Below are 249,577 nucleotides of genomic sequence, written 5' to 3' on the forward strand. Positions count from 1 at the left end.
CTAGATCCAAGCATTGCAACTAAATTTTTCCTCTTGAATCCAGGTCTCAGAGCCACCTACTTTTGTTTGCTTTGAACCTTCTAAGGCAGTAAAAGCACAAGGGAGAAGATCTTGCTCAGGCACCCAGCAACAACCTCAGGGTTATTTCTTTCTCTCATCCACTATTCTGTAACAAAGGCCTGATTACCTCGGCATAAATAGGATAGGCTGTTAGGATAAGGCCAGTTTCTACCAGCGTGGGTGTGTCCACTGAGTATGACTGCATAAGGCTGCTTTTTATCCAATACCTTTATTAAAATAGTATTCAAGTTTTGTGGATGTCTCACTACAGAACATCGTCGGTGCAGACTGGCAGGTGCTGGTCCTTGAGACAGCCTCACATCTTCCCAGCTGTCCTGGAGTTTCTTTGTGAGCGGTCTTGTCAGATGTGTAGTCTTCAAGGGATTGCTGGGCAGGGAGGGATGGTGGGAAAATGTCATTATGTCCATAAACTTCCCTACAGAGTTAAGTACCAAACCTGACCATGCTCTGAGTGTGTGGAATCTCTTTAGGCTTTCATACCCACTGGGAAGACAAGTCAGTCATCCGTTCTTCTCTCCCTGATTTCCAGGGTAGTTTTCATGGACAGCTGTGGATAATATCTTTAGATGCAACTTTGGGCTGTGAGAGTGGACAATCTGGCTATCTTATCAACTAATTAGATTGGTTTACTGCTTTTGATGTCTGCTGAGAACCTGGAGTCAGAACACATGAAAAGAGATCTGGAGTGAAACCTTTTTAACCCGATTGGCACCTTGCTGCCTATCACTGAAGGATAACACCACCATACCAGCCAGAGCAGCCATGGTGAGTATGAGAAGCTACAGAAAGAATTTACAGAGGTAAGCAAGCATTTGACAGTTCTAAAGCTGCTCATCCCCTACAGAGAAGAAATTTTCTGAATGAGGGAAAGCAGGTGAACGTGTATGTGACTGTGGCTATAACACTGATTGGAAAACAGAGTTATACAAAAGTGACAGGATATTCTTGCTGTAATGGCCTGAGTCCCTGCTGAATACAGTGTAGGTGGAGGTAGGTTTCGTTGGTAAAACTCCATTGAAAGTGAGGAGCAATTTAATTTCTTCTAAGTGCCTAGCACTGTGTTAAAAGACTTCCCGTAAATTTGTTGAAGCTCCTCTTAGTCTGGCTTTGAAAGGCTTCTGAGGCATTCATAAAGGAGATATGTTTTTCTGTAATAAGAAAAGCTGATCTTGATAGATCCTGAAGCAAGGATCTAGTCCAGGCTCCACCCACTATTGAAAAACACCAGCATGTGGAAAACAATTGTGAAATAATGGGAGAAATCAAGCAATGTCATACCGATGGTTTCTGGATTAAGTATGTAAGAATATAAAATGTCTGTGCTGGACAAGATCAGTTGTTCACAGCCTTGAAGTCTGTCTCTGAATAATGTGTAAAACAGATAAAGATGTACTAGCCAGAGCAGACCAGAAGAATAGAGCCAGCCGATAGCATGGATTTCTAAATGCACATCCATGGCCTACAACAGCTTGGTGCTGTGGTGGGTTTACCCTGGCTGGCAGGTAAGTCCTCACCCACCCTCACACTCCCTCCCCACAGTGGCACAGGGAAAAAATCCAAAGAGCAAAAGTGAGGGAAAAAAACTGGGTCCAGCTGAGTACGTGAAGAATGAAAAAGAAAAAAGGATGTAGAAGTAATCCCTCATCACTTCCTACCAGGAGAGGAAATGCCCAGCTGATACCTAGCCAGTGGCTACTTCAGATTTTTTACGCACCCCAATTCCCCCTCCTTCTTTTCGGCCAAGATTGATGTCATTGTGCATGATATATCATTAAAAAATATCAGGGAAAAGAGAAATGAGTTGCTTGAGGCCGTGCAACCTGTGGATGTCTGGGTCTGTTGACCCCTTTCCATTGTCAGGACTAAATCAAATGTTGTACAACAGGGTACAGAAATGCTTTTTTACCTCTACTCAAATTACCTGCTTAAATCTCTTTTTCACCACTGAACAAAGGAGCACAAAGGAGCTGGAAAGGCTGTAAAATTACTAACTGCTTTGTGAGTAGAAATGTTATGTTGTGCCACATAATTCAGTTAATTTCCCAGAGTCTGGATAAAGATATTCTATGCAAATTTTTTTGCTCCTTTTTCCCAGAGTCTGGATAAAGATATTCTATGCAAATTTTTTTGCTCCTTTTTCTAATGATGTCTGGAAACACAGTGTAAGAGATCTAATTATTGTGACTATATATATTGAGAACTTTTTTGTGAGTACATCTTTGCTGTAGTTAGTCAACTATGATGTAAGGAGAGCTGGAAAAAGGATCCAGCACATAGATCAGTTTGTCTTCCTCTTCTTGACTCAGCAGGGAGGTAAATTACAGTAGCTAATTAAAAAGAAACAGTCTTACTGAATTTTCAAGGTTTTCTAGAAAAGAATCTAAATTAAAATTTGTCCTAATACTCCCCTGGAAACTTATATCACATAATTTTTTCTTTATTCTTGTGAGGCTGCTGTTTTGTTATTGTAGGGTTGCTAATCAGTTCTTGGTGCTGTTTCATTTCATGCTCAGTCACAACACAGTGATGTACTCATAGCAGGAAAAGCAGAAGGAAAAACTGGAAAAATAGAAGGGATAAGTATTATTAATATTTCAAACATGTCTCTGTTTAACTGTTTGAAATTAATTTGTGGTTCCTAGCTCACAGTGTTTTAGCACCACAAGCTTGACCTATTTATTTCCTCTCATATTTTGTAGTAGGAAGGGGAGGATTTGCTCTGTGGAGAAATAGCTTCTAGCTGAGAAAAGCTCTTACTGCCCTAGCCAGCAGGCAGCCTTAACAATGTTCATTTGCTGCACCTGATATTTGAAAATTGTAAGCTACAAGGCATGTTTAACTCACTGTGCCATTCTCTAATAATTAGGGGCACAGCCTATTTTTTAATGTCTCTGTCCAATCTAATTATACTATATTAAACCATATATTAATTGATTTAAACTGTAAATAAGAGCAGAAATAAAATTAGGGATTTAATATAAATCCTTAATATCTAGCATAGAGTTGGAAAATTTGTCTCAGTGCTAAAATATGAAAGCATATGATTTCTCCTTTTAAAAAAATTACTATTACTGTTGTTTGTTTACAGAATATGGAGTCCAGATTTCTTCTGCTATTGTGGGGAAATCTCTATAGTGTACATCCACTCCCTTCTTTGGACTTGGGTGTCAAGGAAAGGGCATATCCCATTTAGTTTCCCTGCCATTCATCATTCTGCTGCCTTATAAACGATGATAAAGGGCTTGAAATCAAGGTCAATTAAAAAACTACCACGTGGTTATTGACTAAAGTTTTAGAGTCACATAATCAAATAATGGTTTGGATTGGAGGGGACCTTCAAGGCTCATCTAATCCAACCTCTCTCCACGGACAACTGTCAAAGCCCCATCCAACTTGGCCTTGAACATTTCCAGAGATGGGGCATCCACGGCTTTCTCAGGGTAACCTGTTCCAGTGCCTCACTATCTTCATTGTAAAAGATGTGTTCCTTACCTTCCATATAAATTTACCCTCTTTCAGTTTAAAATCATTGTCATTGCCCCTTGTCCTGTCACTGCAGATCTTTGAGAAAAATCAGTTTGTGTCCTTCATATGTATCAAAAGGCTTTTCTGGCTGCTCCAGAGCCTTCTTTTCTCCAGGCTGAACAACTCCAACTCTCTAACCATTTCCTTATAAGGGGGTGTTCCAGTCCTCTGACTATTTTTGTGGCCCTCCTCTGGACCTGCTGTAGCAGAACCATGTGCTCCTTTTGTGGGGAACTCCAGAGGAGGCCACAATTTTCATTAGGCAGGTAAGGATGTGTCTGTCCTTCTGGCCTGCAAGCACACATTGTTGGCTTGTGTCCAGTTTTTCATCCACCAGTATTACCAAGTCCTTCTCCAGTCCTAAGCCACCCATTCCCCAGTCTATATTGATACTGAGGTGCAGAACATTGCACTTGACCTTGCTGAACATGTTGAGGTTCACAGTGGTCCACTCCACAAGCCCGCTAAGTTCCTTCTGGATGGCATCCCAGGGGATCCAAACTTTTGGCTCATTGTTAGCCTCAGAGAGGGCAGTTATGAGTTCTGTATGATGTTACAGAAAACTTCTCTTTCCCAATGGCCTGTAGTCTGGGCTCTGCATTCTCTCTATTTTTGGGCTGAGAAGTTTTGGGAAAATCTCTGCAGAATTATATAGCTTAGGTATTGTGGGCAGCTTGGGGATGCTTCAGTGGTTGTTGAAAAACTCTTCCACTGGCAGCTTGTCCCAGTGTCACCGTCACTGGGACTTCAGGCTATTTTAGAACATGAAAGAGAATTCCACTGCCAAGAAACTGAGAGGGAAATGTAGTTACTAGCTGTCTCTCTGTACATCGTGCTAAGATGGTACATTTTAGGACTTGAAGCAGTGAAAATTGATCTTCTTTGCTTAAAAAAGGCCATCTGCCCATCCTTGTCACTTTAAAATGACAACTTTTAATTTTCTTCTGTAGGGGAAAATGATAATACCAACCAGGACACAGACTTTTTATTAGGCTTCTCTTGCTCTCTACCAATAAGAGGATGTCATTGTTATGGTAATACAGTGTGAATGGCAAAACATGATGACAGGAAAGGAATCAGTGGGCGTTGGGTGCCTGGATGAGCACCAGGCCCTGAAAGGACTCTGCAGACCCAGGTCTGTTTGTCAGAAGTTACTTGAGTCAAGACTCAACTTGACACATTTTGAAAGGGCACACTTTTTTGTTCTCCAAATTTATATTCATGAGCTATCAGAAACAGCTAGCTACAAATTATAGAGATCTTGTCCCAGGCTGTGAATAACAGTTATTGGGGCCACTCCTGAATAGGAAAATTAAATGGAACCCATTGAACAGAGAGCAGATCTCAGGCTAAGACCTTTGAAAATCCTTATAAAATTAAGAAGCATTCACCTCAGTCATAGCTTCAGGATTTGGCAAATATCACACAGAGGGTGCAATTGCCTACCACTCAGTCAGTTCCTGAGCAGTGGTCCTGCCCAGCTCTCTCTCTTTTCCCTCCCTCAGGTTACATATGGAGCCATATGGTGTGTGTCACCCCTCTGGCCTGCTGGGGTCAGCTGTCCTGCTTCCTGTGCTCCCAGCCTGATCCCTGGTGGGGTGGGATGAGAGGATGAAGGATTCCTGGCCACTACAGAGCAACAACTAGAAAACCAGTGTGTTATCAACACTGGTCTCCTTCTGAATCCAACCACAGCACTGCACCAGCTACTGGGAAGAAAATTAACTCTATCCCAGTCAAAAGTGGGACAGTTGATGACACATCTTTAATTATAACAGCTCTTCCAGCAATCCCAGCTAAGCTGGGAGGCTTGCACCAAGTACTCTGACCATGAGTTGCTTTCTAGAAGGCTGACAGCTCTAGGATGAAGGCAAAAAGCTCATTCATTACCAATTGGGACTCCTCCGGTTCACAAAAGCATAAGCATTTGGTTTGGATGCAACAGATTCTGTGTTCATCCACTGAAACCTCCTAGCTAATTTGGTATGTTCACTTGTAAAATATAGTTGCCAAGTAGTAGATTCAGCTTGAATGCTAAGAAATGGTAAACCACTCTGAAGTGGGCTAGTTGTGACAAGCAGGCTCACTGTGGTAGCTTTGCTTCATGAATATTTCACTGTTGCTGAATTCAACAGAGACCAGACTTCTTCCCAAAGTATTTTGAGATACCAAAATAATGTAGTGATCTTGTCTCATTTCCTTCAAGAGTGACAGTATGACATGCTGGAGGTGTGCTGTGTAAAACCCACACTTGTCAGAGAGGTTGTATTACCAATTAAGAAGTTTTGTTTCTGTTCTGCAGATGGCAGTGCCTATCAGCCAACGCTCAGTACGACTTGGGTGATCAGCCCCTCCAGGTCACAGGTCCAGAAGGGTTTCTCTGTGGGTGTTGGTGAGTCTGACTAAAAAGTTCCATCAAGTCTTGCCTGACTAGAAGTCTCTCACAGGCTCCTTGTGGTTAACCCTGTACCATGGTACCTTCCTAACCTCCATGCTGTGTTTGCTCTTACACTCCCTCTTTACTGAATTTGCAGGGTGGAGTTTTCACTAAAATGAAGTGCATATTCTTAAGTATTTTTTGCTTCCATCTGTGCTGAGGAATCCTTTAATGAGCCTCCATTTATTTTTCGTATTAACCCTTTAAGAATCTAGAAATTCAATTGTAAACATAAATGTTTTAAAAACAGAAGAGTAGCTTCAAAATATGGATTGAAAAAATCATTAAAAACACTCAGAATAGATTTACATGATCCCTGAAGCTTAGAGTAAGAACTTTGCTGAGAATACGAAGTAAAGATAGACAAAGGAGGTTTTAGACATTTCTAATAAGGCTTTGAACTTCAGTTTTTATTCTCTCACTAAATAGCAACAGGAGCTTTCATGTGATCTCATGGGAGTGGGTTTGGTTTTTTTATTTTTTGTGATCTTAAAAGGGTTAAGATAAATAAATTTTACAAAACCCAAACCAACCAAACAAAATAAGAAAGAAACTTCAAAAATTTAACAGATGCCCTCATTGGGAGCAGAAGAAGTGCTCAGAAGTCAGCAGGCCAGCAATCATATAAAACTTTAAAACATTGCTACTTTACTCTTAAAACGCAGCATTCCTGTGCAGGCAAAAGCCTGAAAACCAAACATCCTGTCTGGCATGAGCACCAGGCTTGCTGTTGGCAAGGTGAAAGAAAACTCATGTCACGCTGTAATTTGCAGCAGTTCTGAACAGATGTGATCTTCGTTAGCACAGGCACCTGATTGACTACCTGGCATATCACAGTTCCTTTTAATTGATTTCCCTTTTTTTTTTTTTTTCTCCCAGAAGGATGAAACCAAAACCATCACAAAAATGGACATGGCTGAGAGTTGTGCTTTGATGTGTGTGACAAAAATATCTAAGTGGACTGCTCTTAGACATAGCAAATGTGTGAGGCATTCATTTTGAATCTCTTTCTTCAAAGGAGAGGTTATCATTAATTTCTTCAGAGAATATGACTCGTCAGTCACTTACCCACCCCATTATTAGCGTGTCCCACTGAAGGGCAGGTACCATTCTTGGAATGAGAGAAACTGATGTATTCCACAGGCATGAAAAAGAACGTTTGGGGGCAATGAGAGAGATTTTCATTTGCAGCACATCCGAATCACGGAGAGTAATGTCAGTGTGGCAGCATCTAGCAAAATTACCCACCCTTTTAACCACTGGGATCCAATGATTTAAATAAAGTCTCTAATTATTAGTTTTTATTTAACCACTTTATCTCTTGTTTCACCAAGAATTTTCACGGGCTGCTGTATCATGACACCTACTGGTAGAGATAACCAAAACAAATAGATGCTGCTCCTGAATGATGGAATAGATGCATCTGCCAAGACTGGGATTTTTATTTTCCAATGAAGTGATTACTGAGGTATGTCCATTCACATGGGCAGCACAATCACTGCAGCTTGCAAAAGGAGGGGATGTGTTCAGACACAACAGTGGGCAGTTGCAGAGTGGATCAGTGTGGCCCAGGGTGGTGTGGCACCCTTGGCTCCTGTGCCCTGGAGTCCAGACAGGCCACTTCATTTTAGCTTTGGCTGAAGGGATTGTGTAAATGACACCGCCCCTACCTGAAAGGTAGAGCTGCTGATTTAGCCTGAGGCTTTGGAAAGCTCTTCACAGACAAGCAGCTTCCACAGTCATATCCTACAAGGGCTGCTGAAGTTAAGCCTGAGTTTCTTTCCTTTGAGGTAATGTAACAGCTGATGGAGTTTTTGGAAGACACCAGGGTTGGATTGAAGGTGATGTGAAGTGGCAGAACCACACTTTTAACATTTTTTATATGGTTATCATCATCAGGGCGTTTTGTGACTTACACACCTTCTCACCTTATATCATCTGTCTCATCCATACAAAAAACAGATTTGTAGGAACTATAATCAGGTACTTGTGGCTTGAAATTAAAATAACATATTTTACCATATCACTCCATTAAAGGGTACTGAATTTTCCAAGGTGTTTCTAAAGCAAACAACTTTCTGGCATCTCCACAAAAAGCAGGATCTTTCCATCCTCTGTGCTAACTCCATTGGACTGAGACCTTTCCAGCTCAGACCTATGCTTGTATTTCTATTACCACCTGGAAAGTCACCTGCTTCCCTCGTGTGTCCTGTTTCATTACTGAACAGACTTTCCCTATGTGACAGCACACCAGCAGTGCTTTCATGTCTCAGGATATGGTTTACCAGTGAGCTAGTATCTGACTCTACTCAAGCTTTTGAGATCCAGTCTAGGTTTTCTCCTCTAAATAAATTACCACAACAATGTCACTTATCAAATTGTCATCCCTGTTAAGTTCTTCCACTGTGCATAAATCCATTTTCACACTGCACAAAGCAAAATCAAGAAGCTTTTCCATCAGTTTGCAAGCTGTATATCTGGCCAATACTTCATAAATCATTTTATGTCACTCAAATATGAATGAGAGCTTAGCTATATGGAGAGAAAGAGAGAGAGGAGCAAAGGGTAGTAAGGAGACCAGCATTTCTTATTTGTTCTTAGCACACAAAGGGAACTTTTTCCCTATTGCAGTTTCCAAAGCAGTAAAACAGATGGCACAGGTTCCCAGTGGAAAAAGTACCTTTTGCTTTAACCATTTTTGAAGACTTCATTTTGAGATACCAAAGGGTTTTTTTTTTTTTTTCCACATGACTATCCCTTTAAAAGCTTCAGTATCTTGGACACATTCAGTTGGATTTAGCCTGGGAGAACCTTTTGGTGTGTTTTCAGCTAGAAAGGCTCCAAAGCAGATACCCCACAGCTTTGTCAAGGAGGAAAGTGCAGATCTGATCCCTTTTTGCCACAGCCACATTGCCTCACTAGTTTGTGCAAAAGAAAAAAAACACATACCTACAACTTCCTTCCCTTGTATTTTTTTTTTTGCAAATGAGGCCTTGCTCTTGGATGCTCCTTTAAACAGTAAATTACCTCTCACCTCAGATAAGACAGTAGCAGGAGCCTTCTTGTTAGATCAACCTCTCCTGAGACCTGTAACTGATGTATTTACTGTGCATCACAGCCAACAGAGGCTGAAGCAGGAAATTTGTCACCTAAATGCTTGCAGAAAGAGATTTGGGTTCTTTCCATTAATTTACAGCAGATAAGGTGATACCTAAGGCATGTTTTTCCTTGAAAAAAAAAAGCTTAATTGGCTACTTATAGCTGCAACTCCACTTCCACTGTCATATTTCCTCCTGGATAAAATTTTGTGCCAGTTCACACAGACAAGTTAGTTAAAAGCCAGTACCTCTTGAAGAGCCAGCTTATCAGCTGTTTTGTGGTTATGAGGAATCCTTTCCCAGTACCATTCCCTATGGCAGTGCTATTTACAGCCTCAAAGAGTGGTTTGCAAGCTCAGTGAACTGCCCCCTCAACACCCTCCACATCCCCATGCACTGGCATTGCACCCCTCAGCCTTAACAGAAAAGACAGCTGCCACGTTGGATGTCCTGAAGGTCTTCTGAGCACAGAGCAAAGCACCTGCCTGGACTTAGGCATGGAAACAAATCTAGGTATAAACAAACATAGGGAAAAAAAAGAAAACTAATTCTATTTACATATCTACATCTGACATTCTGTAAAGACTGAGTAGGCTGCATTTAAACTTGATTCATCAATCCTCCCTTTTTCAGTCAGGGTGTTCCCAGGCTGATTACTTAGTAGCCCAAATCCAACCAAATACATACTATTTATTACTGTAGTCCCCTTTCCCACCCCTTCCCCCATGTCTGGGCCAAGAGGGAAGGGAACTTAGGAGGAGGCTCAGTTCTGTGCTCCCAAACTCAGAGCACCTCCACTTGCTTTTGCTAGGCATGTGGAAACTCTGCCCTTGGGGATCCCAGGCTCCTGATACAGGAAACAATTTTTCACCTCTGTTCAGACAATGAAGGCCTTAAGCCTATCGTGAGCACACGAAATCTGGAGTTTCTTTTCTTCGTGTGCCATTGTGTGTGTAAGAGGAAGGAGGGTGCATCAACAGCTGCCTTTAGTCACCGCAGTCAATCGGCTTAAGAATGTAATCACCTACAAAAAAGAGGGGAGGCTAAACTGCTGTCACTTGCTGCTAATAAAAGTTACAGCGTTAAGCAACAGCGGGAGACAGGCCTTTGTTCACTCCAAGTGACTCTTTGGCTCTCTGTGTGCCTTGCACTCTGGCAACACCCTATGCTGGGAAGAGGTCTTACAATGGAATGAACCTGGAGGAGACGTTTCTTCAACCTGCTACTTACTCTGCCATTCATTTCCAGTGCCCCTGCTACTTTGCTGAACACTAATGCTGGAATAAAGCTTCCCCATCGTCTGCTGCCTAACTCTGCTTTGTTAGGCACAATCCAGTGGTTTTGTTTCTTAGGTTTTCGGGGAGGTTCTTTTTTTAACAGCGGCTGGTTGGGTTTGGCATGGTAATTACTGTTGTGTCACATATTCAGCTAAATGGCTGCACTGCAGGACCAAGCAGACAGGCTGTGAGGCAGCAAGTCCTTACTTAAACAAAAGAGAGCTTTGATAAATAGTCATATTGGCCAAGAAAATTGTTAAAAAATATTTGCAACAAAGTATGGGCTCAGTTACTTGAGAGACACATATTTTAACCTGCCTACCCCTTTGAATATATTATCTCTGTTAGCCTATTTGGGATTGTGGGGTTGAGGGGTGGTTAGCAGAGTTTAAATTTCCCTTAGTGAGCATTAGGAAGGATGGTGAAGTGTTGTTGACCCAAGGAAGGGATGAACATTAATTCAGACTTCTGCATTGCCCAGCGTTGCTAAGGACTGATATGGGAAATATCTTGGAGGTAGAACTTAGCTGATGTTCAGGTCTTTGTGTCCTTTCTGAGACTATGCCCACTATGAACTGCATGGAGGGTGTAAAATCACTTCAGCTAGACTGACACTGAAGAGTTACAGGGAAGCAATTCCTTGTTTCAGTATTACTAATATTCTGGGATGAAGAAGAAAACCAAGGCTAAGGCAACTGATCAAGCCATGATAAAAATAAAAATTCAATATCTAGGTAGAAGACATGAAAAACCAAACCTAACATCCTAACCAAAACAACAATACAGTTGATGTACTGGCTATTTCTAGTTGTTTCTATGAGGAATCCCAAATCTGATGAGTTTTCTATTTACAAACTAGGTAAATATGAAAATATAGCTATAGTTGTCAACATAATAGAAATGATGATTACACTGAAGCTCTTGAACTGGGAACAAAATAGGTTGACTTTCCAATCCAGAATGATAAAAAAGGAGGCATATTTTAGCCTGTCAGTGAACCAAGTAAGTTTCTGAGACTCTAGTTTATAATTTATGGGTTTTTTTCCTGTTATAGTATTTGGTAACATCACTAGTATTTGGAGAGATTAGGATGACAATCTATGAAGATTCATTTAAGCATTTTTTCTTCTGAACTAGGTCCTGTACTCTACTCTGTATACACTGCACTTGGTGTTACTGCAAGCATTTAACAGGTGCTCAGTGTAAGCCAGCATTAAGTGTATCCAAGGTTGGGACCAACCCCGTGACAGAAAGCCAAGTGTGACATTTCAGATAATGCCAGACACTTACAGCACACTTTGCTGTCCTTCATGATGAGAAACTCCTCTCTGTGCGGGTCAGAAACCACAGCATGCCTTGAATACTCAAAGGGTGATTCAAAAAAGCAGCCAAAACTTCCAGTTTGAGTCATTGCTCTCCATTCAGTGCTGACCAGGTTAACACTGCCAGAGGCCTATCCACCAGTGGAAAAAGACAGGCAAGGCACTGTGAGGACATGCTCCCCCATCTCCCAAAAGCTGGCCTTTATTTCCTGCATACCTTCCCAGGGCATAACTGTGAGTTATCATCCAGTTATCATCCAGTTATCATCCGGTCAATGGATGAATCTGGTCCTGATGGTTGCATCTGACTCCTAATGGATTCAGGGCAGGTGGAAAATGGCACAATAGCCAAGGGCTAACCTGAGCACAACACCCCCACTCCCTCACATAGACCTGCTCAAGGTTTGGCCAAAGTCGGGTTTGGCAGGAGCTAACTTCTGTAGTTGACATGCAAGTAGGACTGTCATTGTCCTACTCCATAATCTTTGACAGCCAGGGGCCTGTTCAGCTCTCCTGCCCAGCTGTGGGCTGCGCTCCAGGATCTCCCCTTGAGCAGGGATGCTTCTCAAGGTTACTCCTCAAGACTGAGAGATTTCTTGCCAGAATGGATCCTCAGTAGTAATTCTCAGATTAATAGGTTACTCAAATTTTAAATCTTAGCTAAGTGATGCAGAGGATGGATTGTGTCCATACAATAATTTAGCTATAAACCATTGGTCAAGTCTGGGTCTAAGTCTGGATCCAGCTGCACCTAAACTCCCTTCTGAAAAGGAGTTTAGAATAAAAGGGTTTTTTAAACCTCATGATTTAATGGGAGGCTCTCCCTGATGGTTTTGTCTGGCCCTGCCTTCCATGCAGTAAATAACTGTGTACCTTACCAAAGAATCTTGTTAAGCTCCTGTTGCATTTGCTATCAAACTTTTTTAAATTGCTGGTTTATATCAATAAAAAAAGTTGCTACTTCTTTCTTATGAGTGAAGTGCATCACTTTCCATACATAACAGGCACCCACAAATAACACATGGAGTTCATCCCTTGAGGTTCACAGCAAAGCTCATGGCCCAGTGTCACCGTGGTTTTCTGTGTTGTCGTAAAGCCTTCTACTTGTTCATAAGATGGAGTCAGTTCTTTGGTTTATGGACAATATTAGGAGCAGTTTTTCAGGTTCTCATGCCTTGGAACATAAACAAACCTTCTTGTTTCTGTTCACTGTCCTTTTTTACATACTTCTAACCTGAAAATAATGTTGGTTGACAGCTGGTCTGGCCAGTGGAGTGAAGGGGGAGTAACCCCAGCAGCCAATCCACAACCAGGCCCACAAATGTATAGAAATGGAAGAAATAAACAGGCTCACCCTCTTTTTGGGGAGCAGCTCTACACTGCAGACCTCTTACCTCCGTGTTGTTATTCTGCGTGTTGGTTCCACAGCCCTGGGAAAGGGTAAGGGCATCACAGTTTTCCTTGAGAAGCCTTAAACTTTCCCACCTGAGCGCTGGGTTGCTGATGCCTCTCTGGGTAAGGTAAACAAGCCAAGGGCCCAGCACAGTCAGAGGGGAGGCGTTCTGCACTGAGGTTTGGCACTTAGCCTGAGGTCCTGAACTGGAAGGGACAGCCTGAGTCTGCAGAGCCCCTCAAGGAAGGAGAGAAGAGCAGCCTTTTACCTGACAGTTATGTGCCTCCCTGGTGCAGTGATACCAGAATCATGACATGGGAAGATTTAAATAGAAAGTGTTCCATTTAATGGGATATTGGTCACAGTACTGTGGCTCTCTTTAGCAGCATAAAATGCACATTTGAAGCAATGCCTCTTTGCCATAAACTTCTGGCTCATTTTTCTTTGCTAGTGCTTTAATGGTGGGCAATTTTTTTTCAAAGGGAGAAATGTTCTGCAGCACCATAGATGATTCGATGGCCTAACGTATTGCACTGCTGGCTGCTGGAATCAAAATTCTGCCTCTTCAGTTTATCTGTGTTATATGCTAATTGATGTAATTGCAAGAAAAGGGAATTAATTATGGACTGTAGAGATAATGTCATTGAACAAGAACACAAGACAAACAATATGGCATTCCTTCTTCAATTGAAGATTTTTTTTTCTGGCTTGTATTTCTCTTCTTCAAACTCCTTGTTACTCCACTGTCTTATCACTATACTGAAGAAGCTCAGGCTTTGTGTGTGAAACCCGAGATAGGGACAACAGAGGAGGTGAAACAGATGAGAGAGTAACTGCCAGAGAAGACAGGGGAGGGGAAGGTTGATCTGGGTGGATGAAGTAAAAGAGTGAAGGCCTCTTTCTTCATTTTTCATCAGAGCATCCTTTGCTTTCATGTGACCCAGTTTCAAGTGGGAAATAGCACAGTGTGTGGAGGAGCTGCCCAGTCCCACTTGAGACAACCATGTTTCTGCCATTCAACAACCTGCTCTCTTTTCTCAGGCAGGCAGCAGCCCCAAGAGCGGATACTGCTTTCAGCAGTATTGCAAGACTTTAATGAAAAAATAACTCAAATACACAGTTCTTCTACCACCACCAATATAAAATTAGTATGTGTCACACTTCTTGATGGAGTCCCACCTGCAGCTAGAGCTCCCTGAGGCCCCTTCCACCCCTCAGGCTAGTGGCAGACTCCCCCACACAGAAATCCCCTCCTTGGGCTAATCATCAAACTTAGAAGAGGAAATAAGCCTACATTACCCTACTCTACTCCACGGTTCTCCTTCAAGACTGGAACTCTCTTTTCCTGCAGAAAACAGTTTTAAAACCTGTTCACTTCTCTGTCCCCTCAGTGCCCCCAGCCAGTATCTTCTGAAGCTGAGGGCCTCATGATATCTCCCCTCAACAACCTCCACAACAACCATTGGCCACTGCCAAAACATTCTTTTTGAAGACCATAAAACCAGTACCTACTTTTCACTCTGAAAACTTTTCCTGTTTCTGCTATTGTTTCTGCACATCCCGCAAGTGTTTGCTATTGAGCATTCCTGCCATGAACAAATAGTATGTTCCAATGATTAAATGGTGATTTTAGTAGTTGTTACTACATGTTCAATATTTGCTTATAGATGTAACATATTTGAAAATTTTAAATGCAGGAGGAGTAACTAAGTGGGATTGGTATGCTAATAAGTCATAAAATGCAAATGTGATATGTAAATTGTACTATCTTTAGAAAAATTATGGAATTTCCCCATAAATTATACTTTGCAGAAATACAGGAGTTTGTGGTTAAGGAGAGAGAAAGTAATTCCAAGTTCCAAGTGGTCGATGTGGTCTGAAAAGTGCAGCTGCAGCCATAAGCTCCCACCTCACCTTTTCTTCTCTAATTTTCAACATCTTGTTTTTCCTGCTCCTCGTGTCCTGTCTGTCTCACATTCCCTGCTTTCTCCCAGCCCACAGCCACCAGGGCTGCTGTAAATGCTCTCCAGCTCAATGCTGTGTGTATGCACACAGCACATCAGTGAGAGAGCTCAGGCTCTGTCTGCTTGTCCACATGCAGGAGAAGGCATTTAGTCCATAGTTCAGCATGGGCCTGTTTGACCCCACCTCTGTCTGTGGTTTACAGAAAATCTCGTCCTCTTAGTCCTTTTTGGTTTGCTCTCCTTTCTGCTCCTGGGCAGTAACGTGGAACTACTGCATTCACTGACCTTGATGTAACACCTCTGCTGAACAGGTAAAAAGGCTGTGTCTCAACTTCCTTGGGGTCCTGAGCTACCACTTGCTTCCACTCTCCAGCAGAGCAGATGGGCCATTCTGTAAAGACAGAGTAATCTTTTTATAGGCACAGTGGGCAGAAAAATAAAAAATCCTGTATTCAAGGGCATTCCTCATATGAAGCTCCTTCTTCCTCAGTTTCTTGGTTCAAATGCCCCATCCCTGGGAGTGTTCAAGGCCAGGTTGGATAGACCTCTAAACAACGTTTTTTACTGAAATGTGTCCTAGCCCACAGCAGGGATATTGGACCTGGATAATGATTGTGCAACGAAGCCTTTTGCATGCTTGTGATGACTTGCCCTAGGTACCTCCTCGTCTCCCCACTGAAGTCCCAACACCCTGTAATTGGCTCCAGGTCCTCTGGTAAAGGCTTGTCTGAAAAAGGGGGCTCCAATTAAGCCATGCATGGCTGAGCTGTGTGTTCCTCCTGTTGGTCAAGATTTTCCAGCTCTTATTTGTGATCAGAAAGCCCCAGCAGGTAACATGTGCCATTTCAGTGGTGGTATTGCTGAGGACCTTTGCAGACTCCGTTTTGCATCTCTTGAAATTTTTTAACTTACTTCAATGCAAGCAGTTTTGACCATCAGAAAATGTATAACTACACTAGGTGTATTTACTGATTTAAACATTTTCCTCTCAGCAACATCTAGTTTACCCTCCAACAGCTTTCACTCAAGATATCCTTTGATCACTTTTCCTCTTCTGCTTTAATCTTCTTCCCCATCGACCTCTGTCATGCTTTGCTTTGATACAATCATCTACTTCCAAAGTTTTCTGTCCTGTTACCCATTCCATTTTTGTCTTTTATCTCGTGCCAGCAACTGCATTTCCTTGGCCTTTACACAGGAGTTCACCTGACGGCTCTATTTCAGAATGCTACTTTGAACTTTGTTTAAAGATAAAAAGTAAAAGTCATGATATACAGCATTTGCTAACATCATTTACCACTATGTGGACCTAATGTAACACACTTATTTTGCCCCTGAAGATGAGCTACCAGAAATGGACTCCAGCATCCCACTGAGTTGAGGCATTTTATAGGTTATTTTCTTGACCCATCTTAATTTAGGTGTTGGGCAACACATCCTTCAGCTGAAATCCTGTTTCACTGCCCATCTCCAATATAGAGCAAATGAAGAGATCATGTGTTAGAGAGCAATTATAGGAATGACTTCTCTTGATCAATAATAAAAAAGTGATTAAAAAAAACTTTTAAAGGTTTTAAATATTCTTTTTTAAACTCTAGAAATCTGAATTTCATGGAAATGTGTAGTAATCTTCACATAATCCTGTGATGGTCCTGCAAGTGCTACCTAAATCACAAATGGTGCATATTAATGAGGGTCCTCACCAGATGAAAGAGAATGTTAAAGAGTAGTAGAAGATTGATGGATTTAATATAACCAACTTTGACTCGTTCTCAGATTGAGGCAAACTGCTTCCAGCTACATTTCTTCAAGAGGGGGAGGGGGAAATCCCAGATGACAGATGCCATGCAGAGCAAAACCCTCTCTAAAAGAAAAGAATAAATCATTTATGTACAGTATTCACTAAAAACTGCAGGGGGCAAGAGACTGCAGGTTTTCCTTTTAATAAGGAAGAAAAATGCATATATAATAATTGCTGTTGCAAACATACACAGTGCACAGAAACTGAGTCTGGATTTACAGACATTCACTTCCCCAGGACAGAACATTGGTAAGTTATTCCTGGGTCACTAATCTACTAATATTATCAGGATTGTCTTGTTACAAAACAAAAGAAGTCTTTACCATTATCTTTTTAATCTGTGACTTTCTATCATTCAGTGATCAATCCAAAAGGCACAGTTACCTGTCCATGTGCACACATTTCACTGAACATGGAAGAGGTCACAGAGCACAAACGAGTTGGGAACAGAGTTGGGAACAGGAGGGGTTGGATGGGGTTTGCAGGAAAGGGGGGGATTGGTCTCTGTCACTGCTGCTGGACTCATTCAGTCAGCAAGGTCAGTGATTTTAGCAACTGTTGCCACAACTATTTTCTGAGTAAGCCTTTTCACTTTTCCTTTTGAAACAAAACACAATTCTGAATAGCAATGCATTAACTCTCAAACTTCATAAAGAACAGCACCTATTTTCATGCCAAAGCACACGGGAAAAACAAACTTTGATGTTCTAATTTATGGCAATAAATTGAAAATGTACTGGTTCCCCCTCCTCCTCTTATGACTGCTATCACTTGTAGGTCTGTAAGCTGCAGGATCCTCTTCCCAGATGGAAAAAACTCTGTGCCAGAGCCAGCCCTCCTGTCTGCTCCTCCAGCATCACTCAGGATGGGAGGGCAGGGGCTACATCCCTACTGTCATCCAGCCATTTCTGCCTGGTCAGTGGTCCTTGAGGGTCTTTAGCCACAGAACTCTGGAGAGGAGCTCTGAGAGACTGTTCCAGACCTCTGGTTGCATCACCTCAAAGAAGGTGCAGCCTGTAACCATTTTTGGGCTCCTTTCCTGAGTTATGCTCTCAGAGGACAACTGCAGCAGAATAATACCTGAGTGTCTCATACACTGAAGTTACAGAAGCGCAATGCATCACATTAAGTGTATTAATCATTGCAAGATACATCTTTAAATATTTCAAAGACATGATTTTTTTTTTCAGTAGCAGCATCTGTTCTTTTCAGGTGGAAATTTGTGACTACTGACACTAATTGCACCACTCTCAGTTAATGGAGCAGAGACCATGTCCATGCTTGAGGATCAGCTAAGGGGCTAACCTGCCATGCCATGTTCTTGGAGGCAGGAAAGCCCACCCAAATCCAGGTTCCATGAGGAAGAATGATCCCATACTGAAACATCAGGCTGTGGCTGGCAGGTCTGATCCCTGCCAGGGCTCCAGAATGTGCATCCCACCTTCCTCCAGCTGTCACCAGCACAGCACTGATCACCCCATGCAAGGACTGGGCCCCATGTGTTGAAGAGGGTAAAGTCTGAAGTGATTGTTGGTGTTTCTCAAACATCCCAGCCTGGCATCTGTTGGAGGCAAGGCAACACAGGCATATCTTATCTCTCCAAGCCCTTGCTGCTAGAGCTGGTGTGCACGTGTTGCTGTCAGCTAAACCCACAAACTGCTTAATGGCAGGTACATAATAGCCCATTAGTTCAGGTCTGCCTGGGATGCTGGCAGGTGTTTACACGAAATTTTGCCCTGCTTGTCATAGCACATAGGACAGCCAGCACCTGGCAACCTCATAGCCAACAACACAGTCTTTAATTGCTCTGCAGCAATGGCAGCAGCTGACGCCAACCTTGTTAAATAAACAACAGGTTCTGCACCTGCCTGAACAAAACCCTGACCCATCTCCCAGCCAGCCAGTGGGCACACAGGGAGCCCTGCCTTCCCCCTGCACAGCAGCCTCAGGGATTAGTCAGAGTCCATCAGTATTGATTTGTCCTTCAGCAAGAGAGGTTTGCCCTGCTCTTGTCTCAGGAGTGTTTTACTGAGCCATGAGACATGAAAATCTCCCTAATTAGATTTCTAGTTTATGGATAATTCTCATCACATACACTCACACACACACAGACCCACAGACATAAAGGTTCAATGATAATGAAAAAAGTACTATGGCACAATAGCCAAATGCCTGTGCATTTTAGAGTGCTTTGATACAGTACTGGACAATTCTGAGTTATATCTGAGGATCTGGAGGCTTGGTACAAGATAGAAATTTTTATTCTTCAAGGAGTGAAGCTGTGCAAAAAGCCTAATTTTTGTTAGGTATAGCCATCCAAAATAAAAGAATTATGTATCCTGACTTGTAACAGGTGAGCTGGTACTCTCAAAGCCATATATGGTTATGTTATCACTCTCTTGCCTGATTTATTAAGTACTGACACCTTATTAGATTCTACAGTAAATACACTTACCTGGATCCACAAACTTACCAAATCAGGAGGAATAGCAAGAAGGAATTACTTACCCGCCGTGAGGGTATTTCCCCTCAGGTATTTTTTCTTCCTTCCCCTTCATGCTGTTGAAGATGTGCTCTGAGGGACACCATGGCATCTCTTCCAGCCTCCAGCCAGTGGCAGCTACCTGAGGAGGCTGCATATGAGGCACACATGTATAAAAAGGATAAATGCAGAGAAAGGTCCTGGTTATTCATATGTAAGACAAAAGCCACTGAAAGAGACCAAGTTATTACAGCAAAGATAGTGGAATTCCAGGTTCATGTTAGAAAAAAAGCAAGAAAATACATCACCAGAACCTCCAAATAATGTGACAAATATCAAGATGGTCCCTTTAGGAGCTTTAAGGGGCTTGTTTTGGGGCAGCACTCCAAGACCAGAGTGCTGTGCTAATTGGGCTCTCTTCTTTTGACCCACAGAGCAAGATGTCCTCAATTTACATGTTTTCTTTAAAATTAAAAGGCAGGAAATACTTAGTGGCATTTCTTACACTGCAGTTCTAACACACTGGCATATAAAGGACCATCTCTTGGGTCTCTCAGCTAGAAGAGAGATGAAAAGGAAAAGGTGAAGCAGGACCACCACATCTACTTTGTGGTTGTATACTCATCTGGATACAGGGAGACATTGACCATGCTTTGGGAGAATTTAATTTCTGACAGGGACAAGTTATTTGCCACTGATGGCTCACAAAAAGCAAGTTAGCAGGGCAAACCCCCTTCACCCAGTCTTACAGGGCTGTGTGTGTCTTCAGGTGTCAATGGTCATCAAGAGACTCTTACGGGCATGCAACTGGTTTTTCCCAACAAATTGTCATCAGCCTGCATTGCAATTACAGCTGATTATAAATACAGTAAATGCTGTTAAAACACAAGACTGAGCCCCTATGTGCCACCAGTGACCACTGCCCCTTCTCATGCTGTGCCTCTCAAATGCTGCAGTGCTGCAGCCACTGCCCAGGAAAGGTCCTGTGTTTTTAACAGATCCCCTACTCATGACACACACAAGTGACAAAAGTGATTTTATTGAGCAGCACTGCAGGTTTTGGCTTAAGTAGCTCTGAGGGAATACTGTCTTTGGCTGTTTGTGGGATCATGTTGCCTTCTAGTGGCTGGCCCCAGCTCCCTATTGCAGAAAGGTTTGGGGATACTCTTCCACAAATATATCAGGAGTGCAGAATATTTTCTAAATTCCTTCTATGAGACAAACAACTATCAGTAACGAGTCATCCTCTGTATTTCTTCAGAGGCAAGGAAAATGTTTATCAAGAAAACTTTTCTTTTTGACACACATTATTGTTTGAGTGTCTTCTGGGATAAATCCTGGATGTTTTTAAGCTCTCCACAACCTGTAGCAAGACAAAACAATGGAAATTTATCAGTTCATGGTGCTCGATAGTCTTATCTCTCCCACATGAGGCCAGAGAAAGAAACAAAATGAAAAAATTAAATAAAAGGTGAAGTTGTTTCATTCAAAATACTGATTGCACAGCAATCACAAAAACTGGAGCTGAAGGAGAACTCAGGGACAAGTTTTGCTGATTGGACTCAGAGGAGCAGGATGGTCTCCACCCTAGCAAGTGGGGAAAAAACAGGTGCTGCTGAAAAGCAGACATTTGCTGGGGAAATACTTAAGTCAGCAGATTCAGGAAAACAGAAATCAGCAAAGAAAGAGAAATTACAAAGTTAGATGAGGCGCTCTCCCTCCCAGACTTGGTAGAGGAAGAATTCACCAGTGATGCAGTTAACCAAAGGTCTTTTTCTCTCTTCCACAATCTGCCTGAAAAACCAATTTCATCTTAAGTAGTTGCAGTTGAAAGGTGACGGCTGCTTCAACCAAATGCTCCCAATGGGCTTGATATTGTTGGCCCATGCTAGCTGCAGGATCATCAGCAGGGCTGGATCCTAAAATACTTATCTAGAAATGCAAAAAAAGTCATTAAAAGAAAAAGAATTAGAAATTATGGCAGGAAAACAGTGACTAAGCTACATCACTGAAAGAAAGAGACACGTCAAAATGGCCAAAGCTGTGAATTATTTAAAGAAACACAAATAGAGAAGACAATATTTTCCTCCTCTGATACACAAGACCAAGGCATGGGGGGAGTGAAAGAACAGAGACAGAGGAAACAGAATTACAGCTGAAAATTAGAAACAGAAGCCAAATATTGGAGGAACAAAGACTGGATTGTCAGCTCATGGGGTGAAAGAATATGTGACAGCAAGAAAAATGCAAGGGGTCTGCTACAAGAGAGCTGAAAAAAATTAAAGCAAAATGTCAAGAAACTTGAAGGAAAGCCTTTCAGTTGCACAGATCACAAAAGAGTTCAAGGACAAATATATGGGCCTGGAGAAGAATCCAGTCATTGGTGGTGTGCACATTTTTTTTATGATTCAATGCCCCAACACCTCCCTCCTACTTCAACACATAAAGGTTTTATTATCTCAGGAGAAATGAGGTCCTTGGTATTGAGGACTACTGAATATCATAGCTAATGAAATAAATCGAGATGGGATGTTTCCTCTCAAACAATTTTCCACACGTAGAGAAGAACATGATGTAAGAAGTCAGATTAGGCTGTTGCAGCCCTCCCTCTTGGCTCCACAGTCTATGAATATCCTTGCAACACATGGCTGTGTCATCCCCACCTGCTCTCCAAAACTCTTCCCATGTACACACTGCATGCATGGGGGAAAAAAGAACACATACGAGAGCAGCAACTGTCTTCACCACAATCTGCACGAGGTAAACATGACAGAGATGAGCTAAACACATGAGGATACCAAGAAAAATCCAAGTCTGTTTCTCTATTCACGGTTCCAACTGCTGACTCTTGGGGAACTGCCAGCTTGAAGAAGGCAGCTCACATTCCTTGAATATCCAAACAGTGGGACTGGTGGAAATACAGGTTTTAGACAACTGTAACTGGATCTCCTGCAAAGTGTAGTTGCATTAATTGGTATACAGTGACATACATCTTCTCCTTTTTAAGCCAAATGATCAAAAATAAAGTGTGACAGTGGCTTTATGCATAATAAGATTGAATGGTTTACTATGATTCTTTTCCCAAATAGGCTGTCACCTGAGTAAGTGCTGTGTAGAATATTCCTTTCTGTTGGGCCAATGACAGAACTGATACACACAAGTCTGAATTTAACCTACCAGTTGACATTTTCCTTTTTACCAAAGGCCATCAGCCACCTATTTCCTGTCTTGTTAGATACTTGGGTGACAGCACTCCTCACAACAAATGCCAAATTATTTGAATCACACAAATAAAGTCTTCCAAATCATCACCTGCAAACCTGCAGGGTCAAAAAAAGAAAGAAATGGAGAAGAACCAGGAGAAGGTGTAGAAGAAGGAGAAGGTGAAGGAGAAGAAAGAGAAGTTGGAATGTTAGAAAAATTTTACTAGCAACTTCCTTGTTGGTGTGGTGTTTTGAGAAGGTCATAGCCTAAAACTTAGCACTGTTTTATAATGAAATGTCATCTAAAATATTTATAGGGATTCCTCTTGGAAAGAGAAAATACCCCAGCCTGCTGTAATAATTGTGGGCTATCTAATGAGAGGATCTTGGGTGTAACATCGACCAACTACATAAAGCCCACAGGAAGTTATTTTGTCACAACAGTCAACACTTTTCATACGGGATCACTCCAGATGATTTATTTTTACATAAAGTGTTTGGTTGCGGTAAGCAGAGAAATGTATTTGGTATAAGGTAACTAATCACTGTAATGGTCTTCCACTAATTGGAATACTACCTCACTTTAAATCAAACAAATTTACCCCTAAACTACCCAGCTTGAAAATCAGCAATTCTTTTTTTCTCAAAAAAGACAGACCCCTTAACATTCAATAATTTTTTATAAGCCTGATAAGGCAAAAGTATATGTAATAATTCTACAATAGGATCATTCCAGAAAGTCACAGCATATCCAAAATGAACGGCATTGATGAGACAGATTAAAAGTAGAAAAGACAGTGGAGTTCAGATTTTAAATAAAAAATCATTTTGATTCAGTTAGATGAAATAGTGCCAAAGGAGAATTCAGAATTTTGTTCAACATTCTTCAGGTTAATTGCATCATAGCACATTGATTAAAACCCACAATGCCTGTTCCTTAATCTTCCAGAAAAGATTAATAAGCAACATAAGCAATGTGGAACAATATTAGTGCTCAAGTCTATGAATTTAGATATTTACACCATCATTCTGCATTTTAAACTTCACTTATTTATGAGAGACAGAAGTAAAGGCTGGTAGCCCTTACATCAGCATCCCCAGCTAAGCTTCTATTCCCTTGTGGATGGAAGCAAAAGCTTTTTATTCCCGAGGAGGTAGTTCTTATTTTCCAGTGTAAACTGTGCTAGAGCCACTTGTAGCTTAGTGTGTACATAACACTTCATTATTAGTATTCTTCCCATATTGCCACCAAGGCATAAAAATTTGTCTCCTTGTACCCTGTGCCTGAACCATATTAGCCTCTCTATTTGCAAGCAATGGGAAGTTCATGGCATGACCATAAAATGCAATCCCTTTTCCAAAGAAGTGACAGCATATGGATGACTGATCTCATATGAAGAACCCTAAAATATAAACCATGGAGCTTTTCCAGGAGGGATCCCATTCTAAACAGGGAGAGTTGATTCATCTGTTTGTTTCTTTTTAACTTTATTACCCACTCTCAAATTGAAGTGTTAAAAGAATATCATGTTTCTAAAAATCATGAGGAACTGAGTTATGCCTGCATGGCATTTTGTGTACTGTCATTATCATATTCTGCCCACACTTGGAGTTAGCTAGAAACAAGAGAGCTCAGAATGAAAGCTAGACAGCCATGCCTGCATAAAGCTGGGCCCAAGCTAATAAGCTTTGCTGAGAACCAATTTTTTTTATTGTTGATGTTGTTGCTGTACGTTGCTGATTCATTAGCATGGCTACGTAGCTTCAAGCAAGGCTGTAGCTGTCATCAGTGAAGTAAGCTCACATCTGCTCAGGGCATGTAAAGACATATTTACAGACTAGTAGCAAAATAAGAGAGGAGAAACAGAGGGGTTTTTAAATTACAAACAATAGACTTGGTGCCTGTGCTGCAGTCATCAGCAGCACAACAATCAGCACAGTCAATCTGTTATTAGTCAGGAAGCATCAACTAATCCTTCTATGTCACATCTCAGAGAGCAGATCACAGCTCCCAGAGTCACAGCTCTGTCCCTGTTCTGCTCCCCAGACAGCCCAGATGGACCCCATGATTGCTGCAGGGGCCACGTTACAAAGCCAACAATTGGCTTATGATTAATCTTAATTTTCCCTTACTAGTCATTGGTTTGGTCTCTTCTACAAATATTGTCATTACAATGATCTAAATGCTTAGTAATCCTGATTTACAATAATGGCATATTATCCATTCTTAATTGCCATTCAATCCTAATTGTGTCCTTGGAACATGTACCTGATTAGATCAAGATTTAAAGACAAGAATCAGAGCAAGTGCTTAGGATCTCAGATCACTGAGGACAGGCAGGAGATGGTCTGTCTGCCAAATCTGGAGAAGGTGGCAGAACAAGGTGGTAGTGCATAGCTAGAAAAGAGGCTCTGCTGTGCCTCCGTGTGGAAACTCCATAGCTGTAACACCAGCTCTGCATCTGATGTTAAAAAAGAGTTTCTCTGCAGTGTGAGACACCACATGTCAGAAGTGTACTATGAAACATATGTTCATGTTTTCCCTTCAAGATAGAGTATTTCACATTTCTTCTTTTATGTATACTTTAGATTACAGATGAATCTATTGTACCAAAATATGAGCAACTGCTTTCCAACGTGGGAGACTGCCTTCCATGTTCAGCCTCCACGATTTTGACTGTAAAGCTTTTCAGCAGACTCTTGTATATTGATATTCATTACCTGTATGGTTTGCATAACAGACACATAAACAGGCCAGTCAATAATATCAGCTCATATTGACCAGCTATTCCTACTCTGAAATAGGAATGCCAAGCTTCAATTGATTCACATTCATGCATTGTGTAAATATAATTTCAAATTAACATGTACAAGAAAGGGCAGATACTGTTATTACCACATGGGGTAACCTGGGGATGCACTGCAGCACAAAGCTGGTGTTTGAGACAGAGCTACTCAATCAAATGCAAGGTATAATTTGCCACTGAATATCCATGAACTCCAATTGTTGCTGGCTGCTACAAAGCTGTAGTTCAGTCTTGTTGCTACCACCCATAGCTCCCTGCAAGCCCCAGGCGAGGCAGAGAGGGTACAAAACACTTTTGACCAAGCTGGGTACCAGAATACCTCTCTCTTTCCTCTACAGCACACGAAAGAAACAGAAACCCACCTTGCACAACTGATTAAACCCCAAAACTTAGCTCACGTGACATGATCCAAATATTTCACAGAATCATAGAATATCTCAAGTTGAAAGAGAGCTATAAGGAGCATTAACTCCCTTCTCCAAGCAGGACAAACTAGAACTAAAGCATATGGCTAAGGGCATCACTGGCATGCTCCTTGAACTCTGACAGGCTAGGTGCCATGACCTCTTCCCTTTCCAGTCACTGATCACCCCCTCAGTGAATAAACTTTATCTAAAGTCCAACCTGAACTTCTCCACATGCATTTTCCATTTCCTTGTGTCCTACTGCTGGTCACCAGAGAGCAAATCAGCACCTCTGCCTCTGCTGTCTGCCTTGGAGAGTATGAGGAGGCCACCCTTCAGCCTTCTCCCAGTGGAACAACACAAGTAGCCTCAGCCACTGGTATTATAGCTTTAGGAAGAAGTTATTCACAGAAAGAGCACTTGGGCATTGGAATGGGCTGCCCAGGGGCATGGTGGAGTCACCATCCCTGGAGGTGTTTAGGAAAAGACTGGATGTGGCCCTTTATGCCATGGTCTAATTAACAAGGTGTTGTTTTTTCATATGTTGGACTCAGCGATCTCAGACGTCTTTTCTAACCTAGTTGATTCTGTGGTTCTGTCTTATCCTCAAGATATTTGGCCATCTTGGTCACCCTTCTCTGTGGGGAGACAGAGTGTGCTAAAGGCAATCTTGCCTCTGATATATTGCAGCTGTTAATTACCAAAGGGTGGGAACAGCCTGGCCCTCACAGCTATGGGTGTGATAAGAGTGAGTTGGCTGGTTGGGGTCGGGTGGGGTTTGCTGGCTGTGCTGTGAGGAGGAAGGGACGGGAGGTGATGCAAGGGATGGAAAGGGTTGAGTGGCCATGCTAGGGACAGGAGGGAGCCAGCTGGAACTGCAGGAGGAAGAGAAAAGAAGGAGAGAAAAAGCCAGAGCTGTGTGGAGCTGCCCATGGGAGGCTACATAGAAAAGGTATGAAAGACTTTTAGATAACAAGGAGCTGATGCTTGAAGCCTTGAGAGATTTTACCAAAGCACTCTGAGTGTTGTGGCTGTCTCTACCATCACACTTCTCTGGACATGCTGTAACAACTTCATGTCTGTTTTATATTGTGGGTACTGACAATGCCCCCAGCACTTGAGGTGAGGTTAACCCAGCTCAGAGCAGGGCAGGACAATCCCCTCCCTTGCCTGGCTGCTGATGCTGTCCTTGATGCACCCCAGGACAGGGCTGATCCTCCTGGCTGCCAGGGCACTGCTGACTCACCTTCAACTTGCCATGGACTAGGACCCCCAGGTCCCTTTTCACTGAGCTGCTCTCCAACTTCTTGCCCCCAGCCTGTGGGTGTAACCAGGGTTACTTTGTCCCAGCTGGACAGTCCAGCACTTGCTCTTGTTCAATTCCATGCAGTTGGTGACTGCCCAGCTCTTGAGTCCATCCAAGTCTCTTTGCAAGGCCTCTATACCACAGCTCCTCCTAATTTAGTCCATCAGCAAACTTACTTAATGTACATTAAATTCTTGCAAGCAGATCATTTACAAAAACACTAAAGAGCACTGGCCCTGAGAAGGAGCTCTGGGGAATGCCACTCTTGACTGGTCTCCAGTCTGATGTGACCCCATACACTATAATCCCTTGTGCCCGACCTGTGAGCCAGTTGCTCACCAATTCCATGATGAGTTTATCCAGCTGTGTGCTAGACAGATTATCCAGAAGGATACTGTGAGAGACAGAATCAAAAGCTTTGCTAAAACCACAAGCCTCCACATCTCCCCTTGGTCAGCTAGATGGGTGACCTTGTCATAAAAGGGAATGAAGTTTGTTAAGCAGGATTTTACCCTTGTGAACCTGTGCTGGCCATGACTAAGGACTGTGTTGTCCCTCAAGTGTTTTTCAGTAACTCCCAGAATAATCTTTTCCATAATTTTACTAATCACTGAAGTGAAATGGACAGGCCTGTAATTACTACGGCTTTTCTCCCTACTCTTCTTGAAAACTGAAGCAACATTTGCCTGCTTCCAGATAAATGAGACTTCTCCAGACTCCTGAGACTGCTGCAAAATAATGGAGAGAGGTTCTGTGATGATATCAGACAGCTCTTTCAGTACCGTGGGATGCAGATACTCACCCTCACTTTCAGGAGCACTGACAACATGTGTCACTTATTTTCTCTCCTGGGTTTGCTTGCTTTTTAACAAAATAAAACCCATTAAAAAAAACCCCAAACCCAAAAGAAAACTGCTTAGCACAAACATTACCATTACAATGACAACCTAAGTGAAAATGATAATAAAGAAAAAACAAACCAAGAACTAAGGGAAAGAAAACTTCCTTAGGCAGAAGAGAAAAAGGCACTTCAGCTGTCTTCTTGCCAAGTCAGGACTAGACCCTGGTCCTGCAGCTCTCCAGTTCCACAAACAAGTTTCACTGATACTCTCTGTTGGTGATGAGAGGGACCATATTTTATCCACCAGGGCCCCGATGCTGTAAGATCTCTCTCTGCCCTACATTCTTATCTATTGAGGGCTCATCATCTAGTGTTTTCCAGGGAAAAAAAAAAAAAAAAAAGGCACCTCTCTGATGAGAAGAAAAAGATAGCACAGAGCAGCTGCAGCTGTAATTGGCTGAAGGGCTAACAAATGACCTAATATTCTTCTAGCTAGGATTTATCCAGCTGCTCACAGTTCTGATTAAATAGAACTAATCCATCAGGCAAATATTGCTTCGCCAGTTCAAGGAATAAACTTACCTGTTTCTTAATTTTTCTTTAATTTTATTATTAGAAGATAGAGTGCCACTTCTCTAATCTAATGTTTGTTCTAAATTATTCATGGATAACTCCATAAATTAACATATAAACCTACTCCCATAGAGCTCTCTTATGAAGCTGCTATTTCTGATTTTTATTTAAAATTGTGAATTAAAACAAAGCATAGGGTGAACTCCTAAAACTCACAGACTTTTCTATCTGTGAATGTATTTCATACATGTTACAGGGTTTTTTCCAGTATTTGGCCTCTGAAATAGGAAGCTAACACAGTTAAAACTGGCATTTGGTTGATTGTTATATATGTACTTATAATTTTCCCATTTCTGAAAATGCTCCTCATTCCAAGATAAATATACCCAATTAAATTGTAATCAATATGATTTTTTGAAGTCACTCTGTCCCCATCATGAAAAATAATATAAAAGGAATGCTAAAAATGATTGAACTTTTGACAGTCCTCACCTTATTTCAGTTTCTCTCTCCTGATGCAGGGTTTCAGCATCCTGTCCTTCAACCCTTCCCCCTGAACACCTCTCTGTGACCCCACCAGCCACACACCACTGCCTTTGGATATTCTGCTACTGCTGTAAGAGAGCGTTTTCTATCTCATCACCATCTTTGTCTTAGCCTTCCTCACACTGAGGAGAATAATGATACAAAGGCCCAAGTGTGGTGCTAGGAAAGGAACTAAAATCTTTAGTACCAGATAATGTACTACAGGATATTATATATTTTTTTCAGCTAACATTATTGCTGTAGTGCCAGTAAATCTCACTTGATGTGCTAAGTCCTGACAGGAGAACACATATTAAAAATATTAATTAAAAAATATTTTAAAAAAGGGGGGAAGAAAACAGGAGAAAGCAGGAAAACAGAACAGTATGGGAGCTTTCGCTTAGAGCAGTCTTGTTAAGCATACTCTTAATGAGCGGAATGTTCCTTTTCCAGTGGCATTTGTAAAAGCCAATTTCCCACACTGTGTGTCTTTTTGCACTGAAATACACCACAAATCTTTCCTATTGAGCCATTCAAGAGCTCAGCATAGACAAAAACAAACAAGAAATATTCACTGTGTCAGCACTTTCTTTCCTCCATCGCACACGTGGCCTCCATCAGTATCATGCTTCACTTCTGTTCCGTATGGCTGAGCTCGTGTGTCAGGATCATATTCCCCATCAGGGCAGAGATAGGTATGGCTTCAGTTCTGGGATACTCACTGTGGAAACCAGGAAAGAAACTGGAAAAGCTGGAATGGATCCTGAAAGAATTAAAAGACTAGGTAGTTTATGGATGGAAGATCCAACTTCCAAGTCTCCCTCTTCCTTAAAAACACATTATGTAGTTTATCTACCAGAGAAATGGAACAGCAATCAAAGCTGCAAGGTGACATTTCACCAGATGGCAATATCAGGTGAAATATCAGGACTTTACCAGATCCAGGTGGCCAGATAAAAGATTGGATTTTGGTGGGGCACTGGATCTGGCTGACAACATGCTTTGGCATTGGTAGTACTCACCGTTTTGCTCTGGCAAATCAGAAATCACAAATGAATTTCAAACTCATTGTAACTATAGAGTCAGACTCCATGATCCTGGTGGGTCCCTGCCAACTCACCACAGTTTATGCAAATAATCAAAAGAATCAAAGGAAAGAGTGTACAAATGATTACTCTCAAATTCAGTTCATGTTCTTGTTAATGAATCAAAAGTGTGTATGATGGAAAAGAACCCTGTGACCTTGTTTGCTCTGATTTCCCATCTGCTCAGAAACAAAGGCAAAATAGAGAAGATAACATAAACTAAAGGTGCTATACATGTTAAGTGCAAGTGACTATTGTTACTGAAAGAGCTGTGTATAGATATAGTTCTTCAGCAAGAAACTTAGGCAACCTACTGTCTCGCCTGAGGGACCCAATCACCAGCCACAGGTTCATTTCCACATTTCTGACATTTGGTCCTTAACTCTCTCTGACATCTGGGAGGCCCTTGGGACTCAGCCCTCCTGGCAGAACAGGAGGCAGCAGTCCCAGGGAATGGGTTTCTCCTGAGTAGAGCAATCATTTTCTTGTGTTGAAATTGTTGATTTTAGCTCCCTGCTAAGATCACTCCCCACTTTCCATCTTCATCCTGATGCTTATGTGAAACCTGTGTTCTGTATAAGGCTCTGAGAAGCTGATCTAAAAAGAAATGTCAAGGCTTTTACTGTTATAAGAAACAGAGCCTTATAAAATTGTGATTGTTAAGCCTCCTCAGTCAAGTAATGCAAGAAAGCAAATAATTTCTAAAGGTTTTGGTAAACAGATCTGAATTTGCCATCCTGAGTAACTGAGTACTGCAATAAAATGCCAAGTAGAGACTAAGATACACTTACATCCACCTAATTTCCTGGTTTCAATAAATCCAATATAATAAAATTGACAGATGCTATTTTACCTACTCAAGTGATTCCTGAAGGGCCTGGAACTGCAATGCTGCAACAAGATATGACATTTGTGCTAGGGTTTGGCTTTTCTTAAATAAAAAGAAATGACTGGCTAAGGACTGGTGATAGCTTGTGATTTGCCTAGCACAAAATGACAAGCTTGTCACTTTTACCTACAGAGGAAAGAGAATTACTAAACTTGGCTACTATTTACCTATGCATTGCCTACACAGACTGTTATTTTGAAATTGCTGAAGAGAAAGTAAAATAAATTAGGGAAATAATTGAAATTTAAAGCTAAATTAGATATTTTTCATGTCACCTTTTAAAATTATGTTAATTGGTATGCATTTTTAATGACAACATTAGCAGCAAGTAATAAAAAGTCAGCAGGATCTACACACGGATAAATAACAACACACTAATGATAATTGCATAAACCTTCTGCATAGTGACATGTGGGTCAGGAATTGAATTTGCACTCTCAAATTGAATCATCTATCAGGGCCCCACATCATCAGTAACAAATGTCACTGGTAGGTTTCATTTTCCTGTGTTCAGACTGCCCTCGTGGTTTTGTTTGCTAAAATCCAATAACAGATTATGTTTCAAGGCGAAATCTCGACACCTAATGGTACTCAATGGGAGTGTTGATTGCAAAAGAGTAGCAGAAAGATTGCAAAAGCAGCATTTGAGTTTCAGAAAAGAGCCTATTTCAGACACTTAGAGAAAGTAATTTCTACTTGATTTTTTTGGCATTTAAAAGGGCTTTTCTGATAATAAACGGACTGACTTAAGTGCCTGTGTTCACAGTTATACACTGACATAACTGCCTTGTTGGAATGGGACCTTTTTAAAGCGTGTGACTTTATCAGTGAAGTTTTATAGATTGAGCAAAGAGCCTGAATTACTGAAATCAGGACAAATAGGAAATGACTGAAGGCAAATGGAAATGTTGCCTTCAGCTTCAGAGAAAATACACATTTTTACATCATTTTTTTTTTTGACATAATGGAATATGCTCTCTTGTCATTACGGAACAAGATGACAAAGTAGCTGAAAATAATTCTCATAAGATCAGAAGAACATGGTGCTTCCAAACATGACTTTATTCTGTGGTAACAGGAAATATTAGGCAGAATATGTCACATAACATGAACTGTTTTGGAACCCTGAACATGGCATCTGCTCTGCCTCGCTTTAGGCACAGACTGGACAGTGTTTTGATTATAAAACCCTGAGGTACACTGACATATGAACAGGGAAAGCTTAGCTGCTGTGTCGAGCACACCAGGGAGCATTTGGGTGTCTGGGGGCTGTGTGGGAGAAGGTCACGGGTTGCCCTGGGCAGGAAACAGGTAGGTCCAGGCAGCTCTGAAACTGGTGTGAGCAGCTGATAGCCTGCAAATCTTCAGTGCTGAAGGAGCACGTGGGGCTTCTGCTCCAGTGCACTTTGGAAAAGGCATTGGCAGCCACAAAGGTCAGGGGGCACAAGGGGAGGGGATCTTGGGCAGATGGGCAAAGGAGCCACAGGGAAGGAGATGTTTTGGGGCACAGAGGTGAGGCACTGCACATCAGAGGGGGGACAGCTTGTTAATGTAGAAACACATAATCACAGAGGATGATTATAGGCAGGTGCTTTTATTGAAGAGCTCTGGGAATCAGGGGTTCGGACCCAAATCTGATTCTGACATGGATTTTTGATGTACATGTTTTTATACCCTTTTCATTAATATAACTACATATTAATTATTAAACTTACATTGTTCTATTGTATAGGTTGATTTTACCCAGGCATGAATTTCCAAGCACCCCAAACATCATTTCTTGTGATTCTTATTGCGATTATACAATAATCATATTCAATTACCAAATAATCATCACATCTAACAATCATATCATTTATCATTTACTGATTATGCAGGTGTAGTTTCACATGATCTAGTGAAGACAGTCTGTTCCCAAACCTACTCAACCCTGGCTCCCTTTCCCAGGGCCTACCTTTCTTTCCATCCCCCCTGAATCTATTGTATACAGTTCCCATGATTTTAAAACATTTTAACCCTATGCTATCAGGCTCAAGGGACTGCAGCCTGAGAGCACCCCTGAGGGGCTGTGGCCATGGAGCAGGGGGAAAATGAGACAGGAAGAGCAGAAAGAAACCATGAGGTGCAGGACCTGCCCATGCACCCATGGAATGAGTAAGGAGGGGCTGAGGGTAATCCACAGCAAACCCAGGGTAGGGTGATGCTAGTAAGAGAAGCAGAGATGTTTGCCTTAAGCCTGGGAAACAGGAAGGAAAGAGTTACTTTCATATTTATGACACCCCTCCCACCAAAAACCTGAGTTAGAAGATGGTGCTAATTGACATGAAATCAAGTAAAAATTCCCCCATCTGAGCCTGTTTCACCCACGACACCTTTTTCAGTTGTAATGATTGAAACAGATAAGATCTAGTGAAATGTTTGACTTACAGATACACAATGGATGACAGAGAATTAGCCACAACACTTGATGCTTCAGGACCTCTTTACAGAGGTTTATCAGTTTCCTGTTATTGTTAAAAACATAACTTTAAATTGCTCAGCTTAGCTTCTAGACAATATATTCTTTTACACCTTCAACAAATAGAGTTATCTATTAAAAACCCATGTTCAAGTCACTTCTTCAACTACTTTCAGTATTTAGATACTATGAACATTCAAAGGCTTTTATCTCTAGCCTTTTGCAAGTAATTTTATAGCTATTTGGCAAATTTTTACCAAGTTTTCATACTCATTAGTTTTGGACACCTGAATTGGTGGGGTTTAGTGGCAGATGCACAAAAGCCAAAGAAAGTTAATATCATCTCTACATTCCAATTTAAATCAAACTGGGATTGCCTATTGCCAAAAAAGAGGTACACTAATTTGTTCACTCAGTCTATTAAATTTGATGATTATCCATGTAAGAGTAAGAAATTTTTAACTCAGCCTGTGTTTTTGTGAATTTTAACTTGGACAGACATTTGCCATGTTAATTCAAAAAGCTGTTGCTCAGTTTTCACAACAAAAAGAAGAATTTCTGTTCATATTTCAGGTACAAAAACAGTGGTGGAACCATAGTTTCCTGAAAGTCCAATTGCATTTATGAAAGTACAGTATGATTCTTAGGAAGGCTAAAATAAAGATAAGGTTAATTACATATCGAAGTGCAATTTGCATTTACAGTTAAATAACAGGGAAGCACATTTAGTCAAATATTTCAAACAAAAGGGAAAGAATTACCATTTTCTTCCCAGAATAATCTCTTTACTTTTATTTTTAATTAAACTAGCTATATTAGGTATGTATAGATCATTAAAATAATGAAAAAGAACGCATCTAATCTAGAAAGAATCTAATAGCCTAATAGAATATTTCTCCTTCTGGATATTTCTTAATGAGGTTAGAACTCCAGCTTGTGATTTTGAGACTTTTTTTATCCTAAAATCCTAAATCCAAATGCTTTAATAGACTTGAGAAGCCAGAGTTACATTCCTTAGCACAGACTACAGAAACATGGGTGATTAGCCCAACAAAAGGTTGCTTTATATATGTTCCCCTGCACTTCAATAACTTCCTTGAGTACAGTCACCTCTTCCAAAGCAATGACAGGCGACTGAAAAGAGGAAGAAATTATTGCAGACACTTAAAATCCTATATAAATCCTTTTTTAAAAAAGAAAAACCCCAAATATTTAGGCTTACTTCTCTTGATTATAGTATACAATGTGTTCAAAAGGATGATTTTTACCGGAAATGTCATTTGGGTGCTACCCATAGTTACCTCTTCAGCATGCCAAGCACACCTTGGGATTCTGCTCACTAGATGTCTTCATCAGGTGTTTTGGGAACCAGTAATTCAGTTGTAAATCCTGGTCATCAAGATTGATAGATCAGTTAATACCCATGACAGGAACTCCATTGCATTATCTAACCTGAATAGCAGAGTCCTGAGGAAAGCCAGAGATTGTATGAACAGAAGGGCTGCCAATAGAACCTTCCTTTTTCTTTCTTCACTGAATGTTCCTTTGGCAGAAATTGGTTGGGACCATCCTTTCACACAGCTCACATAAGGCAAGATTTAGAAGAATTATGCTGGGACTTGTGAAACTGCATAAACTGTTTTTGTGGTTTTTTTCCACTAGTCTGTAATAGAGAATCAAAGAGAAGAAGGATATTCAAAAGCTAAACATTGGAAAAAAGAAGACAATAATAAATAATACCTAGCAATATTACTAGTTATAACTAATAGTGAGAATAATACTATTTTCTTTCTTATAGTAAAGTTTTAGTTTAATTTCTGAAGGAAATCTCCCCCCATTTTTCTATGCATTTTTTGACGTGACAGTTCTGAGACACAAAATTGCAGCAACAGCTGGCATGTGGTTTTTACACACTGCCACATCCTGAGGAGTTACATTCACAGAGCAAAACGGGGCAAAAAGTCCAAAATAAAAATAAAAGGAAAAGAGAGTCCTTGTGTTTGAAAGATGAAATTAGAAAGAAAAGAGAACACCTTTATTCCCAAAGAGAGGAGTTCCTCATTCTTCCTGCTGCTGGCTTTGCTTGCTTACGTTTTTGTAGGGATGGGCCATTCTTGAGTTCCCATAAGTCATCCTTGACAATCAGCCAGTTCTCCTGGATCCTTGTTTTCCCCAAAGCTGTACTGCATGGGGTTCTCCCAGGCAGATTTTTGGATTTGTGGGTGCATAAAAGAATCACCCTCCACCTTAAACTCATCCAACTCTGTCTCCACTATCCTTCGTAGATAAGCATCACTAGGAAATGAGGGCTTGTCTCAAAGGCTTGTCTCAATGTTGGTAGGCAACAAGTGTTGAAAAAGTAAAACTCCAAGGAACTAAAAAATTAGAGTAAAGGCAGCAGATGCAGGACAAGTCAGACCAGTAAAACGAGAAGGAAAGTAGGTATGGAAGAGATACAATCAGAGGGTTAGAAATGGAGCTGGAGAAAGGTTGTATTTCTGAGGCAGAGGAGAGATCATGAAAAGCGGAGAGCATTGATATTGTGGCTGTTCTTGCCCGAGGAAAAATATAACACCGAGACTTCGTAAAAAGACAATGAAAATTCCAAAATGTCTTGTAAATACTGGAGAAAGGAATGTTTGCCTCTATTAGAGATCTGAATTTTAATTTCTGCCTTCTGTAAAGTAAATTCTGGCTTTCAGAACTACAGTTGACTAACACAGCATGTTTAGAGACAAGAAAAGAACCAGATTATACTGAAATAGAGTTGAGGTGATAAATGTGTAATGCTGAGCCCAACAGTATAAGTGAGCTACATCTGTATTTTCCTCTTGAGAACATAAGCTTGTTAAGCTGCTGAATGAGAGAAAACTGAAAAACACAACAATGAGATCATGACTACAATCTGCAACTGTGTTAATCTTACACTTAACAGCTTTTCAGCAAAGCACAGCAGCAAACAATAGAAGGAAGATCGAAAGTTAAAGCAATTCTTTGTGCAGACTCAGCCCCACTCTTAGGGTTGCCATATTACTGTCCAAAGTTTTCAAGCTAAAATTGTGTCTCTAGTGCACATGCAGTAATTCTGATATGCCCACATTCCCTGATGACTGAGGTATGCCTGTAACAGCGATACATCTCAGACTCCTTGTCTGCTTGTGCCTTCACACGTGAGCTAAGTAACTCATGTACAGGAAATAAACCCTGTACGTCTTGAGTAGTGTCTTGGCTTCTCCTGTGACTGTAAATTTAGAAGTGTCCAGGACTTTTTTCAGCAATTAAACACAGTCACGCTGATTAATACACTAGGAACAACTAGATAGGAACAACTTCTGCTGAGGTGCTGGCCTAGGCCAAGAAGCACCATTCCAGGAAAGCCCCAGTGCTGGCTCTGCCAGTTAGCCTTGGAGCTCACAAACATTTCCAGACACAGGTACAAACATTCCCAGAGGTCACTAATTTAGTTAGTATGGCCTGCTGTCCACACTGACTGAAGGGCAAGGTCCTCCTGCCTACCAGGACAATAATTTCAGCAGAAAAAGTCTTTGGCAGATATACTCTGTAACTACAATCAAACTTACATGGGTCACACACACAAATGCATGTGTAATTAAGAAGCAATCATGATGACCCCACCCACATACTTTGGGACACTTCATTGTAGCTTGGGACTTATTGGGACACTTTATGTAGCACTATTGTGCTGCATAAATCTGCTTCATTCCCTGTTGCTCCACAGTGAATGTGGTGAATTCATGCAACTCTTAGTTGGAGGATGAGTATAAAGTACATTAATAAGTTTTAGAGCACAAGTAGACAGACAAGTGAAGAGTAATAATTTTGAAATATAAGGAAAGGTTATTGTGTAATACCAAGTACTTTTTCAATAAAACCCTATTATTTAAGCAATAGTAAACCTACTTCTCTATGCCATCAGTTTTAGATAGGAGAAATTCTGTGTGTATGAACCCCATACTCTTTAATAACATTTTGCATCAAGCAGAAGAAAGATTATTTTTGAGGCACAAACAAGGAATGTTTACCTTTCTAAATGTCTGATTAGCATTTATTTTTTTTCACACTCCTGCATCTGCCAAAGCTGGGGCCTCTCCTGCTTGGTTGAAGGATAGAGAATTTATTTGTTTTCCGCAACAGCTCCCTCTTGGTGAAGTGACAGAGGGGGCATCACTGCAGAGGGCTGATAGTGGCAGCTGCTCTCAGGGTTTTGCTGCACTTTGGTTGGTTGAATGTTCAAATTTGGGGCCCTTCTGCATATGCATTCCAGTTCCAAACAAATCTCAGTCTATCCTAAGGAAAAAAGGATCAAAACATAAATAATGCCAGTGGTTTTCTTTATTTTCTGTGTGCGTGCTTTGAACCAGTCTTTACTTCATGTACATGTAATACTTTTGCATGAGGAGGCCCCAGACCATATATTAACATTAGAGGAAATAGAGTCCTTCTTCTTGACAAGTGACAGAGATCTATTCACAGATAAAATGAACATTAAGTTGATTTAGAATACTGTAATAGTGAACTGGTACCCATTTACACTTCCTAACACTGGAGCAAATAATTACCAGCTGTATAGCCACAGAAAACCAGCCAAAAATTAGTGAATTCTGCAAAATGTATAAGACAGTGAGGAAGCACAGCTAATTCTAATTTAGTGTTTATGACAGGTGAGTTAGTCCTATGAAATTTTTTTTGTGTGGTGTATAAAAGGGATTTAATCCCTTAGGCTCTTCATGTTTTATGCATGAGCAGACATTATGCTCCCTATTTCTTTATCATTTTTCTGTAGTTAGTATTACAGCTCATTTTCTGATATTCAGTATGGATCCTTCTTTGTTTCAGGACTAGATTTAGCTTGATAAAAACATGCTGTGTCAAGGTACTATTTTCTTCATAGTTTGTCTTTATGATCTGAACATCATAGTTCCTCTCTTGTGTATTGTACATTATTGAGCTTAAAGACCTTGAAATCGATTTTACCTTTTAAATTTTAGAATTTTTCAGTCATGGCTGGGAGGCATTTTAATATTTAGATTAAAATTACTTGATGGGTTTGGATTGTCACTAAGTTTTTTGGTGTTTCTTTTTCAGTTCAAACAAGGTTTTGAAGAAGCAAGTCAATTTTTACTGCAGAAATGTGATAAGTGATACCCAGAGGACAACTCCTAAGAACATTTCCTTTTCTGGAGCACTTCTTTCCTTGAGGAAAAGTAGTACACAAAAAGTGATAAACTATAGTACTAGCCTGTAATAGTGAAATCAGAAACGCCAAACAAAAAATTATGTTTGATCAGCAATGGACATTAAAAACAACAACAAAAAAGGCACTCTTGATAGACATCAGCAGTTAAGAGGAACAGCAGAGTGCCAGCTGGTCAGCTACCTAAAGAAATGGGACAACCATACCTAAATATATTGATTATGATCAGATAATTAACATAATTGGCACCAATCTCAGTCTTAAATAAGTTAGAGAGAATATCTATGAGCTATATGTTTTATACTGATGTGAGCATCAGGATTGTCATTGGGCAGCACTTGATGTGGGGATGATTCTGCCACAGGGCCACCAGGACTTATCTTCCAGAACCTGTGAAATCAGGTGATGCAGGAAAAACTGGGGAAAGATCAACATAATATCCACCTAGATTTCAAGAAAACAGGAGTGACAGGTGGTTAGTATCATCAGCTTCATTTCATTTTCTAGAGGAGTGTTAGCACAACTCAATGGTTTATACACACCCTCAGAGATAAAAATAAACCAGCTACAGACAACACGGTCAAGAAGATGCTGAGCCAACCCAGTCTAGTCTCCCTTCCTGACAGATTAACAGGCTCTGTGGACTGAAGAGCAGTAGATCGCACATTTAAATTTCAGTAAACATTTTAGCATTATTTCCATGACATTTTCATAAGTTAACCGGAAAAATAAGGTCTAGGCAACACTGTAAACCAATTAGTCAAAAATGGGAGGAAGACCACTCTTACACAGTCATAGCAGCAACTGCAGCAGGTCAGTTCTGGCGTGGCTCCAGTTCATTGCAGCATTTTTGTCAATGAGATGAGTGATGAGACACTAAGTTCTGAGCAGAAGACTAGGCTTGATGACTTACTGAGGGCCCTTCAACAGGAGTTATCCTGTGATAGCATGGTCCTCCTTTTCGGAATTTACAGATGATACCTACCTGGGAAATACTGAAAGCTTCTTGAGACATAGGACTGGATTTTAAAATGATTTGGACAAGTTTAAGTTATGGTTTAAAAGCTTATGATATCACTAAGTACCGATAAACAGGATATTCTATACTCGGAAATAATTCTTCCAATACAATATGAGGAAGAAGACGCTAAAAGCAACTTTACTGAAAAGCATGCAGGGGGGTACTGGGCCCAAACTGAACCCAAGTCAAACAGGTCATTACAAACCAAACACTGATCTGGGACACAGGGTACAATTTTAGCTTCTAGGGCAAGCAGACCAGTCCCACCTTCCTGCTCGGCCTCAAACTGAGATAATGCATTCACTCTTGGGATCTGAAAACAGAAAGGATCTGAACTAGCTGGAGGGAGTCCACGGAAGATCAATGAAAATAACAGGAGTTTAGAAAACATGACCTATCAAGAAAGGCTGATTATCAGGATTATTTAGATTAAACAATGGAAAACCAAGAGAGAAAAATGAACAGCCTAGATATCAATAGACTGCTGGAAAGAGTATAGGAAGAAGTTATTTTCCATGCCTGTGAAGAGTAGATAAGACTGAATGGGCTTAAACAGCAGCAAGGAAAATCTGGGTTAAACATAAGGATAAGCCCTCTAATTGTAAAAACAGTGAAGCACTGAAACAAACTGTGTCCATGAGTGAAGGCTGTGCAGGGTGGGTGAAGCAGACCCTCACCACCACCACCAGCACTGCCCTCAGCAGTGTGAGACTACTGAGGAGCACCAGAGAAAAGTCAGCCTTCAGTTTCTGACAATCCTATTTTTTAGGTTGTAAATTATGTGAATAAAATCAGCCTTCTTTTTGCAGCAGAAGAAATTCTGTAATACTTAATCCTGATTTAAATGTCCTTCATAGCCCACTTTTCTAATGCTTTGCTCTGCTCCAGTTGTCCTTAATCTTTTTATTTTTGTAACCATGTCACAGTCACCAGATGCCAGAGAGAAGAACCCCTTGTGACTGACACCTCACATGTATTTCTTTCTATTCCTCACAAGAGTTATTTCATTTTCTGCCGAGGTTTCCCTAAATCCTTTTTTTATTAAGTATTCAAGTACCACTGGCACCACTGTACATATAATTCCTCTTTGCTGTCACCTACATACTTCATAAAGGTCTTGACATTATTTCTCAAAAAATTTAGAAGACGCAGAATGGAGAAGGTACCTTCCCCAAATCCCAATTCCCCAAATAGTAACACTATTCAAATTCCCTTGAATCCCATGGCTACCTTCACTGCCCTTTCACTTGATTTTGAAGCAACTGAAAAGACAAATGCAGATTTCCCCTCAAACTTAGATTAATTCATTCTAGGCAACGTGACGTACTTATCTGAAATAGGTGACACTGAATGTATTTCTAGATTACTTTTTGAGCTGTTCTAGACAGTGAAGAACATAATTAAGACTTGTATGGCAGTGCAAGCAAGTAATTTTATAACCAGGAAACTAATGTTCTGAAATTCCTATTTTAGGAAATCAAAACAAAGATCATTATTATGAAAAATGCTGACCATACAGTAACTTAAATCTTATAACCAGAAAAATACCTTCAAACATAGTTTTAAAGAAATGAGCCACGAATTTTTGTAATTTTATCCTATCAGCTAGCTGTGGACCTGTTTTTTCCTTAAATATTTCAATTTATCTCTGAATTCAGAGCTACAAAAGACATTCTTAATGCTTGCAATTCTACAGATACTGAAAAATTAAAACAATTGGCAGGATCACTTGCTCCAAAAATGCAACTAGGATTCTTTTTCTCTAGTCTCAAGCTATCTTCTTATCCATGCTTTTTTCCTGTGATAAACTTGGCTGACACTGAGTTGGACTGGATGGTCTTAGATCCTTTCCAACCTTAAGAAGTCTATGATCTTATCTTTGTTTCTGTTTTCCTAATATTCTGAGGACACTTTGGGCCTGCTGAACTGTAAATGCTCACTTCTAGATGCAACTTGGGACTATGGTCTGTTCTGATGCCTCTAGGTCAGCTCCTGCTCACCCTCATTAAAAAAACTCAGGCAGGGACTTTTCCACTGCATGATCTAAAGGAAGTTGAGGAACATGTGTTACTGCATTTCCACAGCTAGTTCTATTATTTTCCCCAAAGACTGCATCTTATTCTGCACAATTCAGAGGTGAATGAGTGAAGATCGAGGCATTGTGTACAAGTCTCTCCACAATTGTCCAGATTTGCTTCTTTAAATGCCAGAAATGCATACAGCATTAGCAAAGATTCTGCACAACAGATGTTGGGCTGAGAATTCTCAATCAAGGGGAATGAAAAAGTGATCTGCTGAATAGATCTGAGCAGTTGGGATTCAGAAGCAAATAAGACTACAGCAAGGACCAATATTTTAAAAAACCCTCACATCTCCCCCTTTATATTGGTATCAAAAGTCATTTATTTTGGGATATTGAACTATTCTCTGCCCTGCTGGCAGATGCATGAGGATGCCAGAGATATTTAAAGAAAGCTCTCAGTTTTTGTTGGAAAGACACGGAGATAAAGCTGATGGATGAACTAAGCTCTGCAAGATCAGGACCAAACACACAGAACAGAAGGTGACCTGTACTTAGAGACTCACATTTATCCAGTGTCATCAGCTTCCAAAAAGTACAATCCAGATATTTTCCCTCCATGACTATGTGAAACAACTGTTGCTATCACTGATGGTGAATCAAGAGGCATCTCCCAAGCTCCAAGCATGAATCTTCAATACTTAAAAGCAAGTGCCTGACAATTTACTGAGATACAAACTTCCCTTATCAGTGCCTCCTGTGTATTTGCAGAGTGCCAGTGTCCAGGTTCCTGAATTATCTCAATGAATGTGGCTTTGTTTCTATGTCTAGCTCAGTTTCTGTAAAAACCCAGCTGTACAAATAATGTCCTCTGCCTCCACAAGCAGTTACCAGCAGGTAACAGGAGACTGTCTACCTTCCTTACCATGGAAAGCTGTCTCCAAGGCGGTGGTGCTCCAAGGTATTTTAACTGAATATGTTTAGATTTGATTTAGGTAGGTTTAGATTAGATAATAAAAAGAAATTATCTGCTGTGGAGGTGGTGGGATACTGGAACAGATTGCCCAGAAAAGCTGTGGATGCCCTGTTCCTGCAAGTTTTCAAGGTCAGGCTGTTGGGGCTTTGAGCAACTTGGTCTAGTGGAAGGTGTTCCTGCCCATGGCAGGGGAGATCAAGTGAGATGGTCTTTAAGATTCCTTCTAACCTAAACTATTCTATGACCTGCACGTTCCACTGCAAGTCCTGCCATCCAGCAAAGGCCAGGCTTGACAACAGCACAACCTCTGCACACCAGAGTGTGGTAATACCTTCATATTATAGTCTGTGGAGCACCTCAATACAAAGAGCTTTGTTCTGCCACTCCTCATCCACGAGTGACAAAGGAAACTGCGGGGTGGGGAAAAAAAAAAGCTCTGGCTCTGGCCTGGGGAACAATTTTTTTCCAGTGTATCAGTACTTCAGTTCCAGAATGCACGACTCAGACAGCGCCAAGAGCAGGAAAGGATGATGTGAGCTTCAGGGCAACACTTCTACTGAAAGCCAAGTTCCAGGACTGGGGAGGGGGAAGGAAGCCTTGTTTTCACTACAACTAAAGCTCTGCACGAAAGAAGACGAAGTCAGAAGCCCCCTGCATCCACGGCAGGCTTTCTCCGTGCTGTGCGCTCTTGCCAGGGGACGGGGATGCACGGCAGCCTGTTTTCTCCTGATGCCATCTGCTGGTGAACCGGCAGGGTAGGGCTGCGCTCGCCCGGGCACACCGACAGAAAAGCAATCACAAGGCTGCACTATGCAACACGTACGAGGTCCTTAGCAAAGCCCTCAGAAAAAACGAACGCTTATCTTGTAAGAGGGAATCAAGTGCACAAAATTATTTTAGAGGTTTAAAATTAGGGAAAGGACTAAAGTTAGTACGTAGCTAGTACAGCTTTAACAAAATTATTTACATTACATTGCTTAAATGAATAATAAAGTAAATTTTTTAAAAGCTGTTACTGCCAGAAACAGAGCTGGTCCCTACTTTAGCGCAGGCCTATGCAAAAAAAAAAAAAAAAAAAAAAAAAAAAAAAAAAAAAAAAAAAAAAAATTCGAACCAGAACAAACTAAGTTAAATTATCTACATGACAGTAGATATTGAAGGGGTTTGCTTAGGTGGGTATTGGTTATGAAAAAAAAGTCACTGAATTATAAATTGCAGAGTTTGATATTGCCTTCTTTTTGTATTTGGACAGATTTTGGCAGACAGGGCTGTCATCTGCTGCTAACAAGACCCTCAGATGGTATCACATCTGAAATAATAATGACAGGAGGCTGGACAAAAGATGGTGTTTAGTTCTGATATTTCTGAGCAAGCATGTGAAAAAGCTGATTGTTGTTCATCCTGCAACATTTTGCACCCTCCCCATCAGTACTCAAAGCTCTCTTTGCAGATTAACAGCATGAAAATGCTGTGGTTTTTTACATTTTAATATAATGGCTACTAAATTTCTATTTCAGGAAGGCCTTCTAGGCCTGAAGAAATAATGGCTTTGAAGAATATAATCTGGACTGGTTGCCTTTCATGCACCATGGGCATTTAATTTCTTCTGCTGTGGGAATGGGGAATCAGGGATGTGCAAGCTGGGATGGTTGCTGTTGTTAAGAATGTTCTGGACGAAAGCACCAAAATACAGCCAGCATAAACTACCCAAAGTAATATAATCACTTTCATCCACAAACTGTTCTACTTAAACAACTTAGTATACAACACCTAGTTTTATTTTACTGGTATAAGTTGATTCATACTTGAATTACATCAGAAGTCATTCAAACTGTGCCTTACATCATTGTAACTGAAAAATCCTTTACAAAGGGCTGATTTCTCTCTCACATTTCTAGTTCATCAATCTGTACATACAACAGACATGCACAAGGAGGATCTCCTGCCTAAGGCACTGAACAAAAAATAAATATACAAATGACAAATATTGTTTTATATCTTTATTTTTTTTCCAGAATATTTTAATATTGAAGCCCAAGTTGTTATTTTTAAGGACAGGGAAGGGGAAAAGGAAAGGGAGAAAAGTTATGAAGACAAATTATTTTATTTAATTTATGGTTTTCTGAATGGTCATTTCTGTAGGCAACAAAAGGTTGTTTTCTTAAAAAAAAAAATAAAACAAACAGCACCATTAAAGAAAGCATGATCCCTGAATTCTAAACAAAACAACACTGTCTTGAAACATAAAAAATTGCTAAAATGCTTGTTGCACCCTGTCACATCTGGTGGGGTAACAAAGCAAAGCATAACAGCATTAAACTGTAGCAATCTTGCTGAAACCAACTACACCCCCTTCTGAAAATTCAGAGAACCACTTTCCAAGCTTGTCCTGTGGGAATAACATTTTCTTTGGTAGAGGACTGAAGGAGGGTATTTACTTCACTGAATGCGGATAGAAAAAGTATCTATGCACGTTAGGAATCTCCCCAATAAATCTGTATTTCTCATGCATGTTAGGTATGAGTGGATTTCACATTGCTGTTACACTGCAGGAGTAATACTGCCCTATAAAGGCATAGAATGGCTAATGTTGAACAGATGTAAACATTCAGAATACTGACAAAAAAACCTGAAACATACACACAAAAAACCCTGTACTGAAAATGTGAATCGAGTTAAGTTTCCATAAAGCAGAAAAAATATTTTACAGCAGTACAAGAGAATTATGGCAACAAAGTAAAGCACTTTTCTTGTAACATTCATGAACAGTACAAATACAACAAAGTTATTCTACGGACTAAATTATTCTTTAACTATCAAATATAGTACAAAGCGAAATATGTGCTATAAAAGAAGCAGCTCCTTAAATTAGACTAAAAAATGCTTTTTTTTCTTTTCATTGGTTTTACAGTGACAAAGCGTGATGATCGAAGACAACAGGATTTCATAGATTCAGAAACATTTAGCTACACAGGTCCATGATAAAGCCACTGAGTATTTTGCTGCTTCCCCCTCAGTGTTCCGCAGAGCCATGGAAGACGAGCCACTGCGCTGCTGCCAGGAGACTGCAGAAGTCATTCAGTGTTCAGAGCAGGGCCCTTCATGTGCGTCAGCTAAAATGATCCCTTCTGGTGACACTTCTCAGCTCAGCTCGAGTGTTTATCCTGGTACTTCACCACACCTTGGAGAAACTGCTAAACCAGAGGCTACAATAACGATTCTGAAATTGTGCGTGTGTTCATAAGGGGAAGGGGGTGCAGCATAAGGTAATTTTACTTCAGAAATTGCATTATAAAGCACCATATGCACCAGCTTAAAAACTGTGCAAGGAATTGCAGGGCCCTGAAAAACCATCTGCACGTTCTGTAGCTTACCCTGACAACATGCACCACCCTCAAGAAGAAAGTCTATAGTACAGAGAATATACCTTTCGCTTTATGGCTCAACCTTTATTTTTGTCTTCTAAATGCTATTTTGTGTACTAGATCTCAGCAGATAAATAAAATGCAAACAGGGAGCATCCAGTTCACCATTTCTTAATTATTTTTTTAACATTATTTCAAAGGGAGTTTCTGCTTGGAAAATTATTTCAGAACAGAAACACACAAACACACTCACTGCAAATGCCCTAACGTTATCTGCATATCTCACAGGTATGCAATTAAAACAATACAGAGGGAGGAAAGAAATAAGGGTTTCTCCCTCTCACCCAAAAGTGCTGCTCCAGGAGTAGGAGTAGGGGAACAATTTTGGAGATTAAAAAAAAAAAAAAAAAAAAAAAAAAAAAAAAAAAAAAAAAAAGTAAATTATACATGCTGGACACTGGGACACATACGTACGTACACACAAACACAGAGCAGTGTGTTCTTAAGTAATTCTTTCACCACTTTTCAGTGCATAAACTATTAACAACCCACGGTGCAAAGGGCATGGTCATTAGAAAACACGATGACACTGAGCCTGAAACCTGAACAATCAAACAACAACAACAAAAAGGAGTAATTCAAAATTAATGTCTAAATGTGACTGGGTTCTTACCAAAGGCCTAGGGTCACTCTCCCCTAGGCATTTGTGTGACACCAAAATCCATGTAAGGTTTTCAGTCACACTTGGATTCATTCAGGCTCTCACATCACCGCGGTTGCTTTTGAGTATTTTCATACCCTAAACCTAATCCGTAACAACACTTCACCACTGTTGCTAACTAATTGCTGAAATTTATTCCTTGTGCAACTCCAATGACTCAAAAATGAAAGGAGTGGAGCTGCACTATGGAAGAGTTTGGTCAGTCGTGTAATGTAACATAGCACCATCCAGTCTAATACCATTTTAAATACATTTTATCATGACCTCACACATGCAAGTTGCAATCCTGATACAAAAATGACAATATGACATAAATGAGTGACCCTACCACGTTAGTCACACTCTTACCCCTCAAACAAAGGAAAACTATGTTGTGGCCGGAATTTATTTCTGTATTATCTCAGTCAATACAAGAACTATTTCCAGATGCAAGTACAAACAAATATTGACTTATGTGCTGTGGACAGGAAAACTTGAGCTAGAAATAAGGATTCCCAGCAGGCTTATATAAACATAGGTAAACAGAAGTCTAAGACTGGTTGCTCTCTTTTTCTTTTTTTCTTTTTTTAAATAGAATATCCTAGCTCTACCAAGTATAAATACAACGCAATACAATTCCAATACAAAGGCTCCTCAACTATGAATCTGATATACATTAACTGACTAAACTCATGCTTACTCATGAGTATTACCCAGTTGCTGTTTTGCCAGCAGTGGGCATAGCAGTGGATGCTAATTTTCTCTTGGTTACTTCTAGGTTTTTGCTTGGCTGGCTTATTTTCCTACCAGAAGACCTGAAAGTGCTGAGAAGCCGTTCATTAGTTCACATGTCATATTAAGGAGCACTTTTGTATAGAAAAAAAAATGTATTATTGTATCAGCAACAAATTTGTTAGTTATTACAAATGGCCTTTGTACCACACAGTGTCAAAATAATATTGATATGTTGCTAATTACAATAAAAGAGAACATCAAGGTGCACCATAGAGCTTCCTATGACAGGAATGTATGCTGTAGATATTCCAGCTCACTTTTAAGACAACAAACGGCATTTATCATGTTTGTGAAAATGGTCCCACAAGAAAATAAATATGGTTCCTTCACTCAGCAGAACCTCACTAATATGCCCCTGAGTCAGGGAGACCAGTTACAGCTGATGAAAAGTACACAAAAAAGATCAGATAAAAAAGTACGCTCTAAAGTATAGCATACCTTTCACTTCCTAAATGTAGCTCTATCATTCACATTAGTACTTCAGAATGCAACAGTTTCACTGCACGATGAAAACAACCAGTATCACATCTCACACATTCTTACTACACTGCTCTCTTAAAAGTGTGCGAGAAAACTCAGTTTTCTTGAGCAGGCTGTACGGTCTTTGGATTAGTGAGGTTCTACTGTGATGAAAAAAAAGTTTCTCTTGATACTGACATTAGGCCAACCCCATATTGGCAGATGGATGACTTGAACTCCACATGTTGTGTTCTTGAAGTGGGAGTAAAAAACCCAAGGTATTTTCATCTCCCCAGCAACTGCATGTGCTTTACCCCTTTATAATATTTTCCTTTTAGGTGAATAGGACCCCAAAATCACTGTTTTTCTTTTCTGCTGTTATGGTGGCTAGCACATCTGGAATGCAGCTATAGTCCTGAATGTAAATACAGTACTGGATAACTACAGAAGGTTACTTAAAAGATGCAGTATCCCTTTTAAAAATACATTTTGCTTCCAAATTTCTAAAAGGGGTCTGACTTTCTTTGAGAAAAAAAAAAGTCAGTGTTTTAAGTACTTCTAAGAATTACTTTAAATGGCAAAACTTTCAGATGTTATTTAAACAGAGTAACTCACATAAGAGGAAAAAGAAATTATGAACCAACATTCAACCAATATGCAATTAAAATCTTTCCTTATTCATTCATCAGAAGAATGCATCATTTTTAGGCCACAGAAAGGCTACAGCCTAGAGAACCAATGACCTATGTCTGACCATATTTTTATATATGTTTGGGACTGACAAACCTAGTGGACAGATTAGAGAGACAAATACAAATAAAGACCATTTGAGTGAAAAACAAGAAGAGAAAAGAGGTTTCTAATCCCCAGCAGAGAAGTTACTTTCTCCAGACTGTACTGAAGCCAATGTGTTTCCAGTGTTGGTCCTGCTAACTCATCATATATACAAATCTTTCTCAAGGAATCCACAAAGAAGAGACGATGAGCAAGATTTGAGTTCCACAGTCCCCGGCAGGCACATAAGGAAACTTCTCTAACCATCTAAATTCCTCTTTTACATTTCTTTTATTAGGTGAAGTGACTGTATTTTTGCCCTAGATAGTGAAAGTCAATTGAAGAAAACAATCTTGTCAGCAGAAAGACTGCAAGCTGATTCAGAAGCTACGATGGTCGGCATCCCGCACCTTGCCACTACCCCACTCACACCAGTCGCTATTCAGTGTGTTATTCATTCTGCATAGTTACTCCACTTCTTACAGTACTATTCTTCCACTGATCTTTAACCTGCAGCTCGTATCAACTATCAAACAGTGGAGAAAAAATGTGCTGCACTTTGTGCAAATAAATAGAAGCTATGAATGACATGCATTAATGCATTTTTCTTTTTTTTTTTTCTAGCACAGCAATAGAGCTCATAGATGCTTCAGTAACAAGGCTATCTTTTTTTTTAAACTACTTCTACAGGTTTCCTCTTCTTCCCAGAAAATGGCACTCAGGCAGAATAACTAAGTTCTGAAAGCACCATGTAGAAGAAAAAAAAAAAAAGTTAAAAAGGAAAATCAATCCACTAATTGCAAACCATTAGTGGCCTAAACTGTTCCACTTTCTCTGTTCCTTTGTCCTGCTCTCCCACGGTGATAAGGGATACTGCATCTTTGACTCAGCTCCTACCGCACCACCAGACAAGCTACACACAGTTTGGAAGGCCCTATGCAGTCATCATGACAGAAGGCTCCGCAGCCTTTGCACACGATCATGGCTTTCAGCCTGCAGGAGCACTTCAGTTCCAGCTCATCGGCGTTGCTGCTGTCAGCAAATTTCTGAACCGGGATCTGCGCGTTCTGGTTAGACAGGCCTGTGGCAGTGTTTGAACCACTTCCTAAAATCCCAATCGATTTCTCAATTGCAGATGCTGCCCTTTTGAAACTTGTGCTACCAAAGTGTATTGTTGGATAATTTCCACAGAGCTGCTGCTGTTGCTGCTGCTGCTGCTGTGGGTGCTGCGTCTGTATTTTCTGAGCAGCAAGTTGGGTAAAAGGCTTCTGTGGCTCAGAAAGTAAATAGGAAGAGAAATCTGCATTTTTTAATGCAAACGCTTTTAACTGTTCTTTCACTTCGTTCTGATCATAGGAAGCTTGTTTCATGCCCAGTTCGCAGCTGCTGCTTAAACCTTCCTCAAAAGAAATAGGTTCAGATTTTATATTGCTACAGATGCTGGCTGGCTGAGGCCAACTAAGTCTTTTAGTGGTTTCCATAGTAACTGTTGGTTGTTTTTGATCAGCGGGGACTTCTGCATTTGGGTGAGGAGGGGGAGGACGTGGGAGGGGCGGAGGGGGAGCAGGGGGATGCACTAATGTTTTACTCTGCAGAGTTTGAGAGGCACTGGCAATGTCATCACCTTCCTTAATTTGAATATTAGGGGAAAACACACTTCCTAGCCTCAGCTGGTGAGCTGCTGTAGAAATATTCACGTCTCCCAAACCCTTCTGTTCCATGTGTCTGCTAAAAGCAAATGCGTTGCAGCCAGGTGGGCCTTTTGAAGTAGTTTGCAACAAAGCTGCCGTAGGAATGGGGCCTCTTGCAGCCATGGACATTTGGTAAAAATGCTGTCTGTGTGAGGTACTGGCTTCTGCATGAAAGCTGCCATTTTTATCAATGTGAAACAAGCTCTGCTGGAAACTGCATGAAGGCAACGGTCTCTTCTGCTGCTTGATCTCTGGGCTGTGAGCGATCCGGCTCTGAATGGTGTGTTTGTTAAGCCACTCCTGCTTAAATGGCTGTCCGTGCCCTAGCTGATTCATGCTGGAACTAATTACACAAGGAGCCACTTTAACATCTGTGTCCATTGACACCTTCCCAGGCTCACATTTAATTTGAGCATGTTCCCCTATAGTCCTGGCCATCCTCTTTTTCGGATGGTTTTCACGCTTTCTGATTTGTAGCGGGGCTATGCTGCCTGCCGTAAATCCTTTACCATCTGGATTAGAGTTGGAAGCATGTTCAACAATATTTCTCTCGGCCACTACTGTTTTACATACTGAGGTAGTTTGCAAAGGCAAGGGAAGCCTGTTAATTTCAAGTTTGGCTCCTGATCTGGGCTGCGGCAGCACTTTTTCTAAAGGCAGATTGCCTTGCAGTAACTGTGTCACTAAGGGATTGTTGGCCTCCACTGACGACAAGCGACAGCTAGAGCCCCCGGCACTGGTAACTCTCTTTAGGGTTTCTGTTGTGAGGGACAGGGAGTCCTCCATGGAGTCGGCAATGGATGTCTTGGAGGTCTGTGGTGGCTGCACACTTGTGGCTATTTCTGCAGTCTGCGCAGGCATTTCAGTAAAATCCTCCGTGTCCATCCTGAAGCACTTGTCAGACTCATTAGTTTCCGATTTAACAGGAACAGCAATGCTTGTCAAAAGACTCCTGGATTGCTGCTCTGACATTTGTGTATAACTGGAAGGTTCGCTTTTGACATTTTTCAAGCAGTTTTGCTCTGCATATTCCTTATGCTTAGCAGAGGTAAGATGGCTGACCACTGGCTGGTCTGTGTTCATTGCCTCCTCATCACGCCAACAAATTCTATTGTTAGTGTTGTACTGATTGGCACAGGCAGCACTGGCTTCATTTTTCAGTGCTGAAGGACCTCTTAGTTGCTCAGCAAAGCCTTGGCTGGTAGTAACCACCTCAATTAATTTATCGTGAGGAGCAAGAGGCACTTCTCGTAGACTTGAACACCCTGCCTGCAAGTTTTTGCTGTCTTGCTTTGCTGTAATGGCAATAAAGCTGGAACTGTGCTCAAGGTTTTCACTAGCAACCACTTCGGGCCTGCTTATGACAGACACTTGAGGACAGGCTATACTTTGTAAGGCAGCTTCTGTCCTTACAGGTCTGCTCTGCAGGTCAATGCTGTTCTCTGCACTTTCAATAGAGGAAGAAAGCAACAGACTGGAATTCTGGTTCGTAGTGTGGTCGACAATGACTTTACAAGGTATAGACCTATTCATGGCAGTTTGTGCAAAGCTCAGTGGATGAGATTTACCAGAGAGATCCATGCGGCTTCGTGCTCCAGAGCTTTTTTCTAAGAGATCAGCATTCACTTTAGTGGCATTATCGTAAGAGCTTAGTGTCACCATGTTACCAGTAAACATTGAAATGGGTGGCCTTGCAACAGAATCTGCTGCTGGAAGGGCCTCACTGCAACTTAAAGCTGACCTGACGGTAGTGTGGATGGAGACAGTGCTCTGCTCGCTACACCCGGTTATGGCTATCTTATCAGAGGGAAATCTGTTGGTAGTCCCCACTGGGGGAATCAGTACAGAACTACCAGAGAGATGATTTGGCAAGTTACTTGCAATAGATGAAGCTGGCACAGTGGCATAATGACCGGAGACTGCGTTATTCACATTGCTACTGGGTACTGGCAACCTTTTGTCATCGATGGCGTTTGATAAGACTGTGTTGTCTATGGAGACCGGTACATTACTGTTATCAATACATTTTGGTCCAACAGCTATGCAAGGAGTATCAGCCCCTTGGATGGTTTTCATCATATTTATATTACAGGCTGAAATTGCTGTGTTTGCGCTGTCAACAGACATTAACACAGAGGATTTATCAACAGAACTTGCAAAAGAAAGTTCTTTAATTGCTCCAGACATAGCAGTGCTGCAAACACACACAGAGACTGAACTTTTATTATAAAGCACTGGCACACTGTTACTTTCAGCAGAGGTAGATGAAATAATTTTCTCACACAATTGTGGCACAGGTATATTTTCATCAGAACTGTGCACAGATATCTCAGTAGCAGTTTCTGGTAATGTAGCTGTGTTAAGGGACTGCTGCAATAAAGTGGTGGTCTCACGGTGATGAGAAGACTTGTTGCTAGGGGACCTGCAGTTAGGATTAACTATAATGACACCAGTAGAAACTTCAATCTTTGTGTCAGTAGTCGTTGGTATCTCCAGAGATGAGGTACTACTTTCCTTTGAGCTGAACTGTGACTTTGATTCTTTATTAGTCTGGAGTAAATGAGCTCTGGCTTGATGCTTTGCAAATAGCTTGGCCTTTGTTTGCTCCTTGATGTGTGCCAGCGTTCTTGTCTTTCCACCTTCGCATGGGGTCCCCATTGCACCAGAGACTATGCTGGCAGCTGCTGCCACGGCTGCTGCAGCTGCAGCTTCTCTTTGGGCTCTTGCTTGCTGAGCTCTTGCTTTGATATCTGCCAGAGTTCTAGCCCCAGTGTTTCTCCCACTGCTGACTGATGTACTTGGGGAAACTCGAGGTTCTGGTTTAGAAACAGGTTGGCTCTTGATGATAAAAGGTGGTCCAATTTTGGAAAGCTGAATCTAAGGAAGAAAAAGGAAAAAAAAACCGCAGTAAATTTTAATGAGATCATCAACTCATTAAAATAACCAGCTGTCTCTTTAAGGGTCAGAGAAAGGTAATGCAGGGAATTACTGTTCAAAGCAGGTGGACAGAAAATTGCTAAAACTTAATGGTATTTATGCGTCAATATTTTATCATCCTCCAGTGTGAATAACTGACACCTGTATTAGCCTGCTCACACTGATCCTTCTGACAGCAAGAAAGATTGAACTGGACGACAACATTATGCTTATTATACACAATTTGTCAGACCTGTTTCATATTCAGTGCATCTACCTGAGATGCTCAGCAAGCCTCGTGCAGTGATACTGGACAAGAACCTGCAAGCAACGCCTTCTTCCAAACATGTGATAAAGTAACTATCATGTAGTGCCTTTCTCCTTGGTCACCAGTGATTAAGACATCAGGAACAGCCTGTGTTTTGGTTATAAACCAGACAACAAACCTTGCCATTAGATAGGATGCAGTGGCAGCTCCACTGAGATTATTTTCCAAATTCCACAACGGAGGATTTAAGAGGTGTAAAAGAAGTGAGTCACTAAAGGATACGCTTTTCCTTTCCTCACTTGCGTTTTTAAGAGACTCATTTTAGTACGTCCCGGGATAACTCTTACATTACTGCACTTTGAAAATTAAATCCTCAGAACTATAAATAATAAACCTAAAAATATTAAAATTTAAATACCTAGCACTTTAGAAAAATAATAACCTGTAAAATCACTGGAATTATTAGGATATTTCCAATTAGGCATATAATTTTTCAGGATAAAGAATATTTGAACTACTTTAACTCATACACTCTCTCAGGATACCCCAAGGCTGGCAAAAAAAAGTTCCGTTTCTTAAAATGGGCATACATCTACTGGCTGTCCCTAGCAATAAAACTTAGTGGTTAATGCTATGACTTATCTTCTGAAAGTAACCGAGAAGAAAACTAGGTAGTATCTGTAAAAAAAGTAGTCATAAGATATGATGGGAAGTGACAGCCATATAGCGGAACGACTTAGAAGAACTGTTGTTCTTTTTTCCTCCTTTAATTACAAAGGATGGGTGTTTGTTGGTGAGATGATACAAGAGCCAAATATTTATTACACAAAAAGCATACTAGAATTGACTGCCCACAATTCTTCAAAACATTCTGCTTTTAGTTTCAGCAGCAACTCTTTTCAGTTTCCACTTTGCATTACCAGAACTCCTACAGCTCTAAGTACTTGGTTATTTTTTTATTATTATTATAGCAATGACCTTTTTTTATTCCCTAGTAATCTATTTTCCTTTATGCTTAGAGAGTTATTAGAATTTATTAGGCTAGATAGACACCTTCCAAATATGAAAGAATATCACTCAACTCAGAACCGGGCCAACTTCCAATTGCATCACTGCTCTTAAAAATAAATTAGCTGAAATATGCTTCTGCACTAGTGATTAAAGCAGTTAGTCTATTTGCCCTCCTGGCCATATTAACAATGTTCAGTGACTGCAGCAGTTAAAAATAAATGCAGAAAAGGGCATTTCTGAATAATCAGGAACTAGTATTGCAAAGCCAATAGCTTAAATGGAGTAAATTGGATCTTAAACATGATGATGTCATTAAGTATGAAATTAAAAGGGTCAAAACACTGAGCCTATATATAACTGAATCTACAGAACTCTCTGTTATGAAAAAAACCCTTTCCCACTGAAATATACTTTCTTATATAGCAGAATAATATATATAAAAGTGTTTGCTTAGGTGGTGCATTTTTTTATCTTTTGTTTTGCTATTAACAAAGATACCTATATATATAGATCAAGTACTTCCCCCTGATAAGTCTCTGTTTCCAGTTAATTCTACAGAGAAACCTTATATTTCAGCCAATCCCAAGCCTTGGGATTGCAAAAGGATCTTCAGCTATTCTGACTCTTGGTTCTCTTGCTGGATTAAGGTGCTGGTTGTTTTTCTAAGTGCTAGTTATGATAACATTTATTAGTCATGCTTGCTGGAGAAGACATCCACAGAAGAACAAGCACAAAATACAGATGGGCAATTGGAAAAACAAGTGCTGCATGTGACTGATGGGGAAGATCTAGAATTAGATCTGGAGAGCTCTCCCACACACAAAATCAATTGTTTAGCAAAGACCCCTACCAAACAACTGTAGATATATCTGTATCAGAAGTAATCTGGCACAGGAAAAGTAATAGTAAAGCAAAACCATCAGTACTAACAGCCCTTATACATCCCAAAAAATACACAATGCACTGTGCCTGTATGCAGTTCATAGAAGGACAATAATAAACCTTTTGTTTCCAAGCCCCCCTGTTAATTCATTCCTTTACCTTAAGGGGTGGAACTCGGGGCTCCTCTCTGGGTGGCTGTTCTTTCTCAGAAGGACTTGTTGATGAGGCATTACGATTAGGCAAATCATCATCTATTCTAGCTCTCTTCTCTTTACAGATTCCAAAACCATGCTGTTCTGCTGTTTTCCTCTTTGGGATCTCTGAGTCTCTACTTTCATTTCTTGCTTCTGGTGATTTTGTGGGTTCTAAAGACTTAGAAGAATGTGAACTCTCTAGACGACTTTGGGTGCTGCCTGTTAGCTTGTGAGATTTACTTCTGCACACTTCAGAGAACGTAGCTTTCTCTAGAGATGAGGTATATAGTTTATCATGTGGCTTTGATGGAAGCAATTCGATATTTTTGCCAAGTGATCCTTCTGATAAGACGGATACCTCTGAAGGCAAGAGTGTACCTTTCTTGTCACCTCTTTGCTGAACACTGTGATTTTTATTTTTGATCACCTCTGGAGGAGTATGTTCTGGAATGGATGCAATGTAGGATTTTTCAGTTTCAGAATGTGACTTACATGGCTGATGACTGAGATTTTTGCATTGGGACTCTTCCAACACTGAAGTATCAGGTAAAATTGTTAGTGGACCAACTTTCATACTTTCAGGGGCACTCTGCAGTTGTTTTGGCTGAACAAGATTCTCTTCTTGAACCACCTTAGGAATGACAGAGCTTTCTTCTTTCAGAGTGGGAAGGGAGTCTTCCAACAAACACGGTGATTTTCTTTGTTGCAGAGTAAGTCTTTCACTGCTTGGGGAATTAGAAACTGGAGATACCTCTGATGGAAGAGGCAAACTATTTGTCACAAATGTTTCAGAACTTAGAAGAACAGAAGATACTGAAGATGTTTCTGATGTTAAAGGCAAATCAGACATTGGAGATGTTTCTGATGTTAAAGGTAAATTAGAAGCTGGTGATGCCTCTGATGTTAAAGGTAAATTTGACATCAAAGATGCTTCAGAGGTTACAGGTGAAGTGGACATGGGAGAGATTTCTGACATTAAAGGTGTGTGCAAGTTTTCATCACTGGCCTTTTGCTGAATATCACTTTCAATGTTTTCAGAACTGGACACTTCAGATGAGCAAGCTGTTTCAAGAGATGCTGGAGTACAGGGTTCCTCTGAAGTCGACTGAGTGTCTCCTCCAGGAGAGGCAATACAAACTTCTGGACTTCCAGAGGAAAAGGAAGTTTCAGAAATACAAGCATTCTCAGACAACTGTTCCTCAGGGTCACTATGAAGCTCCATATCCACTGCAATGCCTCCACCAGTGAACAAGGAGCCTTCCAGAGCAGCACTTTGCATTTCTGGCACAATTAGCTCTTTTGCAGACCCAGAATCCTTCTCAGCTGTACCGCTGACAGAGTTTGTGGATGAAGCTGATTGTGCTGGTGATATGCAATCCTCCAGCTGATCTATCACAACTGACATCTCCTCCTGAGGGCATTCTGATTTCAACTCTACTTTAATTTCAATGCGAGATACAGGATCAGTTACATCATTCATCATGACACAGGACTCAGTGCTGTCTGCAAGCTGTACTGCCTCTGTTTCCTCATTTGTGCCAGCTGGACTTACAGATTCCTCAGAAAACTCATGTTCTGGCTTATGGTTTTCCTCCTGGCATTCACAAATACTTGTCTCGACCTCTTCAGCAATTTCCTCCTGAATGACTGATTCTTCAGGTATCAGTATATCCTCAGAATCTGCTGTTAGATCCTTGACAGGAACCTGTTCCATACCAGAATGAGATGGACTATAATCTCTCTCTGGTAAAGGTGGAACTTTAGCACCTTTTTCCTCTTGATCCTCAAGGGTTGCTTGCTTAGAAGGACCAGGTGTGCCGGAAGATCCGCACAACGAATTGCTTTCATCTTCATCATTGCTCTGCACTGCAGTGAGCTTTGTTGATTCTCCTCTTGACATTCCCAACCTAAAGACAAACAGAAGTTAAAATGGTTATTTCCATCACATTAAGGATAAGGGAATAGGCTAACCTTTCTCACCTACATTTTTATTTGCAAAAAATATGTATTTTCTAGCTTAAAAGAGTGGCTTGCTTAAGAGGTGGCTAACTAATTTATATACAGTTTTATGAATTTTGGAAATCTAACTACTGACATTTTCCTAAATGTGTTAAAAATCAGGAATATTTTTAATATAAGTAATCTCTCTGTTTACTTTCCTGTTTTTTGTTGTTTGTTTGTTTTAAAAATACTAGCACAATATGCAACACTGGTATAGCACCCGTTAGAGAAGAAATGCACAACTGCATCTTCTTCTAGTGGGAACAGTTGTAAAGGAAATCCCTTTTTCCCTCCTTCACCTGCTTTTAGGGTCAACACAGCCAGCAACATGACAGAAGTTTAACATTCTCAAGGAGCTCAAGGATACATATTTACAATCTATGCATTTACTCTCAGGGACGAAGTGCAAAGGAACCATGTATACTATGCATGCTTCTCAAGATTTTCTTACCTTTGATCCTGAAAATACTAGTTTAAATAAAGTTTTATTACTTCAGCAGAATTAAAAAATCCACAAAAAAACCCAAAATAAAACTAAGGCAAAGCGATAAAAAAAAGAGGTTGTTTTAAAAAATGTATGTGCTCTGACATCCTCATTTCATTCTAAGGCCAGTGGGAGTACAGACAGCATCTTTAGTGAGACTTTCCAAGCAGACTTTATGCCTCAGCAATTCCGTAATGGTAGAAAATACAGAAAAGCTTGGTAGGAGGGCTTAGAAGAAATTTCATGGTCTTAAGGATCTTCTAATCTACAAAACAGATCTCTGTTATCATTTTAATCAGAAAATAAAGACTACAATGGAAACAATCAAGCATAAAAGATATTCAGAAGCTATGGAAGCAAAATTGCTTGTCAGTGTGTAGCCAGAGGATACAAAGATACAAAGACCTATTCAGATGAAAGAACAGAACATGTAAAAAACTAAAAATCTATGATTGTGCATTTGAAAAATACTGAACAGATGTATTACAGTGAGAGCTGTAAACAAAAAAAATACCCCAAACCAACCCAGCCTGGAACTGGCATCCCAAAAAGCACACTTAATTGTTAGTATTGCCTATTACTAGACAATAATCATGAACAAAGTCTGCCTATGCCATCAATTCTCTGAGGGAGGATCCTCCAGAGAGCAATTCAGAGCAGCACATTCACATTCCCACACTGAATGCATTTCAGAAAATGTGTCTTCCTTCTGTATAGACAGTAAGTTCCCCATACAGTCTAAGCTTAGATTATAAGTTTAGGTGAGTAAAGTTTAGTTTACCAAGGTTTTGGGGAGTAACCTCCTCTAAAATTCCTTGTGTTAAGGAGCTGAAGTTATGTCAGGAAAATGAGAAGGAAAAAATCCACTCCATTACTGAAAACTGAATAAATGGTCTATTTTCTCTAGCTGGGTTACATCATGAAAAGATATTGCTTGATGGTTATCTTTATGGATTGAAAATCAGCAAAGGAATGAAGGACAGGATAAAGGTGAATGAAACTGTCACACAGACACTACACAAATACACACATTCTAGTAACATATTGAAGATAAAGAACTGTAAGGGAAATAAGATAAAGCAGATTAAGGCCAGCAGAACATGTACTGAATTTTAATAATTTCTTTCAATACTGGAAACACTACTATATTAAGAAGAAACTGAAGTAAAGAAAAAGGCTTCCTAAAGAAAAAGGCTCAAGATCAGCATGTTTAAGGCAATCTCAGATTGCAAAATAAACAGATGAACTGTCCTCTCCTTAGAGAATAAGACACTCAAAGTTTGCAAAACAGCACAAAAACATGAGGGCAGCAGCAAGCAGATTTCAATGAGAGTGCTAAGGACAGGATTCAACTGGTAAAGTAAGGGCACTCACTCATCCACTAAAAAAAACCCAAAAGCTACTCAAGGATTTATGAATGCTGATATTCTAGTGCTGTGATAAGTAGTATTGGGGAAAAAAAAAATCAAAGTAAGAAAAGGATTAAATCAGCAATAAAATTTGGAGGTCTACCCAAAATTAAAGCTTTGTGTAGCTGCTAGTACTATCCTGACAGGTAACTCTCAAAAGTGAGAAAAGAAATAATATATTGACATAATAGAGTATAGCCCTTGCAATCTTGGGGCAACAAGCCAGAAGAATGTGGATTTCTAGCAATGTGCATCAGCTGATCCTAGATAAATGACTGCAGAATAAGATTTTGTACTTTGAAAGAAGTCAGAGAGAGGAAAGATGAACAAACATGAGGAAGTGGAAAAAGAAGGAAAATGGATGGAAGTAAACTGCAACTGACAGTGCCATGATAAACAGCCTGGGTACAGATAAGAGCAAACACAAGATGCAATGCTTAGAGCTAACAGAGCAAAAGCACTGTGAAGTCTTTGATTGCCATCAGCTGTGGAGTGTATAAAAATGTTTACAGAGATTCTGCATCTATTAATGGTCCTTCTCTAAGAAGAAGGTGAAACTTGAATTTACTTATGGAATATTAGAAGATCAAATTCGCTGAAGTCAGAGCAAAAATACTACTCTGATTGTAAAGTGAGCAAGTTAGCCTGCAAGACATTTATTTTGCAGACAGCGCGTGTGAGAAATAGCTCAGGGAAGCTTACAAATTCTGCTAGTTCAGTCAAATCAACAAAGCTGAAAAGAGACAAAGCTCAATCATTCTGAAAGCTAGTTTAAAAACCAAAGTGAAGAAAGGTAAGAGAATCACAGAGTAACAGGATATACTCAGTTGAAAAGGATCCACAAGATCACTGAGTCCAACTCCTGCCCCTGCACAGGACTGCCCCATGAACCAACACAAGGTAGAAGCTACAGCCAAAGCTACCATTCAGTCAGTAAACAATGAGGAAAAGTACTAAAGACAGCAAAGTACATCTGCCTACATAACAGCCAAGCAGAAGGATGCAAGTGAAACAATGCAAGCAGGGGAAAGGGCAGGGGGGACCAGATTCAGCACTGCAGTCAAAATGGAAATTATGTGGAATACGACATTTTGCATAACAATGTTGATGTCAGAACCCTATGAAACCAAATGACATGTATCATCACAGACCGAGCAATTATCTGCCAAGCACTATGGTATCCAGCATTCAACCAGCACAGCAGGACCGCTGGCTCTGCAGAATCATGAGCATCATTCTCTGTGCATGTGACAGTCATTTCTGACTGAGGAACTCCTGCACTGCTGGTAATAAACTTCTACTTCTTGTGGAAGGCCCTATACCAGTGTCTTACACAGCTTTTTCCTCCATGAAAGGTTAGTCACTGACTCTTCTCATGATATGCATAATGAAAAGCCATTATGCTCTTTTTCTGAAAACCTAACTAGTATTTTTTTGATACTAAAAGGATCAACATCTGGACTAAACTGAAGTCTCAAAGTTGTTTACTAAGAAATTAAGCAGTTTACAATAAGAAAGTCTGACACATTGGGAGCGTAGAATTTCCATTACATGTAAAGATAAGGTGCTGTAGAAAAAATACACTGGGGAAAAGCATCTAGCAAGGGTGCACAAAATAAAATAGTAAAATGGATCTGTCCATTTCTTGCCTCGTTTTCACTACATTTCCCAGTGGTCCAAGGCAGCAGATTGTGAGAAGTAGCACTGTCACTGCAGAAACATTTTAGTTAATCTTTAAGATAATCAGTTATATGAAGGGTTCCCTGTGCCCTGGATTTCTTAAGTGAAGAACACCTGAGAGCAAAACTAAGACAATTTATGTGACGATGGCTCCCATTGAATGGTTTTCCTGCTAAGCATTTTGCATACATTTGATTGAGTAGACAAGTGAGGTAGATTGAGAGCTGACTGAATGGCAGATCCCAAAGGGTTGTAATCCAGAGGGCACAGGATTTATTTGGAGGTCTGTCACTAGTGGTGTCCCCCAAGGTTCAATACTGGGCCCAATATTGTTTAACCTACTCATCTACAACTTGGGTGAATGGGTAGATGCCACCTCAGCAAGTTCACTGACAACACAAAGCTGGGACAAGTGGACAATACACCAGAGCCTGTGCAGCCCTTCAGAGGGACCTCATCAGGTGGGAGAGATGGGTAGAGAACTGTCTGAAATTCAGCAAAGGCAAGTGCAGGGTCCTGCACCTGGAGAGGAACTCCAGGCACCAGCACAGGGTGGGGGCTGACCTGCTGGGAAGCAGCTCTGCAGAGAAGGACATGGGGGTCTTGGTGGACAATGAGCTGTCCATGAGCCAGCAGTGCCCTTGGGGCCAAAATGGCCAATGGTGTCCTGGAGGCATTAGGAACAGCATTCCAGCAGGTTGAAGGAGGTGCTGCTGCCTCTCTGCTGTGCCCTAGTGAAGCCACAGGTGGAGTGCTGTGTCCAGTTCTGGCTCCTTGGTACAAGAGAGACATGGAGCTTCTAGAGATGGTCCAGTGGAGGGCAATAGAGATGATCGAGGGGCTGGAGCATCTCCCTTTGGAGGACAGGCTGAGGGAGCTGGGCAGCTCAGTCTTGAGAAGAGCCAACTGAAAGGAGACCTCAGCAATTTCTGTAAGTACCTAAAGGGAGCATATCAAGAGGATGGAGCCAGGCTCTTCTCAGTGGTGCCAGGCAATAGGACAAGAGGAAACAGGCAGAAACTGAGACAAAGGAAATTCCACCTGAATGTGAGGAAGGACTTCACTATGCAGTGACTGAGCACTGGAACACATTGCCCAGGGATAGTGTGGAGTCTCCCTCAATGGAAAACTGCCTGAATGGAATCCCGTGCCATGTGCTCAGAGATGACCCTGTTTGAGCAGGGAGCTTGGACCAGAGGAGCGACTGTGGTCCCTTTCCAACCTCACCCATTCACTGGTTCTGTGATATAATTAAAAATACTTTAAAATAAAAAGGAAAAAACCACTATTTTTTTAATAGTTAATTTATACTTTATAATACATTCTTAGTATTTTTAAAAACAGAGGTATAATTCCAAGTATTGGTGAATTAGCTTTTAAATATAATGTCTAAAAGGAAAATTCTTGAATTTTAAGAAGATGTGAATCTCCTCAAATTTTGTTTCTTAAAAAAAATGAAGATAAATGGCTGAAGAATGCCATCTCTGTATCATCATCATCAATGAAATTGTGCTGACTCACCTCAGTTGTGCACCTGGAGTGATACTATATTTAATTTTAGTCAGTTAAAGGTATTTATTATTCCTTGCATCTCACTTCTAAAATTAGATTAGTCATTATCACTTTTGTTTCTCTAGCTAATATTTCATCTTTGTCATATATTCTTCTCAGGCCAATGGGCCATCTCAGTCAAAAAAATAAAAAACTCCATTTGATTTTAGTAACTTTGCAGCTACCATAGAAAAAATAAAACAAATTAAAACATATTACAGAAATATTGCTACTGGTCTTCTCATCTGTAGAAGCTGTATTTATAATTTGCAGGGGGAAGGAATTACCCTAATGCTATCTTTTAAAAGATAATTAAAAAATATTCACATGCTTGTGTCTTAAGCTCTCTTTGGAATGAGTTTTTATGGATGAGTTATGACTCTTTAAAGATGCAATTGTAATGCAAGTGCAGGCACAAAACTATAATTCTACCCACAACTTCTTATTTGGGGAATGACTGCTCTGGGTAACTGCTTTATTAAGTTTTACAGCATATGACCGTGCTATGTGAAGCACAGAATTATATTTTCATTTCCCCCTAAAAGAAAATATAAAAAAATCCTTTTATTTGTTTCAGTACTTACTTTTCACCATAAAACCTTTCAAAGAATTTTTCTTTCCAAGGTTCTGTTTTCTTTTCCTTTTCAATCTCTTGTCTGATGCGCATCTGCATTTCTGGTGTAAATTCTCCTAAAAAACAAATACTAATATATTGAATAAAAGTTGTCAAGGATTAATTTAATACAGGTAATTATAAATTGTGGATACAATAATGACATACAGTGATTTCTGATAGAGTCATCCAACAATGCCAAATGAAAAGTGAAAGGGAGAGTGACACAGAAAGATTTAATTTACCATATACCATCAGTATTTCAAAGGTATATTGGCAGGGTTTAGCTGTATGCATTCATGTTTCCAAGGCTGACAGTGATGCAAATACTTGTTTTTTTTTTTAACTGCCAAAGTAAGCTGCCACAGCAAGCTGCAAAAATGTACTCCAAATTCAAAATGGAATCAGCAATTTCTCTTTTGCTGAATTACTGGTCTATTAAAGTTCCTATTCTAAAAGCACTTCTCAAATGTAGAAAAAGAGACACTCCTCATAAAAACAATTAACCTTGGGCAAACCTGAGAGCAAGCAGCGAGTTACCTTCTGCCAGCCGCTGCTTCCACCCCTGCGCCGCATATGCGAAGAACTCGTTATTTAGAGCGGAGCTACTGAGGCGCAAAACTCCATCGCTCCCCATCTAGAAAACAAGCCCAGGGCAGCAGAAGAGAGTGTCAGAAACAGCGTCAGCTCAGATCACATCAAAACACAGTTTCAATTAGGGGAAATGGGGCAAGTGTGGGCAGTGGGAAGAACACAAAATGACTACTACTAGAACAGCGTTTTCATGATAGTCGTTACTGTAAATGGAAGTGAACTAATCCAGCACCAATGTGCTCTCTTCAGTCGTAAGTGGTACTGATGATAACTCAGTTTACGACTGATTGATGTGCTTTAATCACAGCCCTGTCTTGAGACTATGTCTAGAGGCATTGTATGCAATCAAAAATCAAGATCATTATTGTACTTGTGCATCTGCCTATAATGTGGTACAAAACAAATTAATTAAATGCAATGAAGACAGTAACTTTGCTCTTTCTAAATAAACCTAATACTCATGTTAGCTAATAAGCTCTATTGGCCAAAGATTGGATGACATGCATCCTTAACAAAAGAGCTGATGTAAACTCAGCACTGAAACTGAAAACATCTCTACTCATAATTTTATAGGCATCAGAAGTGAAATCTGTGGAAGAACATAAGAATTATTTGTATTTTCTACATCTGTCAAATATTCAAAGATAAGACAACATTAAAATCACAGTATTTTCTACAATAATTTTTAAAAGCGATCCAACTATTGAGCTGTCTTTTACCACAAAACTTAATGCATGTTTTCAGGTTTGTGAGGATATTTCTGTTTCTGAAATAATCCTAATAATTGAAATAAGTAATTATATGAAACAAATTAGCAGTGAGTATCACCTCTAGCATAACAAATAGCATAGCAAAAAAAAAAAAGAGAACAAATTACAAAGAGAGGAAACAGCAGTAGAGGCAATGTTGCTAGAACAAACACTCTCACTATTTTACATCCTTCCAGGTAAGTAAGAGATAAATGTTTGACAACACCATTTGTAATCTAGTAGTAAAATCCAGCACATTTTCTAGCATATTAACAGATGTTTTAGCTAGGTAATATCCCCTAGTTCTCAGTGCCCATTTCAAACAAGAGCCAGAAAGACACAGGCATGCCAGAAACATTGAATGATATTTCCATGTAGTTACCTCATGGAGCTCTGTATTTCACTGATAATACAAGCCCTATTTTGAGAAGTCTTTGCTAATTTAGTCGTTGCCTAGTTGACATTCTGTCCCACAATTATCTCAGAGGAGTAAACCAGAAAGATGTGAAATAGTAACCAGAGAAATCGCAATTAGCATGGACTCTGAAAAACAGGCATTTTAGGCATTTTTAGGCATTGCTAAAGGCATTTGATTACAGTAAGAAAATAATATGTGTGTGGTACAGAGCTCCTCAGCAGAATATGAACCTACAGAACTGCTGCCTGTGCTTTCCTGCTATATGGCATTGTTTTGCCAACATGTCAGGGAAGTTGGATTTAAGTGGGTTGGATATGTAACGTTTCTATACATCTCATAATGTGGGTTATGGAACACATGCATATTAATTACAGGTAGGCTATGACTAATGCTGAAACTGGAGGAAAACTGGAAAGAAACAGTGAAACATGCAGCAGAAGCAGCAAGATAATAAAATCAGTGAGGTGAGAAAGGCAATAAAGAACATGTACTTATTGTAGAAATCAAGCTACTATGACAAATTATCTTCTTGCACAAATGACTTTTGCCAGAAATACTTAAATTCCATAATTAATACATTAAAGAGAGGTTTTTAAACACTAGTTCCTCTGGCACATGAAGAAACAAACCAGTATTTAGTCAAAACCAGCACTTACACAATTTTCTAGAAAGGTCAGATGCAAAGTCACAAAGAAAAGAATCACAACTCACTAAACAAACAACTCTGTTTCTCTAAGGAAGGTGCTGAAGCTACCTTAAGTTTCAACATAAAAGGAGATGAAATGGAAACACTCACTTTCCAACATGTGTTCTACTCCAATCTTCATTAAATTCAACATTTTTTGTTTAAGCTGGCAGTGTTTTGCAAAAAAGAATCATACAGACATTAAATTCTAATAATATTTAACCACATTTAATTGCAGGCTTTGTCTGAAAGGTATGTACCTCCTGAAACTCCATGGCTCAGCTGATGACAAGCTATGTACCCATATCACCAGCCAGATGAAAAGATCTCATAGGAAAGTAATGATTTGTGGACAATAATTTTCTGTTAAATGAGCAAAATTATCCAACTTACTCTAAGGTTACACCTCTATTAGATTTTATGCAAAGCTGGAATGTACCACAATAGGTGGAAAGAGATTGCTGCTTGTCAGCAGCAGCAATCCACTATCAGATTGCATTAAACATAATTTGAAACTGCAGCCAAGTGTGATTGAGCTATTTCGCCAGACTGCATAAATGAAGAGCATGATAAAGACTGCCAAGTTATATTACCATGTGAATACAAGAAGAACAGTATTAGCTTCATTGTAACCCTGTTGTTGTAAGGACAGGAGAAAAGCAAGCTTTGCAGGAAGAGCTACCCCACCTTTTGTTGTTGTTGTTGGCTAATATACTTCAGAAAAAAGTGCCAAGTATCTGGGTGCAAATTTCTTAATAAAGTTTCAAAAAGAAACTGTGAACCCCAAGCTAAACGCTAGGAAAAGGTCCAAACAAATTCAAATGCGATCTATTTCACCTGAGAAAAAAGCACAGGCTGGAAGTTCAGAATAGAAAGCAAATGTTAGCAAGGTCATGGGTAAAGGTCATTAGTTCTTGTGGACCAGAAAAAAGCGCCAGATAGTAAATACCTATAAAAGAAAAAAAAGGATGGGGAAACAAACTCCCAAAAGAATAGCAAAAAAGGGAGAATTATATTGGCTACCTAAGAAGAAAAAAATATCATAGGTCAACTAACAATGGAATAACAGTCCATTTGTGACCTGTATCAAAAAACGCATGCATACTTCACTGACTACTTTAAGTGAGAACTGCAGCAGCTTACAAATACTGGGGAACTATGTCCACAAGACTGAAAAAAATGATGTTAAAGATGCTTAGGTTAAGAAATGGAAGAAAAACAAGCTAAACATGAAGTCTCTGACTGCATGATAGTCATTACCACTGATGAACTGGCAGAGAAGGGCCTTTCCAGAGACCCGTGTTTATGGGTCCAAATAATTCATGGAAGATTTATGTAGCTAGAACAACCAAAATCTAAACAAGAGCATCTAATGACACAGAAGGTGGACATGCACTAAATAATTAGAGGAGAAGCTTACAATGATATAATTTAACACTAAATGAAACAATCATTTCAAACTTAAACATTATAGTGGGATGTATGAAAGCAGACATGATTATCTAGACTTGGTACACATATGGATACTAATGTTAAAAATGGAAGAAATAAAGAGTTGTGCAGCCCCAGTGACTTTGCCCAACTTGTTTAGGCATTTGAGATCAAAGAAAATGTTTTCTGGGAATGGAACAGGAAGGACTTAGTCAACCAGAAAAAAGCTCAGAGAAAAGAATGAAGACAAAAACACTAGAGAAACTCATAACGGCCAAAGAGATAAAGCAAGTGAAACAGAAATTTTGAAAATGTTATAGAAAGAATAAAGCACCATGCAGAAAGTGGATACCACTACCCAAACTAAACTAATAAAAAGTTAAATTGTTTAGCCATTCTCAGTTCATTTAAAGATCTCTACACATTAAAAAACAGTTTGAAGAAGTTGGAACAGACAAAACCCAAGTAATTTTACATCTAGTTGTCTTGAAAGAGTCCATTAGAAACAACAAAACTAAAAAATATGTTTTATGCTTTTTCTCAACACCCTAGTCATGTGAAATCAGGCTAACATCTTTTATGCTCTGTTAAACTTCGAAGGACTAAGAGGTCATCCTTCTACAATGTCAGCTAACAAGCTCTGCTGAAATATTTTCTTACTTCTCCTGGAAAATGCATTTTCACCTGAATCAACAAGTTAAAGTAGAAATTTTGAAGCCATGGAGTTTATTCAGTTCTCTAAGCTCTGATGATAGAGACAGCATAATTAACCATCAGCTTTAAATTAGAATTTGGAGAAACATGCCAATAAAGCAGTTCTTAAATACACTGTTAATTTTTATGGTATTTAAAAAATGCTGTCCAACAGAGACAGTGTGTTAATGAGCTGGAACAACAAACATTTCTTGGAAAGTTTATGTTTTATTCTGTTGAGCTTTAAATTTCTGGGTTTTTCTGATTAAGCACAATGCTAGAATTATGTTTTCTAATTAATACTTTCATGCAGAATTCACAATGGCTTTTGAGAGTTCCTCTTTCTATTGAAAGCAAACAAAAAACCACCCAACCCCAAAACATATCTGTTAAAACCCGGCATCTATTTGCATTACAAAGCAAATGTCAAACGCTCTTATCAGAATGAACTGAGTAACCTTTCTAGAACAACTACTTCAATTATTTTCCTCCAAGTTTCACTGAAAATTCTCTTCTGAAAATAAGGCAGGGATTATTTTTTTAACTACACCTGAAGATGCATTACTAACTAAACATTGGTGTTTACTAAGTATACAGCAATTACTGCATAGGTATGGATTGGCAGGTTACCTGATTTTGGCTAGAATCTTGAAAGACAAGGAATTAGTCAATCTATTATTTCTATATCTCTTTCAAATGATTCAAAAGTCTCCTAATGTATTTATAAAATATATAATGATCCACTGTACACAGTTCTTGTGTAGTTACCCATATTTCTTACATGAAAGCTTATGTGTGAATATCATGCCATTTGACTAGAATTATAGAACAGTTTGAGTTGGAAGGGACCTTTTAAAGGTCATCTAGTCCAACTCCTCTGCATTGAGCAGGGACACACTGAACTATCAGAGGGACATATTCACCATCAGGTCTCTCAGTGCCTCATCCAAACTGACCTTGAAAGTTTCCAGCATGAGGCACCTACCACCTCCATGGGCAACCTGTTCCAGTGTTTTACCACCCTCTAATAAAAACCTTTCTCCCCCATATCTAATCTGAATCAACCTTCCTTCAGTTTAAAACCATTACCCCTCAGTCCCACAGCAACACGCCCTGCAAAAAAGTTTTTCCCCATCTTTTTTACAGGTGCAGGCATCCCAATTCTCTCAGCCTTACAACAAAAATACCAAACAAAACCAAACCCGATCAACCAAAAATACAAACACAAATGCAATCAAAAAATCAGCATAGGAAGTGAAGACTCATCCAAATGAAGCGTCCAGTACCACTCATTTTTTATACCCTTTCTAAAAATTGCTACTAACTCTATATCTTATCTCAGAGGAAGAACAATCCTACAATTCACATACTTTCCCCAAAGGTATGTACATGAAATTATCTACAAAAAATGGAAGATATGAAAAAACACATTTTGATGCTTTTGCCTTAAAATTTCCAAAATATTACAAATGAAAAATTTAGGAGCACTTATATCACACAGAGGAAACATTACATTTTATTTATGTGGGCAGAGAGACACCACTGCTGTTTTGTACAAGAGTTTGTAACAAATTCAATTCTCCAGCACTGGGCAGCAGCATTCCACTGACCTGTGATTACTGTATAGTGTAGATAGAGCATCTGAAGATGCAGCAACTTTAGCGACTGACATTCTGAAGGCAGGCACTTTAGAGAGCTTTATGCTCAAGTACTGACTTGATCTACATCATCTGAAATGAGGGAACGAGGACAGCAGAGACTGTGATGAACCTCAGGAAGGTGTTGGTAGGTATGATACCTGCAAAACCTACCATTTTCCCTGCTCATGATGTCCCTCCACCCTCACCCTAAGAATATCGCCAGACATGAGATTGAGTGGATCAGAAGTGACAAGGAGGCTGTAGGAATCATCATGGAACCTAGGGATCTGCTGATGTTTTTATCAGTAGTGATAGACATATACTGGTAATGAAGCAGTTTAATAGATGCTATAGGCAGAATGGCTTTGTCATCTTCAACTCGTGGTGATGCCCCAAGAAGGTTTACAGATATGGCAATAGGTAAGCAGCGATTGAAAACACCCTTGTGGAGGAAAAGAAAATGGTCTATAGACAGACTTGCTTATTTTTTCAAAATTTGAATGCTGTATTTATATACACAGCCCAATAGTATGGGCAAATCAAATTCAAATTCTGTTCTGTGATCCACTGCCAAAATAAGTTTATTTATAAAAGGAGGGGTTAAAGAAGAGGATAATGTGATGGAAGTGGTACATTTATTTCAGCCTTTGATGGCTGAACACTAATGCAAGAACTGCAAATGGTACGTAGGAGGACTTGGAAGATTTAGCTGACAATCAACATTTTTGACTTAACTAGCAAAATGACGATCTGATAATTCATGACGGATAGTAATATAAAAGATTGGGCTTGTTTGTGAAAAAAGAAAAAAAGAAAGAAATGACAAAAGAATTTTAAAAATGTGATTTAAGTAGGCATACTTTCATAAATGCAGAATTAGTTGGAAGAATCCTGAAGAGCATGGTGCTAGGGAAAAAGGAGTTAAAGAAACTGTCACAGTTCTTTAAATAAACAATGCTGACCACATGGAGTGTAAAGCCTCCTGCAAAGGAGTAATAGGGATTGTACAATAAGACCACATTGTCTTAGTTAGGATCTCGCTGTTGATCTCACAGCATGTAGGGAATGGAAACGAGGTCAACTTACTAAGCAGGAATACCACAGAACATGGTATAATGGGCCAAAATTAGACACAGTTGGAAAGGGACACATCAAACTCCAGAAGAAAGAATTCTGTAAGTACATTAAAAGCAGAAAGATGATGAAAGAAAAAGTCCACTGTGCAACACCGGGGGAAAACTACAGGAATACAGAGACAAAGCTAATATTAAAACTCCTTTTTTTTTTTTTTTTTCATGAATTTTCACCACAAATCTACTAGGTTGAGGTGCTTAATACAATTAATACCAGCAACAAAAGGCAAAAGGGTCTGAACTGACCTTGAATAGGCAAGGAGCTCAACAAATATTACTTAAATGGATTCAAATAATCTAGCCTGTTAAATGTCCAGATAGGATCTATTTCAGAACTGTTAAAAGATGGGATTTTGAAGAAATGATGAGTGCAAATGCAAAATTACACATGCCAGTTATACATCTATAGCACATATATATCACCTGTGTCTAAAGAAGGGAACAGGAACAGCTAAGGACTTACAGAGTTAGCCAGCTTCAGAACCCCATGGCCTATGCACAGACAACCCATTCTTTTTTGTGATACTCTAGGATGTCCTAAGATACTGATATGTACACATTTTGAGCAGACACAACCGAGAATCTACATGGGACCCTTAACATTTTGAAGAAGTTAGGTGCTAGCCTCTCAGTTGACCCAAGAAACCTGTGTTTAAATACCTAGCTTCTTCCCCCTGTCTTCATGCTCTGGAAAATATGTGCAATGGTTAAAGCACAAGATAGACTCACAGGATCATTTAGGTTGGAAAAGACCTTTAACACCATCGAGTCCAACCATTAACCCAGCACTGCCAAGCCCACCACTAACCCATGGTATTACACCATACACAACTGCCTGAAAATTAACCAGGAGTTGAGCAACAGCCAACACAGATCTGTCAAGAGTAGGTTACATCAGCTCAGTCTATTTTCTCTCGGACAGCATAAAGGGCCTTGTGATAGAAGAGAAGCAGCACAGCTTGTGTATCTTGATCATAACAATGCAGTGTTAACATTTTCTTAAGCAAAGCCAGGATATATAAATTGTAATTAGGTCGCCTAAGAACTACTCAGAACTCTTAGGGAACTATTGTTTATTTATTATGAACTGGGAGTCTGTGTATTCAGAGTCATGATAAAAAGATGGAAGTAATTTGAAAATACTACCAGTCAGAGAGCATGTAGAGAGAATCAGAATTCTCTTGATGGTTTTGTGAATTACTTTGGAAACAATGGAGATAAGCAGGGCATTGCAATAGTGGCAATTGCAAAGTTTGACACTCTTGTATAATACAGAACTAGAGAAATGCAAAATGAGGAAACTAAGTGTCTGTGCAATAGTTTTGTTGAAAAGTACTTGTATTGATGGATTGTTCACAAACTGAATATAAGTCAACCTTGCAATTGCAAATAAGGTGAGCACAACACTCTAAGTTACAAACAGGAGTACTGTGTAAAAGCAGGGAAATGAGTTTTGCCCTCCTTGGTGTGACTTACCAGTTGAGCTGAAGTAATACATTCAATTCTGACTGATGCAACTCAGAACCCATACAAAATGCAAAGGAGATAAATGAGGCTAAGAACAGACTTAAGGTCCTAGATCTACAAAGACTGCATTATTATTATTATGGTCTGTTTCTCAAGAAAAGCAACAAGGACACAGCAATCTCCACACTCTACACGTAGATGCCAAAAAGAACAAAGAGTAACAGTCAGACTTGCAGCAAGAGAGATTCAGATCAGACCCCGAGGAGAAAGCTTTCTATTTGTGAAAACAATGAAGCATTAGATTTCTTTGGGAGAGGCTGTGAATTCTCCACCACTGAACAGCCAAAAAAACTTTTAGACAATATGAAGAAAAGCAGACATTGATTTTGCCTTAGTGTAGAGAAGACAAGATAAATTTTCCTTTTTTGCCATGTTTTCTGCGTCAAGATGGTATAACAAATTGTCACCTACTACAACATCATTAAAAGAAAACTAAAAGTGCTCTTGAATATATTTAACTTCTGACAATTGCCAACCTCCAATTTCAAAGTAAGGCTCTTAAGAGTCATTCCTTGCATTCTGGCTTCCAGGGTTCTAACCTCTTAATGCCCTTCCACTGGAGTCACTCTATGCAGTCTGATATAACTGACTACAGCTCATGATTCGTATCTTAACGAGCCTCTCATCTGGATAGAGTGACCTTTGGAAACACTGTGAATTCATAAGATAATGGCTTAGCATGCCTGCATGCAATTAAAACCTTCGATTACACTCAGTTTCTGGAACCATCATTCTCAAATGCAAACCTGCATATACCTGCTACAGTTATGCTTCATGATGGCTGGAAGGAGCCTTACGTATTCATGAACAACTTTTTTACCAGCAGTTGATAGCTTGAGCCATGTTAAAAGTCAAGGTAGATAATTTCTGCCTTGAGGCTGTGTGTGGCAACCCTGTGGAAGAGATTTCTCATTAAGCCCAAGAGACACAAATTCCTATTGGGAAATACTGAAAAGCTGCAGAGACCAGTATTATAAGGCCATATTCTTTGTCCATACTGGTATTTTAGTATGAGGTATTAAAAAGTGAAACAGAACTTATTACTATATGCGCTCCTGTTAGTCTCTGGACTGTTCATGTTCTGACTGACACATTCTTCAGAAACTAACAAGATCTGCTTGCACTTATAAAAGCCTAAATTCTCTACAGTAATGCAAACAATCATTATCCTGTTCACTACTATGGCTAATGATCTGGGAACCAATTATGTCAAGGAGTTATCCACAGCTAGAGCTCTCCTTGTTAAATAATAGATGGCAATTATAAAACTTAACTTCTATCCATCTGCAAAACACTTTTAAGTGAACTCACATGTATTTCTAGTATGAAAATAATTGAGTAAGTTTCTCTGTTTCCTATAGAATACTGCTGACTATTCAAGTATGCCATTACCTATCTAAAAGTCATTTTTCCACTTACACAACTACTGCTCAAAAGAGATTGTGACAAATGGGACCAAACTAAAAGGATGCTCTAACAGTTGGCAAGTCTATAACAGAGAATTAGTGTGAATGCACTTGGGTCAAAAGGAAAAGCAGCTGTAGCTGTCACAAAAAATCTGTAAGTTCTGCTAAACAATGGCTGCATTTCTGATGGTAGTGTTTCTGCTACACAACTCAACGCTAAGCAAAGATGCTGTATTTTTCAGCATTTAGTCGTATCTGAGTGGTACCATATGGTAACAATATCAGATCAAAGCAGAGGCTGAACTAACCCTTGATAATTGCAAGGAACAGATCATGTAGATAAAGCTTGTGAAAGACCACGTAATAGCCAATTACTAGGAAAGCTGTCAAATAAAAGTTTTCTATTTCTATTTAGTTTAGCTGGCATAAGACTGAAAAAGGGAATTTTAATGTCCATAAATATTTCAGTCTGTTTGATATAACTGTGACTACTACTCATAAACATGCATCCACCATCTTCTATTTATATCAGTTTACCGTGGCAGTAATCAATACTAACTTTTAGTATGCAAAAGACTTCCATGGGTTAGTTGTCTATTGTATGAAATAGAGCAGTTGATTGTATTAAATTTGATGCTCTTCACTTTTAATTTTGTTCTGGTAGATTAAAAAACTCAAGCCCAGTAATTTTTCTTTAGACATTTTTATGGCTTGTGCAAATTTTAGTGCCGTCCTCTGGGTTCTTTCCACACCTTCTGAACTGAACTGGCCACGCTTAATATTGAAGATGACTTAATAGTATTTATTTAATGAAAAGGGTATTTTGTTTAGTGCAGCCTCCCTGGTGTTGTTGTTGCTTAAAGGTTGACTGAACAGATGTTTCTGCTGAGCTGTCCATAATCATGACCACATTTTCTTTTCAAATTTGATTTAGAAACTAGAAATGTAATAACCCACATAATTTCCAGTACAGAATGGTGTATGCTTGCCTACACTAAATCAAAGAATGGTTTAGGTTGGAAGGGACCTTAAAAGATCATCCACTTCCAGTCTCCTGCCATGCATGGCCTGAGACACCTTCCACTAGGCCAGGCTGCACAAAACCCCATCCACAGGGAAGTACCTGTACATGTGACAGTTAACCTATCAAGTTAAGGCACAAGCCCTTCATTCATCTCCCAGACCTGAGAGAACCACACTGAAAGTATTAACATGTTTGTGTTACTGAACTATAATAACACACTTCAGATGGAAATATAAATCAATTCGTTTTTAATATGACCAAGGATGGAGAACTCACAACCTTTCTAGGCAACCTGTGCCCGCACTAAAAAGTTTTACTTCATGTCCATATGAAAGCTCCTGCCTTTTGGTTTGTACCTTCTGCCTCTGGTAGTGCCACATCCTTTTATACACATTGGTAAAACTGCCCCTGGCCCTTCTCTTACCTAGGCAAAGTCCTAGAACTGAACAAGGTGCTGTAGGGGTGGCCTGACGAGTGCTGAGTTAGATGGGATGGTCTGTTAAACTCACACCACAATGGCATTCGTGCCACTGCCTCTTCTCTGACCCCAACCCCTAAAATCTGAACCAGACTGTAATCCACCCTATAGAAGAGGTCCACACACATGCTGATCCCCTGGAGGGCAACAACCACTCCCCTTTTCTCTCTGCCTGGCTTTTGTTTCAAGAGAAGCAAAAACTTGTCAACAGTTCTGATATACATTAAAAAAAAAGGAAAGAGAAATATGCAGAGAAAGGCACAGTGTAATACTGGAGAGAAGCAAAAAAAGGAGAGGGGAGTGAATAGTTAAGGAGTCGATAATTACCAAGTTTAGTACGAAACGTTGATGATTTCAGGTCTTGAGGACACAGATGGTAGGAATGTGGAAGAAGTAATGCAGCTGAAGACGCAGAACATTCAAAAAAAATTAGACAGGCCTTGCAAAAACCCACAGACACAACAGGATAGGAACTGCTACTTTGCCTGAAGATAAGGAACACTCAGAGGCTCATCTCAAACAGAAAAATGCACACATTTATACAGTGCCATCACTGATGAAACGAGTTACCATGTATTTAAAGCCAACACTGGAGGAGTTTCTGAGTAACAAGTATATAAACAGAAAAAGAAAAATACTTCTGACAAAATGCAAGTACCAGGACCTTTTTGCTGTTGTGACCACAAAACATCTACAGTAACACTGAGAAATACATGAATGGTAAGAGACACATCCAACACTATATACATACATAAATACAGCAGATAGAAATACACGGTCTGACTCAAGAGCTGCTGAAAGAACAACAAAGTCAGCCACCACAACTTCAGCTCTGGGGAGGTGACACAGATAGGTACGACTCATCCTGTGTCTCTCTCAGCAATTCTGATGTACCTCAGCTTGAGTGTTCATATTTACTCTGTATAAGCTCTCTTCCATGGGTCTCACCTTTTCATAGTAAAGGGTAACATCAACCAGAATAAGGCTAATTTTCTTTAGTTCTGATTATGAAGTTACCAAGCCTTATAAGAAAAGCTCTTTGTCATTCCCACCTGATCACTGATATAACATGAACAGTCTGCCTACAAATACAAAATGAAAAGACAGATTTTGAAGACAGATGGTGAAAGTGATTCTGAGTATTACTTCAGTCCTATAAGAAATAACCAGATTAAACTTAGAAGTAAAACATCAAAGGATGAAAAAGAAAATATCTACTACTACAGGAATAATTGCTTCAGACATGAGGAGAAAAGCAAGAAGCATCTTTTAGAGAAAGAAAGAAAGACCTTTTCCATCTTCACTAAAGCGGGAAATATGCCGAGTAAGACCAAAGAATTGCAAACATATGTTTTCAAAATGAAATGTGACTTGTTAATTTAGACCTTGTCTAAATCAAGAAGACAAGTGGGATAGCTATATTCATTCCAATACACTGTAGTGTCAAAAAAGACAATAGAATCCAATCTGTTTGAGCTCAGATGCAAGAAATTAGATGAAGAATTTTAGGCGAGTAATAAATCTGGCAAAATGGAAAGATAAAGCATGTTTTAAAGGGAAACAAAACCCATGCACAATAGAAAAATACCTAGAACATGCAGCAAATAGTACCATCTAACTGCATTCAAATTCTAGAAGGAACAGCGAAAACCCCTTTTTTCTAATACATAGTTCACATAGTTAGAGAACCCGAGCATGTCAGAACACACACAAAAAAGCAAGTATTTATAAAGGTACTAGAAAAGGCATATAAGCCTGGGGGAAAATTAGGGAGAAAAGCATATATGGATTCTGATCAAGGCAAGCATGTATAGAACTTGTTTAAGGAAAGATGACTAGAGACTCTCAGAAAGTTAAACATTATTTAATTATCCAAGAATGTTCATATTTTGTGGAGAGTGCAGGAAAAAGGATATAAACAAGCAGGGTCTATTCACTTAGCTTTTAATAATAAAATTATAGACATATACCTTTGAGTCCAAGAAGCAGAAGGTGATGGGAAGTTACATGTAAGCATCTAAAATTAGTCAGTAATTTTTGATGACTGTCAAAAATGAAAATCCTGCATCCAATCCCTTTTCTCTAGGCTTTAGAAAACACTGCCTTTTTATGCAAAAAAATGGCTGCAGGTCCTTAACACAAGAGAGAATGAGCTAAATGAAATCTGAGATTAAATAACTCAAAGTACAGTAATGTTCTGAAATAATTACGAAGAAATTCCCAACGTTTTTTTCCCCTTTCATATTTAAGTCAAACAAATATATTGGAAAAGGATGAGGGGAGGTAAAGGCGAGAGGAGAAGCAGAGAGAGGGTGGTAGCAAGGGTGAAGAGGGGGAGAGTGCTGCAGAAACACGGATGCATGGATCACTTCTGCTTGCTCGTTCTTTTGCCACACCTGCTTCCAACATCCTGTTTCAAGTCCTCATCTGTCTTCAGATTCCGAATGGCAAGGAATGTTCTGTTCTCCATCTAATTCCAGTGCAGCCCTACAGTGGAAGCACTGCAGACCGACTCATATCACTTAATTATTAGCACTTTGCAAGGGAGACATAGTGGGAACACTACCCACTGCAGTACTGCAGTGCATCCTTCACAGCTACACAACTTGGAGCATATCAGTCTCTTGTGCCCATAGACGTTACCACTTATGTCCACACATTAGTTATACTCCCATAACACAGCTCCCAGCACAATCTTTTAAAAAGGCACTTATGTGAGGCACTTACTTTCCCACTGGAAGAGAGGTGCTTTACCAGTTCTCTTTTTAAAGTACTAATAATTCTGTCAAATATAAATGGAACTTGTATAGCATGCAAAGTTCTCTTTTTTTTTAAGCACTAACAGCTGTGCACTGTACTTTAGAAAACTTGCTTGAAGGGAACAAGAGAGGAACAAAAGCTTCACTAGTCTGCATCAGAAGAACAACCTTGAGTGAAGGGCCCCTCACACATCAGAAGAACTTATGGGAAAGGATGCTGCAGAGACAGCTGTGGATCTTGTATGTTTTAGCTTTCAGGGGGCACAGCACCATTGCTGTGTCCTGCTAGATGTTCCAACTGAATTTAGCCTTGCTACAGACCAAAGCAAATGCAATAGTTCTGCCAGCATCGCTGCAAAATGTGTTCTTAAAGGTGAGACATGTTTTAAATGTGACAAGAGCTTGTAACCAGGCTTTAGAAATCAAAAAAGAACTTCCACAACATGGATGTGGCAGGGTGGAAAGCACTAATTCACACTTCTGAAATACAGTGACCAAGCCTGCAGCAATATGAAACCATGACACTTAATCAAAAATGTAAAGCTTCCTATTCACATATGTAGACATACTGATACAGTGGAGGACCTCTAGGGATTACTGCAAACAAGCAAACAAGAATTCCATTACCACATCAATCAGAGCAGCCAGATTGCAATGCAATTGCAGTGAGCCTTTCTGGGCTGCCTAGGGAAGCTGAAAGAGTAGCTTTCGTGCAGCTAAAGACAACTGGGATTTTGAAGTAAAATGCTTCAGCTTTCAACTCACGTGAAGTGAAACTGATGTTTGTTGGTAATACATGACTGTGAAATACACACATACACCATCCATACAGGTGTGTTAGGTAAAACAAGTATTAACTTCCTGCATAAGGAGAGAAGGTCAGCTGGGTGTAGTAATCTGTCTGAAAACCCTTGGCTAGCTCAGCTCAGGAAGCAGACTCAGAATCTTAGTCAAAAGGCAGCTTAAATCTTTGGAATTTCTTCATATATCTTGCCTGTAAGATACCTGTAATAAAGCTGTACAAATAAAGCACATTACCTCAACATCATGCTGTCCACATCAACTGGTAAAACGGAAGAAAAAATGTCAGCTAAAGGGAGAAATGTGACATAAAATGACCTTCAATTACTGCACACACAGGGGTGCCAATTTAACAGCTTTTTAAATCTGCTTAGGTGCAGATGACATATATTACATTTAACCTTCAATTGCAAATGTTTTCTCCTCTGAACTAAATGCTTTTGTCATAACCCTAAAACTATTTCAGTGTAAAACTCAAACATTTATAGGAACATAGTAATAAATATTTGAAAGCTACTGATGATAGAGAATGAAAAAGGACACAGCTAAAAGGTTCTAGTATCAGCAAAAAAGACATCTAAGTAAGATAAGGTAACCATTTAACTACCACTACAAAATAATTCCATGCAGGGAAACATAAAATAAACCTGGAAGCAAATAATACACAGAGCACTAATTTCTGGAGTTGGTCTTTTTATAAAGGCAATTCTGCAAAACTCCAACGGCAAATATAATCCACAAGCATGATGAAGTTAATAAACGAAGCAGGGAGATGGTTACATTGCTACAAGAAACAAACTGTGAAAATCAAGCTTCACTTACTCTAATAAAAAACTAATATACAGTAGGATACATATTAAATATTAAGTGTTCAGAATATCAGATACCAGACTTCTCTTCTTGTATTTTAGAAGTAAATGAGTATTTTTTATTATTCTTTCCCCACTCTCCACCACAGAATTCCAACTGATGTGCTTGGTTGTAGGAGTAATTTGTGCACATCAAAAACAATGGTTACCTTTTGCTATCATTGCTCAAATTGTAGGAACAGATATTAAGCTGATTCATACTGCATGAAAACAAAGAGGTTTGCATTGGAATTCTGTAGACAACCTTCCCCAAAATTACTACTTATTATTTTAAATGGAGCAGAGTAAATCACTAACCTCACCCTGTGCCCTTTCTTGATGCAAGGCGAGAAGGAATCTTTAAAAGGTGACAGATTCAAACTGCACCAACCCAAAATGAACAGGCCAAGACAGAAACACATAACCTGCACTGACCTTAAAATAAAGGGATGCAGTGATATGATTGCATAGCAATACTAGCACTGACCGAAGAGATAGTAACTATTTTGGGATTTGCTGATTTAGAAATCAAAAGAAAGTGATTAAGGTGGGTTTTGACCCATTTTAGAACCCTTTGATTTGTACATTATGTTTTCCTTTTTAGTAGACTGACCTGCTACAAACCTGAAATATTCACAGGCCCTTTTGCTACTACATGACTTCAGTAATTCTTTAAGAAAACTGAAGTTTTAAATTTAAGTAACTGACTTGACTATCTATAAACTGTAGATAAAAGATAATTGCTACACTACTTTCATTAAACAAGTAAAGCTGAGACAAGATATAACTACTACTGGGATTTCCTCTACTGTTTTAATGTTCCTCCTGAATACATTTGGTCTGATAAAATGGCAGTGCTACCTAACACACACATCTGAGGTGGCTTTGAAGTATTTTTGTAGGAAGAAATTCACATCCTATGTGAAAGGGCGGGGCAGGTCCAAATCACAAGAGACTCAAAGGAGACCAACATTACCAGAAGAGAAAATGCAAGATGGAGTTAAGTTCTCAAAGATCAGAAAGGAGTTAAGCAGTCACAGAGTTTGGAAAGACACACTTTTTTTCCCCAGAGCATTCAGAAAAGAACACTTTCTTTAGATCTCTGAGGATTAGTAAAAACACTTCAGCTTTCTGCTACTCTTCAGATAATGTTACACTTCCTGTCTTGGAAGCTAAGCAGGTGTGTGTGTTTCCCTTCCTTTTGCCCATACCCCAGTATTAAGAGCAGAAATTTCACTTCCCAGAAGCACCAACAAGGAAAGCTGGTGTAGACACAACATTGCCAACTGCCATTAATTTTCAGCAACCTTTTGTACAGATCTGTTATTCACCCTTGCACAATATACATTGTTTAATTAATATTTAAAGACTCACTGATGCCATACAGCAATCTAGATATGGAGAGAAACTTCTTGCTTTGAAGGTATTTGCTGAGAGGTAGTCAAGAAGGCTTCTGTTAGATGTAATTATCAGATTGATGTATCAATGTCAGAATTAGGTATTTGATGAAAAATCCATTGTTCCTTAGCTGTAGAATGTTCTAATTAGAGCTGTAAGGCAAAATACTTTGCTGGAATTTGTGATAACTGAAATCTCTTGTGCATTTACTTTTCTTTCCGTATAGTTTCTGTACCTGTATGCTTTCTATATTTCCAGCTCAGTCATACAGGTCTCACAAGGAATTACCCAACACGCTTCTGTATGAGCTGAGCTTCAAGGATTTTGAGTCTTTGAATCCATACAGAATTATGAAGAGCTGAAAATCTGGATGTTCAGATTTCAGTCATGAGGTTCCTGGTATCCAGTGATGCAAGATTTTGGAGCAGTCTGCTCAACAGAGAAGTCTGGGACATGGCTGCTTCTCAGGCACTGAGCTCTTCACTGTGGTGACCAGTGACTGGACCTGAGGGAATGGCCTGAAGCTGTGTCAGGGGAGGTTATGGGTGGATATTAGAAAAAGGCTCTTCACCCAAAGGGTGGTTGGACACTGGAACAGGGTCCCCAGGGAAGTGGTCACAGCACCATCCTGACGGTTCAAGAAGCATTTGGACAAAGCACATGGTGTGATTCTTGGGGCTGTCCTGTGCAGGGTGAGAAGCTTGACTGGAAGATCCCCCATGGGCCCCTTTTAACTCAGGATATTCTATATTTCTATGATTTGAACAGAGTCTACATGTTTACTCCCTCTGAATCCAAATCAAAATAAATAAAATCCTTGATAAAATCCATCTACCATAACTGCCAACTTGCTTCAATTTCTTTTACAGGCTTTTTGAATACACAAAATTACACAAAGCCTCATTGCAACTGAAATAAAATTTAAACTAAAATGCAGGCTGAAATCAATTTAAATTGTGATTATAACTCACGATACAGTTTATCTTTTCCTAAGGGGCAAAAAAAAAAAGCAATGATCCTATTTTTCCACTTTGCCAAAAATCTAGCTAGAGTAGGAAAAATGACGGCATGAAAATCAGCAGAGTTATTCTCAACTTCTTCCATTCTGGGACATCTTTCCTAAGGCTTTCTGTTCCATGGGCTTCAATAGCTTCCTTATAGCAACCACAAAACTTGAAACCGGAAGAAAGATCAGAAAACACATCCCAACAAGCTCATAACTTGTCCCTGAACCTTTCTTGAACACATTAAACTAACCAAGGTTGAGACGTAAGTCATTTATTTATAATAAACACTTGCACACAAAAACCCAGAAAACCTCAACTCCCTTAACTAATGGTTTCTAAAAATGCTTATTCAAACTGACACATGCATGACAAGTTTTGGCTGAGTATGATTTAAGGAGGAGGAGTTATACCACCCAGAAAAATGGTGTTTATGACAGAAATGACAAAGAATCATTCATCAAGGGTTTTTTCTATGTGTAGCAGTAATAAAGCCTAAATGAGACTGCACTTCATTAGTAATTTATTTCACAGATCACTGTATATACACAAAAAGCATAACTCTATTACATTTTTATAGTGCCACTTATTACAGTACTTCACATACTATATCCACATGGCAACACAGAAATGCAGCTTTCTCTGGGGAAGACAACAACAGCCAACTGCAAAGCAGCACACAGGGAGGAAACACTTCTGAGCCAGAAGAACAGAAATAAGAATTTTCAGACGAATCAAGGAAAGGACAATACAAAACAATAAATCTGAACCCCCACAGATATGCAGCTAACTAAAAGAATAGTGTTGCACCATTTATGCTGGCCTGATGCCCCATTTAGAAATTAAAAATAAAAGAGGAAAACTGAATACTCCTGCCTTGTTCAGTCAGTGACCAACAGCAGACACTCCCACCAGAGCTCCCTGGCTAAAATTCTCTCCCCTTTTATTTGATCCTTGAGCATTACACTGGCATTTTCCACTTGCCACAGGAAGGAAAAGAACATCAATTCAAGTGCTTTTATCAGTCTGTATCTGGGATGCCACACTTCAGGCACAGCCAAGGACATATTCTTAGATATCAAGAAAAGAGATGCATTTCTTTCTCAGCTAAGCCTTCTGCAAAGTGAGGGGTCAGGGCTATTCCACTCTCCAGTGGAAAAAAAAATCAAACTTTCACACTTAGAGGCCAAACACTTCCACTAAACTTCCAGAGATGACTGGTGACTCCTGCCTTCCAAATGCAGGTAAGAACCTGGTATGCTACACTAACCCACAGAATGCTGTGAGAAGATGACAGACAGAATGACACCTGCAAATGTCTCATCACAACATTTGCTTGTGAAGTAACAGTGTCCAATTATGTAGCGTTGGGCCTCTGAAACAACATATTATATTATGTGAATTATGTGAACGCTTTTGGAAATAAAAGTCAATGCACTGCTTTTAACTAGTGAGGCATGTTTAAATTCAACAAATATTCTTTTGATTTTCTTGCCAAAAAACTCTGCTGTAAGAACACTGATAAGGAGGTAAGAGGGTTGTCAGTTGTAGATACTCCATTTTAAAAATATATTTTAGAGTAAAAAACTTCTAGATAAAGACCTTGTACTTGAAATGTAATTTATGAACATTGGGTATTTGATGGCTGGAGAGAAAACATGATTTTACCTAGCACCTCTTTTTAATCTTTTCTGATGACTTAACTAGAAAGAGAAGAAAAAAATCAAAACTATGAGAAAAATATTTGCTGGGAACTAAGTTAAAATCTGTTTGACAGCAGGGAAAAAAAATTTAAAACTTGTCAATATTGACTTTGACTGCATTGTGGGAGCTTGAGAATAAATACATTTATATTGTTTCTCCTATGGATCTTGTTCTGATGTTCTTTCTCAAGCATTCTGTTATTAAATGCAGAATTACGGTCCACAACATACAGTATCTAATTTGATAAGAGGCTGAGTAAATGTACATCAATACAATTTTTCTTTCTCTTTTTGTGTCATATTGCACTTCTTCTCCCTGCTTTAGTGGTAGACTAACTACTAACAGTTTAAGAAATAAAACCTGCAATACTGAAATGAAATACTGATTTAAGATGCAGGTTTTAATTACTCATTTAAGTGATCTGCATTCTCTAGTTACTATATTAAAAGAAGGACCATCTGCAAAAAACATAGTGCCCTATTTGGGCAAGTTAATGAGTCTGAATTAAGCGAATGAGTATTCCCCACTGAAACTGGTAAGACTCTTTGAATCCCTAAAGTGAGGCAAGTGAGTAAATGAAATCTCTTTTCTATTTTAACTACTAGACATGCTGGAAAGACCTTTTCCCCTTGCTCTAAGAGACCATACAATCTGACCAACAAATGCAGGAAGGACCAGACATTGTAGGAAAGATCATGAAACTGAAATATTATTTCCAGCTTGCTACTCTCCAGATCATTCTCCTCAACAGATCAGAGCACACAGCCATAAGCTCTGGAGAAGATAATCCTTATAAAAGGTGTGAATGAGTGGATTCACTGCACTGCAGCTGAGAGACCTTTTACACGTAGGCTTGCGTAAAAGGTGAAGAGCAGGAGAACAAACAGAACCAATATTGACTTGGACATTGCTGGCAGAGCACCAAGGAAGATCACAAGTGAAAAAAGAAAGTCTTGAGAAGTTCATCTTCAACACCATAGGTAAAAAAGCTAACTAAGTGATTTGGCAAGTTTGAAAGATTTGCTGCCCAGTTTCCATTCAGACAAATCAGAGAGCTGCAGACTTGTCAGGAAGTGAAGAAGCAGGAGCTGGTTTTCATAGATAAACTTTACAGTCATTCTACATCTAACAGTTTTACCTAAGAAAGTATGGAGTTTTTCTAATTCCATCCTGGAACAATTCCTAGTCAGTCAAATCAGCCTATGCAAACACACTGTAAAAAAGTCTCATTAAAAATAGAAATATTGCATGATGCTACTTACCTGCCTGTCTACTTCTGGAAGCAAAAGCAGGAGGTATTGTTGAAAATGCTGAGGTAAAGAAGCAAAGGTGTGTTTATTTATTAAAGCCCTCAGGTTAGTGTTCACTAGAATAGATCCAGGTGTTTCTATGTCAATATCCTCAGCTTTGGTCCATTTCAAATGTCCTGGAGTAAATAAACAGAAATAACTTTAAACATAAAAAAGGAAGAGAGTAGGAACACGTCTTCTGTTTTAGTTTTTAGCTTTTATTGTATAATACAAATACTCTAGAGAAATGGTACTCTGAGAAGAGTAACACACTCTTTTCTAGGCGTCTTAACAGCTTTTATATTTGTGTAATAATAAGTATTTTATATTTGTCTCTTGCATATAAATATTGTTATTTTATATTCAAGAGACAAAATGCATTTGTCTCTTGACCTCTTATGTTCCTGTCAACATCACAGCTGACATATTCTTACTTCCAGCTCGAGACCAACTCAACTCAACAGCCACAGAAAATAATCCTGTCATGTCATCAACAATATATAAGCACCTATTTCAAGCAAAAGGCTGCTTGATGAGGCTGATGTGAATCAACCATTATTGTCAGCTTCTCTTTCACCATCAGCAGTGCTCTATGGCCTACACAACTTCTCCCATTGCACCTGCTAAAATTACCTGTGTCAATAGAGAGTGATCAGAGATGAGGATATTTAATGTTAATGTCTGAAAACATTAACAACAAAAAACAAAAAACATTTTTCAGATTTTTCTAAGAATTGATGATCTAAAATGATCAACACACAGAAGGCAGCAGCAGGAGTTGTGACATTAGTAAACAGGGTATGTGAGGAATGAGACAAACCCGGGAGTAAGATAAAGACTCAGCAGAGGGAAAGGGAAATACTCGTATGGCTCATGCACAACATTGCAGAATAATGTCTTCTCACTTTACACAGTGGGCAGAAGGGCTATCAGCCTAAACTCTTGCACAGTAAGAAATATATCTGTTAAGATACTGGGAAAACCACTATAAACCACTATAAACAAGGAGACGCTGGATTAGATCTACAGGGAGGTATTACAGCCCCATTAGTGAAAATCTTCTAAGAATATATTAGACAAATACCTGTCAGTAAGGACAGATGCATATCTAATTTTGATCTATGACCGATGAACAAATTACATGACTACTGGAGATCCTGTCTGGTCTGATTTTGTAAGCATCTCTAGGATAATATTTAGAAGATACTTTTTAAAGCTTCTTAAAGAGCTACCTGCTTCAAGGTATTTATATACTGCTCCAATCCCTTTTTTCCTCTAAGTCTTAACATATCAAAGTCCAGGTGGCTGGAAATACTCAAAAGCTTCTAACCCTGGCCAGGAAACTTGTTCAGGTTTCAGTCTGTTGTACTTTCAAATATTTCAAAAATTGTATAAGAGGGGCCTGAACCATATAAAACACAAACTCCATCAGAATCTCTAAAAAGTGATTAAAAGATTATTCCACTGCTATGATGAATGATGGCATTTGGCATTTACACAGGACCTCTCAGCAACAATTAAAACTGACACGTTAAGAATAAATACGTTTCAAAAATGAGAACATTTGGGCATACTGATTATTAGGTATGTCTCTACAAGCTACTTAACAGTTAACGTTAATAGAAAGAATGCAATTATGCTTTAGATTTCTTAGAGGACCTGTGATGGTCTTTTTCCTGAAAGTCTGTAACTACAAAATATGCATATGCAAGAAAATGAAGATTTGTAAATTCTAAAAGCTCTACTTCAGTCATGGCCTCTCGGAATTCTTGGAATTTTATTTTATTTTTCAACATAGTGACTGAATGAGACAAGGACTGCTTTGCACTCAGCACAGGATAACCTTTTCCACCACCTATTTCTAGTATTTCAGTACAGCAAAGACTCCATTACCAACAAATGAATGCCCTGTTATACAGGACAATTGCATGGGAGAAGTGCCCATTTTCATGAAAGCATCACAATAAACTATCCTCACCATCTGTTCTACCCACTAAATATAAATGTAAAAAGAACACAGTCCCTAAGCATATCACAAGTTGTATGATGTATTGAATTTTAATGTCTGTATGTATATTCTCTTCTTTAATCAATACAAAATACATATCCCCATCTTCTAAGTGACTCCAAATTAGAGTAACATTTTCCCCAGCTAGTGCTTCAAATCCTATGGGAAGGCATACACACAGAGATAATCCAAACTGAAATAAGATACATAACTGCAAAATCATAACATCCTCCAGTGGCACATATTCTCATAGCATGAAAAGCCTAAGACAAAGAGTCAAACCTGCATTTTCTGATTTACTTGACCTTCTATCACTTACAGAATACTATAGAGGTTTTATCAGCTTCTTCTGCACTCTTCCTATCCTAAATTAGGATATGTATAGCAGGTCCCAAGTTTAGGAGCATAGAAGTATGACACTACTGCATCACTAATCATAGCTCTGAGAAGAGTTTATGATAAAACATGTGCCAAAGTTTCTTATGTTGTTTTCCACAGAGAAAGATATTTTGAATCCTTATGTAGTTCAGGGTATCACTGTCCAGATCAGAAATAAAAGCTGTAAGAGAGAAAGTCAGGCTTGCAGCCTTGGGAAATAAGAGTTTCGTCTTCAACACAGAGAATTAACCATAATGAGATGGGAGCACCATGGTTCTACATCAAGGAATGAAAATGAAAACAGAAAAAGGACAGAAATCACACAGTTGGCAGAATCTGTTAACTAAAAGGGAAAAAAGTAATCCTATTTAATCAGAGCTCAGAAAGTCTACCAAGCACAACATGTAGTGAATGTTGGGCAGATCAGCAGAGTTTCAGACAATCAAGCAGTATCTGGACCTGAACTGTGCACTATACAGGACCCTGGACCCATTCTCAAAACTGCTCTACAACTGCACTTTTAGCATCCCAAGAAATGTTGCATCATGAGAGAAACATTTCAGCGGGTACGAGAACAGAACCCTTAAACCTTATCCAAAGTTCCCTGCACTCCATGTGTGGTGTCCCAAAAGGCCAGTAGATTTATTTCCCCAAATCCACCAAAACCCCCCTAATGAATTCATTTGATGATCAGCCAACAGTTGATGTCATATCTGAAGATGGGGAGGAATGTATACTTGAAATTATGTCTCAGTCTTGACTGTAGAGAAAAATGACGGGAAATCACCTAACATCGAATGTTAACTTTGCATAGCAAAAGCTGTAATACTGAAGGAGTATTGTCTATATTGAATAATGATGCTGGATCAACATAGAGAACTAGCTATCCACATGGGACTGATTGATAATCTGCAGAAAGATCATGTATGAAACCAAAGTACACTTTCATGGGAGGCTGTGATACAGTAAGGCTTATAGGTTACTCTGCCAGGAACTGGCAATAGCACGTTTAACAATTCTCCTATGACATTTAGGAAGTAAAGTGCCTTGGAACTATTTTGCAGGATCATTATATATAAAAATAGGACTAGGCTGGATGATTAATAAAGAAGAACCATCTTATATCCCCACAAAGACAGACATAAAATAACTTCTAGGATTTAGCCACTACAAAAAGCTTGTTTGTTATCTTTTCCAACATGGCCACATTGCAAAATACTTCTCTAAATGATTCAGCATTCTGCTGAATGCAAAAAGTACTCAGTAAAGAAAGAAAGAGTTATGTCATTACTTGACTTCACTTAAGCAGAGACAAGAGTCTTAGTAAACACTACATTTTGTGCTCCCTAGGGAACGTTTCCAATTAAATTTCATGCAGAGCAGGAAAATCTGCCTATCACATGGAGGTTGAGAATTTACTCTAAGCATATCTTCAGAGAAAATTCTTTGTTAATTACAGAACATGATCCACGAACCTCACTAAAAAACCCACAGAAAATAAAACCAGAAACTGTATCTACCACTTCAAGAGATATAGCTTCAAAATAGTTGCAGATCCAACTGAAGAACTAAATCAACCAAAGAAGGACAGCTAACTCATACTTTTCTGCCAAATCTCTATATGGCATGCAATAATGAAAATGAAGAAAAGAGAATGTTAACTTCTAAATTGGGCAAGCATGTAAGCAAATATGCTACTATCTCTGGGAATAAATGCGCATTAGGCAAGTAAATTCACCATGAAGAAAGAGTATCTGCTACACACCGCCCCATCCCCCAAAAAATCATTACATAACAATCAGAATCTAATTGCTAAATCACCTCCCTGCCTGCAGTTGCTTAGGTCTGTCAAACTTTAAAAAGCAAACACTGAGGACGAAAAAAAAAATTGACCATGGATTTTCCAAGTAGACAGAAAGATGTCTACTTGAGAAAGGGTCAGCTGCTGAGTTTGAAAAAGGGATATGCAAACAGAAAAATAAAACTTTCCAAGAGAATACAGCGTTTAGAAAAATGTCAGTATTACAAGTAAGACATTTATTTTACACCTACTCACCTAAACCAGATTTTTTTAATCTCTTTAAGTGCTGGCTTGTTTGCTTTCCAGTTGGAGACTTTTGCCCATGTTTCATCTCTTTATCAGAACCATCTGCTTCACCATTTTTAGATTCCGATCCTTTGGAAAAAGTAAAATCCTTCAAATATGATGCTTTTGCACTTTTACTAACAATCCCCTCAGCACCCCCTACACCGTAAACAAAAAAAAATTAGGATTTAAAAAAATTGACATTTTCTTGCTGAAAGGAAATATATATTTCTGGTCACAACACAATTCCTCCTCATCAGAGGAACTGGAAGTAAAAGCTCAATAAATCAATTAAGTGCTGAAAACTAAAGTTTACTGAACACTGCAGTCAATAAAAATGTTCAGTGATCTAATAAAAATAACATAGTTCTATAATGCCCAGGAGGTATGTTTAAAAATATTTTAACCTTAAGTTATAGGGCAGTAAAGCAACCTAAGGCTGAAAAAAGATAATTTCTTTTTGAAGAAACATTTAAAGAAATGTTTGGAAATACAATTGTCAATTTGTGTTAAATGTAGACACTGAAATCTCTTAAAATTAAGCAACTTAACCACCAGAGCTAAAGGTCAAGGTTATGCTGAAGTGATAAGCACGGTATAAGAAGAAGAAAAGCTAACAAAAGGATTTGAGTATTGCGAGGCAGACTGAGACACAAATTCACATTCAAAGAGAAGCTTGCCTTTCCCCCCCTCCTCTTTTTATGGCATTGAATACCGGCATGTGGTCCTTCATTAGAGCTCCAGAGCCAAACAAAATGTTACTTTGCATTCCTTTAAAGCTGCTGCTATTACCAATTGTCATTTTACTTGTGCCTTCAGTTCTTTACTAAAGAAAAATCTCCATCCTTGAGATACGAGTCTTGATAAGGAAATAAAGACGTTAAACAAAGCCACCCAGTGGAAATACTATTTCAGCAATTCCAAATTCTGTATGCTGCACATCTGATTCAGAGGAAGGCTCTGTGACTAGAGCTGATCTTGCAAGCGGTTCTTTAGCTATTTACCTGAAGGTGAATCCGACTGCTCATCGGACACCTTTAATGGTGTCAAAACAACACGAGGAACAGTCTTGTTTACCATCATTGAGACTCCATTTCTTCTTTTCTGCTGTTGTCTCAAAGCCTACAAAAACGATAACAAAACATAAAACTGTAGCAAAAAATAATGCCTGTAAGTGAATTACACATGACATTTCTCTATCATTAAAATAAATCCCTTAAAATAAGCATAATTTACACAGCTACTGACTTGCTAGACTTCACACTTGTCCTCTTTATGTCATTTTTTTTTTTTAATAAAAAATCAGGCTTTTGTTCCTTTTTTTTAATAGAGAAAGAAGATGCACCATCATTTTCCAATCCAGTTTTGACAACAAAGAAGCATGTAACTGTTTGCTCTACCTTAACAGCACAACATGAAAACCCATCAAATGTGAAACTAAGACTTCCAAAAAAAAAAAGTAAACCCAAAATGTTTGAAAACCAGAACAAAAATATATATGTCTGCACATCTCTCGCAGGTGCATCCTCTCCAGTATACTGCTCAGTCAATCAAGTTAACACAGACTGTCATCAGTATGTACAGCATGTAAGGACTACAGTATTGATGCACTCACTCAGCCGTGAGTAGTGCTGCACAAAATCACTGAACATGGCAGGAATCATTTATTTTCGTGAAGGGAATCAGTCCTAATCTTGGAAACCTTGCAGCATTTGGCTTCTGTCTGTTTGACTTTGGGCATTAACCTTCAGAACACGAACATGATGGTGTTCTGGCAAATCTGGGGAAAAATGATACATGAATAAATCTCTACAAATGGTATTGCTTTGTGTTTCATAAACGTATTGAATACAGGGCTGATAATGTAATATAAAATATCTACAGATTAGAAATAGCAAATATCCATCAGACTGTTTTATATGGAAAATGATATCTCATTCAAAAGGTCTTAAAACATACAAATATGAATACCTGCTATTTAATGCATCTGCAAGCAGATGCATTAGAATTCTGGAATTAATCAGAATGGGCTGGGCTAAATACAGATCTCTCCTAGCCTTCTGTCTATTTTTCTCCGTTCTTACTGTGTACTCTATTTTTACAATTGTGATTTGTGTTATGAATTTGGGGGATTTATTAAAGTAATACCATATCAACAAAGAATATATTTGATAGGAATTATCCCTATAGGTTTATGAGCATGAATGACTGATGCCCTATGAGGTTTAAGTCTGTAACTTTAATGGATCGTAATACTTTTCCAAATTGTTCACATAGCTAAATAATAGGAAAAAAAAACCTCTGAGAAGAAAGAAATCGATATTGGTCTATTCCTCTAAATAACACTCTACACAACGTAAAATAGACCAGGCCACGTAGAACCTATTTCATGGATTAACCCATTTTATTGTACTTCTTAAAAGACATGTAAGCACTGTGCAATAAAAAGCAAATTAGAACACTTGAAATCAAACAAAGAGAGGAAGCTGGTCAGATCTGTACTCTACCAAAGAAGCAGCAGAAAGCCATAAAGAACAGCCGATACTTCAAACATTTTTGAGACAGAAAATTCATACTGGTATTGAGCACGCACAGCCAGACTTGTGGACAGAAAATTCTAAAATGTTAACATTTCTCAGAAATTTCTCAAAATTCCAACAATTACCCTGCAAACCTAAGTGTCAAATCAAGTGATCCTTAATTAACATTAATACTACAGAGACAGTGGAAAACAATTCACTAAAAATTAACTGAAAAGATTGGCAATGTCTGCACTACCAATACAACAATATAACCACAATCCCCGCTTCGTATCATGGTGCCCCACAGCCCAATTTGCCTCATGTCATCCTCACTTCCTCCACCCAAGGCAAATGGTTTGAGCCCAAACAATGCTCCATGTTCTCCTCCTGCCTCCTCCTGACTTTCTAAGACAATTTCTACCTCTACCAAGGGTCCATAGCCTTGCTGCCAGCATCCCTAGGGAAATATCATTTTAATGATTTATACAGCCACTGTGGCAAAGCCAGATTCTTTGTCAAGCCTCACAGCTGATTCTCAATGCTCAGACTGAACTTCCATGAAGGAGAGAAAGGAACCAGCAGTGTATCTACCACCAGTGACAGGCACGCCGTGTTTGTACACCTCAGGTGACACACGTGCTGCTGGAGCAGCGGTACCCAGTATTTGTCAGGAGCACCACTTACCTTTGTTTCTGTTTCTGGCAGGCCCCCTGTGGTCCTTAAGCACACATTTATGCAACTGATCTGGCATTTGCAAGAAGCACAGGCCAACTCATGCCCATGGACCACTAAAGCAAGACACTCCCTGGATAGTTAGATGAGGAAATACAGCTTGGGAGCAGACAAAAAACTATTTACTTCGAGGCACAGCACACTTCTTGAGCTACAGGCTAAGCACCTCTATATGTGAGGGTCAAGCACAAACCTTAAAGACACCATTTCCCTTTGACAAACATTTGTTTTCAGGGTTTCTTTTTCCCTAACCTACATTGATTCACCGCCAGTCCCTTCCCGAGTGCCTTCAGTTTCATAGTGCAAGGAACTGATTACCAGAAAGGGCTCAAGTTAAGTCTGAAGATCAAGCTGACAGTAAAGCTATACACACCTGAAGGACAGGTTGTAGAACAAGAAAAACCCAACCCCAATACGGCCCCAAAACCCAACCCCCCACAATGTGGACATTAAACCTGAGTAAAACTTTTAACATGAAGTTAACAAATTACCAATGAATTACCCCGTGTACAGAGAATAGACACATAACCTTCCCCATGCCTGTCTTCTCATTTGTCAAATGAAAGATATGAGACAGGGGAAGAGGGTACAAAGATATCAAGTACATACTCTATCATACAATGTACAGGGTAAAGAGATGGCTGAGATGCTGCACAGACATTCTTGCTGTGATATGCCCAGTTAATCACAACAATTTTGTGCTAAATTCTCCTCTGAATATGAAGCTGCAGGATCTGAAATTTTGGACAGACAAATCTTTACAAGACAACACTAGGAGCAACCCAGCAGTGGGAGAAACTGCTGACTGACACCCGGTTACAAGGGAAGCCAAACAGCAGAAGGAGTTAAGTATAAACGAAGGACAATCCCTGTCATCTCCACTGAGGGCAAATATATAACTTCTCTACACCTAGCCTGAGGGATATTCATTTTAGAATACAAGACCACTGTAGGATAAGACAAGAATCTTGTAACCCAAGAATAACTCTACTTAGCTGGGAAGTCAATGAGATTATTTCAAGTGAAACATGCACCAAATTCCTGCTATACTGAGCTTTTAGTGCGCCAAGCTAATTTAGTGCTTTCCCAGTCACCACGACCAAATAAATCAAATTTATAACTAGTGCTGAAGAAAATGAGAAATGTTGTAACTTATTCCATGGAAAAATGGTTCCAGATATCACTGTAGATATGGAAACAGTAACTAACACATACTACATTGTCATCTTTTACCGACACAGCCTTCTGCATCTCATCCATATTTAGTGATATATAAACTCCTAGCTGGACTTCCTACAGAACTGCAAGAAACAGATGATGATTTTACCAAGTGGTAAGGTGTCATTTTCACTATAGAAAATGAGAGAAAAACCCGTGTAGTGCATATGATAGCTTACATAAAGAATATTTTTCTTTAATTAGACTCCATGTTTATATTTCAAATGCATTCAATCACTTCATGCTAAATGCTTGAGTTAAAAAAAGCTGCACAATTTAAATACCTAGAACTGATCACTGTTGAAATATTCTTTAAGACATTACTACCATCTTATTTGTACAACAAATAAATTTAAAAAAAGGAAATGAAAGTTCATGTAATATACAAGTTAAAACATTACAAGCTCTCTTAAAATTACCACCAAAACATAATACTTACATCCAGCCTTTCACAAGCAGATTTGCAAAGGACATCTGTGAATCTCTCGCACATAATGAGTATGGAGAATTCCCAGTATTCCCATTCATAAAAATGAACCTGTGACCATCTGTTGAATAACACTGCCATGGTCATTATACAGTGCTTGGCACAATTATTTGGTTTAATGAAATTATTTTTATTGCCAAAATCTTTAAGTAAACTATCAATCCATTTTCATCCAAGGAATTCAAAATAAAATAAAAATATGAGAATTAGGAAAACATAAACTCTGAAGATAGGTGACAAAAGAAAAATACCATGAAATTAACAGTGAACTTCTAATTACAAGTGGTTTTGCTTTTTAATAGAGTTGACAAGAGCAAGGTTCCTTCTTTTTTTTCAGGGAGTTTCTCTCCCTATTGGAGTATAGCAGTATTTTGGAAGTTTCATGAATGCCATTATATGCTCTTAAGAATAATCATTTCATGTTTAGTTGATTTTAACACAGGAAAGACTTCTTCACCCACATGACACAATGGTTGACCGTCTTCACTAAAAACTCATAAAGTCATTTTTCAAGCAGGAATGAAAGGAAACAATATAAACTAAAAGGTAACTGGAGATGGGGGCAAAATACCTCCCCAAAAGAGCACCAGAAGCAAAATGTCAGCCTCTGTGCTCTGATTTTTACTGCTGCTCAGCAATTTTTTATTATTGTTTTTCTTTTCCACATCTTTCCAACTCAGAATGAAAAAATGGAGCACAAAGATAAACCATTAATGCAGAACACCACTTTCATTTGAGCTTAAATGCGTGACACGCTGAGAATGTTAAAAATTAAGTTATTATCAACAAAGACATGTAACACTTGGTTGCATTAAGCAACATCGTCCCAGATTTCTACTTGTTCCATAAATGTCAAGTCTACATTCTGAAACTCATGTAATGAAACATAACCTTTGAAATTTCACACATTATGGATCAGAAATATAAAGCTATGGAATTCCTCCATTCTGCCATGTGAAAACACAAGCTATGATACACTGAGCAAAGTCTCTTGCACAAAATAAATAACAACTCTACATCATGGTTATGGATCCCAAATTGACAAAGATGAAACAGGTTTATGGTTTATCACTGATTCACTTAACACCACCATAAAATTCAGTCTTTGTCTTCTCTCTCACCTCATTTTGTTAGTAAAATTAAGAGGCTTTAATTCCCATGTCTTGGTTAAATTAAAATTTCTCAGTGGCAACCTGTTTCATGGATAGACAGAGCAGTTAAACTAAAGCAGTTAGCACAACAAATCATGAAGAGTAAACCCATTAATATTTCCTGGATGCCACTAATTCTCATATTAAACATAAACAACATACTCAATTATAAGCATGCAACCATAAGATTAAAACACAATAAAGATGTGCTATGGAAACAACTATAAAGCACAAAGTGCCATTTCCAAAGCAAAATTATTTACTTCCAACCAGACTAGTACACTAAACATGTTGGTATGGTGCCAAGTATACACAATTGGTCATCTGGAGATGAAGAGTAGTGTCAGAATCCACAGAATGGAACTTTGGAAACCTGGGGTTTATTTTCAAACAAATTCTAATACCTTCTCAAATAAACATCTATTCTTGTCCCATGTCATCCTCCTACCTTGTGATAGTTACATCTGTATTGCGAATAAAAATAATATCTGGCTGTGTATTTGCTCTTTAGGTCTCAGGGTCTTCCTGCAGGACTACAGTCCACGTTAACACTGAACATGTACCAGCCAACACTGAACATGTACCAGCCAACACTGAACATGTACCAGCCAACAATGAAGTGCTTCGACCTTTGTGGGGCAGAGACAAGGAGATTTGTCTGTTCACATGTGTGTCTGTACACCTGCAAGCCAGCACTACTTTCTGTGGGATTACAATAATGCAGGCACAGCTACAGTTGCTGCAGATCACGACAGACTGCAAAGTAAATGCTTTTGGTGCTTTCCCAAGCACAGAAAAAAGGACAAAAACCACATGTGATGTGTTCAATGTCTGTTTTGACTTACATGTGAATGGGAATGATGATGACATATGCATCAACTCAGTGAAAGCTTTTATACAAAGAGAAGAATTGGGGATTTTTTTAATGGTTTGTATAGTATTAAATTAACAACATCCATCAGCTGAAAAGTGTTTTATGGGGAAATCTGTTCTTTGGCACAACAAAGCACATATAGGTAAGGAAACAGGTTGTAGAAAGCAGTTTAAAAACAAATTAAAATAAAGATAGCAGTGTCAATACAAAATCTTAAAACAGTTATCAACACTTTCCATGAGGTCAAATTTTCAAACACACTCTGCACAGGGGCCAAAGCATACAGTAGGGGCTCATGGCTAGACTCCCCAGATAAAAAAAATCTTCTCATATTACCACTCAGAGAATTTACATTGCACCAACGTAAACAGTGTAATGTCTTTCTGCCTGACATCCTGTATCAGCCTGGGTACTCCTGCTTGCCCACACATCCTGAGCACACAGACTTTTGGGAACCTACCCAACATCTCCTGGAACACCAATTGTAGATAACCGCTTGTCAACATTTTGTAGGAGGCCTCCTAGAGCTCTGAAGAGTTGTGAGCTGTTCCAAATCCTGCCTTGCCCTGGAAAGGCCAACACTTTCTAGGATGCACTTCAAAATCAAGGCATGATTCAGTGTCACCTGAGTATAATTTCATGTTACAAACTATTCAAATCAAAAGCTGTTCTTTACACATGGCCCAAAAGAAGATACTCACTTAGATATTCACTGCCACTATAAGGAAAAGATCACATAACTCCACTGGAAAAGCTTAAATGGGACTCCAGTCTCTAGTGATTATATTTTCATTAATACAACAGCAATGACCAATCCATCTGAAATAGTTCCCCCAGGCCACATAAGGGACAGGCTACTTAAAGAAACACAAAGACAAATGCAATGCTTAGAACTAGGCTGCTATCTTCAGCTTGACTACCTGAGACTTGGAAAAAAACCTGCATCTACAGAACAGAAGAAAGAGAAGACTTTCAATCTATATTTAGGAAGAAGATTCCACTATGTTGCAGTGGTAGGTTTAAACAAAGGTAATGCTCATGCCAGGACATATTTTAAGTGAGGGATACTGTCCTATACTGAGGTAGAGGGGCAACTATGCTTCAACATTTAAAATTGCTTTAAAATTCTTTAGTTACTTCTCAGACTAAGAAATTCTGTAAAATACATTTATTAAAACAGAAAAGGTGCAGCAGTTCTGTAAAAAGCATGCTGTGCAAACAACCCCAGAGGAGAAACAAGCAGAATGCTCCAGCAACTGGGAGGCAGTTATTAAAAAGCTGTACAAAAAGAAAGCAGGGATTGTGTGGATTCCTGTCCCTTTCTTTCCATCACAGGGAAGGGCTGAGGACCATGGAGATGACTCAGAAGAGAGTCTCATAAACATTGTCTTCCATCTTACCAAAGCACTGTGTTGAGCAGCTGGTACATGCTGCCCATACATAGGGACCTTTAGAGGGACATACCGTGCAGCCAGCCTTCAGGCAATGCATGTATTCCCTGAACAGCTTCTGCTGGAACTCTTGCTCTCCCAGCTTCTTTTCCCCATTATGCAGTCTCCCTGCCATAGTTTCTCTGTCCTCTTCCCTAGACTTGTCTTGGCAATCAGAAAATCAGTTTAGTTTATCATCTTCGAACTTCCATTTTCCGGAGTGCATTTTGTAAACTCCAGTGTCCCTTCCCATGTCTCTCTAGAAGTCAAAAAGCAACATGTTTTCCTTCTTTTCCATTTGTTGTCAGGAAAATTTGTCAAGAATCATCACTTATGTTGCCAGACGTCTGATGAAATGCTTCAGCTAGGGAGCCAGAATTCTCCAACTGTGGCATTGGTACATTTGTTGCATCTGAAATGAAACATAAGAAGGTGGCTTAATGTTTTAGAAACACTAAGCAACTGCAGCAAACTCTCTATAACGAGGAATTCAGTACAAAATATACCTCTCAGTTCACAGTGGATTTTCAGAGCCTTTCAGTAAGACACCCTGCACTTAAATTGTAAGTGATTATGACAAAATCATAAATGATCTCCTCTGTCACCTTTGCTTCTTTGGGGTGAGGAAGGGAAAGCAGGGCAGGCAAATATCTCAGGCTTATAATAGAGGATATGAGGGAGCAGTTGCTCAAATGAGTCAAAGGAGATTCACCACGGAGAGACTCCTACTGGTTTACTTCCTATGGACAGCAAAATGCTTCAAGATAACCTGCATCTGCCTGTAGTCAATGAAAGAAGTCCTAACAGAATGAGTGTGGAGGGAGCAAGACTGGTGAGTTTGCTCTTCTCTCAAAGAAAGGTAAGCAGTGTGAGCTGAAGACAGGAAAGCAAATTCACACCAGCATCATGGGAGATCAAGGGTCTACCTTCAGTGCCAACCTAGGCACTTGGACACCTGTGTCCAAAATTAAAAAAAAAAAAGAAACAAACAAAGAGATTTTGATAAACTAGTTCTATGAATTTGGTAAATCAGCGCTAAATTACAGTGTTAACCATCCTGAAATTTAGTCACCTGTAGGTTGGTTTCTAACAAGTTACAGTTGTGGTAGAAATGTCAGCCTGGAATGTTATTTGGAGCTGTACAAGTCTAATGTCCTACAATTCAGAAGGAACACGTGAGCTAAACCATAACTTCCCCATAGCTTTATTACTGCTTGGGGTGTGACAACATCCACTGGGAAAGAAAAAAAAAGGAGGGGGGGTGGGGTGGAGTTGCCATTTCTATTATAAGAACAAATCTTACAAATGGGTGCCTTCCTTGTCATTAACAAACTGCAGCTACCCACTTTATGAATCAAATAGTGGCACACATATGAACCCAGCCACCAAGCATGCAGACAAAGCCCAAAGTTAAGGAAAACAAAACAAACCATGGCAGTGACATACCTTGTGTTGATTCCCTTATTTCCTGAGCTTCTCTCCTCCCAAACCCACTTGGCTGCTGTCTCTGGAGTTTCTCTCTCTACAAAGAGATCTGGATGCCCAGCACAGTCTCAGACATGTCCTGGTTCTGTATTCAGATCCTGAGTCTGAATGGAGTATCCTTCTCTTCTCCCAACAGAAAATTTATGGGTACCCTTCTTGATGCTGATTCCAAAGTGCCAAAAGGGAGGCAGGATTTTCTTCCACATCTGGGAGGTCTAGTATCATCCCAGACACCATTATAGCACATCTTCAAGTTCCTTCTCCTCTCTTGGTACTGACCCAGGGAACACCTGGTGCACTGATGGGCAAGGTGCTCTTACACTTGGCTATCAGAGTCCAACAGCCACTAACACCACCTCAATGTCCTGGATATTCACACATTCTCAGTGTTACCTATGTGAGGCCAGTTTGCAGATATGATCGTTTCTTCTGAGCAATGTTCCAAGAACATCTTGATAAACACAGATAAATCTGTATACAGCGAAGAGTTCCACAAAAAAGTATCACCTCAAGTCAATGGAACAGAAACTGGACCAGAAAGAAGCATGTAGATACTATGCCATGACTTGATGTCCATACTGGAGTTAGCCTTGTCCAGAGCAAGAATAATGCACACAGTAGTGTGACCATGTACCAATGCTAGCAGATGCAGGTGTAGTTCAGTACTTTCCCAGGAAGAGGTCCTTACACGGCTCTGCATGCCAAAACTCTCGAGTGTGAAAGTGAGGTAAATCAGTATGGAACTGATCAGTACTGACAGGAAATCAGCGTGTGACAGCGTGCCATAAGCCTTCTTTTCAAAGGTACAAGATCAGCAACTGCTGGGCACACATGCCCAAGCACTTCCAACAGCACAAGGGAAACAGAAATCTGTAAAATCTGCCATCAGAAAGCCAAGCATAAAAGGCAGCTCTACACCACAGGCTCTTTTGTCTATACTGTCATGAACAGGAACTGGTTTGTGGGACATTACACTCAGAGTAAAGTGTAAGCATTTTACAAGAGCAAAACTGAAACTTGGTCAGAAACCAAAGGGAAGAACGAAACACACTCAGTGGCAAAACACTCAAAATCTCTTTCCCAACAAGGACAGCATGGAAGGTGGTGAAGCTAGAAAGCTTCTAGACCAAAATGGCAGCCCAGCCTTTGAAAAGGTGAGGACACAAGGGCTCATCATCGACACAGACCTTAGGAAAAGCCACTGCAACTGCAAACCTCCTTAGTCCCTGCATAGCACCCCAAATTCACTGCTACCTGAGAGAAATCAAAACCAAGAGCCAGGCTCAAAAAATGCCCTTTCCTCCACATTCCTTGCAGAGCCCAAGAAATGCAGCATTGTGACTAATTTGATTTCTGCGAATATCCTAAAATGCAGGCTGTTACAAGCCAAACATGAGATTGCTCTTTGCAATCTAAACCCAGGAATATATCTCCAGAATTCATTAAAAAGCAAATCATATGTAAATCCAGCACATAATAATTTAAAGAGAATTACATATGAGTGGTTAATAAGTAGATAAACAGTAGAGAAAACGTTCTATTTCCAGCTCAGATCTTCAAGCAGAATTGCATATTATCAACTTCCCTCTCACTTTATTTTTAGAGGCTACAAAACAAATACACACAAGTTCAAAGTATGTGAAGAACCCCACTTGTTTTAAACAAATTGAGTAAGAAACTGAAAACTACCTTGTAGGTGTTCATTCTTTGAAGACTATTTCACAGTAGATAAAAAGCAAGAGCTAAGGAAGACCCCATTACAGTATATTATGTACAGTAGATATAAATATAGATTTATATATTATAAGCACTTGTTGAGAGTATGATGATGGCTTATTGTCTGTTACTTTAGCATGGAATCAGTAAGTTTGTTATCACTTTTTAGAGTGTTGGATAATGTGTCTAAAAGTTTCTTCTGGATTCAAAAGACTGACAGGTTCTTTGTATGAATTTTAGGTACTATGCATCCATAAAAGCAATTGAAAGACTGGAAAGTGAAATACTAAATTTCCAACAGCAACTTTATAAATAAAATCACTGTTAAGGTTTATTCTTCTCTGCCACAATACCAAATCAAACTTGCAATATGTATATATATGGCAGTAGCCAACACCTGAAACTTTAAGAGAAAACAAAGCAAAAATCCACTATTCTGTCATACAAACACCCATTTGTCTCACATTGTGCATAGAGAAAACATTATGCTGATAGCTGTAATGCTACTCTCATACTCTGAAGTACAGGATCTAATTACCATCAACCTAATTAAAACTAATTTCTTTTTATCGATTACTTAACTTTCTGATGTTGCTTTAACCCTACTGCCTCAGGGAATGTTTTCAAAGAGTCTCATCAATGTTATGACTTTTTATTTTAATTAAGCTATTCTGATTAATTTGCCCTTTTAAAATAATTCTCAATGCTATATATCTGCTAAGTGACAAATGGTAGAGTTTAAACAATTACGGAAGTTCAAACATTTGTGACTTAGCTCTTTTTTTCCCCCTTCTTTCCCCTTAGCCTTTCCCTCTGCCTACTCTCTCCACTCCTAGGGAAGTTCACAGATCACAAAAGATCTGTAATGAAGAGTTTCCAAGAAGTGTAAATTTTTCACAATATCCTAATGGTTAGTGAGCTGTTTTGTGCCCACTGTTCAATTTTCCTGAACAAACACATGTAAGACCTCAATCTAATAATCCTTTTCAGTCCTCAAATCCTTCAAATAAAACATTACCTTACATGAATGATAAACATCTATTAATTTTACTGGATTTAAACTCAGCCTGCAGGAAAAACAAAAGTGTTTAGAGGAGATGTGGACAGGCTTTGCTTAAGCCTAAATAAAGAACTCCACGATAAACTACCCCACGAAATACAAGATCTCCATTAACCATAACTACAAGAGCAGTTGTGAGAAAAATCGCAACAAGATCATCTCATTCTCTTAATACTTTAGAAAAGTCACAACTCAAAATGGAGAAGAGGTAATGATACGTTTTTTTTTTTTTAATTCTAGCTTTTCAGTTTTTATCTTTCATTTTTCTGGTTGTAAGCTGAATTAATTTGGCAGTGCTGGAAAATAATTTTCGCATTATCATGCTTTCACCTAATATGTGACTGAATACTCAGCTACTTTTGCAAGCTTTAATGCTTATCATGGAACCTAAATCATCCAAATCATAAAGTTTTTTTATAAAAATAACCCTACCCCACTTTTATACCCTGCAGTAGCAAATACAATATTAAAAAAATTATTTAACAGATCATAAAGAAAAACTAAACAAGTATACCTAGAGTCTTTCCTATCTGCATCACTTCTTTCAAAATGTTTGATTTATTTTTAGCCCCACATAAAATTTTCAACATAAATGGTTACATAGGAAAAGCAGGGCTGTGATAATATAAAGAATTCTGCTTACTTGAAATCGACTTGACTTTAATTGTTTACTGCACTTAAACCCCTTTAAATTCACAACAAATAGGACTGCACTCTCGCTAAAAACATAGCAAAACCCCCAACAAAACGCCACTAAACATAGCACTAAAAATCTTTAGAAGACTCTTTAAATTCTGCTGACATCCCATTCACACAGGAATGACAGAGATCCTAAAGGGAAGCCAACTGATGATCAGTCAATACAAGCTTACCTGTTTAAGTGCTTTCTTTGTGTGCTGCTGGAAGGAAGATACTAGCTTGCTTTGCACCGGTGCATTAGTAAGGCTTGAATCACGATTGGAAGACATTTCCTCAGATGTCTGCTTTGGGCAAACTTTATAAAAAGAAATAAAAAATCAGAATACCATTATAGGGGTTATCTTCCCTATTTCTTGGAGAGTCATAAGCAGGGAAAAATAAAAAATAAATACAAGCAAATGCCTCAAAATCAAAAAGCTTGGTGTAGAAAATTCAGCTGATCTTGAGGTCCACATCAGCTGAAAATTCACCCATATTCTAAGTAAATGCACTGCTTCACAAATATTTGTACATCATCATGCCCTTTCTATGCAGTTCAGGAGACTTTGCATATTTTGCCTTTCAGGTCCTAAAAGGTAACTGAAATAGTTTAACACATTTCACATAGAAGCTAGATAAAAACTATCTTCCTCATCCATACATTTTAATGGATTATAAGATATTTAAATGAGCTTTTATACAAGAGACACTGATGACCCCTGAAACTAGAAAGATTCATACATATGTAACTTCATACCAGATTGTATTGTCTTCTTAGTAGCCAGACTCACCTATTTTACAAATACTTCTTGGTAAAGCTAAAAACACACTTTGCTGTTTAATGGGCAGACTGGAATATCCTGCAAGATGAATTCTGGTCTCTCAGGTAATACACACTGCTATACTTGTCAGCTTTCTAAATAATAGATGCTTTAATGAACAAATACTACAGTACTTGCATTAAACAGTCTCTTGAATAAATGTTGCGTGCGACACAGAAAAAGTCTCCTGGTGAAAAATAAATGAAAACATTATTTATTTTGTTTTGGTTTTTTTTGAAAAGCAGCTTTATTAAACAGATATGAAAGCTGTGAGAATAGCTGGAGGATCCTGTTAGTTTTGGTGGTCAGCAAACTCAACTCAAAGGGCTGTAGAAACCTTTCCACTCCTAATGCCTTGCATTACTATTACTCTCACTAGACTAGTAACCTAAGACTGCCCAGCATTAGTATGGATCCAGAAATGAAGCAGCTTTCCTTCCTTTCTCCTCTGCTGACACAGTTCAAGTCTGCCTTCCAGCAGTGTCCAAAGCTGGCTGGTGTGTTAACACACCTTCTTTACAATGTTTTGCGGCAGTAAATGCTTTTCCAAGATTTGCCATACTTTGCACACCACCAGAATAGTCTGAAGACACTCAAAGAAGCTGCACAGACATGTGCCAGAAGCAATGCAGCCTAGTGTTAATCTATTTTCTCTGTCCATCCCTCAGTGGGATGTGCAGAGAAAGAGCTAAGTCTTGCGCCTTTAGCAATGTTTCTTAGAAGAAACACTGTAATGTTTTTTGATTTGTGTTTGTAAGCAAAAAAGACACAGACAATTGAGCTATCAATAATTCATGGCCATCATAACATGCATGTGGATGTAAAACCTTTTTTTTTTTTTGCACTGAAAGAAAAAGTAATTAATACCTCAGTAAGAGAGAATACACTCTATGGCACTGCTGTTATGCCAAGATAACTCATATTAGATCAAAATTTTTCATTACCAGGTAGGAAAAATGCTATTTTGTCACAAGATTTTAAACAGATTTTTGTTTGGGTTTTTTTTCATATACTTGCAGGATTTGTCAAAATATACAAAGAAGTCGCAACAAAAAACAGGTTCTGAGTTTACAGAATCACCTGGTCTGGATCAATCTTTTCCACATGATGAGCAAAGCTTACTATCAAATAAGACAATGTAAAGCAGCTGCAAAGTGTCAGCAGGAAACAAACAATAGCTCATTTATAAAATCCAAATCACTGCAACAGCTAAGCTCCTGACACAAAGAACACCTACACCAAAATAAAAACATGGCATTTCAAATTGCCCAGATTTTGTCTTCTCCTTCAAAGGAACTTTTTTTTTTTTTTTACTGTGTTCTGGCAAATTTTGAGAGTCAAAGAATTGAAGAAAATCACAGAAACAGCACATGCACACAAACCCCAAAGTTAACAAGAGGAGAAGAGAACACATTCAAAAATCCCAAAAGAATGGAAACTGGCAAACTCAAGTGTCCCTCCTAAAACAGCATAGATACTGCAGAACGTGTCATGATAAACCTATTCCTGTTCCCCAGAATGACTGCAACTCCTATCACCTTCTTACTGAAAAGGGAAATTCAGCTTTCTATTATGGTGATCTAGGATATTATCCAGGAGACTCCTCTATTTATTTTGGTGATAAAGTTCATCCTGAAAAGGTTTGACAACTCTCTGATGATACTCAACACTGCAACCATTAACGTCAAAGTCATGATGCAGCAGGAGTAAAAATAAGCATGGCACTATAACAATTTTGTACTTTCATTCATTTCTCTTTTAACAATAAACCTGGAGTTGTGACAGACTTTTTAAGAGGCCATTCTTTTTATTTCTATAATTACTTCAATTTTGCATAAAATATTGTCATGTATTGTTTTATTTTGCTTCTGTTCCTTTGAATCTTTTACAACAAAGTTAAACCAAGAAACAGGGACTGTTCTAACTTGTAGCTTAAAATAGTAAGATAGTAGGAAACTATTTTAAATGTTATTTTTTATGTTTTAACTAAATTTCCATTTAAAACCAGCTTGATACAAAACATGGCTATGAATCTAACCATCTACTAAAATAGAGATGTTGTTGTCTATTTTCCAAAAGTAGAAGATACAAGCATTAAAAATCTAAATACATTGTGTTAAATTATACAATTGCTTAATAACTTATACAATCTACTGACTTTATTAGCAAAAAAAATAATACTAAAATTGACATGCAGGCTTTATATAGAGGATAATCAAGACATTGTTCAAAAACAATATGAATTGTTTTTTCTATAGGAAATTAAATACAAATATGAGACAATGAATAAATTTAATCTTTACAACATGTTCTGCTACTCAGTAATTTAAATCAATCTGTGCCAAAGTGTGACTGTGACCACATAAAATTGTCATTATTTATTTCTTAATTTCTATGGATGAAGTCCAACATTTTTTCTCTGAATGGGTCAGATATAAAGAAAGGGAAAAATAAGACAGAAAGATATATAAGTGAAGTCACCATTGATGATCCTAGTGAAAAAAACAATGCCTTAAGAACAAAACAGGCATTTCTCCTATGGAAACCAAAGACCGCAGTAAGAGAAAAACAAATTTAAATTGTTCTTTGTACACATATACAACTTTGGAAAGCTGCAACCACTTTTTCCATAAGCGCTGAAGATCCATGAATATTATCAGATCCATGTTCACTTGAAAATCTGTATCAAAAAAGAATGCTAAAAATAAACTGGGTGCTGGGGAGGGGAAGAAAAACCCTGAGAGAATGCGGCAGATAAAGGGAAAATATTTGGGTAGCAAATAAAGAGGATTCACCGCTATTGCTACAGTAGAAAAAGGAAACAAGAGTGGTTTTAAGCCTACAGGAGGCATTTCCATTTAGCAGAGAATAATTAGGCTCCATTCTTTAAATCGGCTTCCTCAAGGGCCAGGACCGAGTGAAGGAATAAAGAAAAGCAACTATTAAGCCATAAACTGTTAGGTTATGAGCTGGAAGAGCAGCTGGGTTTCTGAAGATAAGACCTCCTTACTGAGTGTTCAGAGACTGTTAACATGAACCACAGAATTAGAATTACTTAGCAAAAAGAGTACGTTAAAAATGTTTTTGGCAAACTCCATTTAAAATAACTTCCTCTCTTCAATTTTTCCAAGACTAGTTTTGTTAATTATTATGAAAGGCTATAATTTATAAAAATCAGCAATGCTGTCTTTGAATTTCAAATTTTACAGGCTATCTCTGTTATTTTTGTTACCCTTTACCTTTCCCACCCAAGAAATGACACCTATGTAGAACATATTGGAAGACATGTTTATTCAAAGAAACAATTTTTCATGAATACAACAAAAAATTATTCTGTCTCCTTGGCAGTGAAAGCTATTTGGAATAACTGCAAACAGATTTATGTAACTAGATGGACAGAGAAATTCCTGTCTAGTAAAGGGCTTATTTTCCCAAAATCAACAGCACAATTAATTTTGATTTCAGTCAGATCATATTGATTTAAAATCAAACCAGCAAAGTCAACAGCACTTTAATTCCCTTTTTTTTTTAAAGTAACCACAACAGATGAGAAGGATTGTTTACTAATGGTCACATTGTAAAACATAAATTAATATTGTTACCATATGCTAAAGACTAGAGTCTACCTCAAGCATAAAATGTATGCACACACTCTGGAGATACGAAATTTCAGAGAGAACTCCCTCAGGAAAACATACACACAATATCTCCCTCTAAAATATCCATAAAATTCAATATTTTCTTTGGGTGACACAGATCTATACTTGTATTGACATAAATAGTTGCACTTTGCCAACACAGATGTATTGAGTAATTCACCTCCGTCACTGTTTGATCTCTAGAGCCCAACTTGCCAAAACTGAATAATTCAGAACTCGGCTGTTGCCATCAGCTCTTGAAAATGAAAACCAGTTTGGGAGTTAGTTAACTGTATGAGTTTGCCAAAGCAAGCAAAAACAGATGTATACATCAAGGGTACTACAGTGACTGCAATATTCTTTCTGAAAAGCAATACTAGCACTGTGAATTAATAAGTACTGAATAGTATTTTTTGGAAAAAGACATCAAATACCACATCAGCTTCATAGCTTGCACTGAATCCCAGTATATTAACAGCATGTTTTTGAGCCCAAACATTTCACAAAACTTAGAAAACTGTGAATCCTTATTGCAAAGCAAGTCAACATTTTCCACTAAAAATATACAGCCTGTCATCATTAAGCCACCAATTTCTTAGACCTCATTAACTACTGTACAGGAAAAAAAAATAAACCACAATAGTTGAGAAACATCCTCAGCTTCACAGTATCTTCTCTTATTCTTATGACTCCCTTCAAGCAGTAATGAAACAAAGGAAGTTAAGCTCAATCCTGGGCACCATATTTTTATTTCATAGTTGCAGGAAGATGAAAGAAAAACACACACACAAAAAATCGAAGCAAAGTGAAAAACTACCTCTTGCTGATGTGTCACCCAAAACTCTATGTTTGAGCTGCTACTCCACTGCTGCTCTTCTGCTTTGAGAAGAGTCTATCTCACATCCAGATGTTGCCACGTATCACAACATTTTCAGCAGAATCATCCAATATTATTCCCAAGAGACAAGATACTAATAGTAACAGGTTTCATTGAATTGCCAGGAATTCCATTCCTGGAAAGGAATTGAATATCCACAGGCGGACTCATCATTTCAAACAGTGGTTAATATACATTTCTTGCCACAGAGTTATCCTAGGGTTTCCTAGACTAAAAAGCACAAGGTGTTCAAAAACGAAGTAGCTACAAAGCAAAATTTCAGTATTCAGCATGAATGCGATCCTCTGCTGTCCATCATTTTGTCAACTGTCTCTAAGAAAACTGCCTAAGGAATTACCTCTGTCACTTCATGTTCATAGCTGAAGAACATACACTTCTAGGAAGTGCTGGAAACCACAGTGTCTCAAGAGGAGACGTACATTGCTTGTGTTTGGGCACACATCAGAGGCCCTGTTTGGGCTGAGGTGGGGAGGGAAGTCACTCTACAGCAGGAATTGCTGTCTCCTCCACACTTACATCATTGTGCGTTCCATTGGATGGCACAAAGACCATTTTCAATCAACTGCACTCCATGGCTGATGGATTAGCCCTGACTTCAGAAACCCTAGGGACAAATGCTTTTTGAGAACTGAACATCCTACTGATGGGCAAAAGGATATTATAGTCATCATTTTCCCAGGCAACATTAATTGGGATTTTAATTCTTTTACTCACTGTATCTTTACATGCTACCCCTGTATTTAAGGAGAATGGAATTTTAAAGATATGGGACTGCTACAGAGCTTCTATTAGAAATCCCATTCCAAACAAAATCAACTGTAGCATAAAGAGTTTCTTTAACATATGCCTTTGGAGAAGGTGGGGAAAGAAAAATTCTCCACAGTATCTGCAAAATCCTGAGGTGTGACCATTCCACTGGTCCACTTAGCAATACTGACGTGGTGCAACAGCTTTGGCCAAGTCATGTGTTTATAATGGTTAGGCATTTTTATATTATTATGCTAATAAAATTGTTCAGTAGCCTGCATTTATACTGCAAAAAATGTGCCTGCTGAGGAATGATGTGATTCCTCTATGTCTGAGTGTCAGCTGTTACTTTTTATTTCAAAAGACTACGGTCTAAAAGCCCACAAATGGGCTAAGGCTGTTGCTTACAGTTTCATCCTTTTGCTTCCAGCTACATTTAAAGAGGCATTTTTTAAACTATTGCTAAACAATTTCTGATCACTGTGTCAGAACTGGGGCTTCTGGACTCTATTAGAGTGGAAAAGAGCAAATAAAAATGCAATCAATTGGGCAATCAAGAATCCAATGTGCAAGAAATGCCCATCCTCATATGTATTGCACATATTCTAAAACACAAGTCAGATAATTTCATGAAGTGTTTTTTGCACTTAACTATTAAATATTACTTTTATGCCACAGAATGGTTTTCTGGAAAGAAAAAACCACCCAACGTTACTGTGAAAAGTGTAATTGGTCTGTTAGACCAAATATTTTCTACAGAAATAACTCTTCTCAAATATTTACAAACTGATCAAGTCACCACCTCACCTTTCACAAACTAATGAGACCATCCCTATAAAATCCCTCAAAGCAAAGGAGGTATTTGTTCACTCAGGACTTCTTATGTGTCTTTTCTAAATCCTTTCCTGTTTACCTTAATTCCTTCTTACAGCTATAATGAATGCAATACACTGGTAATCATTTAACTAGTGCTATACCCAAAGGAAAATCTGTGCCTATATTCTTTAATCACTACTATCAGAATTATAGTCTAAGAACTGCATTGGACTAATTAGCAAAAGCATTTCATTCATGTTTAATTTATTTTCTGTTGCGATCCTTAAATGCTTTTCAGATATACTGATTTATTGAATACATATTTCTGCTGCATAAATATGATCTTTTTTCTTTGCTTGAAAGTCTAAGAAAATTCATGCTGTTCAACTGCAGTAATTTACAAGGCAATCAAAAGAAGTCTCAAAATTATTATTTATTACCAATACATTTAGGCTAGAAAGATTTCACAGTTTTCAAAAAGTACTGACATAAGAAAAATATTGAATGAAGAGTGGTCAAATCACACCCTCCATAGCAAAATGTCTACTGTGGATGGTGATTCCTATGCCTTTGCAGATTAAATAATTTGTAATTTCAACCCACCAAAAACTGGACGTATTTTTTGGGCATGGTCCTATTTTTAAGCCAAGCCTTCTATACTGTAAACGAAATCAGAATTCTAAGTGTATATGAATGATATCTTTAACAGCAAACTTGCAGTCTCAAGAAAAGCTATTATCAAACATGTTTGGCAGAATTATGTTCTGTATTAGCTGACTGATATACTATTTATGAAAAACGTGCTGCATTTTATTCTTAATTGATCACATCCAGCATTGGCCTTTCTACATGCAATAGAGACTCATCATTGCCATCCCATTTACTTTTTTTTTAATATATCCATTAATATCCATTGCAGGACAAAAGAAATTAAAATGTCGTGTTCTCAAAATGTTAAATATATTGCAGTTTACCAAGATTTGTTAAATATGATAAATGACAGAAAATTCTCAGCTTTAAAACCAATCTAGGTGTAATTTACTGCTCTATTTCAAAATGTTAAATTTTCACAGCTTCTCTTGTATGTCATTACAAGTGCTATAATTATTTTTATTACTGTGAACTGTGAAAATAGTACATAGCCTGCTCCCAGTCAAAACCCAGCAATTTTCTACTTCTGGAATTATGACATCTTATTTACATTCTATAACATCCTATTTACATTCTAACATTCCTAAATAATTGCCTGTTTTTTTGCCAAGACTTTTATTTGTTTATAACAAGTAACATCAACTTTTGCTTTGTATTTGTAACTGTATTTACACTGCTCTATTCTTCCTGCAATTTCAGGAATTGTGCATCAACAGATTTTCTGAGTATCAAACAGGAATTGTTAAAGAACTGCAAGCACGTAAATTCACTTACATACGCAGCATATACTACATAAGCATCAAACCACTGCACGTGCAGAATCTGTTAACTTATCGACATAATATATCAAAATGAAAAACAGAGACATTTAATAACTCTGGACTTTTATTTCCACAGAGCTTCAAAGCTTCAGTCCTAGACACAACGTGTCTTGGATGGCTCTGTTACTCCTACCACTGAACACTATGATTCTTCAATGCTGCTGGAGAGCAGTACAAAAACTGCAGTATCAGTCCTGTAAAGGTGCAGCCTTGGAGCTAAATAAGTTGCTCAAGTTAAAAAAGGAAGTCTGTAGCAGAACAACAACATGAGCTGAGCCTTTTCATGTCCTAGTTGTAAACAGGACACTCTCTCACCATATATCAAGTAAGTCAAAACACCAGGCTACAGTCCAGCAGTGGGACAGGTCGTGATGAAGCAGCAGAAGAGAACTGATCAAGGAAAGGTTTATTCAGAAGTCCTGGACAGTCAGACTTTTTTTTAACCAAGTATTCACTTCATAATGATTACATGAGTGTAGTTATAATAATATTCACTTCTGTTACTTGCAAAGTAATTTTAGGTGACTGATGCTCTCTTCATGATTAACTATTAAGACTGATGTTCTCTTTATGATTAACTATTAACTGTCAAAAAGGAAAAAAAAATCTAAGGTTACAATTTTTAAGTTATTTCAATGTTTCAGTTTGCCATTATCTTAGAGGAAAAAAATGCACAGCATTTGATAGTTCAAAATGTCGGTTATGTCACGATGGCAAACAGGAGTACCTGTGCCTAAAAGAAAAAAAATACAAACCTTTGTCCTCTGCCCAGAACTCTGCTGAGGGACCAGCCCTGCATGTCCACACTGAAATCAATGAGATGTCTGAATCTGACAACTGCCAACTCTGAAGCCTGGTAAAGGCAAATCATTAATTAGCTCTGGGCCCTAAACCAAAAAACTGTAAGCCAAAAATTTACCTACTGAAAACACACCCAACAGAACTATTTGTTTTTTAAAACCCCATGTCAAATAAAGGCACTTAGTGCTCCTGATTCCTTCGTAAGGCCAAAGAAGAGAGGTAGTCACTCAAAATAGTTCCACTGAGTACAAAATATTATTTATACTGCTTAGAAATCACAGCACAAAAATCTGAAAATCTTTCCCCCAACTATGCCCTCTAATATTGAGATTAAATCACCTACCACCATTTTCTTCTCCATTATTATTGTTTGTCTCAGCCATTTCAGTGCCATCTAACTCAGATTCACATCCTAAATCCAATGTTCCATCAGTAGGGCAAGTTGATTCTTCTTTCTACAGTTAAAAAATAAAAATAAAAATAAAATTAACAAGAAAAAAATCAATCATGATCCTGCTGCATCTCCCAAAATAGATTACTGCAGTGTACTCTCATGCTTACATTTCAAAAAAACCAAGAACAAACTAAAATATGCTTGTGAGTTACTCTACAGAGAGCCATAAAAAACAGACTTTCATGAAAAAACTTTCAAACTAAAAGCAAAAAAGCTGTTTTCTGAAGACATAACATGCTCTTTTTAAAACCAAAAAAGTCACAGAAAATGCAAGATGTTCCACTTTTTCTTCTTTTTTTTTTTAACAGAAACAGACTTATGTGGCTGTTAAAAATCCTAGCTTTCCAGTTGAGTGTCTACAACACTGCAGCAAAACACAAATCCTTTAATGTTTCTTTTCTGCCTTTGCCTGTTTCCTGAATTCAAATAGCTGAAGCAACCTGGAGCTCACAAGCATTGGAGTGATTGTGAATTCCTGGAATTGTGCCAAGAATATCTCCCGATTTAAAGAAAAACAACAGCATTTGTTCGAGTAAATTAGGAAAGACAGCTTCTGAAAACTATTAATTCAATTTCAAGTACAGGATTTTTAGTTAGCAGGAGCAGACAAATCTCTATACTTTAATATTTTTATACCCTTACATCATATACATCTGTCATAAATTACAAAAGATCCTTCCCCCGCCTCAAAATTTTTGTTGACTACATTTACACTGCCAAGCAGATAATCTCACTTTTTTTTTCTCATCTCTGCCTCACATTATTCCACTTCTATTGTGAAATCCTTCTTAGTTTGATCATGTACAACAAGAAAAAAATTCTACCCACAGTAAACATCATGTTCATACCAAAACAAAAAATTAAAAAGGAATATAAATGGAATAAACACAAAATTCTATCACTTTAACCATATTCCTTCTCAAAAGCAATAATGTAACCTTTGAATTAAAAGCTGATTTATATTAGACTTGCAAATAATTTTTCACTATTCAAAAATCAAACATTAATACAATTACTTAATTAGAAAGTCAGTGATCCTCTTGAGCTCACTACTCATGAAACAAAGGCCTTACTGTGAACAACTCCAAAAAAGCAGCATTTTAACTAGGCTATGTGGTTTTTATACCATGTGCCAAATTCAAGAACACGTATATGCTTTCTAGGATAAAACATTCGATGTTTACTTTCATTATAAATCCTTTTAAAAGACATCTGAAAACAGTTAGAAGGACTATCATGTCATTTCCTCACCAAAGAATCTAATATGTTTACCTTTATATCTATTGAGACATTCATAAAATGAATTAATAGCTGTATGTACAATCCATATACAAAATTTAAACTTACTTTGAGAGCATAGAGTCCTGATTTCCCAGGGATTTTGAAGAATGTTCCATCACCTACACGAGTGTTAGTATGAAGCATTGCATTCAGGCAAGCTAATGGAGAGGTTCCACTGAAAAATAAAATTGTGCAGTCTAAGATTGAGTGCCTCTTGTAAAACTATTCCCTCGGTCTGTTTTTTTAAAAACTCATGCTTGCCTGGCTTTTTTTTTTTTTTTTTTTTTTTTTTTTCCTTGCCTCCCCCCCCCCTTTTTTTTTAATTCTCTCAACCCTGAAAACATCTACGTTACAATAACAGGCCAGTTTCAAACTTAATCATATGCATCTGTCCCCTAGGCTTGAGGCAAAAAGTCTGTGAATTATAATTATGCTTTTCTTCGTATAGCAACCAGCTCCACATTCTAAAAGAACCAAAGTCCAAATATTTATGTGAAATTACTTCATAAATAACACCATGAAGCCTCATTTTTAAAATGTTACAGACAATGCGGCTGCTGCACATGAATGATCAAAACAGTACCAAGTTCAAGGGCAGCTGCATCCCATAGGATGAAAGGCAACAAAAGAATAATAAAGAGCCCAGAAAGAACAAATTTAAAATTAAAAGTGATATATAGTAAAGCCTTCTTCTGGCTCAACATGGTCAGCATGCATTATTATACACAAATATAAGCACATTTGTGCCTTTTGTGAAGCACTATCTTTTCTAATTAGAATTGTTTTAGAGATTATGATACTGACCTCCTCAAGGTAATAATTTTAATACCACTGTGGAATGCATGTTAAAGGACTATTTAAAAAGAAACACAGCACATTAAGAAAAAAAAGAGTATTTGGACAGGGATATCTTTGTAGTATATACATCAGAAAAAGAAAGCAAGTATTTCTACCCTAGGCAGATATTCACTGTTCTGAAAAGTTGATCTAAAAAATGGTGGGGAAGAAGGCAATTGCAAATTATTTTATTTAATTTTAATTTAAAAATTGAAGTACGAGAGCTATAGATGTACTATCACATCTTTGTCCCCATTTGCTGGCTACTGTACACGGCGTACTCAGGGACTGAATCTGAAACTGTGCTTCTTCCCTGGGGTCCCCCGTCTGCACGCACGCTTATCTTTAGCCACGTAAATATATTCCACTTGGTTAAGTGGAACAATGCCTGTGCATTAAATTAAGTGTGTTCCAAAGTATTTCAGGATTAATTATATACTCAACTATAAACCAGGAACAAGGGCTTCAGAGTTCATCAGAAACTAGTCTTTTTTATTCTGCAGTATTATAACACAACATCCAATCTTGGTTGAAAATTGCACGTCTGATTTTAATACGTGAAACTGGATTTAAATTGTTCTATTTCATATAGGTATGTTTTCTGTTGATTTCTGTGGCTCTGCTACAACAACATTCATCTTACTGTACATGTATCATTATTTTAGCATCAAGATCGATAGTGTGGTAATTGCTCTTCCAGTAAAAATTAAACTATAAAGTGCCCTCAGGCCAGGAAGTCCTGTCTACTATAATTTATTTACTACAGGTCACCTAATGTGTCACATTACTACATCTAAAACAAAAAATTGCAGGTAAAAATGCTGCTTGTTGATAAACACATTAGATATGCAATAGGTATTTATTTTATGGGTATTCTAAACATGATCACACAATATGAAAATTCTGACTAGCTTTTGTTGTTTCTTTTGCTTCCCTGCAAATAAAACTAGCTCCACATTTGGTTTTGATATAATACTTTAACAAAATTCAAACTGAAATATGTTGGAAATTAAATGATACTGCTAGCAGTGGGACAGAAGACATTAAGAAAGTTCATTGAGTTTAATGATTACTTAAACACTTCTGTAATATGTAGGATATTTCTCTTTACACATTTTCCTTACTGTATTAATGCTTGACAAGCAAAGACACAAAGCATTTAATACAGCAGTTATGGTTGTGTAATTTCTTCCATATGTTACCATACATAACGTGAAGCAATTTCAACTCTCCCAGACTTGGATCTTTTTAGTGAAACATTATAACCGATTAAGGCTTTCTCTGCAAGACAGAAAGAACTTGCTGACTCTGCAGCAGAGCACAAACTTGGTATGTCAACAAGAAAAAAAACTGTGTGTGCAGGTATGCATATTCTCCTCCTATTCTGATGGAGATACTCTGGACTCTACACTTATTTTTAGATATCATTAACCAATTAAAATGATACAGGATGAATGAACCCAAAAATGAGGATTTGGCAACATCTCATGATCTCTACTGTGCTCACAGCAGATATCTTAATCTTCAAAGTCTAGACAACTGGCAAGTGGACAATAGAAACTACTCTCTGACTTAGAAAGAAACTCATATCAGCTACTAAGTCAAGAAGCACTTTAACTACTGCTACGCTCGTTTCTTACAGATATCTGGTTCTCCTGATGGCATGAACCAAAGGGCCATATCCACCCTTCCTGAAGACTTGACTTGGGTGTGTCCATAAGGAGCACAAAACAAACCACACAGAACACACTTAAGGCTGCAAATGAAAATAATCTGGGAACACTGAGAGGTGGGATTTATTTTCAGCTAACAGATTAAACTGAAGTTTCATGGTGTCCTTTGTCAGTGCTGCCTTGATCCATGTCAACGAGTGACTTGCCTATTCTGTCAGCTCTGGCATCCTTAAAACACCATATTAAAAATCCCAAATGTTACACACAACTGACGCTGGAAATGCTCACAACACATGCTATCACAACACATGGGACTGTGGTTTGAAGAGCCAGCAATCAAAGATCCCATGATGCAGACTGATGTCTGAATCATTGAGCACTTTCTGAGGGAGCTGTACTACTTATTGCATGCTTTCTAAATTCTCCTACAGCCTGAGGACATGTTCATTCTGCTGAGAGCTCCTGGCATATATTAATACAGCAGTCAAGGCATGCCAATGTAAGGCTGAGTATCTCTGAATATCAAAAATGGCACAGCTTGACCTAAGTTCTTGAAACACTCCAGTTCAACTTTGATTCAGTTAAATGAAACTGGATACAATAATATTCTACTTTGTAACTTGATATCTGTCATTTTTAGAGCCATAATATATTTTAAATCAATATGCTGCAAGTTTTATTGCCATAGTCTGCACACAAGAAATATGTTTACCATTTACAGTCTTCAGATGCAGAACTTTCATACTATTTATCAACATTTGGGTGAGACTGCTTTAAACCACTGTGGTATTCTAGAAGTCACTCATATATAGAAGTTACAATCTGTAGCAGTATGTCTTTAAGACTGGTATTTTTCTGCTTGTATGTTTATTTTATAGACATATACATCTATACACATATACAAGCAGTATTACCCCCCCACGCACTTTCAGAAAGGTTTAAAAGACGAAAAGTTACTTACTTTCTGTAACAATGATGTTATGATGTTACAACCAGCAACATAGGAAAGAAAAGAAAACAAAACACTCATTAACCTTCCAATATAAAGGTTGGTGAAACAACTTGATCATTTAGAAGACATCAGGCATTTCAAGGTTTCATAAATTCTCTTTCCCAAAATCACTATAGGCTGGTAGTACTCAGTGCATTGCGTCAAAATTCTTGTACATTATCAAATCAAACTTTGCACTCCAACTCCCCCAGTCAAAAATATCTCCAACATTTTGTGATTCTGGGCTCCCTCTACTGGTCACACAGCCGGTGTTACCTTAATCGAAATGCCAGACTTTCCACACACCAATCTCTGCTAAAACACGCAGGGGAAGTACAGATTTCAGTTACTTCCTCCTCTGCCACCCTCCCTAAAACCCCATTAAAAATTTGTAAAAACATCAGTAAAAAGGTTACTTATTTTTATATGGTAAAGTTCTCAAACACATGGTTCTGTCATAAAACTCAGAAAACTTCTGTGGTTATAAATATAATTCTAATGGTCTTTGCTAGACTTCTTGCCAAGAGACAAAAATTATGATCTTGGCAAAAAAAGAGGATGTCTTAAATATGGAAAATAAATTGACTAAAGCTGCCTTGTCCAGGCAATATAGTGTGGCAGACAGTGACAGCTTCCTGACACTTTGCAGACAAGGCACCTTGGGCCCTGCAGCAGGCAGCATTTCAGCCACTCAGCCCCGCTGTACGTGGTGTAACCCCCTCCTCCTCCTGACATGTCCCCAAATCAAACGATGACTGCTGCAAGAAGAGCACCTAGGTGTCGTAAACTATTTCAGTATTTATTTGTTTGAAATCATCTGCTCTTTTTATACACATTCATAAATAGTCACAAGGGAGAAACAATTTTTACTCACTGATAGAAACAAAGTAAAACCAAGAGGCTTGAGAACTAATTTCTAGGCATGATTTGAAGTCACACAGAATACAATACGTTTATAATGCATGTAAGTTACACCAATTTTAGAGTGACAATAGATATAGAAAATAAAACTTATCAGGGAAGGCTGCAGAAAACCCACTTGGTGTGGTACAGTAAATGGAAAAGTAAAATAAGGCATAATTGTAATTTTCCAGAAATATGTAAAAAGCTGTTTAAGTCAATGGAGATGAATGTTCTTCATGGCCACTGGGCGAAGAAAAAGAAAGTTTATGGATAGTCTAAAAGGGTGAATGTAGCTGCTGATGTTTTAATCAACACCAAAACCGAGCAGGAGAGTTTGTAAAATGACCTTTATCAGAAGATCATACACACATCAGTCCTGGCAGATACTTAGACTAGAACTTGTCCCAGTGCTTGTACTGAATATCTCTTGTGCATCCATCCAGCACTGCAGCCTGTGATTCTTTGTCTCTTCAATAAATTGAAATTTTGGTTAAGGCTGAGGTTAATCATGTGCCCTAAGTATACCTGTTCCAACATATACAGCAGCTAGAAATGCTGGAAAATTGACTCTATGTCTCGACGTGCATTGTTTGCTGAAGTGTTCCACACAGCACTGCATGCCTGGTGTGATGAAGCCCTTTGGCTTCCTCTTAAAAGCACTCCCACAATCTTCAAGGAGCCATGTTCCCACAGTCCTGCCGTCAAGTGGTAGCAAAATGTCCCAACCTGCCTCACAAGAATATGGCTGTGACCTAGCTCAGGAGTGACACAGAAAACCACCAGGAACCTAAGCAGCTATACCAAGATGAGAAGATAGCTGTGCTATTTATGAAGATGACAGGCAAACTGCTGCTGACCAGTCTAGAGCTGTTCTCCCACAGCCAAGCCTGACTGAGCTGGCAGTGCTGCAGCAGTCAGTGCTGAGGCCAAGGCACATCCTACCAGCCTGGGCTCAGGAGGAAAACCAGGACAGGTCTCGTGAATTGAAGACTGAATAAAAGACCCAGATATTTTAATATAGTCAAATGGCACAGGATCCTTCCCTTGGCAAAGAGGGAAGCAGAGAGCACAGGTAAATAGTGGAGAACAAAGCTGTTGGTAGGTGCAAGATTTCCTGCCAACCACCTACAATTTTTTCAGCATCAAGTTAGTCTAAACAAAACAACCAGTTGTCCCCAGCTGGACACCACTTGCCCACCAAAGCTTCTTTATCGCTCCCCTTCTCAGCTGGGCTGTGGAGAGAAAATATATAGAAAGGCTCATGAGGTAAGGACAGGGGAAGATCACTCTGCAATGATCATCATGGGCAAAACAGATTTGACTTGGGGAAATAAGATTCAAGTTTATTACCAATCAAATCACAGTAGGAAAATGAGAAATAAAACCGAACCTTAAAACACCTTCCTTCCCTCCTCCCTTACTGCCATCCTGGGCTTAATTTCACTCACGGTTTTCTGCACCTCCTCCCCAGCAGAATAGGGGAATGGGGAACAGGAGTTGCGGTCAGTTCATGACACATTGTCTCTGTTGCTCATCCCTTTAGGGTGGGGACCCCTCACACTCTCCCCCTGCCCTGGCGTGGGTCCCTTCCACAGGGTGCAGTCCTTCTGGCCCATGGTCTTCACCACAGGCTGCGGGGCAGTCTCTGCTCCAGCATCAGGAGCACCTCCTCTCCCTCCTTCTTCATGGACCCTGGTGTCTGCACAGTTATTGCTCTCACATATTCTCACTCCTCTCTGCAGCTGTTGTTGCTGTTGTGCAGGGTTTTTTCCCTGTTCCTGATCTCTGTTACCCCAGAGGCACAACCATCATGGGTGATGGGCTTGGCCTTGGGCAGCAGTGGGTCTGTTCTGGAGCCAGCTGGCATTGGCTCCACTGGACGTGAGGGAAGCTTCTCACAGAAGCCGCCCCTGTAGCCCCCCACTACCAAAACCTGGCCATGAAAACCCAAAACACACAGGAAGACTGCAAGCAGTATATTTGCTTTCTCAGCCAATGTTATATATAGACTACCAATTCCAGGTACAATTGCACTCAGCCATCCCTATTTCAATAGCAAAATCTTAAGACTAAACATGATAATCCAAACTAAACCAATTAAAATTATCAAACAGAAAACTTGATTTGAACAATCAATTAAAATCTTGCTTTTGATTTTTTCCATTTTTTTTCCTACTGCAAATTTAATTTGTTCATTGCTTGAAATTATTAAAATACCCCAATCAGCCAATAAGTAGAGCTTTAATGTAATCTTACTTTTTATTTATTGAGAGACTATAAATGCATTCATCAATTATCTAACTTATTGTACAGAAATTAATCCATGTTGTATTTTCCAATATTAAACTAGCAATGACACCGTATTTACTAAATCATTACAAGTGTACTTATTTCTGTCAAATAATTTCTGGAAAGAATCTCGATTTGATTAATAGATTTACTTTTAAATGCTGAACAAAAATACACTAGATGTATGGGATATAAAAGGAAAAAAAGGAGAGACTTTCCAAAATATCACATATCCAACATGATTTATTAAACAATAAAACCATCTCTTAATATGTGGGTAGTAGGTAGCTAGGGAACCATCTACTATTTTTATATATACAGTCTAGTGAAACTGTAGAGCTGGAAGATTTCAGCCTCTCACACAAAGTTCTTATTCATAAATTGGAGCAATAAAAAAAGCATTTTTCTTTTTGAGCTTCCAATTGGCTTTTTAATTTTAAAGGGACTACTAATGAGAACTACAGAGAATACTCAATATGAACAGTAGACTTGACTGTCAAAACTATTTATGTTCTGAACTCTTAACCATTTAAATAATAAAGTCATAATAAATAAAGTCTTATGCCTTAAGATATTTGCTTAAGTTTTATAGGAATTGAAGTACCTACAGGTTGAATTCTATATATACAATCTGTATAAATCATACTTCAGGTTTATTCCCAATATAAGCTCTCCTACTTGGATATTTAAATGTATTTTAAAGGATTAAAAGACAAATCTTAAAATAACTATGTTTTTCTAAAGTTTATTTTCAATCATTTTTTATCCAAATTAACCAGAATTAACATCAGTTTTGTTCTCATTTGGGCAGCACCCTGAAGAAAATTTTTACATCTCTAGTCCTACTTATGCTTCCGACATGGTACCTGACTTTGAGCCTTCGAGTATCACCAACAGGGCTACTGTTCTTGGGCAGGGTAAATAAGCCAGGCTATCAGGCAACAAGACAAAGTGGTACAGCTCATTTGTCTATAGTCTCACAGACTGCAAATAACTACCATAAGATGCTAGGGGAAAGGACCTATTATTTTTACTACTGACATTGCTTCATCATCAGCTGTCATGAAGATTTCTTGTTTTTCTAAATCAGATGGAGACCGAGGCACAATTATTGGTAGCATGATGGAAAAACCAAGGACCAGTACAGATGTAACACATCTGTCATAGATACCCCATGTCTGTCTTACAAACTAGCAGAACTTACCTATCAGTTTTCACTGAAGTTAACCAACCCAAATATCTAAACCAGAAGAACCTAGCAATGAACCTGAACCCTGCCCTTTGCAGCTTTGAGTTACAAGCAGCTGGAATCACAGTTGACTAAAGTGATACATCACCAAGAAACTGAACCTTATCAATATCCTTCAGATACGAAATGATCTGGAGCAATAATGTATAAAAACTCAACCTGTAGCCTAAATTCAAGCTAGGTATTATGAAAAGGTATTATTTTTGCATTCTCAGCAGGAAACCTCATTTAAAATCTCATTTAAGTCTGGTTTTACATTTTGAATTAACCCAAACTTGAATCAGGGAAGGAGTCAGTGAAGCTGCTTTCACAGAACATGTTTCCTCACTATTACCAAACCGCCTTTGAAGCATTAAACAAGACCTTGAAAGAGAGACGTACAAATATTATTCAAGACTTCTGTGAAGAACATACATAATAAATAAGTACTGGAGCTTATGCCACTACCCTTAGGATCTATTTCTACTAATCCTAGGATGCTCTTGCATGAAGCAAACTCCCTCTGAGCCTTTTGTACATCTAGATACATCTAGTCATTGTGCACAGTGATTACAGGGCATTAACATATACAATAAAGCAGAAATGTAATAAACCTCTACACATACATCATCATGTCAAAACTCAGGTGGACAACTGGAAAAACTTATATCTGAAGGCAAACAGGACAGAAAGACAGGGGATGCTGGTAAGAAAATGTGGCTTTTTTCTTTAGGAGTTTGCTGGACTGGCTACATTCACCCACAGTTACAAGTGACTAATTGACCACACAGCCAAAGATGTTTCTTGGAAAGCAATGCTCTCATGCATGGCTACACATAAATTCCAATTCTAATTCCCTCTCAGTAGCTAAGAGTTTGGCTCACTTTTGCAAATGATGCCATAGACTTAGGCATTTTTTCACGTTTAGCTGTAGAGCAGCACTATGGTATTTCTGATGTATCGTTTTATCCTCGGGGGTAAAGACTACTGAAAACACATCTGATCCTGCCCTCTGCCCTGTGCAATGGCCTTTCATAGACATTTCAATCAGGTTTGGCATTTTCACCCTTACCTTTTGAGCACTCTGTGGTCTGAGGCCAAGGTAGATGAAGTTCTGATACTGTACAACAGTGGTAATGAATCTTTTTGTCATCTAGAGCAAAGTCTATTTTATCTCATGGTGCTGGCAGCCTGAGAAAACTTCTGATGGTATCAAACCTAGTGACAATAGCCACAGTAATGTTTCAGATAAAAACAGCAAATGGAGTTCATTCATGCTGAAAGTGGAGCTTTATTACGACTCTTCTGAAACAATAAAATGAAAAGCCCCGTGAACGAAAGTTCACTGTAAATCTCAGTACTCCTTTTCCCCTTCTGTTTTTTTTAACCATTTTCTGTCACAAGAAAACTTTTATTTATAAAAGTTCTAGAACCTGTGTAATATTTAAGTGTTCCTGAACAGAATTTTATAGAGCTACTCTTATGGATTTTCCCTCAAAAATATTTGTAATGTATCTGAAAACAAGATGCTCTCAGTATAGCAGGTAAATTTGAGAAGAGAAAATAAAAAGCACACAAACCTATTGCACCAATGCCACATTATATACTACAGACTGAAAGATATCAACAATTTTCTTGAAATTCAAATACCCCTAACCATTAGTTTTGCTGATTACCCTTTGCCAGCCATGCCTCTGAGTAGCCTTTGAATGTTCTGTAAAGTATGTTTGAAACACCATGACACCTCTTTAAATGATATTCACATATGGCAACAAGCATTCCTCAACCAGAAAGGAAATGAGAATACAAGTTTTATAGAGAAATGTTTACACTTCTCTGTGCTCCCTAACACCTGGGAAAACCCCAGGTTTTTGTTCTTTGTGAAGAAAAATCTCAAAGAAAGGATATATGTAAATACATCTCTGCACTTTGAATCCTTACCATTTCATTAGATGTAGTACAAATAATACAAGAAAAAAAGCAATGCTAACAAGAAAGGGCACTTTGAACGTGTTGTTGAAAGACACAGGCAAATATTAAAGAGTACCTCTTGAAATCATCCTGAAAGAAAAGTGTTTCAGAAAGAAAATCATCCCAAAAGAACAAGAAATCTGCATGCATCAGAGAGAGCCATGACAGCCAAGGTGCCCCCTGGACTGAAAACACCCTCCTCATTCAACACCACTCAAAAGCAACTATTTGATTTTTTTTTTTTGTGTAACAAATTATTATACTGGTTAAATAACATAGCTCTCTCTGACAGCTACTTTCTATTCAATAATGTACTTTTTTGTCCTCTTCTCTTTTAATAAAATATTTCCTTTTATGAGTTTTAAGTGATTTCATTAAAATGCAGTAGTAATTTTTCACTCTCTACTCCAATATCAATAATCACCATGAAGGACAAAACTATAAATAAAGGAAAAAAATTAATTCCTACCACATTAAAGGAATTCTGGAGCAGAGGTTAAAAATGGCTTTCTTAAAGAAACCATGGTTTTTATATAAACGATGTCTTATTTTAGTATCTGATTTCACAGACCCTTGTGGGCTTTAAATACATATGTTTAGAAAAGTGAAGTAATGACTGTGCTACAGTCAAAAATGTACTAAACCCAAGAAAAACATTGCCACAAAATGTGCAATGTATAAAATTAAAAAAAAAAAAACAAAACAAAAAAACCCCACCCCACCCTTCCAAATATTCTTGGCTTCAAGGTGGGTGAAGCTTACTCCTCAAGGAAAAGAAATTGTTAAGGTGGAAAACAAAGGGACTATGCTGAAAAAGACATAGTCAATAATCACTGAATGCCTTTTGGCCTCTAAAACTTAATCACTCTACACAAGGGACCTGTATGAAATTATTCCAAGTTCTTTTGTTTAATTTGGCTTTTCAATTGGCCAGTCTCCACAACTTTCCCTGTAGCATTTTAAGAATATCTTGTGTGTATGTGTTATTGATAATACAACTGGTTAGTCAAATGCAAAATAAAAAATACATGCCAACCCACCCCACCCACCCCACCTCCCCCTCCAAAAAAAGTGATAGCTATTTTTAAGAACATTCACCTCCACCAAGTTTCATGCTTTCATATAATTTACACTGGTAGGAACTTCCAGAAGTTATCTAGTCCAATCTTCTGCTCAAAGCAGGGCCACTTGGATCTCAGCCTTGTCCATTAAAGTTTTGTGCAATCTCCAAGAATGGAGACTTCACAGCCTCCCTGGACAACCTCCCTCCCATGCTTAGCTGCTCTAACTGCGGAATTATTTCTCTTAGTATCAAATCAGAATGTTTCATGTTCCAATTTGTGTCTGCTGCATCTCATTCTTTGCTTCTCATGCTGCCACTATGCAACCTCCAAGAAAAGCCAGGCTCTGTCTTCTCTACACACTCCCATCAGTTTGCAGTGGAGTGCCACGGGATGCCCCTGATCTTTCTCGTCTGCTGTGTGAACAAGCCCAGCTCTCAGCCTCTCCTCATATGCCATATGCTCCAGCCTCCAGCCATCTTGGTGAACCTTCACTGGACTCTGATGTATCAATCTCTTTCCTGGAATAGTGGGCCCAACACTGGACATGCTTCTCCAAATATGGCCTCAAAAGCGCTGAACAGAGGGGAAGGATCAGTTCACTTGGGCTGCTGGCCACAGTCCTGCTGAAACAGCCCAACATGGGCTTGCCCTTCTTTGCTGCAAGGGCACATTGATGGACTAATAGCTGCCTTGTTAATCACCAGGACTCCTAGGTAATTTTCTGCAAAGCTGATTCCTGCCCTGTTAGCCCCCAGCCTACACCACCAGATTACTGTGTTCCAGATGAAGAAGTTTGCTTTTGCCTGTGTTGAATTTCACAAGGCTCCTGTTAGAGCACAGTTTTCTGCTATCTAGATCCCTATGAACAACAGCCCATTCTTCAGTGTACCTACTGCTTCCTGCTGAATGTGCACTCTGTCCCATATTCTAGGTGTTTAACAGCAACACTACCACTAACAGCCTCAGTATCAATGCTTGAAAACACTACTAAGTAACCTGCCACCAACTGGAGTTAGCACCTTTGATCAAAACACTTTGGGACCTGAAGTCAAAGCAAATTTCCATCTACCTTACTGTCCACTTATTGAGTTCCTGTGTCATTGATTTGCTGTGAAGATACTACGGAAAATGATGCCACATGTCCTGCTGAAGCCAAGGTAAAAGATATCCACTGCTGTCTTCTCATGCACAGAACCAGTCATCTGAACATAGAAGGTGAACAGGTTGGTCAGGTATGATTTGCCTCTTCTCACTCATACTGGCTTTCTGCCACGCTTGCTAGGGTTTTTGTGCATTTTAACAAGCCATTCTCATTCACCAAGGAAGATAAAAGAACCTTCCTGGACCCTTCTGCCCATAGTTTGACCAAGGCGGTCACCAGTCATCACATATTCAACCAGACCTTCCTTGTTCACATATAACAAGTCCAGGAAGCAAATCACCTGCATCAAAAAACTGTCCTTCAGCAACATCTTGGCTTGCTTGCATTCCCCACAACTACTGTGGTCTGCAATAATTGCAAGGTGTGCAGCTGTTACTTTAAGGTTTCATCAACTTCTTGGCCAGATGGTTAGCAGCAGATGTTTATTCATGTTGTTCTGCCTCAGGCTGAGTACTCATTCCAGGGCAAAGCACTGTGCACTCCCACCCCTCCTTGACATGCAATGCCCCTCTTTGCCAGCCTGTATCCCTCCATCTACACCCAGTAGCATCCTATTGTGTGCATTATCCTCCAATGTGTTTGTAACCCTAAGGTGCTCCGAAAGTGTGCAGAGACTGCATAAACAAAGTACAAAGTTTCTCCAACAATATTTTTCCCCAGACACTTCCATGATGCTCCCCCATGCCTTTACTTCTCTACATTCGAGCAACCTTCACATCAAATAGCTGCTCCAAAGCCCTCCAGAAAAGACTGAGACTGTCAGCAAAGATGCCTTTGCCACACTCCATCTTATGAATCCTGTCCCTGTTCAGTAATCCTTATTCCTCAAAGGGGGTGCTATGGCTTTGCCTGGGACACTAGTCATGCAGCCAGAGCTGGACTTGATGGATGTGTCCCTCTGCCACCTGACCATTTCCACCTCACAGGCAGGATTGAGGAAAAACACCACCTCAGCATTTGTGCTCCTCACCCTTGCCACCAGAGTCGTGCAGTCACTTTCAACATACTTGGGCTCACCCCAGTAGTATCATGGGAACAACATGGATGAACACCAAGGGGTGAGGTGTGAGGGCTGGACAGTCCTCAGAGATGTCCATCCGCAACATCTGTGATTCAAGTACCCAACAGGAAGTAAACCTCCAGCTATAGCAAGTACACCGGGTTGGATATGACCTCAAATAACTCACCCTCATTTTCCTCTTCACGTACACAACATGGCTGAGCCTCAGCTGGTTCTGATTGTCTCTTCTGACAATCCTACTGACCTCCCTCCAGTGCACTACACCTATCCTTCTCTGTAGGCAGAGAAGCTTTCTTCTATTGCCAAAGTCGTAAGTTTCCATCTATCCCAATCTTAGGAGTCTCTATCCACAGTGAGCTTATGACCACTACACAGGTAATCCATAACTAGTAAGTAGCCAACAAAGGCTGTCTGTCAGAACTGACAGAGTCAAATGCCTCCATAGGCTGGCCCTGACATGCTGCAGCATACCACCAAAGTTCCCAGAAACAGGAGCTCTCAGGACACCTTCCCTGAAGCTTGCTCAACAAGACTGGAAATTGCTGCAACTCCTCCTTCTCTGATTAGCTGCCTCTGCTGGAGATCTGCAACAAAGTGACAAAATATACTGCAAAAGAACAACAGGACTTAGGAGCTGCTGCACCACCCACAGAGGAAGCCCATGCAGCATCTGACAGTGGCTTCATTAACTCTATTGCACAATGAAAAAGGTAAAAAAAAAGGAACAACAAAGTGTTGCCAGAAAACCACTGTGATCCAGCCCTAGTTCAGAAGACTGAGTAGGATTCCTACTTTTATCATGGTATACCAGGACCATAATCCTGATGCAACTCACAGCTTCCAGCCACACTCCTCCCCTGATTGATTAGAAGAATTTCCAGCCTTATCATCAACAGCAGGGACTTCTGTTACCACAGCTGTAATGGTTACAAAGACACCACCCTGCAGTTTTGCCAGCAATAGTGCATTTCTGTACCTTTTTGTAAGGCCACAGAGCAGTTTCTGCTTTCACCAACAAGGTTTACACCGGGACTAATACTGGACTCGTGTCACTTTCTATCAGCTCTGCCGCTCAAAATAGCAGCTTGAGCGGCTTCCCTCTAAGGCAGACCACATGTTCCTGCCTCCATGACATGTTCTCCCCCCAACACCCCTTTTTTCTTTATTTAAAACTTGATTATTTCCCCAAACAGCCATGTGAATGTTGTGCCAGCATCCAGGGAGGTGGGCAGCCCAGAACAGGAAAAGCAGCTTGGAAAGAACAGGATTATTCATTCGGCTACAATATTGGTTTACAGTAACTGGAGAAGGATGGCCTCAGACTGACACAACTGGTTCCCATTTCAGACTCCTCAGAGCAAGGCCTGTATTTCACCTTTTGTCAGCTAAGGCACCGCGCTCCCTCCGGCCCTCCGTGCCAGATGCAGCTGGCTCGCCTCAGCCGTAACCCCTTGGCTTGCTGCATCTGGCGCCAGAGGACGCAGAGGAGGGAGAGGCAGGGGTACCACCCTGCTGAGGGAAGGAAAGCAGAGTTACCAAGCTTGATGGAGCCCCACACGCCCACACGTTCCTCTGCTGGAGCCTTTTGTAATTTTCCTGGCTCTCTCACGTGATTTTGATGCAATTCCCCAGTTGCTGCCACCTAATCCAATTGCAACTGAATTTATAAAACCTGAAGATGGGCCTACAAACATCCTTCTTTCTTCTCCCAGTAATGAAAACAAAACACAAAAGGCAAAGGACAACATACTGTTAAGACCTACCTGAATTAAATTCTAAAAGGCATGTTATATACGTACGTCAGTGAAAACCCTTAAATTATGGCAAGATTTAACCACTTAAGGAAATAATAAAAGAGCATTGTCAAAGAAAGTATTATATAAAGAACTTTACTAAGTACTACACAGTTGTCCACTGTTGAATAGTTAAAACTATGCTTTATATTTTATGAGAATTATGGATTTATTTTTTTCATATCAGAAAGCTTTATCTTTAATATATTACTGAATGTTGAGCTACCAGGCTGCAATATGACATTACTTTATTACAAAATATTTCTTCCTGATAGAAACAACAGCATGAAAGTACATTGCTATGCTGAACTTTAACTGATTCCTTTTTTTCTTTTTTACTGTCAAAAATCCTACTCAGTTACCCCAATTAAACTGGCTCAGTAACTTTGCCTCTTCTTAAAAACTGATGAATGGCAACATGCTGGCCTGCCAGAGTTTACTATGCCATTTGAGCCACACCACCTACCCCCCTAAGTAATCAGTCCAAATCAGTAAGAGAGTTCCTAATGCTTACTACAATTTCTTTGGAAATTTCTACCTGGAAATAATGTACCTATTCATTGAATGGCAATGCTGAAGCCAAAGTTGAGTTATTTTAATATAGGGATTTTACCACTTTTACTTGATGGAAAATAATTTCCAGGGTCTTGGTTACCACGTATGAGCTCTTTCTGCCAGTTAAAAATTTTAACTTTGCTGCTAAAAGCATTCAGCTACAGATTCCTCAGCCATAGTGAACTTGCTTGGACTTCATTCCTTTTCATTATTTTTTGTTCTTTCTTCTCTGTCTGCCTTTATTTCAGTTATTTCTCTTATCTTTCTTTTTCTTCTTAATCTTCCATTATTATTTGCCACCTTCCCTCTCCCACTGTACATTTTTCTTTCTCTTTTTAATGTCTCTCTTCTTTCCTTTTTATCTTCTCTCTCCCTTCTTCTTTTATGTTCTGTTCATTCTTTTCTGCTTGCTTTCTTACTTTTGTTCTCTTTTGTTTTCCTGTATTTATTTTCTATAATTTTCCTTCTTCCATTTGTCCCTCTTTTCTCCCTGCTTTCTTATTTTCTCTTCTCAGTTTTAGTTTTCTTTCTTCTTTTTCACTTCTCTCTTCCTTCTCCTTTCTTTACTTTTTTCCTTCTATCTTTATTCCTCTCATTTCGCTCTCTTTACCTTGTTTGTTCCTCTTTTTCTCACTTGCTTTTCCTTTCTTTACTCCTGTGGTGGGTTTGCCTTGGCCAGCAGCCAAATGCCCACCCAGCCTTTCCCTCCCCCTCCTCAACAGGAAACAGGGAGAAGAGGGGATGAAAAACCTGTAGGTTGAGATAAAGACATAGAGATTGTTTACAAGTTACAGTAAGAGACAAAAGAGAGTCAACTTGATGAAAATACATTTATTGCCAATTAAAAAAAAATTGAGTAGAGAGAAATAAAGACCAAAAAAATTAAAACAACAGCTTTCCCCTTACAGGGTCAACTTTTCTCCTTCATTCCCAATTCTTCTACCTTTCCCACACTGAATTGCACTGAGGGATAGGGGTTATACTCATTCCACAACTGCTGCTCTCTGCCGCTGCTTCCTCCTCACAGTTTTTCTCTGCTCCAGCCTGGACTCTCTGTGGACACCTTCTTCAGGAAATAGCCAAATGTCCCAGTGTCATGTCCTCCCCTGGCTGCAGTGCAGATATCTGCTCTGATGTGGCTCTCCACAGCCTGCAAGTGATCCTCTGCTCTGGTGCCCAGAGTGCCTCCTTCCTTCCTTCTTCTCTGGCCTTGGTGCTCACACCACTGTTCCACACTCTGTTTTTCACCCTCCTCTTCTGCCTGAGAGCTGGTTTTGCCTTTTCTTAAATACATTACTCCAGAGGCACCACTATCTCAGCCTCAAGGCTGTGTCTGGCCCTGCAGCCCACTGCCAGAGCATTGTCATGAACACCTCTTCATTCTGTCTTTTCATCTTTTATTATTTCCCTTTCCTCTCTCCTTTATCTTTCTACTTTCCTATCTTCTGTCTTTTTTTCCTATGTCTTTTCCCAGTGTCCTCTCTCTTTCTCCCTTGCCCTCCCCATCTTCATGCTATAACTTTTTGTTCTGACAAAAGAATCATATTTCCTTTAAAGAAGAAATATAAAATAATATTAAACCTTTTTTATGAAGCAAGAACAATCGAAATTCCTAAGTCTAATTTTAGTTTTGTCCATTTCTATTCAAAACCAAAGAAAGTGCACCATATCTTATGCTTTTTATTCACCAAAGTTCAGGAAAATCTCCACAGTTTCTTTGTTCCTTCTCTCCAGTTTTCAATTAGGACATAACTTCTAACTGAAGGAATTCAGAATTTTGAAACTAAATGTCAAATTCTGGCACAATTATGCAGAAGCCACATGCCTATTTTTAACATCCAAAACATTGCAACCAATCCAAAAAGAGAAAGCTAGAACATAAAAGAACAACCTATTTCTACACCTTTAATTCACATTCAGTCAAAAAATAATAAATTCCAAAGTCTGTCATATCGTGTGAGAGAATAAATGAATAAAAAGAATCTTTCCTTACAGAAGATTTTTCTCATTATTCTTGTACTTGAAGAGTCAATCAGAACTTGAGAATGTGTTACTCAACCACCAAAACAGGCAGAAAAATCAAACATACAAAGAATAAGGAAGCTGGGAGTATTCGTGAATATAATTAGATCTGAACCAAATTACTGTTTTCTAGTAATGCTTATTCCTAGAAAAATAGTTGTATAAGCAAGACCATACTTTCACCCTAAACATTAAAATAAATGTAACTTCTACAACTTTGCTGACTAATATATGCCAATTATGTGCATAAAATATTTTTGTTAAGAGCCCTTGCCTGTAAGAAAAGCCTGAAAATACACAGAATAGGCAATCACAGTACACCCTGTATCTTTAAAAAACCAGCAATGTATGATTCATTGTATTGTGTCAAATTAAAATATTTGCGTTGATGTGAAATAAGTCATACTTGTAGTACATAAGGGAGTTTAACTTGGCAGAACACCATAGTAAAACTTTTTCCTTCCCTCAAAGGACCAAGCAGATACTTTTATTTTTGTGTTTTAACTTACTCCAGCTGTTGCAAATTAGTCTATTAGTAGATCTCCTTATTCTTGTTTGACTTAAGACAGCTCCTTAAGTCTGGCACTGGGAAACTTGAGTTTCTATTTAAGTTATAAATAGAAGTCAACCAAATTCCAAAATGTCACATACCATGTTTTCAAATTATAACAAAAGAAATCATCAAATATTTTGTGACATAGAAGAGCTTGTTACCAATGCTATATTGGTAACAAAAATTAAAATTTCAGACTAGTCATTTTTGATAGCCACATCATTCCACCTGAAAGGAAGCTTGCTGAAATCCTTATCAGAGTCTCTTTGAATGAAGGAGCTGAGCCACACATGCCAAAGAAACTTTAAATGACATGGATCACAAAAAAAATTCAGTCATAGCCCAAAATTATTTTCTGTTTTTAATAAAAATTGAATGAGAAGTAGAATATTAAATTAATTAACAGTACCAATCATTTCATTAACTCCTGGATTATATCTTGGGTACAAATAATCCTGTATCAACACTGGTTTATACAGTTCAGTATATCATTTGACTGAATGATATTTTGATGCAATAGTTTACATTTATATCAGCTACTACTACAAACAGAGAAAGATCAATGATTGGACTGGGTTTAGTGATGTTTGCTTTGGGTGAAGGGGACAGACAGGTGTTCAAATTTACTTTGAAACTGCCAAATTTTCACTGGTCAAGGAAAGATTCCCTGATAGAAAACAAGCAGTATTTAACAAAAAACAAAAAACAAAAAAACAAAAAAAAACAACAACGACAAAAAAGGTAACAAATAAAAGCTAAAAAAACAACTTCCTCCTTGTCCCATATTTTCACGATATCTTCCCAAAAACCTCCTTGCTGTCACTTATGGATCGTAACTTTTTTTCCTTTGCTACGACTGTAGAGGACACGTTATTTTTTACACAATGATTTCATGTTTGATAATGCTTGCCTAAAGTATTTAGCAGTCTAGAAAACAAAAACTCCAGGTGTATTGGTAACATGACAAAAGAAGCAATAGCAAGTATTAGGGGTCATTTGCAAGAGAGAAAAGTTGTCTGGATCCCACACTTATTTTATTTGCTAATTAAATATAAAAGCATGCCAGTGAATCTCTGAATGGTGTATCTCTATGGATTCTGATAGCAAATAACTGTATCTTAAGCAAGCTTATTTAAACATTAATGATGCAACAGTAGCTATGGATGCTGCAAGATCCTGAACAGGGTGACTCAGCTATATGCACTTGGTTTTTTCTTGCTGAAAGGTAGTACTTTCTAAAAAGAGCTACTAGAACCCATTTTCCTTTCCTCATATTACACATACAATGAAAACCAAAGGAAATGAGGGAGAAATCAATTTGTCCTCTTTTAGCTATTGAGGGCAAACAGCAAAACAGTTCTTGAGGATCATTTGAGCTCTTTCCCATACTCAGCTCTTGGAATAACTGAGCAAAGGATGTATCCGATTATAATTTTGTGATTTACAATTTATAGGCATACAAGGGCATGTGTGCATGTACACTGGTGAATTTGTGTCTGTAGGTGCTATTTACATGCTCAAGCCCATAAACACAATTTAACGCATACAGTTTTTACGTTTTTTTATTTATACTTTCCTTTGAGGTATACATTTTTGCCCCCAGTTCTCTTTTCAGTACTGTGAATATCTGTCAGCCACACAATGACTGGCTCTAGCACACAGCTATCAGAAAACAGACTCGGTGACAAATGCGGAGTTCATTGGGATTACAAAGAGAAGACAGCTTTCTAAACTGCTGAAAGAAAGATCAGATCTTGAATAAAACATTTCTACTTCACATTGATGGTACATAAGCAAACTGAATATACTCAGGTGCATTTTAAATTTTGTTTTGAAATTACAAGGATGAATGTAATTTAATTTCACAGTAATTAAGACTACCTATGAGATTTGAATAAAATGGAATTGCTATCAGCTAGCCTTACAAAAACAAAGAATTCCTGTATTTAAATTTTTTTCTGGATAGTTATTCCTGATCTTTTTCACTGTCCGCAGACAGTGAAATTCTGAGGATTTTTTGGGGACTTGATTCTATAAAAATGTACTACAGAATCTTAAATTAATTGTGCCAGTACATAGACATCAATCTCTCTAAAAGAGAACTAGTAAATTTCTCAGCTCGTGCAATATGAACAGCAGAAAAAACAAACCAACAAAAAAATCCACAAACACACACAAACAAAAACCTCATAGATTTTTCTGTGGTTTTTCCCCTACAGCTAAGGAATGGTTTAATTACAGGTAGACTGAAACATACACACCCATATCTTTATAGAAACATAAAGAAATCCATAGCAAACTGTTCCAGAGAAAAAAAAATATTACTAGAAAATGATGCTTTCATAGAAAGCCTGACAATGTTTTCTTCTTTCACATTCCAGTAAAACAGATTTAATTCAGTCTGCCAGAAATGGCTATGCTTCTGTTCTGTGAAAAATATGCTAATGATGAAAATAAGGACTTGACAATTTACTGAATACTAAGCGGAAAATCTGTAATGAATTGCCTGTGTTGTAGTGCTCAGTTTAGTCTCTTTTTTTCCCCTCAGTTGCTATGGAATACTAGAAATAGCATAAAGAAGATTATACTGTTTTGTGGGATGTTGTGCATGTCCCTTAAGACAGAATGCTTAGAAATAAATACAAAAGTCAGCTGTGGGATAAATGAAATTCAAAAGAAGTAATAAATAAAAGGCTTAAATACTAACTTTTCAATGCAAAAGGGAAATACAGAGAACAAAATAAATGCCAAAAAAATTCAAGCCCAACAAATAAATCTCAATCAGCAACTAGCAAGTTGAAACCTAGAGTAATTCATTTTACACCTGCAAGGAAAAGCAGCTTCTTAGGTTACTTGTATGGTGCAACAAAAGCTCATAAATCCATTAAATGCAGGCATGTCTTCAAGTTCTCAGCCAGACTTCAATTTTCACTGCAGGTTTTAAGCCTTCAACGGATTAAACTCTTCTCCTAAGCATGTTTTACCAGAGTGTACATTCAAAAGGTGACACCTTCTAGCTAAAGTGTCTGTATCCTTCTGTGTCTGAAATTTTTATATATATATATAGCTGGTCCTGACAGCTTGTGTGTTGAATTGCATTTGTCCAAACGCTACCTGAAGTAAATCCAGTAGATTAGTCTTGTCTTTTCCATGCACAAGAGAACTAAGCAAGGTTATTGGCTACTCAGCAAGATTCTTACATTTTGCCCATAAACCAGCACCAGTTATATCTATTAGTTATATCAATTGCACTGATATTAAGCTCTCTTCTGTCTGACTTTTATTTCAAAACCACTGGTTTATTACCTTCATACTTTAGTGTTAATATGTGGTAAAGCTTCATTTCAGGACAATGATGGAAAGAAAACACATTCTGTCAACTTTCAGTTTCCCTAGAATATTTTTGAAAATTTTGTGTCTGGACAACAATGGACAACTATTACTGGAAAGCTCTTCTATATTCTTGCTTTTCTTAAAGTGATGCTGGCAAAACAATCCAATTAAGGCAGGAAAATCAGAGAATGCATTCAATCTACCTACCTTTCACACAGTCATACTCATGCAACTGCAGCCAGGCTTTGGGAAAAATGAGAGAAAACAGTCTGTAGACTGGAAAACTGCATCTTTTCAGTAATTTTTTTTTTTTTTAAATTGAGGCTTAATGCACTATACTATAGGAAAAATATTACACACACATAAAACAAAATAACCACCAAACCAAACAAGTAAACCAACCCTAAAACTTTCACTGCTGGGAGGATGGATTGAAGATATAGTGAAATTTTCCTGATGTAACTTCAGAGAGTATCTGATAGTTTTGAAGGCATTTAGGTCTCTTGGGTATCTTTATTTAATTTCTCTTCTTGAAAAAGAGACACTATTTTTCATGCAGAATTACTCTTCAAAGTACTGAAATATTAAAAGAAAAAAGATCAGTAGCATACAGTGTAGTTACACTTCTAGGAGAAATATGGGAAGACAGGACACAATATACTTTTTTTGGTAACACCAGTTTATAATGTAGAAGGTTTCTCTTTTCATCAGCATTAACTACATTGTTGCTTTTCAGTCTCTTTCCAGAGCAGTGTACACTGAAACAACATAAGAAAAAGCCAACACAACTTAAATTCTTACATTAAACATAAAAATATACTGATAAAGGAATCACTACACTATGAAAAGCAACAATGGAATTGTTGACAAATTTACATTTTCTAGTTACAGTTGACATCCACCTCATACTTCAAAATAAAGCAACCTTTAACAGGACGTGATGTCATGACTGCACAAAACCAGTAAATCTTTTAAGATCTGCACAGCTGCACATTTTTTGTTACACTTAAGTTGTTGAATTTCCACTTGTATGAAAAAAAGGAGTATCTTTAAATTAATGGAGGTCTTAATTTTAGAATATTAGGCTGTGATATGGAGGAAGAACTTGGGTGCAGTTAAACAAAAAACTTTTGCAATGTAGATCTTTAGAACTTGAAACATTTATCAAATTACAAAAACTATCATAATTTTTCCTATTACAGGTAAAAAATATAAACTCTTAAATTTTTCACATATCCTCTGAATTATTATAAACTTGAATATTTAAAAATCATACAGGCCACCCTACCAGGAAAGCATCAACCAAGTAAGTAAAAAAACTTCACAGAGTGCTTTATACCACAGATTAGGCTTGTATGGAAGGAGCAGAAACCTAAACAGCACAAGTAAAATAAAAATAGTTTAATAGCACCTAGGAGACAAGTGTGTCACACAGACTGGATTCCTGTTTTTCCAATCTTTGCAGATACATTTTGCAGAACTGGTAATAGATGGAAATCAAAAAGACTTATGGCAGATCTTCAAAAAATATTAAAAAAAAAAAATCAAGCAGGACTATTTCCTGTAATTTACACAAAAGAAGGAAAGCAGGTTACCATGTATGTTTTACTACCCAAATACACAGAAGTATTGCACCAAATGGAAAACTGAAGTCCTGAACACTGAAAGGGCAAAAATTCATATGGAAAAGTAACAGCAACACACTAATCTCAGCTGAGCTAAACATGCAAGAACAAACTTCAACATGATGACAAATCAAGGGCTAAGTACAAAAGAGGAAACCACATGGACTTTTCTAAGCCATCAGTGGAAGGTCCCAGACATGGTGAAAAAATGGAATTGCTTTATTTTCTCATAATTGGTCCTGGAACCATATCAAGGAAGAATGCTTGACTGGTCCAAGTCAGAACATGCAATAAATACTAGGATGTTTACAATGTAACACTCAAGAAAATTTAAGGCTCACAGAATGAAGTTGGAGTCCGCAAAGGAAGAGAAAAATGATGACAGATCAGGGCAACTGGAGACCATGGGGTGGTGACCTTTTATGAGAAAGCAGGAAGATTCATCTTGCAGAAACTCGTGGGACACGGGGCTGCATGTAGATGGGAACTAGTAGATATTGCACAGGCAACACCAATTTAATGGCCAGGACATTGGAAATGAAGGAGACAAGGACCAGGTTATATTCTCAGCTCTACATTTAGCTTTGATAAATATTACTTTGCTTCTGTCTCTACTCTCTTTTTACATATGCTCAATTAATACTCTTATCAGTAAGAACAGTATCCTTCAAAGTATTCTGTGTCATACTCAAAAGCTACTTACAATTTAAGCTATGCCATTTATCATCTGAATGTTTAACTTTATCATCAAAGTTAAATTCACACCTTAATTATAAAGATAATTTTGTAAGAACCACTGACATGCAGACTGATTTTATTGGACTGTTTATTGAAGTCCCTAGACAGAGACTCCATTGTCCTGTGAAAGAAAGAAGGGCAGCATTTAAAGAGATAAAACACTCCAGAAAATTTCTAAAATACCAAAATACGGGGAAAAATTAGGATAATGGTGGCTTAGGCAAAATAAAAAACCAAAAAACATTCCAGGTAGCTAAATGTCTTATATTGAATTATAGGTGTATCTTATAGGTATACACAATGGAAGACTCACCATGACTAAAAAATTCTTCATCTTTGCAATTCAGTGAGGGAAAACATTTGAGGTTTTATTTTACATCTGTTCTACACCTCACTCAAAATTAGTTTTCCAAATCAATACAAAGGTGGGACTACTGCTGTCCAGATATAGGCAAGCTTTAAACAGTAGGGTAATCACAATGCAGCAACATGGAATCAAAAATTCACAACCCTGATCTTAGACTCAATGCCTTAGCTGTTCTAGCTGTTCATCACCACCAAAAACTGAAATAATAATTACAGAGGTGACAGAGGTGTGATTATGCAAGTTACAGTTCTAATGCTGGAATGCACTACAGAAAACACACCGGTTTTTAACCAGGTTAAACTGCACCACACATAACAATGCTGGGAATTGTCCAGGCAAGCAGGAGCAAGCCTGACTGCAAGAGATTTTCAGCTGGCAAACTGCTGCTATCAGAACTGCCTACCAAATTAGGTGGTCTGTTGTTACACTGGAAAGAACAGCATTTCAAAGACATGTCTGAAGTGAATTTATGCAGAAAGACAGGTTGTACTGAAAGTTTGTTTCTTTCACTGCTCTACAGCCAAAAGCCACATCTGTAAAAGCATGAAAATCAACCTAATAATGCCAGGCAAAAGAATCTGAATAGTTTTCTCCCTCTCTTCCCATCTCTGCTTCCTTTCAGTCCATTGCAGGGAATAATTACCTTCAGACAAAACAATACACTCCCTTCAGCTGAAGAGGCTCCCAAATAAATTCTATCAGACATATGCAACCACAGAAGCCTCCTAACTGTCTGTGCTCTTCCGTTGGCAACCACTGCCTTAAGACAAAAAGTGTGGTTATTTCAATTAAATTTTTAAGTGCTTTTGGTAATTGCAGGGCATTTGGTTTGTTGGTTTTTTGGTTTTTTTAGTGAAAGATAAAAACTGTGACTTAATAATTATGATTTACAATGACATCTTGGAATGACTTTAAAGAGAAAGAAAGTAAAAAATTCTTTGACTATATGCACACAATGAAACAAGGAACCTGAAAATGATAAACAACAGAAGACAGTTGCCAGCTCATTTAGCCTATTTACAGAAACAGCAGCATTCAGAAGGGATTTTTTTTTTAAGTCAATAGCTCTAAGGATGAAGTATGCAAAGGCTTAAAGAGACACTGTCAAAAAGATCAAAGGATTTACAAGTGACGGTAATATTTTCAGGAGTCCCCTCTAACTTCAAAGCTAAAGACAGACCCTGAATGTATCGTGGTTTATTCCATTGATGACTCCACTCTGCAATTCAAAGTGGGTTTAATTCTAGCTAACACACTGGTTTTGTATTTTTGCACAAAGATTGTAAATCTAGTAAGAGTGTCTTTGAGATTTATTAGGGTCATACTTTGTGCTGCTTTCCTAGGCTCAGAAGACTTAATATGTTATGATATCATTCATGAGAAATATTATCAACACTGTGGAGTGCAGAAGAAACAGCACTATTGCCAGTGCCAGTGGCAAGCATCTCTTCCTAGTCTTCTGAAAGACTACTGTCACAACAATAAATCAATAGATAGCTTAGTCTTGCAAAGAAAAAGGCAAAATACACAGAGGAAAAAACAGAGGAAGAGGAGATATGACTGATGCTCTGATTCCCATAGCTGAAATTAAGATCAGCGAAAACATCAAGAGAAAGAAGTTTAAGATTCCTACTGGAAAATGGAAAACAGAGGGAGACAAAGCAACTTTTGTAAAACTCTTCTATGAATTACCTGAACAGAATAATGCCATGGTCAAGTTAGTTGATCATATAGAAGTCAATTACTCCAGCTGAATAGCAAAAACACTATGAAATTATCCCATTCCAGTGTTCACAGTCCTAATGGAGGAGGAAAGCAAATAGCTAGCATAGCTGTGGGCTAAAGTTGTACTCCAAGAAATTAAGCAGTTTGTCCCATTTTGAAAGTTTATTGGCTTTTAACTTGTACTGAGAATCTTTGGCTTTCATCTTATCCAGACAAGTCAATTTCCCAGTCTCACCATGCAAAGGAGAAAGGGAACTACAGAAAGCCAAGACATAATCTAGGGTTATTAGCATCAAACATTTATCAGAACTTGGCTGGATATTCTCCCCTAGGACTCAAACAATGTGTACAGCCCAAGAACTCAAAACTGTTCTAGAAAAATTCATAGAAAAACATGGATCAAGGGATACACTAGTTCATTTCCCTAGTTCAAGGCAGGATAAACCAAATCTACGTAATTCCTGACAGACACATCGCTACACTGGGTTGTGGTGAGACCTACCAACCTTTCACATCTCTTCTATGGCTCATGATAGGAATTAATGATTCCTGTTAAAAAACCACCACATTTTGTACTTTCTAATTGGCATCTTCTCTTTCTACAATTTAAAGGCCTTATTTCTTGTTCTGTGCATAACAGACATTCAGGATAACTTCACTCTTTTCCTTTCTTTTGTGTCGCTGAAGATTTACTATGCCTATACTCAATCTTTTCTTCCTTAATCCAAACAACTAATTCATACCAGCTTCAGTCTTATTTTTATCTCCCTGATAATTTTAATTGGTCTTCAATTGGTCCTATTCCTCACAAAGGTGCTGTGCTCGAAACAGAATGAAACAGAGAGCTTACTTCTGGTGTTCCACAGGCAATTTCCAGGTAAGGACAAAAAAGGACAAAACCCAGAGAAAAGAAAGACAGGGACAGAAAAGCATCTGGCAAGTTTCTGGAACTGTATTAGGTTGACTTGAACCCCAGGCAAAGAAACAGCTAAAACACTGAGCATTCATGAAGGGATGATTCTTCATCTTCAGGAAAACAAGGGAGAACACAAAAAGAAGAAAAAGGGCTTCAGGAAATTAAACTTCAGCAAACTCACCCACACAACATGCACAAAGAAATTTCTGTAAGCACACTAGCAGCACTAGCAGAAAGGAAACTGAGTTGCTCCTCCAAGAAGGGGTTGGCACTGAGTACTTACACTCAACGTACAGGAGTTCCAGTGCCTAGTCAGAAACATGTTTATGATTAGACAGCTACTACAAACAACACCAGGAACGAACATGAAAAAAATGATTAGATGACAATTAAATGAATTAGGTATTCTCACATCAATTAAATGTGCTGAAATTCACCATAGGTAATTAAAGCTGACTGGATCAGGCTCAGAATTATCAATAGTAATTTTTGAGAATTTGTAGAGGGTATCAGTGATTCCAAAAGAATGGAAAACACTCAATGATTAGCTTTAAAAAAAAATTTTAAAAGACAGGTCTCAAGAAATAGAAATGCAGCAATGGAATTTCAATTCCCCTAAAATATGAAATAAAAATTCTTTGGAAGTATTTAGCAGATAAGAAGTTCAGTAATACACAGGCCTGTCAAGAACAAGTTCCTTTAAATCTATCAAAATATTCTTTGTAACATAGCAGCCGGCCCTGTAGCTAGAGAAGCAGCAGTGGGTATCATAAAGCTCAACTTAATAAGGTTTTGGTCACTGTTTCCCATGGACTTCCATAAGCAAAAAGAAATATAAAGCTACAAAAGAAAACAAGTTCTACTAAGCAGATGACACTGAAGCTTGGAAAAGTTGCATGCATGCTGGATGACGAGTACATTGTTGAAGCAATTTTACTGAATTTGAGAAACAGTCTGCAGAAAACCTAAATGCTATTTAGTAAGGGAAATTTTAGCTCTGAACAAGAATAAGTAACAAAAGAAATGCAAGATGGAGAACAACTAACAAGGCAGCAGCACAGGGGAAAAGGAGCACTGAGGCGAGAGTGGATCATACTCTGACTAGCAGTCTGTGCCACACTAGCAACATCAGCAAAAGCTCTTGCTAGGGTGGGTGAGGTGGTGTAGCAGGTGGTGAGCCTAGAAATTTACAGCAGGACAGGGAAATGTTTTCAGGACAGAAAAACCAGAGCATTGAGCTCTGAAGTGAGCTGCTGTCTGTTTTTCATGTAAAGAGATTCCAGTCCAGGTTTGTTGGCCGTCACCATCAGCACAGGCATGAATGTGAAGTAAATACTTCCCTACCCCCGCCACCACCCACATAAGATATCCCTGAAAGGTTTGCCTCAAAAGTTTTTGCTCCTTCTAGGTAGCAGAAGAACTGCCTGCCGGCTGACCATTTTACAACCAACCAGCACAACAGGAAAGATACTTAAGAAACAAGAAGGCGTTGTTTCTTCTCCAAGATGTTAAAAACAAGGTAGGCGTATAACCTCTCCCAGGGTATATCAATAGAGTTTTTTAGTTTATTTTCTAATATATATCAGCTTTTTAAATTTGGGATTTAATCTTTTTGTATTTAATTATATGAGTAATACAAAAATAAATGTGCAACTTGATGTCTTTATGGCAAAAAAAGAAAAAGAGGCTGAATAGTCTGACAGTGTTTTTATAAAGATTACACATAATGACAATGAGATGGCTGAAAATCATACATTATTCTTTCAAATTTACTATCACAGCAAAAAGCTTTAGATTAATTAATGCTACAATATATATGAAAAATGACTGAGACAATTAACCTCACTCATCTATAAATGGAAGAGTAGAGAGGAGAGTTTCTTAAGAACTTAATGTAGAATTGCCAAGGTCCTACTGACAATCAGTATAAAAGAATAAGGAAAGTGTATTAAAGTAGTAACGTATTCCTGGCACAAGTTCAGACTTGGAGGAATACACAAATCAATAGAGAGTAAAATATGCTAGAGCCATTCTGCTGCTTATGGCCAGGTGACTGCTCATCATAAATTTACATCCCTTGCTCATCTTAGCTGGCTGCAGCAGAGAGACCAGGAAAGACCATCTTTAGTAACAGCAAAGGCACCAACTGGCAGGAAGGTACCAAAAGAAATTGCAGAGCTGGATTAAGTGAACAGCAGACTCTAAATTCGAGTACTGTGAAAACCAAACATTACTTACATGCTGAGGCCCAGTCAACAAAAAACCGTGTATGAAGTCAAACCCCTTATTGGCTCCTATTATGAGTTAGGCACACAGGTAACTCAGAAAGTTTGTCCCTAATCAATATTAAATGCAGCAGAAACACACTTTTACATGAAATCAGAAGCTAAATGAAAATCCAAATACTTACAAATCAATACAGAATCAACATTTTCTCATTTTACAATAGCAGAATTTAAAATGTTTTGGCTAAGGAGTTCAGGATGAAAATGTTTCAAGTATAATGAACATTGAATTTTATACTTTTCAGTTTTCTAGAACTCATGATCACACACAGCATCCTGCAATCTACTACACTGTCACATATACCTGCACATACCATGAATAAAAATCAGAACTAATCTGAATTTCTTTCCTATTTCTCTGCAATTCTCAGTTTCCTAGTAACTGAGGAACTGAAAAATCATCTAGTTTGGAACCTCTTTAAGGGAATCTTTCTCTTACTATTCATTCTGCAGCAATTAAAAAGGGCTTGGACTTCTTCTACATTTAAAATATAAAACATTGCCTTCATTCCTTTCCATAGGTTTTCCACACAAAATTTTACTCATGCACTGAGCACAAAAACAAGAATTTTTAAAATTAAAAAGAAATGCTGTTAGCAGGCATTAGAGCCCCTCCCATGCAACTGTCTCATATCACAAGACATAAGAAGAAAGCAATTCATTCATTGCTGTGAGAAACAGTATCTTAATAGAACAGATTTTCAAAACTGTGTTCTCTTGCATTTTTGTTCTTATTGTATGCAAATCACTGCAGTATAACACGTTTGGACATTCATTTTCAAAAGTTTTCATCCCCTTGCTCCCTTGGAGTCACTGCCAAATATACTCAAAGCAATTTCTCGACAGGAACTAAAGCACTTTAAATCTGTAAAACGTGGTAAATTCAATTTCACTTTCCATACCATCTCTTCTGCAATTTTATCAAAATATAGCTATTATGAGCATGTTATGAGGCTGCCAACAAAGAAGTGCATGGCTATGCTGTGCAAACAATCACACAGATTGCGTTCTGTTCTGTTTCCTAGGAACAACAGTGAATTCAGTCCCACGATTACTTCTGGTTCACCTTTACATGGACTTTGAAGTTCTCTTGTTCTGAACTTTAGGTTCCACGCTGGAAGAACATAATTAAAATAAAAGCACATCTCCCTGTGCTTTGACACAGCAACAAGTATTAATTTATTAAAGCAGAAAATTTTACTATATATTTGAAGAAGAGGCAAATGCGTCTTTTAGGAAACCCCCACCAGCTGACCAGTTTTTCCTTATTTTCACTTCCTGCCCAAGTTTCCACTTGAAGGTCATTAGAGGACCTAGCAAGTAGACAGTCACCTTTGAGAATAAAAAGATGCACATACATCTGAACCAGGCAGCAATGGAAGACAACTGATTGATTTCCACAGTCTCTGGATAGCACATCTATCCTCTAAAAGGATAATTACTGTCGCTTGACTCTACACCCAAAGTATGCTGTTATCATGCAAGCTGAGTTGCTGTATCAGTTACTGTATCCATGCTCTGCAGACACAGACGAGCTCCCAGTGTTCAAACCTCCCTCTCCTTCCATTCCCAGTCCAATCTCTGGTCACCACAGGCAACGCCAGCAAGTCCTAACAGTGATTTAAGTGCCAGACCATAAACTCAAGTGAGAAGTGCATCAAGCTTCATCTTGCACTTTCTCCATGTGCACAGTGGCAGAGGTAACCCAGCTGACAAACTTCAGTCCTTCAGCAAAAATAAGAGGTAGCACTGGGCTGCCTGAGCAAACGACAATGCCTTTCTAAAGACAGACTACTGGACTGGAGCTGGCCCACAGACTCCTTCGGTAAGATACAAAGTTAAGACAGTCACTAACCCCTTTAAAAGCCTTGAACTAACAATCAAAACCCATCAATGTATTTCCCACTTTGACACTGGAAATTAATTTAGCCGGCACTTGAAGCTTTGTAAAGATTACACACCATTCCAAGACCATTTTAAGAGATAGCAGATATATAGAACATATAAACACTGACCTTGTTTCTTTTAACCCTTCTTTCTGAATGACTTCCAGTATTTGTTTTGCAGTCATTGGTGAGTTGGGATACTTTTCCAATGCCTAAAAAGAAATAATAAATGTAAGTGACAAGATGCAGCTGTCCTGAAAGGTTATGTGATCCTGAAGTTTTTACGCAGTCATTTATAAAAGGCAGGGAATGATAGCGTTGAGACTGGAGTCCTCTGTTTGTTGGAAAGCCAGATACAACCCAGGAAACTGCAGCAAGAAAAAAATTTACTTGCTGCTTTTGTACATCATCTGCTACATCTGCCTAGGAAAATTCTTACCAGGTTATAAATAAAAGAGTTGGAATATGCAACTGGTTTTATGACACAGTGACAGACTCTTTCAGGCATGAGGGGAAATACATAAAACACAAGAGCCAAAAGGAAAAAAAACCCAACAAAACACTAACACTTTATTTGATTTTTATTACTTTAGAATTCTTCGAGGTCATTTGACTATTCTACACTCAGCTTTACCACGACCTCAGAAGAAAATTGGCTTAAACCTTCCATTTGTAGACCAGGAGCTCCTGTAAGAATTGACACAGTGGGGTTTCCATTTTAAAATGTCTTTTTGTTCTAAAAACAATGAAAAATGAAGCAGTCAGGACAGTCACAGAACACAAGATGCTACATGACAGAGTGCAGTATATTTTGCCAGTTCAGCTCAGTTTTCCACTCCTTTGCCTTTTCCAATTGAGCCCAAAGTCCTCTTTCCAAACTCAGTCCTCTTTACAGATTAGAACCATCTAGTAAGAATTGTTCTGATTTCCACTTCCTTTTTGTCCCCATCAGTTTTATGCTGTTAAACAAACAGCCACTCTTTTGCTCATGTAAAATGCCAGACTGATAGCCCAAGAAAATCAAACCCTTCAATCAGCAGTAAAAGGTGCAGCACAGGCCACAGCAATCAAGCTTCCCAGGGCATTTTGCCAATATATCTCAGCCAGAACTTGCATTTCTAGCCACTGTAACTATGAAATCAGTTTGGTCTAATTCAAATCATCCTGAGCTTCTCTGTAGTAGTTAACAAATAATGGAAATTGTGAAAGCAGCTACTATTATGTGGATACCTGCCCACTAGGAACTAGAGACACCACCACATCATATCACACAAGTGCAACTGTGAAGGGTGCTGGCCAGGGCTGTAATTCAGCAGCTCACCTAAAGCCAAAGAGTGCCTACTCACTACAGCTTGACCAGCTCAGCCCTTTTCTGCCATTTTACTCTTGTGATTTCCCGCCTCTTCTCTTTCACAGCCAAAATGCAGTTTACCAAATCCTTCAATTCTTTGTTACATATGAGCTTTTTATCCTTTATCTTTCAGTTCCACAAAGTAAAAGATATAGGTGGAAGTTGCACTAGAAAGGTCAGGGAGCTGAACTGAGCTTATCTTGTGGACATCAATAGGGTAGATTCAAAAGGGCCCCATCAGGAAAGGAAAACCAAAAGGTGATTTGAAAGGAGAAAGAAGAGAAGGTTGGAAAGAGCAAAAGTACAGCAATGAGTAAAGACAGAAGAAACTGCACAGGGCTGGGAAAAGGGCCATTGCACTCAAGGGAACAGAAATGATATGATGTATTAGTGACAAAACAACAATGACACATTGGAGAAATGACAGTGCGTGTAAAGATTAAGACTAGGAGGAGAAAAGATTAATGGTGTGGAGAGACAAAAATGGAAACTTTAACCTTCAGAAAGAAGACAAAGTATACAAGGTAAAATGAGAATTCACCAAAATAAAGTGAAAAGAGAACCAAACTGAGAACATTCCAGAGGGCAAACTGGAAAGGACAGGAGAGGATACTACACTGTACTGGACAAGGCTATGAAGGAAAGTGTGTGCACTTGAAAGTGGGGTTACTCACTGTGGAGGATTCCCTGTTTCTCTTCCTGAGTACAGTCCCCTCAGCACACCTGGGCAGCTCCTCCCTGCAATTGAGAAAATTTGGGTAGCCCTGTCCCCTTCTCTACAACATCACATCCTACTCTATAAAGTCAGTCAAAGGGCCAAGTATTATGATGAGAGTTTGACAATAATGGGAAAGAAACAATAAAGCTAAGCAAACATCAGAAGCCACCCTGTCCTGGACAATGGGAGAAGGCAGAGCAGTTTGTGCTGAGGAAGCTGCACTGAACTGGTTGTGGAAACAATGGCCAAACATACAGATACAGAAGATCACCTTCACCAAACAACAATGAAATCAACAAGTAGGATGCGTAAGACCACTACAGACAGTTTAATGAAATCCACAGGGCAGATTTCAAATATCACAGTATGAAGTGAACAAATTCAGTGTATAACGACAAATGGAAATGCAGACTGTTAGACAGGCTGAAAGTGCTGGAGTAAATAATTGCCCATTTGTATGGATTACTAGACAGGTAGTGTGGGCTGCACTTCATACACCCCACAAATTTAGTTCTGTTCATCCAAACCTTTAAACCCTGTTATTTAAAGAACTGTTCATACCCTAACTGAAAAGCATAAATTCTCTGACTTAAACACTGCTTAAGTTGAAAATCCTGTTATTATGTACATGATCACATTTTCTTTCTAGTAACAGAGATTAATTAGCAGAGAACCTTGGTAAGGATGGTTGGTAAGGATGGTTTTTTTCTGCCCCTCTCACCATGCTGTCCATCCTCATCATTGCTATTCCCCTTTCCCCAGTTTTAGCCTAGTAGTTTACCACAATAAGAAAATAAAAATAATTACTTGTAAAAACCTTTCAATGATAATATAATTTTCTTCCCTCAGTTATGGAAAACAGCATCAGAATATTATTAAAGATTCTGTGAGCTAATGAATACATTGAACTGTTAATTACACTAGTATCTCTTGCCTCTGTATCTCACCACTAACATTGCTAAAAGCCTGCGATTCCTTTTGCATTTCTAAGTCTTTTTAAAATAATATTAGAAATTCAAACTGAATAACTAACTGTGCCTTAAGGCAAACAACATGCTAAAATGCAGAAGGAATAATTAAGTCACAGGCTTCTTGGTCAGACATAGTAATGCACATCAGGGGAGGAAGACCTAATTTGTTTTAAATATCCTTCTTCTTCCTCCCACTCCATCCACCAACGCTCATAACATATATGGGCAGTGACTAATAATGCTGAAATTAAAGCACACCGAAGTACTGTTGTGAAGAACACGACTGTTTCAATATATTTTGTTAAGGAGGACAATGGCAGAAGAATGGTTTGCACTGACTGCAACCTCTATCACAGAAGATCAGATATTTATTCCTATTATTCCTGCTCTATTTATTCCTGCCATTCAACCACAGCCTTAAAAAGGGACAGCCGCTAAATAACTGGGACGAATAATGTGATACCCATCAGGACAATCGGAAAGAGAACAGAAGTAGTCACTGCACAGAACACATTCTTGGTGATCATTCAAACCCTGGTTAACATTGCTCAAGGAGAAGATGGCTCAGATCATACCAAGCACATTGGAAATCAAACCTCCTAACAAATGGTAGCAGCCTGACAAATTGTAGTATTTGTGTCACCTACAGGTATCAACTCACAACTTCAGAGATACTAAATAATCACACAGATGCCACAATTACTTGTATTCCCAGTTTCATTGGAAAAGTCATGTCAGTTATACGGGAAAAGAAGAAATACAAATTCCTTTCCTCACCATGGCATCTATCATCATCTGTGTGTTGATAACTACTTGAAAAAAAATCAGTTGCCACACCGAGATAAAACACTTTCCAGTGAACTGTTAGCAAGAAGACTCTAGTACAGAGTCAAGACTTTCAACTTTACATAAGAGAGAAATCCTGAATGCTCAGCTTGCCTACAAAATCAGATGACTTCTCTGTAATTGATGGAATTAATAGTTTAATTTATATACATAGTTGCTTGTGACTACCTGAACCACATCTCCTCAGTCATTTGCATTTTAGACACTGAAGAGAACACAGCAGAGGGACAAAGTGAAGAAAGGCAAACCAAAAAGCCATCCTCCTCCTACCTATGGCCCTCATGCTACCCACAGACATTCCTGCACAAAGTGGGAAGCTTTGCCTGCAGCTATCAGTTATCACACTGACAGAAAATAATTCATCTAAACAAGAACCAAGTGTATTCTGATACAGCATTGTGGTCCAAAAGCAATGGACAGACCAGCCTAGTGGGCTTCATGCTGATTGTGTGACCAAACAGTCTGAAACCAGCCAGAGCTTCTTCCACTTCTGGATGCTGCTGGCAGGGATCTGAAGGTCAGGTAGCTGACAAAAATCAGGATCATTTTATTGCAATAGGCTGAGCCACTAGTAGGAAATTGAAGCAGTTCTCCTTAGAACATTATTTTACAAAAGCCGAGGAGAAGGAGAAAGAGGAACAGTACAGTTATTCCCACTGCTCCTACTCATCAGCTAAAAGACAAGTCAGGCTGAACTACACAATGGACAATCTTTACTGTTCAAAGCAGCAGGGTGAATAGAAGAACAAAAAAAACAACCAAACAAACAAGCAAACAAAACCACCAAACAAACCCCCCTCCAAACTTTTTTTCTCCTAAGCAGAAAATATAAATTATTTTCTAGCCACCCATTACTAAATTGATGAATTGAAAGATGGAGTATCAAACAGGGTACAAGAAATAGCAGCATCTTGGAAAAAATCCAGCATTGTCTTCTACAGCTGCTTATGTGAGGTTAACAGGAGGACTGACTTCTATTGTGGGAAATGCCCCACTCAAATCTTTTGTGTTCATTTTTGATTAACAGCTTCAGTCATTGGGGAATTATAAGAAGCTTGGTAAAAGTTCAAAGCCCTTTGTGTGAAGTTGGAGAGGAGGGGAGGGTAGAGAGGGAGGGACAAAGAAAGTGCACAGAGATGGAGGAAGAGGCGAAAACAGCAAGGAGGGGTACAAGATACATGTTTTTCATGTATCGTGGGATGATTATAAGGGTAGGTGCACTATGACCTATTATAACACAAGTTCTCAAATAGATATTCACAGAATTCTTGCTGATAGTGATCAAGAGAAAGGTAAATGGTGGTTTCCAGATACTAAAATATTAAAAGAAGTTTAAACAGGAGTAACAATTCTCCTGGTAGGACTTTTGTCTTTGAGCAGCTGAAATTACAATAAGGAAATTATCTAAAGATCTAAGTAGAAGAAGGTGCATTTCATAAGACACGTCACTCTCAGTATGCTTCACACTATGAATTTGTCTTTGTAATTCACTTGACAGTACAGCTAAACAAGAAATAGAACATCAAACAAGGAAAGGAACACATGAATAACAAAGGAACACATTAAAAATACCATAACATGATCAAATATATTAAGTTTAAACATCAGTTTTGTCCATACTTGCTTGTCCACACTTTTTTTTGGTTCAGAGGTAATGCTGCTGACCAACAGAACTTAAGCAGTTTAAAGCACACTCATAAAGTAATTTTCCCCAGCTCTCTTTCAGTGAAAAGCATTTTATTGTTCCTTTAGTGTGAACTATAGGGAACAACTGGCCAAGTGTTTCCTGCAAGAGAATTTCTACCACAGAATTTAAAAGTTGGTCTGAAACCATCTAGCTTTGCTAACCTGCCAGATACATAAGGCATTATCATCATATTCTAAAACACTGAATGAAAGAAAATAGCAAGAAAGAAGCTGAATAGTTTCTTTGTTCATGCCATTGCTTTAACTGGATCATTTGAGGCTTGTTCTAAGATGTCTGAAACTTTTATTGTTCTTTCCAAAAATTATTTATAATGTCATATTTCAAATGGATATAAAGGCAGCTTTGGAAATTCCAGATAAACTGTACTCTTGGCATTTTGAATTCAAAAGAAATTGAATTACAATTCAGTTAAAATTAACATACAGTTGGGCTATTTCTTTAAAAGGCACAAGCTCTAACAGCAGTGACATCCTGCCATTGCTAATGGCCTCATACATCACAACAGAAAATGTAGGGTAAAGGTTTTAGATCTAAACAACTGACTTATTATAATAACTTATTGATCTTGTCTAACATACTGAAAAAAATGGAAACCTTTATATTTCTTTCTTTACTAATGCAATCAGCCTGTCCAAGCAACCAGGAACTTTCACTTACAGGCTCTGTCAGGACAGATCCATAAACACCTCAGTGACTGTAGCAGGATGAACCTAGGGAGCACACAGAATCCTATCAGATTTCTAAGATCAGGATCAAAGATACCCCAGTGAGCATGGTGTCAAACTTGCTGTCCCAGTATGAGTTCCACTGTTGGCAGCAGGATTACTAACAACAATTTCAGTTCAAGCAATGGAGCATCCAGACCCTCCAGAATGACTGCTTAGTTCTGACAGTGCACATTCAGTGCCAGTTCTGTTTAGCCATGCAAGCCATACCTCTCCTTGCATCCTACTGAAATACCCCATTGCCTCTCACTGTGCCCAGCCTTTCCCCACTCTCCAACTCATACTCCCACGTTCTGAGATGTTGCAATAACCCTAACTTCTCTAATTACCACCTTCCCACATCCCTACCCAAATACCTTTCTTCCCTAATCCTCACTACAGTACAAGCTTACAGGATATTCCTATGTGCTCTACCCCCTCAAACATGAATGCATTCACACAGATGCAGCTCGTGCCATGGGTTCCCCAAAACCTGCACACAGGCACTCAAGTGCTGCATAGGTAATCAGCACTGGTACCTTGCTGGCAGCACACTGGAGCTCTGAGGTGCTGACAGGACAAATTGTGATGTAGATCTCCACTGGCTTATGGGCCACATTCTCTTGCCTACTTAGAGTAGAAGTTTCACCAGTGCTGACCCAGCTGGAAAACTTGGGTAAAAGCTTCTAAAACTACAAATCATTATTTCAGAGAAGAGACAAGGAGTACAAAAAAGCTCTGCCACCCAAAAGTGTTACTGAAATCTGTACCCATTCAGTGATCACATAGACCATTTTCCTGAAATGCCTCTAATTGTGGCAGGGATAAAAATTCTCCTTTGGCACCTACTTGGTACAAAAAAAGAGAGACCTTTCTTAGGTGATTGGAACTAATAGAGCTGAATGGACACCAGTGCCCTGTCAGCTTCCTTTACATTACAGATAACAGAGGAAAAAACGACTATCAGTGTGAATATATTCATCCCTACTAAAGAAACAAACAAACAAACAAACCCTAAAAAACTAAGAAACACCAAACCTCAAACATATTTGTTTTCATATATGCTGTTTTCTCTATTGGAAGATGATACAGATTTTTTTTTCTGAGGCACTGAGAAGTTTGTTGTATAAATTATGTTTCAGCATTAGTAGGATAAAAAAAATAATTACGAAGAGCAAAACTTTACAGAAAAATCAACAGAGAGAATGAATATATGGTTGCTTCAGAAGCTTCCATCATTTTATTTTCCTCAGGCAAGCATAATGTGTAAGGGTTCCTTTTAATGTGAGAAATAAAATTCCTACTGGCTACTCTCTGAATGTACCAAATTTAACAGGAGGTGACAGTTGTGCTGATTTTCTTGCCATTGCTTTACTATCAGTGCTTATCTTGTTAGACAGTGTCCTAAAGATACTGACCTTAGACTTCCAGAAGGCAAAAAAGAAAACAGGAGAAAACAGAAGAGAAAATAGAAAACAAATAAAATATTTTAAACTATGCATTCTACATAAACATTCTTACATATTAGTTTTGACCATTTAAAACATTTCATCCTGGTAAAAACTGACTCACTAAAAGGAGAAGTTTAATGCTGCAACTGACACTGATTCCATTGATGCACCATGAATATATTTACGTCTATGGAATGTCTAATGACAGCAAACATAAAATCATAAAAATTATACTTCCGTTTTAATTGTATGGGATAGATGGTAAGAAACTAGCTCATGAAATTTACAGCATATTTTGATGCTTTGGTGAACAAACAGGCTGAGTCACACTGATCCTCTTAACCTTAGAAGGGAAGTCCATAAATTTCACAATTCATTTGTCTGGACTGTTCCTCACTCACAGATTGATATACCCTTCAAAATAATTAGTAAATGGACATGCAGAACATAACTAAGAATCCTTCCTAAAAATTATATCCCAGAAAGAATGACTACAATGTGTCTAATGCATGGAAAACACAGAATTAAATTTCTGAGAAATGTACAGTAAGTGATAAAGTTGAAAAAAATGTAAGTCCCTTGCAATCATAGACAAAACAGAAATCCACATTCAATTCTTTAAGTTCCCTCAGTACACCTGTTCAGGTACTGAGGGAAAATGAAAAACCAACATTTCCACAAAATGAAAACGGCAAACCATTAGTCCCACAAAATGAAAAATCTTGTTCCAAAACCAATGGTTTGGTTTTGGGGGCGAGGGAGAAGTGTTGTTTGTTTCAAACAGGACAGTATTCTTTCTTGTCTGAACAGACAATAGAAGAGAGCAGAGTTAAGAGTCCTTGCATGTTATGCACTTTTTTCCCTTGCAAATCCTGCACAATTATTTCACATCAGGTTTTATTAGTCTGAATCATGACATCAATACGCACAGAGTACAGTTCCCTGGCACAATCCAGATCTACTGGTTAAATTGCTCTGAGAATAGATATGATAAGTCATGTTTTTGAACTAAAGAAATACAGCCTTCTCAAAGAATGTATAAAGAGAGAATTCTTTTGTAAGCTGTCAGTGAGATTTTGCTATCTCTGTTAAATATATAATGGTTAGTGTCATAACGAAGATCAGCCATCGTGTTATGGCATTTATCTTCATGAGTGAAGAGAGGAAGGGCTACTGTGATTTATTCTGTCTCTCCTCATGAGACGATTAATGTCATAAGAGATTAGTCTTCAGTACTGACTTGTACACAGAATATAATACAGTGCTAGAGTGGGATGCTAAGCAGTTTTAATTGCCACAAGTTTGGAAACCCACATTACTTACATATGGCACGGTTGACAATTAGTCATCTAAGATTTTCAAAAATAGAAGAATATTTTGCAGCTCACTAACTCATATCCACTTTGTGTCATTATTTGTTCAGTCCTTCTTAGCAGTGTTTCCATATAGTCCCTTCCCCCAACTCATCACCTAAGTCCACCTACACTTGTCCTCTTAAAGGTATCATTTATTGTAAAGCTGAAGTCCATACTGGTGGTGTATGTCAATTTTTCGTAGCATTTGTTTAAAGGTTTAAAAAAATACACTATTTAACAACTATTACCAAGAAACATTTGTCACAACACAGGCAGATTAGTAAGAGTATATAATGGCTCTGTATCTAAGTTTGTGTAAGATGTATAAACAGCTTTCCTCAAGATTTGAGAAGTTATGTGCCCACCTCTTCCCAGGGACCTTGTAAAATAACCTGACCATCCTAACCTGAAGGTAATAATTTTATCACAAAAGCTTATCACCTTAGAGAAATGCACACAGAATGTTTTGTTTACATGCTGCTCGCTTCTTCTTATGGAAAAAAAATACTTCAGATAATACTGTGGAGAAAAAAAGAATAATGAAACAAAAACCAAACCAAAAAATCACCATCATGATAAGCAAAGATTCTGTTAAAAAGGGAAGAATTATTTTTCCCCTAAGTGAAAACATGAACATTACGCATTTTCTTAGATCTTCTTTTCTGAACACTGCTTAATCAAAAAATCCCTTGACAAAAAAGGGGATTTTTTGTTAAAAACGGAAATTCCTTACCATTGGTGTACATCAAACAGAACACATTATTAAAACCTCTCATGATTAAGTGTTATCTTTATCTAGGCTTCTCAAATATTGACCTAAACATTTTTATCAGGCTGTTAATCACATCCACGTTCAACATGAACAGCAACTGAGACCAGTCTTGACAGTCAGGTAGCAGGGCAACATTATGGCAGGGAAAAAGTATTGTGAAAGCTAAGGACATTTCTTATTGATGGCAAGTGGATTGGAGAGAAAAATCAATGGGTCCTCATCAGTACAACTGTCTACCAGCTGGATGCTGATTTTCCTCAGATTAAAACCAATAGGAGCAATCACTTGGCATAGGTGAACAAATTCAATAGGACCTCCAGTCTATAAAGGAGAAAAGCGAACAGTGAATTCAAGGCTGGAGCTCATGAAGAGACAAAATGTTGATTCTTAAACCAACAGTTTGCAATCAGATCTCAAAACAAAATACAGAACATGTCATTCCCTGTGGGGGTACAACCTGAAAGTGTTCAGTTGGAGGTTCCAAACTCCTGACTCGGCCTAAAGGAATTATTTCAAGTTGCAAGACTAGCTGACCCCTCCAAGTCAAGCTGGACTGGACCGACCGAGCTACAGTGTGAAATGGCCATCGGCCACACACATCATGCAACTACCACCAGCAAACACCAGAATCACAGCAAAGATTCCCCTCTGTTGACCAAAAAAATTGGTCAACAGAGGGGAATCACAGAGGATTTTATAAGGGAATATAAATGCAGAGACTTTGCATAAAGTTGGACTTCCTATTCAAGACAAGCTTCTATTTTTAACATCACTGTACATTTATCCTAAGACCCCTCACTATACACTGAGAACTGTTACCTTACAGGATGGTACCCGTAACCCAAGAAAAGCAAACAAAGAAAGCGTAAAATATGTCTGTTACACAATATATTCTCTCATGGGTTCTTTGGTTTCTCTATGAGAAACAACATAGGCACACATGAAGACCTGAGTTTTCCCAAAGTCACATCTCCTCAGTAAATGTAGGACTAAAAATTGTCAACTCTAGGAAATGCTACTGGCAAATAAATTCAATGTCTATGGGGTTTAGGCACATAATTTTACATTTAATGTTTTAGACATTGACAAGAATACATTTTAGCTGTAGTGAAAGATGACAGTGCCTTCACTTGGGTTTCTGGTTCTCTTGGTTTGAAAGACAGGTGTCTGCTAGGGAGGGGCAGGGCTTCCCTTGGAATGGAGAATTCAAACCCCTTCCCTCCAAATTATTATAATTCAGAAAATTAAAGGGGCTCTCAGGCGGAGGTATGGGGATAGGAATAACAGTTCTTTATTAGTATGTCTAACAAGGCAAACAAACAATTACTACAGCATTTATAATAAACAGAACCAGGAACCCAGGAGCAGCTTCCATGAGCGCAGGCGCTTTCCCCTGGTGCAGTTCCGCTCCCGGCCGGCAGTGGCGCTGCTGGCTCCCGGCGGGCAGGGCAGGTGTGATGATCCCCCCACGGCTGCAGGGGGTGCAGTGGCGCGGGCTTGGGGAGCACACGGTGATGGCGGCTTTGTCCCAGATGGGAGGAGATGGAAAAGATGTACCAGAAATTCCAGAGCTGAGGCTGAAGACGTGGCAGGTCTTGGCAGGAAGGGGGTTCAGGCTACAGAGCAGCAAAAAGACTCAGAGCAGTGCTGAAGGAAACAGTGGGGGCAGGGGACAACAGCGGTCCTGCTCCCAGTGTGGTGACAGGCCCCTCTTTTAGTGAGGCAGGGGATAACAAGATCCCAGTTCAGTGGTTGCTCCCAGGAGCAGAGGCTCACCTCACACCAGAAGAAAAACAGGACCAAGGTGGACTTCTGCAGCAGCAAAATGAGTTCTTTTCCCAAATGGCAGCTACACTGTCACTGTCAGAAGGCTCCTGATCAAGAGAGTTTCCCCTCCTGACTGTCTCAAGCACCCAGCCATTAGTGCTTCTTAGCAACACAATGAGAAAAATTTCACCAATAACAAGTAAAGAAAAGGAAAGGAAAAACTCTCAACCCCCCCACACTGGTGTAACTACTTCATACTCTACCTTTGAAACAATGAGAAACACAGAATCAGGTCGAAAAAGACCTCCAACATCATCGAGTACAACCTTTGACCAAACACCACCTTGTCAACTAGACCACAGCACTGAGTGCCATGCCCAGGATTTTTTTTTAACACTTCCAAGGATGGTGACTCCACCACTTTCCTGGGCAGTCTGTTTCAATGCTTAAACTCATTTCAGTGAAAAATTTCTTACCATTGTCCAACCTGAACGTCCCCTGGTGCAGCATGAGGCCATTTCCTCTTGTCCTGTTGCTGGTTTCCAGGAAGATTATCCCCCACCTGGCTACAGCCTCCTTTCAGGTAGTCGTACAGAATGATAAGGTATCCCCCGAGCCTCCTTTTCTGCAGGATAAACACTTCCAACTCCCTCAGCTCACTTGTGCGCCAGACCCTTCCCTGGACTCACTCCAGCACCTCAATGTCTTTCTTGTAGTGAGGGGCCCAGAACTGAACACAAGATTTGAAGCGAGGCCTCACTGATGCTGAGTACAGAGGGACAATCACTGCTGGCCACACCATTGCTGACAGAGGCCAGGATGCCACTGGCCTTTCTGGCCACCTGGGCACAGCTGGCCCATGTCCAGCCACTGTCAACCAGCACCCCCAGCTCCTTCTCCACTGGGTCGCTTTCCAGTCACTCTTCCCCCAGCCTGTGGCGCTGCCTGGGATTGTTGAGACCAAAGTGCGGGACCCGGCCCCTGGCCTTGTGGAACCTCACACCACTGGCCTCAGCCCATTGATCCAGCCTGTCCAGATCCCTCTGCAGAGCCTTCCTGCCCTGCAGCACATCAGCACTCCCACCCAAATTGGTGTCATCTGCCAACTCACTAAGGGTGGACGCAATCCTCTTGTCCAAATCACTGATAAAGATATTAAAGTGGATGGCACCAATACTGGCCCTGGGGGGAAACATCACTGGTGACAAGTCACCATTTGAATTTAACACTATTCACCATGGCTCTCTGGGCTCAGCCAGCCAGTTTTTAACCCTGCAAAGAATGCACCCATCAAAGCCATGAGCAGACAGTTTCTACACAAGAATGCTGTGGAAGCCAGTATTGAAGGCCTTACTGAAATCCAGGCAGACAACATCCACAGCCTTTCCCTCATCCAGTAGACTGGTCACAAAAAGGAGATCAGCTGGGTCAAGCAGGACATGACTTTCCTAAATCCATTCTATCTGTGCCTGATTCCCTGGTTGTCCTGTATGCGCTAGAAGATGGTGCCTTCCCAGACACTGAGGTCAGGCTAACAGCCCTGTAGTTCCCCAGATCCTCCTTCCAACCCTTCCTGCATGTGGGCACCCCACTGGCCAGTCTCCAGTTCTCTGGGTCCCCCTGGTTAACCAGGACTGGTGATAAATGCTGGAGCAGTATCCTGGTGTGGATCCCATCTGGCCCCACAGACTGTGGGTGACAAGTGGCACAGCAGGGCACTGACTGCTCCCTCCTGGATTACAGGGGGTCTGTTCTGCTCCCTCGCCTGGCTACCAACTCAGCAGGCTGGCTGCCTTGAGGATATTGGGTCCTTCTGTTGAAGACTGAGGCAAAGAAGGCATCAAGTACCTCAGCCTTTTCCTCATCTTTGGTTACAATGCTCCCCTCCCCACCCAGTAAAGAATGGAGATTTTCCTTGGCCCTCTTTTTGTTGTTAATGCATTTATAAAAACATTTTGTATTATCTTTCACAGTGGTGGCCACATGGAGTTCTAGCTGACCTTTCACCTTTCTGATGACATCCTTGCTCTCTTCTTGAGTTGTCTGCCCCTGTTTCCCAAGGTCATAAACTCTTTTTTTCTCCCCAAGTTCCAGCAAAAGCTCCCTATTCAGCCAGGCCTGTTCTTCTTCCCCCATGGCTCATCTTTCGGCACCTAGGGATAAGCCTGCCCCTGTGCCTGTATGATTTCCTTCTTAAAAATATGTCCAGCCTTCCTGGGCCCCTTTGTTTTTAAGGGCTTTTTCTCAAGATGATCTCTGAACCATTGTCCTGGACAGGCTGAAGTCTGCCCTCCAGAAGTCCAAGATAGTTTTAGTGAACCCCTTCCTTACTTTGCTGAGGACTGAAAATTCCATTATCTGTGTCACTGTGCCCAAGATGGCTTCAGACCTAGAGTCTCCAGTGGGAGATTCCAGGAGAATCTCTCCAATGGGAGAATCCAGATTTTTTTGCTGTTGTTGTTGTTGCTCTAGTTATAATATGGACAAGATAATTTCAAACCAGTTCTGAAAATTCTAATAGGAGATCTTACTACCAAATAAATGAGAAATTGTTTCAGATGATAAATTGGTTTTCTTTTTCAATTATTTCAAGGGCATTACTTGTAATTTCATCAACACACCTTTAGCCAAGAGAGACCATAGTACAACTTGTTCTAAAAATAAACTGAATGTAATATCATGTAAACATAGTGTTTTATTTCCAAGACAAAGGCCCTGTATTTTATAAAGGAGAGAAGACAGACTATTTTATTTTTAATCTTGGTGCTCCACTGAAATCCTTTTACTCTGAAAGTCTGAGAAAAATTTAAATTTTAAAGACAAAAGTTTGGGGACTTTAGCTGATGATATAATTAAGTGAATGGTAGAAAAATTAATACATAAACAAATTATATGTGATTTTATCACTAAATTGAGAAAGTGGGGCTTTTTCCTCATTTTTTGTTTGTCAGTTAGATTTGTTTTTTTACTTCCTTCACTATCTTTGCTATTCTGCTTCTGACTGATACAAGAACACCTCCATTTTCCTCACTGCTCCCCAACACAGTACTGTTGTTTTTCTCCACAGGATTACATCAGTATTACCCAGGCACACACTCTTTTCAACACATGACATGCCAACAGACATAAACCCAGTTTCATTCTCTCCTACTAATCCTTGAAAATGTATGCCAAGTGCTAAAAGTAATAAGCTTCATAACTATTATTATGTATGTATGGAATATTTAAAACCTAATTTTTTTTAGAACATTAATTCTCTGAATGCTTTTACCAGACCTCCTCCCTCTTCTTCCACACTCATATCTTTCTATAAAATTAACTTCAACAGTTAACAACACTTGAACTCACATATGAAACTTCTTGCCATAACAGCTCCAATAATGCAGATAACAGCAAACAAGTGCAGTGTTTTTTAAAATTTTCTTAAACTTTTTATTCTCTTTGCATCTCTTTTAGAAGCATTTCCCAATCACTATGCATATATACCAGCCTCAGTTATCCAACCTGCCACTTTTGTGGATCTCGCTCAAAATGAAGACAGGAGCATTATTTCACTCTATTTAACATTACTTTAAATAGCTTGAAACATTTTCCTACAGCTCAGACACTAATAAAATTAACTAGCACAAGAAAATTACAGTATGAAGCTGAGTCTGTCCTCATCAAGGAAAGTTAAAATTGAGTAACAATGATAGAGATATTATTTTCATGTTATTTTTTTATTTAATGGAAGTGTTACAGATTCTGAGAATTATGGAACCATAGAATGTTTTGGGTTGGCAGGCATTTTGGAGAACATCTGGTTTCAGTACCCCTGCCTTGGGCAGGGACACCTTTCACTAGACCACATTGCTCAAAGCCCTATCCAACCTGGCACTGAACACTTCCAGGGAATGGGCATTCACAACTTCTCCAGGCAACCTGTTCTTGTATGATTAGAAAGGTTTGATAATGTGTCAAACAGTCTATTTCCAAGCAAAACAGCTAACACTATGAATTGCTGGAGACAGAAATGTTCTATTATGCAAAATACCAATTATTTAATTAAAATTAATCTACAAAAACCTCCAAACAAACAAACAACTCCCCCCCAAAAAACCCTAAACTCCCCAACAAAGCAGGTCCCTGAAGAAAAAAGTTATTTTTATTACTATTTTATTTATTTTTACTAAGGTATCTTAGATTTTCTTTTGGTTTGTTCATTTTATTAAACAGATTAAAAGTCAGTAAGACAACACTTTTCTGATCTAACTTTCAAAATGCATACAAAACATTTTTGATCAACTGCTTTGACTCCATTACAATTTTTTCATAGTTCCCCATCTTCTATTGAATTTTTCACGGTGTAGTTCACAGAACATCTGAAAGACTACCTCTCTGGAGTCCATGAAACACAATAGCTAAAATCACGGCTCAGACACTGACTTTATTCTCAAGGCCTTTACTTTCTTGCATCACATCCTGCATCCTTCAGTCAATCATGCAACTGCTTGTTCACACTTCTCCCATATTTTACTCCCCTTCACCAGAAACTCTTCAGACTCTTCTCTTCATATGAGAGTTCTGAAGCCTCCTCCTCAAGTGCCAATGCTGCTGGGACGGGAGGCTAAATTAACAATTCGCAATGGTTGCAGTGAGCAGCAAACACTTACTGCCATGGCCTGATCAGTAGCACAGGTACTGAGAAATTCCTGTGCAGGTACACTTTAAATGCAACACTCGTCACCGATACATGTATCAAAGGCATGCAATAGCTTGCACAGACAGACTGATAAAAATCTCCAAGTCTACCTTGTGAAGCCACAACCTTCTACTTTTAAAGTGCTTCCACAAATCCAAGCTGGAGCATGTTTTAACATCACAAGCACTTAGTGGGGCTCACTGTCACTGAAACATTGTTATTACAAAGAGCAGGTAAGATCACTCCTCATACGACAACTGCAGCATTCAAGATGGCTCCAAGCAGTAATTCCATTTTCTTTCAGTGTTTGCACCTTGGGAGCCAATCCCATGCTCTAAAAACATCAGATTTCAATAACAGACTTTCTTCTAGAGACGAGGGACATCAGTCCAAGACAAAGTCACAGGGTTGGTTATCCCTGACATTCCACTCGGGATGGGTAGCTCTCATTCCAAAGCAATGGGGGAAGTTGGCACTGAGTCAGCTGATCCCTCAACACTGACTGGCAGAACAGGATTTTAGCATGAAGAATCTGACTGCAAGATGAAACAACCACAAAACTGGGCCGACCCGAGAGCTGGAAGCAGCATCCATTTCTTGCTATTGATAATTGTCTACACAAAGGATGCTGAGGCTCATTATGAGCAGATCAAATGTCCCAGGCATGTAGCCTCATTTCTGTGATTCTCCCAGTCAGTTTCACAGGCCTATAACCCAATACCTGAAAATTTACACATATAAATATATATATATATATATGATTAGGACTGCAAGTCAGGAATTCGAGGGACTACATCAAAACATTTAATCTTTATTATTCCCTCCCACCAAATATTTGCTCCTCGGATATCCAGCAAAAAGCTCTTTAGCTGTTGCTCAGGAGGGCACCTTCAGAAAGGTGCATACCTATGGAGCCATGGGCCATCCTGAAACAGGTAACAAAAAGGTATTACCATCTCTTTAATAGTAAATTATTTGAAGATTTCTTCTACAATGAATTCTGAGCTTATTCCACACCCAGATGATGAGCCTCACTACATTATTCTACATTCTAATTTTTAAAACAGAAGACGTGCAGTTGCAAAATGTCTCAAAAATCTGCATTATGAATGAAACAAATGATGGAATAGATTAGAATGCATTAAGCCCTACTGCTCTATGTACAAATCTGCTACAGCATTGCTGCATGAAACACTCAAAAAAATCAAGAGACTAAGCCCAAAATGCCTCCAAAAAACTAAGAAAATGGATGAGAACCATTAATTGGATACAGAATTCTCAATCTGTACTAGGAAATTGATGTTTTCTGTCTAGTCACTGTCAGAAAAAACACAATGCATCTAAATTCTAAATCATGCTCATTGGACAACTTTTCCTAATAATTTTATTTTCTTCATTCTTCCATTTTTTAAAGCAGAATATAAATTTTCACTAAAAGAGCAGATTCTGGCAAAGTCCAGATAAGCTAGTATCAATACCACAGCTACTTCAATAATAAAAGTTAGTAATTTTATTGATTTCACAAAACTAAAGCTAATTTGCTTTATATGACTTCCTTTCAAGTGTAAACAGACAAGGTGACCTTGAGGCTCTTTCCAACTCCACCTTCTATGATTATCAAAGTAATGCTCTAATTAAGATGCTTTTCTCAACTGAAACTCCACCTTCCAAAGAGGTCCTCATTGGCCTTATCAGTTTAGAATTTCTAAGTGACAGAAATGCCAAACAAGATTAAAGAAGCTAGTATGATCAGAGAATGTAATGATTTTGAGATGGCTGCCAGAATCTTGGTCCAGAAGAATGACAGCAGGCTATGGACAAACAAGGGTCTATTTTTTCCCATTACTCTTGCTAGGTAATATTGGCAGGCAGGCATAGTGACATGGAATGTCACATGCTTCACTGATACAGCAGTGCCAGCAGGTGATGGATAACTGAATTTTAAGGCATAAAAAGAATTAACATTTATCTAAAAATAGGTATCAACAGACATTCAGTTTCAATTTATGGGACAGAAAAAGAAAAAAAAATAAAACCAGATGGTATCACTTAATGAAAAATAGTTAAGTACTTTGGCAACGATAGTAGTAAAGCCTCATCTTACATAAAAAGAAGGTTTGAGTCACAAAAGTAGGAACAAATCATATGGGACATTAATTTGACTGTGATTTACTGGACTAGACATTTCACAAGGCATCTCATCAAATATGTGAACCACTCCACAGTTAGGCAGGTTCTCCAGGCTGCTAGGAGTCAGCTGAAATGGAATCAAACTTTGACCTTCAAATGTTTGATATATACTTCAGCTAAGGCTCTCTTCCCTCTCTAGACGTCAAGTTACACGGGAAGCTAACTAGGATAAAACAATTATAAACCCTGATTGATTCATTAAATTTCTAATTCTGTCTATAAGATCTAAGCAAAATCACAAAAAAGAAAGAAAATAGCCTTGAGTTTTCTAAAGTAAATAACCTAGTTCTCCAAAGCAAATAACCTAGTAGCTCAGGATCTTGTCTGTCAAGGAACACTTCTGAAGTTGTAGAGGTTTGGGAAATGTTGTTATCTGTAAGTCAGACTATGTTCAATGGGATGCAACTGTCACCCACTGGATAATGATCTCTAGAGCTGACCCACTACAAGCAGTGAAGAGAGTCTCATCACAGGCTTGTCTAGACCAATCTATGCATACAGGAGGAGAAGTTTCAAAACACAGCACGTAATATGGACCTTCTAAATAAATCACTTTCCAATGACCCAAAATCGTGAACAATAGTCTAGGATGTGACGTGGAATATCTTCTACACAGAACTATTACCCAAACCTCTAATGAGTGTGATAATTCCAGAGCAACAGACTGAACTGTGGCTGCTGATCTCGGCAAATGTCAGACAGAAACAAAACTTGATGCTACACTACAAAGCAAATCTTAGACACCTGAGGTACAAGAGGCCACATCAGTCATAAGATGCAATGCAAAAGCTGGATCCCATACATTAGAAAAGTGAAGTAAAAGGTCTTCCAATGTTGAGGGAAGTCACATGCCAGGGTCAGATTTCATCCTGATGAGCTCAAAAAGTTATAGAGAGCTGAAATCTTAAGTCAAAGGATGAAAATATCAGATCACCCAGACGTTCCTGTCCCAATGTCAGAAAAACCAGAGCTTGCTTGAACCAAAGTTAATGGAGCTCCTCTAGTCCCCTTCAACCCTAAGTTCTATCTATCCCTGACCACAATCAGTGCACTGACATCAAAGAAGCTCCAGGAAGACAGCATGCACTGCCAGATGGCTTATCTGTCTCCTGACAGATACGATGTCTGAGCTACAGCCCTATCACCATTCAGAAAGTTGTAGGTCATCCTTTCAAACCAAAATTAGCTGCAAGTAATCAGTAGGCACCTCTCTACTGTTTCACATTCCCAGCAAGTACATCTCCTAAGACAGGAACTTCAGCAACAGAAAACTATCTGGCAGGACTTCCCAAAAAGAGAGCAGCCTCAGAGGGCCAGTATGTCAACAATTTGGGGTTCTCTGGGGACTGTAATTGTCATTCAAAGTTGGGAAGTGATTAAATGACCACTTATGACCAATCTGTTGTGCTTGAGCAGCAAAAGGATTTGCTACCTGAACTCATAGCATGAGCAAATTGCCTGTAGGAGGATGAGCTGCTTATTGTTCTGTCTTTGCGTTGGAAGCTGACCCAGAGTGAAGGCTAAGATTGGTTTCTTCAGTTGGCAAGTTCCTCAGAAGGAGAGTAAGTCTGGCTTTCCACCTTGAGAACAACATGCTACCTGGTCCAGACCAAAGTACTGCAATGGCATGGCTTGGATACAGGGAATTGGGGAACTGGGCTAGCAAATCCAAAGCTACCTAGCTGTGAAGGGTGGTAGGGTCTTGAGTCTGGTTAGTGGAAACTATTTCACTGTGGTTGTACATGCAACTGACCTAATCTAGTCTTGGAAGAAGAAAAAACAGAACAGTTTTTTCAACAGAAAATCCAGTGTGTCAGGAAAATATTAGCTCTTCTACAGAGAAAGGTAAGCCAGAAGACATTGGAAATATTCACTGTAACAGGGAACATTAAATCATACCTTAAGGCACTGAGAACACCTCCACACTATTGAGAAACACTCATATTTAGGTTCCTGTTAGGGTTTTCTCCTATGTTACCCTGCTTTGAAAGAAATAATGTGACATTACTGAGAATAGGTCCCATTCCTGGGTAAGGTTCTTGCTTACCTAAAGGTCTGCAATGCCAAGGTTAAAGGGCTGTCTCAAAATAAAGAGTTAGAATCTCATTTTTCTCAATCTACCCTAGAAAAATGCAAAAGGTGACCTGAAATAGGTGACATTGCTTGTAGATGGTTTTTATTTATTTGTTTTTTAAATAAAACATACTAAAGCCACACTTATTCCACACTAACCAAATAAAATATTGACAACTAAAACCACAGGAGGTAGAAAAAAAAAAGTGCATGTTCAAAATTGTCTAAAAACTGCAAAAATTACTTTGAATAAAACAAACTGGAGGAAACCCTAGAGCCAACCAAACTAAAATATGGCTCTTCAAAGCAGCATTGATTGTGGATCAAAGGGAAAGGCCATCAAAACTGCCCAAGCCACAATGTTTCTGCTTGTCTGAAAAAGAATTAACTCGGAACAAATATGAAAATAATAGCAGGTCTCTGTTAAGCCAACAACAAAGAAATCCTTAATACCATAAAACAAAGTTATGTGAAATTTTCCATTTTTAAAGATACATGAAGCTCCTTTAGCACAATGCTTTTAAATGTTATTTATAGTAACAAAATCAAAGACTTAACATAAAAGTCAAAGGGATTATCATCAATGGTCGAGATATGCAGAAGTTACTCTTCTACTTCTCTGTTTCATTTGTGGTCTTCAAATACAAAGACGCGATACAAAAACACTTCCATACCGCAATACGATCTGTTTCAACTACACTATCTCAGCAAACCAGATGAAGTAACAATCAGCTTTTGGACAGCCAGCCACATTAAACAGTTGCATGCAAGCTAACATTTCCAATGGTTGGTTTTCATGTTTTTTTGGAGCATCAGTTTCCCTAATTAATTAGCATAATTTCCTTAAAGTTTACAAGAGGAAACAAAGAGCTCTTAGTTAAGAGCTGGATCCTTTCAGGAGACTACTGCAAGAAACACATGAACTAAGATATGAATATTATTCACCCAATATGCACATGTTATCTAAACCATAAGGACTCACCATAGAAATGTAAAGCACGTACTTCAGTAACACAAGAAAATCTTTCTTTCAGAACGAAATTTGGAGAAGAAAGAGCAAAAATACTAGAGAGGCGATCCAGCACACAAATAACCAAACAAGGACTACTGTTCTCATTCTTGGGATTTTCTTTTGCTGTATTGTCAGCTTGTGGCAGAGACTTAACTAGATTTCAAAATACCACTTACAGGAAAGGGTAATAATAAGGGCAAGCTATTAATAATAAAAAAAAAAATCTTCTTAAAGTGTTACCATAAACTATCACCCTTCACAGGCAGATGGTCTATGCTTCTGAGCTCTGCATTCCCAAAGTGGCTAGTCTCCACTGCCTCTGTTCAGGCCTTTGGTTTAAAGTTCTACAAATAACAATGGATCATGTCTGGAAGTCAAATGATAAAAGTTGGATCACTGCAGCCTACTTGAAATTGTCATCAGTTCTTATGTGGCAGAGTATCCTTGGGCATGTTTTGTTCTCAGTATTTTTCATTTCAATAGATTTTATGCAGAATTTTATGACATTAAATTTTTAAGAGGCAGAATTCACTATTTCAGGACTTCCAGCAATAGCTTGAGTCCTTGTGAAGCTAAACAGATAGAAGGTTTTTCATCTGAAAGGAATTACTACAAATTGCTTTAACTACTCAAGTGTTTAACATTTCTATACAATTTTTAATGAGTACATTTTAATGTATGATCAGAAAACAACAATACGGCTACATCAAATGAGAATCAACTAAGAGACAATGGAAAGACAGGATGTTTCTCCTCCTTCCTTGAAAGGTTTTCTTTTGTTCTCATTCTTTTAAGTGTTCTATCTTAGTCTGTCAGACACAAAAAGCAGAAAACTGGCATGGAGATAATGCCCAGGTCATACACAAGCACTGCTGTAGTCTGCTGCAAAGTACAAAGTAAGTTGACATATCGGGTCTACATCAAAGACATGCCCTTTGGCAGGTTGTAAAGACAAGTTGCAATTTCGTCCATAAAAATGTGTGTTCTACAAAATGGGCTCTGTAACGTGAACTGTTAGTGGTATGCCACCATTCCATTGATCCTGCACATGCGTTCATTTCTCAGGAATGCTTGTAAGCTGGCCTATGCCTTGCCCTAAGATAAGCAGACTTGCATGAGGAAAGAAGCAGTGTGTCACAGACAAAGATTTGACTCTCTTCCAGGAGAAGAAAGGAGACTTCTTCCATAAAATGCAAGTTCTAATAGAAGGCCAGTGACTCCTGCTTTATTGCCTGTATCACATACATTGTATTTACAGTAAGAGATTAATATAATGGGAGACCGCCCCTGCTTATGTTTTAAAAATTAAGAGAACAGCTTGAAAAAACACTGCATTGCGGGAGGTTTTGAAAGACCCCTTAATCAAATACTGAAAATGAGTAAATACAACACTGACACTTAGTCTGGAGCCTCAGCACTTACAATGTGTTTTAAGACTACCATGTAATATATTTTTCTTAAGCACTTCTGCTTTTTTCATTGTGAATATGGGAAACAGAGAGCTGTGAAACAATTCCAGGCTCAAGTCCAGTTTTCATGCTCCTTTTCATCCATAACTATTATATGGTACATTACGAGTTTCAATATAGATTGAATACAGAGACATGACCGTATCAATTTCTGTCATAATTACTGTGAGAGAAGTAGTAACAGAGAATGAATGAGGCAAAAGTGTAGCCACAGAAGGAAGATGATTTTACGACTGCGAAACAGAACTACTACAGAGACGCTGTTGGTATTGTAACTACCTCTCCCACAGATTTCCTGAACAGCTTTGAGTGAGGTACTTAATCTTTCCATGTCTCAACTCTGCATGGGTAAAGCAGAGGTCAAAATACTTAACCTCATAGGCATGTTGCAAGTATAGAAACATTTGCATTTGGGAAGCTACTGGGTGCTGCTAATAATAGCTGTGTATGTACAACTGAAACATAATATAAAAATCTGCTTCAGCACTGTTTGAAAGGTGTACAAAAAATTAAGTATGGCATCTCACAACAAACAAAGCAAATTAAAATTCTGCAGTTCTCGTGAATGAACTTATAATAGTTGGGAAACTGGCATGCAAGTAAATAATATAAAATGTACATTATAATATATGAACACGAACAACAGTGATAAAGCAATGCCAGCAATGTTATCTGTATCATTTCATACTTTTTAGCACTTCACTTTGAAACCCTAATATTGTTACAATGTAAGGGCTTTTATAGAAAATCTACAATGTAAATATCCATACAGTTGCTCTATGCATTAATTCACCCTCTTCTTTCTAAAAATAATTCAGCAGTACACAATTTTACAACATATTGATCTAGGTAAGTCATGAGTCGTTTTTTGTGAGTAGGTATCAATCACTTCATTGTTTACTTGTCTGTGGAAAGAAATTGATTTAATCAAACCTTGCAGTAATACGTTATTGATATATCCCAAGAAAACAAAGTCATAATGAACCATCAGGGTCCTAACATAAAACACTGTAAGGAGCAGCAATTTCGGCTTCAATCTTTCACTGTGATTTGCAAACATATACAAGTAGCAAAGACCAATGCAAGACTGTAGTTGGTCTGAGCAGCAGCACATGTCATTCACATAACAGACTTGGGACAAGCTCTGCAGAACTTGGCAACCCCAGGAGGCAGGACAAAACCACACTGTGGACCTTGTGGATCTCCACCACTTACATACAGCAGTGTATCATCTTACACGCTGCTTCATTTTAGCAAATCATTACTCTTCTGGGGGGAAATGGGAAGCAATAGGACATCATGAAAATAAGACTTTCAGCCCTTCTCCACAGCAGCGGCTCAGCCTTTGTTCTCAAGGCTTTAAACTTTTCCATGTATTAGACCACATGGGAACAGCAATTTTACTCGATGCACAATAAATTCCTTTATGCACATTTGTCAAACAAAATACCGCTTACAATGGTAACTGCAGCAGAAGCTTGAAAGAGTAAAGATAACAATTTCATGTATTTTATACACTTTTGAATGCATGTTCATCAGCTTAGAGCACGGAGAAACAAGTACCGTAGCAGCATCTGCTGCCAAAACAACTTTGGCAAAGGTGAGTATTTTACTGCAGTAAAACTTCTGTTACAATCACAAGAAATAAGAGAGTACAGTAGCGACACCATATCAGAGCATCTTCTCTAATGCTGCATTATTACAAAATGTTGAGGGACGTATAACGAGCCACATCAGAATTTAGCACTGCCCAAGCCTACGAGAGTACCTTGATACAGCTCACAGAGACATCTATAGGTAGCGTCTGTCTAATACCTTATAATCATTTACGTAGGAGAGAAAGGCTGAACTTCCTATCTAGGAATTCACATAATGAGGTGAAAACGTTTTTACAAGGAAAGTGCTTCACAAATACACTAAACAAATAATAGTAATAAGATAGCACTACCCACTACCAGGAACAGACGCAACACTAGTAACGGTATGTTACTTGAACAATTCAGTCTGTATCAGAGATGAATAAAAGATAAAGTTCGTGTAGATACAAAAAAGCAACGTAGCCAGCAGCCTATCTTTCCAGCTTTGTCATCTTTCTACGTACTCGGCTGGAGCTGAAGCAGACCCAACTTTGCAGAAGACACGCATACGGACGTGTACAACCATACGTGCTGTACTGTGCGTAACTATTTGTTGCAAATTCCTCGAATAGAGAGAACCCAGACATACTCCGAAACGGGAAAACAACATCAACAATGTACTCTGTTACACTTAGCAAACAGTAATACAGAACCATGAGAACAGATACAGCAGGGTAAGGGAGACAGTTTCTTAATGAAGCGGGAATGGACCGGGTCTCCAGAGCCACGGAGCCTTTCCAGAAGCGGGTTACATTGCCCCGGACACTGCCCGGCTCCGCGGTGGAAGTCGAGAGGGTGAAGTGAAATCCCACGTCAGAGTTGTCTCTAACGCCCCTCACCCCTGTCCTGGCCCCACTAAAAGGATGGAAAGGCAAATCCTGGGTATATCACTTTTCTCTAGATTAAAAGGAGGGATTTCCTCGGGATATCTGATGCACGAACTTTGCAGAGATACGATCCCTGGCTACTTACACACACACACATGCAGAAAGAAGAAAAGAACACAGGCATTTCCTCACGCACACACCGCGGAAGGGACGTAGGTATTTCTCCTCTCCAGGCAGGCGGGGACGGGGGGCAGAGCCGCGGGCTGCCCGGAGCGCCAGCCCGGCTCAGCCGGGCACACGCACCCGCACCCTCCCGACGCTCCCGCACGGGCACTCCCGCGCTCCTTCCCGCTGCCTTGCACACCCGCCCCGGCTCTCTCTCCCTCGTTCTCCCTCGCACTCGGAGTCGCTCGCACACTCTTTCCCCCAGACTCGCTCACACGCTCTCGCTCTCTCTCTCCCCCTCCCATCCCGCCCCACAGTGGCCCCGACCGCAGGCAACAAAGCGGCGGGCGGGCAGCGCGCCGGGCTGGCGGCGGCGGGACGCGCTCACCCCGCACGCACACACACAATGCTGCCGCTGCCACCGCGGCACCTACCAGGCGGGCAGCCTCGGCCCAGGTGCGGTCCTTCTTCTTCCTCTTGTCTTTCATGTTTGCATCTCATTGAGGTGGTTCGGGGGGGGGGAGCGGGGGGAGGGCGGACCGGGAGTGGGGGGGGGGCCCGGAGGGGTTCCGCACGGACAATGATACGGTGACACCGAGCTCTGGAGCCCCCGGGGCGGGAGGGGCGGGGGCGGAGGAGGAGGAGGAGGAGAAGGAGGAGGAGGAGGAGGAGGAGGAGGAGGAGGCGGAGGGTGGGGGCAGAGGCTCCCCGCGGCGGCGGCACAGCTGTGACAGCTTGAGGGATGCTCCGCCGCGCTCACAACAATGCGCTGTGACGTCACGCGGGGGAACCGCGCCCGCGCCCAACATCCCCGCGGCGGCGGCGGCGGCGGCGGCTGCGCCCCCCGCCCCAGAGCGCGCCCGCCCCCCAAGCCTCGCGAGAGCGGGCCCGCGGGCCGGGGGCGGCGGCGAGGGGAGCGGGATGGCGGGCCGGCCGGCGCCGCCGCACTACAACTCCCGTGGTGCTCCGCGGCGCCTCCCCGGGGACGCGGCGCTGGGGGCGCTGCCGGGGCGGGGGCGGCGGTCGGAGGTGGCGGCGAGGGCGGCCCCCGCGGCCCCTTCTCCTCCCTCTCCGCCTTCTGCCCGCTTCGCGCCGCGCCGCGTTCCGCAAAAGCAGCCCAGCGTACCGCCCGGCCTCCCCCGGCGTGCGAGCTGCTCGCTGGCTCTTACTTACGGCTGGGGCAGCCCCCCGCCCCGGCGGTGCCCGGCCGTGCCCTCCTCGCTTGGGCTGGAGCCGCTGCGGGAATGCCGAACCAGAGCCAGCCCCGGGCGGGCCGGTGCCAGCGCGCAGGGAGCCCGCGTTCGCGTTTCAGCTGCTTTTCTTGTCGGAACAGGAAAGAACATCTTGTTCCAGTGTGTAAACAAAGGGACTTGATGTGCTGCGCTCGTAAAAGCGCCGAAGGAGGTTTTCTTTAATTGGATGACCCAGGATTAAGATATCCACGAAATGCGGAGCGAAGGGAGTTGGCACACCTTCCTGAGTTGCAGGATATTATGCGGGGTTTTTTTCCCCCGTGTTTCCTCCCTTCGCCCAGATATTAAATTGCATTAGGAATATTATCGAAATACATTAGGTATTTTTTGTTCGGATTGAAAGGAGTTAGAAATTATTCAGGGTTTTCTGTATCCATCTATTCAGCGCCTGCTCCCCTTCCTTTGTCCTCTCAGCAGCACCGTGTTACGCCTTGCCTTATCCCTTCAGCAACATTAAACCTTATTTCTCCGTAAATACACAGTTTAGTGGGAGAAAAAGAATCACGCCCAACTACCACAATGCTTAGCCTGTTTTATCAAGAAAAGGACCAGGATAGCCCTGAGGGTCTCCAGCCGCTGAAGGAAACAGAAGAACCTGATAGCATCCCCCAAACCTTCTAAAGGGGCACTCACATAGTCTGGTGTTTTGGCTCTTCCTCCTCATACTCAATATAAATTTTAGTGGGAAATGATGCAAGGAAGATAGCACCTTTCCAGATTTTATAATTCATTCCCAATTGTATAAAAATATTAAAAATATGAGCAAAACAAAATTCTATTAAAACAGCTGCTTCTAAATTTAGTTTTGATTCCAGTCTATATAGCATTAAGCAGAGGATTTGAGTATGCCTCGAAAATGTTTTTGAGAAAATTGTTGTTGCAACTGCAATGTTTCAGGTTTGATGGTAAGGTTATGCAAAAATTTTTACAATCAGGCAGTTGATGAAACAGGTGCATATTCCTTTGTTATTTACTGAATGCTGTCTTTGTCACCTTAGTAACATTTAGAAAGAAAATGCTTGCTGTTACTATCACTTCTCTATGTTTTATGGTTTTGACTTCATTATACCTTTTTATGGTTTGTCCCACTTTGGTTTTTTTACCTTTGCATTTCCTCGCCGTTAGTGACTTTGTATTCCAAATCATGCAGGTTTTATTCACATCTCATCCCCTGTGCTAAAAGCCTAAGTCTGTAGTAATTGAGTACTTCATTACAGCTGCCTTTGAAATACCTTCATTGTTTTCAGTATTGAAAATACAACAATAAAAAGATGTAGGGACATTCATCAGTCATTGCCATCATGACTGGCTGTTGGAAGACAGAAAGAAATATTCTGAATTAGTTCCCACCTCTTCAGAGGTAGCTGCTTCACATACATAACATGAACTTACGTTACGTGGCCTCTGTTGTTGCAGTGGTGGTGTTGGACAGAAAAGGACATTTGCAGGGAAAAGAAGTTTAGTGAGCCCCTAAACCTAATCTGACTTTGTGGATTTTTTGGTTGGTTTCTAATATTGTCTGCTGCACTCAGGATTAGACTTTCTTTTGGTATTTCTGTGGATCTCTGGAATAATCTTTTTAGTTCTACATCCTTTCTATTATAATGATGAAGAAACAAGACCAGTGTCATGCTGTCATTTAATGTGTTTTCATCATTCCTACGCAATCCAGATGCTCTTAAGTCATAAAACAGTTTGGATTGGAAGGGACCTTAAAGGTCAACTAACTCCAACCACTCTGCCATGAGCAGGGACATCTCCCACTAGACCAGGTTGCTCAATGCCCCAGCCAACCTGGCTTTGAAAGTTCCTTCTGTTCTTCACGGGAAAATGGTTAGGAATCATATAGTGACAGTTAGTGGCACTGCCTTTGCTGGGGAGAGAAAACCTGTTGTACTGTTTGCTGTATTGGAGGACCCACTGGAGAGTGTCCACCAGAGCAGAGAGCTGGGGGGTACTGTTTATGTTTCATGATGAAAACAAACAAACAAACAACCCAACCCTGGAATCTGTACTCCTGAAATAGATTTTTTTCTCTGCAATAAATGTTGTAGCTGAATCCAATAAAGTTTGCCGGCATACACAGAAACCAAGTGCCTCAACAGAACAGTACACTTCTGCTTTAAGGGAGTTAAAAATCATGTGTAAGTCTAGAAGCACAGCAGAAAAAGGTCAAGTTCATCTTATGGAGGAAAGTATTTGCCATTAATTATAGATACTATTTACTACATGAATTGGACCTGATACTACAGGAGATCATAACTGTTGCTTCTCTAACTGCATTGGCAATAGGAAAATTGAGAAATGGTGAACTGCCTTCAAACTGCAACCATTGGAACTATAGCTAAAAGCTCAGCATATATAACATGTATAAGTGTGTATATATGTGTGTATGTGTGTGTAAATATTCACAGCATATTCTAAACCAGAGTGGATAACCTGCAAATACTGCAGAAAGATGTTGCATTAAAATGCATAATGAATTTTTACCTAAGCAATATTTATGTGATGTTATAGTACCAGATGTTACTGTGTTGACCATGAATGGAATCAGTTGTTTATATTATGGATGTATTTGTGTCCAGTTACTTTTTCTTGCGTCTGTAGAATGGTCAAATGATACTAAAATAACATTGGAGGCTGATTTCTGAGCTTCAGTACCCAGTGAATGTATTTACGTGAACTGCTATAGAAGTTTTAGGTTTGACATTATCTAGTAAGCTACCTGAAAAACATTATTGTTTTCTGCACAGAAATATTGCTTTTGATATCTACTGCCAATTTTTATTCTTGTGTACAGTAATACTCCTGTTAAGCAGAAATCTATGACCTCCACTTCTTATTGAAGGTTTGTAGATATATAAATATGCATTGCTTCAATACAGTGAAACACTGTTTCAGTACAAATTCCAGTTTCAGCTCTTACAAAAGAACTAGTATCAGCTGGTACATGAAAATGCCATATGTGTGCAGAATTATTTATTCACAGCATGACAATTCAATCTAATGTCCCACTTCTACAATGGAAATTATATTTTCTACAATCAAACAAGAGATGCTGAGTTACAAGATAATTAAAAAAATATCCCAGAAGATACTAATGGAGTCACTGCATTTCCTAAATTAGCTTTAGCACAGTGGTGACAAAAAGCAAACCAGAAAATGTGGGTTTGTGTGGACTTAGGGGAAACCAAAGTCATTTGGATTGACAATTGACAGTTAACCATTTACAGATACTGGTGTCATATTCGTAGAGTGTGTTGTATGCTATTAATTTAAAGAAAGCCTATTGCCAAGTATCCAGACAGTTTGAGCTTCACAGCATTTATTACATGTAATGGAACTTTTCTCTTTTAATCATACGCCATATGGACCTGAGTCAACATCCTGAGTTATTCAAATATGTAACTAAGTCATAATAACAAGCTCAGAATCTGGTATTATCAGGATGATGTTACTGTATTTGCAAAGTCTCCTGAAGATGATGCTAAAAACCCCAGATCCTATGGGCTATGCTTGATACGGGAGGGTGAAAGTTAACTCATACACACAGAGTATTCTTTTCTTGAGCATGCCATCTCTTCTTTGAGATTGGTAGAGGTCATAGAATATGTGGAAGAGCTCACTCTTCCGCCCTCCTCCCCAAAAGTAAAAAAAAGTCACAACCATATTTTTAAGGTCTCAAATGAAGGTGTCAATTATTTGGTACACCTAAATTATCTACATTTATTCCTAACTGTGCAGTATGTGCTGAACTATTCGTAAGAGTGCACTGTAAAATCTAAAGTTGACCTGACACCTATCTCACCATAGCAAATTTTCAAATAATGAAAGCTTTGACTGTAAATACCCAGGACTTATTCTGTTGGCTTTAGAGTTCACCACAATTGTCGTTACTTTTATCTCAGATCAGGGGTGGCCAAATACTATAAATGTAGGGTTATTTCATTTTCTCCCTCCTGTAGCTCTCCAGCAGGCAGATAAACACTCAGATCTTCTTTATGGCACTGCATCTGATCTAATAAATGTGGTTGCAGCTAAGCTAGGATCCACTTTGTCCTCCCAACATGTGAGAAGTGTTACACCCAGCATAGAGAGCTTCCCAAGCAGTCACCTTCCAAACTACCTGCAGGCAGCACTTCCCTTGCCCATGCTGGCCATCATTTCTTGTACTAAAGATATGGAACCACCCTTTCCCAAATCCATAGGGACAATTTCCATGAGAAGACTGTTGTCTTTGAACAATGAACAGTTTACAAGATGCCATACAAATGTTGGAAAGAAAACATTTCTTTGTACATACACAACAGAAGAGTAGAGAACCTGCCACTGAGGCATTGCACTCCAACTGCATATAGATCACACCTCCTGGCAGTTCTGTAAACCTCAGAGGAGCAGGAAATATCTGCAGATGGCTCACAAGATTACTTTCATTTTTATATGACACAGTTTAGTCAAATCAAAACCAGAGCAGCTGATAGTTCATCTCATCTGCTCTTTTTTAGATGCTTATCTAGTTGATTATATGGAAGTTGCTGCATGGATGATAAATATGCAATTATAGAGAAAAAATGTAAAACTGTTTACTTGTAGTGTCTGATTTAACAGAAATTACATATCTTCCTATCTAGAAAGAGATTCCAGAATTCCAAATGTATGGATGCTATTCTAATACCACATTTCAACCTACAGAATGAACTTCACCCACAAGATAGACACGTGATGAAATATCACCTTAAGTTATATAGAATTTCAAGGAATTGTGGAGGTGCCTGGGAGGAGTTACAGGCAAAATTTATACAACATACTCATGTAAGTCTCAAGTTGTCACAACAAACCAACAATTGCAGGACAAATACTGGTATGCAGAACCTGATATGAAGGAATGAAGCTTAATACTAAAACTACTTACCAAAATTAAGACATATGACTCATGCAGTACCCTTACAACCTACCCCTTGCAATCTTTTTTTCTGTGAATGACTGATATCACAGTCGATTTTGGCAATCACAAATTCTTTTTTGCAATTATTTGAGCTATCTAGATATCTTTCTGTAATAGACAACCATAAAATGACCCAACAGAGATTTTACATTGTGTGAAATCTGCTGCTACACTTGCTTTCTGATCTGTTTTCACCCACAATTGAAAGCTGTAAGAATTACTACCATATAACTTCTTATAATGATTTTTTTTTTCTGGGAATATATATGAAATGTCATCATCAGGTTATGGTAAATCTGATGAGGAATTAGAATTTTAAAAGACAATTCACAGATGACCTGAAAAAATACAAACAAACAAACAAAAAAACCCACCAAAACAACAAAAACCCCCACCCAATACAAAACAACAAAACCAACCAACAAACCAAACCCCCCCACAAACATAACAAACAAAAGCAAACACCCTCCCTTAAAACAAACCCAAACAAAATTTTAAGACCTTCTCAATGGACTAATTGCAAATTTAAGGAGTAGCATGCCATGCATGTGATCACATAAATGACTTCCTAATGCTTGGAGACCGACACACTTTGAACTAAAGGCTGCTGTGTTGAGATTCAGATACAAAACACACAGTCCAATATCATGAAAAGTAAGATCATGATTGTACTACAGATATGCAATTTAAATTTGTCTTTGTAAGTTCAAAAGCCTGGAATCCTGTGAAAAGGGAATTCAGAATTTAAGTTGTCTCTCTAGCTTGTTGGGGGAAAAGGAATACATACATATAAGCTATCTTTCAGGTAAGTACACACCTGCTTGCCCCTGCTTGCCAAGGGCAACATGGAAATATTTTGAATAGTTTGTGCATAATGGATTGCTTTCCCTTACCTTTTCCACACTGCAAGATAAATGAACAACACAGTCTGCTCAGCCTTCTGCTACTTGCAGGTATCTACCTACATGCATCTGCAACTTTTAGACAATAACAAAAACAGGAGAGAAATAAAATATTAGTTTATTAACACCACAGACTTGTTAAGAAGAAGAATAGGGATGATGCAGTACTGGCAGAGGGCATTTCTCAGGTGTACTGATGTGAAAAAGCAACTTCAGTCTGAACAATCCTTTTTCTGTGTTTAGTCGAGGCTCTTGCTGCAGAAGTAGTGGTGGGTTTTCTCTTTTGCTGCTCCTTTATGGCTGTGAAAACAACCATCAGCTATGCCCCATATCATATGATGCTTCAGCACAGATCGATAACCAAATCTGGTCTAGTAGTATTATATTATATTTCTCTATTTGAGCTGTGCCAGTTCTGCAGGAAGAAAGAACATCTCAAGTTAGCAGACAAATCTGTGAACGCTTGGAACAAAGAAAGACATTGAGGTGCTGGAGTGTGTCCAGGGAAGGGCAGCCAAGTTTGTGAAGGATGTGGAGACTATGTCCTATGAGGGAGCTGGGGGTGTTTAACGTGGAGAAAAGGAGGCTTGGGGGAACCTTATCACTCTCTACAGCCACCTGAAAGGAGGTTGTAGCAAGGTGGGGGTTGGTCTCCTCCCAGTCACCTAGTGACAAGACAAGAGGATGTGGTCTCAAGCTGTACAGGGAAGGTTCAGGTTGGACATTAGGAAGAATTTCTTCATGGAAAGGGTTGTTAAGCATTGGAAAGAACTGCTTGGGGAAGTGGTGAAGTCACCATCCCTGGAAGTGCTCAAGAAACAACGGAACATAGCACTCAGCAGTTTAGTTGGCATGGTCATGTTTGGTCAAAGGTTGTACTCAATGGTCTTGAAAGTCTTTTCCTGCCTTAATGATTCTGTGATTCTGTACTTCTGCTGATTGAGGCCTCAGCTCTGCAAAACACCCCATTCGCACCAATACTTGCAGCGCCAGTGCCATTTTACATATTGTCTTATATTAGCGATTTAATTGCAATATGATAAAAGCCAAATAATGACCAAATAACATAGTTATTAAAATGACAATTTTTTTTACTAACCACAAAAAGGTATGTTTTGTAATTTGCAGCAGAGATGGGTCCTTGGGAGTGTGAGTGTAATACACATGTGGTAACCACATCAGATATTATTCTGTAGGCATCATAACGACAAAAGTATATACGTATATATCTATATGTATAAGTTGAAGTTACGCATGTTTGACTTATATACTCTCTTTAAACTGTTAATAATTTTAAGCATTCTATGAATATCACACAAGAAATGAAGATTTACAAACATGCTAGTTAGAACTATGAGGTTAAAATTTTTAATGCCAGTTTTCAGTGCTTGGTTTCTTCAATTATCTTTCTGTTTTTGTTCTCAGCTACTCTCTGCTGTCTCAGATAAACTTATGCCCATGCTTAGACAATTCTATTCATTTGAGCCATCCATTTTCTATACTCCAGTCATTCAACCAGAGATCACTTAGACCTTAAAGAAATAAAGAAAATTGGTATTTGATACCACCATTTTCCATGTGTAAGAAAGAATTTCCCACTATAGTTAAGAAGTAAAACTTTCATTTCTATTCATATATACAGTTCATCATGTTCATTATAGGCTAAAAAATTAAATTAAAATATATTATCAATAGTGAGCATATGACATATCACAGTTGGCATGTATTTGCCCACCCAGTGATATTTCAAAGTTTAAAGGAAGGTGAAGTCTGAATCCCTTTCTATTCCCAGTTCTATACCTTTTTCAACTTAAAATATGTTGAGTGGCCCACAGAAGTTCATGAGACTAGCTGTGTTAAGGAAATTTTTAAACATTAGTAGAACCAGGTTCCTAGCATGGCAGCATGTAATACGTGCACTGGAAACTATTTGGCTGGATTGCAGAGGGCATATGGAAGAGATACATACCTATGATGTTTGGATTTGCTGTTTCTTTGTAGATCCTTAAAAAATCAAAAGTGAGTGTAGCACTTTTCTACTATGCCTAGTTAATCTTCTACTAAGATATAGAGATAACTTACAGAAATTAATGTTTTAATTCTCTATTTTCCAGATTTTTAAAAGCATCCTGCTAAGTATGTGAGTTTATGAAGTCAAGAAAGTTAATTTTAAGTAACCATTTAAAATTAATTAAACAGACACACGGATGATTTTATGTTCTTCTAGAAGAATTAACACCAATGGATATTCATTGTCATCCCTGCACATTGACTGTATAACTATACTGGGTTTTATATGGCCCTTGTGAAGTTTGTGGACAAGAATCCCTATCAACAAATTATGATAAGTTACTGGAAAGCTAATTTGGGAAATGTAAGGATTTGCATGGCAAATGACTCTTCAGAGCCTGAAGCTAGGGCAGGGGCAGGAAGTAAAGGTTACAAGGCGGATTTTAAGTGTGTGCACAATTCATAATGAAGGTTTGTGGACTGTGAGCTTTGCAGATCAATCACTTCAAATAGCTGCCTTTTCAGTAATTCCGAAATAGTATACTCAACAATTATAGGGGGGAAAACCTGTAAGGAAGTTATTCAGGAAAATGAAAGAATCTAACACATTTTTAACAGGAGAGTATAATTTCTGATAACTGCCTTTATAGCTGACTCGGTTTCTCTACTCAATTTGCATTTAAGAGACGATTAAAATAACCTTATAATTTGCTGCATTCATCCTGCTACAACTTATGAAAAAGGAAAGAAAATAGTTATGCATAATTACTGAAAGTGTTTGCAAAAGAATAATATTCTGCATGCGTAGCATTTACCCTGCCTTTATAAAGGCCAGCCATTTGCATGCATCAAAAATAAGGCTTTTTATAAAAAAGGAGAAGTTGCCTTTATTTGATTTAAAAATCTAAATTGCTTATTTATAAACAATCAAGATAACTGGTACAAGGAGTGCATCACAAGCAGTTTTTCAAAGCATATGAAAATGTTCTATATTAATAAGCATTGTGGGAATAAAACATCACTTACGCTGGTCCAGTTATAATGATATTTTAGGTAGATAAATTAGAGCGTTACAGCTCAGCAGGAAAAGGCCTACTGTAAAACTTCCTTACACAACATATGCTAAATCCTTAGATGCAAATTTGCCATTATGGAAGGGGCCAGCTCACAGCCTATACATCATTTACATGATGCATGACAGTCTATGTTACCTATTACGCAGGAGCATACTATAGTGAAAATACCAAGATGTGTTTTTAATCTTCCATGTGACAGAGATCACTGCTATTTTTCAGCTGATTGGTGCTCACTAAGCAGCATCAACTGCAAACACAGCCTATCCCAGGTCTATTTAGCCTATAAGTGAATGTGTCCTAGCAATTTCAAGGAGAAATTGTTCATTTTTAGTTTTTCACATCAGGACTAGTCTAAAGTTACTATGATGTATACAATATTGTTCCTTTAATTAACTGTTTTTAAAACCAGTTCTGTAAACATTTACATGGAGGATCCATTTTGTGCATCCATGAGGTGATGCTAAGAAATATTTCTTATGCTTACAAGCCAAGAAAAGGCTGAGATGCCTGAATTAGGCTCAGGCATGAATGCCTTGATCCAAAGTCACAAGTCCCAATACTTTTTCTCTAGATTTTCTTTGCCTGGAAATGTACAGAAGTCCAATGGAGCCTCCCTGTTGAGCTGCCCATTCCATGCATGCTTGAAACCATGCAGCTTCTGTGCATGTCTTCTGTGAGCAGCCAGGCAAGGCACCTGAAACTCTACCTTAAAGGTAGCAAGCAGTGTGTGATGGGGCATCTGGTTACATTTAGTGATCTACTGAAAGAAAACAGTCTACTAGTAATCAAAGAATTTAGTGAGGCGCCTAATACTCCATCTCTGATTCTGAAAAATAGGAAGGTATTCTCTTATTTACTTACTTTAATGCTGTAGTTATACCTTTTAAAAGAGTGAATTAGCTAGCTGAAATATACAGATTTTCTTTCATAAGATCAAGTTTCACATAAAATTACTCTAGCTTTACTTTTGTGGTTATCCATATGTTATTAAAACATTCTTTTCCTTTGGCATTTCTTCTGTGGGGAAGAGGTTGGAACAAGTTTCAGGTTCCAGAATAAATGGAGGATGGTTATTCTGGTCTGAACAAGCAAAACTGTGGTTGCTGTAGTCAGGACTGCAAACCAGATTTGGTTTAAAAAGTATCATATGTGAAATCCTACAAGGCACAGAAGAGAGAAAATGTTCAAATCAAGATGCTGCACTATTGCAGAAATTCTGCACTTGATTCTTGGCTCTGCTCTTTCTTTGAATGCCTGGAAGTCAGTTGCTTTTTCTCTAGCACAGTTCTCCAACTCGAACTAGAGATATTAATATTTAATTTTTTTCCTCCATTTGTCTTCCTTGCTTATTCAAATTGAAAGCTTGTCTGAACAGGGACTGAAAATCTCTTGGTATGTATACATCATGGAATAAAAAAGAAACCTGATCTTGGTTAGGTCTCTCAGGCTACCATATGTAGGAATTTATATATATTTATATATATATATATATTAAGGTAAGCTGTATGATATTTAAAAATAATTTTTTGCAATGAAAAATTATTGCCTCACTTTTTTTCATGAAGATTTCTAGGGAATGTCAAATATTGAAATGTCACATGGGAGCAGTCCAGCCTGTGGACTGAGGGGGAGAAAATTGTCAGCTGGCCAATAGGAGCAGCTTTCTGGATATTTTGTGCAAATAGAACATCACAAAGATATGAACCAGTAATAATTTTATCAGACTGCAAAACTGAATGAATTTGGCAATTCTGTAAAAAGGAGTTTCCAGCACAGATGCTAACTTAAGAAAATATTATTTTACTAGTGGCTGTTTGTCATTTCTAAGGAGAATTCTCTTCCTCTGTTTATTTTTGAATAAGAAATACTAGTTATTTGCCTGGATTTTTTCTTTCCTAGTAATTCCATTTTCTGAAGAGTTTGAGAATGGTGAAATGAACTGTCATACCTGTGTTCACTTTCAAAGGGCTCCTTAAACTCACATCTCCTCAGGTTTTGCAATTTCATGACTGAAAACCACTATACCAAACATTGTAAAACATAGACAAAAGGTTTAAATTCATTTGAAATTTATCAGGTTTAATTTGAAGAAAATTACTCCTCAAAAATTACTCTTTACTGCTTAAAATATGAGCTACTGAAGAAAAAAATCAACCATGGATTGTCATGCTTTCACTACCAGAAACTGTGGAGTCAACATGGTTTGCCTTACTTGTGTAACTCTTATGCCTCTGCTTTCCAATATTAAGACTGCACAAGTTGTGGTAATGATTAGGTCTACATTATTTTTATGTGATTCCAACACTATTCCAACAACACTATTCCTGCTGTTTGTTTTGTCCCCAAGTAAATATGTGCACTTTTACTGTGCAAAGAGATGGATTTTTTTTTCATCAGCAGAGAGTGTGAAAAGGTAAGAAACACTTGCCAGAGTAAACATTTTTGATGACCAAACAGAAATTCATCAAAACAATTATATATGTAAAATGTAATGAATTGACTCTTTTAGCTACCAGTCTTCCATTTTTTTTCCAGATCATTATTCTTTTAAAATGCAAAATCTCAATGTTCTTTGAACACTGGCAGTAGTGTTCTATCTTCTACAGTTGGGGATTTCAGGTTACAGAATATTATTCTAATGTTACTTACAGGTTTTGACCTTTATTCCTAAAGGCCAGATTTCAATAGCTTTGTGGAGTTCAGTAATCCACAAAGTATATTTGTTCTATACAAACAGTCTCAATGTGTTCCATAATTGGTTGATTAAAAATATAAAAAGACTGAGACACAGCTAGTTTATGCACTTATGATATATATATTTGTGGTGCATTGACAGTGGCTGTGTGCCAGGTGCCCACCAAAGCTACTCCATCCCTCACCTCCTCAGCCAGACAAGGGCAAGAAAATATAACAAAAGGCTCATGGGTTGTGAAAAGAACAGGGAGAGATCACTCATCAGTTACTGTCACAGGCAAAACAGACTCAACTTGAAGAAATTAGTTTAATTTCTTAGCTATCAAATCAGAGTAGGAAAGCAAGAAATAAACCCAAATCTTAAAACACCTTCCTGCCATCCATCCCTTATCTGCAGGCTCAACTTGACTCATGACTTTCTTTACCTCCTTCCCTGCAGGGGGAACAGGGAATGGGGGTACAGTCAACTCATCCCACGCTGTCTGTGCCACCCCTCCCTCCTAAGTGGGAGGACTCCTCACACTCTTCCCCTGCTCAAACGTGGATCCCTCCCATGGGGGACAGTCATGCAGTGTGCGTTCTCCACAGGGTGTCAAGTCCTGCCAGTGAACCTGCTCCAGCATGGACTTCCCATGGGATCACAGCCTTCTTTGGTCATTCATCTGCTCCAGCGCAGGATCCTCCATGGGCTGCAGGTGGATCTCTGGATCCCTGTGATCCTCCATAGGCTGCAGGGGCACAGCTGCCTCACCATGGGCTGCGCCAAGGGCTACAAGGGAATCTCAGCTCTGGTGCCTGGAGCATCTCCCGTCCCTTCTTCTGCACTGACCTTGGTGTCTGCAGAGTTGTTGCACTCACATATTCTCATCCCATATCTCCCTCTGACTACAAAGGAACAGTTTTTTGCCCCTATTCTTAATTCTGGTGTCACCATCACTGATGAATTTAGCCTTGGCTGGCAGTGGGTCTGTCCTGGAGCTGGGTGGCCTTGGCTCTCTAGGACATAGGGAAAGCTTTTAGCAGCATCTCATAGAAACCACCCCTGCAGCCTCCCGTTACCAAAATCTGGCCACACAAACTCAATACAATGCTGCAAACAGTTTCCTTACATTTTGTTTGGAAACTGATACTTTGTTCTTCCAAATAAATAATTCAGAAAATGTACTACATTTTGTAACTCAGGAATGAAAGTCAATACTATTCATAGTGCTGTTGACATGCCTTCTAGTAATTTATGGAATAATTATGACCATATTTGGGATATATCTGTTCCCTACATTTTGATTTGTCCTCCTCCAATACATCTTGACAATGTTGTTGTAATTCATGTGTATTGTACAGACTGAATAAAGACAGGCAATTCGTTCCAGACAAATACATTAAAAATGTAAAACAGCTGTTTGGAGCTCACTCTCTTCATGAGACCTTTACAGCAGACATTTAGTTAGTAATGAAGGAATTCTGCATTTCTACCCTTTGTTCTTAGTGCATGAGACCACAAATGATAATTCGTATTGAATCATTATTTAAATCTTTTTAAGTCTTTGAAGAATTCAGATGTTACGTGCATGAAGTGCTTTATTTTAGGAAGTGAGTGATAGGCAGCATTGTACATATATGGAAATAAATCTTCAATAGCTTAGCCAAATTTTATACAAACATCTAGCCTTACCTATCATAATTTTGTCAGATTTTAATTTTCTCAGTTAAAAGACCTACACAAAGGTATAAACCTACTTCCCCTTTAGTGGTGATAATTCTCCTTATGACTGTATTTTGCAAGTGTTTTAATCTGTAAAAAGTGTCAGTCATGTTGAAAGAGACAAAGTATTTCAAAGAACAACACAAGCAATTTTCAACTGATGTTAGTGGAAATTTAAAAATGGGGCATTGAACTCAGGAGAAGAAAATCAGTAGGAATTTTACCATCGACTTCATGAAATGAGGATTTTTTTCCAGCCCCCCCCTTATATAACCTGGGAATGTTGATTTTACAAATTTTATTGAAATTCATGTTTCCATAATATGTAATGCATAGCTCATAGGCATCATTCCATAAGCCTTAGAATTTCCAAGGGTAGCAATGTTAACAAGTAAAAAGCACAACTAATACTTGTCAGCACATGTAACATTCTATAAACCTACATTCATGTTGTGTCTCATTATGATCTAAAAGCAGAGTCCCATCAGCAGGGGCATGGCTATTCACATCATGAAAACAACTAGTTCTAAAAGTTTCATTAAAAACTGGTGGATTTGTCATGTTGTCTGAACAGAGTAACTGAAAATATAATTAAAATATTGCTGTTGGTTTTATTGAGAATAATCAACCTAATTAACAGACTCTCTTTTGTTTAAATTGACTATTTTCTTTAGTAGACCATTAATAAATTATTTAAACTAATTCCTCATGAAAATTAAGTATTAATTATGAAATTACTGTTTCATAATGGTATCATAAAAATGCAGATCATTTGCAGATAAGATTGGCATTTTTAATTCTTTTTGTGCACTACTCATTTTCTTTCATCATAAGCGAATACTGGCTTACCTTCAGTTATTAACAAGAATATTCCAATAATACTAGAAATTTTAAAACCTTGACTGTTATTAAAATGTATCTTGTCACAGTTACCTGGCTATTTACAGAAATAAGAGAATAATCAGAGTGTGATTGTTGATTAAAGCCTCAGCTCAGATAAAACATATATAAAAGAATGAGAGACTACTGTCATAGTTACATACCATTTGATAAATACAACTCTTACTAAATCTGGCAGAATAAGGAGTATTGGCTAATTTTACTATTTTACGTAATTCTGTGTTAGGAATTGTTTTTATTTCTTTTTGTTTCTGGCTAGAACATTTCTTGTGGAAAACCATAAAAGAGTCTCTGATTTGGGACAATGATCATTATTTAAATGTAATAGAAATATAGGCAGTACAGAAATATATCTGCACTTCATGCATCAAATATAGAAATACATAAATTTTGTGTACCAGTGAATGTTTTAGATTACTTCCATATATATAACAGCTCTAAAAATTAGCAGGGACAGTGTTATTAACAACAGCCTTTTTTTGAAACCAATTACTGAACAAATATTACCAGTAAATTGTGAGACCTACAAATGAAGATGTGATAGGTAATGCATTTCTTTCTGAATGCTCATGTAACCAGCAGAGCATTACTTTGTGTAGATATTGTTTTTGTAAACTGTGACAACATTACAGAAGAGCTGTTCAGAGAAATGAAAAGATAAATTTGGAATGGAATACTTTGGAGACTTAATATCATTTTGGCATTGAAGCACAGGATGCCTACATCATCAACAGAATATAACTGACTTTATCAAAGGAAAAGGTTTCAATTTGACTTGTATTTTTAAATGCCATTTTGCTGGAAATATGTCTTTTGCTACACTGCATTTGTAGATTCTGATTTAAAGTGACATTCTCTCCCCCTCCTTTACCCTCCCCAATTTACATTTTAGGAAAAAAAAAAAGAAAATTTCAGATTCCAGCTGCATTTAGTTTCCCTTTCTATTTCAGATAACTCCTTCAACAGCCAAACACCTCTTCCCAAGACATTGCTATGCTTCCTGTAGACAGAACCTTAAGGTTCCTTGTGGGTTCTCACTTGTGCTTCAACAAAGTAGTTAAAAATCCAGATAATAAAATAGTGCATCTTAATGAAATTAAAATTCTAGGTAGACCACCAGAGAACTTCTGGAAAAATATTTCCACTGTCGAAGTCCAAGTAATATTAGCACTTTCTGAAAACTCCTACCTTTTGTCAGATAATTCTGTTTTAGTCAATCTATGACACCTTTTAATTAATCTGTATCTGCTGCAGTATTTTTTTTAAATGACAGGTCCTCGGAGGATCTTGCAATGGAATCCAGAAAAGGAATTCTATTTGAAACATGGAGAAACTGCAGCAGTGGTATGTTCAAACTACTGAGGGCATTTTAATTACTATAAAGAAATGAAACATTTTAACATATAATGATCTCTTGACAAGTTCACATGGCTTCCTTCTCACCTTTGAAATAAACGTATGTTGTTCTTACTTCTGAATGTATCTAACATGTTTTTCAAGTATTAAAATGGCTGTTACTAGCAAGCAAGATAACTGGTTAATAGTTTGCATACTTGGACACACCAATATGAGTACAGGATCCATTTTTTACTTTCTGCTTTGGTCTTTTATTACATATATTTCTGGACAATTTAGATAGTGAGCATTCATGACCATAAAAGTAAAAAAAAAAAGTAGTTCTTCTGCTGTTTGTTCACAATATAACAAAACCTTTTAGAATGGTTTCTCAAAATCCATTGCATATATATGATTTAGTTTTTTGCTCTGGCTAGATAATGTACCATGAAAATAGAAATGAATAGCAAAACATGATTTTATTATTCAGTAATGTTCGTGAAGATAACAATATGAAATAAGAATGCCACTTTCTCCAAGTAAAATAAACATTAACAGATAACATTCATTTTAGACTTGTCAAAAATGTTCAGTGGATTAAAAGTTCATTACATTCATTGTAGATTTTCAAAATTCAGAAAAAAATCTCTTTTGTTATTGGATTCCTTAAAACTTTTCCTATGAGGGAGATTTTAATAAGAATTCAAACTAAAAAATGTAATTACAGGTCTAAGAGCCTCACTGCTGTGAGTATCTGGACTATTGTCAGTACGTGTAATTTAATTATTTGCATTATCTAGACAGCATGCTGATTTTGCTTTCTCAAAATTCATCAAAGTGTAAGCTGTTTAATCTGCTTTCTTCTTGAAAGTTAATCAAAACTACAAAATTTTGAGACCTAAGAACTTCTGTGACACAGCATTTGAATGACAGTTCTGACAGGGCAAATGCATATTTGACTGTATCAGTTGCAGTCTGAAAAAACTGAAGAATATTATGACAATAATTATTTTTTATCCATCTTAAAGTATTTAAACTATATTATAAATAATGAAAAATATAATTTGCCATATGTGAGAGATAAGATTAAAATTATTGGCAAGATTTCAGCTTCTAGACAGCTTCCAAGTGAATAAACACTTTTTGTTGCCAGGAGCACACTTTGGGAGGTATTTATATTTGCTGTTTATCTCATTGCTAAGTGTATTGTAAATTTTATTTTAGAAAATGGAAAAGCATCTCAAATTTACACCACTGCCTTCTGCTGCTGTTATTATTATATTGTGTATAAATATTGTCATGGTTTAACCCCTGCTGGGAACTAAGTACCACACAGCCACTTGCTGTGTATAATTATGGTAATCTAAGATATATTCAGGAGCCTCTTTTGGCTCAGTATCACCTTATAGGAGTGCTTAGTTAAGGAAGAGATCCTAGGGGAAAAAAAAAGGGAAACAATACATATGTTTTTCTGCATTAATTGTAATGAGGTCCTCTAGGTTAAAATTATGTTTACAGGATATGCATTCTTTTTTCTTGTAGGTGTGTATATGTTAATTCATACATTAGTCTCAACTAAAGCCTGTGGAATGTGGGTGGGCTTCTTATGCCTTTTCAGATAAAGATTCATGATCTACATTGTTGCAAAGTAAGAATTTTAGGAGGGGGAGTAATGACACTGAATCAGTGCAATGGGTAGTGGTTTCCCCAATGGGCATTTTCTAGGAATTTCTTCAGTTTAGGAGTGCTGACATTCATGTATTAATGTACATGTTCTGGATTATGTAGAAACACAGATCCATATTTTATGGTTTCTTTTACACAGATGTATTTCTTGGGAAGAAATGCTCAGTTGGTTTCAATCAATGTTTTGTTACTGCTTGTTTTGCAAAAATTGATTCTTATGTCATTCTGAAACCTTTGGTTCAGAATTTTCCAATCCATAACTTACTTTTAAATGAATATAAAGTCAAACATAGTTTTACAAACAGTATTATATCCTTCCACACAGTGATACATTTCCATATCTATTATTAATGTCTTGGTTGCTACCCTCTTCTTTAAATTACTTTGCATGTATTATGCCTGTGGCCTGTGTTTTGTGTGCATTATCTTCACATGCTTCACCTTGTTTTCCTGCTCAGATCTGAGTGGGGAATTTTTCTTTTTAAATTCATGGCAGCAGCTTCTAAGTTATCAGCAGCTCTGTCACAGAAATTTACATCTCTCACCTCATAATGGTTGGAAGACAATGTCTATCTCCCTGTACCCTGTATTTTGATACCAGATATGATCTTTATCAGCTGTTCAATGCAAACCTACTAGACTCAAGTGAGAAACTCTTATTGCTTTAGTAGTGGTTTCTTTCAGACTTACAGGAATGAAAAAGAAGTTGGTTATGTAGAAAGGTATATAAGTATGAACCAGAATGCCTGCCACAGTTAGAGAATGGAACAGAGACAGCATTTATAGACATAGACAAGCAAACCCTGGAAAAAAGTACCTGACGGTCACAGAACTTGCATTTTAACACACGACACGTTGCAGTTCTGTGACAGACCATGATAACAGTCTTGTACAGGGATATTAGTTTAGGCAGCCAAGACACCATTTTTAAGCATAATATTTGGCTTTCCAGCATTGTCATAGCTGCAGTGTGTTCTAAAGAGTGTTGCATGAATAATTGAATATTTGCCTTCTCAGCCAAAGTGAAAAATGTATGTGGTGGGAATGAGTCATAAAGAACCAAACTTGTGACTTTTACACTAGGAGAAAAAAATTATGCTAAATTAAACATACTGTTTGTGCTGTAACATTTTTTTTTCTGGCAGTTGAAAGAAAAGAAAAGCTTATAAACATCCACTTACAGCTGACTGCTCCCATTCAGTAACCCAGTAATGGAGCAGCCAACCCAGGTGCAAGAAACCAATACCTACTGTTTCTGTGACTTATGTATGCAATTCCTTGAGGAGTTAAAACTATGCCTCACTGAATTTAACTCAAATACTTCCGCATTTCACATGGAATCACAGAATAGTTGAGGTTGAAAGGGACCTCTGGAGGTCATCTGCTCCTGCTTAAGCGGGGCCAAATACAGCATTTTTGACAATATAATAAAAAAGTGAGGTCTGTAATTTGCCAGAAAATCTTGTCCCTCCAATTTTCATATGAAGCTCTTATCCATTGCTAGAGTACTGATCTGAAGTGGCTTGTTTTGATTGAATCTGACTAGTTTTTTCAGTTATGAATGCAATCTGATGAATTGTGTCACACCGTTATAAAATTTGCAAATACATTTCACTGAATACTCTATAACGTGCAATAAAAAAATCCTTCCACAAAATCTGTTTCACGCTTTCCCATGAACTTTTATAAAACAGTCTTGCTGCTTAGTCTTCTCTCCAATAATGCTGCTTCTTTGGGGGGCTATTCACATTTTGCCCTGAAATGTAATTGCAAAAACTGGGGGTGTTGCAGCAGTAGTACATCCCGCAATAAATTTAATTTTCTACCACCCTATATAATACATGATGTGATACAGGAAGAATTTAAACTTTCCTCCATCACACTAAGAGTTTCTCAAAGTTGAAGAATGGGAAACTCATTGTGCTAAACACAATTAATTTTGCACTACTTTCTTTGTAGAAAGCAGACATTATGAAGTGATTCTGGGACACACATTCTATTTTCCTGCATAAGACAATACTTATTAAAATATTTATGGATTATTAAAATATTGCATAAAGGCTGAAAATATAAAAACTCTTTAAAAGGAAACCTCAGGGTATGGTTTTGTTCTGAAAATGTACTTAATGAAAATTGTGCACTGCTAAACAAATAAATTTTCTCCTTGAATCTGCTGAAATATTTGTAGTACATTTAATGAGCAACTGAGGCAGGGTGTCAACTTTGTATGTTCCACCTAGCATTGCAGGGTTAGTAGGACTTTCTTGCAGTTTATACATTACCAGAATTTGTGTTATTTATTGTTTTAAACTATGCAAAATTTGCGTTAAGTCAGTTACACTCCCACTTTATTACTCCCACTTACATATTATTACTTTAATATGTAATTAAAGCCGCAACTTGGACATCTAATTATTTGTGCTGAAGTATGAAAAGGAAGAAAAAAAGGAAGGGAATAAAACCTGCATTATTTTAGCAACACTCTGGTCCAAGGTAACTTGAGACTGGGCAGCTCCATTCCATTTCTTGAGGTGCAGACCAGAGAAGTGGCACAGGAGTAGTGTAAACTCAGGTGCTGAAATTTTGAGTAGTAGATGATTTTAGGTACCTCATTCTAAATGAAAGCATTGAGTTAAGTTCCTAATTACCAGCTAGGTGTAGAAATACTGCTATGGATCCTGGCCTGATGCTGTTTCTGATGTGGCTTAACATCCCTCCAGTATTTTGTCTTTCCTTCATTATTTGAGAAGATACATGATGCCATGTTTGCTCTTGTAATCATTTTTTGTCATTCATGTACTAACTTCTCTCTTGTGTTGCAGAAGGGACGATTAAAGAAGCAGACCCTGAATTTCAATATCACAATTCAGCATTCAATGCTACGAGCTCAGCTTCTTGCAGCTTCTGTTTGCAGTGTATGCTTTGTGTGTAGGCTGGGAAAAAAGGCACAATTCGGCCCACATTTTCAGGTTTTCCTGTTCTGCAACACACAGAGTACAGACCATCTGCACTTCCTTTATGGACTGATCTAGCATTTATTTTACTGTCAATAACAAAGGGGAAAAAGCACACTCTGAAGAATCCTACAGAGGAGTAAGATAATCTATATCTTAGCCTATGGTGTGCTTTTGTAATATTCCCTATTGTGTCATTTTACATTTTCTGGACTATGAGATAAATCTGCACAATTTCACAAGACAGCAACTATAGTAGATGTTCAGGATTTTCCTAGTTCTGTTAAAGTCTTAGTTGGTCTTTAATGAAGGTGAAAGGTTATAAGAAACGTCTAAAGAGACGTTCACTGGAAATACTTAATGTGCTACCTAGGAGCTGAGGATCTACATGGGCTTTTAAAATTCTTTTATATGCTTATAAATCCACAACTGAAAAATTTTGAAATGTTCCTTAATATACCTGTAAGTGATTAAAATAATATGTGTTCAGTCCTGCTTCTTTTCAGGAACTTTTAAAATATAACTTGTAGTGTTTAACTGCAAGAATATTCTTAATGCTATTCTAAGGTAAAAAATAAGGCACCAGATAATGCTTTTTATGAGATTAATGAATATATTAATACACTCTTGAAGCTGTATTCCCATTTATGAATAAATTATGCAGCTAACTACAAAGACACTCGAATTCTGGATAAATCTAGTTTTTACTAACACTATCTAAGATTTCGAAAATATCAGTTTACTGGGAGCTATCTAAATGATGTTTTTTTCTTAATTTGTTTGAGAAACCTAAAACTAAGGATGGCCACAGTACTATTATGATAACAATCAGAAGATTAGACAACATTCTCTTTGTTTCACGATGGTTACCAAGATCAATAACTACTCCATTAGATCAAACACAGTAATGATGAAATTAGTCATATTTGTGACTCAAAAGAGTGACTTTTATTGCTTCAAGAGTAGTTTCTTTTTTCCTTGGAAAAGCATAGAAGATGGCAAAAACTGTATTGCAAAATAAGAAGTGATTAACCAAAATATGAGAAATATGTGCAACAGCTTGAGTATCTGAAGTCCTGAATTTAGCCTGGAAAAGTAAAAATGTAGTATCTATCTCCTTTAACTATCTCTTTTTTTTTCAGTTTTGGCAAAGGTTAAAATTGTGATTTCAAAGCATATAAAATATCAGAATATGGTGTTCATTCTCCTGGTGACTGCTGTCCCACAGTTTTCTTGGGTACTGAAGATTATTTTTTTTTGTTCTCTGTAAAAGGCTATTTATTTTGAGATATTTACCACGATGCAACATTATTGGAGAGTAAGGGTAGTTTTGACTACGCTTCAAGTTGCCTCTCTATTTACTAGGAGGAGCTGGCATTGAAAGCACCATTGTTAGAACTGGCTTTGAAGTCTGTTTCTGTTTTACAGGCTCCTTTGTTCAGTGATACTTGCTTTAAATGTTGAACCTACAGCACAGCACAAGGGGTTAATGGTGGTTCTGGCCCATGCCCCAGTGGGGCCTATCAGAAGGATGAAGGAAGATGTGTAGATGATACTGCCATTCTTTGCAGATGTTGTTGTAACAGCTGTCACAACAGCTCTTAGATTTGCTTCGTAGCATGACGTATATGTTTACTAAAAATATTTTTAGTTACAATGTCACATCTATAATTTGTTTCTATCCTTTTGATGTGTAAATGGGCATGATGGTAGTAGTACACAGAAGCTGGACAGTATTCCTTGATGTTTGTGAACCATTTGTGTCTGGTATTTCAGACATCACGCAGATGTTGCCAGGACGACAGAATGTAGATATAGTTACTCTTCATATGATATATATATATATAGAGAGAGAGAGAGATTTAATAATCTGGATACTTTAAAACTCACTGCTTTTATGTGATTACTTTAGAAGTACTGCATCTTGTCTTCACCAAGATTATACTGAGGAAGTAAGGTGAAGTTAAAGACTTCATCACCCCTCTTTCTTTTTTCTCATTCAATACATACAGGCCAAAGTCAAATATACTAGAATTCACATAAAGTCTACACAGAGAAGTGATGAGAAGGACACAGAATACGTGAGAAAGTGATTTTTATATTTTTGGACTGTCCTCTAAATGTCTTTTTTTTTTTTTCCTGGTATGGTACAAGGTGTTGAAGGTTGAAACAAAGGGCAGTCTAGGAGTAAATACAAGTGAGGCACTTTTTGCCTATTCCTTTAACTTAATTTTAACTTTCTATCTTTAAAGTAAAGGAGAAGTATGGAAGGCTGAGCATATACTTCTCATGAGGGAACCAGAGTTAATTAAGAGTGCCATTTGAGCCCTCTGTGAGTCCTAGTCTCTACTTAAATTTGTGTGAAAAGGCTTTTTACTCTGTGTAAGAATTTCTAGCAATGTTTTTTAATAATCAGAACTGGCAGCAACCATGGGAACTACTCTAGACCAGGTTTATTAGTAACTAATAATGTCTGTATGAAAGAATTAAAGGGGCAAAGATTGGCTTTATTCTCTAAAATACTAGTTCCCAAATTTTGGATGATGGAATAATGTTTACCATTATAAATTTTCATTGCACAGTCAATCTCAGCAGCAAAGTTCTAACTGGAAACATTAAAAATCAAGGTGATTTTAGGGAACTGGCCATGCAAGCACTGGAAGATGGAAAGCTTTGATTAGGCAGAATGGGGCATGGAGCAGGTTGTGAGTTTCCTCAGATCTGAGAATGGTTTGGGTTGGAAGGGAGCTTAAAAATCATCCAGTTCTAACCCCCCTGCCATGGCCAGGGATACCTTCCACAAGATCAGATTTCTCAGAGCCCCATCCAACCCAGACTTGAACACTGCCAGGGATGGGTTCATGGGTGCTGTGTCTGTAGGCTTGACTGAGTGCTTCATCAGAACTTGCCCTGAGCAGAAATTCCTTCTTTTTTTTCCATATGGATCATATGGAGATGTACATTGAAAGTTCAGGAGTTGGTTATGATCCCAAATGAAATGTGATCATTTTGGGACTGGTCATGTTCTTTCAAACTGCCCTGACTGGGAAATTGAGTATGTTTTCTAAGTGAGAGCCTTTAATTTGAGTATGCTTTTGGCAATTGGTTTTGAAGGTGTTTGACTTGTAGTTCTCTAAGATTATTGCTCCTGACGTTGCAGCATGTCTGTCTCTAGTGACTCTGTGCCACTATCATGTACAAAATTGATACCTGTGTCTCCTAAGCCTGCTTCCCTACTGAGGGACTCCCAAATTTTGTAAATGCCCTCATATCTTCAGATTATACAGCCTCTGTGTGATTGGAGTTTGCCTGACTTTAGTATTAAGATGTAGATATGATGTTCAGCATCACACATACATATATATATATATATAAAATATTATATATATAATATATATGCCTTTTTGTAAAGAACTTTCAGATGAAGCTAAATTAAATGTGGATGTGGTAGCAGTAACTGCACCCTAGGTGACTGTTTCAGGTTTGATATTTTGCATAATAGGACAATATAGGTCTTATATTTTAGACCATAATAGGTCTGAAACTGTTGTTGTGAAGACAGAATGAGGGAAGGCATCCCCTTGTGAAGGCTGATGTTAAATTGTAGGCTATCTGTATGCATCTGTATGCATCTGTATGCATCACTGGCTTCACTCCCTTCAAGAAAAGTAAAGACACTTAGGATTATGCCAGTCTGTTCCTATAGATAAGAAATTAAAACTTTGTCTAGCAAAAAATGGATGTTTATACGACGTTTGAATTGTGTACATAGCAAACTATTATGTATTTGAGAATAAATCTGTGATAAAAGAGAAATTTACAGAGAGAGTGAATCTAGTAAAAAGTCTCTCTTTTTCTTTGCTCAAATATGTAGCAAAATTTCATATAAAGTTTCAAAAATCTATTTCTGGGTTAATTTTATTGTGTGGTTTTTTTTGCTTTGTTTGAAAATTCAAGTTGAATTGCTAAATAATGGGGCACAAACACCCAGTAAAGGTAATGATCACATTTTCTATAGATAATTTTTATTGTTCAGGATGTCTCACTTTGGACAATGGTGAGAAAGAATTTGCTTGAGTGAGCAGCAGCTCCAGTTAGCCTGGGGATATTAGTGGTTTTATTATCTATCATTCCCTCTCTAGTCTTTTTTTTTCTCTTTTTTTTTTCTTTTTTAATTTTCCTGTCATGCACAGCTTTGTCTCAGAGCAGTAATTTTTTATGGTCATGAACATGGCAGGTACAAGAATACTCTCAATATAACTATATTCAATTGTGTAAGTTAGTCTTTCCTTTAATGTTGAATCCTTATAAAAATGAAGCTTGACACTGTATAATTTAAAAATATTTTTCTATTAAATTTCTTTTTAAACAAGTCTTCTATGTAATGTCAAGACTTAACTAGCTGCTAAGATGTGAGCAGTGCCACAAAATACATGTTATTCCAGCTGAACAAGAGTATGTTTATAGTTACTCAGCACTTGATTTGGAATTTGGCAAGACCTTCTCCTCAAGCTAGAGAACACACAGATGTAATTTCATGTTATTTAGTGGTGTGTTGTGTTCCCTTTTCTTATTTTAAATAGGTTGCATGATCCTGCCAAATTTTCAACTCATTTTATTTCTCTAATCTTTGCAAATGAACTATTTATATAATATACATAATGGCTAAAATTACTATTTAACTTCAAGCCCCTCTGAAACATGAAGTAATAAAATACATACAGCTTAAAATGAGAAATCAAATAGAGATGGATCAGCATTTTAAAATATTCCTTTCTCCTTTTTTTTTTTTTTTTTTTTTGTAAAGAACACAGAACCAGCAAAGCCATGTCTTTTGCTTGGCACTGAAGAACAATGAAATAATGCTGGCTGCAAGCACTTACTGAATGATTCTGTCCCAGTTTGGACACAACATCTTGGTGGAGGGAGCTGCAAGGAAGAAGTCCTTTCTGAAGGACAGGATCATTTTGAATGCAAAATGATCTTGAGAAGTCAGAGAATCAGGTATAAATCAGGAAGAAAAAGAACCAAGTATTATCCATAAGCAGAAATAATGGGTACAGAGGACAAGAAAATGCTAAATAAAGTATGAAAATGTCTGTAAGTTGACAAGCTAACCATGTCATGCTGTTGAGATGGAAAGAAGAGCTTTATCAGGATACGAAACCAAAAGCATTAGACACTCTTCTTAAGGGAAGCATCCGCTGGAAGGCTGTGGCCTCCTCAGGGTATATGTCTGGATCTGGGCCAGATGGGGAGAACTTGGATAAAGAGACCAGGAAAAGAGCAGGAAAGCATAATCTCCGGGGTAAGAGGGTGTGTGTGCAAAAACTTAGAAGAATTTGGTCTGTTTAGTGTAGAGAAGGAAAGCGATAGCAGTTCTCAAATCCTTAGGAAGTTGTTTACATGATGAATGCAATCTGCTATTTTCTGTGTCCATAAAGATGTGATGCAGAGAGTATATTATGCATTAAGGTGGGTAATGACAAAGATGGTTAAAAAGCTTGGTTTAAGTTTGCCTAGACATCTGGTAGAAATTGTCACTAAGAGACATTAGAACAGATTTGACATGCATGTCAGAAATGGTTAAAGCTTTGTTGAAATTGCGTTAGATCTTTTAATCCATTGAGGCAATATTTTGCAAAGGAAGCCTGTTGTAACACTCTTCTAAACTTCTGTTATCACTAAAGAGAAAATAATTTTTCAACCTAGTTTGACCCCCTCTGCTGTGTCATGAAATTCTGTAAATGCTTAATTAAGTAATCAATTTATTTTTTATTCTTACAGATGCTCTGTCACTTTTACTTGTATTGTCCCATTCCAGTTTTGGCAGGTAGGCTTTGTCAGTATCCTCTTTCTCCCTTTAGCTCTCATTTACTTTGTCACCTCTGTAGCTTTGTATTTACACTGTGTAATATATGTTTTCTAGCTTTGCTTGCAAGCACCTTTCATTCCTTGAATGCACTATCCCACCTGCTTATCTGTACTATTGCCAGCACTCCATGCTTCATTCTCTCACTTGTTTTTGTCTTTCTTTTTTCTATATTTTTCTTTAATTTTTATTATGTACAAAATTTCATCCTTTTCTCTTTTATCTGTATATGTTTTACTGATGAAATAGTAAAGCTTAAGATCCTCACAAAATATAGTTTGATGGAAAGGTAATAAGCAAAAGACAGCAGTCACTGTAGGGACCTTCCAAGTAAAGAGGGAGGATTTTTTATATATGTAAGAAAACAAAGTATATGCTGTCACTATATGTAGTCTGCCAATGCCTGTACTCTGGTAGCTTTTGTCTCTTCCAGCCAGATTTGACAGATGGCTAGGAGTCTCAAAGATGTTAAATTCTTCCAAGGTCCATGAAAATTGGCAAGCCCAATTTATTTCCTTATCTGAAAGGAAGAAGTTATAAATTAGCCCTGTATATATTCTGTAGGGTAGCAATCAGCTGACTGATTGACATGCCTTGAGCATCCAGCCAAGCTCCAAAACAGTCCTGTGCACATGGCCAGAAGGGAATACTAGGGGAAGCTAGGTTGGTCAGAGTCAGTGACTCTAGGCTTAGTGACACTGGGCTTCTGTGAGGGAATATTGCACATGTATCTCTGGAAAACCAGGCTTCCCTGATTCATGGTCATGGGGATGTCATAAAATCTTTTTAGCTGTTTCTCTGTTATTTGCAACAGCCGGGAGACATCTTGTTAAAAATAGTGATTATTTCAAATAATGTGAACTTTCATTCATCCATCCATTATTCTTGATTTTTCTTTTTTTTTTTTTTTGAGAACCTGTTGTATCCTTCAAAATTTGTATGGATCAGTTCCACAAGTTCATGAGAACCTTGACCCATTCATGCCAGGAGGAGTCTGAGGAGAGAAGGTAAACTGAAAATTATGTTGTTGGTACTTCAAGTTAGGAACATTACACTGTGTGCTAAACAAATTCTTGGACTTCTACTTTGCATTTCTTTGTTGCAATTCATTGTATGATTGCGGGATTTTGTTAAATGTATGAGAAGGCTTAATAAAAAACTTCTGAGTTTTCAAGGCTTAAAGTTTTCAAACAGAGATGATCTGTGCTGATGCTAACTATGATTTATTTGTCTCTGTTCTGTATTACCAAACTCTTTCTGAAATTTTGTTTCTATTTCTGAACGATGTATTTCTGATATGTTTGTATTTCTGATGATAATAAACTTGATAAGTGTAAGGTAGCTCTGGAACAGCACCACCAGTACTAAATTATTGAGCAAAGCTAGAGAAGGGAAAGGATGAAAGAATTCTAGTTCTGAAGTGAAAACATAGAAATTCCCCTGTCCTGCTGTTCATTTGTCCCATGGAGTTATGGGATTGTTTTGGGGTGGGAATTTCATGAGACATTTAAGATTCATTCTGGAAGCTGATGAGGAAGTGGAAAGGAATTTGTAGATAACTCATAGGCGGGTTGAATTGAGTTAATTTGTTCCTGCTGAATGCATGTTTTTTAATGCTGCTGAGAAAATTATGTTGTTGTAAGACTAAATGTCAGCATGTCTGGAGTGCTTTACCCTTTTCTACTATTTCTTGAGACTAAAGACACACATAAATTTATCCTTATTCAATGCAAACCTCATTGCAAATGATAAAAAAAACCCCATTGTATCCCAGGCTGTTGGGTGTGTTTATTTTTGGTAAAGTTTCTATAGCTCTTCCTGGATGTTTGACTAATAACATATTTATTATTCTAAAATAATAATTTGAATTTAATGACGACAACAGAAGTGGCTTAATTATAAACATAGAAAGATAACTTAAACAGTACTTAGCTAATGGTTTAATAGAATACAAGAAAATATACTCTAATTATAAATGAAAAGCAAATGAGTGAATTAAACAAGAATATGTTGTGTTATGTCTATAAATACTCGATCTCATTTTTTGTTTCTTCATTACTCTATTTTTAAAAAATGGAGTTAAGAAGTGTCTTCATTTCTAATGCTCAGAATAAGAGATGTGATTTGTATGAACATATGCAGCAATTATGCCAAAACTAAATTTCTTCAGTTCTGTGGTTACTATGGTAACAAAAATTCACTGTATTTCATTTAAACATATACAATAGAATAGAAGATGGCAGATTTAAGATTTAATAATATTTTCAAAAATACTGTGTGACACTACATGATATTTTAATTAAGTATAAGGGGATAGATCAACTAACTAACATGCTTAGTAGCATGAACATTGATACTAATCATATTTAAAATGTATTTGGGTGATTCTTGTGGTAATGACATCTTGGATGCTCATTTCTAACAATTGCATCACATTTTTGTGCTTGAGCATGGAGCTTGCTCCTGCTACTGTCAGGTCTCTTTGACCTCACAAGAATGAGGAAGAAGACCATAGTTCTCCTGTTTGTTCTCCTGGTCTTGAAACGTATGAGGAGGGACACTGAAACAGAAGATTAGGTAGCATCTTTAGTCAGAGATAGTTATGTTTTATATGAACCCAAGTCACAGAATGTGCTCTCAGTCTTAAGGTATTTATTTTCTCAGTACAACTTGCTAGAAGTAGAATTCCTCTTTTCCAATTCATGACAAAATAGTGGATCTCAAGAATACATAAAGGAAGAAAAGTGGGACATTCATGACTATGGCACAGAATGCCTGGATTTAGTACCCATATATATTACAAATTTCCAGTGTTCTTGATTTTCATCCTCTGTCATTGTCTGTGGGTTGGCTTGTTTGTTTAGAATTCAAAGTTGCACTAAGATGTGTGGAAGGAATAGGTGTTAAGTTTGAAGTGCAGATTGGCTGGAAAGAACTACAAGATTAGTGGAATACTGAGAAAAAGTCAAATTTATTTTGTTACAGAACTATTTCAGGTAATTGCATGACAGCAGTGAGACGTTGGCTGTAATATTTTTAGTTTTGTATATAATTAGACGTTTGTGAGAATACATTATTTAATCTTAATTCCTTGCTTAAAGCTTAGAATGGCTAGTGTAAGGGACTAGTTCTTGGGATCTTGTTCCTGCAAATGGAAGAATGCACAACCTTTTCCTTTGCTGATTTTAATAGTAATTCTAATAGTTTTCTTACAGCTGATGGTTTACCTTAAGCCCTACAAAATTCTACATGAAGGCTTGTTTTCAAGTGGGAGACCAGACTATCACCATAACAGATTTTAATACTTAAAATTGCTATTTGAAAAACAAGTACTGTTTTGGAATATCTGCACCAAATGTAGTTTGAGGCAAGAATTTCAGGTAGATTAATCCTGCTCTGTGTATTCTGGAGTAAACCTGGGCTGCATTTCAGTGTTTAAAAGGATTCACTGAATCACTTTAGGACAGGCAAAAATGTGCAATAAATTCTAGGAACTTAAAATATGTTCACTTTATGCATTTTCAGAAAGTGAACATTTGGAAGTCAGGAAATGATAAAGTGGAGATTGGTCATGGCATGTTAGCTCCTTTTAACTATGATTAGTTTATCACTTCTATTTAGGCTGACTGAATTTTGTGGAAGGACAAAAATTTGAACACAAATGGCATAGTAACAGTGAAGGAGGAATCAAAGAGAACATTTTCAAAAAATATTAAGCCATATCTAATTGTTCTTATGAGGTAGATGATCTCAATTTTCACTTAGTTTACTTCATGGTGAACTAGACTTTTGTGAAGGGGTAAGTATGGGAATTGATGGTAAAAAAGTTCTCATAGAATGAGCTTTTTATGAAGCATATTTATGAATATCCCAAGTCTCTGCTTCAGGAATGGCATTTAAGATTGAAGAATAGTAGTACTAGCTTTGTTAGGTGGATAGAAATACTAACATCTGGATGCTGTTCTCCTTTATTGCAAAATTTTTTATCACAGGTTTTGCTTTTAACAAAAATTTTTACTTTCTCATCCTTCTCTTTGAGACGTTGGTATTGTAAATTAATCCTAGCAACTGAATTATTATTTCTGCTACATTAAAATACCAAGAAAATAATTAAATTTTGTATGTGTTTTCTCTAGTTATATTTAATAATACAGACAAAGTACAAAGATTTTGAAAAATACATAAATATGTGTATCGGGTGAAAGATTCACAACTCCTTTTTTGCTTCTTCTTTACAGAGTTGCATGGAATGAATGAAAAGCTGTACTGTAGCAAAGTGATTAAAGTACTGGTTATATTCATTGGAGTTAAAATGTTGGAATTCTGTGCAGAATAACAATTCCCTAAGGTCAGAGCTATATGCTACAAAATTATGAGGGCTAACTCACTGGATTTGTCTTAATTTTTTTTTTATGTGTAAGACAATATTAATTTTTTTGGCTTTTTGATATCTACAGCTGTGAACTGAGAAAATGTAATATTTATATATATTGAGGCTAAGATTGTCAACAGATATGAAATCAGCTGTGTGTTGACTAATTTTTCTAATTTTTTTTTTCATTCCTCATATTGAAATTAAGTTTTTTGCCATCAGTTGTGATTTTCTCCAGTATATTTTTTCTCAGTGTGTTGTTCTGCACTGTGGAATCCATCATTGTGTTGTGTGACTGACTGCTCATCAGGCCAGTCATGTTCTCACCTTTTTCTGAACACATGCTCGCATATCAGTCTGTTCATACCTTCTCCTGGATATGCTACCAGCTCTGTAAGGAACAACAAATGGAAACTGTTATCTTAAGCTTTTTTTCTGGATTTCATCTTTTCATATGTAGTATTTTTCTCATTTTTCCTCCTTTCTCTAGAGCCATTCTGTCTGTCAATACTTTTTTTCTCTTTTACTTACTAAATTTCAGATTCTTTTGTACTCTTTGTTGGAGCTAGTGTGGTCCATCTGGTCTGACTGTCAGGATGAGTCTTTAGGAGATTCCAATTTCACTTTGCTGAGTCCAAGAAGCTGACATCCTGTCACAAATACAGTTAAAAATTCCTGCTTAACAAATCAGTGCATTTCTTCGAACAGCACTGAATCCTGCCATTGAAAATAATTGATTCATAAAATGTAAAAAGCCACCAAACTTGAAAATAGTTATTTATTTGCAAATGACATGCAAGAGTGACTCATATTATTCATTTTCCATAATTTCCTGGGGAGAGTTGTATAGTTGAAAATATGATGACTTGAAGCTTTGTTATACGTATTATACATTTATTTCAAAAATACCTTTTCCGTAGCTTTAGTTTGAAAGGTATTTAATTTTCTTGGTATTGCCCAGAGCCTCCCAGTCAGTGAGCTTGTTATGGTAACAGAACAATAATGCTGCCTGCATTTCAGTATGTGGGAGAGAGTGTCAAAGGTCAGCCATGGATTCAGCAGTTCTTCTGGCAAGCTTGGCATGCTTACATTCTTCTAACATTTCTTTGGAACAGCCTTGGGGTTGAGTTTGGTGGATCAATAAACTGAGGTGTGAAGAATGTGAAGTGCATATTTTGATCTTGCTCTTTGTTTTCTCTCACCATCTCTTAGGCAACTGTTTTCCATTTCAGACAGCTTGGAATAAACATACCTCTATTTTTTCAAAGTATTACTTAAAAGAATACAAATTGCTAAAATCTATAACCTAGCTGATTTTTTTTCCAATATTTTGTGTTGATGGAGACTGTAATATAAGTGTGGAGTATTTTTGCTTTTTTACTAGTAATTTTTTTGTAGGTTGATAATTTAGTCCGAAACTATAATTTCTAATATGCTAATTCTACCATCCGGAAGGTGCCTGCATGGAAAGGTGATAAAGTATTTTGGTAAATTACCTCAATTTGTGGTCCTGAGATTTAACTACTAAGTTTTCAGCCAGTATTATTTTCTGAATTATGTAAATTATAAATAAATAATATGTAGGGGTTTTTTAGTAGTAATTTTGAGTTATACATTTACATGCAAATAGAGTTTTTTTCCTCTCTTACATGCCTCCTGTCCACTGAAATGACAGTGTTTCAGACTGCAAGCTTGTGAACCTCCCTTCCACTGATAGTTTCTTAGTTAAAATTCATCTCATAGGTTATCCATTTTGTTTTCACATTTTGCAGTTAGTATTGGTTACCACTGTTATAATAGGATCCAAAAAAACATGTATAATTTAAAAACCAAGGTCACGTAGTTTGAAATTGGGTTGTTTTCATTCTTATTGGGTTTTTAGCTATAATTTCATTACTTAAATGGGGTCCAGTCTATAATTTGAAATTACATCAACTGTTTTTTTTCTGCATTTCCCTTAGCAGAAAAAGTGAAAATGGGTTTGCTAACCTCTAAAAATGTGCCTGATACTTATCACTGATGTATTCTAGTTTATATTTCCAGTTTGCTTTTATAAAGGGATTGGAAAACTTGCATGCATTTACCAAGGAAGACCAAAGCAGTAGAAGAACAATGTTTTTTAATTAAAGCTTTTCAAAAATCTAGGGGTTTTTTAAGTGGCTATATTGTTAGTTGCTGTAATGATGTAAACAGAATCAATATAATTACATAACAGTAGAAGCAACTGAGTGAAATCAATGCTGGTCTTAAAATCTGAACTTCTGTGTTGGGCAAAGTCTATATAGGCTTTGTTAGGGTTGTGTTGTGCAGGCATCCTGTGAAGGTTTCTGACTCTAAAAACAGGCAGAGCAAGAGTCTAGAAAATGGGTTTTGTAATCCATTTTTGTGGGCTGCCTTTTTAAACAAAATATTGCAAACCATTTCTTCCATTCCAGTACATCTGTCTATGATAAAGGTATTTTAAAGGAGCCTTATGTAACATACAGGCTGTTAATGTTTTAGGCTGGCACTTTAATTAATTAAAACACTGAGATTATTCTTTGAAAAAAAACCCCAACAAACAAATCTACAGACTGTATATGAAGGCTGTCTGGTTCTCTTTTACTGTCTAATCTCTATTACTGTTGTTATTTTTGGTCCATCTCCAAGGCACATTGAGGCATTATATCCCTCTGAACTTAATTAGGTTAATGTTTCATGTTTGTAGGACAGCTTCTTAGATTTTTTAATAGCTCTAGTGCTAGGTTTCAGTATCTTGTTCTGCTTCCTGACACCTCTCATTAGTGACCTCTGCAATCAAGTTCCTGTGCTGTGTATTAACTCAATATTTAACGTTCAATAGTGTGACATGGCATCATTTATTTATGTAGCTATAAGGCTAGCAGAGTTTAAAGAAAACATAGTTCTGAAATCCGCATGTTCTCATAAAACAGTTCATTTATGTCATGTAGCTTTAAATTCCCATCACAGGAATTACTGTTCTGAAACTTCACCCCTTCATAAGGTGGAAGCAAACATTTGCTGGAACTAAGTGTTGTGTACATAAGAGTAGTCTAAGCTTGTCTCTAAGTCCTTGTGACCTTTTCGATTTTGCTCGGAGTGTTTTTATAGCAGCTGCCACATTTGCCTTTTTGGATTGTGATATTTTTTCTGTTTGGACAAAATCCCTTCTGAGGACTAATGTAAAATCATAAGAATAGATTCATTTGGGATTAATTATGTAAAATTAGTTACAGTGAATTGCATTTTGACCCTAGCACTCTTTATCATATCTCATTTCTTTGAAATTATTCCTTCATATTCTTCAACCATTTTTAAATTCCCTCTTTGTGGTTGACATTGTATTTAAAAAGGAGTAAGGGTTAGAGCAAATGGTGTGCAAAGTAATAGACATAGGTGTTACATTCTGCATTCATGTTTAAGACCAAAGTTAGCAGAGTTGCAAATTAAAGGAAGTAAATCAGGTGTGACAGAATCTCCTATCAGCCTGCAGATGAAGCTTAGGAACCTTCTGTAATATCTTTCTTTCTCCAGACAAGAATGAGTGGATCACAACAAGGCAACATAGCTGTGCTTTTGTAAATACTCCATTACCCTGTATTAACAAAGTTATTCATCATATTCAAGAATTAGAATTAAAGAAGGAAAAATGCTTCCAGCTGGGACATTTGTGGTACTTTTTTATCCTTATAACATCAGATATACAGTTAATTAGGATTACTGTATTGATTTTTATAAAAATTTTTATTTCATATGATATGTACTCCCAGACATAGTGCCTGAGAATTTAATTTACTAGTGATTATATTTTTCATCTACTTAACAGTTTTGGCAAATGAAAATATTTTATTGCAATCAGTATAGCACAATATAATAATGTAATATCCATACATCATCAAGATTAATAGATTCATGCATAATGAGTCAGAGTCAAGCTGATTCAGTGATATCATCTGTAAAATAATTTTTGCTACTAATCTTGAATAGAATGTCAAATGGAGCTGAGTGCCATTTTCTCTCATTTATAGTAAGCAATGTTTTTCCGTGAACACTACTTAAGGATTCATTGATTGAAAGGTTTCATTATTATAGAAAGACAAAATTGAAAATGTTATGATTCTTTCTGTAACAGTGTATGATCTTTTCCCAGTCTATATGGATTCGTGGAAATGAACAAAAAAAGAATGAAGGGAACATTAAAAAATTGGTAGGTAGAGGAAGAAACAATCCAATATATATATATCATTTTAAGGTGTTGTAAAATCTTCCCATTAACCTCTCTGAGAACATGATTAGTGTAATTTAAATAATTCACTTTTATTGAAAAAGTGTTTTCCAAATGTTAATAAATTTTGCATATGTCTACACTGCAGCAAGAAGATCTGGTAGCTGCCCACACAGACAAGTTATATTTTTAAATAATTTATCTGCAATACTGGCAGTAATGTCATCATAGCAGCACATCAGGAAAGCTGTCTCAGATTAGTATTCCACAAATGCTGTTAAATACTCTGCAGGGAAATTTCTGCAACTGCAGTCAAGATGCTACAAGAATCTAAGGTGCATGAACTACATCTAGGTTTACAGTATAGACATTAATTTGACTGGAAAATTAATAGTGCCTCAATCACCTTTATTTAAAATAATGTGAGAACAGTGAAATTATTTCAATGTCATAATTTTTCATCAATATACATGAATTGGATAAGCATTGACAGGTCCAGATGTTTATTCATTTTATTGTTAGCTTAAATTGTTTCTGCTGGTCTTGTGCATATTTTCCACATCTCTACTAACTTGTTGTTACTTAATATGCAGAGATTTAAAATATTCTCAGTCTATGGATGCTGACCTTATTATAACTACAAGTTAAAAGGAGAAAAGGTAGGGTTGCTATAATAAAAATATTTCATTAATGCACTTAAAAATAAGAACTGGACCTATAGAATGAAATTCAATACAACACATATAGAGGGGTTTGATTTTAATTGCTTACATATTAATTTGTTTATATATATTTGATAATAAATTATTTTTAGCTGCATGTCCAGTAGGCATGTAATACAACACAATACAGGTGTATTTCAAAGGCAGAAACCCAGAAAGAACATAAAATAAGCCTGAATCTGTCACTTTAAATTTTTCATGATGCAGGGTACCTTATGGTGTAGTTCTAGTTACATTCTCATCTTCAAATTCCTCTCTTAATCTTTGTATCTCATGCACTGAGCTTGTCCTGGATGTTTTGCTCGACAAACCCTGTATTTCCCTGACTATTTTTACTTCATGTCAGATACACTTACTGAGTTATTTTATGTTTGCCTACTTATTTAATTTTTGTTTATCAAACTGCTCTTTCTCTAACTAATTTGATACCTCTTCAGGTCCCAGTTTTCCTGTCCAATGTCTTGCTGTTTTCCATTTCTTCATAGGTATTTTTTCCTATTCCCTGTATTTTGCGTTGAGCTAGGAAGGCTTTGAAGATATTTCTCTTGGTCTGTTTTTGGCATAGGCTTTTTGTCTGCTGTATCTTCATGGCAAAGGGATTTTTTTTGAGGCATTCTTCCAAGAGTTCTTTCAAATTTATGTGTGCTCAAGTTATGGATGTGTGTGTGATGTAACCCTGTGACCACAGGTTTTGTTCCATCTTAGCTGCATATGAAGGACCTGTGTGTGCCCTCTAAGCCTCACATGTGGGCATAAGTGGGTGGTAATTATCTTTCCTCCCCTGGTTTTCAGCTCCAATAGGCTAATGAGCCTTTTTAAGTGCTCATTGCGATGATTTGCTTGTGTTCTTGACTTCTTGTGTTACTTCTTTCCCATTCTTGCTTGCAGATTAATTTTGTTCCCTGCTCCATGTCTTATGTAAATGATATGAGTATCCTTTGAAATCTGTGTGTATCATCTGTCAAGCTGAAAGTCACATACATTTAAATGATATATTAAGTACTGTTAAGTCATCCTATTTGCAAGAAGTTAATTTACATGGCTTTATTTAGATCCGTGCTGTATTTTAACCTGTCTTGGATTTGAATTGACTGAACTGGTTATTTAAGTTGGGTGTTGGAAACTCTAGAATTTTTTTCATTTAGTTTCTTTTGTAAAAAAAATAACTACATTGCTGTTACAGAATATTTTTAATATACTCCCAACAAAGAATTCTGTTCTACATAGTTTGCATCTTTAGTCAGAATATGCATTTTTTAAATTAAGTTTTAAATATTAAAGAGATTGTGTGCATTTTTTTAAACCAGTGTGCAACCTTTTAAGTACAACTAGCCTGAGGCAATCCCATCTGCAGTAAATTGTGTGATAAAATTTTTGTTGATAGCAGTAAGGCCAAAATTTCATTCCAGATTTTAAGTAGATTTCCTCCTTTTAAATCCTTGAGGGTTTTAATCAAAATAATTTAGGGAATTACTGACTGTGGAATCAAAAGAGAAGTGTCTTGGACCCTTGCTTATATAAGTCCCATTTTTTGTAGATCAGGACAATGGGTGATGACCATAAGGAACCTTTTACCAAAAAAAAAAAAATAATAATCCTGAAGAAAACATCAGACATTTTTGATAACCAAATGTCACAGAACAGAATGATTATCTGGTGTATCACCAGTAAAACAGTGCTGTTGAGATATTATACAGAATATTCTTAGAACTCCAAAGACTTTAATGAATTAATTGAAGCTTACTTAGAAAAATTAAATCAAATAATTACTCTTGACAAAATTGAGATAAATAGGAATTTGTACTGTTATATGGAGATTACTTACCCAAGCAAAGACATAAAGATGAAAATTTTATGCCATCCATATTAACACATTTTTATTGTGCTTTGCATTGGAAATAAGCTGGAGGAAAATCCTCTTGAATGTGAAAGTTGTGTTTGTAACCAGTTGTGCCTTGATAGATATGAAGAGTCAGCTTTATCCTGAGAAAGGAGCTGGAATTCAGAGTGTGTGTTTAAGCCTTCATAAGGAACAATTATAATCTATTTTTAAAGACAGAAATGTAACCAATTGTGCTTACTGTGAACAGGCCAGATTTGTGTTGAGAATGAAGCTCAACTAAAGAGCATGTGATTAAGTTTTCATTAAAAAAATATTTCTAATGTATTTTTAAAGATGGCAAAGACGTTAACTTTGAAGCAGGAAACAGAAGCTTTGTTATTGAAAGTTACTGAGCTAATTAAGCAGCTGAAGGCTGATCATGAGGGAGAAAAATCTTTGGAGTTGGAGAAATAGTGAAGGAACAAGCTTGGCATGAATATTGATTGTATGTCACTTTGGAGGCTCCAGCCACTCCTCACAGACATGCAAGAAGGTGCTGATTTTGAAACCGAGAATATTTGTAATTCTTCAGTCAGCTCATTACCAAGAGTAAAAATCCAGATATGACTACAGCTGTGTTAGTATAAAAGGATTACAATATTTACATTTCTGAACTTGGTACACTTGGATACATATCTGGGGGAAAAATGGGACATACTATGAAATGTTCAGCATTTTCTGAGAAATAACATAAGACCAGACAAGACACTTAAGATGATAACAAATACTTAGCTTGGGGCAAGACATGAGAAGCTGAAACATAATTATAAAATAGTACATTTGAGTTAAACTACAGATTAAACTAGAAATAAAAAAAAAATTATTTGTTTTGAGAAAAATTAAAATGCAATAAATTTGAACCAAGGTCTCGCATATTTAATACAAATTATTTGACATAACCATTGATATGTATCCTTAAACCCCCAGTTTCTGATGACTTTTTCATTATCTTTTGTAGGTATCTACACAATAAAATTAAAGAAAAAAAAAGGAAAAACAAACAAGGAGCCACTGAGCAGTCTGTTGTTTGTGTTCAAACAACATGGGCCAGGTATCGCCTGAACCTAGGCTTTGGGAAAGTAGAATAATTTGTCACAGTAAGTTGCTAGATGTAAAATCAAGGTTGTACTCGTGTGCATATTCTGGTGCACGTCCCCCAGAGGTCTTTGACAAACATCTCACAGTCCAGAGCATGGTGGCAGTGCAAGAGTCCTCCATGACTGTGTTTAGGGATGGGCAAGCCTTTCACTAAGATCAGAGTGTAAGGGAGGCCAGACAGCTTAGTCCCAAATGCTTTTTACCCCCGCCCCTGAAGGCAAAGTGTAAAATAATACCCCCCATACAATATAGGAGAAAAGTATTTGTTTGTTTGCTTTAGTCAATGGCTAACTTTTACCTTGGAAATTAGAAACCTGCTAAGGTGCTCACAGTCTGCAGAGATTGCTCATCTAAAAAGCAATTGCCTCTTACTCACCATTTATGATGCTCTGAAAACAGAGGATGAGATTGAATAAAGACTCTGAACTAGAAATCTTTGACAGGTTAGAGAATGCTTTCAGGAGCAAATCTGTGGCACTGAAAGGTCAATTTTAAAGAACTGCAAGCATAGTAGCTCAAGATTTGAGCTGCATTCTTACCTACAATGATGTAGCTGTAAATGATCTTTGTGTTCTGCTGTTCTTTCTTTAGCGTTTTCTTTAAATAACAAAAGTTTAGAATTGTAGAATATAATTAGCACATTTTCTGTTCTGTTAATGTAAGCAATGATGCAGCATTTTTTTTTAAAGGTGAAATAAAACAGTATTAAGTTTAGCTGTGAAAATTTACGATTTTCTTCTCCCTTGGTTTATCAGTGGGCTGTGTCAGTATGATGTCATGTCCTTGGAGTAAATTCTGTAATCTTCAGGATTATAATTTTTCATAATATTATCTTTAAGACAAAAAATATGCTAACATGGAATTGAGGATAAAGCCTATCAGGGATGTTATAATTATCTCTAATCTAAGTATTACAAAGCCAGGAGATTAATTAAGAGTTTGCATGACCCATTCAGAGTAGACACTGGATCCTGTTATTTCTTCAGACTTACCTTGATTTTCATTATTCCTAGTTCCTGTTGCATCTATGTCCTGTAGCACACACAGGTAATTACATTGATGTAACCAATCTTCAGAAATTACTTTTTCTGAAATAGAACAATAATCCAAAATAAGCCACATTTTTTCATCTTAGTGTTAAGCACCACTTTGTGCAATGTAGAAAAGCCACTTGTTCTTGCAATATCTCTAACTTTTAGTGGCAATGAAATAATAATTTTGCAAATTTTGAATTTATGTCTTGTTAAAACAGCAAGATTTATTGACTGTGAAGGGATTGCATTGAATATTTCACAGCTACTTCTCAGAGGTAGAGTGGGGTTTTTTTACATCAGTAAAATGTGCTTCTCTCTCAGATTTATGGCAAAGTTTACTGTTCTTGAGATATTACCTGATTTTTTTTTTGTCATCTGATATTCTTACTTTCTGTAGTTTTGTACCAATAAATTTTCCATCAGCTGCTGCAGAACACCACTTGTAATAAGTTTTTATTTCCTTAGGCAAAGTAAGATAAAATACATGTTGCTATTCAGCAGCCAATGGTCTAGTCACCTATTTTCTTGTAAAGACCCAAAGGAAATTTATGCCAAAGTCAGAAAAGGAAATGCAGCAAATTGAATTAAGACTTGTGACTGTGCAGGCACAAGATAATACTTCTGTGTGGCAACAAGAATATGTGTGGTGTGACAATGAGAATTGGTTTTATTATTTAGTTTTGAGTTTGTATCTTTAGTTTAACTTTCCTGAACCCATGTTTAGTTCGGGAAGTGTCCCTGAACTGAAATAGTTTTTGTATCAAGGATGTGGGATCTGTACTTGCCCTGTTCTTTCTCAGCACCAACATATGTCATACATCACCATAGCTGGAGGCTAGGAAGCTTGGCAGAGCTGTTCCTGTGTCATAAGAGCCTCCTCTACATATGCCTTAAGGCGAGGTGTTTTCGTTTCCTTCATAAAAACAAAACCACCCCAGCACTGAATACTTGCTTGACTTACATATTAGGATAGCTAAGTATGAGTTGATAAACCAGATCCACTCCTAATGCAATATCTCATCTTTTTTCATCAATGTCCTTTCTCGGCCTCCAAAGACACTTACAGCGAAATTTTGCAAGTCTTAGCATTATGACAAGATATTTCCTAATCTCACTAGTTATTCATGGTGTCATTCAGATACTCACATTTTGTTATGCTAATTATCTTTTTAACAGAATATTAAATGTGAGTTTAAGATACCTTGAAGCTACTATGGCATTTTGATTGTAAGAGCTGTCAGCGGCTGCAGGTACAGAAAAAGAATGTAAGAAACAGCCAACAGAGAGATTCGGGAGGAAACAGACTTTGTGAAGAAACACAGCCCTCTGCTGGAAGAAAGGCTGAATCCAAGGACAAAGCTGTGGAGGATGTATGAACAGGTCAATCCAGATTGGATGCAGAGGTTTCTTTTAGTTTCTCTCCAGTCCTTTGAGAGAGCAGCAGTCTGTTGGAAGTACCAAGGTCTGCTTTACATTTTGTATACCCGCACCACTACACACAGGCACTCCGTGCCGACAGGGTCCGAAGAGGATAATGCTGTTAGCCTTTAACAAAAGTCTCTGAAGCACACATGGAATGTAATTGTACCTTTGCAAGATGATTTTGTGTGGGAAAAAAATCATCTTTTTCCTGGGAAAGGTAGAAGCCACATATCTGATGTTCGCATTGATTTTCTTCACTTTTTTTCACAGACATCTGTGTTTCAGAATATGGAGATGTCAGAAGCTGTCAAAAAAAGTTTACAAGATTGAATTATTCCTTTGTACTGATGGATGTTTTTCCTAATGTATTTACATTACCTTCCTAATGTGAATACTTGTGGTATTTACTTACTGTAATATTAATAATATTATTTTGTGATAAATTTCTGATGTGGAGGATGTCAGTCTAAATAATTGAAGTAGAACAAAGTTGCAGGTAGCTTAAAATTGATTTCTAAAACTGAAGGGATACTGTGTTACCTCAAGTTCATATTAGGAATAACTATTATGTTTTCCATATATTTTCTGAAATACCTTTTAAGTACCAATCTAGAGTACAATCTCTTTTTCAGGGTACTTGCAGTCTAAAATGGTCTCTTTTTTTTTGGTAAGTGATTCATAATGTTATTTCTTTTAATTTGTTTTATTTTGAATTAAATTTTGGGGAACTCTACAGTCATGTCAAAAATACTTTTCAAATGAAAAGGTTAATTGCCTATTACACAAATAATATAAGAACTATCATGAATTAGTTCTGAGTTATGAAACACATCACCATTCGCTCAGTGCTATAAGTTTTAAATTCTAATTAAAAATCAATTTGGTAATATTTTTTAAAGCTGTATGTCTTTTTTTTTTAAATAATGTCCTAAAATATATTATATGCAGCTAAAACATTGAGATGTACTAAAATAAAATTCATTAAGTAAACTTACAATGTTTTTAAAGGTTATTTTAAAACTCTCTTTTTTTCCAGAGGGTTTTTTTTCTTTTCTTTCCAAAAAGTGGCACTGCATATCATAAGAGGATAGATTTATTGTTTCTGTATTTATATCTCTTCACATATATATATTTATCTTATTTATATATTTCATTTGAAGAGAATTTTTAATTGCCAAGTAAATTATCTGTGACTTTTATTGTGCTCTGATTTAACTGTTATTCAGGTTTGGACTTTCCTGCCATGATCTTTAAAAAGCAGCTGATACTTAGTTACCTTTGCAATTAAAACAATTATTTAATTTTGAATCTCTAGTTTCTAATATTCAGAGAACTAGCTTAAACAGTGAAGTTAAGCTAGATTCTAATAAAATTTTATATCATGTTATTTGTTTATAGTATTTTAAGAAGCAGAAACAATAGACAGGGATATCTCTATTTGCGAGTTGTTACAGGCTGAGTGCCCCTATATTATCTATCCCATTAAAAAATATGATCATTGCATTGTCTGCAAAGGCTGCACAGCCTCTAGGAGATGTTTCAGTAATGATTTTGTCAGGTTACTGAGTAAAACCTCAGTGCTTTCTCTGCACCTTCTTTCTTTCTTTCTGCTCCAGAGGTCACTATCTTCCCATGAAAGTAGCCACCTTTTCAAAATAACTCCAAAATTCTGTGACAGAATGAAAGCCCTCTTGCTAGCATTTCTTTAAATTATGCAATTTTACAGCACAGTCTGTTGTCTTTCCCTGGCATTTCAACTTTAAGCATCAGTTTTTAAACTGACAAGGATCAGACAAATCTTGGAATTGTTTTTTATTTCAAACATTACGTATGCTTTTTTAATATAAAGTCTTTCAGAAAACTTGTTTTCTGACATCAAAAATATGCATTGATGTTGATTGTGAACTCATAGAAACACAAAAGACAATGAAAAGGATTGATGAAGAGTCTGAAAAAAAGATTCATGTGTGTATGAGAAAATTAAATATGCTGAGATTCTATTGAGTCAATACAAATAAGAGCTATCCATTATGGCATAATAATTTCCTGTTGGTTTTAATAGTGGCAACCAAACTATAGAAAATTTGCTTTTAGAAATTCTTTTAAATTCTCTTGGCTTTTTTCCTTCAATTAAAATAACAGAATTATACATAAGTCTTTGCCTCTTTAGTCTTAGCTTGCATTAGCAGAATAAGGGAGACATGATGTCCAGAATTATATCCAAATATAAAATTCCATGATTCAACTACTAAAGTGTGCCATTTTTTCCTCATATTTGGTTGCTTATGAATCCTTTTGACAGGACATTTTGCTATCATCCTTATTCATTGCACAAATTACTGGAATTTATCAAAATGCCTTTTCTACCTTTTTTTTTATAACAAACCAAAAAAATTACTTTATTAGATTGGCAGCTTCTATATGGCAGTAACTTATATTGGAATTTCTTTGCTTTAACCTCTTGTCACATTATTAACCCCTGGATTATCAGGTAGAGCTATAGTAACAATTGGACACCACTAACGGCCAGTCACTGACAAATAATCCTTCCTTTCTATCTCTGAATATACACACAAAGAGTCAGCACCAAGAAAAACTGTGCCAAAGAACAAGAATATCAAGTATTTGATGTTTGGTAGGAGGTTACACTCAACTTTGCTGCATATGCCCATGGCTCATTGCCAGCTTTTATCTGGCAAAGTAGCAAGTGACACAGTGGCCTTTTCTTTTTCACTTGAGATGAGGAGAGCTCACAGGAATAATTGAAAGGCAGCAATAAATTTTTGAAATGTGATCTTGAGTGGCTGTAGCAGACATTTCTGTACCACAGCCATGTGACAGCACCTGTTCTTCAAATATTGGGTATTTAAAAAACTCTGCATGGTAATTATGGAATATACAAATTTCATAGTAAGTCATGAAATTTGCTCCATCTTATTCATCCAAAACTACCTGGGTTCACTAGGAATTTATATTCCAGTTTCATAATTCAAGTTGTTCTCTGCACTGCCTGAGTTGGGTCAGCATGCACTGTTCTGATATTCCAGAGAGCTGAAAATGTTAAAAAGCGCCTCATGTACAGCAGGAGTTGAAAACCTGTCGTGGTCACTAGTTGCTTTATTCAAGGCAGTAAGACCAATGCTAATGGTTGAGTTGCATGTGCAAACTGGTGTCCTTGGTAACCTCATTTCAGGAAATGTCCATTTCCCATCCAGCACAATAATTGCAAGGGATTGTCCCATCTCCCATTCCCCGTTTCCTCGAAAGGGTGATCTTCACTTGAAGTCAGTATAGATTTGGCCTCAGTAGTTTACCTAAGAGCTGTAAAGGGGCATTTACAGAGCTGAAGAAATGTTTCTGATTACTGAATTTCATATTTTTTAAAGAAATGAGGACTTTAGAGGGTATCTGTTATCAAAAGATCCATTTATCATCTCAAGTTACTGCCATGTGCCTTCAAAATGAAGACACTGAAGTTCTCTTACTGCAGGATCTCTGTTTCCATACACTGATCCATTCAGCTCACAGAAGTACTGTGAATGCAACATACTGATGCTTTATAGAGGAGATAATTTGTAGAGGAGAATTCTGTTCATTGGACTAACAGTGCAATTTCATGAAGTTTCTGGCAGCAGGATTAGATTCCTCAAAGAGATGTGCCGTCTGTGTCTGTGAGACAACAGGGTGATTCCACAATGCCATGACAGTCGTGCTCTATGCATTTAAATATGACTGTGAACTACAAGAGTTCCTCTTACCACCAGCACAGGTGTAATAACTGTAAGAGCTGTTATTCACTTCTGCTCAGTGAATGCCTCTTTCATTTCCTTAGGTATATACAGACGAGAATGAAAGGTCATTCTCATCTGTATATACCTAAGGATCTTATGCCACAGGCCAACCCACCTCTGCTGAGAAATCATTGAACTCCAGAGGTTGTTACTAGTGGAAATAAACTTTGTAATTTTCACTGTTTACAAGCTAGCACCACGGGGCCAGACATTCTAGAAAGACAAAAAGTAAGCAATGTGAATAACTGATTGTCGTGGTTTAACCTCAGTAGGCACCTGAGCCCCACACAGTGTCTCGATCAGTTCCCCTGAGCCAGGAGGGAGTGGAGAATCAGAAGGGTAAAAATGAAGAAAGCCACTGGTGGAAATAAAGACAGTTTAAAAGAAAAAGAAGAAGCCATTTACACAAGGAAAACAAAGCAAGAAATTAATTTACCAGTTCCGTGGCAGGCAGTTGTTCAGCCATCTCCATAAAAGCTGGGCTCCATCACATCTGACAGCTGTTTGAGAAGACAATCACCATCACTGACAAACAACCTCTTCCTCCCTGCAACTTGATATACTGACAATGATGCCCTATGATGGGGGATATCCCTTTGGTCAGTTGGGGTCAGCTGTCCTGGCTGTGTCCCCCTCTACTCCTTGTGCACCCCCAGCCTGCTCGCTGGCGGGTGAGGTGCAGCAAAGGGCTTGACTCTCTGTAAGCCCTGCTAGCATCCCTGTGTGGAAACAACACCATTTCCAGCACAAAACCAAAACATAACACATCATACCTGGTACTGTGAAGAAAATTAACTGGATCCCAGCCCAAACCAGTACACTTATACACTGCCCATTGTAATGCCTGCATTCAGTTTGTGAAATCACTTTTGTAGGCTTGCCTACTATGAAGTCCAAACCAAAATCTTCAAGTAACTGACACAGTAGACAGTAGCTGCTCATGTTGCTACCATGAGCAACATTTTCATTTGATGTACCAAATCTCCTACCAAACATCAAATTGGAAGAATTGTTATTCTGTTTAAACTGTATGTCAACTTCTTTAGTAAGATATGTTTGAATAAAACGAGACACACAGTAGGATTTGGGAGTAAGGTATCCCAATCATCTCTGTGAAAGGAGCCACTCTCAGAGATACATAAAGAAGAGGTCATAGTAGCTGTAGACATTTTCTCTTGGTTTTAAATTTTAGGTTCTTAAAGAAATAATTAGAATTAATAACTGTGATTATTTTGCTTAGTTTATGGTACTCTATATGCCATAGTTAAGAGCTGCACCTGATTAAAACAATGTGAGTTGGTTGTGTCATTTTCAGTTTGTCTAGATTAAAAAAATCAGTAATTTTTCTTATTTCAAAAACTGTTTAGTGCTCAGGACCTTGAAACACCTCGTTTAGTCCCACAGGAGTACCTGCTGCCTGCCTCAGAATCTTAGAAGTTACTTAGCCTTGAAAAAGAAACTAATACTGACTTTTGACAAACACACAGTATATTTTGACCTAAGTATTATCAATATCAGGAACTCATTTCTTTGGTTAATATGACTGGTGTTTTTGATGTCTGCTATCCAGGGAGAGCTGTGCTTGCAAGTCAGAGCAGAAGCCTTACGGATACATTCTTGAACACAGGCAGGTTGCTTAGGTGCAATAATCCCATTCCTGTAAGATATCGCATCACGGTGGATCTCTTTGTCATTGGCACTAAACAGCAGAACTAAAGAAGGATCACAGCTCTCCCTGTAACAAGTTCACCCCCAATATGGGAGCAGGAGGCATCTTGGTAACATGCATTCACTCAAACAAATGATGTTGCTGTTTGAGGAGTTCTGGCCTTGCACTCGCAAAGTGTCGATGCACTTGTAATATGATCCAAACTGTCCCTGTCTCAGGAAGGATGAATCAGTGAAGAATCAAAAAATGTATTTTTCCCTAAGATGGATAGGTTAGTAATACTGGAGATCCAAGTGTCTCTCTCTCTGACTTGTTTCTTTTTTCACTATGTCTATTTTTTTTTCATATTTTGATCCTAATCTTTACAGTGAATTTGTAGGTCTTGGTTTTATTGAGTCAGGATAATTTTGACATTATATTAGAGATATTTTCGATAATTATATTTTATTACCTCTAAGGTAGATCCACAGTCAACACATTTGTTTTTAGTTAAAAAAGATTCAACTTCTTAATTTCAGAATCTAGTTTACACTCTGAAAAGTATATTAGTACATGAAAAATTCAAGTTATAGTCAGTATATAAGGCTAAAGTGGAATATTTCATTACTCAAAACCTGAGATCAGAATTTTGTAATAATATTTGACAAAGCTGGAGTGATTTCCAAAAATTGCCACATAATTCTTTAATTAACATCACTATGTATACCTAAGCAAAAGAAGACCTGTGTGCAGAGTATGAAATAATACTTGTTTTTAGTGTATATGAGCCTGGGAATGCAAGCTTCACAATGTCTTCATAATGTTTGGAATTTTAATTATTGTTTAAATATGTATATGGAGATGATCGGATCAAATACTCATTAGCTCCTTTGTGGGTTCCAGCTGAGAGAAATCAGAAAGCATGGACCTTCATTCTGTAACTTGTTAAGTTCATTGCAAACCTCATGTTGATTTTAATTATGGTAAAGATCAGGTACTGAGTAAGATGTATTACCAAAATGTCATGTGATTTATTACTATGCATTCAGATACTCTGATTATAGTAACTGTTGCTGGAGGTGATTTTGTCATGTAACACCACAAAAAATATTGTTTAAAGTATATTTTCTTTCCTATTTTCTTTCTTTTTTTTTTTTTTTACTATTCTGTCATATACATACTATTAAACTTTATTCCTTATTGATTTGTGTTTATAGAGTCTGATCAGCAGCTATTCATTCTTTTCCAGTTGTAGGCAAATTGCTATAGTTTAAGAGTTGAAGTCTTAAGGTGTATGTAATAATAAATATTTCTGTGTACTGTCAGCTTTCTTCACTGTGTTATATTCTCTGAGACTTTGGACTTCTTTGTTCATTAATCCTTTCTTTTTTCTAAAGTGATTTTCAATATTTTCAATGTGCTTTAAGAGGAATTCTGTATTTTAGGACCTTTCTAAGATGCCTTCTGTTATATTTTCATTTCTGTGATATAGTTTTCTGAAATGGGTTGAAAGGTAATACAAAGAGTGCTCCAACTTAAGCCATTTCACTGACTTTAAGAGGGTTGTATTACTCTCATTTCTTATTCTAATATTTCCATCCTATTTCTTGCTTAATTTAAACTTCTTAGCTTCTTTAGCTGTGCTAAATGTTGAGTAGACTTTCTGTGTGTTTGTGGAGATATGTACAGGTTTCTCTCAAATAGAAACAGTTAATTTAGGATTTTAGGATGTGCCTAATTTCTCTGATCTTCTGCTTCGAGTTTGGACATGAAATGGCATGTGCTGTTTTATTGCCCAGATGCTTCGCTTGTCCTGAAATTTTTCAGAAGTTTTTTAGCTTGTTTTGACCTTTCCTGTCGTAATCACATTATATGAAGACTTTTAATTTCACTACTCCTGCCCTTTCACATAATTTGTAAATATATCAAAACAACATATATGGGATTTTGGGACACCATCCTCCAACCTATTTTTTCAATTAAAACTGATCATCTGATCTTACTTCTTCATTTTTTTTAATATCAGATTTTTTTCATCTTGTCCTGTGACTACTACACTTTTTAAAAGTTTTTTGTGCAAGGTTTTGTTCAGTTCCCTCTAAATTCTGTTGTTGTGTCAAAGCTGTTAGCTTGCTTAGTAGTTGTATGGCAGTGTGGGCAGTTTTTCTGGGGTTTTTGCTAGTCTTGGTGGAAATTGGGATGCTTGAGATTGTTTCATGTGCAAGAAAGGAAGTGTGGTGTTTTCCTGTAGTTGACATTTGTTCTGAGATGCTTTAAATTTTCTTTGTTCTTTTATCTTTTGAAAGAAGTCACTGTATAAGTAAAATCCCCATGATAACAGCAATAGGTAAATAGTACCAAAATTATTCATCTATACTGACAGAAATATGTGATGTATGTGTTCTTTTTCACCTAGATATATGATTTCCTTTTCATGACATATGACAGTGACTTAGACTTTGTACACTCTGTAACCTGTTTTGCATGACTATAAATTAAACTGGAAATATTAATGATACCAGTTGTTTTTGGAATATAAGCATTTTCAGGAAAAAGTCAAGCAGGAAACTTTTTTCTATCATCAGTGAAGTATTTATTTTTGGTTTTTTGAGAGTTTTGATGTTTGGGGGGGGTTTTTTGGTTGGTTGGGGTTTGTTTGGTTTTTTACTGTGTATTTTAATGTTTTTTTGCAGCTATTTGCTAAACTGGTAACTGAAGTTATGCTTACATTACAGAGGAAGTCTATCCCTTCAGCTGCCATCTGAGGAGGACTAGAATAACGTAGTCTTGATAGGCACTAGAAAGACAGATTTGTGGTGGCACAGCCTTGAAAGGTTGCTCTGCAGCTCATACTCTTTTCTTTATGTTCAGTGCCATCACTGAGAAAATGATGGAGATTGCACGAAACTGGAAATACTGAGGCTGTTATAAATCAGGCGGCACAGTCTGCGGCTTGCACACACGCGCTGTGGCTGATGGTGCTGTAATTTTTCATGACAGCTACGACTCAGAAAGTTGCAGCTGATAGGCAATATGAGAAAAAAATTACAGCCTATGACTGTTACATGTCTGTTGTTCGAATAGTGCTAAATACTATTTATATGTCTCTTTCATGGGTGGTGGGACCTAAGGAAGTTCAAAATGCTGGGCTTCGTGCTGATGCTGTACACAGCCTGTGACATCTTGCAAGGTAAGTCTTTACTTCAGCATTAGAAGAAATCTCGGAAGCAAGAAAATGAAGAATGTCTCTTAAATAATCTTGCAGAAAAGGCCTTTGACATAGATGAAGTGTCTTTATGATTGTTTTCTCTTGTCTTATTGGACGGGTTTTTTTGGGTTGTACTGCAATAGTTGTCTCTAAAACTCAGGTACTGTTGATCTTAGTTCTGTAGTGGTGAAATTATTTTACAAAACAAGGCACACTTTGGAATATGTTATTGACCAGAACAGATCTCTTGGCAGCATGGAGGAAACTTTTTTCTGCCTGCTGAAACAATATTAAAAATAATGGACAAACACCAGCAGCCATTGCAAAATTTTTACCTGATATGCCTCTATTTCTTTTGCCTTTTTGTCAAATCCATCCACAAATGTAAAAAAAGGGCATTTTTTGCAGCCCATAATGAGGCCTATAACCATGTCTCATGGGAGTGTTTTCTTGATAATTATTGCAGTTGTTAGAATCTTGTTCTGTAATTATGGCAAATTTTCCTTCTTGTAATGCTCTTAAATCTGCTATTCACAGTGAAAGTCCTTAACCTTTCATTTGACCTTGCCTTCAAGTTCCTTTTTAGCATAAACAATTGATGCCAGTGAAAAATTTAATTCACAAATGGCATTTTTCCACAACTTTGCAGCGCAGTGTGTTGATTAAGTGAGGATGGCTCTGAAGCAGATCCAGCCACCAGCAGAGTGCTGGCTCCTACTTTGTTTAGTTAACATGTGAGATATGAAACAAAGCCTTGCCTTTAACTGCTCCTATGCCCGATCAGAGGTCCAATCAGAAGTTGTAATGTTGTCAGGCTTTAAGTGCAAGTGAACTGGTAGCATGAGTAGTTTTGTTATCTGGCTGAAATTGCATGAACTTCCCACAGTGGGTATTTGAAATTATCTCATGCTTACCTGTTCAAGGAATGTAGTAAAGAATTAAAATAAATCTTTACTAATTCAAATCTGCTTTACATTTTCCTCTATGGAGAGAGACAACCTTGGAGTATTTCCAAATTAATGAATTCACTTTGTGTGTATTTCTATTAGGAATGAGTTAAAGCATTCTGAATTTATTTGGACCGAATACTGTATGAAGTTAAAAGAAATAAAAGAGAAGATTAAAAAGGATAAAGAACACCTTGAGGAGTCACTGAAGCAAAAACAAAAATCCAAGAAGATGTAAAATGTTGGAAAAGCAAAGAGAGTCTTGAATATTTATAAACAAGCAAGTAATCAGTATCTTTTATTGAAAAGTATGTGAATGCCTGAATATTTTGTATGTTTAAGAGTTAAAATCCTCTGTAAAAGTCAAAATATAAATAGGGATTTTAAAATTAGGAGTGGTAGATTCTGTAGAACTCTCTTGTTCATTATTTTGTTTTAGTATTATTTTTCTGCTTTGATGATTAAAAATCTCACAGCCATCTTACAGTTCTTTAACTGACCTGGATATTTTTTGGTTTTGGGCACATATCTGCCTAATATTTCTTATCTTCTTAAACCATCTGGAATAGTGTGTGCAGGCAGTGGGACAGCATAAGTGTCCTCTGAAGTTAGCAGATTTTTCAACCTGAGATGACATGTGAAACACTTTTACATCATGCATAATGATACCCTATTTTACTTAAAATTTCCCTTATTTTCTTATATTTGCCTATAGTTCAGTTTGAAATCTTGTACTTTGTATTCTAAAATCTGAACTGGAGTTCCTCAGACAGCCTGACTGTGAGTTTTCAGTTAATTGACAGCTCCTGTGAAACTAGTAGAAAATGCCTAGGCCAGGATTTAGATGTCCACAACAAGACCTGTTATTTTTTTACATGTGTGTTTATATATGTGTATGTAGACAAATGTAAATAAATGTGAAAGTCATTCTCTTGTACATGCTCAGTACCATTGTGAATTGTCCATCTTGATAACTAGATCCTGCCAAGGATCCAGTGGAATCCAGAATATATGTGGAGGGTTTCTGGGAGGCTGAATGTACCAAGCATCACCAGAATTTAAAAAAAAATCCCCAAAGTACAACCTTCAAAAGCTAAGATACAGTCATATTACAGACACCAGTGGGCATGTTCTTGTCTTTTTATTCTAGCTGTATATTAAAGGTTTTTTTCTATTACTGGTGCCAGAAATTGCTACCAACAGATACTGAGAACATGACTATATTCAAATAGAGACAATATTTATTAATAAGCCTTTTTTGTCCTTTTGTTTTTCTTTCTGCATATATTTCTATCTGGGTTTGATGGCCAGACATACCTCAGCAGGTGCTACCTGGTTATTAAGACCAAGACAAGACAAAGACAGACATCCACAACAGGGATAAGGTGGAGCATGGAACTGCTCTTTTAGGTGACCACCTAAAGGTGAGCTAAATTAAGTTTAACCAAAAGCTGATTTGTTATTGCCAATTTCCTTCAAAAACATGGATAAATCAACAAACTGAGTACATATTTATAAATAACAGTGGATATTCATAGAGCTCAAAGTTGTGATCATCATAGAAATATTTCAGAGGTAATTTATAAATGCTGGCAATCAGGAAAATATTGGGATAGTTTTCAGTGGCTTCAATGGGGTTTGAATCAGACCAAACTAGAACATGAAAATTGTTACATACACCAATAAGTTTGAAGACAGAATAAGTGAGGTGAACTAATGTTTTTCAGCATTGTTTATCCTAGTTCTTTTTTCTTGTGTTAATTCATACTGATTTTAAATTTTATATGTGATCTATTAGGAATGTTACAACTTTTGACACTGTAAGGACAACTCTGAATTTTCTTTTTATTATGCTACTCACATTTACATTACAAAAGGTATCTGTATGGATTAAAACTATTTTTTGTGTCTACATGGGCTTTGTTTTTCAAAGATTAGAAGCAACCCTTCTCATGAAATTGTTCTCATACATAACTATTGCTCTTTTATTCTTTTGTCTTCATTAATTACCTGCACAGTGTGACACTGTTTCAAGTAATTCCTGTCAAAATGTTTGCTCCAAAAGCCTTGAAAGAAAGGAAAAACATTTCTGAACAGTTTTTCCTATGTAGTAGCAATTTAAAAACTAGGACATTTTGCTCATACCTAATCAGTTGGGGCTTTTTTTTCCCCTGAAGATATAGCCTTTGTCTTTCTCACAATCCACCCAAAATATATTTAGAATCATAGAAAGGTTTGGATTGGAAGGGACCTTAAAGATCATCTAGTTGCAGGCCCTTGCTGAGGGCAGGGACAGCTCCCATTAGTCCAAGTTCCTCAAAGCTCCATCCAACCTGGCCTTGAACATTTCTAGGCTTGGGGCATTATATTTCTCAGAGTATTTTACATAGTGAGAGGCTTAACAATTTGGAGTTTTGTCTCTTCTTTCTAGGTTAGCAAAGGTGCTTCATTGCAGTTTTTTCTCAGATCATGCTTTACAGTTCCTAACCATTCAGGTTAGGACTTTCAGTCCCCAACAATTTAGGAAGCCATCCAAGGACAATTGCCAGAACCCTAGAGAACCCTAGAGAAGTACAACAGAGCTATGGCATTCTGGTCAAGATGACAAGTCCTCCTCAGCTGCTGGGACACAGTCACAAAGGTTCTTATGTAAATCTGTTCTTCATGAGATGCCTGAGGTAACAGTAGGAAATTACATGCCATTAAAAGTACCTGCAGCCTAATTCTGTCCTGATTTTTCCTCATTGCTTGTTGTCTGCTCATATTCCAGAGTGAACCTGATCACTGTATGTTTTGTGTAGGTAAGTTCTGCAGGGATGTGATGATGTTTCAACTTCTGCAGAGGCTGGAGAGGGAAGGAAACAAAGTTTATTAGGCTTCATGTGAACAGTTATGCTTTTATCCATCTAAAGCCGCTTTAAAGCCTCTGGATGTTTGCTTCCCCATTTTTCCTTAAGATCCAGTGACTGATCTATCATTGATTTGAGCAGAGAAGTTATGGATTATCCATCCATGAGAGTGTCCAAGGCCAGGCTGTATGGGGCCCTGAGGGAAGTGGAAGGTGTTCCTTTCTCTGGCAAAGGGGGTTGGAAGTAGTTGACCTTTAAGGTCCCTCCCAACCCAAACCATTCTGTGGTTCTATGAATCTCTGCATGATTCAAATGAAGAGAGATATTGAGTTATTAAGGAAAATCTTAAGGCTGAGAAAAACTTGAGGTATTCTGCTTAGTTATACCACATATGTAATGTATGAATTATCAGTGAGTGTGCCCTCACTGAGTCTGTGAAGCCTGAAGATTCTGCTGGCATGCAGCGCAAGGGCAATGCACAAATGCACACTATAGCATAAAACACAATTAGTTTCTCTTTAATAATCTTTATTTTAAATTTGTTTTGTAAAAATACTGTTTATCACAAAGAAACATGAGAAATTTGTATTGCTTACTTTACAAAATATTTTTAGTATAACATATTTGAATAACAAAATAGCAGCCTAAGTAGATGAGAGTGTAAAATTATCAGATGCTGCTTCTTAAATGATAAAAACTGTAGAAACAGTACCTTTTGGTTGTTGTTTTTCATGTAAATGAATAAAAATATGTGCATACTTGTGTCTTCTGTGTTGGCCTGAAATAATTTCAGTTTCTGTTGAGGTGTCTTAATGGTTTAATGTTCATTAAATCTATCAAGGAATGCAATCTAATGGCTGTAAGTCAAAGGATTCTAAATATTAATGAAGCATTGGAGAGTTTGAAATGTAAAAACTAAGAACATAAGGTGAAAAACAGGGAAATTATGCAAAAAAAGGAAATAAGTAATGCCAGCAATATAAATATAAGAAGAAAACTTTATTTTTGCACTCAAAACGTGCCTACAAAATTAATCTTACTTTTATTGTAAGTCTGTAAAATCACATTTCAACAATTTTGAATTGTTTGAGGCTAAAATTTATCAGCTAACTTTTTTGATTTTACTTGAAAATTGCTGAAGTTATGCAAAAAGGAAATACATACCTTGAAAATGAGGAAGATTCTGAAATTATTTTTGTTAACAGAAACCTCAGTCCCTAAAACATTTTGGTAAAAGCTTTTATGATTTTTTTCATTTATGATGGTTATAAAGATAGAATTTGAAACACTATTTTTCTCTATTTTCTGTAAATTCTTTTGAGAAATGCACATATATTTTGTAGCTTTTCAGTTTATTGAATCTAAATATCTAAAAAGAATACAGTACGTAATACTCTCAGTGCAGAAAAAAAAAATCACATTTTTTAGTTCCCTCTTCCTTTGAACTCTGCTTGTGTGCTGGTTTTATTTATCTGACAGGTTACCATCTTTATCCCCCTAGAAATTGGATTTTATTGGCTAGTTTTAACAAAGTCATCTGACAAAAAAAAAAGTTCTTGAAAATAATTAGATTCTTACAAGTTTTGTAGAAACTTATGACTGAGTTGAATAAATACATCTTGTCAGCATGAAAACATTCCTTACTATATCCCAAAAATGCCATACATGCCATACAAGAGTTTTGGGAAAAGGGAGGGGATAAAAAGATGAAAGAAAGGAGGAGTTATGTGCAGAGTCCTTATTAATGGTCCAAGTCAGAGCTCATACCTTAACACACCAATGTAAATCAATGATGAGACACAAATGGGTAATAAACCAGGCTTCATTAGTTCTGATGTTGATGGAACTACATATTGGGATTATTAGAACATTTTAAAATTAGTGACAGCTTTCCAAATTTATTATTTTCAATTTCATTGATATCTTTCTTGATTGACAGAATTTTTATTTTATCACACCTGTATTAATGGAGAGAGACCTTACCTGTTTTGGAAGCATTGGATGAACTGAAAGTGGAAACTCAGGTTTGTAAGAATTTGTAGAGACAAATAGAGAAAATCAGGATTGAGAGGTGAGTTCTCAGAAAGCAGATTTGAGAAGAATTGAGACCATGTTGTACACTAAAATTTCACAGAGATCACAGAAAGACTGGGGACATTCACAAGAGAAATTTTTGGAGTATTGTCTCTTTCATATATAATTAGTATTGATGTGCTGTGAGTGTGTCTTTGTCATTGTCCTTCCGCATGTTTGAAATTCAAAAAGTGCATGTGGAAGTTCAGATTCAAGTTCCAGAGAATGACAAATTATGAAAAGTTCCCAGTAATGAGGGATTCCAGGAGTTCTATTTATATCTTCAAAGGATGATCTGAAACCATCCTTTGAGAAGGAATATCTTTTCAGACTGCCATTTAGTCCAGTCACAGGAAATAATGAGTGTAAGCTAAATGTAGTATTCAATTCAGAAGAAATGCATTCTTCATCTTGCTTTAGTGTAAAAACAGGATTCTTCTGATACAATCCCAGATTTCTGTTTATTGCTTTCTTTTGATCATTTAAGTTAATGCCTAAATGGACTTTCTGGAAAGCTATTTTATGGAACCCCTACATTTTCTCAATTCTACTTTCAAAACCACCTACCTAATGCCTAATATATTAGATCTTTAGGAAGAAAACAATTGCTAATCTCTCTTAAAATTACAAGTTGTGTCCATCCCTCGTATGTGTTACTGAGCACAAGGTCAAAGAAAGAGGGTTGTTTGTAGGTCTTTTTATTTTAAAGTCTCCTTTTATCTTTTCTGGAGTTATTGACTGAATAAGAAATTTGTTTTAAACAAAGGTTGTAAATAAATATATTTGGGGAGTTACCATGAGAGAGGCAGGATACTTGGTTCTGTTCAGAAACTGTTAAATTCTTCAGTCTGCCATGAATTTCTTCCTTTGTGTTACCTTTCCTTCATATTATGTTAGATATCTGTAATGAAAGAAGCTGGGGAAAAGCAGTGCATTTAACCTGAGACTAACTCAATTCCCATGAAGGCTGGATATATCTTACAGATACTATTCAATCAGGAAATCTCAGGTTCTCATGCTATGTACTGTTGCTAAAAGCATGAAATCTCTGGAAAAGATTGTAATTAATTAATGAATTTAAAATTAATAATAAACAAGTTAATTTCAAAAATTAAAACTTCGTGTGCTTCTCAAACGGGGCTGAGCTCCTGAGTAAGCTGCAGGAGCTGTGACAAAAATTTCAACACCTGTACATGAAGTGGAGCATGGAACACATTGCACCAAAGAACTTCTTTTAGCTGCAGTCCACTTGCTTTTCTGCTTGGAACATTTATGTTTTTCTTGCATCCATGCCTAAGGTACCTTGACTTCCAGAGTCATGTGTAGTCATGTATGCATCAGAACAATTTTGCTCCACATAAAATATATAGGAAGTCAGAACAGAACAATTATTGTTTGGTTGTTTTCATTTCTTTCCAGCTTCAGCACACATCTGCTTACTCTGCACCATTGAGATGAACTGTCCTGGCTTTACTGTTTTGAAATTATGTCTTTTTATAACCATAGACATTTTGGAAGCAATCTGTGAAGCCATTTAGTCTTTGCCTTCACCAAAAGAAGACTGACTATTTATACACATTTTAAAAAACAAACAAGACTTTTTTAGGGTTTTTCCATGTTTACTCTTTCAAAACTTCCCTTGGAAAAGGGAGTAGTTAATTGTCCAGTCACCTTTTATCAGTGTTTTAGGATATGTGTTATGTCCTTCAGGTAATTTTTTTCTAGTAGAAAACTCTTTTTGTTGCATTGTCTTTATTATGACTGCCTCTGAGGTTCTTTTTAATAGATTCCTTGGGTGGATTAGAGTGAAATCACACTGAATGATAAAAGGCTGAAGGGAAGCTCCAGTGGTGTAGTGGTATCATGCAAGATTCCCATTCTTGTGACCTGGGTTCGATTCCCAGCTGGTGCATGGAAAATTCCCAGCTCCCAGCCTCTGCAGTGCCTGTACAATGGGTTAGCTGTAATTCATCAAGATATGCTTAGGCTATGTGGTTTTTTCCTCTTCCTTTGGGCTTTTCGTTGCTTGAATTTTGGGCAGGGCAACTGAGTTGTTGTGGACCTTTTCTGTGTAATTGAGGGGTATTTTAAGTTTGCTTCTATTAAAGAGTTTGCTTCTACTGGAATTTTGCTTTTATGCAAATAAATTGTTTTACATGGCCTAAGAATTCTGGAAATAGTAACCTACTTGTAATTTCAACTTTCAGCAACATAACTAACTAACATACCACTGCACTGGTGTGAAATACCCTATGCATGGCTATTTTTCATAAAAAAGATGAACTGAGACTCTTTGACCAATTTAAGACTTTCAGATAAAAGAGCTGTCCTTGGCACTTTCTTCTCATCCAAAATTGATAGTTTTATATTATATTGGGGAAGAGGGGCCAAAAAAAGCTGTTTAGTATTCAAATATCATCTCCTTCAAACACAAGAGCCATCCATTCCAATGAGTAGGAAGTCAGGCAAAAATGCCAGGAGGCTTGCATGGATGAGCAAGGAGCTCCAGGCAAAACTCATATGCAAAAAGGAAGAATATAGAAGGTGGAATATAGAAAATGGAATCAGAGACAGGTAGCCTCAGAGAAATACAGCAACACTGTATGAGCATGTAGAGATGCAGTTGGAAAAGTTGAAGCCAAAATGGAATTGAATCAGGCAAGAGGTGTCACAAACAACAAGAAGGGGCTCTGTAAGTGCAGACATCATATAAGGAAGGCTACAGAAAATGTAAGCCCATTGCTGCTTGTGGCAGGGAACCTGATGGCACAGGAAAAAGCTGCAGTACTGAATTCCTTCTTCTCTCCAGTCCATTCTGAAAGAGACAGCCTTCACAAATCCTGGGTGCCAGAGACCAAGGGGAAAGGCTGGAGAAAGGAATGGATACCCTTCATGGAAGGGAATCAGATCAGGCAGTACTTATTCAAACTGGACATTCATAATTCCATGGGCCTTGATGGCATCCACCCATGAATGCTGAGGAAGATTACGACTGGGAAAAGTGCTTCTGGGGTGGAGGAAGGAAAATTACACCCCTGTGTTCAAGAAAAGCAAGAAGGAGAAATCAAGGATCTATAAGCCTATAGCTTAGTCAGCCTTGCCTCAACCCACAGAAAAGTGATGGAGCAGCTAATCCTGCAAAACATTTTCCAGGCACGTTTCACAAAGACAAAGAAGTCATCATGAGTAGTATGCATGGATTCACCAAAGAAATGTCCTGCTTGACCAGTCATCAAACAGAAGTGACTGGCCTGGGAGACAGGGGGAAAACAGTGGATATTGTCTCACTGGACTTACACTGTCTCCCATTAAGATCCTTATAGACAAGCTGTTGTTCCAAGGGCTGGATAGGGTGAATTGAAAATTAGCTGAGTGGCCAAGCCCAGAGGGTGGTGCTCAGTGGCACAAGGTCAGTTTGGACAGTGGTCAGTGTTGTGTGCTGAAATATTAACACCAATGAATGTTCCACTGTACAGTCAGGGGAATCTTGTGGTTTAAATATTTAAGGATTGTTAGTTATTAGTCTTAAAAATTAGGATTTTAGAGGTGATTCAGATAAAGCCCCTACTTATTTGCTGTCTTACATCCTTTTTTAAAAATGTATTTATCAAATACCACTTAGGAGTCCAAGTAGACTGCATCACCCACATACTCTTTCCTACATTCTAACTGAATCCTTTAGAAAACTGATGAATTTTGAGGCATTGCTGCCTGTTCATGCTGATTCCTCTCTTGTGCATCAAGTTTTCCATTTGGAAGCAAATTCTTTTTCATTTATAGTAATTCAATAATTAATGAGTTAGTCAGTAACAATTCAATAATATGAGATTGCTTCTTAGGACTTCACAAATTTTATCTGTCTTGTAATTTGGATTCTTTTTTCCCCTATCATAGTTTGTTTTCTGAGTGTTCATGGTAAGTCTGTCTCTAAGTCCTTCCGATCATTTGTTTGCCTTACTTTGTAGGCAAAGAAGACCTCCTGTCAGATGCATTTGCAAAAGTACTTGATTTATGTGTCTTGCAGGTTTTTCCAAATACTCTTCTCTACCTTGCCTGATTGCATTTTTATATTTAAAAAATCAAAGTTCAGGATCTTCTTTATTTTCCTCTTTTAGACATATCTTCAGCTTTTTATCTTGCTACTAGTAGTTCCCCTTCTGTTAGTGACATTAATTTTTTTGATATTTCCAAAGTGTCTGTCAATGCTTGACTCACATGTCTGTTAAGCCTAAGATTATGTAAGTAATCTCCCTTTGGCTTGCAAGTATTTTATTTTTAGATGTAAGACCATAAAGTTTTTAATAAACTAATTTTTATAAAACCTCTGTTTAATTTTTTTTTTTTACTACCGTGTTACTTTTTGGATTTTGTTGTTCTTTAAGCTGTCTTTGCAAGTGTAGTGTGTTGATCCTGGCTGCATGCCAAGTGCCCACCAAGCCTCTCACTTCCCTTCTCAGTTGGACAGGGGAGAGAAAATATAACAGTGGGTTCATGAGTTGAGATAAGGACTTGGAGAGATCACTCACTGAACACTGTCACAGACAAAACAGACTGAACAAGGAGGTACCAGTTGAATTTATTAACAACATAATCCTTACCAGAACACTGAGAAGTAAAAGAAATCTTAAAAACACCTTCTCCCCATCCCTTCCTTCTTGCTGGGCTTATGATTGACTTATGATTTTCCCTACCTCCTTCCCCAGAGGGGCACAAGGGGATGGGGAATGGGAGATAAACTGTGGTCATTTCATCACATGTTGTCTTTGATGCTACTCCGTCCTCAGCAGGACTCCTCCTCACATTCTTCCCCTCTTCCAGTGTAGACAATGAGACAACTGTTCCATAGGAGACAGTGAGACAGTCATCCATGAAATTGTCCTCCATGAGTCCTTACCATGGGCTTCAGCTCTTCACAAACTGTTCCAACATGGGTTCTTTCCACAGGGTGCAGTCCCTCAGAAGCAGACTGCCTCAGGGTGAGTTCTCCACAGAACTACAAGTCCTGCCAGCAAGCCTGATCTGTTGTGAGCTCCTTTCTCCATAGTTCCACAGGTCCTTCATGCAGTCTGTTCCAGTGCAGGATTCCTACAGGGTCACAGCCTCCTCTCAGGCATCCACCGCCTCCAGTGTGGGGTTCTCCACAGAACCTCTATGGGCTGTAGGGGAATTTCTGCTCCATCACCTGAGGTACCTTCTCCAGCTCCTTCTCCACTGACCTGAATGTTTGGAGAGCTGTTGTTCTCACATATTCTCAGTTAATTCTGTGATTCTGTTGCCCCATTGTTGCCAGAAGCTTACCACAAAAACCCAATATACCTGGAAAATTCACAGCTGAACTGACTGTGTTATTAGTGGTGACTGCCCAGTAACAAGCTGTAGGCAGGCAATAGATATCCAGTTGCTATTTTTGTGCATCTCCTATGAAGAGGATGAGGAGGATGCACTGGCCATGGCTGTTCAGCCCTTAAGCCAACACTGGCTTCATAAAGAATCATTGGACAATGTAAAAGCATGACCTTTTTCGTATATAAAACTTGATGCCAGATAAACAGTAAAATTAAATACTTTCTTCTGATCCAAACTCCTCCTAATGACTGGAAAAGATCTCCTGTGATGCATTATTATCACACCAGTGTGTAACTGAGACCCTTCTCACAGTTGGTAGGTGAGCACCATTGAGATTCATCATCTCTTTCTTCCTGTAAAGGAGACCTGTAATACCTTTGGGAAGAAATATCTTTACTGTTAATACTCCCACACTTACCATTATGAAATAAAGGAATTTTTTTGCTCTTAGTTCCTTCCTGCTCATCCTGAAATGAATACTCCCATGCTGTGAGTGTTCTGATGGATTCCAACATCTTATGGCATCAGAAGAACAAGGCAAAACTGGAGGGGAGGCATTTCAGTCTTTTACTATGAATTCTTCAGTCAGAACCCCATTTGTGTTCTTTTGCAGTGGTATCAGAGATTTACTCTGAGAGCTGTCAAGGCTGTTTTTCTTCAGAACAGAATGTTGGATTTTCTGTGATGACCAGAAGTTCTTCAGAGATTTTTATTCCTCTCTATTTGGAGAGAAAAGTCTGAACCTTCTTTATTTTCTTCTGAACAGTGACAAGCGCCATTTGCTTTTGTTACAAAACTTGTTCTCTTCCATTCTGGGACTTTGAACTGTGCAAGAACTCAGAATAAAATCTGATATCTACATATTCCATTTATAGAAAGATAATCCCTAAGAGAGATCCTGAAATTCCTGTTTTTCCAAGACGTTAGCAGAAAGTGTTGAATGTTCCTCTTTGAAGCCAGGTGATGCACAAGGTCTCCATTACATGTATTTGTGATTGATGCACAATTTCCCTCTGATTCTCAGGCTTTGCTTTAGAAAAGGCTGAAGAGAACTTTTCTGGGCCTGACTGACATAGCATGATAGGTTTGATTCCAAACATCTTCTTCCCTTTTTCTATTCAATACTTATTCTTTTTGATTACTCATTGAAACGAAAAAGCTCCTTTCTCTTCACTGGATTCTTGAAAAAATCCTTAGTAGCATTTTCAGACCACTTTTTTCTTTTACAGACAGAAAAAAAGAACACTTTCCTAATCGGAAATAAACTTTGGTCTCAAGATTTATTTTCTTATTAATTGTAGTTCGCATTTTGTCATGATAAAGAGTCCTTGAGAAGCATGTTGTACTTTTTTTTAGGGTGGTTTTTAAATTCTGTTTCAACTAAGCCTTTTTCTCTTATTTTTCTTCCAAAGCCTTATTTCTCTGTGTTAAACAACATTCATATCCTTGCTGTCAAGAGGCTTTTTCTTCCTATTGGAACAAAATTTAATGACAATGTCAAAGGCTGTGGAAAGTACAAAAGCTATCATTTACTAGCTGTGGTCAAAGTGCAGAGCAGTTTAGATGAGACTCTATTCTGAGACAGCTAAAGGGGATCTTCTAATGTGACAGAGACCAAGAAATGTTAGTGGTTTTGTGGGAAGCTTGTCCATTCCATCTACTAACCAGATTGTCACGTCTATAGCTTTACCTAATATTGTTCTATTCTATAGGAATTGAGAAATTATGCTTCATTTCCTGCTTGAAAGACTTGCACTAAGTGTAACTATGTTTGTAGTTTATGATTTAAAATTGTAAAAGAATATCTTTATCAGCAACCACTATATTTTGAAAGAGTAGGCTGGGACCAGGTGATCCTTAAGGTCTCCTAACATTCTATGAAGATAGGAAGAGCATTGAAGAGACTGAGAGACAAGTAGCTGATTAAGAAATAAAGATACATTTCAAGATAGGCATGAAATAAAAGTAGTAGAGTCTGGACCAGTCACTAGCATTTTTTTGGTCATTGTTTAAAAAAAGCCATCTCTTTAGACTTTAATCTTTAGACTTTTTGAATGTCTTTTTCTTAGGCAGGTGCTTGTTCCTGTTCTTTTGTGAATTAGCTCTGAAAGCAATAGGAAATGTGGGAAAAATTTAATTTGTTTTCAGTCTTCTGTCATAAGTGAAACAGAGTAGAAAAACTAGCTATTAATTAAGACAAGGAGTTTTCTGTAAGTCATATACTTGTTAGAGAACACTGAAGTATCAGCATCTATTGAGCCTATTGAATTTAGATACAGTTTTTTGGTTTTTTTTTCTCAAAGCCCAGAGACAACAATGTCTGCTGCATCAGCAGGGAGGGTGTTTTGTTGCAGAATCAGTCTGCAGATTTGTTGCTCTGTTTTCCAACTGCTAGCACACAGCTTGTCATGGAATATCATCCTCAGGTTTCTAGTGTTACTCTGTTTGAAGGCTCTTGGCATAATCTGCATGCAGCAGTACTTCCCCACTTTTGGATGAGAGATGGGGGATGTTGAATGGTTTGAGTTCAGATAATGGATTATGTGGTAGTTTATTTTTAATGCAGGCCTAATAAGTCAAACTGAAAAATTAAAAAGAAAGAAGATTCCTCTAATACCTAATAGTATTTTCAAAACAAGGCATTAATGGCAGTGACTAATGTTGTTAGCCCTTCCCCAACTGAAACTAAGTAGAAACAATGTGACAAAGATCACATCATTAGTTTTGTGGAAACCTAGACAGGTGTGGTGGGAGTTATACATCATGGTCTACACCTGTGTATTTGCTTCTGTGTTAAAAGCTTGGAGAAAGAGTTTGCACAAGATTTGTATGCAAATGATATCCAGAAGATAGTGGTAATTTCCAGGGAGAGCTTTCTCATTGTATAAAGGTTTTCAGAATAGACATATGAATACCTATTTTAATATTTTCATATCCTCTATATGGAATTATAAACCTTGAATAATATAAATGTTATGCAATTAATTTAAGCATATTTATTAATCCAAAATTTGCCTTACTACACGTATTAATCATGGTTTCTTTCGTTTAATATTTGGTGCTTCTGTTAATGATGCAAATGAAATTAATACAATAGACAAGAACCATTTTTCTTGAGATGCCAATTAATAATAGACTGGATTAATGAAAAAGAGAAAAATGAGATATTGTAATATATTATTTTCTTCCTCCTCTTGTTAGCTGTCCTTAGCTGTATTTCACATTAGGTAGTGATAACAATTAATATTCTTCTATTTTGCCCCATGGAAGCTATTTCAAACATATATTTTGATTTCAGAACTCTATTTAATTTGTTTTTCTGCAAGACAAAAAATGAAGCAGCAGAAGTATTTTCTATTTTAAAATGGACTTTATCATTCAAAGCATACAATATATAAACTACATGATGAGAAAATGAGTATGGAAGGGAAAAGCGAAATAAGTTTAGGAATAGTAACTGTGAAAGTATGTAATCACTAATGCCTTTTTCTGACATGGATTTAGGACAATAACTTTTGAATGCCAACACATCTATTTATGCATAAATTCTCCAGAAGGTCTCCTATTTGGATCAGAGTGTACATGAGATAGATAAAGAGCAGAAGCAAACTGAAGAAGTGGAACAAAAAAAGAGAAGTATTATGAAGCAACAATTAAATGAGTAGGGATGAATAATTTAATGTTTGCATTGAAGTATGTTTAATGTTGTAATGCTTTTTTGAAGTATGTTTAATCTCAAAGGTTAGGCTGTCATTTCTACAGAGCTGCCTTGGAACTATATACATACACACACTTTATGTACTATTTTCTGTCTCTTGCTTGAACTAACCTATGAGGTCCATAGCCTTGAGACAGCGTGAAGCACAAAGCAGAATTGATATTGGGGTCATTGAGAAGTCCTTTGCCTTCTTCATTTGCTGCACTGGCTCAGATTGCTGGAGGGGCTTTAGAAATGCAAGGGAGAAAATCAATAAAGGACAAAAAAGATTCCAGTGTAATAGGAAGTGCCTGCTGATTGCATGTTTGCTCAGCAGATGGCATCTTCTTGTAAATGATGGCTCGTATCTGCTGTATTACTTACTAAACTACAATCCACGAAAGTGAAATACTGAATTTCATTACTGAATGTTGTGCTTTGTATAAACATGTTATTAGAAGAAACAACCCTTTTCCCCTAAGATTCGGTTAATTTTTATTACTCCTTTATTTCCATCTTGTATAAACATGTTAGATATTACAGCATCAGAGATGAATCATGTACATACATATATAAAACAATAAAGGCTTTCATGTTCAGAGTAGCTTTTAGGAAACCTGTAATTTCTATGGAAAAATTCCAAGACTTCTTATATATCACAGCATCTTAAATTAAGCATGGGAAATTCATTGATTCATATAGTTTCTGAATTTGACAGGGAAGAGGAAGTTTATATATCCCTCTCTGTTAAAGGTGATGCTCTACCAAACTGCAGATTTACCAAGACGTCTTAGAACATGTGGAAATGACTGATGAGTCAGCATGCAGATAATCAGTAATTCTACAATATTTTTCAGGGCATTTATATCCTATACTTTTTTAATTGTTGTTTTTAATGCTGCCTCTCCTAGTAACTTTAAATAACTGCATCCATTATTTACTTGAGTAATATTTGAGTTTGTGTTCTGGAGGAACAGAGGACTGCTAAGTGGAATAAAGCAATGTACCAAGCCTATTTTATGAGATTTGTAGAGCTATGAACTGGTAACAGCACTTGGATGCCTTAAATATTGCATTTTTAGAGCCTGATACAGTTCCTTGATTGTAGAAATTAAAGTTTTGTAACAGGCGCTATCTTGTTTTAGGAATAACTCATACCACTAGTTGAACAGCATTACATTATATGGTTCCTCTGATCACGTTCTTTTGTTTTGCAGAAAAAGTTTTTTAAATTTGTATTCAGAGATACTATTGTTCTTCTGTGGTTAAGACATTGTCTTGTTAAAGCCAGCGTGTAGCTTACGTGATGTTATGGAAGGAATGGTTACAATTTTATAATATTTTCCTTACAGTGGTAATGTAGTCTCCAGCTTTCAACTGACCAGGCAATTCACTCAGTGCTTCATAGGTTGCCTATTTTAAGTCAAGCTGAATCACAATAGGAGGCTACTGCATCATACCATTGAATTTGAAGTGACTTAGTTTGGTCAGCTGACATTTAAATGTCAAAAAGCTAAATACTTAGATAGCAGCATATGAATTTTACCTTATAAAACACAAGTGGTCTTGGTTAGCAGCTAGGAAGAATGAAGAATATTGTTCATTTATTGAACATCTGAATGACCAAGTGCCAAGGGACTCTCTCAGCTTAGGCAGGATAGTGGACTGCAGCAAGCCATTGAGTGCAGATATTCAGTCAATTGATATTTGAATCACAGACTGTAGAGTATCCCACCGTTCTTGTTTGTTTATTCTAAAAGCTGATGGCAAATGCTCTCTCCTCTGTCATAGGTACCAGGTTGCACTGACTCAATGGCTAGCATTCCATATGCTCAGAAGCCAACATTTTCAGGTTTTGCTTGCCTTCGTTAAAAAGTCCTGAGAAAAGCACAGGAAGTCAAAGATGCAAAATTCCTCTTCATTGACAGTTTTGTTCCAACAGAGCTCAAACATGAACCTGAGTCTTTGGTACAAAACATGTTGTGGCATGTTTGTGTGCGTATTTATATCTGGACACAATGTATTTATCATCTCAGGTTTGCAAAGTTTAAAGCCAGGACAGATCATACAGACATCCTATCGGGATATCACAGGTATATCAGGGTATCACACTGCACCAGACTGTCCTCGTACCAAGCCTAAAACCTTTCCTCAGGGGTTTGAGACTCCCTATGGGCAGTTCAGTTACATAGGAATTTACATCAATTATTATACCTTCATTTTTGGCAATAATTCTATGTTTCTGCAAGAAACCTGACCTTTTCATCTAATCCTATACAGATACTTATTACTCATTTACAAAGTTTGAAGGTCTTAAAAATCTGACATCCTTGCATACCTTCATATATCTGTTCTAACATCTGTTACAAAAGTTTTGATTCCTCCTTTTTTTTATATAGCTACCTTTTAAGTATATCTTTCATAAAAAGTCCTTTCATAAGGAAAATTTTCCCTAGACTATGCATGATACTACTGCTCCAGAGAAGTGGGACCATGTCTAAAGAAGAAATTTTAAAAATACTGATCTTAAAATACTATGAAGCATACCTTGCCTACTGATGAGGTCTTGAAAACTGGTATTTATGCATGTATGCTCTTAACTCGTATGTGTATGTATGTGTATATATAAGGGTAATCAAAAGGTGTTTTCCTCCCTCTTAATTTAACCCATTTACATAGCTGCTTACAGCCCATTAGTCTGGGTTACAAAATCTAATGCAGCAAGACCACTTTACAAGTATCACCCAAATAGAAGACTCCCACCTGTTTATTACTGATGAGCTGCTACAGTGCTTTATGTTTACCTTGTTCATTGTGGGGAAGCTGCAGCTTTGTTTGCCATATACTCTTGCTCCTGAAAGTAGAGTTTGCTTGTGTTGTGTTGTGAATGCTCACAATCCTGGGGTCTTGTGACCATCTGTAACATTTGGTACAAGAAAGGCAGTGCAATTTAACCTCCCCTCTGTACAGCAGGACGTTTAGTGAAAACACATTATAATTTAAAGGTTTTCAGCAGCTTAATGTCAGCATCACTTCAAGTTGCAGCTGAGGAAAGGAGTCATTCTCTGTGCTTTAATCCTCCACTGTCTGTGGAGTACAGACAAAAATGTTATGAAAAACCTGACACCTGAAAGAAGACAACTCTCTATTTAGGCAACTAAATGAAAAATGCTTTGAGGAATGGCAACAAAAACATACTGATTTTTCCTGAAAGTCAAGTGGTTTAGGTATTGGCCTAAAACAGCATTACATTTTGTAAGTACTTGAATAGTCTAGCAGTAAAAGCTAGACACTGACTGCACACACTGAAATAAATAGTCTCACACTTGGATCACATGCAAATATGGTTACTTTTTTGCTGTTATTAGATATGATTTTGCTGTTCAAGCCAGGGCTTATTTACAAAAATTTCATTTATAGGGACAAAAGCAAAAGGGACATGTATTTTTTGAAGATGGCATACCAATATGCATAAATCCACATTCAACATAGGCAATGGCAAAAATACATGTGTCACAATAAAATCTGTGCATATATAATACAAATACCGTGTGACAAGCTGAAGAACTCTAACTAGATTTGCGAAGCTGTTCTCTTACATAAATGCAATTTTGCCAGTTGCACTGAATGCTTTAAGTGCCTTCTCAGAAAGAATTTCCCTTTCTTTGGGTTCATATTGTCACAAATTTTTACACATGATCATACATGCATGAGCTTAAAACACAGTACTTGGAAATCTAGCCTTGCCTAATTTACACAGTATGCGTTTTTATTGTTGGTGATGGTGTTGGTTGGTTTGTTGATTGGTTGGTTGGTTGGTTGTTTTTTATAGCCCTAGTTGAATTGATGAAAACTATCACACTGTGGGAAACCTAAAGAATCAATGTAAAGAATTTAATTATGGAACATGAAGCATATATAGATAGACAACACAGAAAAATCTTTGCTGATTTGAGGTAAGACCCATGTATTATATGAATTTTAAAGGAAAATTAATGACATTAATTAAATTAGTAATTTTACTTTGTTGTGAAAGATGGTTACTTTACAGTATTATTTACAAAAAATATGTACTATTCATCAATAATTTGAGAGTATTTTGTCTGATCACTGCTGGTAGTTTAAACACATCTGTCAAACTTATCAATGAGAAATTCTCTGTCTACTAAACTGAATTTTGGCCATCGAAATTGCTTTCAGAATTCTGATAATATTCACGGCCAGTTGCATCCTTAACTAATGGAGGATTCAATGCACTTTGTATTTTCTTTGGTTTAAGAAATGTGGGCCTAAACTTACTGTGACTAATGATTGCTGAAAATAGTCTCGAAGGGCTCTATCCAAGGGGTAATGCAGGCTGCCTTCTAGGCCATGCAAGCCTTGGAGGGCTGTATATGCTGATTGCACAGCAGGCTTACTCTTCAAGGATAAAGGTGAGCCTGCTGTGCAATGTCAAAAGAAAGCAGCTCAGATTGTACAATTGTACAGGATGACTAAACAGTGAAAAAGTCATTCTTACATCATTATACTACAGCTCTCTTTCTATGATCTCCTTCATTTATGCGCTGTTGATGTTGAAAGATCTTTGAGAGATTATTCCATAAAATTCTTGATTTAGTGGGGGGAAAATCTATGTATATGTTTTAGATGAATATGTGGGATGAGATATGTTTTTTTCCCAGCTCTTGGTTCAAACAGAATGATTCAGAGGGACCCCGTTTGCAGTGAAACTTAGTGAACTTCAAGAACTGAAGCCATCTTTCCATGACTGACAAAAATCTCATTTTCCACAGTTTTTTAGCCAGTAGTTTCATATCAGTGACATGTTACATTCAGATTCAGAGAAGAAATGGATAATGTCAACATAAAGGGTCACTGAAAGTTCATTCCAGCAATTTGTTCCTTCAATGCAGTGAACAAGTTCTTCTCTCTTTCAAAGAGAAATTTTCTTGAAAATCTGCAACTTCTAGACTTGAAATAGATAATAAAGAAAACCTGCTTTTTTCTCAAGAACTTGCTTTTAGAGATCCTACCTAACAGGAAGAAGCCTTCAGTCAAAAAATTCCTCAGCCGTCACCTCTGACTTCCACCTTGTACATCCCAATGGCTAATGTTAGTTTTTGTCATTCTCTGAATACAGAAAGCACAGCAGACAGGAATTTCTCCATCGTGTGACATGCTGAAAACTGGCAGCATAGCTCTGCGTTCTTATTGACAGAGCAGACTCTGTGCATAAGGGGCAAGGAGAGGAAGAGATTGGTGTTGATGCTGCTTTTTCATTGCTTCCTGTTTTTCATTAGTGAAGATTAATAATGACAACATTGAGAAAAAAAATTCTCTCAGGCTAATCTCTTCTATTCTTCTATTCATATTTTCAGTTATAGGCCATATCACATGCCATTTCATCAAGCTATTTTAACAGTCTACTCTACTAGTTACGTTTTGTGTTACACATACTGTTCAATATCAAATATTCTTCTTTATTTGAACAGATCTTTCTTCTTTTCATAAAACCTGACTGACTTTTTAGAAAACCTGGGAATAATGGAATACCTGTTTTTACATTTACTCTTGGTTTTTCTTTCCTTTTTTGTTGGTAGTCTGAACTGGTAGAGAAATATGAAGTAAATTAGTCCCTACTTCTGCTTTCAGTTTTTACTGTTGTCCCTTTGTGGGTACTTCCTAGCATCTCTCTCTGAATAAAACCTCCTTGACTTATTATTGCTTACTATTAATGCAATAAAAAGTTCAAATAATAGCCACTAGAGTGAAATAGAAACACTGACACAATGGTTTCAAAACAATAGTCTTTTGAAAAAAAATACTTTTCCACAATAAAATTTACTACCCAGCTGAACTCTACTGCAAAATATAGCCTAACACGCTACATAAAGGAAATTACATGCCACAAGTATCCCATCTAGAAACTGTCTCATAATTTCTGAAAAATTGTTTTTGCATTTCTGAAAGACAAAAACATGTCCTCATATCTGAAGTTAAGAATGAAGACAAAATGTATTCATTCAATTGTCTTTATCTCAGTGAAGTTTGGTGCTAATTAAATTAGAAGGAAGATGAGCAGACCCTGTGAATTCAAGATTTGTGTAAGGAGCATCTTTGCTTGCATTGACCCCCATGTTTATATGCATCAGTTGCTGTATGGTGTGCCTACGCCTCCATCAGGAAAGGAAATAACAGCAGGACAAAAGATATAGGTGTATACTGAAGCTTAGGAAGCTGGAAGGGTGTTTTACTGAAAAGAACTCCAGGGAGTTTCTGACGCTTCCCCAAGCCCCTCTTTAGATTCAGATGAGGTTTTGGATGCTTTCATTTTCTGCAACAAGATTTGTTTTTCTGAAGAGTCTCAGTAAGAGACTTGTGACCTCCAGAATTTAGTACTAGGTTCCAAAACTCCTAAATACATCTGTTCTGTCAAGTATCAGCTAAGCACTAGGAAGGATAACAGCTTATTATTGGTCCCAGCTGTTCCTTTCTTGACGATGTAAATGGCTCCTGAGCGGTCAGCTTCATCCTTACATGACAGATTCTTCCCTTTCTCTGACTATTCGTTTGTTTTAATGTTAAAAACTTATCTTATTTTGGTGTCAATATAACACTGAGTTTACATAACCATGCCTTAACATTAGAAAAAGAGAATTAAACTTGTCTCCTGAGTTTCCTTCTTTTTTGTGTGTCTGCACATCGTTATGCAGCCTTTACTATGCTGCCAACAGTTACATTACCTCCTAAGCTTTAGTTTAGGTTATCTTGCAGAAAATCAGTTAGAAAAGCTTTTTTAAAAAAATATTATTCTCTCTATGAGTAACAGAAATACAGAGAGAACCGTATAGTATGTCAGGACCAGGTGAAAACATCTGAAAATTGCTTAACTTTACATATTTAGTCTGTATGTGTTAAAGCAACCATCCTAGGTGTGGACAAAGCCAAAATACTGCACAAATGATGTGAAGCTCCAGCCTCCAGTCCAATAAATAACACAACTGTGGTTACTCGATACAGCATTGGCCATGGGCTAATTCTGTGTCCCAGAATATTATTATTTAAGCAGATATTTGAATGTGGTGGCCCAGTCTGGTCTCTAAAAATGCCAGCTGTTTTTCAAAACTGTGGAAGTTATGTATCTCAATATACTCATTGGATAAGGATTGATAGGAGGTATGTCTTTAGGTGGTCTAAACATTCATGATAAACTCTATCATATAATTTTTTTAAGGGTATCATTAGTTGTGAGAAAACACTTTTATCTATAACAAAATTAAAAATGAAACTTGTAAGATTAAAAAACAGTACAGCAGAATAATTTGGTTATTTCATTGATTTTTTTTATCTTTCAAATAAAAAAATTAAGTGGTGTGATGTTTAAGCAGCAAAACGTTCAGATGGTATTTAATAATCTCCAAGACAAACTGGCAGAATATGAGAAAAGGTTAAAGCAGGAATAAAAAACATACAGAGAATTTCTGCCCAAGGATAGAAAGATATAAAAAAACAACACCTCATCTTCTGGAGTATAGATTAAAGGAAACACTTCAAGAGTTCATCTAGGATATCTGGAAATTCTAGTGAAATATGATACTGAATGAGAATGTCCTGTCTTAATAGTTGAAAACAGTAGATTACTTGTTCCAAGTATCTTGAACTACAGAAACTAAAAGTGGCTGTTGCCTATGTAGGCTGTGCATCTACATGGTAATTCTGTATGTACTTAGAGCTAAGGTGAAAACAAAACCCTGAGGAACTCAATGTAAGTTGTATCTTTTAGTATGGGAAAAGCATTGTCAGATGCTTTGGTTGATTCAGGGAGAGATTTAAGCAGGAAAACAAACTCTAAACTCTGAAAATGGAAAGTTAGTTCATAGTTCCTTCTGCTTAAGGAGAATTGCAGATGTACATGACAGTACAAATAGAGGTGCACAGCAAGCAGTGCAGTTTGGAGGTCAGAATTACAAGTCATTCTCATTATCTCATTTTTAAGATGGACAGGTATGAGCCATTACACCCGATGCAGAGGAGAATGCTGAAGTAATAAATGGAAAGACTAGTGAGATGGAAAATCCCAGTCTGAGGTCTATGAAAAGGTCCAATAAAATGGCCTTTTTGTGGCTACTTGCAGGTTTTGTGAGGGTGAGTAAAAGCTAGTAAGCAAGAAGAAAAAGATGGAAAGACTTTTTGCCATGAAAAAAGGTTGGAATTAGCTTGACAAGAAGGAGATAGAAAGTTACATCTTTATTCAAGCAAGAAGTTCCCTCACTCCTGGAGGTTAGATGGCACTGTTAAATACCTAAAGGAAATAAAAAAATCTTGTCATTACACAAGCTGACCCTAAATTAGGTGAGATACTTGATGAAAAAACAAGGGATGCTTGTTGTTGGTGTCATGAAGGGAAACAGAGTTGAAGAATGGTCCTGGCAAGGGGAGAATCTTCATAAGAAACTCATGTCTTCAGCACAGATACAGAGAGAGAAAAGATGTGAGGTGGTTCTTGCACTGCATTGAGGGATGGAAATCATCTCTTAGGATCAGGACTGCCAAGGATGTGAAGCTGAAGCCCCTGTGTGCCTGGTTCTTGCAGGAGCACACATCACGAGTGATTTGGCCGGAATGCTGAGTTCCTGATTTGCAGACCTAGACCCTGTCTGCCCAAAGGAGAGGGGATTGCTGAGTGGTAAGACTGTGACATGTGAAGGTAACAAATGTCACAGGTAAATACGAGGTGTGACTTTTGATTTACCAGCGATCCTGCTTCTCAGTGTGGTGAAATCTGGGTGTATAACGAGGGAGTCATACCTTACAGGCCTATTTTATCACTGTGCACTCTCTAAGTGCTCTCACAGCATCTCATTATTACCTCCTGCTCTACAGAGACTGTACAGTCCCCAAACTATCATATTGCCATTTGCTTCAGTGCTGATATGTGCTGTATTAAACACACAGATAAGAATTCTTTGACACAACCATTCGTAATGAGGGTTGGATCATGTTCAGAGTGATTATGTTGTGCCTTGTTTTCTTAACCTTGAAACAAGCCTGCTTGTGCTTATTTTCTGCTGCTAATGTGATTATTGTACTTTCAATTAAAGGAACTGTAAAAGCGATTACTGTGGTTTTTGGAGATTGAGCAAGACAATTTGAATGACCAAAACTCTTTCGAAATGTTAACATTTGTCCTCATTAGTATTTGCTACTGGACATATGATCATGTATATTTGAAATTTTTAAATGGAGGCAGATACAGACTTATGCTTTTGATAAACATATTGAATATCAGCAAAGCTTTAACAAATATACAATGCACTGACTTTCTTTTTGCTTTAAAATAGTAGCAAAATAGAACTTCCTAACTGTATTAATTAACACTAGTCTTCTGTTAAAAACCCCCTTATATCCCATAGTTTTTCCAAATTTTCTGTGATATATTTGACTGTTGCATGAGACTGGAAAAGGAGACAGTAATAAATAGATATTTCTTTAGCACTGTATTTTAGGATTGCACCAAGCTCAGCAATGTTTCTTCTAAAATTAAATGAGAATTTCTCAACTATATAAAAGGACATATGGAAATTCATCTCATGGAACAACATCTCCTTATCATAATGCAGGAAACTTAAAAGAGAAAAATATACTCTAAAATAAATTTACTTTAAATTTTATAGATAATAAAATAAGCTTTTTATTATTTATTATTAAAAAACTTGCTGTTTAGTCTGCAAATGTTTGATCAGAATATTTTTATCTGAACCTAAATCTTTTTTCATTTTAAATCAAATCAGCATATTCCTATGAGTACTTTCTTTTTCACAGAAAACCATTTTCCATCTGGGGAATGATATATCAGAAAATCCATGTCTGGTTCTAACAGCTAGTCATGATATGTTGTTTCATCAGGTATTGGGAGTATTACTAATGAAATAATCTACAAAATGGCATATTTCAGAAGGGTTTGTTATAGAAATATGATAATATATTTCTGAAAGCTGAATTAAGAAAAAAAGGAAAAACTGATTTAGATCCAGGGGGCTATTTATTATCACAGTATTAGGTAAAATCCACTGGGTCTCTTTTATCATTTACTGTTCATCTTTTAGGTTATCTTTTCTCCTAGCCATTTTTTAAGTCTTGCTGCACTAATACATTCAGTATAGTTTCCCTCTCTTACTTTCAAAAATAGTGTTAATCAATATTAATAGTACTGGAGAGCTTTGTTGCAGCATATCCATGTAAATACAAGAATTACACTTAAAGATGTATGACAGTAAAGGATTTTTTTAAAAGCCAGAGAGCCATTGCTCCCTTTAGGCTATTCCATGTTATTGTGGGGTACAGATAACAAATAGTCTGGCTATAAAATTGTCTTTAATTAGTTGACTCAGTGGCTTCCAACAGTGTGTTACAGTGGTCTGTGGGACTCCCATATTACGAGATAGAGTTTTGAATCTTACTCCCTGCTCCTGGGTAGTCTTTGCATATCATCCTACATGCTGTCCTGTGGGAAGTGCCAGCAGAATTACCCAAATAACCATCCCACTGATTTTATTGGCTCGCAGGGAAGTCACATACCTTGCCTTCTGAGGAATATGCATAACTAGAGGTTGGGTGCCATGGGAGTAATAATACTCTGAGTGAAAATTTAAGAAATGTAAAAGGTGAAGGTTAAAAGAAATTTTAAGCAATAGCTTTGTATTTCTCCATTGAAAAACAAGCTATATGCATAATAATTAAGAGCAAATTAATCCTCACTCTATTTTAACCAGCATAACTGAGGACTATTTCAATGGTCTAATTTAAAAATATATATTAATTATTCTTTCTACAAAGAAAAAGCCTCTTTCTAAGATAGCAAATCAGTTTTGATTATAGTTTTGTCACTCATAATATTTTAGTAATACTTTGGGGTTTTGCTAAGGGTACTGTTCTTCTAATTTGGAAGAAATTCCTTTCTGAATCTTCTATGGTGCATGTGGAAATTCAGACAAAGTTTCTCAGAATTTGTTTTCATGTAGTCTTAAAACCTAGTGCAAGTCTGAAACATGCATGTTGAAAAATGGTAATCAATGCCTGAAAGTGCAGCTGCATTATGTGTGTAGGCTTAGAAACTGAAGAATTAAATACAAAATTTCACACAGGACATTATATTTTGTTAAGATACAGTTTTCAGTCCTAGAATTATTTTCACATTTTTCCTTATGCATTCTCTTTTCTTATAGTCACAAATTTCAAGCTATGGTAATAAACATTACGGTATATTTGTTTTAGAATGTGTTAAACACATGTGCTGCTTTGTTTTCTTAGGATGAAGTAAGCATTTGTTCTTATATGGCCTTAAGTTAACAAAATTACATTCTTGATTTTCAGTTGAAATAACTGAAAAACAATGCACAACATTAAATATGCAAGCTCCTATCAGCTCAGAAAATGTTTTTTTTCCTGAAATCTGGATGTCTTTGCTGGTAGAATACTGTTTTTAAGCAACCTAAGGCATGCCAAGTCTCCAACATGCAAGAGCAGATACTGAGGCTTTTATATTTAGGTACAGTTCCTTTTTGGGGTTTAATTTTACTGATGAAACTGGATAGTGGAACTACTGATGTGGTAGTTAAGCCTCCATCTCGTTGTAGGGAAAGATACTGGTCTTTTGAATATTCTTTTTGTATTGGACAATTGTATATGAGAATTTGACCTTGTGTCCATGAAGGAGGGTTAACATGTTGTCCTTTGGAACATGATTAGTCTTTCTCTCTGGGCTTAGTTAATTTTGTGCTGATTAGAATATGTCAGTGCAAGGAAGCCTTGAAATAGCTTTTAATGTTATACAATATGGTACTTTATAGAAAATATAAAATTCTATAGAAAATATAAAATTCTCCTTTGTCATGTGAAATCTGACAGGTCCTTCATAGGTGTAGCCTAATGCAGTGTTGGGAAGGTAACTTTTACTACTTAACATGATGGAACCTGGCTGTGAAGCCTGTTTGCCAACTTCCTGCTTCTTGTTCTAGCTCCAAATTTAAAGTAATAAATCATGATTTGGAGTTTAGGAATATGGTGTAACTAGAGTTACTTTAGCTCCTTCCAAAGCCACTGTGTACTAGTTCCACTGCAGGTTTGTGCATAATTGAAATGTTTGACTGATACTAAATTCCTTGAGGAAGTCAGTTATACAAGCTGCTACCATCTTTACTACATCCTCATAATTTAGATTGTGTTTCTTGGATGTATGTACACTATTCTCTGTCACTGCAGTATTTTACATCTTTCTTTCAGGGATATTTTATGCCTTTTTTTAAAAATCTTCATTCTATATTAGGCTTTTAAAATGAGTATCAGTGTGGGGTTAAATATGAGAAAATTATCTGTAGATAAGTGTTGGATTGATTAAAAATCACGGCATTATGAATTCATTGTATTTCTGAATTTGCTGTTGCTTGGATTCATTATGGGGTTTGCAACAATGCCATCTATATAATTTCAGGGCATTTTATTATTGAAATTACAAGTTCATGTTATCTGTATGGACAGAGTTGTGCAACAGTGCAGATGACACCCATGTGGTAGCTTTGCATGGGTTTGACTGCTATAAATCGAGCAGTATCTGTAGGTCTGCATTGCATTTAAACATGCAGAGCAGAGTGGTCACTGAAGCAGGAGTACATCCTTTTGCTGCCACAGTGGGGTACAGTGGGGTGAATTACAACAATCTATCCATGCCATTAATGACATGGCAAGGGACTACGATGTTTCTCACATCTAATATTTGCACAAGTGTTAAATATTACAATTTCAAGGGGTGTTCTGTGGTGTATATGCTTAGTTGGCCCTTATTTCATTCTCCTTTTTTTCAGCGTTCTGGATATCTCTTCTGTTTTCCCAGCATACACAGAGAATGTATGCAAAGTGTACTGGGATCAGAAGAAACCTCCTTCGTGGGGTGAGGAAAATTTAAGCCATTTTGAAGACCTGCCTTGTGTTATGAATGCCATTTACCACTACCAAATCAGTGCTCCATGTTATGTGAAACTTTCACCTCACTTTCACCTCCTTTTGCAACAGAGCCAGTCTGATATGTGCAGCAAACAGGGCTTCCCAGAGGCTCTAGGAACAAACACCATATATAAAATAAATATAGAATAATCCTTTAAGCAACTTGAAAGAAGCCTGCATAGTTGCTGATATTGTTTAAAGAGTATGAATCAAAATGCTAAGTGTAATTAAAGATTATTCAAACATTTTCCTTTTCTTTCTTGTTTGATGTAAAACCTCTCATGCTGAAAGTGTGTTCTACCTCTACTAGTTTTAATGCTAGCTATAGAAAATATTAAATGGTATGGTATATCTTATTTAGGATGAAAAAACAGGTCTGTAGGACTGATACATCTTTTAACATAGAACGAATCACAAATGCAAATGTAAAAAAAACCCCACATGTTAATCGCATAAAAAGAACTTTTTATT

General features: G+C 37.9%; 1 protein-coding gene and 1 non-coding gene across 2 annotated transcripts; one reads left to right on the forward strand and one right to left on the reverse strand.

The window, feature by feature from the left end:
- Positions 1–44,690: 44,690 nt before the first annotated feature.
- On the reverse strand, positions 44,691–170,988 carry ASXL3 (ASXL transcriptional regulator 3). The gene is made up of 12 exons (XM_063394808.1): positions 170,899–170,988; positions 144,897–144,979; positions 113,897–114,005; positions 112,439–112,550; positions 103,097–103,218; positions 90,554–90,671; positions 89,520–89,639; positions 85,051–85,214; positions 64,037–64,133; positions 63,468–63,573; positions 55,724–57,665; positions 44,691–53,364 (listed from the first exon to the last, which is right to left on the reverse strand). Exons 1-12 carry the CDS (start codon positions 170,950–170,952, stop codon positions 49,690–49,692), a joined length of 6,702 nt encoding a protein of 2,233 aa, XP_063250878.1. The 5' UTR covers positions 170,953–170,988; the 3' UTR covers positions 44,691–49,689.
- A 57,917-nt stretch (positions 170,989–228,905) lies between these two features.
- TRNAG-CCC (transfer RNA glycine (anticodon CCC)) lies at positions 228,906–228,976 on the forward strand. Its single transcript has one exon. It is a non-coding gene; the product is annotated as a tRNA-Gly (tRNA).
- The last annotated feature ends 20,601 nt before the right edge of the window (positions 228,977–249,577 follow it).

Source organism: Prinia subflava, chromosome 1 (genome assembly GCF_021018805.1).
Source record: "Prinia subflava isolate CZ2003 ecotype Zambia chromosome 1, Cam_Psub_1.2, whole genome shotgun sequence".
NCBI lineage: Eukaryota > Metazoa > Chordata > Aves > Passeriformes > Cisticolidae > Prinia > Prinia subflava.

Bases quoted from the DNA above. Each gene is read 5' to 3' on its own strand.
- ASXL3 (XM_063394808.1), bottom strand. From the start codon at position 170,952: ATGAAAGACAAGAGGAAGAAGAAGGACCGCACCTGGGCCGAGGCTGCC. The intron at 144,980-170,898 runs GTAGGTGCCGCG...ATTTCTTTTTAG, and splicing joins GGGCCGAGGCTGCCCGCCTG to GCATTGGAAAAGTATCCCAA. The intron at 89,640-90,553 runs GTAAATAGCTAA...CTTTTTCCAAAG, and splicing joins GCAGTCGGATTCACCTTCAG to GATCGGAATCTAAAAATGGT.